The 288,358-nt window shown below is 39.2% G+C and overlaps 6 protein-coding genes and 2 long non-coding RNA genes across 23 annotated transcripts in view; 5 read left to right on the forward strand and 3 right to left on the reverse strand.

Moving 5' to 3' along the window:
- Nucleotides 1-5,138: 5,138 nt before the first annotated feature.
- Nucleotides 5,139-22,667, reverse strand: golga2 (golgin A2). 4 transcript variants are annotated; one of them, XM_031754468.2, is made up of 27 exons: nucleotides 22,580-22,667; nucleotides 21,237-21,371; nucleotides 18,183-18,338; nucleotides 17,821-17,867; nucleotides 17,633-17,696; nucleotides 17,090-17,149; nucleotides 16,440-16,520; nucleotides 15,801-15,839; nucleotides 15,608-15,670; nucleotides 15,171-15,264; nucleotides 14,916-15,022; nucleotides 14,688-14,746; nucleotides 14,383-14,524; nucleotides 14,128-14,217; nucleotides 13,846-13,953; nucleotides 13,614-13,701; nucleotides 13,128-13,270; nucleotides 12,722-12,940; nucleotides 12,315-12,428; nucleotides 11,976-12,200; nucleotides 11,302-11,401; nucleotides 10,231-10,322; nucleotides 9,833-10,061; nucleotides 9,505-9,666; nucleotides 9,312-9,418; nucleotides 8,858-9,050; nucleotides 5,139-8,533 (listed from the first exon to the last, which is right to left on the reverse strand). In XM_031754468.2, the coding sequence occupies exons 1-27, from the start codon at nucleotides 22,625-22,627 to the stop codon at nucleotides 8,271-8,273; spliced, it is 3,228 nt and encodes a 1,075-aa protein (XP_031610328.1). In that variant the 5' UTR covers nucleotides 22,628-22,667; the 3' UTR covers nucleotides 5,139-8,270. The 4 variants fall into 4 exon arrangements, with proteins under 4 accessions (XP_031610328.1, XP_039470981.1, XP_039470980.1 ...); XM_039615047.1 differs by lacking the exon at nucleotides 18,183-18,338 and adding an exon at nucleotides 19,103-19,171; XM_039615046.1 differs by lacking the exon at nucleotides 16,440-16,520.
- A 2,444-nt stretch (nucleotides 22,668-25,111) lies between these two features.
- On the forward strand, nucleotides 25,112-28,732 carry hspa5 (heat shock protein 5). The gene is made up of 9 exons (XM_039614869.1): nucleotides 25,112-25,269; nucleotides 25,766-25,914; nucleotides 26,000-26,231; nucleotides 26,334-26,471; nucleotides 26,562-26,674; nucleotides 26,775-27,165; nucleotides 27,258-27,495; nucleotides 27,585-27,752; nucleotides 27,890-28,732. Exons 2-9 carry the CDS (start codon nucleotides 25,796-25,798, stop codon nucleotides 28,450-28,452), a joined length of 1,962 nt encoding a protein of 653 aa, XP_039470803.1. The 5' UTR covers nucleotides 25,112-25,269; nucleotides 25,766-25,795; the 3' UTR covers nucleotides 28,453-28,732.
- Nucleotides 28,733-29,697: 965 nt separating this feature from the next.
- Nucleotides 29,698-31,621, reverse strand: LOC120440837. Its single transcript, XR_005613559.1, has 3 exons — nucleotides 31,531-31,621; nucleotides 31,326-31,357; nucleotides 29,698-29,739 (listed from the first exon to the last, which is right to left on the reverse strand). It is a non-coding gene; the product is annotated as an uncharacterized LOC120440837 (long non-coding RNA).
- Nucleotides 31,622-33,849: 2,228 nt separating this feature from the next.
- LOC120432773 (endoplasmic reticulum chaperone BiP-like) lies at nucleotides 33,850-36,810 on the forward strand. Its single transcript, XM_039614842.1, has 8 exons — nucleotides 33,850-33,990; nucleotides 34,086-34,317; nucleotides 34,420-34,557; nucleotides 34,648-34,760; nucleotides 34,851-35,241; nucleotides 35,331-35,568; nucleotides 35,658-35,825; nucleotides 35,963-36,810. Exons 1-8 carry the CDS (start codon nucleotides 33,872-33,874, stop codon nucleotides 36,523-36,525), a joined length of 1,962 nt encoding a protein of 653 aa, XP_039470776.1. The 5' UTR covers nucleotides 33,850-33,871; the 3' UTR covers nucleotides 36,526-36,810.
- Nucleotides 36,811-37,058: 248 nt separating this feature from the next.
- Nucleotides 37,059-46,313, reverse strand: rabepk (Rab9 effector protein with kelch motifs). 3 transcript variants are annotated; one of them, XM_039614839.1, is made up of 8 exons: nucleotides 46,236-46,313; nucleotides 45,694-45,748; nucleotides 45,444-45,598; nucleotides 45,026-45,181; nucleotides 44,660-44,824; nucleotides 37,689-37,838; nucleotides 37,432-37,581; nucleotides 37,059-37,321 (listed from the first exon to the last, which is right to left on the reverse strand). In XM_039614839.1, the coding sequence occupies exons 1-8, from the start codon at nucleotides 46,267-46,269 to the stop codon at nucleotides 37,095-37,097; spliced, it is 1,092 nt and encodes a 363-aa protein (XP_039470773.1). In that variant the 5' UTR covers nucleotides 46,270-46,313; the 3' UTR covers nucleotides 37,059-37,094. The 3 variants fall into 3 exon arrangements, with proteins under 3 accessions (XP_039470773.1, XP_039470775.1, XP_039470774.1); XM_039614841.1 differs by lacking the exon at nucleotides 46,236-46,313 and adding an exon at nucleotides 45,923-46,220; XM_039614840.1 differs by lacking the exon at nucleotides 46,236-46,313 and adding an exon at nucleotides 45,919-46,219.
- Nucleotides 46,314-46,399: 86 nt separating this feature from the next.
- On the forward strand, nucleotides 46,400-75,895 carry LOC120441102. The gene is made up of 3 exons (XR_005613769.1): nucleotides 46,400-46,526; nucleotides 74,446-74,496; nucleotides 75,687-75,895. It is a non-coding gene; the product is annotated as an uncharacterized LOC120441102 (long non-coding RNA).
- A 1,157-nt stretch (nucleotides 75,896-77,052) lies between these two features.
- On the forward strand, nucleotides 77,053-207,883 carry rgs3a (regulator of G protein signaling 3a). 6 transcript variants are annotated; one of them, XM_039614803.1, is made up of 20 exons: nucleotides 77,053-77,103; nucleotides 79,443-79,511; nucleotides 83,764-83,824; nucleotides 86,621-86,711; nucleotides 103,672-103,739; nucleotides 117,096-117,177; nucleotides 118,190-118,295; nucleotides 118,974-119,406; nucleotides 121,896-121,935; nucleotides 122,297-122,628; nucleotides 124,133-124,210; nucleotides 126,871-126,982; nucleotides 132,557-132,600; nucleotides 148,111-148,245; nucleotides 174,872-175,864; nucleotides 193,348-193,418; nucleotides 203,244-203,345; nucleotides 204,386-204,447; nucleotides 205,468-205,634; nucleotides 205,746-207,883. In XM_039614803.1, the coding sequence occupies exons 1-20, from the start codon at nucleotides 77,057-77,059 to the stop codon at nucleotides 205,944-205,946; spliced, it is 3,294 nt and encodes a 1,097-aa protein (XP_039470737.1). In that variant the 5' UTR covers nucleotides 77,053-77,056; the 3' UTR covers nucleotides 205,947-207,883. The 6 variants fall into 6 exon arrangements, with proteins under 6 accessions (XP_039470737.1, XP_039470738.1, XP_031610563.2 ...); XM_039614804.1 differs by lacking the exons at nucleotides 77,053-77,103; nucleotides 79,443-79,511; nucleotides 83,764-83,824; nucleotides 86,621-86,711; nucleotides 103,672-103,739 and adding an exon at nucleotides 112,815-113,641; XM_031754703.2 differs by lacking the exons at nucleotides 77,053-77,103; nucleotides 79,443-79,511; nucleotides 83,764-83,824; ... (5 more) ...; nucleotides 121,896-121,935; nucleotides 122,297-122,628 and adding an exon at nucleotides 123,741-123,874.
- Nucleotides 207,884-248,181: 40,298 nt separating this feature from the next.
- Nucleotides 248,182-288,358, forward strand: part of znf618 (zinc finger protein 618) — a 43,059-nt gene continuing 2,882 nt past the window's right edge. Inside the window, exons 1-16 of one of the 6 annotated variants that reach the window (XM_039614894.1) lie at nucleotides 248,182-248,424; nucleotides 248,499-248,584; nucleotides 258,245-258,563; nucleotides 260,604-260,681; nucleotides 261,595-261,639; nucleotides 273,682-273,771; nucleotides 274,896-274,976; nucleotides 275,716-275,805; nucleotides 276,155-276,244; nucleotides 276,429-276,518; nucleotides 279,629-279,706; nucleotides 281,847-281,891; nucleotides 282,387-282,464; nucleotides 284,196-284,354; nucleotides 284,880-285,979; nucleotides 286,228-288,358. The exon at nucleotides 286,228-288,358 is cut by the window's right edge and continues 2,882 nt beyond it. In XM_039614894.1, coding sequence (XP_039470828.1) covers nucleotides 258,272-258,563; nucleotides 260,604-260,681; nucleotides 261,595-261,639; nucleotides 273,682-273,771; nucleotides 274,896-274,976; nucleotides 275,716-275,805; nucleotides 276,155-276,244; nucleotides 276,429-276,518; nucleotides 279,629-279,706; nucleotides 281,847-281,891; nucleotides 282,387-282,464; nucleotides 284,196-284,354; nucleotides 284,880-285,979; nucleotides 286,228-286,773 — 2,862 coding nt within the window. In that variant the 5' untranslated portion in view covers nucleotides 248,182-248,424; nucleotides 248,499-248,584; nucleotides 258,245-258,271 and the 3' untranslated portion in view covers nucleotides 286,774-288,358. The remainder of the gene's footprint in view (nucleotides 248,425-248,498; nucleotides 248,585-258,244; nucleotides 258,564-260,603; nucleotides 260,682-261,594; nucleotides 261,640-273,681; nucleotides 273,772-274,895; nucleotides 274,977-275,715; nucleotides 275,806-276,154; nucleotides 276,245-276,428; nucleotides 276,519-279,628; nucleotides 279,707-281,846; nucleotides 281,892-282,386; nucleotides 282,465-284,195; nucleotides 284,355-284,879; nucleotides 285,980-286,227) is intronic. The other 5 variants (XM_039614898.1, XM_039614896.1, XM_039614895.1 and 2 more) reach the window with 5 other exon arrangements.

Consider the following 288,358-nt stretch of genomic DNA (forward strand, 5'->3'; position numbering starts at 1 on the left):
ATCCTTTTCAGTATTTATTTCTGCTTGGAGGGTTTCTTATAATTTAGTTATACAATTTCCCTCCCACGTGGGACATTTAGGTCTCTTTAGGATTTCTCCATCTGTTTGTGCTTATTTGTCCTGCACTGGGGGATTTCTTTTCTAACCATAGTTCATCTGCAGTCAATTCAGGCTTTGCGGGTTTATTTCCCATTTTTTGGGCTTAGAGTTATCAATAATATTTTATTGTAAATTGCTTATAATTTATTTTGATTTATTGTATTTGGAAACACCTTGTTTGCTTTTTTTATTTATTAATACTGTAACATACACTCTGTGTGACCTTCGCTGATATTAGAGTCGGGGAGGTTATTAAGGCAGCCTTCTACCCTGGTCTAGACCCAGGGCGGCCTTAATTTTATGCGTTGAAGCGCAACCTTTGACCCCTTCTCACCAGTACATCGGTCAACACAGGAAACAGTAAGAGTGGTGCAGAAACCTGTTGTTTCTATTCAAAAGGTCACTCACTCTTCAACAACACATAAACTTCACACGCGGTACTATAATCCTATTTTAATTGACACGTTCTTCATTTTCATTCACTCGTGAGAGTGAGATCCCTTTATTTTCATTCACTCGTAAGAGTGAGATCCCTTTATTTTCATTCACTCGTGAGAGTGAGATCCCTTTATTTTCATTCACTCGTGAGAGTGAGATCCCTTTATTTTCATTCACTCGTAAGAGTGAGATCCCTTTATTTTCATTCACTCGTGAGAGTGAGATCCCTTTATTTTCATTCACTCGTGAGAGTGAGATCCCTGACTTCCAACCTTTTAAACTGCGGAGTGACCCCACACAGGACCGTCAAACTCCGTCTTACAGGCGAGTCCTTTCACTCGTGAGAGTGAGATCCCTGACTTCCAACCTTTTAAACTGCGGAGTGACCCCACACAGGACCGTCAAACTCCGTCTTACAGGCGAGTCCTTTCACTCGTGAGAGTGAGATCCCTGACCTCCAGTCCTTAAAGGACGAGTCTTTTAAGAACCGTGTCAATCTAAAAACCGATTTTAGCCGCAATGTGTTCTTGAGTGTTTATATTCACCTGGTTCGGATGAAAATGCCGGTCAGAGAGAATCCTCCTCGCTCCCTGGGATCGTGGACCTCTTGCTAAAAACGCTGGCCAACGGCGAATTCACGTAGTTGGTCTTTACTGTTTCACTAGAAACAGGCTGTCATGACAGACTTTGCAGCGTGGGTTCACGAATCCAGGAAACGACGAGGTCACTCTGTTGGCTCGAAGGACCAAATAAATGTAAGGAGTAAATATTTAAACAAGACATTCTTCAGGCGAAATAAAGACACTCAAGACAGTTTAGATGGTAACAACGTGCGCACGCTGGGTGAGCGCTGCTGTCTCAGGCTCACCACCAGCGTATGTGGCAGTTCTTTATTTATAGCGTTTCAGAGTATGTGTGTGTGTGTGTGAAGTTTATGATCTCAGAGTGTGTGTGTGTGATTCTGAAGAATGGGCCCCTCTTTGTATTTGGGAGTGTATAGATAAGAACGTCCTGCTCTCCCCTTCCTGGGAGTGAAACGGCTCGTAGAGAACCAGGTGCAGAGGAAATATACTGGGTGAATCATATCTGAGAACACTATGCTTTTGTCTTTCATTTAAGCTTCACTTCAGCGAAACAGTAAAACCATAAAATACGATTAAATGGAAAGAATAAATGGGTAAACAACTATTAACACTAAAATTAAAGATAAACTTTCAATAACGTACAAATGGCAGTGGGAATAATACTTGAAACATTTGAAAATCTCTTAACAAGTTTGCATTTATTTATTTATTTTATAGAATGTGTTTATTTCAAGAAACGGTAAAATCAACTAGGATAGGATCCAGCACTGAAATAGATAAGCAGTTAAGAGAGCTGATGGATGTGTATAATGCCAGTTCACAACCACAGTTCTTATAAGATGCTTTATATAATAACCCTATGTAGTAGAGAGAATCAGAGAATCATCCCTGATGAGTGAGAACTTGTGAGGGAAGAACTCCCTTTTGACAGGAAAAAACCTCCAGCAGGGAGGGACAACCATCTGCTCTGATGGGTTCAGGAGATCAGGGGGAAAGAGAGGAGATAAAAGTGAGTGAGGGACAGATTCTTTGTAAAGCGCAGGACGAGCTTGATGATATCAGTGTGAGTTTTATGTGAAATGATATTTTAGCTGAAAAACACCAGTAAGATGTGCATCCGTTGTTGTTTATTTTGGGTAAAACCAGAACAAAATTTCATAAACAAAGTGGTTATCTACTGAATGCTCAGAAGTCAAACATCTATTTTAGTAACAGAAGCAGAGGAAGGAGACATAAGCTCAGGGGATATTCCCCATCCCGCCATGACTGCTGTTTTCAGTGCATGTTATTAATTGTATGTCCATGTGTCCAATTCAAGCACCACCACCAGGCGTCACTATAGTGCAGCCTACAGCCTCCATCCAGACACAGTCCAGTAGGAGACATGTCTGATGAGGACCTCACATAAGATCAGTTCCTTCTTCGTTTCTAAGCTTTTAGAGATCGAAAGAAGGAAAGAATCCAGATGAGAATATTTTTATGAAGTGTATAGTCATGTGTTTAGTTCCCACCCTACTGCAGCTCTGTTCATCTAAACCAGGCACGTGCAGAGGGGGGGGCGGAAGGGGCTTGAGCACCCGCCCCTTTCCTGATGGGTGCCCAAAGTGCCCTTTTGTTGAGGCAATTTTATTTTTAATTTTTAATTATTTTTTTTTAAATGTGTGTGTGCTTGTGGAGTCCTGTCTGTGCCCCTCAACAATAATATTTAACTATTAATCACATTTTTGCTAAATAAAAGGATCTGGCTTGCATCAGTCACATGATCACCATTAACCAATGATCGCCCTTGACGGCAGAACGCGCTGGTTACGAGCCGGGAACGAGCTCACAAAGTGCACGCGCATTTTTTGCGGTCCGGAGCTGTAGGAGAAACACAAATTAACTCAGAGACACAGACTGATGCGACAAAAACAGTAAGTAGGTGTACAGCGCACACTGTAGTCTAAAGCACACAGGAGTATTAGCTTATCACGTACACGTTGGTAAGCTGTCTTGTGGCAACTCACGAACTGAAACAAATGAGCGTGCTGTGTGCGCAACAGCGCGACAAACTTTACCTGTCCTTTTATTAACTTCACAAGTAGTGCTGGTCATAGCTGCTGGCTCACTGGGTAAGGCTGTCATGGGTCTGTAGCTCTGTCACCGTTTTAGGGGACATATTTAGTTTTAAAGTAAGTTACAGGGCTTTTCCTGCCTTTCTGGAGGGCTTATATTTCACTTAAAACGATCTAATATGCATGTCCACATAATTATGGATTATTATAATTATAATATTTTTAAAAAACACGCTGTATTTTAAAGAACATACATTAAGAAACAGATTATATTAGATTTATATTTTAAATAAGACAAAATGCTGATTTTACAGCAGCAAAATTATTGTATCTCTACAGTTTAAAAATGTAATAAGCTTTCTGCCTGCACAGAGTGGATAGTGAAACAAATGGAATCATCATAAATACATTATTATAAATTTGTTACTTTTTTCCCTCATTGCTTTATTATTGTAGCTCTAGTGATAAATAATAAGGGAAGGATTCTGGATCAGCACCATGATGGAAACTTGTGCCCACAGTATATACAGTATTCTGAAGAAGGTCTAAAATGTCACTGTGTGTGCATGCATGTGTGTGTTTTATGTATATGGATTTTTGAATTATTACTCATAACATTGTCCAGACATGGCTGGTAAGGACATGAGGAGGAAACAGTAGGAGCTGTGTGAGGCTACTAAAGGCAGTGGATTCCTCAGCAGCTGGATTACAAAGAGCACAGGTAACATTAACACATGTACCAGTTGTTGGAGAGGTATTCCAGTATAAAATAATAATAAGCACAACTGAAATGTTTTGCTTCTATAACATTTTTCTGTCATCATTTTATTATAGATTAAGTGTAAGAGTTGTTAAGTGTGGATAATTAAATAATAGTAACAATAATAATAATAATAATAATAATGGATTGGATTTCATATAGCGCTTTTTAAGGCACCCAAAGCGCTTTACAATGCCACTATTCATTCACTCTCACATTCACGCACTGGTGTGTATTGCAATAGTGTATTGCAATAGCAAGTTATGCCTTGTTCTCAGATGGACAGCAAGTGGAGAGTGATAGATGAAATGAGGGGATGGAAGGAGGAAGAGAGGCAAAGAGTGATTCACAGGCAGGGTCTAGTTTATTTCTCAGTTTTTTGTTGCCTTGTGGTTCCAAGTGCTGTCACCAATCTTTGCATTTTGTTATTATCTCATGACACTTGTTTAATCAGCTACCATCTCTCCTATGGACTTTTTAATGTCTACAGTCTCAGATCAACACAGCCCTGCCCTCCAGCACTATCAGCAGCAGGAGCAGCAGCAACCCCTCAATAGCAACATTGTACCCATCAGGTAAAACATAGGCTACGTTTGCTTTGCCTCACAACAGTGATATAGTATGATGCGATCCCATATTAGATTCTTGATGAATGTGTGTTGTTGTTATTCAGCCTGGTTCAATGTGCCCGTTTTTAGCTTTGAGCACCCGCCCCTATAAACGTCTCTGCACGGCCCTGATCTAAACAGCATGAGTCTGTCTTTCGGTAGAAGCTGAACCCTCCACCAGCCAGGCCCAGACATCCATTAAGACTGAGTCAGGCTGAAGACATTCAAGTATTAATCATTACTTCATCAGTAAAGCATTTATTATAGATTAGAGATATCATATATAATTCTAGATGTAGGTGTCGGCCTCAAGTACATTCAATTAACTTTGTCTGACATCGATTTTTATGCTGTCGACATTTCAAAATATGACATTTTTTTCCAGCGGCAGAAACAAACTTCCATTTAGCCAATTTAGCGGTTTCACCGATAGGGTCCTGGTATTGTGGTTGAAGGCTCAACAGAATCATAGAAGCACAGAGAAACAGTAGCTGTTATTAGTGATGATACTTATCCTATTATGATGGCAGCAGGTCGTAGTTTCTGTAAGTTGAGTTTTCTTTAAAAAAAATAAATAAATAAAATCAAGACAAACCGTTTTTCAATCAGCTTTATTCAGGAGAAGGGGAGAAATATTACTCAAGGAAAAAATAAATCAGAAGGCTTCTGTCAGAAGCAGCACTCATACAAATCAGTTCTCTCAGTGATCCTTCATTTTCATCCTACAGTCACTTCGAATTTACATTAAAACTGATTAGTTGAGATGCTAACTTATTTTTCAAATAAATAAAATATTTTCTCTTTGTCAATCTTTGTACTGAATCACAGCCAGTCAGTAACCTCCAAAACCCCAACTCTGGACTAGCACGCATACAATACAAGCTGCCAGTAAATACGGCAGAGCAGCTCCCCCCCCCATACACCAGGCATAATGAATATACAATATGTTACACAGGTACAGTATATACACCACCTCTTATACAGTAGAGACAAGAAATTCTTCCTCATTGCCATGTTTCAATCACGCATTTGAAAGGGAATTAGAAAACCTCAGAAATCCACACAGCTGTTATTATTTTACATGCCCCAGAAAATCCCAAAACACCTAATGTAGATTTATCTCTTGGTCTTACCCCTGGCTAAAAGCAAAAAGACAAAAAAAAGAAAAGAAAAAAGGGACTGATTGCTAAGAAACAGGGAAGAATGATGGAGTAATTTTACTCAAAAACACCTTTTTATGGCAAAGTGCGGAGGTTTAGGGAAGGTGCTGTTTACTTTCTCTGTAAAGAAACCAACACTGAGTACATACAACTACGACACAGTCCCATCTGACGTTGTATAATATGCCTAAAATACCAAACTGCTTTCTGCTCAATAAATTTTAGCGATAAATATCAAGTGCGCGACTAATAATTTAATGAACATGCCCTTTAAAGCACAAGAAGATCTCAAAATTCAGAGACAAACATGTATGCATACAAACTTTTGCAAAAGTAGTCTCAATGAATTCATTTTTTGGACATGACCTTGCAGTGACCCCTTATCTTGTGCATTAAAAAAAAAAAAAAAAAAAACACACACAAAAAACAGAAGTTGCCTAAATTTGGTCTAAGTGAAAGAAAGGGAAAGAAATCAGCTGTGGTAATTTGAATTATTAATTATAAATGGATGCAATTTCACAATTCAATCAATATAGTCTCCAATCTCTCTTAAAGCTAGACAGAGAAACTTGAATTTCAGCCCTGATGTTGGGAGTTTTCCCCAATGTCTTGACTTTTAATGCCCAAAGGAGATTTATTCAAGTGTTTTGTAGCCAATACAACTACCAGCTATAACAAATCAGTCCTACTTTATTCTCTTAATTTTTAAAAAGAGGAATTTCTTTTCTCAAAATCTAAATGGTCCCTTACCTACAGAAATAATTTAATATCTCATTCGTTTAATCTGGCTAGACTGTGTCTCGTCACACCTCCATCAACACTCAATTTAGCAGAATCCTCAGCATGTGGCATGAAGCTTCATAGGATCCTCTCTCGTTAGAAACACATCTGTCCGACCAGCAGCCGGAGCAGAGGTGGGATAAACGAGAAGCTATGTACAGTTTTAGTGCAATCATACTTATATAATCTGATAGAACTCTACAAAAAAAAACAAAACAAACAAAAACAAAACAACCCCCACAAAAAAAACCCCAAAACAAACAAACAAACAAACAAAAAACCAAAAAAAAGCACAACAGATGCAATTTTGGCTGAGGAGGAAAACAGTTTGGATTTCACACATACGCATACTCACACAGTCCAGTTGTTAAAGATGTGCATCAATTCATCACTGATATGTAGAACTACACGAAAACGTAACAGAGAAGATCGGGCTCATGTTTTTAGTGTCGATTTGTTTGGAAACTTAAAGACCCCGTGACAGCAAAGGCGTAGTTAGGGATAAGATGAAATGAGACATGAGTGACTGAGTCTGTGATGAGGTCAGCCAAATACCCCAGAGCACCAGATTACCTGATTTGAGGAACAAAGATGATGTTTAGCTGCAGGTATAGACATTAAACTATGAGCAACTTCCACAAAAATTGCAATAACTGCAAAGATGAAGTAAAATAACACAGAAATAATGTGAAAAGCAGTCAGCAGCAGCACAGCACCGCAACCACTAATGTTTATGTTTATATTTACTTTATCCATACGACAGTTTGGAGAAGATGACTTCAGTGCCTTTATAACTGTAACTGCTTAACTTCATGGGTCTCTAAAATCCATCTATGCCCTATAAAGGTGATGACTTTTTACTCTAACAGGACAAAACATAAGAAAAAAAAAAAAAAAAAAAAAAATCACAAATACTAACATTTTACAATGTACAAACATGACTTATTTTCAGTGTCTGGAGGAAAAAGAACAGTACCAATCAGCAACATCCACCTCCATCTTCCTGAATTATGTAACGTAGCGAGCTCTTGACTTCAAAACTGAACACCACCTACAGTTTAAAAGCTTTTATGTGCACTAAACCCCTTTCACTCACTTAACTTCACCTTATATCTCACTCCACACTCATTAGTTACCCAACCTGATATGCTCTTTCTGCATCCCCTCTCCTCACTTCACATTAAACACACATACAGGTTAATATTGAGATTATTACATTCAAATGTGATGCTCGCTCGCTCTCTTTTTTTGTTTTGTTTTTTGGCATGTGTACAGTGGATTTAAACTGACATTTGCATTTGAATAAAGTTGCACACAAACAGGCTGTTAATACTTGACAGCTCTTTCAGTACTCTATCAGCGAGGGGACAGGATATACGGCCCCAATTATTGCACAAATGTGTGAGATGGGAATTCAAAACTGAGGTGAAAAAAAATCAAATTGCATTTAGGAATACTGACCACTTCCTCGCTGGGAAAAGCATCAGGGACAACAAGAACATAAAGACAAACAGCAAATACAAAATCCTCTCAATTAAGCCTCACACACAGTAGTGCTGACACGCGGAACGAGGGCGGGTGTTTTAATGTAACTGGGTCAAAGACATTCGTGCATCTTCGACCAGTCATGTAAGATTTCCGATATTGTGAAGTGTTTGAGAAGATCATCAGTAAGCTACAAACGTGGTAAACTGTAGGGTTTAATATTTCCCACACTTCAACACTAGTCCAACATTTCTCATGTTTACACACACACACACACACACCTACTCAGTCACACCCACATCTCACACCACCAGGATCTTTACTTCGTCCTGTTCGTCAGGCCGGTAAAAGAAGGGGATGCAGGGGTTCTCTCCCAGAAAGGGGGGTGATCTTTGAGCTCCTTGAGGGTTCTGGATCTCCTGAAGCAGTTGCATGATTTGCTGGGCTGTGGCGTCCTCTTTAGGCACCAGGGGCTTGGAGTCAGTCTGGCCAGTCAACAGCATCTGGGATGAGGAAGCTTCCAGACCGGCGGCAGGTTCTGACAGAGGGATGTCCTCCATTGCTTCTGCAGCAGAGAAAACAAAAAGGTACAGAACAGTGATGTTACTGAAAATATGAATTAAAATACATTTTAAAAAAGGAGGCAGAACAGTTGAAGCGCTAAAGCACCACCCTTTCTGCCTTTCAGACTCACACATCAGTGGATAAAGTCTTCCAGGACTATGAGTTTAAAATAAGCTTCACTGTACACACAAATATCCCAACACAATAGACAGGATCAAACTCACTTACCTGTGGGGTTGTGTGGAAGTGTGGGTATGTTTATATTTGGGCTTTAAAATCCACCTGCTGTAAAACAATCATGATTAGCATAACTGGTTTTGCTTACCTGCTCCAGTGGCCGCATGAAGCTCTGTGTGCGTGTGTGCTTGGTGGTCTGGGTGAGTGTGTTCCTGTCCAACAGGAAGCAGGTCAGGGTTTACTGTGCACATGCCGGCTACAGCTCCAGTGTAGCGGCTGTACCAGTCATTCCTCTCAGCTACCAGCCTCATCACAAGATCCTGCAGCTCAGCCAGCTTTGCCTATTGGGCAGAAGGGATACAATGGTTGACAGAGAGGAGAACAATCTTGTTAAGTATGGCACACTTTTTTAGTGATGACCAGGTGAAATTTTAAGATGTGAGAGAGAAAAGTGTTCTTAGGGAGAAAGACTTTTGTCTGTGCAAACAATCTTCAAAAACTTAGGCACCTGCATATTTCGTCATGTCATGTCTTTTGTTATTATTAATATTGCATAAAAGTTAATATTGTGACACTCCTTCTGCATTAAAAGACGTCAGTACCTTCATCTCCTCCTTGTCTTGGGCCAGCATGCTGATGTATTGCTCTTTCTCTTGATGCTTCTGTTTCATAATAGCCCGCTGACTCTGGTACAGGGCGATATACTCGCCTGGAAAAATATACATAATAGAAATAAATATGAGGACCAAATGATTACATATGAAACAGGACTAAGAACAACCTATAAACACTCACCTATTGTGTCAGTCTCTCCAGACAGCTGGATGCAGCGGTGCTCCAGTTCCTCCACCCTCTCCTTCAGGTCTGCTTTCTCTTGCATGAGGGATGTGAAACGCTGCTGCAGCTTCTCCATTGCAGCTTGCAGGGCCTGATGAACTTCCACCGGCACTCCTCCTTCTGTTCAGCAATAACAGAAAGGGGGAAAAAAAGTGTTTACATGACACAAAAATAAACAAGAGTAAAAGAGTAAACTGGCACACACACTTGTTACTCTCCAGAGAATTTAAGTCTTTTATAGTTGTAGAAAGATCTGCAAGCTTGCACAAACACTAATGCTTCTGACCTGAATGCTCATGGCTGTGCTCACAGTGACTGTGTTGACCGTGACTGTGACCGTGATCGTGCTCGTGGTCATTAACAGGTGTTTGGCTGTGGCGCTGCTGCTCCAGACTGAGGGTGACGCTGGCCTGGTGCCGGGCTGCTATGTGAAGCCTGCGCTCCTCCTCCAGTTGCCTTCTAGCCTCGTCCCTCTCTGCCTCCAGCTGAGCCAGAGCTCCACGAATAAAATCCTCCTGCAAGGCAACACGAAATTAAACCATATAATTCACCATAGAATAGGACTGGACATAAAAATATGAACTTTAGACAAAGACGTAATATTAAAAAAAAAAAAAGAAGAAAAAAAAGACGGTAAACAAAAGAAAAACAGAACATTTGCATGAGCTGAAAACATCTCTTTACCATCTCTTTCTGGCTCTCAAAATCCTCTGGAATAACTATGGGGGAAGACTTTGTTGGACTTTCTTGCAGGGACTGGCTTTCCACTCCATCTCCTAAATGATATGACACATACAACTGTTTTTTCATTTATTAAAAACCTCTCGCACTAATGAAACACATTGTGCAGCAGCACTTAATGCTTTCCGTTTTTGGTGCTAGTACACAAAAAGCCTGCACTTCTTCATTTTGAACAGTTTAGCCTTAATCTGCAGTTTCTGCTGTAACAACATATTACCTGCTTCAAATCAAGAAACTGTGACACTGTTATTTAAAAAGAGACAGGATAAAGCCACTATACTATACGGAGCCCCTCTGATGACATGGTCCAAAAAAATAAATAAATTGTGGCCACAAAATACTACTTCGTGCCCTCGAAATAGTATAACGAGGGCACGAAATAGGTATAACGTGCGCACGAAATGCTAATTTGTGGGCACGAATTGGGTATAACGTGGCAACGAATTACGCATTTGTGGCAACGAAATAGATAACGTGCGCACATCATATTGATACAATTCCTGGACAGCTGTATAGAGACATAAGCATAAGAGTAGGCTAAACCTATACACCATGGACAGAGACAGTATGATTGAGTTTTATTTTAGGCTGGGAATGAGCTACAAATGCATTTTGAAAAGCCTGGCAATGCAAGGAACCATTATTACGGAGACACATTTAAACAGGATATTGAGAGCCCAGTTGCTTTACAGACCTAAGTACGACCTGGACACCGGGATAGATTTTATTGTGAACCAACTGCAAGGGCCTGGGAAGGATCACGGTTATCGGTCAAGTGTTTCGTGCCCACAAATTAGCATTTCGTGCGCACGTTATACCCATTTCATGCCCACGAAGTAGTATTTTGTGGCCACAATTTATTTATTTATTGAACCATGTCATCAGAGGGGCTCCGTAATACTATTATACCTTTAGAGATCTTTTTTTTTTTTTTTTTTTTTAAATTGCAGGAAATCTCTCACCAAAAGAAAAACAAGGCAGAGAGTGCAAACATGTCAGTAACAGAGAGCTTACCTTGGTCTCTGGGTGATGTCATAAGAGCAGAGCTGTTGAGCAGCTCTTTCACCTCAGCTTTCAGCTGCTCATTGTCTCTGACTAACTGTTCCAGATGCTCCTGCAGGAAGAAACCGTAACAGAAAACAATTAGAGTGTGTTTTTGAGGGTGTTAAGGAAAAACTATTAATATACAATAAAAACTGCAGACTGCAGTTTTCCTTAAAGATGGCCAGTATAGAATGGATCATATTAAAACAGTCATGTCAAAATTATCAATTTCTCTATCCATAAAAATGCCTTAATCTGAAATCATTTCAATACATATTTTCTGCAGTATAAAAACACCAATACCAGCTCTGCCTTTCCACTCCACTTTCTCTCTGTCATGGCATGTACAGAGGTAACAGAATTGGCCTAACTTAAGTGCTGAATCCATTAAGTTAGGAAACCCGAGAAGGAGCAACACCCTGAAGCATTAAACAGGATGGTCAAGCGAACTGCTGCAAAGCGTCCCAATCCCCCTCAGAGCTATCAGGCCTGACAGATTTACCGCAGCAGTTCAGCTGACAGGATGAATATGAACATACTTTATGTTCTATATTGTAATTTACATTGTACTGAATTCTAGAATCACAACACCATCTACACAGACTGGTCACAGATGTATATATTAAAAAGGCTTATATACATACATGGGCTTGTTTAAGCTGATTGTGACTCATCTCCAGCTGTGCACGGCCATTGCTTTCATTGTGCTGTAGTCGGTCCATTAGCTGACTCTGCTGCAGATACTGTTGGTGGAGCTGTTCCCTCTCTGAGACCAGGGCCTGGTAGCCAGCACAGTACTGCTGGAGATGTGCCGCTACCTGATCCCTCTGCTCCATCAGACCCTGAGCTTCTGTGCATTTCAGCTCAAGCTGGAGGCAAGAAAATAAAGGCGGACAAAGCATGAAGACAAACAGCAAGTGCGTGCATATTCAGCTGACTTTTCATCTGTGTTTGCTTTAGGGGAGTGCTGTGCGTGACCTCACCTGCTCCTTGACATTGTGCAACTCCTCTTGCAATTCACCCATTCTGCGTGCAAGCTCCTTTTTCACATGTTGTTCTGATTGGATGGCTGTAGTCAACTCCATGTTCTCATTCGTCTGTTGGAATGAAGGAGTAACAGGAATTTCGGTTTAAAGACATACGTGTCAAGCACCACTGAGGTCAATCAGATACTTAACAAAACAAAGCTCTGTTTCAAAAAAAACAAACCAAAAAAACCCCAAAACGGATTATGAGAGCATAAATTCAAAGAAAAAAAAAAGGAAATTATGAAATGAAAGACCAGCAGAAGGGTAGAATTCTAAGAACTGTGGTGCAAAAATAAGGCAGTTATAGTGGTAACGGAGTGTGTCATCTAAAAATAAAGAGATAGTAAGATTTTCAGCCTCACCAGTTTGACAAAACCGTTCTGTAGCTCAGCCAGCTGGTCCTTCAGTGTTCGGTTCTGGGTGAGAGCACGGCTAATAGTGGCCTTGTCTGACTGAACATCCTCTAACATGCGTCGGCGGTCCTCAGCCTCCTGGGTTTGGCTCTCCACCTGACGCTCCAGCTCCCCCAGACGCGACTCCTGCTCTGCACACATACGGCTCAGCTGCTCGTTGTCCCTCAGCTGTAGAAGTATTACAGAGGGTGATTAACACACTTCAAGTGTAAGAGGTGCAACGAAAGCACCAACTCTCTTTGAAACATCCAGAAAGGGAAAAAAATCAATATGTGCTTCTTTTAAGTGTATATGAAACTATATATGAGTCACATTAACCCATTAAAATGTTTGGAGAAAACAATGTGAAGCACACCTGTGCCTGATACTGTGACGTAATGGCATCTTTCTCTTGTTGTAGGGCATTAAGGGCCTCCTGTAAAGCCACCTCATTTTCTGATGGTCCTGAGGACTGAGGCTCTGTGCCATGCTGAGCTTCTTTCTCTTGGGATAATAATGCTAGAAGAGAAAAAACACCATTTATTAAGATTTCTCATTCTACTAAACACAAATACTGCAGCTGTGTCACATATGGCCAGTACTTTGAATGCTATATTTGATATGCTTTCAACATATATGCTAAACTAAACATTAAAATAATATTTTACAAGGTTATAAGCAGGAAGACCTGACAAACACAAAATGGGGCTAATGTTAATCCCAAAACTGCAGATCACTTAGTGCAGCCCCATCTGCTCTCCTTCTGACTTTTGTGTTTCTTGATCTTTGCCACATCAAGAAGGGAGAAAATCTAATGAGGAAAAGGAAGAGGCAGTAGATGAGGGTTGAGTGCACTACTCACCTGCAGCATTTCTTAACTCTGCAATGCTGGCCTCCAGTTCTTGCACCCGGTTGATGTTTCTATCCCTCTCTTCTGCCACCAGAGAAACCTTGACACACACAGATTGACACACAGCAATTAGGCTTTAAAAGAAAAACAAAAACACACACACACACACACACACACACACAACCATTTTCGTTCTTTATTTAAAGCTATAGTGAAACCATAACCCATGCTGATGTTACTGTACCTGTGTTAGCAGTTGTTCAGTTTTGTCCTTCCACACACGACCTTCTTCCTGGATCTGCACTGCATAACAATCCCTTTCTGTCTTCAGCTGGGTAATGGACTCCATAAGCTACATCATCACAAATGTAAATAAAAAAAATAATAATTAAGTCTTCTTCTTTTTTTACTTTTATATATTACTTAATCATTAATGGAATAGGCACAAAAGACATTTAATATTAACACAGACAGCAGCTAGCAGTCAAACACAGAAGCCAATGATAAGACAAAGGTCCATGTAAACCTGGTGATTGTGCGCCTCCAGCTGCTGCTTCTCTTCCAGCAGTAACTGAACCTGCTGGCTGGCACTGGTAGGATCTGACTGACTTGAACACTGGAAGAAATTAGTAGGAAAACTAGAATTACTGGCAGCCATCCAATATTCAAACACTGGCCTCCTAGACATTGACTCTCGAGTTGTTCCACTACTTCCAGCATGTGGTAGGAGAAAGATGAATTCATATGTGAATGAACGGTGTTTGCCTGGAATTCAACACACCTGCTGTAACATAAGGTCAGTTATCTCGAGCCTCTTGCGAAGATCTTCTACCTCCAACTTCATTGCGGCATTTTCTTGTGTACTCAGTTTTATCTGCTCTGACAGCTCCGAGCTCTGCTGCTTCGACTCCTCGCTCAAATTGCTGTGAACAAACAAATTCAGTGTTTATTTTAAACTCACCATATCCAGACAAGACTTGGGAAACCTGTTCAAGCCAACTCTTCCATTACAAAGAATCAAAGCATTCAAAATACAAAAACCATATAGAAAAATTTCCTCAGGCAAGTTAGGATAAAATGACTTACTTTAGTCTAAACACCTCCAATCTCAGATTGTCTCTTTCCTTTTCAAGCTCTTTGTTGTGCTGAGGACAAAAAAAATAAAGACTCAGCAAGACATCACAGAAACCTATTAAAAACAACAGCACAGACAATTCATGCAATCAGCTAAATTGGGTAACACTGCCTTCTTACAAGTTCAGTTATTTGCATTTGCATTACTCATATGCAAGTGATTACTGGATTGACTGTTACCTTTTCAAACTGTTTCTGCTGCGATGAGACAGAAGAGAGAGTTCTTTCAAGTTCTGACACTCTCTGCTTTGTTGATTGCAGACGGTTATTCAGTTCCTCTGCCTCAGCTTAACATGCATACACACACACACACACACACACAAGGAGAAAGAGGCACAGACACACACTGTTAACTGCTGCAGCGATAAGCCATCGCCAAGTTTATTATTTAAAAAAAAAAAAAAAAATCCCCCCCCTGCAAACACACACACACACCTGTTTTTTGCCGTGCAGCCTGTTGTGTGTATTGTAGTGCTGTTTGTAGCTCAGATTTCTCAGCTACGAGTATGCCAATGGTCTGGATATGAACCTTGGAAGAGGACATACAAACAAAGAGCACCATTCTTCATATAAGAGTAGATATTGTCAGCTGACTTCACTAACAAGGCCTGATTAATGAAACATACAGAAAATTCTAATTTCTCAGAGTAATTAAACACAGTACATCATTTACTCTTGTCAGAGTTAGTTAACAATGTAGGAAGTGTTAAAAAGGGCAGTGTATGTTGTTGGATAACATTTTATACAAGGGCAACTCCGTGCACTCTGACATTATCCACTGCTACATTACACTGCAATACAATGACACTATTAAGTGACAAATAAAGTTGCTCCATAGGACAAATTAAATTTAGGCATGTAAGTGAATGTACCTGTAATTGCTCCCGCATGGCGCCCTGCTCTTTTGAAAATCTCTGTTCAAATTCTTTTCGCTCCTGAAGAAAGAAAAAAAATAAAGTTCATGAATAACCAAGAGCAAAACATTACAATAACAAAGAAATAAAGAATTACACAGAAACAAATATAAGGTAAAAAGAGAGTGTGAAAAGGAGAGAAAAAAAATACCTTTTGTAGCTGATCTGTAAGCTCCTGAGATTGCTGTGTCTGACAGACCAACAGGATATATATTTAAGTTGGGGAAAGGTCTATTATATACACACTTATAATAATCACATCAGTGCTACTCAGTGTTAGCCTATAAAACGTAACCAAAATTCTGGCACAGACCTCATGTGCATGCCAGACAGGACAATAATAGCACCGAGCACTAAAATAGTAAACCTATTCTGTTATTAATGTTTTGTTAATCTTTCATGTTGTTTTAAAGCTTGGAGCTCTGGTTAGATTGCTAAACTCAAAATGCCGTACAATCCTGCATCTACTATCAGGTTATCACTGCTCTGGTCAAAAGGTGCACAGAAAGGATCAATCATGCTGCCGTTGTTAATTCTCTGAAGAAATTTTAGTTAAGCTAACAAAAACAAAAAAATAAATAAATAAATAAATAAATAAATACCACTGAAAGCATGCCAATCATTTTTTTTTTTTTTTTTTTTTTTTTTAAAGGTTATGGTTACTCAAGATGACATGAAGAATGCATTAAAATGCATGCACTGATAAGAGTGATTAGGGGCAGAAGGAGACGAGTGTTACTGCAATCACATAAAGATGTGCACATGATTATGCATACACACAGCTTCTTACCAGCTGGCCTAGCTTGGTAGTGAGCTGAGAGTTTGTTAGGTTGCTGGATTCCAGGGCGACTGCCAGCTCCTGGTTTCGACTCTATCACGTGCACACATGCATCCGGGTAAGGAAAGGGAAAAGAAAAAAAAAGAAAACAAAGAAAACAAAAGAGAGGAATAAAGTGCAGTGGAAAAAGTCAAACAAAGAACACATGGGGGGAGGAGGAGGAGAAAATTTAAATGTGAATTATTAACATGGAGGCAAAAATAGCACCATGACAAGTAGTGCAAAATGTTCTACTAATAATGAGAAGTGGATCAAATAATTAAATAAAACGTGATGGCTATTAAACTGATTAATGCAGCCAGTTGAGAAGGAGAGGAGCATTCATACAAACCTATTAAGGTGTCATTTGTAAGACCTGCTCCTTCATACAAAGTCTGTGCAACAATATTGTTGGATATCTGAACTTCTACTATACTCCTCACCATAAAGATGACTTACCAGTTATATAAGGGGGGGGGGGGTTATTAGAATACCTTCATTAATCTTGAAAACTCATTTGTTCCACTTACATGGCATTGGGATACTACTGTTTGAGTTAGGTGACTTGTAACTCAGGCTTGAAATGTCAAAAACTCAACAAAAATTTTTTTTCTTCTTCTTACCTCCAGTTCTCGCTCACTCAGAGAAGGTGCGCCATCTCCATTCACATATGCAGCAGATGACTAAAAGACACATGAAGGCAGACATTAATGTGCTTCCCACACAGAAAAATATCTGATGTTTTAAGGTAAATAAGCACCATCAGGGAAACTGTGGCACCATGTCTGTTGCCATTCATAGGGGAAACTTGATTTGTTATCCACGGTAGGACAGCTACTTCATCACAATGTGGGGAAACAGCGCTTTAGTAATAACATGACAAGAATTCACTAGAAACTGTCTTAGAAACCAGAGAACAAGCAACGTTTGTGGTTTGCTGCTGACCTAACAAAATTAAAATTAAAAGAAGATCTATCAAACTGTTTTAGTGCACCAGTTGATGCTGTCAGTGTGCTTCAGACCACTGGGAATGACTGGCGAAACTGAAAATGCTTCCAGTGCATTCCTACCCAGAATAGATGCAACACTCCCTGATTAAAACGGCACATCAGTGGCGGTAGTGTGTTATTGTTAAAAGCCTAACACTATGAAAGAAGTGTGTGTACCTCAGAGACCAAGCCGTTCAGTTGCTGCGAGAGCTGTCGCAGGCTCTCTGTGGAAGACAGTGGCCTGCAAGATGACATGGACACGCACATCAACAAACACTCAGTAGCTTACATGAACCATTTACATGAATCTTCTCTTTAATTACAGATACATAGCTATGTAATCACAATTCTATGACAGAACCCACCTATTTTCCTCCATTGAATTCTCATTGCCGTTGGTATCAGGGTAATCCTGCAGGGAGACAAAAATTGAAAGCAGAAAAGAGAGAGCATAAGCGACAAATATAGATAAAAAGGTAGACAGTAAGCACATTTGATAAAGAGAGGAAAAAAAATAATAAAAAAGTTACACAAATGGCCTGTGCTGAAATTGTTGTTCCTATTATAACATGTATAAATTAATAAAAATGCAGCAAATGAAAAAGGAACTGTTCACACTGATGCTTAGAATGACAATGCAGTTTTATGGCCAGTGTGGCGCAACAATGACAGGACAAAATATATTTTTCAAGACAGAGAAGGAAAGAGAAACATAGGAGAGACACACCTCAGTGTTGTGATCGACAGACTCAGAGTTAGTAGCAGTGTTAGCGCTAGCGGGGTTAGACACAGGTGAGATGTAATCAGACTCGCTGTTTGGCTCCTCCAGCAGCTGAGCTGAAGACTGAACTGAAGACCCCATGGCCTCCATGTCAGTGAAGGTCTGAGGCGACACATACACAAAAATGCACACACTGGTTTAAATGTACAGAGAAGTAGAAGTTTGAGCTGCAAAGAGACCACAACACACGCACAAAAATCAGCAGATTAGTGTTCTAACCAAATTTGTACTGTTAACTTTCATTTCTACATCTAGATGAGTACAGAACTGACAAGAGGAAATTACACTGTAAAAAATGAATAGAAACACCTTTCTAGCAGTAATTAAGGTGTTCCATTGAAAATGAAGTTCCTGTACTGGTGCCCCAGTGCCACTGATCCCACCCATGGGAGACTCTCTGAAATATCTGCACCATATCAGCTCCAAGTCTATTCTATATTAACGCTATATGCAGTTTTGGCAAAATAAAGCTTCAGTGTTCAGTGGCTTTGATCCAGTGCAAGCAATAATCTGCCGCATAAAGAGACACGACACACACACCAGCATGACACACGGATATTGACATCACAAACCTGCAACTAGCAAGAATCTGGAAACTATTTGTTCAAAGCAACTCAATATTATTTAAAGATCACCAATAATGCTGTGATAAACTGATATATATTTAAAACCAATAACAATTCTTTTTCATGCTTCCAGCTCAACATAACATAATGAAAAAGTTGCAGTAGAAGGAAGGTAAGAATAGAGAAGCAGGGTAAAATATTAAACACCGAAAAAATAACATCAACAACAGAGGGGTGCAGAGAACGATTAAAAACAGTCAGGAGGAAACAATGAAAAAAAAGCCAGGGGCAGAGGCTCACCTGACAGTTGCCATAATGAGGGAGGACTATTCCATTGCTTTGACTAAGTGCTTTTAGAAAACTGTCAAACTACAGGAAGAGGAGGAGAAAGAGATTGGAAAAGGGAGAGAAAATTTCAGAAAGTGACAGAGTGGTAAACAAACAAGCACACAGAAGCCATGTCTACAAGGAGGAGGTCTAGAAGTATGCAAGAGGGCAGTAAACGTGGACTGGACTTGTATGGACTCTTTTATTTATTTAGAAAGGCAAAAGCAAAACGCAACTTTTGTTCAACTCTCAGTTTTTTATGTGAAGTGTATGAAAGCATGCTGAAGACTGGAGTTTCTGCTAATAGCGAGAAGCAGGGTGACAGCTGTCTCACGAATGTATCCAAATGCAGGTCAAATGTCGTTGAGCAGACTCGTGTCACATGCACAACTGCTGTCTGAAAGTGCTACACGTATTCTCATGGGTACTTTTAATTTGATTAGATAGCTTTGAAAACAGGCCACAGCAGAAGATGGTGTTCCACATTAGTAATCAAAATGACATTAAATACCAAAAATGTTTTCTTAAAAATATCCAAAACTTGTTAGACTGTCAAGAGAGCTCAAAGAATGTGATTGTGTTACTTGCTCCACACAATTTGTGCCAGTACTTTTTTAAAATCACCAGAACAAATATTAAAACAATGGTCTTGTTAGCACATTTATTATGTTTTCTACTCAAACAAGTACAAATGTGGTGAAAAACAAGTGAGTAATGAAAATCAGAAACAAATCACAGAGAAATAGGAAATTTGAATACCCAGCTGCCACCTCAGCTCAACTTCGAATATACAGAAGAAATTAATGGACTGATGGATGAACATCTGACTAATGAGTCACTGCTTTGAAGATCAGGAATTAATTATTATTAATCAGCTATAAAGAGTGCTACTAAAGTGCAGGATAAACTTAAAGCAGTAGCATAGAGTAGAGAACTAGCTGATATTCACAGAGGGATTCTTGGGAGAGGAGACTTGAAAGCCTATCATTTTTTAATCAATGTAATTTTATGATTATTCCTATTAAACGTTCTATAACAAAAAGCTGATGAACCTGAGTGCTGAAACAATCAGATGACATAACGTGTTCATTATAGTGTTTCTGCGGCAGCAACTGACAGGGGTAGAGGAAAGTGAGTTTTTGATATGCACATAAGTTGCTACACCAGTGCTTTTTTGGATAAATTATTAAACATCAGCATATATATTGTGGTATTGAAGGTATTGGAAATAGTAAGTGTTTTGAGACAAATGACAGACTATATTCAGCTGTCTATCTAGTCAAACTGGCTGCGACTCCAGCAGCTTGGACTGCAGCTGGTGATAGTAGTCAGCCAGTTCATCATGCACAGACTGCTCCAGGTTCTAGTTGGAATGCTGCTCATTTGTGCAACAGAACAAGGACTGCTATATATCCACAACCTAAGACACTGCATGACATCAAGGAATCATCACAACAGTCTTAGTCAACATGGAAATATAATACAGGACGGCATTCTTTCAAAATGAAGGAGACAATGCTGACGCTGTAGTGGGCCAAGTGGACAATCCTATGTATATTCAAGTCAACCGAACTACATTATATTACTATTATAAACTCATCTGGACTGTTATTTATACCATCTCATGAAATTATATATTAGTTCTTGAAATTCTTACCTTATGCTACATATTGCAATATGTAAAAGCCACAGTTGTGGTCAGGGGCTTAAAAAACACTGTCTCATGTGCAACGCCCTTCTTAGGTAAACATGTCTGTCATCAGCACCCCAAAGAGGTGTAAATACTTCTACTCTGCTGTAGATAATAATTGGCAAAAAAAAAAAGAAAAAAAAAAGTATTATATCTATATCTATATATATATATATATATATATATATACATATATCTATATCTCTCTCTCTCTCTCTCTCTCTACACACATACACACACACACACACACACACACACACACACACACACACACATATATGTTCTTCAGCCAAACACACAAATACAACACCCTTCAACTTGAGAGAACAAATCATGAAATGACCATCTATCAAGCACAAAAAGAGGATGTCATTTGACGACAACAACAACAACAATAAGGCAAACTGTTATGCTTACATTGTCTGGAGAGTTTCTGTCTGGTGAAGGTGCATCAAGTTGGCTGGATCCCTTCACCTTTCTCTTCTTCTTGGCTGCTCCTCCTTTTTCTCCTCCTACACTAGCAGGGGAGCTCTTCTGTTGAAATTCCTTCAGCTGAGTAGGAAATGAGAGAAGAAACCCATAAACGTGTGCACATGGACAATGTCTACTAATATATATTTATTTGTCACGTCTTACACATATAGTACCAGGACTCTGCAACTGTCCCAAACTATAGATATTATTTCAAACAAATTACACTCAACATCTCGAGCGTCTTAACAAGCTGAATGAATGAGGTAATAAAATTCGAATTCAGTGCTCCAATTCCAAAACAATGCACCAGCTAGCAGAAAGATCCGGCTTCAAACGGATGAAGTTAGTAAGTTGTGCTAAACAATGATAACCTGCGTATGATATGCATATGACGGTTAAAGCATACCAGAACGCTCTAACAGCTGTCTAAGGGGAACTGCTGGGGCTTTTTTTTTTTTTTTTTTTTTTTTTAAACAGTAAAGCTAAATAGCAGCAAAATGACATGTCACCACGACCACTCAGTCGTGAAGCTTGTGGGCCAGCAAAAAATGCTGGCGAATCACTTCTTGAATCTGATAAGGCCATCTTTCTGACTAGCCGAAAAAGACACCAAGCCAAAGCACACAGCAGGACAGGGAAGAGGGGTGTCAGCTGTCAAAACACCCCCCGTCAGTCCATCCAGCTAACTGTGCTACAGGGGTAGCTTACAAGCTCAATGAGTGCTGTGTTTTAAAACTACCGTTTGTTAGACATTTGCTTATGAAATTAAATTCTGCAGATAACACAAAAAGCTGGCAGGCTGCTGTGCGACATTCCTTAGACACACACGTAGCCATATATTCATCAGCTAGTTAGCTAGCTTGCTAACGTTAACTTGCCTGGGTTAGCACGTTAGGCTTTAACTACATTTAAATGTCAGCTGGAAAGTCAAGTAAAGCGGCCAAGCAAGTGGTGCAAGTTAATCTGCGAGTACATAAACAGCGTGGGATAGTATGCGTGTCTCTACTAACTAAAAATAGTCTACATAATCTGGGAAAGTTAATGCTATCAGCAGAGGCCCCGATGAAACATCGGTCTCTCCTACGCAACAGAGCCGCGAGAGGAGCGGAGGAGGTCGGACAAGCGACAGTGCAGAACTCGGGCGACGTGTAACGACAACACCCTTGCCCCGTAAAAAATATACATAACGAAAAGACAAGAAAACAGAGTTAACACAGACTTGTGTACATAAAGTGGGAACTACACTTTTCGCGCTATGTAACTGCGTTACTTGTAAAATACTTTACCTTTTTCTTAGCTGCAGCGAGTTTTATTTGCCTACTCTGGTCGGCCATCCTGCTGCTCTGGTGGTCAACTGAGCGAACCACGTCATCAGCTTGGCGCTCATACGCGTCTAAGCCAGTAGGTGGCGCAGAGCTCAAGCTGTGCCCTCGACATAGCATAAAACATCTTTATACCGTCTATGGCCGTGAGCTTACAACCTCACATAAATTAGCCTGAACCATGTTTTCTTTCTTTTGTTATATGAAATATATAAAGTATTATTTTCGACAGAGTTTAGGAAAAAATGTATTAACACCTTTGCTATGTGGTTGTCGGCTGCTTTCATTGTCTGTAGTTGTTGCTACTTTACCTTTGTGTTTCTCTATAATTAAGATAAATATAGCCTATTATTTTGTAGGTTACATTTATTACACAGAAATGTACCGTACAGTACTGTCTTATTTTATGTTTTAAAAAATGACTTTTTTCACTTTCTTTTTGTAATATGTAAATTTACCACAGGTGTAATGAAGTGTAGTACCGTGGAAAAAATCTTGATCCTCCCTTACACAAAAGAAAATAAGGTATATAAGGGAAATTCTAACAATTCTGTACAAACAAGCTTGGAAGTCTCTTTGGAATGACCACCTTTATTCTTCCACACAGTCAGAACGCTCTGAGGCAGATTTCTTGTCATTCCTTTAAATACTCTTCAAGAATAATTCTCCAGGCTCCTTAAGGGACATTCAAACATTTTATAAACAAATATGAGAAAAAAAAAAACTCTACAAAATGTCAATCTATTAATTCATATTAATAGAAAGCACATCAGAAAGGGGTTTCCATACAACAAACACAAGGCGAAACCAATGCTAGTAGTCCTTACATTGTAATAACCTGTATGAAGGCCTATACTGATCACTTCCTCCTTGATTTAGCAACATGGCTCCTCCTAGTGTTAACTATGATATCCAACTCTTTTTACTAGATTTAAAAGTCCAAGTAAAAAGTTCAATTGTATACAAAGAAAATGACACATTAAACCCAGAATTTTCCATCAGGTTTGTTTCACTGCCCTGTGTGGTTTTAGTCTTAATGAGTCATCATTGTCTTTCAAGTTTACAGGTTAGTTTTGCTTTTGTTTGTAACACAAAGAAAGCAGATATAAATGACACAAATAGTAAACTGCCTTACAGTAACAGTAGAAGGACCTTATAAACAATATAAACGCATCTTTTAGATTTTCTTGAATAAAATATAAGGAATTCTACTAACAGGAACTGGAGGCTTCTCCGTAACAATATGCTTTTCAATTCATCAGCATTAGCTTTAAAATGAGGGTATCCTTTGAATAGAATAATAAAATTTTCTGTAGAAATCCCTGCAAAGTCTGAAAAGGGCTTCAAAATAAAATAATAATAAAATACTTTGCATTACTTTAAGACAATAAAGAAAAAGATGAAACACTGAAATCTGATGTTCACTTGTTATTCTCCCATAAAACGTAATCAGAATTGGAGGCCACTAAGTAAGAGGTTTCCAAATCTAGACATAGAAATGTTTATGGTTTTTATGGGAAACTATGTACATAAATAAATAAATAAAAGAAATAGACAAAACTTAACTGCTACACTGATATTTTATAATTTTATGACTTTTCTATATTCTTCCTGACAGTACAACCGGTTTAGTTCAGGAACCTTCTGGAAATATATCAATGTTAATAGAAGAATTCAGATAAATCACAGTAGGAGAAAGCAGATCAGTTCAATTCTATCCATGTAATGATTTTGGATTTTAGAAAATTCTTGCAATTAGTTAGTGTTTTTAAAATACCCATATCATAGCCTTGTACTTTGGCTGGTATATATTGGCACATTTGCCAAGGATCATATCTTGACAATGGCAGTCAGCTACCTTGACTTTTTAAGCAAATATTTGTCTTGTTGATTGAACTGAAACCCAACTGAATGTGCCAGTTTATGTTACCTTCTTATGTGTGCAAAAGATTTCAACCAAACTGAAATCAGTGTGATCACATGTATCTGTAGTCTTTAGCTAAGACTTGTACATTCACTGAGGAAACACCCAGACAACCCAGTTCACCTGGTACAAGATTTCCTGTCAGATTCATCACAATCACACAAAGGATTTGGATTTTCATACTCATAGCAGTTAGTCATTACTTCTCACAATTGCATCACTATCTCCTCGTAATGACACGCCTTAAAACCGCAAAATTAAGATTACAAATCAAACACTTGGTGGGCCATTGCAAAAAAAACATTATTGCAGCAAAAATTTGTAAATGTATGAAATGCGAGAAATGCATCCACCTCTCCCCCGGCATTGAGAGTGGCATGTCGCTGCACCAACTGTGTTCAGGATTGCCCTTGACAGACAGCCAATCAGCGTCGGCACAGTGGACACATACGGTGACGTCTCTTCAACCTGATGTGTGCAAATCAGCGGCGGCCAGCGTGCTGAATGAAACCAATCAGCGTGTTCCAACGAGCAACAGCTCAGCCAATCGCGAGCCTCCACGACGGGAAAGAAGTGACGGCTTATATATGGAGAGACCACATTTCGTACAGCATCATTCTACACAAGTAAGGATTTGAAAGAGACAAAAGATATACAGGTTGCTCCAAGCGTCTTTTACCGGTAGAGGAAACGCAAAGGCCGTTAATTCATTGGTTGAACTTCTGTTAAGGTATGTATAAACGTTAATATGAATATGATAATGAAGCATCGCGGTATTTTCCATTTTCTGCAAAATGTTTTATTAAGGTAAAACCGGTTAAGGTAAATATTGACCAATAAACCAGCTGAAATGTAACTACACTACTGTCGTCTGAATGAACTGTACAGACTCTGTAACCTAAATATAATAAACAGGATGTAGTTTGGAATGTTCTAGCATGGTGGTTTCCCCCTGCATGTCTGCTAGGCATGGTAGCGTAGTTAGCAAGATACCGGCGATTTGGCGGGGGGGTGGTGGTGGTCATGACGGTGATTGACTGGTGATCCAACTTATTTTATCGATAATTCATATTTTCCTGTTATATTTATTCGCCAAGACCAACTTTTAGTCTGCCATGGGTCTGCAAGCTCAGCAAGTGACATTACGCAGTACCGTTAGTTTCTGGCTAGCGGCACTTGGGAGGCTGAACCCATCTAATGTGTTACATTGTATTTCTTTTCTGCAGATCCGCTTGTAGATATAAGTACAAACAAAGATGAAGCTGTTGTGGGTTGTGATGCTGGTGGTCGGCACAGTGTTTGCCGCCGACGATGAAGACAAGAAGGACAACGTGGGGACTGTGGTTGGGATTGATCTGGGGACCACATACTCATGGTAATCACGTCAAGCTCTTATAGTGACATGATACCACTATGGAATAAAATGGCATTCAGACTAAATTCAAACTGTTTTCTTGCAGTGTTGGAGTGTTCAAGAATGGACGCGTGGAGATTATTGCCAATGATCAGGGAAACCGAATCACTCCCTCCTATGTGGCCTTCACCAGTGAAGGTGAGCGTCTGATTGGTGATGCTGCCAAGAATCAGCTGACCTCTAACCCTGAGAACACCATCTTTGATGCCAAGAGGCTCATTGGTCGCACTTGGGGTGATCCTTCTGTGCAGCAGGACATCAAGTACCTGCCCTTCAAGGTGAGCTTCTAAACTGAAAGTAAAACTTGTAGTAGTTGGTTTTTTGGGTCATGTTTGAGTGAAATTCTTGTTAAATTAATATTGATGTATATTCCTCTGAAGGTTACTGAGAAGAAGAGCAAGCCCCATATCCAGGTTGACATTGGTGGTGGCCAGATGAAGACCTTTGCTCCTGAGGAGGTCTCTGCTATGGTGCTGACCAAGATGAAGGAGACTGCTGAGGCTTACCTGGGCAAGAAGGTACAAAAAGTCAGAGATTGTAAATCAGTGAAAAAGCTAATCTTAATTAAATGGTGTATCATCAAATGTAACTTTATCCTTTTTCCTCAGGTCACACATGCTGTGGTCACTGTCCCTGCCTACTTTAACGATGCCCAGCGCCAGGCCACTAAGGATGCTGGTACCATTGCTGGTCTGAATGTTATGCGAATCATCAATGAGCCGTAAGCATCCAGTCAAAATGAATTTGATCATCTGCAATTTGAAACTGTCAAAATATCTCTGCCCTCCCTTCTAACAATAAACTCTCATTGTATTCTTTAGAACTGCTGCTGCTATTGCTTATGGCCTGGACAAGAAGGATGGAGAGAAGAACATTCTTGTGTTCGATCTGGGCGGTGGCACCTTTGATGTCTCTCTTCTGACCATTGACAACGGTGTGTTCGAAGTGGTGGCCACCAACGGTGACACTCATCTGGGAGGTGAGGACTTTGACCAGCGTGTCATGGAGCACTTCATCAAGCTGTACAAGAAGAAGACTGGCAAAGATGTGCGCAAAGACAACCGTGCTGTGCAGAAGCTGCGTCGTGAGGTCGAGAAGGCCAAGAGGGCGCTGTCTGCCCAGCACCAAGCCCGCATTGAGATCGAGTCTTTCTTTGAGGGAGAGGACTTCTCTGAGACCCTGACTCGTGCCAAGTTTGAGGAGCTGAACATGGTAAGATATTAATTTGGTTCTAAAAAGTATTAAACCCAATTGGAGAAACGGTTGACCAAGGTTTTTTAACCTGTGTGTTCTTCAAAACTCAGGACCTGTTCCGTTCCACCATGAAGCCTGTACAGAAGGTGCTGGAAGATTCTGACTTGAAGAAGTCTGACATTGATGAGATTGTCCTGGTTGGAGGCTCCACCCGTATCCCCAAAATCCAGCAGCTGGTGAAGGAGTTCTTCAATGGCAAAGAGCCATCTAGAGGCATCAACCCTGATGAGGCTGTGGCATACGGAGCTGCTGTGCAGGCTGGCGTGCTTTCTGGAGAGGAGGACACTGGTGAGTCATCACTTTTAGAAGTATTTTATGAAACAGGGTTGAGCTTTCAAATGCGATCTCGTTTACTAAACCTTTTCATTCACTTGCAGGTGATGTGGTTCTTCTGGATGTGTGCCCCCTGACCCTTGGTATTGAGACTGTTGGAGGAGTAATGACCAAGCTGATCCCCAGGAACACTGTGGTGCCCACCAAAAAAGCCCAGATCTTTTCTACAGCCTCTGATAACCAGCCTACTGTCACCATCAAAGTCTATGAAGGTAATAGTTTGGATATTAATCTTTAAAGTTGCCAAATAGTCTTTTCATACAAAGAATCCAATGACAAGAAACCAGTGACAGTGAAATGAAATGTTCCACAAGTCTAATTGTTGACTTTTTTTTGTCTCTCTTCTTAGGTGAGCGTCCTTTGACCAAAGACAACCACCTCCTGGGTACCTTTGACCTGACTGGCATCCCCCCTGCTCCTCGCGGCGTACCTCAGATTGAAGTCACCTTTGAGATTGATGTCAATGGCATTCTGCGTGTCACTGCTGAGGACAAGGGCACAGGCAACAAGAACAAGATCACAATCACAAATGACCAGAACCGGCTAACGCCCGAGGACATCGAACGCATGGTGAACGACGCCGAACGCTTTGCTGACGAAGATAAGAAGCTGAAGGAGCGAATCGACGCTCGCAATGAGCTGGAGAGCTACGCATACTCCCTGAAGAACCAGATCGGTGACAAGGAGAAGCTTGGTGGCAAGCTGTCAGATGACGATAAGGAGTCCATTGAGAAGGCAGTGGAGGAGAAGATTGAGTGGTTGGAGTCCCACCAAGATGCTGACCTGGAAGAGTTCCAGGCCAAGAAGAAGGAGCTTGAGGAGGTGGTTCAGCCCATTATCAGCAAGCTCTATGGTAGTGCAGGTGGTCCTCCACCAGAGGGCAGTGAGCAAGATGAGAAGGATGAGTTGTAGGCAGGTCTGAAGTCTTGTCGCTCCTTGGCCCTCTGGCATGTTGGTGTACATATTGGACTGATGGGACTCAAATTGTGAGAGGAGTGGTCGGGAAGGGGCTGACAATAACAAGTGACCATACTGAATTTCCTGAAAGACTTTAAAACAAGTTTCAGTGTGTGAGACGTGTTCTCTTCGCTGGAAGGCGGAGATATTTGTCAGCCTGGATATGAGGCTTGTTGCTGCTGTTCTCAGGCAGTCCTGATGGGGTTCTGGAAAGGGGAGGGATGTAAATGGGGGGTTGGGGTACACTGAAAATGGTGTCTGTGGGATGAAGGGCTCTTCATGTTCACAGGCAGTGCTAAAGTTTATTTATTGAATCTGGTTATTGTACTTCTGGAAAGACATTGAAATAAATGTTTGATACAAACTGTTTTCTGTCCTGTCTTAATTTATAGTTTCAGGGTCCACATTGGTGAAGTCAACCCTCTGAAATCTTGACCTTACAGTATATGAAATTTCAATTTTGTACCTGAATTTCAAACTTTTTTTTTTTCTTTCAGCATGTAATGGTAGAAGCTTTAAACGTAATTATAATGTAAAATATTTTATTCCTACATCTTTTTTTTTTTTTTTTTCCTTTACAAAATCCATTATATATGGTACCCAGAGTATTCATGCCTCCAAATACAAATAACAGGTTTATTGCCTCAGGGGGTGCTGGTCCATTGGCTCGCTCCTCCTCTGGATTCCCATCATCACACCCTGTCCAGGGAAATATGCACATGGAGTGGTCAAGACGTTTAGGTGGCAGAGCTACTTTGAATTTCATTAGCAGCCAGCTACATTTGTCTGCAAGCAGACAATATAAAAACAATCATACTTAGATTTTTGTAAAGAACTAAAATACTACATTTTTATAGGGTTCAAAAAATATATTTATTCATGGCTTAAAGACAGCGTACCAGTGTTAAATCTGTACATGGAGTTGCTTGCTCCATCTGCTGTCATCCCTCCAAACATGTAAATGTTCTTGCCCAGCACAACAGCTGAGTGCACAGCTACTCCTGGTGGAATATCTCCTTTGGCTTGCACTTTCTCCCACTTCATGCTCCCTTTAAAATTAATTTAACATATTTTTATATCATCCCAGTGTAATGCAGTGATACTCTAAACACTTATGCTGCATGTGTGTTGACATACAAAGTGAATGAATGTAGATCTTTGAATCCACCATTACAATGATGTGACCATGTCTGGCTGGAGGGTGTCTGCCTTGTGGTTCAGGTTCAGAATGAGAAGAAAACACTGCAACAAATTTACAAGGAAGAGATGGATGGGGAAAAAAAAATTAATTATTGTCATATAAACATACATTTTTCATATCATCTGTTCAAACTGAAACCAGAAAGGCATAATTTACAGCAGAAAAACATAATTTTAGGGACCATGCAGGGAATACATGCCCCTTGATATTTAAAATGTGTGCTTTTTGTCCCCCTTAACAAAAATATTAAAGAATCAGGTATCTTATTTTGAAAAATAAAACTTCTTGAAAGACATTTAAAGCTGTTTTTGGATGTCGGCTGCCTTTTTTTCATTCTCTGTCAAGATGATCCCACACTGCTTCAATAATGTTGAGGTCCAGGCTCTGGGGAAGCCAATCAATGGCTGGTTGTGTTCCATTGTTTGCTTGTGTGCTTTAAATCCAGTTATGCCTTTACTGCATTGGGGGTATACTGGAATCCCTGTCATGCTGAAAATGAAGCCATTGCCAATTAGATGCTTTCAACAAGGTGGATCAAAATCTGACTGTACTTTTCTGTGTTCAGAATTCCACCAGTTTTGACAAGAGCTTCAACACCACTGTCTGAAATGCTCCTCGAAAACATAACATAGTCTCCACTGTGTATTACAGATGGCTGTAGATGCTCTCTGTTGTATTTTTCTCTTGTTCTTCTCTGTATATATTGATGAGGATTTAAATCAAAGATTTAATTTTTTCATTCAGACAGTGTTGCCACTGATTTTCAGTCCAGTACTTGTGTTATTTGGCATACCTCAGCTTTTTCTCCCTGCTTCCCCTCCTTAAGAATGGCTTCTTGACAGTCACTCTTCAACTGAGACCATTTCTGATGAGGCTTCAATAAACAGCAGATGGATCAGCTGAAGGGCCAGATGCATGTCTCAGGTTCTGTTTCAGGTTTTTGCTGGATTTTTTCCTGTTTCTTAAGGAAATGACTTTTAGACAATTTTCATCTGAGGTAGATTTTTAGGCCTGACATTTTTTATTTTAGTTTGCCACTTGTTCGTTTTCCTCAGATATTTTATGAACAATCTACACACCATGCAGACATATGCCAAGTTTTCAGGTAATAGCTCTTTGGGAATCACCTTGTTGGTGCAAAAATACAGTTTTATGTCTTTCAAACACTGATATATATTTGGCATTTTTGGTAGTTGGAACTAAAAAATTGGAACAAACAATGTGTTTTTGCAAAAAAAAAAAGAAGCATAATGATAGAATTTTCTTATGGTTGTATGCCATAACAAATAGACATATATATATATATATATATGTGTGTGTGTGTGTGTGTGTGTGTCTACTTGTTGGCAGTATTTACTTCTAAGGAAATTTATAATTATTATATAGTATTATTATTTTTATTATTGTTGTTGTATTTTTGTATTGTATTTGTTCACATTTTTTAAAAAATGTTTAAATGTTTAGTGATAATTTATCAAGTGAACAAAGTTTGTTTGATTTTCTAAAAACATAATAGTTTTTGAGGAACATTGTACAAGTATTCCTGTTGCCATATATTTAAACGGTTATCATCTGTTACTGTAACATACATAACAAAGTCATAACATAATGAATCAGCTATACTCACAAAGTGTCCCATGTCAAGTTTGCAATCAAGACCTGAGTGTAAGAAACCAAATTTTAATGGATTGTTAACATGAACTCACACTACACTGCTACGAAGTTTTATCAGATTTCACTCAACACTTTTTAAGTGTCAGATTGACAAAAACATAACTTCCTTTGTGGAGGTAATTATACATGTATACATACATTGACTTATTTTTACATACTTGCACGTTACACTCAAGTTTCGGCACAAACGGTGACGTCGCCTAAACCTGATGTTTGCAAATCAGCTGCAGCCAGCGCGCTAGCTGAAACCAATTAGCGTCTTCCAACAAACAGCAGCTCAGCCAATCGCGAGGCTCAAAACCGGGAAAGTATGACGACTTGTATATGAAGGCTTCTATATATACACATGATTTCACAGATACAATAATGTGGAATCAGTGGCGGTCCTAGCCTGTTTGACGCCCCGGGCGAACACTCCCTCTGCCCCCCCCCCCACAACCACACACACACACACACAAAACATATTAAGGATTGTACATTAACATGAAACTGTTGTACACATACACACACATATGAAGAGAGAGAGAGTATGCATAGTATGCAAACGGCTACCAAACCGCCATCATAATTCGTCATACAATGAGAACAGGACAAATCAACAATTGACAATGACTAATTAATATTAAAATCTGTAACATAATGTATTGTTTGGAGTTTGGTCTGTTACTGTTACTATTTTTACCATTTCTTCTTGGAGCAACTGTAACCCACATAATTTACTTAGGGATTGATAAAGTATTCTGATTCTGATTGTTTCAGGATGACCTGCCATTATCCAGTGACACATCTGCTTACCTGTATCTTTTGCTCGTTTCTCCTCCTCACCTGATGGCTTTTAACTTTTCTTGTCCATCTTCCATTGGTTTGACTTTTGCACTCCAGTATGAACACCCATCCCTCAACCCGAGGATCACCACAACATAACCTAATAGACCTACACCTTAGTTCACAGATTCACTTTGTCTAAGGTGTATTTCTGGGATTTCGCACAACCCAGGATTCAAATCAGGAATACATAATGGGCTTGGATTTACAACATTATGAATGAAATCTGCTCTATTTGGAAGCAGCGGCCCCCCTCCTCTTTCGACGTGTTGTGTGAGACTTTAAATCATCAAACTGTAAATTTTACATTTTAAATTGTTATTGATCCCTTTACCCCGAGTCCCCGAGAATATACCCCGAGTGTGTATATTTATTTTCTTCCTCTTCTTATATATATTGTTTGTTTACTTGCACTGCTGTAACTGGAGCCTCGTCGTCTCGTCTCTCTATATACTGGACTGTATGTAGCAGAGATGACAATAAAGTTTACTTTGACTTCAGCAGTGAGCAGGCGCACCGTGGGCTCTTGCGCTCACTTTTCGCGTATAGAATTTCGAAAAAACATCGGTGCAAATTATAAGTCTGTATCATAATGTCTGGTGTTTTTTGAGTTTGTTGGTTTGTTTTTATTTTGTTTTATTTTGCGGGTTGGTTATTAGACGCTGCTCCAGCCAGCCAGAGAATCCCCCACCGCCCCGCCCTCTCCTCCCTGTGCTGCAAGCAGCAGGCGCACCTCGCAAACGGAGGGCGCCCTTACTCCCAGCAAATGGGCGATAGAAAACCGATCGGTAGCTATGCCATTCCCAATATGCACTGGCTGATGTCGGGGCAGCATGACTACGAGCATTTTTTTTATTTTTTTTTGCCGATGCCCGTGATGCCGCCCCCGACCACGATGCCGCCCCGGGCAACCGCCCGTGTCGCCCGTATCTAAAACCGCTACTGTGTGGAATAGACAAAACAGACACATTTTGCTTCACGGTATTGTAACTTTTAGAGGTTATCACTGTTTACACTATTTTATTTTGTAAAAGAGACGATTTCAAGACCACAACAAAGTCGAGCAGGTAAGACGCGAACCGGCGCCCAGCGATTTTAGATTGAGGTTTAGGGTGGTGCGTGTTAACGCAGTGAGCTAAACTGGCAACAGGCAAGAATAGCGCCACAGATTTATTTATGAATGTTGAAACGCATGATAATCGTGTACATTTTCTACAACACTTTTTATCAAGGTGTTTATGAAAAAGGAAAGAATAATATATAAAACTGTTGAGTGACTTTGAAATATTTTTTATTTATTAATTGTTTTTCAAAAGTTGAGAATAAAAATGCAAATAAAATGTTTTCTTTTTAAAGAGCTGGCCAGGAAGGTGGTAGGAATAGCAACAAATGTTATATAACAGTTTTGTCAATATTTTTAATTGCCAAAAAGAACTGGACTGTTTTTACTGTAAGTACAATAACACAGTCAAAAATATTTATAGTATATATTCTTTAAGACCAACTTCAAGACTGCTATGGTTCTGGAGCTCAGCAAATCACATCAGTACTATTGGCTGCTAGCTTCTTGAATTTGGGAGGCTTAGTCCACTTATTGATTTCAAGGCCACGTTGATTTACATTGTATGTCTTTTCTGCATTTTTCCTTGTAGATTGGAGAGCAAACAAACAAAGATGAAGCTGTTCTGGGTTGTGATGCTGGTGGTCAGCACAGTGTTTGCCGCTGACGATGAAGACAAGAAGGAGAACGTGGGGACTGTAATTGGGATTGACCTGGGGACCACATACTCATGGTAAGTCATGTCAAACTCTTTTTAATAGTGACATGATACCACTGTGGAATAAAATGTGATTCGATTCAGACTGAATTCAAACTGTTTTCTTGCAGTGTTGGAGTGTTCAAGAATGGACGCGTGGAGATTATTGCCAATGACCAGGGAAACCGAATCACTCCCTCCTATGTGGCCTTCACCAGTGAAGGTGAGCGTCTGATTGGTGATGCTGCCAAGAATCAGCTGACCTCTAACCCCGAGAACACCATCTTTGATGCCAAGAGGCTCATTGGTCGCACATGGGCTGACTCGTCTGTGCAGCAGGACATCAAGTACCTGCCCTTCAAGGTGAGCTTCTAAACTGACAGTAAAACTTGTAGTAGTTGGTTCTTTGGGTCATGTTTGAGTGAAATTCTTGTTAAATTAATATTGATGTATATTCCTCTGAAGGTTACTGAGAAGAAGAGCAAGCCCCATATCCAGGTTGACATTGGTGGTGGCCAGATGAAGACCTTTGCTCCTGAGGAGGTCTCTGCTATGGTGCTAACTAAGATGAAGGAGACTGCTGAGGCTTACCTGGGCAAGAAGGTACAAAAAGTCAGAGATTGTAAATCAGTGAAAAAGCTAATCTTAATTAAATGGTGTATCATCAAATGTAACTTTATCCTTTTTCCTCAGGTCACACATGCTGTGGTCACTGTCCCTGCCTACTTTAACGATGCCCAGCGCCAGGCCACTAAGGATGCTGGTACCATTGCTGGTCTGAATGTTATGCGAATCATCAATGAGCCGTAAGCATTGAGTCAAAATGAATTTGCAATTTGAAACTCCAAAAAATATCTCTGCCCTCCCTTTTAATAAACTCTCATTGTATTCTTTAGAACTGCTGCTGCTATTGCTTATGGCCTGGACAAGAAGGATGGAGAGAAGAACATTCTTGTGTTCGATCTGGGCGGTGGCACCTTTGATGTCTCTCTTCTGACCATTGACAACGGTGTGTTCGAAGTGGTGGCCACCAACGGTGACACTCATCTGGGAGGTGAGGACTTTGACCAGCGTGTCATGGAGCACTTCATCAAGCTGTACAAGAAGAAGACTGGCAAAGATGTGCGCAAAGACAACCGTGCTGTGCAGAAGCTGCGTCGTGAGGTCGAGAAGGCCAAGAGGGCGCTGTCTGCCCAGCACCAAGCCCGCATTGAGATCGAGTCTTTCTTTGAGGGAGAGGACTTCTCTGAGACCCTGACTCGTGCCAAGTTTGAGGAGCTGAACATGGTAAGATATTAATTTGGTTCTAAAAAGTATCAAACCCTATTGGAGAAACGGATGACCAAGCTTTTTTTAACTTTTTCTTTAAAACACAGGACCTGTTCCGTTCCACCATGAAGCCTGTACAGAAGGTGCTGGAAGATTCTGACTTGAAGAAGTCTGACGTTGATGAGATTGTCCTGGTTGGAGGCTCCACCCGTATCCCCAAAATCCAGCAGCTGGTGAAGGAGTTCTTCAATGGCAAAGAGCCATCTAGAGGCATCGACCCTGATGAGGCTGTGGCATACGGAGCTGCTGTGCAGGCTTGCGTGCTTTCTGGAGGGGAGTGCGGTGGTGAGTCATCACTTTTAGAAGTATTTTATGAAACAGGGTTGAGCTTTCAAATGTGATCCTGTTTACTAAACCTTTTCATTCACTTGCAGGTGATTTGGTTCTTCTGGATGTGTGCCCCCTGACCCTTGGTATTGAGACTGTTGGAGGAGTAATGACCAAGCTGATCCCCAGGAACACTGTGGTGCCCACCAAAAAAGCCCAGATCTTTTCTACAGCCTCTGATAACCAGCCTACTGTCACCATCAAAGTCTATGAAGGTAATAGTTTGGATATTAATCTTTAAAGTTGCCAAATAGTCTTTTCATACAAAGAATCCAATGACAAGAAACCAGTGACAGTGAAATGAAATGTTCCACAAGTCTAATTGTTGACTTTTTTTTGTCTCTCTTCTTAGGTGAGCGTCCTTTGACCAAAGACAACCACCTCCTGGGTACCTTTGACCTGACTGGCATCCCCCCTGCTCCTCGCGGCGTACCTCAGATTGAAGTCACCTTTGAGATTGATGTCAATGGCATTCTGCGTGTCACTGCTGAGGACAAGGGCACAGGCAACAAGAACAAGATCACAATCACAAATGACCAGAACCGGCTAACGCCCGAGGACATCGAACGCATGGTGAACGACGCCGAACGCTTTGCTGACGAAGATAAGAAGCTGAAGGAGCGAATCGACGCTCGCAATGAGCTGGAGAGCTACGCATACTCCCTGAAGAACCAGATCGGTGACAAGGAGAAGCTTGGTGGCAAGCTGTCAGATGACGATAAGGAGTCCATTGAGAAGGCAGTGGAGGAGAAGATTGAGTGGTTGGAGTCCCACCAAGATGCTGACCTGGATGACTTCCAGGCCAAGAAGAAGGAGCTTGAGGAGGTGGTTCAGCCCATTATCGGCAAGCTCTACGGTAGTGCAGGTGGCCCTCCACCAGAGGGCAGTGAGCAAGATGAGAAGGATGAGTTGTAGGCAGGTCTGAAGTCTTGTCGCTCCTTGGCCCTCTGGCATGTTGGTGTACATATTGGACTGATGGGACTCAAATTGTAAGAGTGGTCGGGAAGGGGCTGACAATAACAAGTGACCATACTGAATTTCCTGAAAGACTTTAAAACAAGTTTCAGTGTGTGAGACGTGTTCTCTTCGCTGGAAGGCGGAGATATTTGTCAGCCTGGATATGAGGCTTGTTGCTGCTGTTCTCAGGCAGTCCTGATGGGGTTCTGGAAAGGGGAGGGATGTAGTTGGGCGGGCGGGTGGGTTTTGTCGGTACACTGAATATAGTGTCTGTGTGAAGGGGTCTTTATGTTCACAGGCAGTGCAAAACTTGATAGTTTTCACGTATGTATATATGTGTATGTATGTATACGTACACATGCATATACACATATAATGACATATATATCTATATAGATATATATATAAAATTTTAATTTGAAACGTGTTCAGTATGTAAAAGTGCAAATTCTAAAACTAATATCATGTTGAAATATTTTATTGCAACATCATTTTTTTCCTTTCAATGTTTTTTTTTTTAGTTTTTTTTATTTGACAACAGTCACAATACAATCATTATATATGGTACCCAGAGTATTCATGCCTCCAAATACAAATAACAGGTTTATTGCCTCAGGGGGTGCTGGTCTGTTGCCTCGCTCCTCCTCTGGTTTCCCATCATCACACACCGTCCAGGGAAATATACACATGGAGTGGTCAAGGCGTTTAGGCGGCAGAGCTTCTTTGAATTTCATTAGGAGCCATCTACATTTGTCTGCAAGCAGACAATATAAAAACAATCATACTTAGATGTTTGTAAAGAACTAAAATACTACATTTATATAGGGTTAAAAAGAAATTATGGATGGCTTAAAGACAGCGTACCAGTGTTAAATCTGTACATGGAGTTGCTTGCTCCATCTGCTGTCATCCCTCCAAACACGTAAATGTTCTTGCCCAGCACAACAGCTGAGTGGGCAGCTACTCCTGGTGGAATATCTCCTTTGGCTTGCACTTTCTCCCACTTCATGCTCCCTTTAAAGATAATTTAACAGATGCGGTGACACTCTGAACACGTATGCTGCATGCGTGTTGAAATACAAAGTGCTTCCTTTGTGAATCACATATGTGGAGAGTCTCACTTGAATCAAGAGAGTACATATCATTGTGGAATTTGTCTCCAGCCATGCCCCCATGAATGTAGATCTTTGAATCCACCGCTACAATGATGTGACCATGTCTGGCTGGAGGGTGCCTGCCTTGTGTTTCAGGTTGGGACCAAGTAGAAGACACTGCAACAGATTTACACAGAAGAGATGGACGGAAAAAATATTATTTTTATATGTGCATATACACTTTTTATAGCATCTGTCAATAGTGAAACATGAAAGAAACAGGAGAATATGGATTTTCATTTTGAAATTCTCAATCACAGACAGGAAATGCCTCGAACAGTGACATATCTCCTCAGCACTTGATCTTTTTGTATCTACCAGTGAATGAATAATGAGTGCATACATTCTCTCAATTGTTTGTGGGTATCATAGATAAGTATTGTCTGTTATGTGTTTTTTTTTTCTGTTTTTATAATGAGCATTGGGAAGGTTACTTTTAAATTGTATTCCACTACAGATTACAGAATACATACCCCAAAATGTACTTTGTAACATATTCCATTACGTTACTCAATGAGAGTAACATGTTTTTGAATACTTTGGATTACTTAATATATTATCATGGTTTTTACAAATACAAGAATGTACTCTTGCTGTGTGATTTATTACTATTACTGAAGGTTAATTTGTTTTTAAAGTTGGCGTTTCGGGTAAGATAACAACTAGCCGAGAAATGTGTGTATTTCTATTAAAATCTTAATAGAAAATGAGTAACAGTAGGGTGGACATTAGGTAAGGCTGCACTTTCTGCAGCGATCTCGTATAGAAAACTATTCCGCGCGTATATAAAACAGGTCCACGGCTCCGACCCGTAGTAAAGGGCCCTCCGGCTAATACGTCGGGTTCCATGTCGGGCTCGTAGCCGAAAGCTAGCTTTACTTTGTTGTCTGGGTCAAATTTGCTAGCGAGAGACAGAGAGGCGTTGAAAGGCTGCTCAAAAGGAACTTATTGTTTTGGAGGAAAACACACAGTGTACAGTTGAGTCTTAATAGCTTACCTACAACTGGGTTCGTCAGGCAACTTTTTTTTGGCTGCAGTGGTTATCATTATTAAATTTACATGCTTCCATCTCCCGTTTCTGGTTGGTGACAACTCGTACTTTTTGACTCTCCTTTTTCTCCCTCCCTTGCGCTCACAGACACATAAGGGGGTATGGCAATCCATTCTCCCTGCAGCACGGATTTCTGCCCATGAGGCTACATTCTTTAGGGCTATGCCTGTAACACTCAGCCTATTGCCTTTATATTCGATTATTTTTTGAATAATTTTTCAAAAAAAGATGAGTAGGGGTTATATAAGCCACGAGATTGAGACACAGGCACTAGAGCCTCTTAATGCATGTTTTGTTTGGGTTTCCACTGGCGTGGAATTACCAAAAATAGAGAGGGCACAGCCTAACATATGAAACAGGAAAGGACCGCAGTGTAATCCATTTATTTCAACAAAATAACTGTATTCTGAATACCACCTTTTAAAACTGTAACTGTAACCGAATACAGTTACTCATATTTTGTATTTTAAATATATAACGCCGGTACATGTATTCAGTTACTCCCCAACACTCTTTATAATAAGCATATAGAGGTTTTGTCATGTGAGCATCTAAAACACCAAAAGTGATGAAAGCCAAAGAATTATTATTACAAATTACAAAGACATTTTTAAAACAATTCAGTACCAGGTTTTCCATAATTTTCTCACATGATTCAGTAAAAATGACATTTGACCTAAAAGCCATTCTTGGCTGTGGAATAGAAATGCTATTTGACAATATGGAGTCAAGGCTAAGTTACAGCTAATTAAAAAGGTCTACAGCCAAAATGCTCCCAAAATAAATAAAGAAACAAAATTTACTAAACTTCAATCACTGAATCTAAAAAACTGACACTTAAAATTGTTGGTTGGCGCTAGTGTTAATGAACTTATCTCTATTTGATCTCGTGACTTTTACTCTGATTTCACATTTGATCTTCCTAGAGTAGCAAATACTTTGTAATGCTGTAAATTAAACATACACATTTTTGAAGCACATGAAAAAAAAAATAAATCACACGTTATTTTTCAGTCTTTTACATTATTAATTATTTTACACATCATTTTAAACTGCTGTCAGTGAAATGAATACATACTTTGGATTTCATTTATTGGTGCTCTACACTGTTAAATAATTTAACAGGTTTGGTTGTGGAGACATCCACAGATAGATATGTAGCCCAGTGAAGTGATACGTTTCCAATATTCTCTCTTTATAGATCTTTTCCTTATTTTTAAAACATTATTATATAAAGCAACCATTGACGATTGAGAAAGCATAAGATTACTATGCTTTCTCAATCGTTAGCACTGTTGCCGCACAGCAAGAAGGTCCTGAGTTCAATTCCACCATCAGGCCAGGGTCTTTCTGTGTGGAGTTTGCATGTTCTCCCGTGTTTTTGCGTGGGTTCCTCCGGTACTCCGGCTTCCTCCCACCGTCCAAAGACATGCAGTTTGAGGGGATAGGTTAATTGGATAATCGAAATTGTCACTAGGTGTGAATGTGCGAGTGAATGTGAGTGTGAATGCTTGTCTGTCCCTGTGTGTTGGCCCTGCGACAGACTGGCGACCTGTCCAGGGTGTACCCCGCCTCTCGCCCTATGACAGCTGGGATAGACTCCAGCGCCCCCCGCAACCCTGAAAAGGATAAGCGGAAGCGAATGGATGGATGGATGGAAGATTACTATTAATGATGAAAATTCAACTCAGCAATTTACATAGATGTCCAATACAAATAGATCAATAAATATCGTAGATACAGCACCCAATCAGCTATTTCAGTTTTCACAACAAAACCCGTAGGAAATATCAAAATTTCATCTCTGAAGCAGATTTCTTCTGAAATACTGTCAGGTGATGTTATTGTAATGGACTGCGATAAGCAGCAGGTTTATTTGACACACTGGGCGATATGATGATATATATCGTGTGGACGATAGAAAAGTGTCTATCGTGCCATTTGTCTTCTATCGTTTCTAACCCTAATTTTATAAATTATTACATAAAATATATCATTAACCCTTTACAACCGGTCGGAGCAGGCACACTCCGTTTTGCCTAACTATTTTTAAATCCCTGTAGAACTGGAACCAGGTAAGGTAGTGCAATAATTCTTTTTGCATATGAAACCGTAGGAGTTGTACTGACATCTTATTCCATTAGCTTGTCCTAAGTCATGGTTTCCTTCCACATATAGCTTTGCAAAAATTGCATAAAAAGCACTTCCAGCAACAAAAACAATATTCCAGAAACACGCTTTGCCGATCCGATCAGCTATTCATAACACTTCCTACGTTGGAATATAAAGGTTCCTCCCATATATCATTGTGATCTTGTTTATTACTCTTGTCTTCTTCTGCTTGCTTTCTTTTTTTCTTTCTCAACAGGTGATCCAGGTGATTGATATTTATTTTTTTTTTTGTCTGCTTATTCTGTTGGTTTTTGTTTTTTGCCCTTTTTCCCCGTCCCTCTTCTCAGGTTTTTTTTTTCTTTCCCTCTTTCTTTCTCCCCTTTCTTTCCACCAGTCAAGTCTGTCCCGTATTCAGCAAGTGAAAATAAAATAAACAATAAAAGGTAAAAAAAAAAAAAAAAAAAAAAGCATCGCTATACTCTACAGAAGTGAACTCCAAAGTTGTTCTGTCTAAAATACCGCTGAAAGTCTATAATACCAGTGAAAGACAACCTTTATTAAATATGTCTCACATTTATGCTTTTGCATCAACAAACTTCAACAAGGCCCTCCAAACGTCCTCCGTTCAAATGCCAAACAAGGTACTGGCAGATCTTAAAAAATTCAGAGCTCAAAAAGAAAAAGAACTAAAAATTAGAGAGGAAATGAATATGTCAGACATATTAATTCAAAATCACCAGCACAACGCTACTCTTAGAACGCTTAAAACATACGAGGTTCTTCGTGAGCAAAGAGAGCAAATTAGAAGGAAAAATAACCTTAAAGAAGTTCAAAAAGAAATCGAGTTAAAGGAGCAACGGGAGGAAAAGCCGTTAGTGGAACGCCTTGAACACGAAAAAAGAGGGGAGGCTGAAAGAAAAGCCAGGTTTAAGTCACTCCACAACAGCTGGGAGGACGCAATCAGGCTAAAGGAAGAGAGAATGCAGGACAAACAAAGGGAAAGTCGGGAGTGGGGTGAGGCTGGCAGGAAGGCTGACGTGATATTATTGGCAAAGGATATGGAAGAGGCGCAAAAAAGGCGTGAAAAATACATTGAACTTTGCCAATATAATTACGAGAGAGCCAAAGAAAAACGTGCTTTGGCTGAACTTGAGAAAGAAATGGAAACACAGTATTTATCACGCTTATTACAGACATGGAAATATTAACAGCAGTAAAATATAAATAACACCCCCCAACCGGTCGCAGCAGATAGCCGCCCCTCCCTGAGCCTGGATCTGCTGGAGGTTCCTTCCTGTTCAAAGGGAGTTTTTCCTCCCCACTGTCGCCATGTGCTTGCTCATAGGAGATCATTTGATTGTTGGGGTTGTTTTTTCACAACAACAGTTGTGAAAATATTCACAACTGTTGTTGTGATTATTTTCACAACTGTTGTTGTGAAAATATAACTGTTGTTGTGAAAATATAACTGTTGTTGTGAAAATATAACTGTTGTTGTGAACATATTCACAACAACAGTTATATTGCAAAGTCTTCACCATCCATCAGCCATTACAATACAATTAATAAAAATCTGGAACTACATAAAAATGTTGATGTTTGATTTTGTTTACTTTTGTTTTGTTTACTACTACGTGTCTGACAGTGATTATCTGAGTAGATAAAACAATGGTCCTGTACCACCAACATCATTATGGAGAAGTGTGAGAATGACTGGGAGAGAGACTGGAGGACTACTGTGAAATCAGAAAAAGCAGTGTAGTTATGGGGAGGTACTTCCTGTACATTGCTTCTCCAGCTGTGTAAATTACATTTTTCTCAGCAGCAACAGTTTTGGGGTTAGGAGAATACCAGGACCAGTCAGTGCACAATTACCAATTCATCAGCTGCATAACAGCAGCTGTAGCCTCACAGCTGGAGCGCACTGTACTGAGTGAAACATTTCCACACTTCGGTGGCTCCGCTCTTTGTGTTTGTCTTTTTTGCGCTAGATTCTGAAGCTGCGGGTTTGATCTCTCTCCAAACAATATTGACTGAACCAGCAGCAAAAGAAGATCCAAACTAGCTTCACGTTTCGCTTCACAAAAACATCGTCATGAATTCCCTCTTACTTTTGCTGTTTTGCTTCCACCACAATAAAAAAAAAAATAAATAAATAAAAAAAAAAATCACACTTCATGCAGAGCTCTCCGTCTCTCTCTCTCTCAGGAATAGATTCCCATAAAAAAAAAATCTGTTTTCTGCTTTATTCGCTTGCTTATTACCCACCAGGCTACCGTTGTTTACAGCGCTGTCTGCCACTGCTTTTTATTTTTAAACTTCCAACAACAAAGCCTAATTTCTTCAGTTCAATACTGAACAAATGTATCTATTGCAGAATATTTTTAAGGTTATCTGCTATAAAATCCCAGGCCAGGAAAATCTCCTTCATGTTTTTCTGTGTTTTATCCTCAGTTACTTTGACATAAAGGCATCTGCTGTGATGCTTGCACCTTTGATCAAGTCCCACAAGTGTCAGCTTTGTTTTTATAGATATAAAAATATGGATATGTACTGATAAGTGATCAGAGTTATAATATTTCTGACTGAGCCAAAATTTCACTGATTCAAATATAATCGCCGAAATTCAATTTTCGTAAACGACGCTCAATGCCTCATCAACAATGCATTTTGTGCATTTGCACGTATCGTGTCTACCGCTCGAGTTGGAAAAATCTGAACTCCAGCTTCAAGTCGCCGTGACAACCAACCAGGAGCCTGGTGATGATGCTCTGACCTAGTTCTAAGAGGCAGGTCCAGCCAAAGCTCCTTCTCTTCCACTTTAAGCTGTGTCCTTTTTATTCGTCTCTCTGTAAATAGTTATATTTTATATATTTAAGTTGAATGTTTTTTTGTTTGAGAACCCTAATTTTATAAATTATTACATAAAATATATCATTAACCCTTTACAACCGGTCGGAGCAGGCACACTCTGTTTTGCCTAACTATTTTTAAATCCCTGTAGAACTGGAACCAGGTAAGGTAGCGCAATAATTCTTTTTGCATATGAAACCATAGGAGTTGTACTTACATCTTATTCCATTAGCTTGTCCTAAGTCACGGTTTCCTTCCACATATAGCTTTGCAAAAATTGCATAAATTTTGTGGTTGGAAACTATTTTGTGCAACTTTTTTGTATTTACAGTTTTGAGGGATAAGCCTCTTAAATTTCTCTAACTAGAAATATATGTAAAAAACAAAACAAAAACGATTTAAAATTTTTTTGTAGTTTATTGCACTTTTTTTGCAATTTATGTAGTTACTATGGACTTAATGCATACATATTATTAAAATTTGGGCTATAACGGTTGTATTGATGTATAGCAACTTGAAATGCTCCCACAAATGGCACTACAGCATGTAAAATGTAAAGATAAGCTCTCATGGACTTGGTTCTATGGTAGGTCTTAAAGGGTTAAATAGCCTGTGGCAAATATATTAGTGTTGTCTTCTCACTATACATACTTTTAACTTTATGCAAGAGAAAATAAAGTATAAAAAAATGATATTTTTCGCAAGGAAACTCCGTCTTGTGGTTTTGCGACATGGTGCTACTTTACATGCACCCGGATTTGCGACATGCTTTATGGTAACTCAAAACAAAGACTGCACCCTCTCCACTCGCTGTTTACAGACTGCATACTTTCCAGATGACCACAGGTCAGGTGGTATATCGTGATATAAAATAATTCATATCGTGATAAATATTTTTTCCATATCGCCCAGCACTACAAACCTGTATCAAAGACATGAAGTTTGGAGTCAGAGACAGGTGCAGATCCTATTTCCCCACCAGAAAACACAAAAAGCTTGTCCCCAAGGCAGGCTGAGGTGGTGTGGTATGTCCTGGGACTCGGGGGTGTCCCATTTGTTTCTACAGTATTCCAGCGAGGGTTGCTGTCTAGACACACACAGAATGGAAATGATTTGTGGGTATTCAATATATCATGTGATCTATTTATATGATCATGTGTGGTTACAGACTACAAGTTTTCAAGGTTTTCACAGCCATGGTTTCACAGGTCAACAAGAAATCTGAGTGAAACCTTTCTCATCTGTGAAAATCCATCAGATTACTAGGTTAGTTTAAAATAGGATTTACCTGCCACCTGTACATTTTGGATACAGTTGCGATTTCCAGTCTGCTGTGCACCCCCAAACACCCACAGGCTCTGGGGGCAGCTCTCTGGCACAAAGCTGCAGTGTTCATACCTTGCCTCCAAACCCTCCCACTCAACAATGTCCCATCCATGATTGTCTGGTCCATACAAAAACAAAAATACAAAGAAAGTTATACAATATCAGTCTAATGGCTGATGATAACTTTAGCTTCTTGTCATAATTAAAAAAGATGTCCCATTAAAGCCTGTAAAACATGAGCTTGAAAACTATATTTTAAAATACAGAGTTATACTGAGGTCATAATACTGTAAAAGCTGGCTCTGGATATATATATATATATATATATATGTATATATATATATATATATGTATATACACACACACATATATATTTTTACCTAGATTTATGATGTGCGAATCTGAGAAACTGCCACTGGGATTGGCTCCTCCAATAATAAGGAGTCTCCCTTTTCCTCCATCCTCAGATGGAGTGAATATGCAGGTGTGACCAACACTAACACCTGGAGCACTTCCCCTGGGTCTCAAAGAATACCTATTAGCAACAGAACAATTTTAACAAGAGGCTACATCCAGTGTTATAATCGTATTAAAATCACAAATCCACTTAAAGTACTTCAACTCACTAACCATATTCCTTCTTCGGGTTTATGTTGAGGATCAAGGACTGGTAGAAACTCCATGTCTGTCAGAGATACATCAATATAAAAGTTGTTTCCTCTTATTTTGTCTCCTCAGTGATGATGCTACACTCAAAGTTATAAGATACGAATAATACACTACGAGCTGGGATTAAAAATTAATGACTAACACTGACTGACTGTACTATGAGCGCCTCTGAAAAAGCATACATACCTACATTTTCTTACGAAATGTTGCCACAATGTAAGCGATCCAAACAGGTCCCTTTTTATTGTTCTAAACGCTTAGCAAAGGACTTCTTGTAAGCGACTGAGTTGGAAACACAATCAGCGCCCTCAGTCCGCATTTCGAGCACGAGAAGAGCTTCCTCTCCGCTAACCTTTGCTTCCGGGTGGAAAGAGGAGCCTACCGTGGCTTTTACGTGAAGTAATTTCCCCTTGGTCCCACTTTGTAGCGCACGTACGTGAATTATGTTAATAAAGTTAAATAAAAAACTCTTAATTAGTAAACGTAAATACTTAACTACTAACCAGAATGGGGCTCTACGTTGAAATCTGTACGCATTTGTTTTACGTAGGTTACGTTGTATCATGAGTTCGTTCCAAACGTGGTTGCCATGGGATTGCCGAGGCGCATGCCCAGTTTGCCAATCTCAATTAGCTACCCCAAAGTGCAGATTTTATCATACGTGAAACATTAATGTTAGTTCCTGGCATGGTTAGCGTAGAAAAAATGATTTTAAATACAAACTGCAAATTGTATATTTATTTATTTATTTATTTTAACCCAAAGAGTTCTACTCCTCACTTCAAGCAAAAAAGGTAGGCAGGCTATGGCTATGGCTAAGAGCATTTTCACACTTAAGCACAAGTGAAAGCATAACATGTTTAATGTTATATTTGACATAGTAATGTGGCTGTGCAAATATTCTCAGGATACCAATATGTCTTATCTGGCTGGAACATAAAAGGTCCATCTCACTTTCTACACAGTCTAGGCGTAGAGTTGCTAGGAGTCATAGTAGCGTTTTTTAAACCTAATTATTAAGTAATTTCTTTCTTTCTCATATAATATACCGACAGTGTTATACGTTTAGTTTTACATCAACTTCACGAACACGGAATTGCTACATCAGCAGATGTTTGCACTCTAAACTACGCAGTTTAAAGGGTCCAGTGTTGCTGAGTGTCGGATATCCAGTAAATGATTAATTACTAAGGTTAATCTTAAGTTACAAAATGAGTGCTCTGGGTTCATCTATGTGTTTGTGTGTGTGCACGCCTGACTTCACAGTGTGTCACATTTTGTCGCCATCTGGTGGGCGATTACATCTACTGCAAAGCACTTGCTCAATGTGCTGCTGAAAGACAGAATTGTGGTTCTGTTGAATGGTTCTTTAGAATAAAGTCAATAAGTCAGATATGTACAAACTGGAGCACACCCAAAACAGGAAGTCCTGAGGATGCAAAGCAGACCCTCACCCTTCCTCCGGTGAGACCAGACTGTACCACTCTAGTGCCTGTCTCCCAACCCTGTTTCCGAAAAGCTCATTGTTGTTTAGACATGAGTATGAACAAGGATCAGAAGATTAACTCTGTTTACTGGGATTAACTGACAATTCTGTCAGTCAAAGCAATAGTCGTGAAGGACAACCTCTTCCTGATGCCACTGCCTGTTTTTTCTTCATACCTGGGGGTGTTGATCTTTTTTTGTGTTTGCCGATTTTACTGTGTTTGAATCTCGAGATATGAATCTGTCTAAGAGGTTGTTGGGGAGTCAAACACAATTCTCCTGCAGTCATCTCTTCCACATGTGCAACTACCCAATTAAAGTCCATATTCAATATGGGAGATGTTCAGCAATTAGAGCCACAAGTGTACCAGGAAACAGTGAGAATTGTGTTATCTTGTGGTGTCAACTTCACTGAAGATCTCCAGTATTTAAATTGTTACTGAGGAGGTGAAGCGGTCAGAGCTGTTTGACGTTTTGCAAAGGATTTCACTGTCCTTCAAAATAAATTACTCTTTTGACAAATCATACAGGCATGTGATGGTGACTTTGGAGGCCAGTTCAAAGATGGCTTCTCAATTGTTTCAGTTCACCTGATAGGACTTAGACAGAAAAGGCAATTATGTTTTAGCAACCAGGTATTTTTAAACCTCAATAAAGAATTCTTGTTGGGATGGTACCTTAAAATTATAACTCTTTTTCTCCTGCTTGATGCTGCAGTTCACAAACCAGTCTGAAGTCTTCGCTATAATTAATTTTCTCTTAATTTTAATGAGCTGACATATGTACTTTTTTAAGAGTTTGAAAGAAAGTATCAAAAGATAAAGATGGGCGATGCTCAAGTTTGGTACGACTGTGTGCATGTGAGTGTATGTGGATGTGTGTGTGTAATAAGTCCCAGTGTTTATTTTTTACGGTTTTTACGGTTTTAACCACAATTTGAAATTTCAACAATGAATTTGATTTGACCTCTTTCACACAGTTTTAACCTAAATTTAAGCTGCAGAATGCAGGATGTTTGACCACCAATAGAAGATAAATATTACATGATCCACTGAGTCTTGATTTCTACTGTAACATTCAGATGTTAAGGTCAGAATTTGGCATAAAGAACATAAAAGCATGGATCCATCCTGCCGTATACCAACAGTTCAGGCTGCTGGTGGTGTAATTGTGTTGGGGGATATACCAAGCATTGTTTAAATACCATTGCTGTCATCCAGGTTCATCCCTTCATGACCAAAGGGTACCCATTTTCTAATGGCTGCTTCTAGGAGGTTAACATGCTGTGTCACAGAGCTTAGATCATTTCAAACTGGTTCCTTCATCATGACAATGAATTTTCTGTACTCAAATGGCCTCCACAGTTACCAGATCTCAATCCAATACAGTATCCTAGAGCATCCTTTTGGATGTGATGGAATGGTAGATTTGCATCATGGATGTGCAGCTGACAAATCTGCAGCAACTGTGTGATGCAGTTATGTCGGATTGGATCAAAATGTCTGAGGAATATTTCCACAACGTGTTGAATCTAGAAAGAGATACAGAAAATTAAGGGAGCTCTGAAGGCAAATTGGGCCCAACACTAGCAAGGTCTACCTTATGAACTGGCCAGTGAATTTATATTATATCTGGGTATAAATGGGTGTATTTTCAGCATGGTAATATTTAACTTATTCTTTTTTTCTTTTCTTGTTTTTCCATCAGTGATGTTTCTTCTAGTATGTTCATATAGAGCAAAACATCCACAGTGCATTTCACAACTTGCTCAGTAGGTTGTGCTATTGCATTTTGTTTGCTCTAATGTTGCCTGGATTCAGTGGGAACAGAATAAAAAGCAACAAAGATTCATGTTATTCCACACACATACTTTTGGACAACATTTCTAAATAGTTTGGAATAGATTAAGATAAATATAGTATTAAAAAACATTTTCATATGCCTATAATGAGGTTTCTTTCAGTTACAATGAATATGAATGAATTTTATTGTAGTTGCCCTGACTTAGTTTGTAGTGTTATGGTTACAATAAAAGCCATAATATGTCCACTGTTGATACTTTCTTATTACCTTAATAACTGAATGAATGAAAGAGCAGAAGTATGAAAGCAAGAACATACAAAAATCTAAAAGTAAAAACGCAAACACTTGAAAGCTTTGGCATCTAAAACTTCTCAAACATATGTGTGCCCTATACAAAGACACATTAGTTGAACCTTTTTGAACATTTATCCCACACTTAGAAAGGGTACAGTAGATATTGTCATTCAGCATGCCCTTTTGTTAATTCACTGAAAAAGGAAGGAATTGGGCAGGAAAATCTTTTAAAAGGACTGCTTCTTTCAAGTTTAGGGACATAATGGAAGATTGATTATATGTCCTTCTGGGTTTGTTAGTAGCCTAGAACTATTTGTACTCTTTGAAGCCCACTTTATTGGTTATTAATCATAATCTCAAAGAGCCTCTAGTTAAAAGAGTGTAGGCCATGTCTCTGATGTTGGCCTTCCCTATTAATATATATATTTTTTTAAGTAGGAAAAAAAGCTATTCAGGCACAAGGTTAGACTGCTGTGTTGTTTGTTTAATGGTAGTCCACCATACAGTTCAGTAATGTGTCTGTGACATGGACAGAGTAAAAACATGAAAAGTGATATGTAAAAAGTTAAGTGAAAATGTGCAGATTTTGACAGAACAAGGACAAGGAAATGCTAACTGCTTAACATACTACAGACATAAAAGCACCTGAAACGGAAAACAGGTTCCTAGGGTTTCTAGGAAAAACACAAGACCAGATGCAAGACAGGAACCTAGACTACAGTTAACAGAGTATAGTCTGTGTGTAGTACTGTGAGACCTATCATCCAAACACAGTTCGGATACTGCTGCTGGCTGCTGCTACTCTACAGTTTGTTTGTTTGTTCAAGCAGTCTTGATCAGTGTACCTATCCATTCATAAATAAGTGCATGAGTAAAGTAATTCCAGTTTATCATAATAATATTTAGATTATACTAAAAATGGTTTCAAACTTGATATTTGAATTTACACTGCTTAGCCTCACCCTTTGCAGTGAAATCACTGAACCGATCCTATTGAACATGTTCGTGATATTATTGCTTTTTTCTTTAATGGAGTTATGTGACGAATAATAATATGGATCGCTGTGTGGTGTAGCTTATTCAAGAGTTGAACCTGCCCTCTAGTCTTGGATTATTTTAAATGCTACTTATAGGTCCGTGGTGTGGGAGGGACTTGTGTGTGTGCATGTGTGTCTGTGTGTGTGCTCTGTCTTGGATGACACACACACACACACACACACACACACACACACACACACACACACACACACACACACACACACACACACACACACACACACACAGCGTCAGGGGCTTACAAGTCTACTCCTTGTGCCAGTCCCAAACCCAGCAAAAGTCTTAGATTGGGAAAGGATTCCGGCTTAAAATCTTTGCTAAATCCGACACATGGATCCATCCGCTGTGGTGACCCCATGGGAAATAAGGGAGCAGTTGAAAGTACCTACTTAGCTGTAATTAGCTGATGTCTGTGTCTGTGCTATGGATGCACCTTGCTAACTAACACCTTGCTAGTGTTACTTGATAACTTAGTACCCTGTTGTCCTAATATGGTCCAAGCTTCCTGCTTGGGGAAAAAATGCTCAAAATGCAAGATCAAGTCATCACTGTGAACAGATTCTGCTTTTATATACTATTTATGGCTCTAACTATTATTAGGTCCTATAAATGAAAATCTGCACTTTCCTCCAGACTGCAGTATCCACACAGCCAGAGTCCTTACACTGTGTTGTGGAGGGATGGATTGCACTCAGTTGGTCTGGGCCTTTCCATCTGACTTGTTGACTGTGTTGTATCAGAAAGCTTGTATTTGGCTGCATTGGGTGCATTTTAACATAAATTGTAAGTTTGTGTCTGTACTCTGTTTTAATGTTTCTGTAATTAAGCCTTTGTTTCGCTTCACACGATGATCTTTTGTGTCATTATTGCTTGTGTTTTTTTTGATAGGCTTAATAGACTGTTACTCAGTGAAACAAGTTAGAAGCCATGGTCTCCAGTCTGCCTCCAACAGGTGCTTAGCAGTCCCTGTGGCCGTCTGAGGATGTAGTCTTCTCCCTTTATGATTCAACAATGATAGAATTCACCTGCAGTCAAAAAACTGCACAGTCATCTCCTGTCTTCCAGGGCAAATTGAAAATTCATCTCCTCAGGGAACTTGTCCCATTCTTGCCTACTTATCACTCCCATCCTAATTAAGTCTCTCTCGCCTTTACCTTCTTCTTCCACTAGGACCTAATATTGCCTCTTCCTCACATTTCTCTGCTTTGTAGCTTTCTGTTGCACTTCCTGCACTTCCTGAGCGTCAGTCCTATGGGGACATAGGATTATTTGTTAGATCTAATCATCGGGTCACTGTGGCTTTGGCACACAACTTGTGGCATGTGATATTGGCCATCTAGGGACTAAAAACTACTGCTGTACTCAGGTCATGGTACGTTAGGACTTGCCACACAATGTTAGCTTGACAGACTGTAAAAAATATAAATTATTTCTCGGTTACTCTAGTTGAAACCCCATGGAAAGTACTAATATTTAACTTTAAAACTAGTTAAAATCCAAAAGTTCATGCAAAGCAGAAGTGTGCAAAACCCTATATAGAGTATAAAGATTATATTAGATGGAAGTGAAATCCTAAAAAAAAACAGCAGTCGGCAAGAAAAAGTAGTAAAATTATGAGACAATAAAATATGACACGTTGGTACAACTGTTCTCCAGTGTGCTATTTTGGAGCACATATTGTGGAATAAAGCAAGATATACTGGAGAGGACTTGCATAACTTGTCTGTTTTGACATAAACAGGGTAGAGTGGACTTTGGGGAGTTTGAATAGTCTATTACTTATTTCTGTTGAAAGCTGCAAACACAGTGTGTATATTTTCGGTGTGAGAGTCTGACATATGGAAGCCCACTCCCCCCACCCCTAAACAGGCCATTCCACAGCAGCATTATCTGACCATCTTCCCTTTCAGGGAAACGCAGTATGGGTTTCAGAGAACTCCTTTGTTTTCCTTTCACTGTAACTGATAAGGACCCAAAAAAGGGAAAAAGGGGGCTTTTTCTGGGTGGACAGAATAAGAGGAAAAGGGAAAATGATCGTGACTTTTTTAAGTCCCGGGGAAGGGACAAGAGTCAGGAGAAAGAGATAACTGATATCATTTTTGTCAGCCTAAATTAGCTTCTTAGTGCATGCTATCTTGGTGAGCATGCTGCGTGCACAATACTTGCTGATTTGTGCTCTAGGCGATGGGAAATCCATTAAACAGATTCCGTTTTTTCATTGCCTTTAAATAGAGCTCGATTTGGGTGCCTTCTTGGTGGGTGGTCTGCTTGGTAATCGGGATTAATTTGGAAAGTTCATCTCTCGGTTACTGGTACACTGCCACTGGGAAAAACGTCAAAACAATGTGCTGGATCTATTGCTCTTGTGTCACATTTCACCCAAAGGTGTGTTAAGTCATGCTGCAAAAGTAATCTGGATTTTTGACATGCAAAAACAACAATGGATTAGTTTTATCTGTTTGACAGTGCTCCCCTGGTGATTATTTAATCAGGGTATTAAAACATGTTTTTTGTCTTGCTGTTGTTTACTCTAGAGGTGGCTGTTGTTTCTGTTCTGTTTCCCGTTAGCTCGAATTGATCACCACATTTCTCAAAGAAACAAAAAAATCTGACATGTAGTTAATTTTAACCTTAGTGTGAAAAATATATTTAATATTTAAGAAAAGATATATGTTATGTCAAAAAATAAGTTCTGACCATTTAAGAACTATATAAGCAAAATACTTTAACCTCGGGGAATGAAGAGATCGAATCTGAGCAGTCTTTTCATATCTTAACCTTGGCTCTCACTTTTTATTAATACTCTTGTATGTCAACATTTGTCAAATCCATCTGACAGCTGTCAAGTACAGTGAATGTCACCCATATGTCTCCAAATCTGCAAATGGTGCTAAACCAACCAGCTCATACATCCAATGGATGTTTTTTCACTATCAGGCAGCAGTCTTCTAAAGTGATATTCTTTAACTTCATATGGAAAGCTGTCGCTGCTACTTGGTGGCTCATTAGCAATAGTAAGAAATAGATAAAGTACACAATCATAATATTCAGGTTAATCAGCAAAAATGTGCTATTAAAGGCATACAGTGCATAATACATTAAGGATGTAAAATGTATAATTTTGCTAGAAAAATTGGGAATAGGTGCACGGATATATTGAAATGCACGTAATTCAAGTAAATGGAAGTGCAGCAAAAAAGGCAGAAACAACTCCAATGAGCTTGAAAGTCAATATTTTATTCAATCTCTTTATTCTTCAACACAGCCTGAACTCTCTTACACAGCTTTCATTTATAGTTCTCCAGGACACCAGGGCTCTTGAAGCTCTTCTTTGGATGTTGGCTGCCTTTTCCCCCCATTTCTATCAAGATTATCCTGCACAGCTTCAACAATGTTGAGGTCCAGGTTCTGGGGAGGCCAATCCATGACTGATAGTGTTCCAGTGTAGGGTGGCTGTAGCTCAGGAATTAAGTCATTAAGCAAGTCAAGTCAATGGAGGGTTGGTTTGATTACTGACTGTGTCTGTCTGCCTGCCAGTGTATCCTTGGTCAAGATACTGAACCGCAAGTTGTTCTCTGATGTGTTCATTGGAGTCTGAATGTTGTGTATGTATGAAAGCACTAAGGTTGAAAAAGAAGAGGAAAAAAAAACCTTGGGTAAATGAGGCTTTTTACTGAGTTCCTACGTAGAATAGAAAAGTACTATATGGGAACCAGTCCATTGCGTTCTTTTCTTTCCAGGTGTCCTTTTACTACATTGGCATTGTGTTTGGGATCATGGTCATGCTGAAAAATGAAACCTATGCCAATCAGATGCTTCCCATAACATATTGAATGGTGTATGGAATATGGATAATAGTAATTTAGCACACCTCAGCCTTTTATCCGTGTTTCCCTTCCTTTAAAATGGCTTCTTGACAGCCATCCTTCCACTGACACCATTTCTGATGAGGCTTTAGTGAACAGTAGATGGATCAGCTGAAAGGCCAGATGCATCTCTCACACGCTGTCATGTCTTTGCTGGATTTTTTCAGATGCTGTTTATCTACTGTAGACAGTTTTCAGGTTTGCCACCTCATCTTTTGCCCTCAGTTTTTCCAGTTTCCTTAATTTTTTAAGGATACACTGCACAGCACGCTGATATGCCAGCTTTTCAGCTAATAGCACTTTGAGAATCACCTTGCTGGCATTTTTCACAGATTGAGCTAAAGGATTAGGAATAAATTATCTGTTTTTGTGACAGCCTGGAAAGAGCCTAAATTTAAAATTGCTTCTTTTGTTGAGTTGTTTGAGATGTTACGTGGTTTAACAAAAAAGAAAAACCTTTCTCCGTCATGCACAAGGACTGAAAATAAACGAAAAAGCAGCCAATGTCTAAAGGAAAATTATGAAAGACATTCAGAAACCGTGGAGGGCTGTTGAGCAAGTCCATTGTAAAAAGTTACAAAAATTTCCAGCTCCTTGGGAGCAAAATACATAAAAAAAGAGTCTGGGTTAGATATGTTTGTTATTCTGTCTGACTGCCTGCATGCAAACACACACACACACACACGCACTCATGAACAAACCGGGATCAGGTTTCTCTGTCTTCTTTTTAGCTACTGAAACCACCCTGTCTGCAGTAGCAGCTAGCATGCTCTCTCCAAGATGACGTGTCTCAGAGTTTACTTGCGGAAGCCCCCTGCCAATCCCTCAGAGACATCATCCTTCCTAGTCTGTACCTATGGTGAGGTAAATTTCTTTTATTTGAAAAACCATCTGAATACTGTAGGGCTAGACTGATAATGTGCTATTTTTGGTAAAATATGGTTGGCATAAACCCTACAATACCAATGACTATGAGAGTCTAGAAGAGCTAGCGATGGCACTTATCCGGATGTCTTATTTACCCGCCACATTGGCACATTGGTAAAGGATTGTGTTAATTTGATAAAAAAGTGTGTCACTGTTTCTGACACCAGAGGCATTCAATCCAGCAGTGCATCTGAGTTGACAAGCATCTTACTCCCAGCAACAAGTGGGCTCAGATGTAGCAACATGTCCTTTAGTCTGGTAATGAGGCTTCTCCTCTTTATCTGATGACACGTTGAATCATTTATGGAGGGTATTATCCAAACTGGAGGAGGTCCACCTGTACTGTTTACCGAGACGAAAGCCTCATCCATTATCCAGTATTTATCAGTCAGTATAGAGTAAATTAATATGGATAAGGTATTACAAGGGTGTGGTTAAAGTTGTGTGGGGGGGGACTTTTGTATTTTATGCCTGTGATGCATGTGTGGGTGTGCAAGCAGGAAGCCAGAGGCAAGTTCCAACTGTGGCTGACTTTAAAGACCTAAGCAGAAGATTAGCACATATCTTTGTAGTGAAACATCAAAGCATTTTATATTTTATTGTGAAATTCCCATGTAGTTACAGCACACATAAAAATTGCTTTACTGTACCAGAGAACTGCTGATATTTCAGATAAAAGGAGGAAAACAGGTTGTGCCTGTCTGTCAATTTTCTTTTTAAGAGAGAGTGCCAGGCTGACTCTGGAGAAGGGATCATTACGCAAGCCAATTATTGACTTCAGTGTTTAATGTGGACCATTAATGAATTAATTTTATCCCACAATCCCTCCAGTTTCTGCTGATAACTTTTAACTTTTATACCTATCTTTTTACAATCCTTTCAACATATCCATTCACTTTGTGGAAATTAACAACAGAGACACACTATATTGTGTCTCTGTTGGATAATATAAAGTATTAATTCATCTGTCTTCACATGCATATGAACTTGAGTAACACCCCATTCTTAATCCACGGGGTTTATATGATGTCAGCTCAGCCTTTGCAGCTATAAGAGCTTGAACTCTTCTGTGTAGGCTTTCTACAGGTTTAGGAGTGTTTATGGGAATTTTCTACCATTTTTTCCAGAAGTGCATTTGTGAGTTCACACACTGATGTTAAGCGAGAAAGCTCTCAGTCTCTGCTCTAATTCATCCCAAAGGTGTACTGCTGGGCTTAGGTCAGGACTCTGTCCAGGCCAGTCAAGTTCTTCCACACCAAACTCACTCATCCATGTCTTTATGGACCTAGCTGTGTGCACTGGTGTGCAGCCATGTTGAAACAGAAAGAGAAAGGGGTCATTCCAAAACTGTACCCACAAAGCTGGGAGCATGAAATTGTCTAAGATGTCAACCAACCACCCCCCAACCACCACCACCACCTTTACACTTGGCCGAAAAATACCGTTCTCCTGGCAACCAGGGCAAACACAGACTCGTCCATCCAATTGCCAGACAGAGAAGCGTGATTTAAGAGAGCACGTCTGCACTGCTCTAGAGTCCAGTGGCTGTGCGAAATGCACCTGACGCTTTGCATTTCGTGATGTAAGGCTTAGATGCAACTGCTCAGCCAGGGAAATCCATTCCACGAAGCTCTCTACTCACTGTTCTTGAGCTGATCTGAAGGCCACATGAGGTTTGGAGGCCTGTAGCAATTGACTCTGCAGAAAGTTGATGACCTCTGTGCAGTATGTGCCTCAACATCCACTGACCCTGCTCTTTGATTTTACACCCAGCACTTTGTGGCTGAGTTGCTATTGTTCCCAGTTAGTGGATTTCACTGAGCCCGTGAGAGCCCTTTCACAAATGTTTGTATAAGCAGCCTGCATGCCTAGATTGTTGATTTTATATATTTGTGGCCATAATTGGAACATCTGAATTCAATGATTTTGATGGATGAGTGAATACTTTTGGCAATATAGTGTATATTATATGATCCTTTCAACATGTCCATTCACTTTGTGAAAATTAATTGGTTGTACTTTGGACTTTTGATTGCAGACAGGGTATTCCTAATGAACAGGACTATGAAAGCATGAAAAAATGGACACACAGCACTGCTTTTTTTTAAAAACAAAATCCAATCAGTGACAACTGTTTTCCTGTTGATAAGAAAGAGAAAGGAAAATGCTTGTGGACAAAGAAAAAAAGACACAAGATTATACTCTTTCTGCTTTCCTCCCAATGTATTTGATGCATTTACTTGACTAAAAGAGTTCACAAATTAACTTTATTATAAGCAGTGTCTAAAACTAGACACTAAAGCTACAACTTTATCACACAAAATACTGAAAAATGCCCCAAAATACAAGTGAAAATTGTTTTATTAAAGATATAAGACAGAAAATATTAGATGCTCTCCTGCTCAGCAGTCATCCATCCACTCTGAAAGCAAACAAACAGCCTTGACCCAGAGGAACCTGACAGTCTGACAGCTCAGACAGCTCATCAATTCATATGCATTAAGTGTTCTCCAATTAAGACCGTGACAGCCACTCAAATACACCCTAGCAGGATGTGTGTGAGCCGGTAATTATGGGCCATGTTTACATGTTTGAACATGAAATTGAGTTGGATAAAAAATGTAGAGGAGGACTGGATTATCTGGATGGATGCTAATCTCACAAATTAGTGTCATTGGATGCTGTTTTATCATAAAACGATGGTTTGATCCACCCACTTATCGCCAACAGCTGATCACAGAAAGTGAGTCTCTTTATAACAAACACCCTCCCTTTAGGTGTACCACGCTGGCACAACTGCCTAACAGACACCAACAGTTTTGCCCAACTCAAGATGAAATAGCTGAAAACGTTGCAACAGTGGAACCTTAGAAGTGATTTTTATTCCCTCAAGTTTAAAAAATAGGCATTTACAGTGCTTTTTTTTGAAATTTCAGATTTATATTGCTGATGTTAGTATTAATATAAGAAGCTTTAGTTCTATTCTTAGTCAGGATGACTTTTTTAAGTAACTTTTTTCTGTTTATTAGTTTTTAAGACTTAGAAGATGCAGGTATACAAAACAAAATGAACAACAAACAAAACAGGTTTCGAATTTTCATAGTACAATACGGCATTTTTAATCCATGAGCCCAATGAAGGTTCATTAAACTATTCAATCAGACTGGTGACTATAAAGCATTTTTTTCTGAAAGCGACCTGCTTGGTTTGACTTAGTATATCTACTTTTCTGTAGGTGTAACACACTTCCTAATATCCTCAGCCACCTACTGAAGGGTGGAGGTGAACTTTGGTCAACCATGTTGTTTTGAAGTGTTTTATAAATAAAGTTGGATTGGTTTGGACTTCCAGCAGAATTTTTCTTGCTAATAGCATTGATAAGGAAATGGACTGAGCCTCATAATGATCTGCTCAAATCAACCATCGAAAAATAACACTGTGAAAGAGGGAAAAGGGAGCTCCCTATTAAAAGCAGTAGTGAAAAAGTCAAATAGGTGACCCCCAAAAGTCAGTAATCTGTTACCCTGAATAAACTGATGAGTAAGGGTTCCTTGATCTCTTGGACATATCACATATATAGGTGAAGTGCCTTTAAATAATTTATGTATTCTGGATGGAGAGAAGCATGGTCTGTATATAACTTTTAAATGTATCAGAGTGTGATGAGCATTTATAGTCATACTAGTATTTTCTAAACATTTTGCCCACATTTGTTCATAGTTGGGCTTTTGTTTGTACTTTGAGACATGTGTCCTTAAAAAATGTCTTAAGTGACTTTTTAAGAAAATGCATAAATCATCCAACCCTGTTGCACGATTTCCTAAACATTTTGGCCGTCTCGAACATATAAACCAATCAAAATTCTCCCTCCCAGGCCTGAATAAGCCATCGAATATCTTCCATTGCAGTAACATATTATAATTGTTTATGCCTTGAACTAACACTTTACATTATTTCTGTCTGTTGCTGTACAAGTTACAGTGGGATGCAAAAGTTTGGGCAACCTTGTTAATAGTCATTATTTCCCTGTATAAATCGTTGTTACAATAAAAACTGTCAGTTAAATATATCATATCGGAGACACACACAGTGATATTTGAGAAGTGAAATGAAGTTTATTGGATTTACAGAAAGTGTGCAATAATTGTTTAAACAAAATCAGGCAGGTGCATAAATTTGGGCACTGTTGTCATTTTATTGATGACATATATGATGAAATCAATATTTAGTAGATCCACCATTCCTCTTTACAAAACATCTCTAGTTCATTCAGGTTTGATGGAGTCCGAGCATGGACAGCTCTCTTTAACTCACACCACAGACTTTCAATAATATTCAGGTCTGGGGACTGAGATGGCCGTTCCAGAACGTTGTACTTGTTCCTCTGCATGAATGCCTTAGTGGATTTTGAGCAGTGTTTCGGGTCGTTGTCTTGTTGAAAGATCCAGCCCCGGCGCAGCTTCAGCTTTGTCACTGATTCCTGGACATTGGTCTCGAGAATCTGCTGATACTGAGTGGAATCCATGTGTCCCTCAACTTTGACAAGATTCCCAGTCCCTGCACTGGCCACACAGCCCCACAGCATGATGGAACCACCACCATATTTTACTGTAGGTAGCAGGTTTTTCTTGGAATGCTGTGTTCTTTTTCCTCTATGCATAACGCCTCTTGTTATGCCCAAATAACTCAATTTTAGTTTCATCAGTCCACAGCACCTTATTCCAGAATGAAGCTGGCTTGTCCAAATGTGCTTTAGCATACCTCAAGCGGCTCTGTTTGTGCTGTGGGCGGAGAAAAGGCTTCCTCTGCATCACTCTCGCATACAGCATCTCGTTGTGTAAAGTGCGCCGAATGGTTGAACGATGCACAGTGACTCCACCTGCTGCAAGATGATGTTGTAGGCCTTTGGTGCTGGTCTGTGGGTTGACTCTGACTGTTCTCACCATTCGTCGCTTCTGTCTATCTGAGATTTTTCTTGGTCTGCCACTTCGAGCCTTAACTTGAACTGCTCCTGTGGTCTTCCATTTTATCAATATGTTCCTAACTGTGGAAACAGACAGCTTAAATCTCTGAGACAGCTTTCTGTATCTTTCCCCTAAACCATGATGGTGAACAATCATTGTCTTCAGATCGTTTGAGAGTTGTTTTGAGACCCCCATGTTGCTACTCTTCAGAGAAAATTTAAAAAGGAGGGAAACCCCCTTAAATACTTTTTCTCATTATTGGATTCACCTGTGTATGTAGGTCAGGGGTCACTGAGCTTACCAAGCCAATTTGAGTTCCAATAATTAGTTCTAAAGGTTTTGGAATCAATAAAATGACAACAGTGCCCAAATTTATGCACCTGCCTGATTTTGTTTAAACAATTATTGCACACTTTCTGTAAATCCAATAAACTTCATTTCACTTCTCAAATATCACTGTGTTTGTCTCCTATATGATATATTTAACTGACATTTTTTATTGTAACAACCAACGATTTATACAGGGAAATAATGACTATTAACAAGGTTGCCCAAACTTTTGCATCCCACTGTATGTTGGATACCACCCCTCTCATATGCCTGACCTGTGTAGTCTTCAGAGGGGATATTTAGTTCTTGGAAGGATTTCAAAAAATGAACCAAATGCTTGGTGCACCCGACATCAGACACTTTAGCTAAAAAAAAATATTATTACTATGATTTTTGTGGTTTGGCGTTATGGAATGCATGATCTTTTCATGTGGGCGCTCACTGAGTTCATCCTGACAATGTGCCCTTTCAAAAGTGGGTCAAATTTGGCCACGAGCTTGAGTTCTTTCAGAAAGCTTCTATTGTTTGTTTGAGTGTGCCTGTGGACCCCTTAGAGAAAGATTTTTCGCTGCCAACCACTGAACTTCATCCGCGGACAATGTGAGGACCTAATGCTTTCTCTTCCCCTTGGGCGTTTGTTATCTGCAGTATAGTTTTCTCCTTTCCAAATTGAAGTCGATGATATCCTTCTCTGATAATGCTGGACATTTTGCAGCAACAGACTGAGGCCACTTCCACGATCCTCCTTTGCCAATTATTCTTGCCCCTTAGGGGGATTGTAAACACAAAACAAACCAGTGAAACAACTTTACAGACACAGCCTATTGCCAGCTACAATGCAAATGTTTTTTGGGGGTTTTTTTGGTGCCTAATCTGACATTTTAAAGATTTTGATGTGTAGCTGACTTGGAAAGGGAGAGAAGAGAGGAACAGCAAGCAAAACAAAGCAAAATCCAAAATGAAGTGTTTCATGTGGATTTAAGATAAGATAAGATAAGATAAGATAAGATAAGATAAGATAAGATAACCTTTATTAGTCCCACACGTGGGAAATTTGTTTTGTCACAGCAGGAAGTGGACAGTGCAAAAGTTATGAAGCAAAAATTAGAATAAAATAAAATAAGAATAAATACAGTACACAACTGTACAGAATAGAATAAAATAAAATACTATATACAGTAGAATAAAATAGAATAAAATATACAATGAGATAAAAATAGAGTACAAATGCTTTATACAATTGAGTAAAAATACAACGATGCCAGAAAAGATTATTGCACATTAGTGTTATTGCACATTTGTGGATGTGTGTGTTTGATCAGTTAAAGTCTTTATTGTGGAGTCTGACAGCAGTGGGGAGGAAAGACCTGCGAAATCTCTCCGTCCCACACCGTGGGTGCCGCAGCCACTGAAGGAGCTGCTCAGTGCTGTCACAGTCTCATGCATGGGGTGGGAGATGTTGTCCAACAGGGATGACAGCTTAGCCACCATTCTCCTGTCACTCACCACCTCCACTGGGTCCAGAGGGCATCCTAGAACAGAGCTGGCCCTGCGGATCAGCCTGTTCAGTCTCTTCCTGTCCCCGGCGGAGATGTTGCCGCCCCAGCAGACCACACCATAAAAGATGGCTGAGGCCACCACAGAGTCATAGAAGGTCTTCAGGAGTGGGCCCTCCACTCCAAACGACCTGAGTCTCCGCAGCAGGTACAGCCTGCTCTGCCCTTTCCTGTAGAGGGCGTCTGAATTATGAGTCCAGTCCAGTTTGTTGTTCAGATGAACACCAAGGTAAATAAAACTGCTTTGAAATAAATTTTATTTAAAAACCATCTCAGATTTGCAACGCCGTGTATAGGTGCTGGTCCCACAGAAAATAACAAAGGCTTCATGGCAAATCTGGTGCTTTGATAAGGTCACATGTATCAGCCCTTAAAATGTTACCTCAAAACGGTTGAGGTAACATTTTAAGGGCTGAGTTAAAGGTAGTATTTATTTGTAACACAAATTGTAGTGCTATCACTTTGAAAGCGCATTGAAGTGGATCTTAGGAGGCAGGGGGTGGTGGCAAAGGCATGAGTCACTTCTTTCTCACTAGAAACTAGAGTTTGAATCTCACACTGGACCAGCTATTTATACTTTATTTGGTCATTTTACCACTTAAGTTGCAGTTTCACTTGCTGTGAGGTCTATCAAAAGAGACCAGGAAACTTGTGTCCATGTCCATTTTCAGGCTTTGCCATGAACTTATGCGATCATGTGCAATGAACCTGCAATCTTGATGTCTTTTAAAATGCCTGCTTCAGAGACACAGACCAGGTCTTCAGCATAATCAGCATAAAGGGCTAATCTGTTCCCATCTGTTGTAAATCTGTTACTGTCTGGATACAATGGAAATTCTCATTAACTAACTATATCCAGAATCTCATAGACTTGAAACAGAAATTCAAAAATTCCCAAATAGATGCTGCAGTAACTACAAAATGACATAGTCATAGTCATGACTCAGATGGATAGCAAGGTGCTGGCAGTCTGTCTGCATTTATTATTTAGGCTCTTATTTAGGTGACATTTATTTGCAAAACTTTACCAGTATGTTTGAGTGTGATTGAGTCAGACTGTGACAGTTTGGAGACAGGTTGCCTCCCACCAAGTGATCCAGACAATCACCTTGCAATCGCTTGAGAGTTAGTCACTGCAACTACCAGTAGTGAGTTGCAATGTGAAAAATTCTCTGCAGTCACTGCGTAACCACTAATTTTTTTTCAAACTCTTTCTTAAACTTGTATCACCTACAGGTGCTTGCTAGTTGTGATTAAATGCTAACATGCTCTCTGTGGATACTCTAACTCTGATTTCCATGTTTGTGTAGGAGCTGTTATTTCTGGTAGCTGTCTATCATATCTCTACTGTTTTTAGCTAAGCAAAAAAAAGCAAGAAACTTAGAATAACGTAAGTGCAACAATCGAGGATGCACTAAGCTGAATACTTGGAAAATACTTATGTGATCATGCACTTGAACAAAGATTATTCCCTAAATTACAACAGCTTTCCATTTTGCAGCTTTCTCCCCTGCACACACGCTTTGGTGTTCCTTAATGGTCTCACCCCGTGCAGCGTTTATCTCTTGTCCCTTGCTCTGAACAGCCAGTAAATTGAAGTTTCTTTGTTATGAAGTGCACAGAGCGTCAAATATGTGACAAGATCTGTTAGAAATATGATAAGTTCTGTCTTCCAGTTACTAAATTCCTGGAGACCTGTTGACTTAGTGAAGAATGCAGTTCTGTCTTTCAGGAGATATTCACATTATACGGTGCCTCTCTCCGTAGATTCAATGGACACAATAAAATTGATCTAAAGCCCCGATTAGATAACGCAGCAGGAGCTCCATTTCAGAGGTTTTGGCAACTAACCTGGAAGAAGAGCTTCTTGGATGTTATATAACAAGCCTGTTAAAAGAAATTCAGTGAAGAAACGAGAGGACACCTTGCGTGTCTCATCAAATCTGCTCTTTGTTCCCCCCTTTGGATCAAATGGGATGATTTGGCACTCTCCCCAGATGAAAACTTTAAATCCCATACACAGCAGTTTCCAAACTTTTCAAAATGGTTCCTTTTCTCACAGAAGATGTTACCGAACAGGGATTACCTCTGTTCTGTTCTCTTGCTCCTTTATGCTGATAATGGCAGCTTTAACTGTCAGTGTCTCTTGGCATGGCTTTACCGGATGATCTTGGGGTGCAGGTTTTCATATGTAAATGTAACAAATAAGCAGCAAAGCCTATTAAGGCAACAGGAATAAGGCCGAGCTAAAAAGTAACAAGGTCCTACACATACACATACACAAACAAACACACATACACATACAAGGCATAACCTTTCCATTAGTCCGAGTATGGGCTTTTCTCTGCTCATTCCTAAATTGAGTGAGTGGAAAATGGCAAGGGCATTTTAAGAAATAATAAAAAAGAAATCTTTTTTTGTCAGTGTTGGTAGCATATTTCACATTTTTCAAATTTTGAAGTGAACTAAATTGAAATTGGACAACAAACATGCATTAAAATATGGCCTTTACCAAATATTGTTGCTTTTTATATTCATTAATTGAGAATGTAGCAGCACTTAACAGCCATGGAGTTATGTAAGCCGTGCAGGCAACTTTAAATGAGGCTAATCGATTCCTTCAAAGCAGCAGCAGTCCGTAAAAATATAAAGAACCTTGAAAAATCCCATGTCCAAAGTTTCATCAGGAAATGGCATTTAAGCGTGACTGTGGAAGTCAAGCAAAGATCTGGAGGACCAAGATAAAACTGCTTGTTTGGAGGAGAGAAAGGCAAAAAAATAAATAAATAAAAGAACAAAAAAATAAACCTCTAGTATCAGTACACAACAGCAGTATGGTCTCCCTGACACAGAAGTGGTGGTGTTGATGCACAAATACGATGCGTCGCCAGAAGGAGCCCATACATGTGACCTTATCAAAGCAGCATGCGGATAAGCCCGCTGCCCTTTTGAAAAAGATAAAGTTAAAATTCAGTTTACTGGTCACAATCACCACGAGTAAGACTAAAGGACAAAAAGAGCAGAATTTCATGAAAAGATTACCTTGCCAGCTTTTCAGCATAGTGATGGAAAACAGAAAGAAATTACTTTGAGGTTGTGCAGAAACTAAAGAGAGAGGGAGAAGAATGGATTGCACTGACTAACAGCCAATTCTTTATGCAGATGTCCCTCAAACTTATGCTGTCTCTGTCCTCTCATTTGAACATGAAGGAAGTCTTTATGGTTGGGGTCATTTGTGCAGCACATGTAAGACATCCTAAATGTACTGCAGATAGTGTAGCTTAGAAAGTCTGAGTGTTTTGGTGGATTTAAATTCAGTAGTCAATTTATAAGTAAATCTTTATTCTGACTTTGCTGTACTCATATTCTACAGCGAGCACATCAGTATAAGTTTCTCTCATCTTGTCTCATTTTTAAAAGCTGTTACTCTTTGCCTCTCTCCTTAAATGTCTTTGCTCGAATTGCATTTGTCTTGCAGTATTTTACCGCTGCTGTATGAGTTTTGCTATTCAAATGAATGACATCAGAAAACACAGACAAGCTGATTTCACTATTTTTGTAACTTGTTGTGCAACTTGAAGAAATAGATACAAAACACATTCAGGAAAATAGCTTGATGTAAATAAAACAGAACACTACTTAATATTTAATATGGAGTATTGCTATATTTTACATAACATATCTTTGCTCACTGTGTAAAACCTTAGGTAGGTTTTTAAATTGCTGTAAGTTTGCCTTTTTCTCAAAGTTGATACCAGTTTGTAAATTGATAATACACAAGTGTGTTGGTACATCTCTAGTGTAAAAAAGAAGTGGAGCAAAAGTTGAAGTTAAATAAGGATTGAAGTGAAGTTATGTGTTAATTTCCATTTAAATGAACAGTGTCTGGAAGTTGGTAATAGTTTGGATTTTTACAACACTGTGGCTGTGTCTCAAACACAACACACATACACAGATGTACACGCACACACATACGCGTGCACACACACACACGCACACGGGCACGTGTCTTCTAGTCAATTTAATAAATATTTTCAGGGTTTTGTGTTTTATTCTTTCCTGTCTAATTTCTTTTAGTGTAACCGTCTCTGCTGCTGCAACCTGCTGAATACTTTTATTGTTAAGGAGACTCATTAGTTTTTACTGTCGCTACAAAAAGCCTCATTCTAGACCTTTTATTGTGCTGTATTATTTTAATTAAAGACTTTTTTCCCTTTCTGTAAAGGTTGTCAGGTTGGCATCTCTATAACAAAGAGAGCTTGTTTTCCCCTAACCTTCACCTGAACAAGCCTGGCATTTTAAATTCCTGCTCTGAATCCTTCAATACGCAGAACAGCAGAGCATCTTTGCCACCCAAGGATACATTCATTGCATATCTAAAAAGCCAAAGCAGTGGATGAAGAAAAAGGTAGAGTGCATTTCTTCGGCTCTTTAAAGGTATCACAGCAATATATTCAATTCAAGTCCACTAAATTTACAGTGCTGAGCAAAAGTCTTGAGCAAGCGCTCATTTCAAAGGAACAAGCGGTAGGCCTAAACAACGATCTGTAGCATATGAACAGCATTTGAAAGTGTTGTCCTTAAGAAACAGAAGAGAATACAGCAAAGATCTGACACAGGACCTGGCCGTTCAGCTGATCCATGTACTGTTTGTTGAAGCCTCATCAGAAATGGTCTCAGTGCAAGGGTAGCTGTCAAGAAGGCAGTACTTAAGGAAGAGAAACAGAAAAAGCAGAGGTATGCCCAATTACACAAGAACTGGACTGGACATTCTTTGGGACATTTTTGCTTTTATTGGATTTTGTAAAGATTGATGAATTATGAACACGTAAAAGTACTGTCAGGTTTTGATCCGCCATGCAATTCTGCCTGGAAAGTGTCTGATTGGCAATGGCTTAATTTTTCAGTATGATAATGATCTCATGGCCAGTGCAATGAAAGCATAACTGTATAGAAAAGCACCAAGTAGTATGCTATCAGTCATGGATTGGCCACCTCAGAGCCTGGACCTCAACATTATTAAAGTAGAGTGGGATCATCTAAAGGCAGCTAGCATCCAAAGAAAAGCTTTGAATGTCCTTCAAGAAGCCTGGAGAACTGTTCCTGAAGACTACTTAAAGAAATTACATAAAAGTGAGAGTTCGCACTGTGTGGAAAAATAAAGGTGTTCATACTGAAGGTTGTTGACTTTCAAGTCAAGATCTCATTTTCCTTACAAAACATTAAGAAAGGATTGGCACAAAAACACAGAACTGTGTGCAGTCTGGCACACCAAATTTGGTATTTGATCCATCATTGTGCTTTGCTGAAAAATAGAAACTCTATGGTTTTCTTTTTTTTTTTTGCCTGATGAGCTTTTAATCTCCATGGGAATGTCTCTGATCATAGTAGATTGGATAGTCATGTACAATTCCGAGAAACTGATTCACAGTAGAGTGTTTCAATGTTTCTGGATTTCTGAATAAGTGTAGTTATAAGGTTAACATTTGTAGTTTTGAGTGACGGCTGAACAGCTTAAGCATGAATTATGAAATCTAGTAGAGATATTCTTGTCTCCATTATATTTATTAGAATTTATAATTTTTTGTTATTCTTTTTTATTCTATCATCAGGTCAAATATGTATAATAAAAGTACATATCCACCAGTTGTAACTGTACCCTAGAATGAGTACGTCTTACCTGTTTAACATGCTATTCATGAATTTAAGAAAAACTGTATATTGTTTCGATTTGAACTGCCAGCTTCACAGTATTGTTTGCGTGGCTCTGAGCTTGTCTTGTGTAATGATTAAGCTCAAGACTGTGATCTTTTCTTGACCGCAACCTGGATAGCCTCCAAACAGAGAACTCTTGTGCATGGAGATTATTTTTGGATGACAGGGTTAGTTTGATGGCTACAGTACATAGTAGCTCTCTGTCCATGAGGGCATTGGAGTGGAATTGCGTGCGTGCTTATGTGTCGAGTGTTTTCACTTGTGCACATACTGACTCACCGTGTGCTGTCTCATCTGCTATGCTCGATTAAGTCAGTTCTCATCTCACAGGCTGTAACCTCTGCTTCTAAAATGTCGACATCCTGCCCTGACAGTCATTGTGCTTTCTGTAAGGACAGCTCTGTTCTTCTACTTAGTGCCTCCTTTTGGTTTAGTTTTTTCTTTCTCTGTGTTAGGTGATATGGCAGTGACTGTATTTTGATAGTATTAACTATTTTCCATGGTATCACCTGCTGTGTTATGCAAATTAAAATACAGCAGAAGCGATATGTTTCTGGTGTTTATTAAGTGCAACATTTTTGTAACGCTTTAAAATAAAGCCCACGACTTGGGATGTAATTCTTATTCTTATATATATTTTATTTGAAATTACATTTAATTTTGTAATTATATTTACGTACAAATACTGTAAGGCAGCGGTCCCCAACCCCCGGGCCTCGGACCGGTACCGGTCCGTGAGTCGTTTGGTACCGGGCCGCGAGAGTTGAGGCTCAGGTGTGAAATGTATGGTTTTCAGGTTTTTTATCAGTTTTCAGCGTTATTTTGTTATCGTTTTTATCGTTAACTCGTTTTTCCTGGGTCTTTTCATGTGTGTTATGAATAAATCTTCTTTTTTTCGGTACCGATACTAGTTTTATTTTGTTGTATTTATCCGCGACACCTTAAAGGCCGGTCCGTGAAAATATTGTCGGGCATAAACCGGTCCGTGAGGCAAAAAAGGTTGGGGACCGCTGGTTTAAGGTATACACACTACAATAAGGGGGTAAGAAATCAGGTTTTCACAAGAAGCAAAAAAAAAATAAAAAAAATACTGTAAGTAATTTTAAGTACTGATAAGTAACTATCTGATCTTATAATGATGGAGCCAAGTCTAACAATTTTTTTTCTTTCACACTTACTGCTCAAACATGACTTTGAAAAGAAGTACACAGGAAAGGAGTGTCCCTTTTCCTGTGAAATAACTAAAGTTACACATTACATAAAATGACCTACTTACCCACCTACTAGACTACTTAAATTACAGTATGTCCAGTCTCTATCTAGTGTGCCTACCTTTACGTGTTTATTAGTAAAAATAATTACATTGTAATTGATTTTATTTTTAACATGTTCAAAATAAAGATTCAATTCAATTCAATTCAATTCTGAATTGGGCAGTAACGTGTAATCCGATTACTTTTTCAAGTAACGAATATAGGGATTATTATTCCCAAAAAAGTTATTAGATTACTGTTACTTTCCCGTAAGCACGCTGCATTACTGCGCTACTAAACCGTGATTTTGTTTGTGAGAGTGTCTCGTCACAGTGATGTATGTGCGTGCAACGTCCGTGGCAGCAACAGACGTGTGTAGATCAACAATAGATAATATGGAGTGTGAGAGAGAGTACGACCATACAGTGTTTAAAGCTTGGAAGTACTGACATTACTTTGAGTTTGATTAAAAAGTGACAAAACCAGCGTCCAATGTACACTCTGCGTGGGAAGAAGTCTTCAAATCTGAGCAAGCACTGAGCACGCTGCTCAGATAATCACTAATTAGTAACTAATTACTATTTTCACGTAATTTGACCAACACTGATTGTAATTTTAAATAAAATATTTTGAAATTCTATTACACAGAAATTATGCCCTTAGTCATGGGTTGTATTGTAAAGTGTTACCAAAAGCTTTTAAACTTTTTAAGCACTAGATTTGTCATACCACTACTGGACATCTTTAAATGGATTTTGTTTGGGCTCTTATAATAAACCACTTTTTCTCACCCGAATGTGTGAAAAAGCTTCATGGTAATATTACTATAACTGCTGCAGGCAGGAAATAGTTGAGTATAGAGGTGAAAAACATCATTTTAATCATCACAGCATTCACAGTTATGTTTATGTTCATACAGCCACTCCACATATGATGTTTTTGCATGTAACTACATAATAATAACAAAAGTAGAAACTTGTTATGGTGACTAGATGTAACATTATGGAGAAAGAACAAATGACATTGAACATGATGCATGCCTACTGTTAGAGTCTTTATTAATTCTATGTTAAAAGACCTGTTTTGTATCATGCTTTAAGCCCTACAGCTTTAAAGACATTAACTCAAGTCTTGCTTGTTCATCTTAATAAATTCTGTTTATTGGCACTTACTATAATCTACCAGAGGTTTTACAGTCCTTTGCTGCAGGCCGTCTCTGCTGTCATCAGCTTCCCAGAAAAGCCTTACAGTGAGGGGACAGCTTCTTTCCACTGTTTTTAGAAGGCGCTGTGGGTGAAAATGGTTTGACAATGTCATATATGTTGTGCCTCTTGTCTTAAACTGGATCCACACAAATTTTACACAGAAAGGAAGTATTAGTTACACTGTTATGACTCCTGTAGAAGCAGTACACCTGCCTTGTTGAAATCAGATTGGGTTAAGAGTTAAGATGCTCAAAGAGAAAAATGACATTCAGTTATTTCTTGATTTTTTTTTCTTTTTTTTGGGGTAGATGTTTTTGATAGATAGGGTGTGTACTTTTTTGTCTATTCTGTCCTCCTGCTTGCAATCTGGAGTCAGTTTTATTATGCAGTGTTGAAAGATGTTTCAGTTCCTTTAATTCATTTGGAAGAGACAGGAGTGAGGAGGCTTGCTGGAGAAGTAATAGAGGATGTGCAGATGTATCCTTTGCAGAAGTGTTTTTGCCTGTGATGCGTGAAAGAGGGGTGATGCACAGCTTGAATATACAATGCCAGGAGGAGGACTCTAGAAATAAAAACATCTTTGCATTTATAGGACATTTTATTATTTAAGACACTTTCTGCCCTTAACAGTTTATGTGTGTGATTAAAGAGAAGGTATATCTTGTCATATTTTGTTAAAAGTAGCCCTAAATACACTCACCAGTCACTTTATTAGGTACACCTTTCTAGTACTGGATTGGATCCCTTTTTCCTTAAGAACTTTCTAAATTCTCTGTGGCATAGATTCAACGAGTTGCTGGAAGCATTCCTCTGAGATTTTGCTCCATATCGACTTGATAGCATCACTCAGCTGCTACACATCTATCATGTGAATCTCCCATATCGGCACACCCCAAAGGTGCTCTATTGAATTCAGATCTGGTAACTGCAGAGGCCCTTTGAGCACAGTGAACTAACTGTCATGTTAAAGATACCAGTTTGAGATCATTTAAGCTTTGTGAGATAGCGTTTTATCCTCGTGGAAGCAGCCATCAGAATCAGAAGACTGGATGAACATGGTTGTTAGCAATACTCGAGTAGGTTGTGGTATTTAAATATTACTCAAGAAAATATCCCCCACGCCATTACACCCACCACCACCACCATCAACAACACCCTCAGTGTTGATTAAAAATTCTGATCCAACCATCTGAATGTGGCAGCTAAAAGCGAGACTCATTAGGTAAGCCTGTGTAAATTGCAGCCTCAGTTTCCTGATGTTAGCTGATGTTAGCTGAGCGGACTGGCACCTGATGTTCTGTTGCTGTGTTTCATCTACTTCAAGGTTCGAAAAGAGATGCTCTTTTGCATACGCTGGTTGTAAATAGTGGTTAATTGAGTTACTTTTTCCTTCCCATCAATTTGAAGCAGTCTGGTCATTCTCCTCTGACCTCTAAAATCAAAAAGATATTTTTGCACAGAGAACTGCTGCTCACTGTCTTCTCTCTTTTTTTCCTTCTCTGTAAACCTCAGAGATGGCTGTGTGGGAAAATTCCAGTCAATCAGAAGTTTCTGAAATATTCACACCAATCCATCTGGCACCAACAGCCATACTACATCAGAATCACTTAAATCCCCTTTCCTCACCATTCTGTTGTGCAGATTGAACTTCAGCATGTGGTCTTAATCATATTCACATATTGAATTGCTGCCATGTTATTGGCTGATTAGATATCTCCATTAAGAAACATTTGAACCATATGTATCTATCAAAGTGGCCATGACAGTCCATATGTTGTCATGAACACTGTTCGTGTTCAATACCATCTGATATGATAAAATACTGTAGCAGCTGGCTACAACAAAACAGAGGACAGATTGTCCTCTTGACACAATGTGACACAATGTGACACAATGTGACACAATGTGCTTGTGTCACATTTTATATTGAACTGACATCAACTTTAAATGTTAGCTCTGTTGCAAGGATGTCTCATTTTTGTTAAATGGCTGTTTCTCGACCCCTCTCTCTCCAACACAAGAGATGGAGGCAAGGATATTGAGGATGTACAAAGTGGGAAAAGAGGAGACTGAATATCCACATAAAGAAACAGGAACTTAAATTTTTGCAACCTATATTATGTTCTGTTAACATAATTGTATATACATTTGTTAGAGATGGATCTGGCTTCTGGGTTTGAAAAGCTGAAGTCTTTGGCACCCTTACCCTACAACCTCATTCACTTGTTTCAAGTCTTGGTGGATTTCCAACACAAAGTTCATTTTGCTCTCCCCATCTTCACTCACTTCAGTGATGTTTGGGCCAGCTCGTGCAGTGCTCGGTCTTGGGTCACGGTTCCTCACCGCACTTAGAGCTCAATGTTTAGTAGTGTTTCAAAATCCCTGCCAGTCAATCACTAACCCTGGCATCTTTCATTACACCCGTAGCCCTTTCAATCCCACTCCTTTCACATCTTAGTAACCTGATTATTGGGTGGGTGGTATCGTGACAAACAGGTGTCAACAATAGCTTTAAAACAACCAAATGTGAACAATGAAAACGGTCATAGGCTTCATAATGGGACCTTACCAACCAGATGGCTATTTTATATATATATAAATATATCTTTTTATACTGTGTATATTCTGTATAATATAGCATCTTTATTAAACTCATTTCATTCATTTGATCTGTGTCAAATAGGAAAAAAAATAATGGTTCAGGGACTTCTTTAGAAAAGGAAAACACTTGCATGTGTGTTTTATTTATGGGCTGTTGTTTTTTTTTTTTTACCAGAAACAACAAAGTGACATTTACCAAATGTAAAACCAATGAAACCTCACTACTCCTTAGTTATTACACTGATTACATATAATTAGATTGTTTTTTACTGAAATGTTTTCTGGAAAATGACCCATACTTTATTATATAATTCTGTGTTATTTTTCTATAACCTCTGACTCCCAGCTGTCAGTGTTCAGACTGTCTTTCTTTGGTCTTATTTTTTTTCTCGCTCATCTGGATTTTTTGCATATCTCTTTGGTTTAGCTTTTATCAACATTGCCAAATACAGCAGGCAGAGTTTGGTACTTTAGAGACTACTTCATGACCCATCCTGTTCAGACCAGGAAGATATTTCTCACAGTGTTTTCACTTTGTTCTTCCACTGCGGCCAGGAGCACAAAGCCATGCCAAGTTTAGTGTGGGAACGACAAACATCTCTTGCACCCCAGCTACAGAAGTGCCAGTGGCGTTATCACACAATGAGGCACCCTCATTTTAGCTTCAGACTGTGCTTTTATGAGGAGGATTAATTAAAAATAGCACAAAGGAGATGTTAGCAATGGCCATGTCAACATGGTTAGCAAGTCTCCTAGAGTTGTGGAAACGTACAGGAAAGAAGAGAGAGAGAAAAACCTGTAGACAGAAAGTGTGAGCAAGAAGGAGAAAAAGTGACAGGTCATAGCGGACGATGACAGCCGTACGTACACACAAAGTTTTGGCGACTTGATGCTAAAAACTGAAGTGAGAAAAAGTCACAAGTTGCAGCCAGAAATTGCACAAACACACACTCACAAATGCTATCAGACCCTAGAGGCTGTTTAATCTTTACCAGGTATTATACTTGCAAATAGGTTTAACAAACAAATAAACAAAAAAGGTCAGTGTGGTATTTCATTATGACGATTTCAACAGACTGATGAGATCCTTAAAACAAACTTTAGATGTCTGTTAAAGTTATATATCAGATGCAGAGCAGTTAAAAATATGAAAATATACTTATCAGTTTTTCTGAGCGCTAAATGAGAAAGCTGCTACTGTTCTCACATCTGTGACACATCAATCCACACCCAGGAAATTCTTAACTTACTGCCTGACGTCTTGTATTCAGTGGTAGACAATTTTTTTTTGGCCGGGCATAATAAGAGGTGTGAAGGTACAAGCATTTGCATATGCGCTGAGCATCCAATTCCTCGGATTAACATCTCATTATGGGAGCTACTGATAGACGGTGAGAACTACAGATTAAAACTAATAAAAATGAAAAATAGCTCAAAATGTTGAATAGTGAGTTTTGTAAGGCTGTATGGCAGTCAGCAGTTATGGTACAAGTCTGTTTAACAACTGCAGCAAGACTGCTGCCAAAAGTGGTCCATCATATAATGCTAAGCTGTGCTTTAAAATATAACAAGTTGCTGAACTGTTCCTTAATATAAAATATAATACCTGAGGGTGATCTGTCAGCTTTTTATAATATTCTTTCTCTTATTTTCCACAGGTCAGCTCAAGCTTTCAGTCATCCCACAGAATGAAGTGCTTGTTGTCAGTGGTGAGTCCTGTTATAGGTCGTTCATGTTCTCTTTGTTTATTTCTGTGAAAGCAGAACCTCAATGTGAAAATAAATGGAACACTTTGTCAAGAAAACAATAGCAGAATGCTCAATTAGTATGCCCTGGTTTCAACATTTCATTTTTATTGTTTTCATTTTACTATAGAGCTGTAAAACAATGCATTCCTGCTTGGGAATGGTCAAATATTGATAAAATGATATGGAAAATACTGAAAGGCAACCTTGGTCTGATAGCAAAACAATCTATTTAAATTGTTTAGCTGTTTCTTAATATAAAACATAATCGTTAAGCACGATCTGTCATGTTCTTTGTGACAGTCAACACGACTTTATAAATATTTCAACAGGCAATACCTTTTTGTGTCTTTCAGTGCCCGTTTTGTTCAAAGCAGAGAGGCGTCACTATGACAACTAAAACAGTAAACATTGAATTTTAACCCAAACTGTGAGATTTTTTTTTCTAAAACTAACCACATAGCTTTTAATGTGTAAACTTATCAAACTTATTTTAAATTGCTAATGTTAATAATAATATAATTATAAATTCTATGACATGCATGACTTGAGCTTGGGTCTCTGATGTGAGTAGCCAAATGACTCACTCCACCATTAAACCTTTGTAGCTGTCCAAATGTGTATTTTTGCACCCTTTAAAAGTGGGAAATGATAATTAGACGGACAAAAAATTGTGTTGAAGGACACCGAAATAGTATTTGTGTTAGTAGATCAGAGATAGTGGCTGTTTCAGGAATTGTGAGACTGCCTTGAATTTGCATCATATGAATGTTAAATGGGACCGTCAACCGCTCAAATTACGATAGGCGACAGTCTGTGCCTGGGTTGGTGGGTACATTAATCCACAGAAGGGAAGTTGTTTATTTTGATGTCAAACCAACTAAACCCAAGCACCCTTCCAGACATATTTTGCATCCCTGTTATTTCTCTGTGTCATCTATATTTGGTCATGCAGTATTGGATTCAGACTTGATATGATCTTTTGGTTTTGCACTGCACGAATAAAGTGTTGCTTAAGAAGAGGTAAAGGTCACCAAAAATGTTACTACATGCACCCAGATGCAGGCCACTTTAGATTTATTGGATTTATACTAAATATATTTAGTGTTTTATAGATTTGTCTTATTTTTATTATTATTATATTACTTAATCAGTTTCAGATCGGAGCGCCAGGACCTCCAGCTCTGACTGGTACCTGATCTACAGACCCCTGAACCTTAACCCACCCCATGGGCTAAGGTTCAGCCACCAGCTGTACTACCCAGCCTGACTCCAGAGTAGGATCCAATTAACCATGTCCCAGGCGTGGTACGCCAGACCTGTGATTTATTATGTTGCATAGAGGTTTCCTGAATCACTTTTTGTCTGGCCCCTCACCCAGGATCTGCATGGGTGACCCTACCAGGGGCAGATTGCTCCTGACAACTTAGCTCCCAGAATCACTGGAACGCACAAACACCTCAACCTTGATAAGGTGGCAATTGAGCTAAATTTACCGTCAGTCTACATTCCTACCCTTACCCATGGTCACAAGCTGTGGGTAGTGACTGAAAGAATAAGATTGCGGATACAAGCAGCAGAAATACGTTTCCTTTGAAGGCTTGCTGGGCTCTCCTTTAGAGATAGGGTTCCTCACTCTATCTCTAGGGTGAGGAGCTTGGTCATTCGAGAGGGACTTGGAGTAGAGCCGCTGCTCCTCAACATTAAAAGGAGCCGGTTCAGGTGTTTCGGGCATCTGACTGTGCCCCTTGGACGGCTCCCAGGTAAGATATTCTGGGCATGTCGTACCAGGAGAAAGCCCCAGGCAAACACACAAGAATGAATTCTGATTTAGTGTTGTACCACGACAATAAAATGCCTTTGCTGGAAATGGTAAGGTCTGAGAACAGTTCATTAAAGTCTGATTTACTCACAGGAATTGCAGCTGTTTCTAGAAAGCGTGCTGATTTCCTTTTTCAGTTCTCAGCCACTGGAAATACTTTATGGTTTCCTGCAAATCATTTTCACAGCTTGTTATTTCACACGTCAGACAGCCCCATATTCGTTTTTCACATGCTCCAATGAGAAGCAAAAACTTGGGGGCGAGTTAATAGGAATCCAACAAGCTAAACATGGCAGCCCTTTGTTATTTAGAAGGAATAAAAGAGCTTGCCTGGTACATATGCTTTTATATTTTCTACTCTGTGGTGCAGAAGCACACACACACATGCTAAACGTGAACAAACTTTTTTTTGTACATTTTTGGCACATGAACAGAGCATTGATGTTCTTTATTAATGTGACCAGAAAGTCATTAAAATGTATTATGTGGTATTTGTACTTACTCACAGTTTTGGAGGCGAGAGACATGCTGAATGAGAGCCAGGAGCCATGTGACTCTTATGTTAAGGTATGTGCTACAGAACAGAATGATGAAAAAAGCCATTGTGGAAACTCTAGGACAGTAGTTAGTACTGTTTTTTCCTGTTCTCCTTAGGTTGGCTTGTTTCCAGATTCTGATCCCCTAGAAAGACAGAAGACTCAGATGGTTCCCCACTGTAGGAATCCCATCTTCTTACAAACCTTTTACTTGTAAGACTTTATCCAGTTGCTCATCTTGCATCATTTGCATTATTGTGATAGGCTGCAGTCTCTGTTGATGTTGCCCTGACAGTGACTAGGGCTGTGCCATATCTTACTGTTTGTATTAATACCGTTATAAACATTCAAGCCGGTATTAAGTGTCATACTGTAATTGAAATATTTACCAAAAATGTAACATATGTTATTGTTGTTTCATGTTATTGTGCGCAAATTTACAAGTAATGCATTTTACTGAGACATATACTTCATGTCAGGAGCTGGTATTTTTTGTATTGCATATTTTGTGGTGTCACCATGGCAACAAAGACAAAAAACATTTAAAATATGTGACAGATGTTATATTTTTTGTAAAAGTTAATCAAGTAGTGTCTTGATGAGTGCTCAGTCATCCTGGTAAGGAAATCCCCAAAAGCTGATTCTCTTGTTTCCAAACGTTTCTCCCACTGAAAACATTAAATCCAGATGAACAGAATCAACTTTTTGGGATTAATCAAGTAGTGTTTAATGGATAAACTGAATTGCCTAATGACAGACAACCTATTACTTTTTAAATACCTAACCCTAACCCAGTAGCTTTTAATGCATAACCCTAATTAAACAGCATTTTTAATTACCAATGTATTTAAAATGTTGGGACTGTTGGGACTCAGACTTACGTTGCTGGTTTCAAAGTCTGCACCACCCGTCCCATTTCCAAAGGTGGACTTTCTCTTGCTTTTTATTGAGAGCACATGAGAAAAAAGGGGAAACAAAATGCTGTTTTGAAACTTGTGTTGAGCAACACGTCGAGATACATATGAGATATAATAGACTGTTGTAAGACTGAGCTGCTTTACATCTAAAATAATCAAATGAGATAAAAACATAGGACAAGATGACAGAATTTAAGAACAGAAACATAAAATAAGAAAACCTGAGAAATAAAACTAAGAACTTATTCTGATTTAAAAACCAGAGAATAAAAGTGGATTTTCACATTACAAACTGTATTAACTTATTATTGTGGAATGTAAAAATCACGGTGAGTTGCTGGTCATTAAAAAGTGTTCCGAATGTACTAATCATGACAAACTGCTCTCCCCTACATGAACTTCTATTATAGGTTGAAAGTATTGGAATCAGTGAAATCGAGCGCAATTTGCAGTATTGCGCAGCACTAATGCTTACTCTATCGGATGCACAACAGCTAGACAGCCCAAGACATGTCTGAGAGCCAAAGCAGTCAGCACCCCCATGACCACAGCTAAAAAGGGACCTGTAACAAAGCGCAGTGCTTTGCAAAATATGCAAGGAAACTGTTGCCACTAGAGGTGGAAACCACGCGAGGCAAATTCACACCATTGCGCAGTGGAGATACACAAAGAAGAAATGCTAGCAGCTGGTGATATGTGATCCAAAATTAAACAAATGACTCAGTGAAGCATCACTGGAGCGCTCGCTAGTTGCACGACATATGAAGAGCAAACGGTGGATGGAAATTACTACTCTTGTTACACTGTGGGAAAGGAGAGCATCAAGCAACTGGTTAAAAAAGTCAAACTTGGCAGGCAGAAAACATTTTTCAATTTCAGTTTTATTATATGAAAATATTGCGCAGCTCATAAGGAGTTGTAACGTGAACCTAATTTTTAGTGTTTCTTAAACAGATATTTAAGCAGTTATTTTATAATTTCACTTAAGATTTCCAGGGTAAATACAGCCTAGGCTACTTTTGTGCTTACATTTGACTTTGCTGTGTACCTACTTTTGCACTACAATGCTGAAGCTTCTGGCACCTTGTGGCAATCGATTCACATTTTGAATTAGGCAGTCTATCATCAATGGCAGAACCTCACTGGGAAAGAAGACTGAAAAATTGCCCTTTCATTTTTGTTGCACTAATAAATACTGCTGCCTGCCAGCTGCAATCGCTGGTAAAATGTACCATTTTTATCTTTATTGTCAGAAATATCACTAATGCAGAGTTTCTTGAAAATTATTGTTATATAACGTCAAGGCTATATTGCCTAACAGCAACTGTATAGACATTTTCAGAAGGCAGCTAGCAACACACACACTAATCAGGAGTGCATCTGAAGTCACAGTGGACCCCTCGATTTCTTTTTCTCAGTTCAATCCGCTCGCTCTCCTTTTCCCATTTGTCTCTTTGCTGTGTTGAAGCAAGATCAGGCCCCAGGATAAGTGGCACATTTTTGGCTCAAGTTGAAATATTTAAAAGACTGATGTGTAAATTGTGTCTCAACATTAGCTTTCCTACAGTTTGTCTGCATAAACACACTGTCTCAATTTAGAAAGTACTTGACCTAGTTTCTTTTCTTTGTTTTCAGTGTTGTCAGTGAGAGGGACCTTCATAAGAGACTTCTTTTTACAATGTGGAACTCCAACTCCAAAACAAGGTAACTGCTGGGAAAGTTAACGAAGCTGATGTTGCCGATGATAACGTGATAGTAAAGATTATAATGGTTTTATATAATAATGCGTTTTTTATTGTTTATACTTGTCTTGAAATGTGGCACATTGGTGTTTCTACATCTTTGCAAAGGCACAACACTTCATCTGAGGCAGCAAAGTATTATTTTATAATTAATGTTGCTGCCTGCAGTGTGTGTAGTGTTTTTCGTATCTGAGTCTGGCAGAGGGAATGTGTTACTCTCGCCTGCCTGCCTTAGCAGACTTAAGCTGAAACAGGGTCATTGCTGGGGATGGAGGACACATGGTTGAGTGAGTCACAAATTTTGTTGTGCAATGTTGTATTGAGAGGAAAGAAGAAAAGTGTTTCTGTTATTTTGGAAATGCTGAAGAAAACACTTCATGGCTCCTTCAAGCCTCCGCTGAAGAAAACAGTAAAAATCTTCACGCCAATCTTCACAGTATTTTCCTTAAATGTCTCCTGTTTTCTGCATTAAAATCAAAACAAAAAAACAGCCCAATATATGTTTAACAAGTATTTCAAAAGATGCAGTTGTTTTATTTGCAAGGGGCAGACTTACATTAGTGGTCAAGTTCAGATCATGGAATGATTATAAAGATAAAGACCTTTTGGGAACGGTTTCTGGGACACAGATTAAGAGCGATTTTCGCATCTTTGGTAAGCAATTAAGCCTCATTCACACCAAATGTCTATATGGTATGAGGCTGGATAAAATCTCTGCCTGATTGCTTTGGTATCTTTTTATCTTTTATTTATTTCTCGGATTCCAAGTGTAATTTTCCTCAACCGGTAGGCACTAAGCCCTCCTTCTGGCCAGGTATATCCATTAAGTTAAAGATTAGATGTTCTGATTTTCATTGTTCAGAACAGCTGAGAGCCCGGGTTATTGAAGATTTACTTGCATGTAGCAGGCTTTGTTAACACATGTAAACAGAAAGACATCTCATACACAGCTGTGGATTCTTCAGATGCTCTGTAAAGCAAGGACAGTATTACAGTCCCCTGTAATAACCCAGGGCAGCATCTGTTCAGTGAATGCAGTCTGTCACTTCAGATGAACAGCAATCATCTGACCGTCTTCTGCAGTAGTTCAAGGAGGCCGATCTGTTGAGTCCAGTCTCATGCACTCAAGGGTATTTTATGTATTTATTGCATTCAAAGTAATATTCATATTGTTGCACATTAAAAAGACTGGTTTGGATCTTGTAAGTGCATCTGCAGACATGTTTCTGGTTGTTGTTAGCAATCATATGCATGACTTCCAGGGGCGATCTTCAGCCAAAGTGCTCCCGTGCCAGATTGATTCCTATAGATGAATACAGTCATGCTAACCTGCTGGTATAAGCAGGTCTTTTTGTAAATGTTAGAGTTGTAATGAAGCCCTGTGATTGTCGGGTGACATATCCAGGTTGTACGCTGCCTCTCATGCTGTGTTCATAAACATGTCTGATACAAACATACACAAGTTCAGTATAAAACGATACAAGGCACAGACAGAAATTCAGACAAGTGCTTGAATCACTCTTGGTTTGGACTGTTTGTGCATGTATATATTATAATCCTGCTTCTTTATTTTCTCTGTTCAAATCATTCTATTGTATCTAAAAAAGGTCTACATTGTACCAAATCTGCCTCGGGTGGCCCGCTGCCAGCATAGCAGAAATGTTTATTCGCAGCTGTGGCACGCTCTAAGCTTCACAGTGTTTGATCAGCGCTTGACTGTATAATTTTGAAAACAAAACAGAAGAAAAGAGATAAAAATACTGTAACAAAGAATCCTTTGGATGTGCTATAACCATTATGCATCTTTTATTTTCTTAAGTAATTTGTTTTGCAGAGTTAGTTGTGATGAATCTACAAAGTACCAATTTCTCATCATGGCAAGTGGCTGGCAATACAATATTGTGTATATTGGGTGTTGATGTGAAAAGACCAGCAATGTATTCATCGCTCTCTCCTTTAGCACTATGTCTTTAGCGCTCATTTCAAAGGGATTTGTGACAACAATAAAAATCCACTTATATACCGTACATTTACATTATTAAATGTCCAACAAACAAAACAGCTTATTATTCTTGTTTAACATCTATCATGAGATACAGATTGGAAAACAATTTCCAGTGATGCATTTTGTGCACTAATGAATATTTAAATATGTTTATCATAATAAAGGAAGGTGCCACAACTAGAGTGGTGAAGCCATTTGATCTGTTCTATACCATTTTGCACGCACCCTAATAGACTTTAGAGGAATATCTCTTACATGGTGAAGCATGTGCTTACACTGAGTCTCTATTCAGACACTTTTAGAAGCATTGTCTCTTATCAAGGTGTCTCAAATCAAAGATCTTGATAAGTTTAATGAATTTTGTAGCATCTGATTGCTGCACTAACAGCAATCACAGTTACAACATTGAAACAACATTGAAACAATTACAACATTTTCTGATGTCACAAACTACAAAACTCTTCTATACCAAAGGCAGCCGTTTAACATACATAAAGACCTCATCTCATTTATCTGTATTTGTTTTCCTATTGTTTTCTCTTGTTCTTAACTAATTGTGAAGCACTTTGGTCAACTTTGTTGCTTTTAAATAAATGTGCTATAGAACTAAATTTGATATTGATATTGATATTGAGACCAAATAACGATACAGCTCATATAATGTGGTAAAAAATAATATGCCAGTGTTAGTTAAGTATCTTTCAGTGGCAGAAACCATGAAACCAACATTGCTCACCACGTGTCTTCCTCCAAATGGTTTAAAAGTGGTCAGTGTTTTTTTTTTCATACTCAAGATGGTAACCACTGAAGATCAGAGGTGTACGACATGTCCTGTTTGTTTTTCGACAGTATTCAGTTATGCAATACTGTGCAAAAGTCCCGAGTCACCCTTCATTTCTTTGTAGTTTGCTTGGGATATGGGAAATAGGAGCAGTGAGTTACTGACAGATATGCAAACATACATTAAGTACAGAGTTTGTACAATTCTAATGAGCTTGAAAGTCAATATTTAGTACGCCCACCTTTATTCTTCAACACAGCCTGAACTCTGCTAGGCAAGATGTCTTTTTATTTTTTTACTTTGTCTTCTGGAATTGTTCTTTAGGCTTCTTGAAAGATATTCAAATCTGTTCTTTGGATGTTTGATACCTTTTGTTCTGTTATCTTTCAAGATGATCCTACACTGCTTCAATAATGTTGAGGTTAAGGTAGTGGGGAGGCCAATCCATGACTGATAGTGTTCCAGTGTGAGTTTTGGTTCTGTGGCAGGAGTTTTAAAGGTCCTTTCAGACCTTTAGCAAACCTCTACAATTATTGTTCAAGACCACTTCAAAGATTTACAACAAAGTCTGTCTCCTTGGAAGCAAAATACATTCTCACAGTACTGCCGCTACACTATCAAGGTGCTCCTCTCAGTGTAAATGAACGTATGCGCTCAAGTGTGAATACAGGATTTAGCACAGCTCAAAGGTGTTTGGATAACAATGTATTTCTATAGCAAAGAAGATACAAGTTATTGCAACCTACTCGGTGGTTTTGGAGGTTTTGGTGGTTTTATGTTACATAACAAAATATTGAATCTGTGGTTGAAGTGACAGAGTTGTACCAGTGGGCGACTATACTGGTGAAAATGTCTCACAGAGCTGCATCTGGATTCACTGGAAATTGTGGTGGTTTTGGACACTGGCTTGTTCTACTGAGTGGAGCCAAGAATTGTTTCAGGTTTTCATTTGTGCTGACGAGCGGTTTGGCCATCCAAAATACGAGCAGCTGCATTACTGCTGTCCAGCTGTGAGGCTGTCAAGACCTATTTTTCTGCTGTATGCATAATTAAACATCCATATTTCCTTCCACCACTACCATACACACACTCCTATAACTAAATTATATACATCAAATGTCAGTTATTGTTTCGTCTGCTTCCAACGTCGCCGTTTTCTCTCAAGGCGATAACCTTTTGCCTTCTGTTTCATTATAAATGAGTGTATGTGGTACTGTGGACAGCGTTAGGCTTTACAAATTCTGATATCAAGATGGAAAAACAGTATAAAAATTTAAAGACATTGATTTCTTATGTCTCTATTATTTAATGGTTATGTAGAATAAAAAGCACATTTCAGGTGTCTGACCTGAGTTAGATGATACATGGGTTTCATTGGGGTGTAATAATTGATTTTTTTCTATTCAATCATTCTGTCTGTATCAACAGGATAAGCACGCTGCTTGGCTGCATGAGCTTCGGTGTGCGCTCACTTATGGATCCAGACAAGGTAGGCTTAAACACTAAAGTAACAGATATACACACATTCTGTAAATGGTTTCCTGTTCAACTTTCACTCTGCATCTCTGTGTGTCTGTCTATTAGACCATGAATTTAAGAGTTTAATTCAGTGTGAATGAATTCCAGTGACCTCAATAATTTAGGAGGAAACACTTTAGGGTTACCAGTGTTAAAGCACGGCAGACTTGCCCGCAGATACTCGAGTGAAACACAGTTTGAGTCCTTCTCTCTTCTGAATTTTATGGGTCATACTCAAACAAGCACACATGCACTGCTTATTTAAGTCTCATGAAAATTAATGTCTGTCATTCAGTGAATCAGAGTTTTAAAAAACCACCTGCACCTGCAAATTCCCAGAAGACATAATAGAGTATGGCCAAACAAAATTTGATGTTGCATGTTGAGATTTCTGTAATGGAACTTCTTTCTTTTTTAAAGACAGTGACCCATACGGGCAAATATAAACAAGCAGTGTGTCTTAGGTGACCTTTAGCATCACTGGCTTCAATGACAAGAAGTCTGCGACTTTTCAGCCACAAGATAAAAAGGGACAAAGTTGAATTCTCTCATCGGTTTGTGTCTGAGCTGTCAAAAACGGCACATCCTGTTCTCATCGCACATACGCTGCTCAGCTGCTGCTGCTCTGCCCTGTGTGCTGAGCTTTGCTGGTGTGAGGACTGCGCACTCTCACAGATACTAAAACATGATTAAGCGTATATTCCGGTGGTGCAGTTGTGCTGTGCTCTCTTTCTTTGCGCTTTGAGCCCAGTGCAAGCGGCATGCTAGCACGCTCAGAATGGCAAAGCTAAATTGCTGAAGTTGTGCTTTGATAATGGATTAAGTATAATAATTCTAAGGCTGCTGTGACGCCATTAGTTTGGCAAGCATTTAATCATAAGCCCAAAAATAACAGGCCTCCTAGCCCTTGAGGCAAAGTCAGGGAATCACCAACCTCAGTGCGATCTGTTTTGCTGACATACTGTTAATATCTGTACCACTATTATTCTTGGTGGGATTACGCGTTTCAGATTTCAGATGCTTACTAACTACTACTTGCCAGGTGAAAGGGAGAAAACAAATGGTCACAAATGCACAGCAGGCAAAGTATGACACTTCATCCACACACCTACATGCTAACAGAGAAAAAGCACTGGGCCCCAGTCTTTCTCCCAGAGCTGTCCCAAGTGTTAGCAGATAAATGTGAGGTCCAAAAGTTCAGTGGTGTTCTTTGGCTGAGTCGGTTTTCCTCCACCGAGCAGCACATCCCTATAACTGCTTTTCTTAGCTCTTTCCCTTCACTGTTCAATTATTCAGCCCCAATTTATCCTTCTGTCTCTCCTCTGCCTTTGTAGATGTGCCTTTATTCTCTTGAAGCAAACCACATATTTACATTAAAAGCCATGCTTTAGCGGGTAGTGCAGTAACAAACGCCTGTTATGTAATACTTCTTTACTTGTATGTTGTTACACAATTAAGCCTCCTTAATTGTGTAAGACAGATATTTATCATACATTTGCTTTAAGGTGCATATGACTGTATCGCTGGACAATAAAGAAGCAGTTCAGCACCAACTTGAGGCTAAAAATCTTCTTGTATCTTTACTTCAGACTGTTAAATTCAAACTTTTAAAAGAGGCTTGCTGAGAAATAAGATTAGGAGAACAAGCATTAGAACTCCAGCAAGTCTTTTTTGTGGTTTAAACTGACATCGGCATCACTGACGAATGCTAACAACAGAAAGAAATTGTGCTTTAGTCAAGCGAACATCTTCCTTCCTCTAACATTTATCCCAATGAATATTTAATTGGCTTAATATGCTAATGAGGGAGATTTAGCTTTGAATCATAGGGAGTTGTGTCTCTTCATCCTCCCCGCCACATCCGTTATTCTCATCAGTTGTTTTTCATTCATCCTTTCCTACAAGTCTTTCCGTTTCTCTCCTCTTGGTTTATTTCAGAAGTGTTTGGGGCCTTACGAGCATTGGCTGCTTAACTTGCCTGTCACATCTTGTCATTTGTTTGCACCCTTTTGCCACATCGTGCTTTTTTTACATCTCTTATGTTTCCTACCTTCTCTTTTCGTCTCCCTCCTGACTAACAGCTCTGTTTCTCCCACTCTTTCGCCTTTCTCACATGTACAGGGGAATATTGAACGACGGCACAAATCCCTCTCTGACTTTGAGGACATATGCCCTCCCCTCCCCCTTCTTTCATACAAGCCCCTGCCCGTCCTCCCCCTCGTCCCACAGCCTGCAGAAATCTGTCCACTCAGATAAGATGCTTTCAAAACGGAGATTATTGTCACTGTTCATTGCGTCACATTATTTTGTACAAAAGAGGAGGCTGGCAGTGTATGTGAGTGTGTGTGTTGTAATATATGTGCGACACAGTAAAATGATCACAGACTACAGTAGTGTTGCTTTGTTTCTAAGACAGCGTCCACATAATCGGGATTACAAATCAGGTTTTATTTAACATGCATGCAGCAGTAGAAAATATGCAACACATATGAGCACACACACACATGCGCACACTCACACGCCATCTGGTTCACAGGGCACCAGTGAAGACGTAGGAGCTTCAGCTGTTAGTGTAAATATTACAAGCGGTGAGTTTATGCACATTTAGTTGCTCGTAGCCCTGGAGGAACAACCAAACTGGTTTGCACTCATTTTGGTTTTTGTCTGTTTTTGAGTTTATGTATAACATGCTGATGTTGTCACATTGATGATGAGACATGCACAAACATACACACACCCAGTCAATCATTGCGTGTGTGTGCTCTAGGAAGTTCAAGGTTGGTACTACCTACTCGGAGAGGAGCAGGGGAGGAAGCAGCATCTTAAAGTACCCACACAACGCGACCACCTCAACACTGGTAAGTTGTCATTTATGAGGTTGGGATACCGATGAGTACACTGATTACTTATATGTGGGCAGTCAGCAAACCTATGTTTGTTTTAGGTTTACTTTAGTTCTTTATTTGATTATCCAGCAAACAGACCCTGTGTGCATGAAATCAAATGTTGACCTCAGTAATTTAGGCCATGCTATCGGATATAAATATACAGAAGAAGATTAAGGCCACTTAAAAGGATTTTTTCCCCCAAAATTCTGAGATTAAAATCTGAATTATGACTTTCTCTTCAAATATTTTTATTGTGAAGCACAAATAACAATTACAAATTGCCCCATAGGCTGACATTGCTTCCTTTTTACAGTTTTGTCATCAAGAAAGGGGGAAAACAAACAAGCGAACAAAACCCCCCCAAAACAAACCAGCAACAACAAAAACAAGAAAAAAACTAAACAAAACACACAACCAAGACAGTGGAAAGTACCAAAAAGGGCGGTCAAAACAACAACAACAAAACAAACAAACAAACAGAAAAACAACAACAACAACCCCCCCCCCACACACACACACACACACACACACACACACCCTTCCCCTATCCCAGAGTGCTATCAGCTTATTTTAACCAATGGTGAAGTCCACATAGTAGCTCTCATTTGTTCATAGTTTCCAAGTGCTCAATAAGTGGCCTCCAAATCTGATCGAAGTCCTCCAGTTTGTCGTTTATAATGTAGTGGATCCTTTCCAGATGAAGAGTATCTGTCAGTACTGAAATCCAGACTTTCAGGGAGGGCACTTCTTTTCGCTTCCATAGCAGGAGAATCAGTCTCTTTGCACACATTAGGCCATAGGACATGAGGGAAATCTGTGTGCTCTTAAGTTTTTTAGATTGTTCCGACAGTCCAATAAGAATCAAAATGGGGTCACAGAATTATGACTTTAATAAAAAAATTTTTTTGGGGAACAACAAACAAGTCAAACATCTGAGATTTAAAAATAGGTTTTTCGCTCAAAATTCAGAATTTTAAATCAACAGAAAAAACAAAAATATGTTTGAAATATGTTTTTTTTCAGTTTCCCCAATCCTCTCACATATAAGTATGTATTGTTTCAGTTTCTGTAAGTAACATTTTTTTTGTTAAAATGAAACCCTGACGTATTAAATGTCAAGCAGTGAAAACACCATTAAAGTTGGTAAAAGTATAGAAAATAAATGTGACATAAGAATAAAATTATTCTCATGGCCAGTGTGTGAAGGTAAAACAAGGCTCAGCCACTTATTCTTATATGTACGTGTGCGCTAGTCTCACAGCTCTGAGTCTTTATCTGTCTTCAGATTGGGAGGCTGGGGATGCGAGGGATTAAGAGAGTCAAAGAGAGGGATTGGAAGAGCGAACGAGGGAAAGACAGGGAGAGAGTGGGAAGGAGGGAGGGGTCTGGATGAAACCCTGACGCGTCACAGTTGCCAGAGTGAGAGAGAGAGAGAGGGGGAGAGAGACAAGGCGCTCCGATACCATTCGCTGCTGGAGTGGATCCCCCCCTTACACATCCAACACACACACACACACACACAGACACTCGCACACCCCGCTCACAGACACATTTGTTTGGAAATCTATTTTTTCTCTTCTCACCACCTTTGAGTGCTCCTTCTCTTCCTACTTATGTTTGCACTCACTCGTAGTTGGTGCTGCTGGTGGTGTGTGCATGTTGGAGTGATGCTTCTCTGTGCCAGCCATGAGAGCAGCCTAGAATAGGTGAGTAGTCTGTGTTGTCATACTTGACTGTACTCACTTTACATGTATTCTGAAGTTACACGTTATGTTGGAAACAGCACTGCATTTGCCGCGTGGGCCAGCGTGGCTTGTTTTGAGGATGCTGCAGAGATGTGTGCGATCTCCCCTAACTTCTTTCTCCTTCTTAAATATACTTCCCACATTTTTATACATTTTTTTCTTTTATACCTTCTTTTGTGCCCTTGTTCCTCTTCTGTGTGCTTCTTTGGTTGCTCATATTACTTTTAATCTCTCTCTGTTACTGTGCGTGTGATCATAATCTGTCAATTCTCATCTAATTTTCTCGTGCTGGGTTAAAGTGGTCGCTCCACTGGGGAACCTTTAAGGAGCTTAGTTTTCCCTTTCAGTGGATTAGTAATACTGGGATTGAGTCCCCAGTATCATTGTGACCCTATCTCTTTTGTACACACTTGCACAAACCTTTCACATCAGCACACAGAGCTACACGTACTCTTGTTCACCCCCAACAACGCTCGCCTTCTCCTCTCTCAGTGATGCTGCCAACTTTCCTTTTTCATATTCACGTTCTGGGTTATGAGAATGACGGTGATATCGTGAGACGTTAGCTAACCTATCCCAATTTATACCACTTGGCTGAACTAGGCTAATCTGCCTCATGCAACTTTAAAATTAGTTTTATGCTGCTGTAGATGGAACTGGGGCATCAGATTGGGTAATACTCAGGCATCAGGAAACCATTACCAAGCTTGCATGAGGGAATCCTGACTGGTGCTCATAGGCAAATTGTTCTTTTTGGGGTTTGTAAACTGGAAGGTTTTTTTCTTTTTTTTTTAAATTTAGCCAAACCAGAAATAGCTGTTGAGAAAGAGCTATTTAGGAAGTTTCAACATCTTTATTTCATAGCACATTACTTCAAAAACGAGAAAGGAAAAAAAAGAAAGAGAGAACGAAGTAAAAACTGCATGTTTGCATTAGTGAGTGTAGACTGTTTTCGTCTTTTCCACTGGCAATATTGCCCCGCTCCTGTCTCAACTGATCTGTGTTTGTGTGTTTGTGTGAGTGGAAGGTGCACACTCATGAATGCACTCGTGCATTGCCAGCTGGCAGAATGTAGGCCATGGAGGCACTGCCGCAGCGTGGCATTCACTAACATGGGAATGACCCGAGCCTCATTCATTACAATATCACTCAGCGTGCTTCCATCTTCTCCCTATTTCTCTCTCCCCTCTGTTCTCGGCCATTTTTATTTTGTGCCTTTCACACTGATTATTCATGTGTTTTTTGAACATCCTCGAGCCTCATTTTCTCTGTCAGTTTCATTTCACACATCTCTGTCACACTATTTTTGTACACTTGTCCCCGTGTTTTCTCTGATTCCCTGTTATGACATCTCTGCCATTTTTCTTCTGTTTTGTCTTTTACCTCATTCTGAGGCAAATCATTATAAGGCTTTTACTAAATAACTTGTCTGTATCACTGCTTTGAATTTTATACAGTGCAGCGTATCCTTAATGAAGACCCTGAAATAATAGGATTGGGGTGGGGCATACAGAGTTTGGCAGGCTCACCCTATTCTTGTAAAGCTTTGGACTCAAGGCCAATTTGTCATTTTACTGCATGTCATCATGTTTCTTTTCTAACTCTCTAACTCTCTCTGTCTGCTGGTATCTTAGAAGCCTAACAATGTAGAAACAACATCCTTCACTGTATTTGATTATTTTCCGGGAGCAGATTGTTACTGTCTGTTCGTGTTGAAAAGTTTCTTTCGTTCTCAAAGTGGAAGCTGAGTTAAAAGACAACCTTGAGGTTGACGATTGTTTTTGCATATTTATTTCAAAGTCAGAGTAATGTTTTTGTTGTAACTGGGTGCCAGCTGTAGTTGTTTGTGAGTTGTCGTTGGTTGATGAAAGTGGTCATCAGGTTATGGCCGCCTGCGTGCGCTCTTTCACCAGGCGGAACAGTGGGCGTTATACAGGGGTGAGTCAAACCGTGCAGTAACCATGCCAATCACGTAAATATTTTATTCCTACTGATACAGTATAAAAGGTAAACAAAATAGAGAGAAAATAGAAAAGATCAAATGTTTTAACTGAGAAATTGCACGACTTTTTGAAAAATATGAACTCATTTTGATTTCGATGCAGCATCACGTCTCGTTAACGTTTGAGATGGGGGGGGCAACAAAAGGCTGGAAATGTAAGTGGTACAAAAAGTGTAATGTTGTTCAATGTAAAATCATGAAGACCTTGAATATCTCATTATGTACAGTGGATAATGTCATCAACAGATTCAGAGAATCTGGAGAGAGTGAACGTTACAAGGCCAAAGAGTATTGTTGGATGTCTGTGATCTTTGGGCCCTCAGCTAGCACTTCATTAAAAACAGGCATGATGCTGTTATGGAAATCACTGCATGGGATCAGGAACACTTCCAGAAATAATCTTCTGTGAACACAGTTTACCGTGCCATCCACAAATCCAGGTTAAAGCTCCATCATGCAAAGAAGAAGCCATATGTGAACGTGATCCAGAAACACAGCACCTTCTGTTGAAAGCTCATTTAATATGGACTGAGGCAAAGTGGAAAACTGTTCTGTGAACGCTGTGTCCTCTAGAATAAAAGTGAGAGGGCACACCCGACTTGTTTGGAGTGCTGAATTAAAAAGCTGCACCTCTGAGGGTAGGAGGGTGAATTAGAGCCTATGAAATTGGCAGCTTACACATCTGGAAACCCACCAACAATGCTGAGAAGTATATAAATGCTGTAGAGCAATATATGCTCGCATCCAGATGTTGGTTTTTTCAGCGTTTATGACGTTATTTATTGTTGTATGTAAAAAAACAACAACAAAAAAAAACAAGGAAACATTTTGGTTAGACTTAAGAATTCAACTTTAGCTACAATAGAAAAGCTAATAGCACCCAAACTCTATGCTTACTTACTTTGCTGTTTCACTCTACTTAACAAAAAGTCTCTCATCTGACTTTTGTGTTGTGGAAAATGTGCTTAGTCTGACAAACTAGTTGTATATTTGCATAGTAATGCAAAATTTCCTTTTTAGGTAATTTTGTCAAAGCAGTCTAAACAGTTTAAAGACTGATCTGATCAGAAGCTGAGAACAAAAATATCTTCATACCTGCTCCTGACTTCAAAGGCAGTGCATGTTAACAGCTACGCTCCCATAACACCACAATACCAAATTCACTATGAAAGAATGTCGCAGTTTATTAGCAAACCTCTTCTGTTGAAACAAGCATTTTACTGGTCAGCAAGTTAATCCATGTTAATGTCCACAGACTCTCACCAGAGGTGCACAGTTTGGATCAGTGTGTCTGACTAATCCCTCGCTCAGAGACCTGTGCCATCGCAGAGCCTTGGCTGTGCCAGGCCAAATCCCTGGATGCAGAAATATGCTAAACTGCATTTATGAGACTGGCAGCCATGTGCACATGATGCACCATCAAGCTGACCTGATGAGGAAGAAAACTTTATGTGCTTCTTTAGAGAAATTATGACCAGAAGAACAAAAATAAAAACCAACAATGAATAAATACATTTAATGTACATTTTCAAACTCTGATATGTGATCAAAACATGATATCGGTGCTTTTAAAAACATCCATCCATTCGCTGCTTTTAAAAAAATATTTACATGAATCAAAAAGGTATTTAAAACGGCCATAGTAGAGAGACTGTTTGGAATCATAGTTTGACAATCTAAGTATCAGATTGTCCAAACTTTTGCTTCCTTTACTTTGTTGGCAGGGCCAGAATTTTCTCATGCATGCCTCCACAACAAAATCTATCCATCGCTTAGCGTTGACAGCTAATTACACTGTAGGGCTACAACAAAAAGGCTGCCATCTTAACTTTGGTTAAGATGAGTTGAGAAGCTGTTGATGAATGGCAGCTAAACAACTTTTTGTGAGATGAGGCGTAATAGCAAGGACACATTTTGTATCGCAGTTCTAGGATCCTCTTTTAAGCTCCTGTAATCTTGTATGCAGTTTCTAAAATGCTGTTCTACACTCTGCAGGATGTATTCAGAGCTTATCCTCTAAATACGTGGTTGATACATTTACGTGAGATGAAACACAAAAACACAAAATGAAGAATGTGTTACTTCGGTGCTTTAATCCATGCCGGTGCGTTTATTGATTAATATTAAGAGAGAAGCAAAAAATCTCATACCTCTGCTTTTTTTTAAGCTTGAGCGTTGTGTGTCAATAGAGACAGCTGACCCAGAGTGACATGTACGTGTGTGTGCTTTTGACCATGGGTAACGCACTTGCCTCCAACAAGCTTACGATGTGGGTCAGGTGGTCTGTATGTGCGTGAAAGCAAAAAATAGCGGAGCACCCTCTGGGTTTGTGCTTAATAAGTGTGTCATCTGCATCATATTCACATTTGTTTCACTGTTTTAGGATAGACGAACGGGGACCCAGACAAAGTGCACAAGCGTACATAAACACTGCCAAGCTTTCCCAGATGGCACGCCGCGCCTTTAGATCAGCAGATTAAAACGGACACTGTGTGATTATAAACGTATATTGGAGGGGGGTGGGCATGAGTGTGGGGGAGGGGGAAGTGTGTTTGCTGTATATTTGTTCTGGTTAACACTGGCGAGGAGTTTGCGTGTGTGTGCGATCTTTGCAAGGTTGTGTACTGAATGTCTGACGGGCATGCATCTGCCGCGCGCTCTGAAGGGTGAACCTGACCCTAGGCTTACAGCTACTTGGGCTTGAACGAAGCACTTGACCCCAAAGGCTCCAATCTGCGCTACACATTGTGCTGTGTTGACACTGTCGGCTGTTATTTAACCCACACAATAAGACAAAGGTGAAATGAAAGTCACATTTGATGGATGAAAGCTGCCATCATAAAATCACTGCTTATTTAAATCTCTGCTCAGGTTTGAACTGGATGAAGTGAGGTTACCAAACTTTTTGACCTGACTGCAAGAATGTTTCTCAGAAAACTGACTGACCTGACGTGAAAGAGCAAAGCTATCGTGAATAAAATTAATTCCATTGAGCTAATTTAGTTTTGCGGTCCTGATATCAAGACCTTTGAGCACAACAGAGGTATTGCTTATGTCACACAAGTCAATATATCCACTGAGGGAAAAGGCCTGTAATAAAAGTGTAGTCTCTCCCACCTAACTTGTCACATAATGACACTAATAAGAGGTGCAGACAGATGCATGCACAGTCTGACCGTGGGTGTGTTTGGCATTTAGTTGCATCCCAACCATGAATCTCTGCAGTCTACTAATAGCATGGAGTTCAATCTAAAGTGGGCGGACACTTCAATGTGTTGGGGTCAGAGGCAAGAAACTGAGATGGCACATGTACATGAAGTAAATCTGAATTAATTTGATAGGCAGACATGTTGAGTCTGCAGAAAGTAGGCAGAAGTAAGTGAACGAGATGGGAGGAAGCCTGCAAGCTCTGTGGATTGTTCATATCAGCATACTGACAGGTCTGACAGTGCTCAAAAAAAATGAACGCAACACTTTTTAATCAGAGTAAAGCATCAAGTCAGTTAAACTTCTGGGATATTGATCCAGCCAGTTAAGTAGCAGAGGGGGTTGTTGATCAGTATCAGCTGTGTTGGTGGTAATAAAATTAACAACAGGTGCACTAGAGGGGAGACAATTAGACAACCTCATTGACAATGAGAATGGTTTTAGAGTTGGAGGACATTTTTGACACTTTCTCTCTCCTCATTTTCACCAGTTTTGCATTAGACTCTGGTCAGTGTCACTACTGGTGGCATGAGGCGATGTGCGGAACTCCTCCAGGATGGCACATCAACACATGCCATCGCCAGAAGGTTTGCTGTGTCTCCCTGCACAGTCTCAAGAGCATGGGGGAGATTCCAGGAGACAGGCAGTTACTCTAGGAGAGCTGATGGGTACACAGATTCTGGAATGAAATAAAGAAAAAACAAAATAAGAAAGGAAATCCTTTCAAACTTGTACTCTGACAGCATACACTAAGACAAGCACATCCCCATAAAAGGAAAAGGGAGTAGTAGTGTTTTGGGGGGCACAGTGTTAAAACACAGTAGTGCTGAGAGGTAGCCAATTTTCCAGCTCTCTCACCAACTAAGAATAACGGGCGTAAAAGGAAGCTTAAGTTGGTTCTAAGCAATACTGTAATTGTCTCGTAATTCTCTTTGGGCTTCAGTAAGAATGCAGCTACATATCTGAACGTCTCTTATGGGCACACCTGACTTCTTTAAAAGATTCTGAGCCATTTATGACTCACATGTTCCATGTCACTTTATACCATGTTTCCCTCACACAAAATTGAAAAATAACCCTGGCAAAAAAGCAAAGGAAGTGCCTTCCAACAGCTTCACCCAATTATATGTAGTTTTCGGGGATTTTTTGTTCTTTTATTTTCATTCTGTTTCCATCATGTTCGGCCAAAATGCACATCACTTGTGACTTTGTTACTAACAAGTTTTCTCCACTGGCAGCAAAACACAGGATAACCTGCTCTTGACTATGATGAAAGCCTTCCCTGCTTTCTTTACGTACATTGGCTAAAAGCCAGACTTTGGAAAAGTGTATTGCAGGCTAGAGCCAATCAGAATGTGGGCCACTGTCTTAATATGTGGAACAGGGGGACAAGGAATAAAAACGATGTGCGCTCCCTCTATAAAGTGGGACACCTGGTCGCCCTGGTGTACACAGACACTGTAGTTGGTCCAGAGTTGTGAATTTGAAAAGCTCACCTGTTTTTTGTTTCATCTTAACAATAAAACTACTTTAAACACATATTATTAATTAGATTAACTAAATTCCTCTCCACCACTTCCCATTTTAGTTTATATGGAGGAAGCAGCTTGTGCACAGGAGGTGACAGGAGAAGTAGATCTGTCACAGAAAGACCGATTCACGTGTTCATTAGTACTGTTGATGATCTTGTTGGTTTAACTATTTTACTTTATAATAACCATATTGCTCATTTATAGCAGTCGTTTTTAAAAGTCACATTAAAGTGCTTGTCAAGTTAAACAAATGCAGACAGATTATCTGGTAAAACTATGTAGACGATTGCAAGGAAAGCTTTAAAAAATGCAATAATGTATTATGGCAGCAATGTGCATTAAACCAAAAAGTCAATAACAGGAATTAATAGAGCAAATGCAGTATAGAATAAACATAAAATAACTCCAAATATCATCAAAGTATCCAATGCTGTAAAAAACTATAACATTATTACTGCTGAACATCATGAAGATGCTGTTGAATTTCTTGAATTTGTAGGCACTATTCAAACTGGAGATTTCTAGGGACTTTTTAAAAATCCCAACCTCTAAACATTTCTATGTTTTTTCTCTTTAAATCCTTTTTTCCTCAAACTGAATCAGGGACAATCAGGCAACACTGAATCAACAGCCATCTGACATAATCCTTTCTGGCTGTCTTCCCTTGCTCAGGACAGAAACAGGAAATGAAATGTGTCTGTCATTACTGTCCGGCTGAGCAGAGGGCCCAGAAGTCATCATATTGTCTTATTCAATCTGGCATCGTGCAATAATCGTGAGTGGGTTGCTCAGCTGTTGCCGAGGTCAAGAAGAATTAGGTCAACACTCACCTTTTGTTTTAGAAATATGTGTTATTCTTGTGTAATTTTTAAAATGTGTTTGACTATTTCTGGTTTTTCTGGTATTTATCATTTCTGATCAAACACACAATATATTTGATGCACATCTATTTAGAAGACTAATTCTAAAAAAGTTGGGATGCTGTGTAAAATCTAAATCTCATAAACCGACATTTTATTCACAATAGAATGTGAAAATGACAAAATGTGTCATTTTAAGAAAACTATTACCGCATATTGGTTTTGATGTTGGCAACATGTCACATAAAAGCTGGGAAAGTGTTTACTACTGTGTAGTTTCCCCTCTTTTTTAAAAACTGTGCATAAACGTCTGGAAATGGAGGAGACCAGCTGCTGGACTTTTGAGAGGATGTTCTCTCTTTTCTTCATTTATTGACGCACCAGTTGGTGAAAGATCTGGACTGCCATGCCTTGTAATAGATGCAGTATGTAGTTTAACATTGTCTTGATGAAATATGCAAGGCCTTCTCTGAAAAAGACAACATCTGGATGGGATGTGCCATTCAACATTGATGTTGCCTTTCCTTAGCCATCTTCTGATGGCTGCATTGAGCATGGCAACATGCTATGTCACAAAAACTGGTTTCTTGAAAATTACAATGTATGCTATGCTCAAATGACTTCCACAGTCATCAGATCTCAGTCCAGTAGAGCGCCTGTGGTATGTGGTGTAATATTTCCAGCACCTTGTTGAATCTGTGCCACGAATAATTAAAGCACAAATAGTTAAAACAGTTCTGAAGACAAAAAGAGGTTCAACATAGTACTAGCAGTGTGTAACTAATAAAGTGTCCAGTCAGTGTATTTGCAAAAAGGAATATAGCCTTTATGTTCTTACAGATGCATTGCTGTAGCCTACCTAAGGCTTCATGTTACTTTTTAATGTAATTTTGTCATGCAATCAAACAGAATAGCTAAAGAGTCAAAACAGACGGTGATAGATCATTAACATTGCCCCCAATGCAATGGAAATGTGATTAAAACATGAATAAAAAGTTTTGTTTTCTGTTAAGCTCAATATTGTGGGCAGGACATTAGCTGAAACATTTCTTTGTTGGCCAGCCTCAGTAGAAGTGACAGCTAGGCAGCGTCTTTATATAGTAAGCAGGAGAGGGAGTGGGTGAAGAACACAAAGCAAAAGTGGATAAGACAGAAAGTCACTGTACAAGGTGTTTATAACCTCTGTCTAACAGCAAGGATGTTGTTGTTTGAATTGTATAGTATATATTTTTTCATATTAATTTGCTGACCTCTAGTTGCTTATGTGCACTTTTACCCCTTTACAAGATAATAGAGAAAGAAAAGCATCTTCAAGCACCAGTTAGTAAATGAGTACTGTGTGAAATTGTGCATTAGAATAGGTAATGATCTTCTGACTTTTGAAAGTCCTCTCATTTAGTAGTTGTAGATGCATCTCAAGGCTTGTGTCAGCTCAACAGAAACAAAGGTTTTAGGTTTGTAAACAAAACAAAAAAATAAAATAATATATGGCACATCTGTCTTATTATAATAACAAACACTATCATAAAGTTAGCCTTCGTTTTCTACAGAAAGTTTTGTCATATAGACATCTCATCCACTGTCTGTAGAGATTATTCTTAAAAAAAGACGTTATTATCTGTTGAAATCTGTGGCAGAAATGTCACTGTGCTTTCTTTCAGTGTGATGACAGGAATGACTCTGTGAATAGATAATGACCCTCAATGTCCAGTTTCTCAGGAAAAGGAAAAACTGCCATAGGGACAATTTGAAACCTTAGGTTTTGAGTTTTTGTTTTTTTGGAGCCAGAAGTGACCAAATCTGGACACACAAGTACACTAGCATCCCTTTCAACCATCATATATGAGTTACTTACTGTATATGCAGAAAACTGATATATTAGGTATTTTGTTTTGGATTGTATTGGTTTGTTAAATATCGATATATGTCAATAGCAATACTTTGTTCTTTTAAATGTTTGAAATAAACTAAGAGGGCAGAATAGCGGAGATGCAGGACAGCTACAAGTACCTGGGTATCCTACAGGCTAACGGGGACCAGGATAAAGATGCACAAAGGTCAACAGAAGCCAAATGCCTCCAGAAGATATGACAGGTGCTGAGAAACCAGTTCAGCAGGAGGAGTAAGCTCCAAGCCATCAATGCATGCACCCTATTGACCATTTGGTACCCAGCTAGAATAATAAGCTGACCATAGGAGGAAGTAGATGCCACTAATGTCAAGACCCCAAAACTCCTCACAATGCATGGAGGTCTACACCCAACATCCAGGATTCTTAGGCTCGACAAGCAATGGAAATAGGAAGAATGAGGATTAGTGAGTGCCAGAACCACAATCCAGGAATAATCTAGGAAGAAATGTGAAGCGTTCACAAATACAGGGAGAAGCCCCCCGCTGAGATGAGCTATCAAGGAAAGGCTGACATAAAGGAAAGGACAGAAGCTCTGATCATGGCAACACAAGAACAAGCCCTAAGCACCAGATCCAGAGTCGACTGGACCCAGGTTGCAGGCTGTACTCTGAGAGGCATATCCTATCTGAGATAGTGTATAGGAACATCTGTGTGCCATATGGATTAGAAGTACCCAACTCCCAATGGGAGACACCACTGAAGGTCGTTTAAAACAACAGTGCTAAGGTCCTGTGGGACTTAAAGTTCCAGACAGACCAGCAGCTGCTGGCAAACCAAACAGACATAGTGCTTGTTGACAAGGAGCAGAAGCCCGCAGTTGTAATAGATGTGGCAATCTCAGTGGACAGCAACATCAGGAGGAAGGAGCACAAAATAGAAAAGTACAAACATGGTTTAGTCCAGTTCAGTTGACCGAGCAGTACAGCTGCCTGTTTTAACACCCACCTGTCACTCAAAGTGACATGTGGTACCCTAATAATGTATAACTTTAAGCTTTAATACAATGTAAGTGAGTAAGTCATAGAAATAATTCACAGATTTTTATGGTTAACAAGTAGGAAATTAGTTACAAATACTAAACCTTGTTGTGCCAGGCTGTTTTTGTTTATTTCTGATGTAAAGTTTGGCATTTTAACAAAGTCTAATGGGACTAATTTGAATACACTTTCACATTAGCTTAATTTTTAAACCCCTGGAGCTTGCTGCTTGGATGTTACTTATGTCCTGGAAAAGGTCTGGTGGCAATTATACGTAGACCGATGAAAGGATGGATGAATGACACAGAAAGTGCTTTCAGTTAAACACCAAAGACAGGACGACAGAACAGCATGCAGTCAAGTAGTTAGACAGATATGCATCATGGATATGTTATAAATGTTTACCCAACAGAATAATTATGACAGTAACTATAATACTGTTATATATATGATATGGAAAAACTAAGCTGGATCCAACTTTTGCTGCCCTACCTCTTTGTGTCTTGTCTTTCCTTGAGGATCAATTTGTCCACTGACCAATAAAGACTCCCTTGAGCACCACACTGCATTGAGCTCTGTGGTGAGTCACACAACTATTTACCAGAACCACCCATAAACTCAGATTGAAGTGATATCCAGTTTAAACCCAAAATATCCTGTTTGTACAACAAATGCAAAATACAAAACCCAAAACTGGGTAAACTAAAGCAGTATTACTCAGACAGACATGCAAATTTCATCTAACCTACAAACAACATCTCTGCCTGAGGGATTTGTTTAGTTTATTTTTTTTCTTTACACAGACTGTGGTAGAGGTCATCTTGATGTCATCACGCTGAAGAAATGTTTGAATCTTGAATCACTGAGACTGTCATTCCCCGACAGCTGTGCAGCTTTTTGTACCAGAAGGTATCCTATCAAACATAAGTCATACTGCATTATAAAAACCTCTGGTGGTTTGTGTGTGTGTGTCTGTGGTTGTGTGTGTGTGTGTGTGTGTGTGTGCATAGTTGTTTTACTCTCCAATCTTTGTTGTGTAGATAATGACTAGCACAGAATAAGGGCTGCTTGTTCACTGATCCCAGCTTTAAACCATTCCACTCTAGTTGTTCAATAAATTGAAACCTTTGTTCAGCCATGGCAAAAGTCACTTCCTACATCAAGCAGTGTGTATACAAAAGAGGTTCTGACAACAATAAAAGTGAGAGTTGGAATACCGTCAATTCTCACATCTAAAATGATCATTTTTGTTTTAGAAGATTACAAAGTCAGTCACATTTAAATAATCCTGACTGCATTTAAACGCCTTCATTTATTTAGAATCTTTTCAAAATAAATCTGAGATTAGCCTAATCTCGACATACACAGTATTTCCTTCAAATGTATTATGACGTAAATGTCAAAATCATCTTGAAATTGATCTGTTTCTAAACTAATACAATCACAGAATATATTACACTCCCTAGATTTCTTTTTGTAAATAAGTAGAGCTTTCATTGTACTATATGTTACCTTTTAAAAAAATGGTTCTTTACTTTATTGAAATTCAAAAACTGGTTTTGTTTTTGTTTTTATTTACCAGTGATGGACTTATTTCAGCTCAAATTAACATTAAATAATTTTTTTTCAATGGTGTGCTTTTTCAAAAAATGTATTTTATGTTTTATTATGTGTTTTCAGCTATTTGATGTTGAAAGATCATTACACCCTTAAAAATATGCATTGAACATGACTGTTTTCATTTAGTCCATAAACTCACCAAATCAAATATCCCACAAAGTTATTCAGGATATCAGACTTAAACATCCTGAATAGTGAGGAAAAATCATAACCTGCTGCTCACTCCACCTTATGTGTGTTTAAATATCTTTAAAACGTACTTTTGCTACTCCTATTCTGTTGTCAGTTAGCTGTGCTAATTTATGCATTTTACACAGTGTTTGCTGCTGCTTGAGTTGATCTCAAGATACTTCCAAAGTGAAGTGGAGACATTCGCCTCTTTTCTTGGCCTTTCTGCTCTCTTCATCAAGTGTTTGTTTGTGGGTGACAGCAGGTGAATAAAAAGGGCCTGGATGTCAAGTGATTGAGTGTTGCAATGAGGGACTTAAGCAAAGTCAAAGGCTTCAGTGTTCTGGCAGATCTGACACTGGCTGACTCAACAGCGATGCACTGCCAGCACCTTTTGAATTCTCTTTTTTCTTTTTTCACTCTTGCCTTCTGTTTCTTTTTGTTTTTTCCCCCTCTTGTCATTGCCTGTCTTTCTCAAATATTCAACTTCTCCCTTCTGTTACCTTTCCCCACATTTTCTTGAATTTCTCTAGTGTGTACTTTTCCCACTGTCCACTGTTTCCATATGCCATTGTACCACTTTCTTTCCCTTCAATCATGTTGGATATTTCTCACTGCTAGCTGCCGCATGCCTCTACCCTCATATGGCCTGTGCTACTTATGTCTTACCCAGACAAAAGGCTTCTCTTCTGGGCTTAAAGCCAGCCAGGTTAGCCCCTCTTTTTTGCCAGACCCCAGGAACTTTCAGACTCACAGCTAATAGATTTACTTAAAAACTACAACAGGGTTACACAGGAAATTGTGTCCAGAATGTTGAGAAGTGCTTAATTTTTTTTCATGTATGTATAATAAAGTTCAAAAGTTACCTTTCATTAAAAAACAAACAAATAACCTCCACCCCGCAAAACAAATGAAATGAAGTCAAAAAAGAAAAATAATGTTTCACTCATATGACAGATAAATAATACAGTACCATGCAAAAATTCTTAGACACCTCTCATTACTTTATATTTTGCTTCTAAGGAGACAGATTTCCTGATCATTTTTATTGCGGTCTTAAGCTACAGTTCTCTTGGTTTTCTGAAGTTCAGTCATTTTCATTCCAGTCTTTATACCAAACCATTTTTAGCCACCTAACACTGACATATGAACCATTCAAGCATAAAAAGGAACTAAACTCAAGATTGTACTAAATTGTGTTTTTATGCACCATTTCTTTTGTTGAATCTGTGAAAAATGCCACAGATGACACAGTCTGACAGGCATAAAACTGTACTTTTGCATCAACAAGGTGATTTCCAAAGAGCAGAATTTTTAATATTTTAATATTAAAAATTACTTGGCATATCTTGGGATAATGTGCAGTGTGTCTGAAAAGAAGAAGTGGTGGGCGGGCTTAAAAAAAACCCCACTCTACAGTAGCATTTGAAATTTTTGTTTTTATAATACATCTTTATAACAGTGGAGGCTCTTTCATGGTTTGGAGGTCGATTTCAGCCAGTGGTGTTGGGCATCTCGTCAAAATGAACTGAATTATGAATACAGAAAAGTACAGTCAAATTTTGATCTGCTGTGCAGTACCATCATGTGGAAAGTCTCTGATTGGTGTCAGCATCATATAGTACGTTCATAAAAAAGTCACCACAATACATTAAAAACATACCTGGAAAGAAAAATACACAATGAAAATGTCAGTTGTGGATTGGCCTCCCCAGATCTCGGACTGCAACGTTATTTAAGTAGTGTGGGATCATCATGACAAAGAACAGAACAAAAGGCAAAACCAAAATCCAAAGAACTGCTTTGAATGTCCTTAGAGAATCCTGGAGAACTATTCCTGAAGACTGTTTAGCTTGCCTAAAGGTGTTCAGACTGTGTTGAAGAATAAAGGTGATCATACAGAGTATTAACCTTCATACTCGTCAGAATTGTACAAACATTGTTTTTGCCCTACATACTGTACTTCTATGTATGTTACATGTTTCAGCAATTTACTGCATCTATTGAGTGAAATGTGTAAGTGTGGAGAAAATGCAAATCAGTGGTTACTCAGCTATTTTCTTTGATTTACGCTGGGACTGTTTGGACTGAGCTTGCTGAAACTTTGAAATTTTCAGTCTGAGACAGGATCGCGCCTCTCCTACGGTGCGAGAGGTAGGGGTGTGACTCAAGAGTATAAAGAGAGGGATAAGGGGAGGGGGATTGACACATCAAACAAAGGGATGATGGTAGTGGTTGGAGGGTGACGAATGGGTGGCTCTGTCTGAAGTTTGGGAGGCAAAAAAAGAGACTGAGAAGGAAAGGTGTACATATTAAGCGAGAGATGTAAACAGAAGTAAAAGCACAGACAGAAAGAGAAAAAGAGAGAGAGCGTGAGGGAGATCTGCATCATGGCCTAAAGCTGAATGCTGCCTTTATGAGCTATAGTTAAAAGGACACTGAGGCGTGAGTCCCTGTAACCATAGCAACTTCCCAGGAGCCCTGTGACAGACGGATAATAGAGTGAGAGAGGAGTTCCTTTTCTCTTCTTCACCCCTCCCTCCTTTCCTCCCTCTATTCTTCCCTCCCTCTCACTTGTTCTCACTTCCATTCCTCTCTTGGGCAGTTTGTTGGATCCTCGCATCTTACGGGATTTTCCTTCTCGCGGCTGCCCTGTCTTCTTCTTCTGCTCTCTTTTTTTTTCTTTTGCCTTTTATGTGCGCTCTGAAGTTTCCCAGCCCAGCAAAGGCTGCTCCAGACAACTGTTGCCATAATTGCTTGTTATCTATGCGAGCGACTTTTATGGACTCTCAGAACTGTTTGAGGACTTTATTTTTGTACATCCAGCGGGGCATTTTGCATTGGCACAGGGAGAAATGTGCTCCAAAGGCACTGTCTCAGCCCGTGATTCCTTTGTCTACATTTCAGAGGCTGTGCTGTCAAACCATGGTGCTGCCCCTGAGACCAATCGGCCTGAGAATATGCAATGCTTAACAGTAAGTGTGATAAAAACCTTTCTTACTTTATTTGTTGTGTGTGTGTGTGTGTGTGTAACGCTTACTTGTGCTTACATTTGTTTCTGCTCTGTGTTTGGGTGTGAGTGAACTGCATCAGAAACACTCTGGAACTTTAATAGCATATGCAGTGCATACACATGTGTGTCCATATACATGTCTAATGATGCTGTTGCTGTCACTTTATGTTGGAAGTTTCTCCATACAGGTGCACAACTTTTGTGGTCCTTCATTTTCAGCAGCTGCATGTGTCCTTGTGTGCTTTTATTTACTGGCTTTCCATGTCTGTGTGCAATGACCGGATAGGCCTGTTAAATGTACACAAAGTAGTTGACCCGTGACATTATACCACATCCACTGAAGTCATCATGCATAAACATGCCTGCAGTAAGGGAAATTTACTGCATGAAATTCCACGTTGCACATTCTGAGCAACCATAGCAACTAATTGAATCATTCGCTTAAGCTTTGAGGGGTGAGTGAAGCGAGATGTCATTTCTTGAAAGACAATGTTTGTCAAAAGGCTCGCTTCCATGTGACTCACTTGTGGAGCGGTGCGATTGTTTGTCATTACAAAGGCAAAAGGAGGAATTGTGCAGTCAGATGAGAAGTCACTTTTTCTTAACTGTTCTTGGAGAGCACAAATCCTTTCTACGCTGCCTCTCTTGACCTTCACGTTGTGCACTTCCAGTTCTACGTCTTTTTTTTAATAGTTAGTATTCTCTATTTCCACATTCTTGCCATGTAGTATTAAAAATGAATGAGTTCAAGCGTCCTCAAAGTTGCTGGAGAGGGAGTGAGGATGCTTTTATCCATTTGAAGTGGCAACAAGGAAAAAGAAAAGCAACATGAAAAGAAAAACCTACACGCTAAGACCTGAGGGGTTTATTTGATTAAAGCACAGTTGGGACTCCTAAGGGACACACAAATGGCGTTTTCAATCTATTGAGTATTTCCTGTTTTTACCCTATTTGGAACGCTAACTGCTTTGTTCTTGGCCTTGTGCTCCATGAGCTGCCTCCCTGATGGTTTTGCATGTGGCATGTGGTTTTGGCAGAAGCTTCTTTGCACCGTCCAGTGGTAGCCTTCAGTAGGAAGGTATAATAATGTAAGATGTTCGCGGTCTCTTGCCAGCTCTACTGGGAACTTTTTTGAATGAATATTTTCACTGTTTGGCTGCAACCTATGCTACGTGCTCCTTGACCTGAACAAGCTAGCATAAAAGGGTTACTAACACTGTAGCTACTAGAAGGGATGCTTTTATTTAAGCTATCATTACATCTGTGTTATTAAGACATGGCATATGCATATTCATTGGCTCTAAAGCTGCTGTCAGATAATGTAACTCTCAGATGTCTGTCAAAGAAAAATATTACACCTGTCTGCACTTAACCGTATGTAGCACCCTGTGGTTAATGGACATCCTAAGCTAGCACCGATACATGGCCACGCAAAGACCTCTGCTCCTAAGAAACTGAAACCTAAGAGCTTTTTGAATATAAGTAAAGTTTCCATCCATCCATTTTCTGAAAGGCACCTTGATCAAATAATGTCTATCACAGTCCATTACAATAAGCTTTTTTTACTCTCACAATTTCAGAAAGCGATGGAATATATATTTATTATGTTGAAACTGGTTTACACTGCATCCAGTGTGTAATTTTTACATTAGCTTTTAAATTAAAATTAAGATATCCGATGAATCAATGCTGACCCCCAAAAAGTCAAATGTGCTTAATAAATGTGAAAAGTGGTTATTATGTTTAAAAATAAATATATAAATAATCTTACTTTACTGCTGCCAGTGGAAGCCCCTGGTTGGCTCTTCTTTTATTCTGTGACTCATTTGACCGTCGTGTGTCACATCAGAGATGGTGCTTGTGTTGTTTTATCCCAAATGATAGCAATTATGCAGCAAATAAATAAGACATAAAATTGCTTTGCTGCAAGCACCTTCCAGAATGCATCCTGTAATGGTAATGCAGGTGCTTGTTCTAGATAGTTACTTGTATTTTTTCAATGTATGGAGCAGATTACATGTGTAAAGGAATTTCTTTTACTTATGTACTAATCACATTATTTTATTGTATAATGCCTTGGTGCCACTGGATTTTAACATGTCTGACACCCATACTGTAAGAAGGAAGTTGGGGGAAGCAGACCACTCCACAGGAAGAGTCTTTTGTCTCTTCGAGGACTCTGGGAGGTAGCAAGGGAGTGTGAACCTTAAGGTGTGAAACAGCTGTACTGCCTTTTGTTCCTGGAGAAGGTATTTAACTGAGAGCCATGCTAGGCTCAGTGAGACTCTGCTGACCCTGCCCCGTGGTCATGCAGGCTCTCCACAAGCTTGGTTGTCTGTTCTGTGTGTTTGGATTAAAGAATGTTAGCTACTGCTCACCGCTCATCTGCAGGCTTTATTTAATTGGAAAACTTCCACAACACATGAAAATTAAAAAAAAAAAACAAGACTGAAGAATGTAAGGATATTATCAGTCTTTCAGTACAAATGTACAATACGCTGCATGTCATCAGAAAACCCCACAGTACCTGAGCCTAAGTAGTAGTGTAACAAAACATGCATACAAGGCACAGAGGCCTACTGTAAGAAAAAGTCCTTAGTTGGTCACCGACTGTTTAGCAGACAAAAACTTTGAAAAAAATAAAACAAGTAATAGTGACTATTTTGGCAGTGGAATGAATGAGAGATAGTATTAATTAATTTTATGACTCATTGATTGTGGTAAATAATTAAGTAGGCAGGCAGATTAGTTTTAGGGAAACACTGATTTGCGTTAAATAATTTTCGGTAGTTAGATGAGTTATTTTGTTCGGTTACAATAAAAAGCGCTGGTTTGTGGTTTAGGGAGGATTGTGGTCAAGATTAATAAATGTCAGTGTTAATTTGTGGTTGGACAACGTAAACAAACTGTTAAGTTGAAAGTCAATAGTTTGTTGTTTTGTTTGTCCACCTGATCTTACCTCAGATTTTTCACTTGAGTCTGCTTCTGTCTTTGGCTGCCATTGACTTACATACGATGGCTTCGACTCAAAGGCCAAGACTTCTGGTTCTGTGTATGGGTCATTTTGTGGATGCAGATAAAAAAGAAGAAAGCTAAGCTATCATTCAACCCTGGCCCAAAATACATTCCATCATTTGCTCTATAAACACACTGTTTGCCTGCATACAACCTGTAAGCCTGCTTAAATGCAATTGACCAGTTGTACTGAAAGCCCAACCAGAAACCATCTGCTGCTAACAAAAATCAGATTTTACATGTTAATATGCAGATTTTAAACCCTACACTTTGCATAAAAGAGGGATGTTTTTCCACTTTCCAGACACCCTGAATATCCTGAGTGGAAGCTCCGCCTGTGCTTGTTAAGACGGTTTCTCAAACCACAATCATTGTAACAAGCAATTTTTTTTAGACCAAATCATTTTATAAAGTTAATTTCTCTGAGATTTATTAAATTACATCAGGTAAAAGGGGACTCCTATTGGTTGATCTTGATGGTATCAACAAACTGCATGTAGTGAATCAAAAATCATCAATAACGTTGTAGTTATTTTGACAGTTTGAGGCTGTATCCAACAATTTTTTTCCCCCCACCGCACTTTGCAATGGCTGAGGGCTGCGTGTTTTACAGGATGCTAAATCCCACAGCGTCTTCTTCCAAACTGGATGCTTTTTTAGGTTGCCACAAATTAAACTTTGGGTAGAATGCTCAGTTATTATTTACTTAGCCATCAGGCCACAGTGGAGAAGGTGCTGGACTAATATCTCACTGGCTACTTGAAAACACTGGAGGACTTTTACTGGCGCCCTGTCTTTACCTGACATCCCCAAATGAACACCTTGCTCAGAGGGAAACAGTTCTTGGAGTCAAGTTTTGTTGACCCGGGATCCACGAGTTAAGCAACAGTCAGCTGGAGTCAGGTGCTTGCTTCACATTACTTTTGTGGATATTCCATTTCGTGGCAACTAAAGCGCTAAGCTGAATCCCCACCCCCACAAAAAACGCTGTCCCCCTAAAGCGCTCTCAAGCGCTCCCAGCTGGATGTTTTCAGAAGAACGTCTGGCGTTCTCACTTGGCAAAAAATGCTTTAGTGGACAAAGCCCCTCAGACCTATTCAGCAGATCAGTATGACACTTAAAACGTATCCATGTTGCTTTAGAAACACGCCGGGATGCCAGCTTTGTGAAAAGCAGTGGTCATATGGCGCTTATGTAGAGAATCAGAGTTATTGCACAGGATTAGACAGAGGAGGGAACTTTAGTTTCACCTTTCACAGGCTTTGCTTCTATCGTTTAGGTTAAAAAGTACTTCTCTATATCTTCTTGTTTTCCACATATGCAAACAAAACTTACAAATACATTACATTTCCTACACTGCTGGAAGAGTCGCTTTTAAGGTCATTGAGGGCATTGTGGCATCTGCATGTGTAAAAGGTCCTTTCCTCTTCCCTTCTCATCTCCTCCCTCCTTCATTCTTGTTTTCCCTCTTCCTCTTTATCTCCGGGTGAATCAGAGTAACATATGATTGTGCGGTTTGTGTGGGACAGTCTCAGGGGAGACTTAAGGGAGGGGGGAAAGCACATTCACAGACTAAATTAGGGGAGAATGGAAAAGCCTTTTAGAGTTTCTCCTTTTTTATTTTTTTTTGTACTCGCTTTCTGTTGCCATGTCCCTGCTCCGTTCCAGACCACCGCTAATTTCCTCCCTCACTGTGGTATCCTCCTCTGCATCCTTCTCCTCTCTTTCGCCCCTGTCCCCTACTAAACAAAGAGGTCTGTGGTATCATTAACTGCCTTCTCTTCACCAACTCAAACATTTTTCAGTGTTTGGTAATGGCCTTGCACATGAATACCTTCAGCGATTCACACAGGACTCATTAAAAGGCTTTGGAGACGTTGATAGAGATGTTGGTGAAGATAATACTTGATATACACAAAGGAATGTACCACAGCAATGAAAAAGCACATGGCTATTTAAGAGCATTTTCCATCCACTGAATACACTTTCACAACTTCTTCGCACGTATTGTGGTTCTTGTGCATTTATTTAATTAATAAATTAAGTTAGTTAACATGTTTGGAAGATAAACTGTGTTTCATAATGTGTGTTGCGGTGTGCGAGCCGAACGTCCCTGTAATGTATTCAGAAATGCTGGTGCTGCTTTTTAAGAAAGTGTTGTTGGCATTTAGGGTTAATAATCATAGGAAGGGCATGTTGTGATGACTGCAGCATTTGATTTGTGTGATATTTAGAGAAAATGTTGATGTTCTCTTAAAAACAAAATCATAAAATTCTCTTGCAACGCCTTAAATGGAAAACTAAAGCAATTTCAATGCTCTTGATCTTTTGAAATCTGACATTTTGAGTTACCAATTTTTTGTAAAGTTCGGGTGAGGGTTCTGTTTACCTGTCAGATTGTACTGAAGTAAAATTAAAGATATAAAATTGCTTGTTAGAAAGCAAGCACCGTCACCATAATAATAATGGTCACATAATAAATGTAATAATTCCTTTATAAGGTTACTTTATAAAAATGCCTTTCAAGATTTTGTGGCCACTTAATGGAAATAATGTAGAGTAAAAGCTGTTATATAAAACACAAACCAGCACATTAGAAACAAATGTGCTGGTTTGTGGAAAAAAAACCCCACAGGAAAATAATCAAGCCTAATGAGCTAGAACAAAATCCACAGAGGATGCAAGGTGGGGTTTGAGTAAAGTCTTAAACTGTCCCAGGATTTCATGTTTTGGATGTTAGTTTGCAGAGTTTTGCAATAAATTGGAGTGTGGCTACAGAAGGCTTTGTCTCTCACAGGCTTCAGCCTGGGGAGAGAAACGGGCACCTCTCCTGTGTCTGAGGAGCACAGGGTTAGGAGGCAAGAGCGATGCTGATGCACAAGACGGTGGAAGGGCTTGCAGGTGAGGTGGAGAGTCTTGTAGAGGAGTGTGATAGACATGTGCCTCTCAAGAACTCAGTAGGAAACAGGACTTTATTACAGAAGTTCAGAGGTGGAAAGAGAAATGCATGCTTGAGCGTTTTTAGCAAGAGGATTAGAAAATGAAACCCAGAGACAAGAGGTGTTGTGGAGGTGGAGGCATTTAGATTGATGTGTTGATGTGAGCAGTGGAGAACACCCTGGGACAGAGAAGCTAGGGGGGCTTACTGATAGTAATTAACTGCTTTCCTTTGGAGAGGTATGATTGGAACCAGGAGAGGGCAGTGCCACAAACATGCATTGGGTAAAGTGGGTGAGCAGAACACTGCAGCATACAATGTCAAAGGCAGTGGTTGGGTTGAAAACCCACCATCTTTTGCACTGAGGAATTTGTTAGTGATCTTGATGAGGACAATCTCAGTGCTGAGCTAAGTTGTGAAGCCTGGAGAGGGTTGTAGAGTTCATGATTGGACTTATAATGCTGGATCTGTGCAGCAGCTGCTGCAAACTCAGACTTTCTGGAGTTTTCTTTGTTTTCTCACTTTCTAAAAATGATCATCTGAAGAACAGATTTAAGACTTGACATGAGGCAGAGATGCCATGTCAGCATTTACCAGTTATGTTTACAGGTTAAAAAAAAAGGCTATCGGCTCATGGCAATGACAGTGAGCACAGTTCATGAATATTAACAATAGTTGAGCCCTCGACAACATGTCCCCTCACATCAATTTGCTTGTCAGCTACCATTAGCTTTTAAACCGTCTCTGTGCAAATGGGTCTGACACTTTTGTCTGTTGCAAAGGATGGGCAGGAAGGGTGAGGTGAGCTGAATAGATGAGAAAGAGTTTATTTTTTTCTTCTTTTGGATTGTGTCTTTGAAAAAAAAATGAAGAATGGCTGGATTCATTGCCAGGAAATATTCTTTTGTGAGTATTTTGGGACTTGGCTGCTCTTAACCTTCCTCTCTTCTCCGCAAGGTGCTGAGCGTACAAAAGCTTATCGTTGTTCTTTCCTATACTTTTCAACTTCTGTTAATCTGAAAGAAGCAACCCTGTCCTGCTATGATTCAGGGGGAAGAGCGAACTGTCCGTGTGTCATGACTCGACCCCTAAAATTGCTTCTGATGAGCAGAGCAGTCTTCCACTTCAGTTCAAGTGGAGTGACATTAAAAGTAAGAACTGTGATCACTTTGCTGATCCCCTTAGATTTCATGTAGTTCCATCACTTAAATGTGTGAGACATATATATCTGCAATCTGCCTCTCGCTCTTTAACTTTACAGTTCAAACGGATGACGTGAGTAACTGATCGATTTAAGGTGGTGCACTGCAGAGAAAAACACGTTTTTGTCAGTTTTGAGATCTGGTTTTCAGACTAGTGGAAAGAAAGGATCCATAATGCACTGCAGATTTACTGCATAAATATAGTGTATGTGCTTTATTTTAAAAATGTGTTGTCATAATGTAAATAAGCTGCTGGGGAAGTTTCATGATGGCATCTGCACTAGCTACTTGAAAGTTTTTACCTTGTTCCTGTGTAGTTTCTCCCCTAAACATACAGTAAATAAACAATTTGAAGTTCATTGGCCTGCTCCATTCAGGGTTATGCACAGTGTCACCCTCAAAATGTTGTAACTGTAGTTGCAGCTATGACTCTGCATGCCAAACTTCCACTGTTTGAATTTTAAATGCAACTCGAGCTGTGACCTTGAACTCGGTCTTAGACCCATCGTGTGTTCACTGGCTCAGAAGACGTCTCTTCCTTTGATAGCTGTTTATTCAGGTCAGAAAGAGAGAGACAGAAGGAGGGAGAGAGATCCCACACTACTAAAAAAACCAGATTGGCCTTGTCTGGCTCCGAGACAAGCTTTTCAAACTTTTCTTTCACTCCTCTCGCTAAGACTGGCTTTCTTCTCTCCTTTTCTTCTGTCCCTCTAATCCGTCCTTCTGCCTATTTAGAGGTGAACAGCGCAGCGTGAAAGAAAGAGAAAGTGTTTTTGTGTGCTTGACGGGTAACCCTCGCCCTTTTCAAAAGGCAAACAGGGAAAAGCTGCCATCACTATTGGCATGAAGGGATCTTAAAACAATGGCCTTTTCTGCCACTTTATTAACACTGTACAGACTAGTGCAGCAGCACTCCTCTTTCACCCCGCTCGTTTTCTGTCCGTGTTTCTTTCCTCGAGCCAGATATTCAGACGATTAAAAAGAAAAAGCAGCAAGCTGGGAATTAAAGGGGCTGTAAAGGGTTAGACAGCCTTTGTCCCAGTCGTGATTTAACAGGTTTTTTCCCTCCGCTGCTATTGAGGCATTTGTTGTTGTTATTTTGCAGATGACCACCTCTCTCCCAGATATACGGATATTTAAAACAAAAACAGAAGCAAAGCTCGGATAGCCGGAGCAGGAGGGGAGATTGTTCGGAATTCTCAGACCTGCGAATTTCCGTCCCGTGTGCTTGGAGCCGAGGGGGGGCGACTGAAAGGAAAAGCAGAGGAAATATGGAAGTCGAAAACATAACAAACAAGCAGAATGTCTGGACGGAGGTTGGGGAGTATGGGAAAAAAAAAGTACGGTGGAAAGAGTCCGATGAGGTGCGAAGTTTGATTGAGGTGCGAGAGTGAAGCTTGTCCCTAAACAACAGTGCTGTCATTGTGTTTTGTATGTTTTGCCGGGAAATGAGGCCATTAAAATTGGTAACACGCAAAAGTGGAGAGCAATCAGACACGTTTCCGTTTACAGTCCACATGTGGTCCGAGTTTAACTCTGCGACAACTGCAGGCTCAGGCCCGGCCTATTAAAAGTCCTGCCTTTCACGGTCTTATTCATACATGTCTCACTCACGCTGCCTGCATTAGTCACTGCAGAGTATATACAGTATTTACAAGGGACAGCTCTATAGCACCTTTCACAACCTCACAGTGTCGACTCAGGAAACAAACTGGCCTTATCGGGGGCAGACACACAAAGCTGTTCAAGCAGCAGGGTGGCGAGGTATGCATAAGTGCATGTGTGTATGTGTGCGGAGGGGGGTGGCGGTGGGAGGCACTTCCTCCTATTCTTCTGCTGTTGAAGAGTTCCCATGAGCGCCCCTGCCAGGAGCTACAGTGTGGCCTGAGCGGGCCGAGCCAGCGCCAGTCTCGCCTACATGACGCCGTCACACACTCACACAGCTGATCTCAGGCACTGCTGCAACTTCTGCTGTTCAGGCCACAGGGCGAGGAGCTGGGCCGCGTGGTGCAGGATACAACAAATGGAAGAAGAAAGAAGCGAGATGAAAAGATAAAGAGCTGAAGAAAGGAAGGTTTTGAGTGAGAAAGGGAAGTGGAACACATGAAGCTGAGGTTGGCATGAAATTGTAGGTACAAAGAGAGGCAAAAAAAGATGATTCTGCACTGATGACTGGAGTCAGAATAATAATAGATTTTGAGTGGAAAAGTGCCTTTGGAGGTCAGTGGCAGTGTTTTTGCAAAGAGGACCTGGAAACTGAGACACGTTTACGGCAAAGCTGGTGCAGCGTGAACGCCAGAAGTATCCAAGGAGCATTTCTCTTCCACAGATTCCTTTTTGTTACCCAGCAAGGTGAGGGACACTCTTGCCACCTAAAGCCACCTAAACTGGACTGTCACCTGGGCACACTTCAATACTAAATTCCCTACAGCCTCTGTCTGGGCAGCTGTCACCGCCAAGATGATCCATAACACCCTGAAGTCCACCCAGCCATCGGAGCAAAGCCCCAGGAGAACAAACTCAGCGGCACAAAGGAAGCTTTGGCGATACTCGGGCTGCAGGAGTGCCGGCCAGGTGGAGAGTCACCGTCGTAGTGTGTGTGTATTGGCTGCAGACTTGAACACAGGAGAGGGAGGAGGAAGAGGAGGTGGTGTAATACACACCATCCACGGGCTGTGTCACCTGTGCATCGGATGTAGGCTGCCTCAGGTGTGTCTGAGTTCAAGTAACAGAAGTGAGAGAAAGGGAAGGCGATGGTGGAAGAGGGAGTGGGAATGGGGAGTTCTTTAGCCGTACAGTTGCAACCCGTGTTTGCGAGTGAAACACGAGTTAACAGTTTTAATAGTTCTGATCTTGGAACAGCGCTTTCATAATTTATCTGCAACAGATGAATAAAGTTCCCAGAATTATAACACTCCAGCAGCGTAGATAGTTTTTGATCTTTCTAACACAGAAGCAGAATATAAAATATTGAAGTGGAAACATCCTTGTTTGCACGCTACTGAACCCTGATAAAAAAAGAAAATGCACTTCCAGCTACATGCCAGGAGAAGAATAACTGCCTGCGAGCAAATGCAGGCGATATGGTGGTGTGGGGGTGGGCAGGGGGGTTGTTTTTCTTGAGGTAAGAGACCCAGGAGACACATATTTAGAATGATATGAACTGAAACTTTTTTGTACACATTTAACATACAGATCAAAATTACTCAATCAGATCTGAGAATATAAGACTATAATGTTAATGACTCCAAGTAAAGATTAATCAGATTTCAACATTTAGTGTCTAACGAGACTAAAAGAATAATGACTGGAAATTCATTTTGAGTCCGAACTTACATGATGAAAATTCAGTGAGACACGTTAGTCAGATAAGGGTGTGGGTGCGTTTTGCTTTCTTTAGTCAGTGAACATACTGACCCAGATAACAGTGTCCAGCCGTATATGAATATCGTATGTGATTGGTAAGTTTGATTTACTTACCCTTTCTCCTGCACTTTTGGAAGTAAACAAGGTGTGTGTTATACAAAACTGTTTCCAACAAAATGTCAGGGCTGATAAAATAAAGGGGTTAGTAACAAAACTTTGCAAATGATTTAAATCATTCACACCTGTTTGAAAACAATAAAAAACAAGAAGTTGGGAAAAAAAGGCTTTTGAAAGGACAAAGTTCATTTTCATTAAAAATAATGACATGGGAAACAAAAGCCTACAAAAGTTATGTAGTCATCAGATGGTGATCTATATTGATGTTGATTGTGGGTCACGCAAGGACGAGTGAAAAAAAAAGAAAAGCACATGCATGAGCACTCTTCTGCTGGGTTCATTTAAGTTTGTTACAACTAACTTAAAATCCTATTTTTTATTCTAGTCCTTACTCATTATGATTGAGTTATTAATTCATCAGTAAAGCCCTGCTTATACAATTTAAATATTTAATGCATGCTGGCAGCATGTCCCATTCATTTTTCTTCATTTATCTCACTAATACGTCTTGTGATTGATGGACCGAAATATGAAAAATCATTGATGGATTATTTCCAGGCTCCTCTTTTCTAAAAATAATCCTCCTGATTTCATTTAGAAGTGAAAAAAAAGGACATCAGACTGCTTTATAAAACAGACCAGAGGTAGTCCAAGTGATTGGACTCGGCTATGCTTACAAATTTAATTAACGCTGTAAAAGCTCCGGATTCTGGATGAATCAATCCAAATTAGGCAGCTCTGAGAGCTTGCTTAAAAAGGACAAGTGCCTGAACAAGGAAGAGATAGAAACGGATAGATGAGACATAGCAGACTGGCAGTCTGTGCCGCACTTCTCTCCATTGTCAGTCGCATTCTTTGCTTTTCTCGGATTTCTGTCACGTATTCAGTTTCTGCTCTTTCAAAGTGTTTATTGGTGGTTTGTTGTTTGCCTTAAATTCCAGGGAAATGCTTTACTTCAGACCAGCTGTTCCTCTGTTTGTCGTTGTTCGGTCTCCTCCACTTTCTAAAAGTCCCTCTGCCCTCCTTTTCACTTTTCAATCAGCTTAGTTTGTGATCAGTTTTATCTCCTTTCATAGTGTTTTTGTAAAAAACAAAACAAAACAAATCCTGGTTTAGGTGAAGAGAGATGGTTTCTTTTTCAGTTTTTAACTGATTTTGATTGAATTTGATTGCTGTCTTCCTACAAAAATATAGACCTGCGCACACAAAGCACTGAATTAAATTTAGTTTAAGAACTTGTGTTAACTGTTGTCACAGTCGCCAGTGAAGATATGGAGTCATTAGTGCACCAGTTTAAACGTCACACTGTTTTTTGTAGGTTGCACTGACATATTCTCCTTGGATGGATGCTCCAAAGGCGAGTGTTTTGTATTTTTCAGTTACTGAGGAAGGACAACAACTAAAAATGCATGTTTGGCACATTAGTGAAACGTGTACAAAACTGTGTCTCAGTCACATTTGCTTTTTTTTTCTTTTTAGGGCAGCCACAAAGTATGCCGTATTTGTCTGTGGCATGAAAGTCTTTTTTGTAGCAGTGTATTTTTGGAGGTAGACAGAAAAGGAGACAGATTAAAGTGACTCAAGGTTAAAGGAATATGGTGACATGAGGCATAAAATCGGTGGACTATAAGAAACTGCAATGGTAGTCGACATTTCAGGGTCGTGCCGAGCTTCGGGCCCCTGAATAATCAGTGTATTTCTCCAAGTTGCTGCATCCCGCTCATGGGCAGACTTTGTAATTTAGCAGCAAGTACATGTTTGCTCTGCTGTAGGAATAAAAAAAAGAAAGAAAGGGCGAGCGAGCGGGGATGTCTGTGTGTTTTGGGCCCCCCGGTTTTCAGCAGATGACATGGAAAGTGAGATGTTTTGGATGGAACTTTGTTGACTTTGGCTCAGACTTTCGGGTGCAGGTATTTGAATGTTTGGCAACACAAGAGACAGACAGACAATGTGAAAGAGCCATCAGCATTTGTGTCTGTGTGCGTATGTGATACTTTTCAATGGACAAATATCAGTCCTTTCTCCTCTACTCTGCAAACCTGATTGGACAACATATTCCAGTAAAATCACTTCGTATCGATCATTCGAAACATTCATGTTTATTTATTAATGCAGAATTAAAACCCTGCAAATAGCTATAGAGCACAACTTCACAGTTCTTACCAGCACCATCAAAGTCTCAAAGGTTAAATCTTACTGAATATGAAGTAGGTTGCAGTGATTATTCATGAACTTCCTGTTGTATTGAATTTTATGGAGCTATTTTGGCAATATAAAACTAACTTTTTACATTAATGGGGGGAAATTAAAGTCTTCATCAGCTGCCTCTGTATACTGCATATATAAAATCTGGCTAAATGTTAAGTTAATTGGCAGTCTGACTGTTTTTTCCCCTTTCCCTCAGCTAATGGACAAAGAATCTTTTTATCTCAACAGTTGTTTTTCCCACTAACTCAGCTAATTGGCTTCAACGGGAATCTGCTGTCAAGACAGTTTTAGCAGGAAGTAGAAGCAGAATACAAATCATAAATCCAATTGTCCCGTAGCGAGGAAGGAAGTTGATCATTTTGCTTACGTGCTACTTTTCGTTTCTCAGGTAGCAGGGGAGAGAGTGATTTCCTATCACTGTATCACAAAATGCTCATGTCTGTGTGTGTGTGTGCGCGTGTGCTTTCTGCAGGTGACCATCCTTCGAGGAAAGGATGGATACGGATTCACCATCTGCTCGGATTCTCCTGTGAGGGTACAGGCTGTTGATCCAGGCAAGTTTTACACGCACGTTGTTAGATACACGAAACCCAACTGTTCCTCAAGGACCCATTGTTTAAACTGTGGGTCTTTAAATGCTCGGAAACATGACAAAACAGCGCTGCACTTTTCTTTGAGCCTGCCTTTTATATTTTTGATGGACGGGTTTGATTCAACATCGAAATCTGAGGTTTTTCCATGTTTTTTTCACTGACTGCCAATGACAGATTTCTGTTTTTAATAGTATTTGTATGACATGAGGATATGCCAAAATAGTGTAGTGCTAAACAACATAGTATAAATTGTATATGTCAAAACAGGGGCCTTCTTGAGTGAGAAATGGCTTGGTGTTGTCCTCTGTTCCATTTTACATTTGCTGTGTAAATACTCTGTTTGCCTTTGTGTCCCATTGATTGACCTGAGTTTGACATCTCTCTCCCTTTTCTGGCATTTTGCCTTTATTCAATAGCGCAGTGGAGAGAGAAGAGAAATGTGGGGAAAGAGGGCAGGGAAGCAAAGGTCTGGTCAGCTGATGACTCAACTGCTATTGACATTTGCTATTAGTATGCCCCCTTAAGCTATCAGATTGCCCTTTTAATTTGGTGTCTCATAATTACGTGATGCATTTGAAGTTACATCATCAGCGTGTGCAGTGGGGGGGCTCGGAAAATGACCACTATTACCAGCTCAGTCGGTAGAGTGTGGCAGTTGATAGCAAGGCTGAGTGTCAGATAGATACCTTGGAGTTAAGCCCCCACGTTGGGAAGTGTCTTCCCAGTTGTCATGTCTTTAATTAAGATGCTGTGTCCCAAGCTAATAATGTGTGAAAAGTTTTCAAAACTAGCATTTTGATGTTTGGTCATGATTTTATTGCTTATGCCCTGCAGGGATTTGCCATTATGAATCTCCAAGGCTAAAGAAACAAACTAGCACATAAAATACAAGCTACAGCTCTGGTGTGTGTTAATGGTTCTTGAGAGTGTGCAATGATGCAAACTTTTTATTTCCATCTTTTTACTTCGACAGGGGGTCCAGCAGATCAGGCTGGTCTGCAGCAGCTGGACACTCTCCTGCAGCTAAATGGTCAGCCAGTGGAACAGTGGAAGTGTGTGGACTTAGCCCATGCTATAAGGTAAAAACAACGCAAACAAAAACAGGCTTATTCGCAACTAAATGTTGCAGAATAACCTTTCATGTGTATATCCACAACTCTAGGATGAAAATTAGGAAAGTTATTAGAGAGGTTTAGAGGTTTTCAGAGATAATTGTTGCATCCAAATTGAGTTACAGATCAGTTTAAGCTGTTCTGATGTGAGCGGCCCCCTAAGCTAAGCCTGTGGTGTTTACCGAGCTTTCATTTCAGAAGCTGAGATTGTCAGAAACCAAAAGGAAATCCATTTACACTGAAGCGATGTGGGAATAGCTCTGCAATTACACGTTATGAAGTCAGTGATTTATCAGCACTCAACAGCATAATCTTAGTTAAACTTTTAAGGGTTTGATCCTCTGTTTTCTTTTCGATGAGCTGTCTCATTCATACAGTGATGCAGTTTATTTTAAAAACAGAATGAATTAAAGTAGGTTTATTTCTGTATTGGAATTTATTTTTTACAGACATGCAGTAAGTATCAAAGAGTCTCTTTTTAATGCGTATTAAATGTGTGGTTTCACGCTTGCTTTTCATCCAGATGTTCTTGTTTTTGACTTTTAATGTACAATATAGATATAATTAATTTTGCCGTGCAAATTGAGGCATGTAAATTCCACTTGTCTGGCTTTTCTTGACCATCGTTACTTTGCTTTGTTTCAGGAACAGCGCCAATGAAATCACAGTGGTAGTGTGGCGAACTGGTCCTTCAGCTAAACCTAGTTTTGAGGGCCTCATCCACCGACCCTCCTACAAACCCTCCACCTCAAACTATGACGCCCCGTCACCCCCAACCCGTAGACGTGTACCAGATGTCGGCACAAGTAAAACCCCCCCAGCTGTGCCGCCACTCCCAGCCCACCACCGTGCCACTGCCGCACGCAGGCTACTGGTGAACGGCTCTGAAGCTGGAAATAGCGGCAGTGTAGGCATGGGGACCCTGGCGTGGGGGGCCCAGGGAGGGTCGGCCGAGGAGCTGGACGGGAAGCCGCGGCACCTCCACCATCCTCACACTGCCACTCTGAAAGGAACTAGAGTGAAGGCATCCAACGGGGATAACTATATCATCCTGGCACCCATCAACCCTGGAAGCCAGGTACCGCAGAGTGGTGGTGGGCTGCATCTTCATCATCTTCTCCGTCCTCCTCATCCTCACCATGGTCATATGGTGGCTCATCCTAGATATGTCTCCTTACCTTACATCCCTGGTGCTGATAGATAGATGGACTGTATGTACAGTATGTCTGGGCCATTTGGGTTACTGCTGTCTCACTGATTCATGCTTTATAACATGTCGTGAACACTACATACTGTGCATATAGTTCACTGTCATGTAAATATGGAGCAATAGACTGAAAACCAAGAGGATAAAACAACATATAAAAATAGAGCTGGTAATCACATTATATGCCTGTATTATGGGGAAACTTTTGCTGTATTTCTTTCTTACATCGTGCCAGACATAGTTCATATTAGAGAAACTATGCATATATATGCCTCAATTAATTTATCTAGCAGATTTTCTCTAGACACAAGAATTTCAAAGCAGTTCTTTAAAAACAAATAGCGCTTGCATCTAGGAAGGAGAAAGAAAGAAGAAGGAAAAAACACATATTTCAACAATGGTTCATTGCATAATATCCAGTGTCTGTATAACATGCATGTACATGAACATTAGGACATGTATATGACATTTTATACAGCATGTACTTTATAGTGCTTAACAGATTTATTAGACCACCACCCAATAATAACACTTAAGCCACAGCTGTGCTGTGTTAACAGTATTGAAATTTACCAAAATCATTTGATTTCTGTTATGTTAATTCACCAGTATGCAGAAGCTCTTTATATCCAAATTATATTTTTAATGCTTATAATAATAATAATAATTAAATATTTATCCAATAGTTATCCATACATTTTCAAAATTAGCATTTTACAAAGAACAGAAAAATAGTAAAGCTTCTTATTATTTTTTGATTAAGATGCCAAATTATAATTATCTACTTGGATTTCTGTGCAGAAGAATTAGTTTTAGTGGTCAAAAGTTATGCTTGATTCATTTCTGACTCCCCAGAGAAGTCCACTGTGCTGGCATTTTGTTATCTGCCTACAAATAACAGTTTCAAACGAAATTTTGTTGAAAGTTTCCTTGTTTTTATGACAGGTGGTCTAATACATTTGTTAAGCATGCTTTTTTTGCATTCAGTGATCTTGTATATGAGGTAAAAGCTTTCATCATGAAAACAAAATAAAGCAAAGTCAACAAATCAAAAAGACTGATCTGAATTCCTAAGCTAACCGTACAATACTAACCCACTAACTAATGCAGAATGGGTTTGAGACTTTCTTTTCCTGATATGAATCTAAGTGTCTTAATGGTTGCTCAGCTTACACAAAACTAACTAACTGTATTCAACTGGTGCAAACACGTAGGGTCTCTGTGTGTCCTTGCTTGTAGGTCTGCCAACACAAAGCTCTGTGTGTGTGTGTGTGTGTGTGTGTGTGTGTGAGTGAGTAATCTATGTGTACCTGTGGGTGTGTCATGAGGTATGCACCTTTGTCCTTTTCAGATCTAGGTTCAGTTAATGGCAGTGGTACCAAATTACCAAATTATAAGGGAGGGAAAACATGCAAATTCAGAAAAATTATAGGCATATTGAAGGAAGAGACTTCAGCTTCAGGCAAAACAGGAACATGCCAGCACAGTGAAACTGGCCTCCCTTACAAATAGCTGCAACTTGTATCTCAAACAAAGAAGGAGGCAGAGACTGAGGGGATTCTGTTTTGGCCTTGCTAAATATACTAAAAGCCCTGTGGAAATGGGTCATGTTAGTGGCATACCACACAGATACAAAGAAGGCGCTTTGAAAACCAGCACTAAAGAAAATGAAATAGTTATCCAAATAAACAGGCAGAAAAGTGTGATAATGGCATATACATATATATGTGTATATATATAGATATATATATGAACATTTTGGGACTTTCCAAATCCCTCTCCACCTGCAGATTCCTAGCCTTACACCCTCACTAGATTGTGATATGTTATGACAAGCAGAAACCATTACTGCCTCGGTGAGTCCAGCCTAAAATTCAAATGGGCTCAAAAGTGTCCTAGAAACTAAACTGAATGCCATGCAAGAAACAAACAAACAAATGAAAATGCAGCGATGCAGAGGCTGGATAGTCAAAGAAAAACAGACAAAAACTCAAGGCACACACACACACACACACACACACACACACGAAACAGGAAAGGCAAAGAGTATCGAATAAATATGGTAAAGAACCGCATTTCATAGTGAAGTATACAGCATATTTTTTTAAAATGACAGTTGGATCTTTTTATAATTTATAAATATGTCTTGTTGCATCATCATCATCATCACCATCGTCATGAGTGTCGGGATAGAAAGTTAAGCTCAGAATTGACGTTCAATTTAGAAATGATACAACTTAATACATTAACCTTTGTCATTGCTCTTGAATGTCTAGATTAATGTTTAGATTGTTAACATTTTCATTTTTGTTTTATTTAGATTTTAATTTTATGTTAATCTCATATTATTCTGCTTTCAGATCTTGAGGCCCGTTTACCCAGACAAGCAGGGCACATTAGGTAAGTAGTGTACTGTATGTAATATTAATATCTGTTTAAATTAAATGACTGTTTTGTTAAGTGGTCTACTGTGTTTGTAGATCAGCTTCTATTGTAGAAGGCAACCTAACAGCCTCAAACTAAAGTACTAAAGGACAATTGCTCCAAAATATACTTATTTTTTAACTACATTACTTATTTCTTTGGGTTATATTCTTGTGTTTCTTGTTGGATTTTGTTTGTTTCGAACAGAACAATCTTGCTGTCTCCATTCTTGCACTCCCTTCATCATCAGTCTTCATATTGAGGATCATATTTGGAACAGTATCGATCTTAAGTACTGTTCACAATCTGTGTCTTCACTTTCTTTTTTGCTCCACAGCTGCGAGGTTAATCCCCACCCGACAGGCTCCTGTTCCTCAGCCGCAGAGCGGTGCTTTTTCTGGAGGTATGGGTGGAGTTGGTGGTGGCGGAGGCAGCGGCGGTGGTGGCGGTGTTGGTCTCTCCAGTCGTACCGGCTTCCTACGTCGATCTAACAATTCGAAGACATCAAAGGCGCCTCCTGCCTCCTCTAATGCAGCCAGCTACCAGCAGCAGAATGCCAATTTCGCCAACTACCAGAACTGTACCATTGTCCGATCACATGCTCCGCACGCAAATTATGGATATGTTAAAGTGGCGCCCAAGATCCTCATCTTCCCCATCTTTGTTCAGGTACACCATTTTTTATGTGCCTGCACGTCTTGATTTGGTAATATCGTTTGTTATTCTTTGTCTACATTTTAGTGGACACTGTAAATTGCATTGTATTATATACACTGAAGTCCTGCTCTTCTACTTCTACTTACTGCTGAGAGTGAGATTTTACTGAACCAGTCTAAAGCCATTTGAACCCAAGGCAAAAGAGTGAATAGATATAATTTTCGAATGATCTGCTGCTGTCATTGTTTCAGTAGAGAGTATAAGACCGGATATGCAGGGACTGGGAAGAGAATGATATGCAGAGGCCCCAGTCTGGACTTGAGCTGTGGATGCACCTGTTCTGTGGTATTAAATGAGACTAACAGGCCACTGAGATACTCTGAAAAACAGTTTTCACAAGCTGTCCAAATATGATGAATATGATTTTTTCCCCTTCCGCATTTGTGTCAAAAGGAAATAAGACATTTCAGGTTTGCAGTTAGGAAATATGTTGACCTTTATGTCTGAGGTTCTCGTGTTTTGCAAGTCATCCGTGAGCTTTTCACACGTAACACAGACTCGATCTACATATTTTTTTCTGCATTCTGTCTTTAGGCAACAGCACTAACAGCGGTAGTGTTACTGTATGAATGCCAGGCTGATGTTTTCTGTGCTGTTCATTTTGGATCAAAGAGTGTCAAAGTTCTATGCAACCAATTCAACACGTACTTTCAAAATTCCTCTTCTTCAGAATAAAACGGCAAATCTAACTGGGGCTACTCCAAAGAGGCAGCTTATGTCAAATGAAGCATCATCACTTAATAACTGCTTAGTTTTTCACATGTGCGTTATAGTGTGTTGACCGCAGTGCGATAACTGTTGCGCCTGCACTGACATGTCAACTGGCTTAGTTATCTTGAGCTGCGATAGACTTTCACACTCTGAAAACACACTGACCGTCCTGGTACTTTCTTCATATAGAGTCATGTATACAAATGCGCAGCCCCGACCCTGTTTCACACGGTATTCAAATGTTGCACATGTTGAATTGGGCCTCTGTCACACCCTGGACTTGAGAGGAAGTCCCCTCCTCCCACGTTGCCATTCTATTTCATTTTAAGTGTCACTGTCTTGTCGTGCTCAACCGCACATACCGCCTCTCAGTTGCAACTTGCTTTCTGTCTCGACAGAATCAGTTTCAGCGGCGTTTCCCTCCATAGAAAAGACCTGCTTTTGCTTTTAAGCAGATCGATTGGATTTGGGAGCCAAAATGGATTTGGTACTGCAGCTTTTCAGCTTACAAATGACAGATGCAATATTATATTTTTGGATTTTTTGTTGAAAAACGCTCAACATATGTTTAAGAGGTTAGGGTAATATTAAGCAGAAGGAAAATACTCTACAAGTACTATTTACCTCAATATTACAAGCATAAATGTCCTTAAAGCTGCTGGTTATGAATAACGGGATGAGAACTCGATTCGGTAATGTTGTGTCCTTATTTCTTCATGAAGCCTGTTGTTTTCTGTTGTTACAGCCTCTTGACCTCTGCAGCCGAACACTCATCATATCCGAAGAGATGATACTACACGAGAGCAAGCACCACTCTCTTAAGGTAAGGGCCATCAAAACAGAGTGTCTGTTTTTGCCTGTGCTCATATGCATGCATTTGTTAATTATTTTTCATGCATATTAAAATCTGTCTTTTTATGTCTAAAAACCTAAAAACACCAGCTTGAAGCTTTTATTTTAATTTAATCTTCTGACCAAGGACGTAGTTATTGATCAAAACATCTAAAACATTATGCAGGATTTCATTTAAGGTGTGTCTGAGATGCATAAGCCGATATTTCAAAGAGCTCTTTCGTTTCACTGATACAATAAGATCTCTCCGACCAGTGGCATGCATTCAGTTGGTTTGCTGCATCCTCCTTTGTGGTTTTTTTCATTTGGCCAAAGTGAAAGTGCCGTCTCACTGCCTTGATTCCGGATTTAAGCGAAATATATATTCGCTTAAATATATATATTATATCTATCTATCTATCTATCTATCTATCTATCTATCTATCTATCTATCTATCTATCTATCTATCTATATATATATATATATATATAGATAGATAGATATAATATATATATATATGTATATATATATCGCTGATCTGGTAACGTAATCTTATAAAAGGCTTACATTTGCATGACCCCAAATAGTGAGTAGATTCATGGAAAGAAAAGCTTTGAATGTTTCCGCAGATGAGATAATGATGACATCACTGCAGTAACTTTAAACTAGTTCACCAAAAATAGGTGGATATGCCTCAGAAATTTAAGGTGTTAGTTTCGTGTGTCAAATGTTTTGTTTGAAAGAAGCTCGTGAAACACGTCTGTGTGGGCTGGACTGTATACTGTAAAAGAAAAGCGTATATCACTGCTGAATTCAGCTTTGACCCTGTCACATAATCTCAGCTATACGCAGTAAAGCGGAGCCACTGCTGGCATCAAAGTATAATAATGGACTCTCTCTGGGGTCATGGATAAAACAAATATTTAGCAGGCAGTGTTTGTCAAGAGGGAGTTTCTCTCCACTCTGCCACTTTATACAGGCTGTTTTTTTTAATGATCTCTCTGTGTTGTTCCAGCTTTTGCTCTTTTAGTCTGGGAGGCAAACTAACATGTAGCACTTTAACATTTATAGCCAAACACAAAGACTAAGCGGACCATCATATTTAGTGCAAAGTGAAACAACAGGAAGATTTCACTGTAATCTTTTACATAAGAGATGCAAGTTGATTAAATCACCAGATTTTCAGGATGTATTGTATTATAGATAGATATTATTATCACTAAATTTAACTAATTTGATTTACAAAGCATGCTAGTTCTGTATATTCTTGAACAGAATATGGAGCATTTATGTTTTATGAGATTCTTTACTTAACTGTAAAGAGTATATTGCCAGTTATGTTGTTGTTTGAGACCCTGCGTTTCAGTATAGGTACGTTACATTTGGCTTTTCTCCACGTAATGCTTCGCTCTGCTTAACATAGAAGTGTAAAGGGTGCGCCCCGCTTCTCCTTTAGTGTGGGCTGGGATATCAATGCATAAGTGCTCAAGGATAAGAGATGAAGAAAATGGATAGAAGTCTTAATCAGACAAAATTGTTGCGTGAAATATCGAGCTTTGCATTGTTGCAAAGCTTTTTGTTGCACAAAAATACAAATACATACAAAGATTTAATGCGACAGCAAGTATGCGTGGAAAATGTAGATATTTGAAGTGTATATTTGATTTTGTGCACAAGTTTGCGCAAATGTCATACATACTAAATATGTGTGCTTCTCTGTGTGAAAACTGCTGCTTTCATGCACTTTGTCCTTTACTTTTCACTCTTACTAGTATTCTCTTCCACCCACTCAGATTTACACACAGACATCCTCAGAGAGAGACACACACACACACACACACACTAACCACATGCTGGCTACATCTGAAATACCCTCTGCTATCTTACCCCTCAGAGGAAGCCACCAAAGCAAAAGCATTGTCTTCAAATGTTGCCCATCTGCACGAATTACAGCTTATGTGTGTTACGCTGCATGTTTGCACCTGCTTACGTAAGAGGTCTTTTTACCTTAATTTAGGTGGTTTCTTTGTTTTTTTTTTAAATCTTCTACTTGTTTATCTTGATTTCTCAGTGCTCGGTTTCATTCTGGGTTCATTTGACTTTTTATACCTTAGCACTGCAGAAGCAAAAAGCCAGACATGGGCTGTAACTTACCGTCTCTTAATACAAAATAAAATAAAAGATGAAATTAAATCCCTCAGATATAAACTGTATGTGTGCTTTAAACAACTACAAAGGTGTTTATTGTTTCTTATAGTCATTGAATGCCTCATTCAGTTAATAAAAAATACATTTAGGACTACGTCAGTGTACACGCATGTTTGATATTCCGACACCAAACCACCATGTGGGAGGATGTATACACATGACCAGAGCTCTATGTGTGTGAACTGCATTTCCTGTGCTAGGACATGAGTCGGGGGAAAACTGTAGGGGGTGAAACCTGCCAAATATTCAGTGCTGTACGTGCAGTTAACTGGGTTGCAGGCTGATTTTGTAAGGTGGAAAGCCAAAGTGAGATCATCTGAGATGTAATGCGCCCCCACCCCCAATTCTCACATCCTGTTCTCCTTCACCACCTTCTGCCCTCCATCCCCTTCTTTTCAACGTCCTATTCTTCTCTTTTAATATTCACCCTCCATGTCTTTTAGGTTACTGTGTTTGTCTACAACGACCTAATGCTGGTGACGAGAGAAAGCGAGCCAGGCCGATGTAATGTACTTCAGAGTCCCCTGTACCTCCGTCAGCTGCGACTCCAGGAGGGTATGTAAGCCTAAAGACGGGAACCGTGATTTGTAGATTTCTGAGACGTTGAGGTGGTTATATAGATCAAAAAAATTCTTCTTTTGTGCACCAACAAATTTCTCAACAGTCCCATAACAGCCAAAATCTGTGTGCAATCTGTGTGTGTATGTTATAAAGCTAAACCTTTACAATTCACCACAGAGTAAGAAAGGAAGTGTAGCACACAGAGGCTGTGCAACCAGAAATAAACACGGGGAGCTATGACTGCAGTCATACTTTCAGCTGAGTTTAACCAAAGTATATTTAGGGAAAGACTGTCCAATTTCCTGTTGCTTTGTCTTTTTATTTCACCTTGGTGTAAACAATCATCTCCTCTGCCGTTATGGAGAGAATAGTTTGGCCAGCATGGCCACGCAGAGCACAGACAAATCAAATAAATAGGGCCTAGCGTAAATATCTGTGTTTAGAGCAGCGGGTGAGGATAGGGATGGGGTCAGGAGGCATTACTGGGACAGGGCCGGGTGAGAGAGGGGGGCTGCTTAGACATGTGCATGGGCAAGAAACTGTACTGACAAGCTGATTGCTCCGGAAGTGGGTTTAAACCAAAACGCAAGCTTTATGCTTTGTGATCTGTTAATGTGATAACAAAAAATAAGGGAAAGGCTGTCAGAAGGAGAGCGTGTGTCCTGTACCAGATGAGTGTGGGGGAATCACCATGTAGGTTTTAGGGCGGCCTGAGAGAACCGCAGAAGCACTGCTATGATTATGTAGAGAATGAGGATTACGAGTTCTCGCTTTCTAATGTGATTACAGTTACATTAAAAGAAAAGTAACATGAAGGCGAAAACAAGGTGCAAAAATCTTGGTTTTCACTCAGTAACTAAAGCAGGTGTGAGCCAGCATTTTACACGTATACAAAGTGCAGGAAATGTTGTCTGTTTCTTAAGTAGAATTAAATAGAATAAAGCTAAACTAATAAAAGAGTAATGAAACACATTCATTTCTGCCAGAATTTGAAGTTTGAATTCTCCCAGCACAACAAGTCCTGGAGTAAGACAAAAGAGATGTTTTCATGTTAGTAAAATATCGATTCTTAAGCACATTAAGAGTTGATTTCAATACATATCTTAAGACCTTTAGCTGAATAAACTTGAAAAGGCTACCCAGCAGATCGCCTTATTAAAAACTTTTTAAAAAAATTATTCATTTATTTATTTATTATTTTTTACAGTTTTGTTTTCTATAGAAAAATCAGAGCTCACTCTCAGTATATCCACAGTAAATGTATATTAGATCTAATCATGCTAGATTAGCTACATTGAGTCCTAACCGCTTTGTTGTTGTAGTTTTGTAGTTTTTGGTTTGGACTACTTGTACTTTTTCATTCTTAGAGTACACATATATGCTAGTTTATTCCCCTAAGACAAGAAGATAACAATAGATAATAGGAATTGGAGTAAAATCAAACCGAATATTTAAAAACTTTTTAAACTTGTTATCTAAACTATAATAGGTCTTTATCATCATTGTTCATGTAAACAATGAAAATACAAAAATATGCAATAGCGTGAACATGACAAAAGTTAAGCACAGTGAGGTAGTATATATAGAATAACAGTGTGACATGTTTTTAAAAATTGCACTTCCTGCTCTTTGGGTAAAGATTTATTACTCCACAGCTGTAGGGAGGAGAGGAGGGGCAGTGCTTTTTACTGCCAGTGAAAAAGATGTTTTTTAATCTGTTGGTTTTGGACTTGATTGATCTGACTTTCTTCCCAGAAGGTCAGGGTTAAGAATAGGTGATGTTTAGAGTGGGTGTGGTCCAATATGATACAGCTGGCTGTCTTTTGGATTTGGCCACTGAGGGAGGGTAGAGAGTCATCCCGATGACGTGCTCTGCTGCCTTCACCACCAGTTGTAGGTCCTTTCTGTTCTCTCCTGTTCAGCTGGTGAACCACACCGCACAGCACGAGGTCAGAAGGCTTTTTATTGTTGACCTGTGGAAGCTGGCCAGCAGGTGGTAAGGGGGGCGAGCATGCTTTAACTTCCTCAAGAAGTAAAGCCTCTGTTCGGCTGTCCCCACCTGATGGGAGATACATGTGGTCCAGGTGAGGTCAGCTGACATGTGAATACCAACACTCTACGTCCTCACTGTGTATGCAGAGTGCTGAGTGCTGCCTCTATCATTTCCTTGGTTTTTGTTGGCACCGTTGTTTCCTCTCAGTAGGCAGTTTCATCATTGGCTGATATCAGGCCTACTATGGAGGAGATTTTACGATGGAGTTTGTGTTAATTATTTTTCATGTTGTAATAATGGACTGAACAATGGACTTGCTCATGATTGATTTGTGGACCATAGTTTTAAAGTTTAGCGTTCATGACATTTATTTGCCAGCTTTGTTGTGTATTTTTTTCAATCAATTCGATCAGTGCGTTGTTATAAAAACATTTCAAATCTTCAGGAAAGTGCTAACTGAGGTCATAATTTAGGAGGGAAGCAGGATTGTTTTCTGTACAACCAGATCTCTTTTTGAAGCCAGAGCATTTGTGGATTTCTGACTGTTAGAACTAATATAGGTCCTTTTACAGTCCTTTATTGACAAGTTTTGGTAAAAACTTTGAATCCGTTCTTTTATTTTAACAAGCTGTTAAGTCAGAAATGTTTGTGACACATTTTTTGACTGGGATTAACTGAAATAGGACATATTAACTAGTTTTATTAATTGCTGCATTACATTGGAAATGCATTGTCACAGGATTGGACTGTATTAAGAAAAGCATTGAATAACATGCTTCTCTGTAGACACCTCTAGTGTCCTCTGGTCCAGTTCTGACCTCCATCCTGCACCCAAACAATCAGTGATCACCAGGGTGGGGATTCAATTGAGTTTGTGTGTCTGTGTGTTCTTCATGAGAGGACACACACACACACCCACACACACACACACAAATCTCCACCCTGAACCCTGTCATTGTTATTTTGCTTCAGCAGCGTCACTCAGGAAAGAGGCACCGGGGGATTGTGTTTGTTTCAGTGAGGGTGTGTTTTATGCGTTTGTGTGTGTGTGTGTGCGTGTAAGGACACAGTACATGTTCAGTAAAGGGGCTTTCCTGTGTTCCTGTCACCCCAATACTAGGCAGAGGAGCGTGGGAAACAATGAGAGAATAAAAAACACATGTAAAGCCAAAATTACACTGTTTCAATCTAAATATTGTTATTACACTAAACAAGCTAACAAGACTAACACTCACCATGATGTGAAACCTTCTGACTCTTGAACCAAAATTCCTTATCTTTTACTTTCTTGGTACCAGGTAATCTTATCTTTTTCTTCAGTCGATTAATGAAAAAACATGAGTGACTGTAAAGAAATGAAAGTGTTATACCCCAGACAGCATTGTATCATGGTTTTCTTGAAATCGACTCCCATTTCAAATGATAACTTTTCGGAAATTAAGTAAAGTTTAGTACGTTTAAAAAAAAAAATCTTTTAAGAAGTCTTTAAATTGCTACAGGATGTCTCCATCTGTAATATTCTCTAATTTTAACTTAAACCTTACTCATATTATTAGCTTTTTACAGTCCTGTGCAGTATGACAGCACTCTGCTTTTTTGACATCAGAAATATATACAACAGTGACCTCTGCTGTTGCTTCTGCACATCACATGGGCTTTGGTTATACACTGTAGTGGTTCATTATAATGTGGAGAAAAATTAGAGCCCAAAACAGAACAAAACACACACAAAAAAGCAGCAGTAAGAGTTTTGGGCCGCTGTTGTTTCTTCCTACTGTCACTATTCAGAATCTGGATTCACACATGGCCCTGTAAGTATAATAAACATGCGTCAATTTGTGCTTCAGAGAAGAGATAAAGTTTTGAATACTGTTTCTCAGTGTTGTTGGACTGAAAAATGACACTTCCTCACAGAAACTGTTGCATCACAATGACACCATAAAACACCATACAGTCTTCTCAGATTGGCTAATACTGCTTTCACACAGATGATAAGAAGTTTTTTGGCTACAGAGCATTTAGAAGGATTGTAGGTTACAGACCTGGCATTTTGTATTTCTTAGGTTACCGGACTGCACATAAACAGGGGTTTCTTCCTGTGTAAATTTGACCTTAGCTGACTCATCGTTTTTGGTTGTCATGTCTTGGTGAGATTTAGTTCAGAACTACTTGATTAGGTTTGGGGAAAGACCATGGCTTGGGGCACAACAGATGCAGAGCACATGCTAAAACCTTCTCCTGCATGTCCTTTGTTACATCTTCTGCTTGAATAGTGGTTTGCCTGAAAAAAAGCCAAAAATGACTAGAGATTTTACAGCCACAAGGGGTCGCCTAAACAGACACTGGCTGTTTGAACCTCCTCAAGCAATCGCCCTACGGTATTTTGCAGTTTTTCTGGTTAGGGTGGGCTCCATTTAAATGTATTTAAAGGTGAACTGAGCTATTAAACTCAAATGAGGGTCAAAACTGAAAAGATGATCATAAAGAGGAGGGAAATCCGCGTTTAAACAGCATTTTGATTGTAAATTCTTTCAATGGAAAGTGAAGAGAGGTTGCTACTTTGGCTCCTTGCTCACTTCTTCTCAGCTGACAGCTGTCTCGTTTGGTTTTGTTAAACAGAGTTACAGAAATCATCACACACAAACCCACATAGTCCCAAAGCCTGATTTGACCATCCAAAAAGCAATTATGATGGAAGATTCTGGCAACTCTAACACTGCGCTCCAGCCAGAGGGGATTGGCCTGCAACCAGCACATTAAACATTTCTTTCCTCTTTCTTGCGCTTGTTTGTAAGTTTATGAATAGACATGGGGAAGTATTAGATATGCTGGTTGGGTTAAACTTAAATCAGTCTTTGTGACAGTGCAGTTACAAACTGTTATGTATTAATCTTCTTTCTGTCAAAGTTAGAACATTTCCTCTGAAAGATTGGGTTCTTTTTCTTTTTTTAATCCAAGCAATTTTCCACTAATTTCCGATGGGTCATGCTCAATTAATAAAAAAAAAGTGCGCCAGTGAACATCAGAGACATTTGAATAAAAGTGTTATTTGGTCATTCTCAACGAAAATCTAATAAAAATCATATCAAATAAAATCACACACACATTCCGGTAATTTTTAATCTCTTAATAAACAAATAATATCTTTTAATAATTTGACTTTATTACCTTATTTGGCTTCATAAGACAGACAGAGATAGATCTGTGGATGTGTGTGTCTGCTTATGTGAAAGCAAACACAACATTAAACCACGATGTATAAATTCTGGGGGTCTGAGTTCAACTGCGTGCGTTCACTCGATTACAGCCATTTATCTTGACTCCAGACACACAGGCCTGTCTCACAGAGGGCTTTCTCAGTGAAATATGGGAGGATGTCACTGAAGCTGACGTACAGTAAAAGCTTTCCATCAATAAAAATTATTTTGTCAGTATCGCAATCAGAAATCAGGAATGCTGCTTTATGTACAAGAAGGAGACGAGCGAGCGAAAAAAAGGGCACCAGAGCAGAGTTGGCTTGGCAAAAAAAAGTCTTGTTAAGTCTTCTTCATCGTCTTCCTTAATTTGTCTTGCAGATTACGCTGAAGAACTGAGATTCTACCTTATTCACATGACGGAGGTAAGAGAAAGTGTGTTTATTCGTGTGTTTGAAAAAGAAAAATTAGCAAAGACACAGAGCGCCGAGGAGGGCGTAACTAGAACGGCCCATTTGGTGTGTGAGCCAGAAGGGGCAATTGGCTCCGGTGGAAATCACATTACAGGCAAGAAGGATTAGCAGATAACTTTAATGAAAGAGTCTTTTCTCCCTGTGTTTTCCTTAGTTCTGACTCCATCACAGACCTAACTCTGTCACACATGATTTTTCACATATGTTCCCTTACTGGAAACACTGAAAACACTCTTGTATACTCGTTTACTTAGATGAAAATCTGCCAAATCATATATGCGAAGCTACCCCTGTGGTGATCCCTCATGAATAAGTTAGCAGTAGAAAATAGCTTTTTATTGAGATATTAAGAATTAAACATAATCGTCATCGAACACGTTAATGCACCAAACAGGATGCATCTCTCTGTTTACATCGTGATTTGTTTTGTTGCTTCGTATGAGTGCGGTTATAAAGACAAATAATAATAACTTCTTGCATCTGCTGTGAGACCTCTCAGGCTGGCATTTTGAGATAAAAGGAAAGGTGCCATTATCATTGAAATGAAAATGGCTCTTTAAAGGCTAAATGTTTTCCAGTGTTTAAAAAACAAACAAAACATGGCCATAACAAAATCCCAGAGGTCTGAAATGAGCTCATATATATTTATAATGTAAATCACATTCATGAATACCTGCGTGAGATTTCATTCAGTGAATCACAATTCAGGTTTTTCTCTTACTGAGCTTAAAATGAGAACTTCAGCTTTTTAATCAGTGCTGCTAATTAACAGCAATAATTAGTCAAATTTTCAGTTTTATTATACATGACCTTACCATCGTCCTCATAGTAGCCAGTCATTTGCTTTCCTCTTCTTCAGCTGCCCCTCCCGCTCGCACTTCTTGCTAACTTGATTGCATTTTTTTTTAACGCTGCAAGGTGCACGGAAAGGAAATGAAAAAGCAGGTTTCATTATGCTTTTAATGTTGCCATACATTATATTTTCATCACCTTTTACAAATTGCTATCATCCGCCGTTTCACCTCCTCCCCTTCCACAACGTGCACACATCTCTTATGCTGTTGTTTGCATTCAACTGTAAGAAGCCCTTAAGCGTAATAATATGATGCAGCTCCATTACTATGCAAATGTTTCGAAGACTTATATAAAAACATGTTCAGCGTTGGAAACCTTACTGCAGATTAATCCTGATTTTTCAGCAAGTCATCTGGCAGAGCATAAAAGTATGCCTTAAAGTGCTTAAGCTATTAACATTAGCATGCTGAAGCGTTACTCATGGAGATTTATGGAGGTGTCGCTCGATAGCACAATAGCAAAGGTTAGGTCTGTGCTTTGAAACCATTTTATCATTTAAAAAAAAATGTATTTTGTTTCTCGAGCGGAAACATGCATTGCAAAGTTGAATGATTAATGTTCACAAACAACAGCCAAAAGGCGTGTCACTGTTTGCTATTTATATACAGAAGCGGTGATCAGCAGTCGTTAACATGAGCGTTCAACTTAAACATTTATTTTTTACATTGTTTAGAAATCAATAATGAGAAAAAAAGAGTGCTTTAAAAGTGCATTTCTGTTTTATTTAATAAGAAATTACTTCCAAAAGGAAACCACACCCTAGTGGAGTTGTTTGTTAGATGTCAAATGCAGGGTACTGTAAGAAATATCTCACAATTACCAGGTCAGCAGTCAGGAACACAGACATGTCTGTACACATTCCTGTATGCTGTATGGTTACTGAAGATTGAAAGAAAGCCATCATCAATAAAAAAAAGTATACTAGGGCCCACCAAGTATTTGTGGCCTGTCCTCTACTATTGTAGATAGTTTTTTTTTAAGCCTCCCGCTTCTTGTTTTGTCCAGTTTCCTCATCCTGAGTGCTTTGGGGATGTCTTTGTTAGTGTAAAATACCATTTCATACCTGTTACCTTTCAGGTGTAAAAGGAAGAGCAGATGGGATGGACACCCAACTTTGTGAATAAAACAACTTGAAAATGACGCGACGTAGGATTTTCAAAGTCATGCCATTGGTGCATCTACCAAAAAATCTCAGACCAGCTCAAATCTTGATCTCAAGATCAAGATCAAGTTTTCTGAAAATCTTGTGAACACTATAACGTGAAAGAGACGTGATCTATGATTTTGTAATTGATATCATAAATGTATCTATTAAGACTTTCAAGTTCCAGTCTCAGTGACCTCAACCTCAAGGTCAGAGGTTAAGGTTTTGGAAAATCTTGTGAATGGGATAACTCAAGACGGGAGTCACCTAGGATGTTCAAACTTATTTCATAGGGTGAACGTACTGGGAGACTGAGGTGAGCACTAGTGACTTTATGAATATATGAGATGTACAACTAGTGGCCCATAAAGATAAAACAAAGTTACTGTTACTACTTTTAGCTACTTTTAGTTAAGCAAGGAAAAACACAGAAGGTATTAGGTATTATTGTCTTTACCTTACAATATAAATCACCTTGAGGCAACTGTTGTTGTCATTTGGCATTATATAAATGAATTACACATGAGAATTTTTAAGACCCCTTTCTTACACTGCAGACTGAAGTTGTCAGAAGTGGTTTAGAATATAAACTGAAAACATGAACCAGTTTCCTTTTTCACAATCCAGTCAGACACCACGACCCGTCTGCCGTTTGTTTTAGCTTACAGTGTCTGCTCATCTGGTTAATCTTTTCACTGAGCAACAGTATTGCATAACCCCCATCTCTTCTTTTTGTGAGCTGTGCACACACACAGACACACACACCTCGTCACACTGTTTTCGCTTTGAAATGTGCTGCGTAACCTCATTAGCAGCTTATGAATCTTTTAAAGGGTCTTTTTTTTGTTTCTGACATTCCAGACATAATGAGAGGGGCCTAAAATCTGCCCCACTGGTTGGAAAAGAAAAAGGAAAAGGCTCCCATATTATTCACTCTGTCCAATTAGACAACATACATAAATAGAAACTCTTACATAAAGCAGAATGGAAGAGAAAGAGACAGAGTTTGAATAAGTTAATGACAGATATTGGTACCGTACAAAATATTAAAAAACGTGTATGAGTGATTATATATCAGCTGTAAATAACTCTTATTGTCATTTGTCAGTGTTGTGCTGCTGGTGTGATATATCTGTATATCTGCAGGGGTCTGTGTTACATATATACAGCTTGTCAGCTAAGACAGCTGCAACAATCCTCCCAAATCTAATGCAGCATATATGGCAGGTATCAAACAAGAAGCCAGTGAGTTGTTGTTTCCAGACAAGATTTTCTTGGCTTAGCTTCCTGTTTATCCGACACATCCATCACAATTCACCTTTACGTTAAAACAAACTGGCTAACACAGTGTAGGCCCTCACTGTGCTGCCAGAAAGCTGTAGCTTATACAGTCATGGACTCCATAAGATCTTTGAAGGTATTCTCTGCTATCAGGCATGAAGATGTTGGCAGAAAAGCTTAATTCCTGTAACTTGTTAGGTGGGGGTGGTTATGTGGGGAATTTGAAGCCAAGCCAACACCTTGAACTCATCATCTCTGTAAAAAAAATGAAATTTATACAGTTCCCTAAGCTTCCTGATATCACCTAAAGGGAGCATTTATCCGGGAAAATGTAACAGTCCTAGAAGAGAACCTGACTTGTTCTAGTGTCTGTAAAAGTTGTGATCAGGGATGACAAATGCAGGAGTGAGACCTTGGATGACAGTAATGGAGACAAGTCGACAGTCCGAGACTATGACAGGATCGGTGGAGACTTCAGTGCTGTTTCTGTGCAGTTCTGGCCATTAAACAAAACCCTTCCTGTAAATGTGGACGTGTTAGAAATAAATGGTGAAACCCAGGTGTTGTAGCTAATTGTATGTGGATATACAATTAAAATTTGGATACATATTAGCTGGATTAAATGCAGTAACCTACCTTGATATTAAGGACAGGTTCATTAGAAAAAAATGGAAGTGCTCATTTAAAACAGCTGTATTGTATTTAAAAAAGGGGCTTTTTATACACGATTTACTGGAAGATGTGAAATCAGAGTGAAATGAGTGGAATTCCACTGCCTTCCCAGCATTCCCAGTCAAGATGATCTTCTCTGATTCTTTGTTTCTTTATTAGAGGGCATCTGTACTGAGTGTCTTATGCAGAGAGGCCGTAGTGTTATCAACACAACAGCTGACTCGTGTGTGTATGTGGGAGTAAAGTTATCTGCCCTCCATTGTGTTAACACATGGTAGTAAACAAAGAGCAGCTGCACATTCTGCTCATTTATATTTAAGTGACGAATCTTAATCAGAGTCTTGATTAGTCTCAACTGAGTGGTTATGTTCCCTTTAATAGGGTGCATTGGTTTGTAAAGTGAAAAGTAAAAGACACAGATAAAAGCACAGATAGAGGAAAAGATATTAAAGGAGTGTGGTAATAGGGGATCGTACCTCCTGACCGCTAGAGGGCAACGATGTGTTGAGTAGCGACAGTTAGCACAATAGAGTAGTAGCAGAATGCCTAATTGAATTGCATTGACATGTTAAAGTGACCCTGTTCATTGATGTACCGACATTACCTTTGGCTTGATATACGTTGTACACAAATATTAGTAATTAAGTTATCGGACTAAAAGAAGAAAAGAAACCTGCACGTGTACGCATCCACTAAAACATGAAAAAACCTTTAGCATTCTTAACTGGCGCCCTTTTCAGGTTTAATCAACAACATTAATGTCAATGCAAATACAGATCTCATTTTATTTACCATTTTCTGACATGTCACGCTCAATTTTCATTTTTAAGTAAGGTTTCTTTTCACTATGATTCTCTTCTGGATCTCCTTAAGAGACAACAGCAGAGACTTTTGTTCTGGAGGTGTGAGAAAAGCTCCCGTTTCTCATGAAATTGTAAACAGTTATAAAATCCTCTCTCTTAATCTGTCTGCCCATGACACTGTTACAGTCCTCTTCCTTCCTTTTGTCTACTTCTGCCCTTCTCCTCCGTAGCTGGAGGTCATCCTATTTTAGCTCTTGCTCAAAACAGGACTGATCTAACCCAGATTTATACGTGAAAAAAAAGTGTGTGTGTGTGTGTGTGTGTGTGTATAGAGGGACAGGAGGGTGCAACTGGAAATTCAAGTGTGAGTGTGCGTCTGTAAGTGTGTCAGTGACGCAGGAGAGGAGAGGAAGTAAGGAAGAGTTGTGTAGGTAAAAGAAAAGAAAAAAAGACAGACAGAGAAAGGAGAGACAGTTGAATGAGATTATTTACCGGTGGGCTAAAATCGTAGACTGATCATGGGCAACCTGGCTGACCGAGTTGGGCCTAAGAAAAGGTTCGTCAGGGAGGCGAGCTCTCTTCAGCAACACCTGCTATCTGACAGTGGAGATGTAAGTGTCGAGAGCACTCTTAAAAACATTTGGAAACAGAGACTTCTGCTGCTAACTGACTTCTGTGTCAGCACAGCAAAAGCCGAAATCAAAGTGGCATTTTCTAGAGTGATAGATAACAGAGGAAAATTATTCTAACTATTAAAAAAAAAGGATTTTCCGGTTGTTTTTTCCTCACCGAAGTTAATTTATCATAACCTGAACATGAGTAAAAACATTCATTTGGAGAAAAGTTACCTGCATGTGTGTAAATTTAGAGGTTACCTGTGAATATTTAATGGAATGTAATACTCTGGTGCGTTATGGCGTACCAAAACTTCCTGTCTGAGTATAGCTCTTCTAATAGTTGCTAATGTGTGTGGGTTATTCAACAAATGAAAGCTGAGAATTCCATTAAGTGAAGTGCATGGTCTCTCATTTACCATCGTTTCCCAGAAATTGCCATTAGTGTCTGATTGCAGCGCAGTGGAGTCTTCACCAAAAAACAATAAAATCATAAATAAGCTCCATCTTCTCAAAGCCCTGGCTGAAACTAGTGCTTACCTTTAACATACAGTAGAGGAATCCTGTTTAATAAGGATCTTCCAGTTGTTGGTTTCGAAATATTTGCCTTTTGCACATCAGTGGTTATTCTGTGGCATCTCCACAGAGTAAGTAGCTCTGTGGAGATGCCACAGAATAGCAGAGAAGAGATCAGATAAGCGGAGACTCTGCCAAACTAGGTGAAATCACAGTGTGATGGCGGGCGTCGAGGCTGGAGAACAGCAAGGGAGCACTGTCGTCAGGCTAACATAGGACAGTGTTTTGAATTCAGATGAAATTTATGCAAACTGCCTGTAGAATAAATGTAAAGTGTTCTCATTTTATTACGCACAGGGCGATGTCAGTGTGGGGTTTTTTCATAGAGTAAATAAAAGTTGAAGACTCACTGTTTGAGTCCAAGATTAAGAAGATGTCTCAGAGGTGCTTCTGTTTTTTCCAAACACATCCGAATTTCCCTTTGCTTTAAGTTGCATCATCGGCTGCATGATACACTGGCTGTCACTTGCAGTCTGAAGGCAGGGCATGAGTGATACGCAACCAGGGGCTCTTGTCAGCAAAATGCCTACTTTATGATGGCTATCCATTACAGGGCAAGGTTGGGTCCAGTCTCTCAGGGGTCTAATTGAACTGAGATGTACCCTCTTCCCTCAAGCTGAGTCACAACCTAAAGTGTGCTTGGCTTTTTGTCTGATTTGATATGCCAGCGCAGATTGGCAGGGCTGTGCATACATCTAAATCTAATCACTTAAAGACCTCCATCTTAATAAAATGATTGCACTGAGATCTATGACAAAGACAAAGTACTCTCTTGAGCTGTACTAAACTGTGGTTTATCTCCCTATTTCATCAGGTGCAGAGCAAATGATCTTCAGTGTTTAAATTATTCATAAACTTTTAAGGGTGAAGAATCACGAAGTAATTTCCAAATCAATAATTTATGTTTCCCCTGTATGACATACTTAGAGTAATTAACTACAACAGGCTTTTTACAACAACTTTCAGACACTTTGCTATCGAATGGAAAAGTTTATTAAAAAAAGGATCTTTGTGTATGAACATAGGGCAATTATGCTTATGCAATAAAAGCACAGCACACAGTCATATGAAAAGAGCAAATAAGCTAAATTATCATTGAACTCCCTAACTGGGTAGTGACAGAAAGAATGCAAAACTTCTGCTAAAAAAAGGCACAAACTGAGAAAAAAAAACTTTCGAAACATACTTGACATCTGTGGGTCCTGTCATGTGCTTACCATCTTCCCTGGTGGCTTTAGGAAGGGCCTCGGGCCAAGAACTCCAATTTACATGCTCTATTCGTGGCAGCTCTGTCGATGCAACCCACAGAAGAGCCCTGAGCTCAAAAGCAGACAAACAAATGAGAAATAGATTAAAGAGTGTGGGAAAAACACGGAGTCATGAGGAAATGACATCCTGCACATTTCATGGGGAACTTGATTTGTGAATTTCTTTGTGCAATTTATTGACAGTTAATCACACCATTACCTTCTAGCCCGTGAAAGAAGGCAGTAGCCTGGAGTGTCACAGACTAGAGATGCAATGAACCTGCTTTTCAGCTTGAAAAACACACACTGGATCAATGGATTTAACTGGGAAGACTATAAATATTTTTTCAGAATAGTACCATCATGAGACAGTCATACGTGAGACCTAGACCTGACTATTTTTCCTGACCTTTTCATTGCATGAAATACTATCTGTTGCTTCATACTAAAAATAGTCCATTGCTGTAGAGAAAGAAAAAGAATGCAGGATGCTCAATGAAGAGGCAAAAATCCCCCAAAACAAACCCAAAACACTTTCTGACACCACTCAGGTCATTTTTTCTGCACCATTCTCTTGCACATTTATAATATGATAAGTGAAAACTGGTTAAATTAGTATTTTGTAGGATATTGATACTATTATAAAAATACACACACTCTATATATTGAGCAGTGTGTGATTTTTGATATAGCCTGAGTGACTCTCGCATGTATATGTGCTTTGATATAAATATGATGCTAACATGATATTAAATCCATAAGTCAGGGTGGTGCTTATAAAGAGTCACAAGATCACCGAAGTCATTTCACTCTTGGATTCATTCTCTGAGGAACCAACGTCTGTACAAAATTATGTGTCAATCAGTGCGGTAGATGTTGAGATATTTCCGCCTGGTAGCAAAATAATCAAGTTACTATCCCAAGAGCCATGCTCCTTCCACATCCAGTGACATTAGTGAGGGCATTCTGAACCAAGAGTCAGCTAGCTGCTTAAGTATCATTAGCTTGTGTTCATATGTCACCTATGCTGTATCTATAAATGCATTAAATACTAAGGTTGCAAAGCCTCAGTGGTCCACAAGTGAGATCCCTTAGCCCAGAGTAATTGAGAGTAATACCAGGGAAGACATAAAACTAGCCAGAAATGATTTAAGGACAGTGACGTAACTCACTGTAACTCACTCATTTGTGACACAGTGAGTCACATGTTCAGCACAAGTGTGTTGGACATGACTAATGCGGTATGACGCTGCTTGGTGTGATGATGTACAAAGATTTACTCTGGGGAAAAAACTGGCTGGCTGTCACACTTGATATATCCGGAACAATTTCTCTATTATGGCTGTTAGAGATGAACTGAAAATACATAACAGCATTTATGCTTTTATTATCATTATTCTGCCACAGCAAGTGCCGTTCTTGGCATTATGCGTTTATTTGCCTTGTAGAGAGCTTTGCCTTACTGAAGAAATATGTACTGATTGTAATGATTTTAATGGAGGTAAGTGCGTGGAGAATGTTATAAATCTCCATGAGCACACATCTTAAGTCATACCGTGTTTCCATATGGCCTAAATAGCCTTGGAATTTCCCATTTTTATGTCATATTTTGGGATTTAGAAAATGCTTACTTACCAGTTAATGTTAGTTGATGGATGATGATATTGCAGTCAGTGTCTATATGAGAAAGTCTGATGAGTAGACGCTCAGGCTTCAGACTACTTAGAAAGCAGTAGGTTTTAATAGGTTTCAGACTTGTTATTGTGTACTTGAGGGGATATCCTTTATACGATCAGTTCATACACGCCTCTCTGGCTCTAAACACGGCAACCCCATCCAACTGCTGTTCAGATCTTTTGTTTGGGCAGCAAATTAAACGATAGTTGGCTTACAGTTGTGGGTCTTGGGCTTTGGCATGCCAATGCGCAGACCAGCGCTGCAAACTTTTTAATCCGTCGTTAACAATAAAACAGGATCCATGTTGTTTTTTACCAGTGGTGCCCTAGATTGAGAACCACTGGGTTTAACAGAGAGAAAGAGGGCTAAAATGGTTTGTTTTAGAGCCATGTGCCGGAGCCAAGTATATGGTAAATAAGGAGTATTTATACAGTCCCAATTTAAATTAAGTTTTCACAGGACTCACAGGATTTTGGCCCACTCTTATTTACAGTGTTGCTCATTAAATGGGCATTCATTTATGCACAGCTCTCTTAAGGTCCTGCCACAGTATTTCAGTCTAGTTGAGCTGTATTGCATGTGTGCTTACAAGCTGCAGCAATATTTGACGCTCAGTGATAACAGTCCTCCGGAGAAAGTTCCCTTTCTTCTATAAGTATATTTAAATGAAAAAGGAAACTCTTTTGAGGATACTAATCTTCAGATTTTTAGATCGAGGACACAAATGGTTTGAGACAGATGGTGTAAAAGGAGGCCATCTATTTCCACTGTGAACAACTATGAGCCACCTGTAACGTCATCTTGAGATCCATTCCCAGGCATTTCAAGCCCCGCTCACACCTCTGTGTGACCTTATTAATAAATAGGTTGGCATGGCGGAGCAGTATCTTACAAAGCATTCACACCTTGGTTCACGTGACCCTTACTCAATCAAGTGGATTAAATTATCATGCACTTACCCTCTTACTTACTATGGAAGCAGTAAAGGTGTACTTAGTTTTATACAGGGTTTACAGTCCTTTGAAAACTTTATCTTTCACATGACTGTTCAGGACAATAAAGGTTCAGCTTTCATAACTCTGTGCTCAAAAGGAAGCCATGCTCTCCTTAGGTGATAAAAACGACTGGAAAGCACGAGGAAAACCTGTCCTGCTACCTTTACTGACTACTGCCTCTAGCATTTTTATTTTTCAGAATCACTATATTACTGTCGCTCGTCTCATCCAAGTTATAGAATGACAACAAAATAATATTCTTGCCAAATGTCAAACTGTGCCTTCGAGCGCTCGTATTTAGGCTGTGATCTTTACCACACGGCAGCAGAATCATCGTTAGCAGCTGGTGTGAAAAAAAGAAAGAAAGAAAAAAACCATGCACATTAGCTGTCATTGAAACCATGCTAACCTGTGCCAAAGCAGTTTAGGTGAGCTGTGTTGACAGCGGTCCAGTGCACTGAAAACTCATCTGCCAGATGGCTCAGGGGAGGGCTTCAACCAGGGAGCACTTTAATCAATCTGATTAAGGGGAAATGCTGCCTGTATTTTTAGCCACTCCATGGCAGGCCAGTGACCATTCATTGAATTTTGTTTCATTAGCTCTTATGTTTATCTCTTGGAAGGGTGGATTTATAAACAGGGCGAACTAATGTAGAGACCCAAGTAAAGGGAATTCACCTATTTCAGCTAATTTGTCTTTATAAAAATAATAATTCTATGATTATCATAAATGGTAACTCAATTAATGCTAATTATTATAATAAGGGGTTCAGTTGGCTTAGCATTGAGTGGCTTGTTCTTTCTAACATTGCAGCCTGGGCCACTGATGACTGCTGTTTAAAAAACAAAATGACCATAAAATAGCTGCTTCCATATAGTCAGCATGACTTTAAGGTCTTGAACTTGAAAACAGTCACGATTTTGAAGCTAATTTGTTCAGCTGTGCTTTAAATTAGTTCTTTGCATCCCCAAAAGACATGTAGGCCTAGTGTATGCACTGCAAAAGTGAAATGGCACTTCAGTGTGTTTTAAAGATTGCCCTGTTGAATAGATTGTGGTGGCAACAGTATAGAAAGCCCCTGCAGGCTCCTGACGATTCCCGCCCAAAACATGCAATCTGTGAACTGTCAACAGTTTACTGGCGTGACGGATCGTTTCAGCTGATGTAATGCAATGATGCACAAGTCACTGTCAGGGAAAGTAGACCCAGATAGATGTAATAATACACAGTTTAACAGTACAGCTCATATATCTGTAATAATGGCACACCAAATATAAGCAGGAAAAATGGAAATTGATTGCAGAAATTGTTAGCTGGAGACAAACAAATCATCATTAGTAGTCTCCCAACAGAGCATGGTGCATTTTTAAGATGGGAAAGGAAATGCACTTCCCTACATGCTCTATTCCTCGCATAAAGAGTGACTTCACGTTATGGCCAAAACAAAATGTGCATGGTGTCAATAAGTGGCTTGCAGTGTAATATGTACCGTGTGTCCCATATTTACACAACTAAGACTGTGTAAACATACACACTTCCTCTCTTTGACAGATTACGGATGTAAGCCTTCCTGCAGCTCTGAGACGTGTGCATCGCAATGACTCACTGTCCCAGCTGGAAGCCTTTTTGTTCTTTTTTTTTTTTGAACCATTATGTCTTCTAAATATGTCCCTACAGTAAGATTATATTTATAAAACGAGTTCAGACTGGTGCTACGTACAGAGTGTAAAGCTGTGGTTGATGTGTGTGGATGCAGTTGCATGTCTGCCTCTGGGACAGCATCTGTCGTAAATAAGCCATATCCTAAATGTTTGCTTTTCAGGAAGCAGAGAATGCAGGATTATTTCCAGCTTGAATGCCGTACATGCTTCTCTTCAGAGGTTGTTGAACAGCATTTCCTGACCTTTCCTGGCATGAGGAATATCATGCAATGCTTTGCATGAGAACTCAACCTTAGACCTTAAATAGAAATGTCATTTTTTTTTTCACTGGGAGCTGTATTGGTTTACCCAGAGGCTAGTTGTTTACATTGAACTCATTGTATGTCTGTCCCTCTGTGTGTGTGTGTGTGCTTGTGTTCCCAGCCCTGTGGTCCTTGTTGCAGCCTCATAGACTCAGATTCAGTCCAAATGATGGATATCAAAGAACATTAACATTGATTTCTGTCTGCTCTGAATAAGCCCCTCTTTCATCATGCTGTGGTGCAACTGAAAAACGTCAGGCCCAATATCATAAATTCTTTTGCTATCCCACCTACTGTTTTTTCTTATGTCATTTGATGTCTCCATTGTTGATGGAATATGTCTATTTCTTCTCTTACTGCGACTTATGTTTTTTATTTTATCTTATGTTTTTTAAATGAAAACTTAATATTAACTTACTGCTATCAGGTGCTCAGTTTCTCAAAGCTCTTCTTTAGACATTGGTTGTTTTTGCTCATGTTTTCTTTCTAGAGAACATAACTATAATGTTTAGGTCCAGGCTCTGGGGAGGCCAATCCATGACTGATAGTGTTCCACTGGGCCTGTTTTTCTGTCCACGTATGATTTTACTGCATTGGCAGTGTGTTTGGGATTTTTGTCCCAAACACACTGCCAAACCATGACAGAGCCTCCACCGTGTTTTACAAATTTCTGTAGGCACTCACTATTGTACCTGTCGCCTGACCTCCTCGATATATACTGAACATGAATTGGATCAGAAATATTCAAACTGGATTCATCACTGCTTGTAACCAGGTGCCTAAAGATACAACTTATAATTTGGTTTATGTGTGGACATAACAGTGGTTTATCCCTTGAGTTAGGCATTGTTTTCTGTGCTTAAAATATTCAGGTTGATTTTACATGGTTTAGCAAAAAAACAAGAAAGAAAGAAAATCCTGGGAAAGTGGTCAGTTAAAAGGACTGGAATGAAAATGAGTGAAAAAGCAGATAATGTCCAAAGAAAAACTTTGAAATACATTCATAGAGTCTGGAGAACCTTTTCTGAAGACCACTTTAAAAAATTGCAAGCAAAAGAAATTTACCCGACCACCCTTAAGACTGAAGGGGTTATAAGCAGGAGTATTGACTAACAGTGGCCTCCCTTTACAGCAACACCGTAAGTGCCATTTAACTGCCATCAGTAATGCAAACAATGAGAAAACTTTAACCACATCAAGCACTTTTCACCACTGGACCCTTCACCAGCACTATCCTCATCTTCAACAGGACTCTGAGTAACATTCAAACAATTCAAATGACAGAAACACAGTAGAGGATGTAAAAAAAAAAACGATGCAGCCAGTAGAGAAGCTAGCATCTTCATTCACCACTGACCAGGGCAGTGAGCATCAAGAAAAGCCCTGAGGACTTCAGTCAACCTCTGAAGACTTGTACAAAATGGAAAAAATCCTATTTATAGCCTGAGTCGTGCTCAGAAATGTCAAGACACAAATGTTTTTCCCTGACATTGCCGGAAACGGAGCAGCCGAGGTAAATGGAATTTATCAAAGAATAAAAAGGAGGAGAAATAGAAAAACAGTGTGTTTGAGAACAAAAGGTCCCTTTAATATTCGTCAGAAAAAAAAAGAATTTGACTTTGTGACTTCTCTTAAAATGTGACTCAATGATTTATCAGCAAAGGTTGAGCACATGTGCACAAACAGGGATTTGGTAGATGGTGGAAAACCAGACAATCTGTTTTTGCATAGAAAATGCATTTTAGATGATTCCAGACATCCATCCAGCTGTTCTATTAACCTTTGATCCAGTTCAGGGTCACAGTGGGGCTCGAGCCTATCCCACCCTGGACAGGTCGATCACAGGACCAACACAAAGAGAACCGTGACCATTTCAACTTGCAAATGGCCAGAATCCAGAAACCAAGTCCAAGTTCTGTTGCAACTTGCCAGAAAATTTAACAAATTTAATGTTTATTGATTCTTCTGACCACAAAAAAAGAAATATAAACTCGCATATATGAGTTTTAATTGGTATCATACTTGCTACATTTGGAATTTTGCTGTGCAATTTATTGCTCTAAAATGTTTTTATATATAATTTATAATTTATATATGTTAATGAGGTGAAAAAATTGATCAAAAAGTCACAAAAACTGTATGTATCAAATATGATACACTAGGCATTAAGGGGTTAAAAGGATACAGAGAAATCTCAATAAAATGAGGGAACTTGATCATAAAGGAATTCCTTATTTTGCTGGATACAGAAAAATAATTTAAAAACAAAAGCGTGTGTAGTGAAAGTTGGTATTTTAAGACCTCCACTTCAAACAGCACTATGTGGCAATGTAATAATTCCACAGGAGGAAAAGCAGATGCAGGAGGCATGCACAGAGGCAGGGTAAAATCCAAATCCACTCTTTAATCATAGGCAGGCAGTGAAGGCAAACAGAGGCAGGCAAAAGGACAAGGTCGAAAAATAGGCAAGACGTCCATCACAACTCAAGAACACACAAGGAATAAATAGACAGGAAAATGAAGACATACTAGGAAAACACAAGAGTATGAATTGAAAGCATAAAAGCTACTTTAAACAAAGACATTCAGACAGCTGGAGAGTGCTAAGCACAAGGTATGTAAACTGAGAAGGACGATTAGCTCACTCAAGACCGATAAAGCAGAAACAGAAGGGAAAAAAAGGCAGGAACAGAGATTTCAAAATAAAACAGGAAGTGACTAACCAGAAACAGCATTATGAAAGGCAGAAGCTGACCTCACCATAAATATTTTATCATGTAAACTCTTCTTCCTTTCCTTTATTTATTTTTGATACAGTCCATCTTTGATCAAAAATGCATTCCTTGAATCATGGCCAACAAACAAATGGGCCCATTAATCCATTGAGTGTTTAATGTGTTCATTACTGAGAATGGTCACAGGTCTTCGATTGCAGATTCTGGATGTACAAGGAGTATTTATCTCCTCTTGAGTGAAAAGTTACTGGACTGCTGTTTGCCAACTCTTAGCCAATTAAGCACTCGTCAGATTCTTTCTCATGTATTTCCCGGGGATGCATTGATTGGTACTTTTTCAAGAGCACCAGCTTGACACCGGCTACATAATCATTTTGTCAGCATATCAAATTCTGCCTAATGTGGATGTTGGCGTTTATTCAATTTCACTAAAGCAAGCATTTTGCTTCCCAGCGTGGGTGCGTGCCACCTTAAACTGTGTTCTAAAAACAAAGCTCACATAATACCTGAATGTTAAGTCAAGTTCAAATGGTATAAAGATACTATAGTCATTCATTATCTCTCTTAAAGGTCTTTGTTACACACAGAAAGACGCAGTCAAACAGGCACACGGTTAACTCTAGCATTCTAGTATTCGCTAGTCTTCTTTAAAAGGGCCAGTAAGATGGGGGAAAAAAACTTGTTTTTGCCATTTTTTTTTTCATTTTCATTATACTTTTGTGTTTTATATATTATATTATATTTATTTTCTTGTGCTGTGACAGTCTTTCACTATCCAAGCATCAGGAGACACTGCTTTTTCATTTATTTGACAGTAGATGTGTAATTGCCCGCTGTCTTTTCCTCCACCCCTTTTCCTCCTCTCTCCCCTCACTCTCTCTCTCTCTCTCTCTCTCCAGAAGTGTGACTGCCTGCTCAGCCTGGAAGCCTATTCAGCAGACCAGAAGCGCCGTGTGTGTCAGTGCCTGAAGGACAACATTGACAAGCAGCTCCAACTACACAGGAGGGAGCCTCCCGTTCCGCATTTTGAACAGGTATGACACATGGACACACATATCTAGGAGCATTTCCAATTTCATTTGAGGCCAGAGATGAATCAGTAAACACATGAACACATGGGAATGCATATATTTGTGCGAACCCCCATCACAGATGCCCCGTGAATTGCACACACTTTGTGCACAGTAACGTCACGCACGTAAAAGCCTCGTCTGTAGTTCTTATTGCCATAATTCTGATTTTCCACTCACAGAAACGCTCACATTTCTGTGGGGAAGTTCAATGCTGCCTTTGTCTGACTTAAATTTCAAAGTTTAAAAGTTCCTTGACTGTCCTCAAGGAAATTTAGGCCGCGTCCTCCTAGCAAAAGCCAATGTTTGTTCCTGTAGTTTATGTATAAACCAGTATGATTATTATAAACAGTAACCAGCAGATTTAACTGAATGCTGTTAGTGTCAGGTGCTTTTTTCATTGAGGTATAGAGTTTGAGAAGAAACTCTGTGTGATTTGAGGCTGAAATATAATCTGCTGTGCTTTGTTTTTTCACTGGCATATTTTATTCAAAATCAATGCCATGGCATAATCAAAGACAATGGCCTTGGAAATGAGATTTTTTACCTGGATAAATAAAGGACTAATAATAATAATACACTGCACAGGCTTGTGCATACATTTTTTGAGCTTTTGTTTCTACCTGCATTCACCTTTTAGATTTGTTTCAGTTTTTTCCACGGAATTCAGTAAGAAACATACTACAGAATTTCGTGGAAAAAACATACTACTTAGTTACTTTAGGCAGATAGTAAAACAGGAAACTTGTAGGCTGGAATAAAAGACGGAAAACTGTACGATGCTAAAATCCACCGAGCTGTGGCGAGCTACTGATTCTGCTTGTCAAGGCCTCTCCTTCATGTTTCAATTAACCACTTGTTATTAAAATGATCAAAAATTAATTAGAGGTGCTTGTTTGTCTTCACTGGTCTATTTCAAAAATGAATTAAATGCACCTTAGTCAAATATCTTTCTCTTAATGTAGCACAATGCATCACGCTTAAGGATGCACTGGAACTGATCTTTAAGAGCTCATGGGGCTTCTGCTGCCCTGATTAACAGGGTGGCTGCTGGGGATGCTGTGACTGAGATTATCATGGCCCAGTTTGGTCATTTCAAGCTTCTACCCAGGGAAATCTACTCAAACAGTTTTCTTAATTGCTATTTGGGATTTTCTTTTTTCTTTTTTTTCTTTTTTTGGGAAAAAAGAGGTCTAGTTTGACATAAATATGGCATCATACGAAGCACTTTTTATTATTAAGAAAGATGAATGCACATCTGTCTGTAATGTGCATTCATTTGTTTAGGTTTTATCTGACTGATTATTTGATGTACCATTTCTGTGAGCACCACTCACATTTCCTTCCTCTTTAATTTCTAACACTTTTTTTCTCCTTTTCTCCTTTCCTTTCCTCCTTCATTTTTGATAAACAAAAGAGACAGCTCATTCACTTCATCAGTTTAAAAGGAGTGCTACCCAGTTCATTTGAGTTTAGCTGAAAGGTGATTAAAAGGGATAAATAGCCTTGTGTGTGGATGGCACACCTGTTGTACATTAAGGGTTCATTTCATCAGCGCATGAAAGAGAGCAAGAAAGACTGACAAGCCGGCAGTCTTTCATCTTTCATTCTCTTCTGTCTACATGCATGTGTATTTATTGCACATGTACATATGTACATATGTACATATGTACATATGTCTTTCCCCTTTTTAAGAAGTTTCAGTCAGACTATCCTCTATTTTTTTTTTTACTGTTTTCCCATGAGCTTTATCAACTTCAGCACATATAAACACTTACAAGCTGTTTCTAACTTAAGATATCTTTCTAACAATTTTTCCACTGCTACAGTGTTTTTCTTGCAGGACAATGTTCTGATGTATTGAATCTTTCCACATCAACACTACGTGGAAAGTTGGATTCCTTGCTTGTGTCCTCCCAGGGTCAGTGCCAATTAGGCGCTCCCTGCTGAGTAAATGAACACATTTACACACACGACAGTGTTCGATGTGCTCAATAGCAAAACAACTTTGCGAGCATGCTAAGTCACGTAAGTCGATGCTGTTTATGCAAACTGTATTGACAAAACAGTGTCTTAGCACAGATGTGACCTAGAAACCTCCCAGGTTTATCACTTTTTCAATTGTGAAGTCTTTAAGTTCCCCCGTGCCTGAAAGAGGCTCAGTTGTACTCATTGTTTTCCTCAGCTTTGGCCTTTCATACAAACTAAGTCAGTACACACCTGAAACATGAGCTGCGTCAACTCATTTTCCAGGGAAGATGCATCTGAAAATGTTGCACATATTACTGAGTAAACATCTGAGAAACAAAACATGGCGTAAGGGAGCTCGGACACGGTGGCGGTGCAAGTCAAGTACAGACAGAACAACTTTTAGTGACCTCTCTATGGTCACTCATTTTAAACCTGCAGTGCAAAAACCTGCAGTGTTTTCAGACCAGGAGGCAGAGGAAGATTTCGTTGAAGATAAACGTATTTACAAAACATGCTAAAATGCTCGAGGCAGTTCTTGCCGTTTTCATACATAAACAAAGTTTTTAAAATTCATCACAAATCCTGGAAAACCCTGATGGTGCAGTCTCGTACATGCGCTGCCCAGTGCGATCACTCCTGTTATTCCTGTTCCGTGCGCACTTATTAGAACATTTTATTGTAATCCCTTATTAAATGGAAATCTGAACGCAGTCCCGAAGGCAAGGGAATACATGCTTAATCATAATATTGTACATCTAGCCAAATTAGTTCACTTTTGATTGCATTTCTCTAGAGTCCCTTAGAGGCAAATAGTTTGTATTCAGTCACCTCCAAATGTATTTAATAATATGCAAATTAGCTTTGTCAAATATGGGATATATGAGGAAAAGTAGTATCAGCAGTGTTGCATGGAAGTTTTTAAAAGATATATATCCAGGTAACATTGCTGTGTATCTTGGGAAGTTTTCTTGGGTTGTTTCACGTTACCACAAAGGAGAGGACGCGTATCAAAAGGTAGTTTCAAATGTCAATCAGACCTAACTTGTAGAAAATTAGTGAGAAAATTACACATTTCTCCGAATAAATTGAACATTTTACACACTTTCACAATCAAATCATTAGAAAATGATATTTTAGATTCAATTTCCGACACACTTGGATACCCTTTTAGTGTCATTTTGGATGTAAAGGAAACCAAAAACCTATAAAAGTACTGGTTAGAAGGGAAGTGGGGTGGTGGACAGCACAAAGATATAACCTCCAACCAGGAGAAACAAGTTCTATTCTTGTCCTCTTTTGTTTTACATTTTCATTTTACTTTTCTTTTCACAGTGTAAAAATATGCTCAAAGGAAAACTTCACACAGCTTCAACAAGCTTTCCTTGATTACCACAAGTACACACCCTCTCATGTTTCAGGACGTCGGAGTAAGAGAGCATTTCTTTTGGTGGCACTTCAATAACTTCATTTCTGCTTTATTGTTACTGTTGAATCAACACCAGAACCTATTTTCAAAAGCGAATAGACTATGTATTTGATCCGCAGTGTGTATTGCTGCCAGTGAGCAGTAAGAGCAGTAAAGGCGCTTTAGAAAATTATCCATTGATTCAACCGTTTTCTTTGTGTCAGAAAGTGTATTTCTCCTCTCATGCACAAAGCCGAGTAAATCTGCACTTAACTGAAGCATGCACCTTCCTCAAGAGTTGTGTTCAAATGTGCAGCGAGAGCAGAATCCTCTCCAGAGGGAAAACACGCGTTCTGCAGAAGCCACTATCTACTCGTGTTAGGTTTTTCATTCATGTTTAACCGTAAAATGGGATTATTTCGTCACAGTGTTGATGTCAGCAGCTGCCCTAGTTCCTTCAGTCCCTTAACACTTTTCAATGCTTCCCTTTGGAAAAATTTGGACACAAGCCTCTTTTCTATTGAGGAGTCTCTAATCTCCGAGTCCTAATGAGAGTGGGGCACGATGATGACTTTCATGTCTGTTTTGTGCAGAGCTCCATTTGCTGTCAGCATATTGAACAGACGGCTCACAGCAAACATTTATCATTAACTTGCAAATATGATGCACGCTCACTCTGTCAGCCCTCCGCTGTCGAATCTGTCGTGAAGTTGCAGATCAAGAAAATGTCAAGGAAAGTGGGCCATGAGTTAGATTGAGGTTAGAGAGGAGGTTAAAATAATCATAGAGCGGGATGACATGATATCATACAGCAGATGTTGTCAAAAGGTGGAACAACAGAGGATGATCCCAGGCAGAAACTTGCACAAAAGCTGGTGAAATTTAATAACCTGACATACCAGAATGTGCCAGTTAGAGGCCAAACATGGTCGGTTCATAATTTAAATGCTCAAAAGAGTAATCATTTTGCATTAGATTAATTTTAGGTTTTCGTTTCAGTTAATTTAAATTCTAAATTCATTCAGAAATAAGCCTTTTCTGATTCTGACAAATCAAACAAGAGCTTCTCATGACTTAAACATCAACTCTGGTCCACTTTTTATTTAAAAAGTAGTTTCAAAGAACTCCTATAAGGTATTCTTAGAGGTCTGGGCCCCTTAGATACTAATGTGTTTTGATAACCTGCTGACACACTAGAGCTTTGCTCTCCTAATTTGTTTACAGTCTGAAATCCCTTCATATCTATTCCACATTACATCATGTTACAATGTGACATCAAGTCATTTTAAGGAACTCAGTGAATGGCAAGCTCATTGTAAGCAATGCATTTTGCTTTGCTTTAGGTCTTCAAAATAAAATCATTTAAAAACACCACAGTTGCAACATAAATTGGCGAGCTTTTTACGTTTTAAATGTGCAGTCTTGAATAACTAATCTAAGTAATCATGATCCCTAAGCACCAGATAAACTAATAATTTACTGTATAGGTTAAAAAGGTAGACTTTCCTTTTTCCTCATGCACACAAAAAACATTAAACTCATCCAGAGCCATTAAAAGTGTGTTATCTCCTTCACTGGAAAGCTTCCGGTACATTCTGCATTCTTTGGGCAGCATTAGCCGCTAAGCTTCAAGAAAAAAATAAATTTGCACAGCTGCATAAACAGACACGCACATACACACACCCATGCACACACATACTTGATGGGAATTTAAATAGGGCTGCCCATTTTGAAAATGACAACCGAGCTCACACACAGTTTGCATTTGATGAGCAGTACTGGCGCTCCTTCTCTGAGTCAGAAACTATCTGCAGTAAAAGTTGCATAAATTTTCTACATCAGCACCGTGAACAGTGGAAAAAAAAGATGGTTTCTGCTAATGAACAAAGTGTGTGTGTGTTGAAGTTTGAAGGCAGCTTGTTCTGTTCTCATCCTGTCTCATTTCACATTTATGAGAATCTGTTTTAGTGCTGAAGGGGTTATAATGCAGCATTTATGTTGGGAGAAGCGGTGACGTAGGGCGACGAGGACCGGCTCTAATTCTTCCTCTGTTGCTCACTTTCTCTCAACTTGTCAGGCTGTTGGTTCATGATGAATTATAAAAATGTGGCGATCCTTTCCTGTTCATTGTTTTCCTAATCTGCCATGCCTCTCCAGCTCAGGCGCACAGTCATGCATGCTATCAAAGAAACATGAAGTTCAGGGACAGATAAGAGCTGTCAGTGAATCTGCAGCTATTAAGTAGCATATCTCACCTCTGGGGCACACTGCATTTTAAGCAGGAACACAAAGTAAAAATAGGCTGATTGCTCCAGTTTAGTTTAGGATTCAGTGGCTTAGCACAATATTTGTTTTGTTTTTAGCACTTTAGTCATTCAAGATTTCAAGATTTTCTGACACAGCACACACACTGGTAAATATCTCGTTCTATTTACTCCAACCTCACAATCCAGGATAGCAGCTGTCCACAGAAATGTTATTAAAACTGTAAAACTAGTAATCTATACTACCCTTGTTGTGTATTTGAGACTCACAAAATAAGCCATGCTCAAAGCATTGACCAGGCTTTGTCTGTGAATGTTACGCAGTGGAGTTTTTGAGTGCCTTACTGAGTAGCAAAACAAATTCTTTTTCCTTGCTTTTCTGAACAATACTATGGAATTAGGTCAACTCCAGCATGTCGTCACGCCTAGCTCCAACATCCAGATTCAGAGATAAATGGAATGCAGCATGAGTGCACTAAACGTATATTTTAGATAATTATTTATTAGTCTGATTAAGTATTAAACTATTAAACATCCAGTACATTTCTTCACAGTTAAGAGTCATGCATATGTAGCCTTTTTGGAAGGAGATCAGTAGTCCTCATCTTATTGCTCCAGTGAGCTTATAGAGCAGATTTGTCCTAGACCTGAGTGAAGTTTGTTTTTGTCGCACAACAATGGCTTATCACCGTGCACAAAACATTGTCTCAGCTGAACTCTCACAAGGAGTGAAGCTTGTCAGGGAGACAATTATGTTAGCAGACATGAGTGACACTAGTCCAAGTGGAGAAGTAGGTCTCCAAGCTGACAGAGAGTGAGTTTTAGTAGAGATAGTCATCTTCAGGAGGCCGGGAGTGACATCAGAGAGAGCGAGGAGAAAGTTAACAAGTTGCTGAAGGAGTGTGTAGTTTTTTTGACAGTTTATTTTCACTGGGTACACAATGAGGATAGGAGTGAGCTGTGAGGGGTGGCCGCGCATGTGTCATCTCAGTGAGCCATTCTAAACACTTTAAATACTAATATTTACATAACACGTCGGATAAAAGGCAGTTTTTTTTGCGGAACTTCTTCCAAGATCACTGCCGACTTTACAATTATAGAGAGGAAATTTAAAGTATCTAAACAGAAAGTGAAATATGGTAAACATCTGCACCAGCACATGTTAATATGATTGACATTTCTCCTGCTCTTATTCTCTGTCTGCAACAGATGCATACTTTCCCCCTCACTGTCTCTAATTAGACATGGATGAATTCCATTTGTCTTCTTGTGGCTGCTTGCTCTCCCTCGCACACATGCACACGCTCACTCACTCACTCACACGAGGCACATTGCATGCTATTTCTGGGATGTGGTGTCTTGACATCCAGATTTACAACTCCAAATGGTGCAGATGTGAGGAACGTCATAGTGGATCATAATTTTTAATTAGATTTCATCATCCAAAAAGATTTTTCCATAATAAATTAATGGCATTGCTGCTGCTCAGTAGTCATCTTTTAAGAGGCTTGGATGCACTATGCTTCGCTGCGCCGGCTATAAGTGGTCCACGCTATTTCCTTTAGATTTAACCACATAATTTCCTTAGGGATTAATAAAGTATTCTGATTCTGATTTGGACTAAATACTGTAAAAAAAAAATTATTTGTAGAGATTTTATTGTCTCATAATCACCAGGACGACTGTCCACTTTGTGTGCATGTGGCTGACGATGATAAAGCAATGCCGCAATCTTAAACTTTCCTTAGTTTTGCAGAGTTGTTCATCAAAGCTGGACTGTGAGAAATTGAGACATAGGTGAGATGTCAGTAATGTGGTACTGTATTCATAGTTAGGAAAATAAGAATACATTCAGTGGTTGACAAAAGTTCAACTTTAACTCAACTCTGTTTTTCAGGCTTTTGTTTTGTTGTGCGTTCCCTCTTCAAATATAATCTTCCCTCTTCTTAATGCCATTATGCACCAGGCGCATAAAATTTGTGTGAATATCTCATGCACTAAAAATATTTTTCCGGCCCAGCTATTCTTAATGTAGCCGTTTGCTTAATTTTTGGCATTTATTTTTTTTCAGATACCAATTTGCTTTTTTCCAATGTGAATAACAGTTTGGACCAATCAGACCACTGCATTTGGTAACAAGTACGATCGTAATTCAAAATGTGCGCCGATACTGAATATACAATGATATGGAAATAGTAAATGAATTGTATTTTATCTCACACTGTCTGAAATTATGCGTACACCTCTTCAGATGTGGTCCTAATTCTGCCAACAACTGATCATGATACAGCTTCGACTCCTGGATTTAGCATGAAATTCTTCCTTCTTGCGAGAATTGGATGAACTCAGACTCTCAAGTTCTTCCTTTTGTTATTTAGAAACATCAGGACCAGCTCATTGTCGTCTGATGTCTACTTTTATTAGTTTTTTACAGTGTTTACATTTTTTGAGAAAGATTTTTCACAAAAATGCAACACATTTGGCACATGTAGAAACATTACGCAACAAGTTCACATCTGAAAAATTCAGAATATCGTGTACTTTTTTCTACGATGTGTAAAGGCCTTTTCTCTGTTATCACAGGTCAATCCTGTTCACTGCACTTCCTTTCCATGTGTCACTGTGTTTGTTTCCCCTGCACTTGACCTCGCTAACTGTCTTTCTATCAGTCGCTCACACACACGCAGACACACACAAACGGCTGAGTGATGTTAATGATTGTGGTCTGTGGTGTTAGATTAATTCCCTTGGCTTTCTTTAAAAATTAATGATTTCCTTCTGATGGAGTGATGTTTGGCTTTATTTTAGCTCACCTTTAACTATTCATAACTGTGTTATGTAATGGTAATGCATCAGCACAGAAGGAAGTATAGATAAGAGCCTCGCAGACTCAGACCTAAGAAGGTAATGCAGAGCATGAAATCCATCCACTCTGGGTTTTAATTACGCACATTCTTTACTCTGAAAAATGACGTGTGCTCCACCGAGCATGTAATGGAGCTGGGATAATATTCTAATGTGCAAATTACCAAGGATGGTTTTGACACAAGGACATTTTTGATTAATATGACAATTGAGAGACTGAGAACTTTATGCATTCAGCCACAGCCTAAAAAGAGTCTTTGAAGCAGGTTTACAAAAACAAAAACAAAAACAAAAAAACAATCACTGAACTCTAATTTCCATTAAGTTTATATCCTGCTTTTTCACGTCACGTCTGGATACATTTTCTCAGGAATGATTTTGGCTAGAAACTGTGAGAGGCAGCTGTGCATCTGTGCAGTGTAATTGACAAGTGTTTAAAATAACTATTTGTGAAGCCTATTATGTATTAGCACATGATATGATTAGATAAGGCCTGATGAATAGCTTACATGCCACTCTCCAGGTCTGATGCAGATGCATGGTCATTGTAACGGACCAGGTTGGTGTGTGCGTCCTATTAGGTGTGAAAGTCATGGCCCTTAACATCCTGCTCTTTTGATAGGTTTTGATTCGGGGCTTTGATTTGCGGCAGATCAACTTCTAAAAATAGCACGTAGTGGAAAAGAGAGAGAGGGTGAGGAATGAGGGACTCTTGCTGCTTCGATCTCCAGAGTTTCGCCGCATTTGATCTTTTCCTAACCGGCGCTCCCTCCGTGATTTTTAACACATCACATTTTTACATTTCCTGCTGTCACTCTCACACCTCTGTCTCTCCCCGATTCCATCTGTCTTTCTTTTGCATCGTCCCCCTCCTTCACCGGATCCCCCCCCACCCCCCACCCCCTCTCTTGCCTCAACCCCTCCCACCCCCTCTTCCCTCTCTTCCCTGTCTTTCGCACACACGTTGGCGCGCACGTTATCACCGAGCTGGGGTAGAAGCTGGGACCGCTGCAGAAAGAGCAGAGACAAGAAACACAACTAGAAGGAGAAAAAAGGCACTATCACAATATCTGAATAACAGACAGGAAACAAAAGACATATGGTCACAGTGGATTAGCAGCCTGCATCTAGTATTTGCACTGCACATGTGCTGTGTGTATGTGTGGATGAACTGTGCTCTTCTTCGGAGTACTCTAGGACACACAACAACAATATTAACACTCATTGAAACAAGCAAGCACACTGCGTGTCCCGATGCCGGTGTCTAAGGTAATGTATGTCATGTTTATGTAATACTGCTGCAGAGGTCACACTGTTTTCTCTATATTGTGTCTGCATGCTTGTTAAATATGGTCCTAATGCCTGAGTGTGTGTGATTTGACTGCGGGAGTGTGTTTAGTTTTGTAAATACCATGTTAAGTGAAAGCAGGGACTTTGATGAACATTTTATTTAGACAGGAGTTGTTTCTCGTGAAATCCCCCTTTTGTTTTTCTTTCTCCCCCCTCTGTTTTTTTACTGTGAGAATGAAAAATGAACTTATTTGCTAAGTACCGTATTCAAATTTTGGCCTTTATAAAGTTTTTGATGCCACGTTCACAATGGAAAAGCAGAGTCCTGAGATGAGTGTGTGGGTGAAACCTGACAAATTACCTCTTTTGTTTACCGAGGGGAAAACACTTGACCTTCTTCTCACCTTCTGCACATGAAATCGATGAAATTTGCTGCGACTGGAGAAACTTTATAACTGTTTTTTATTTAATGTTATTGTGATCTGTTGGAGTTCTTTTTCTCACATTAACCACTGTTGAACTATTACCTCAGCATATGAAGCCAAGCATCTTGGACTTTTGTCGGTGATGGATAAGTATTGACTCAAGCACTTATGTGGAGAGAGACAGCAGGTGTGTCTCTTACCTTTCAATGTCAAATGTTCCTTGTCACTAAGGCGACAAAAGAAAAAAAAAAAAACAACCTTTCTCCTGGGTAGTGCTGAGAGGCTCTTGTGATAACAGTGACAGAAGAAGAGAGAAAAGAGAGAGGGAAGGAATGTGTGAACTGGTGCGAGGGGCAAAGAGAGTGTCATGTGGATCCGTTATGTCTCATTATTAAAGGTTCCTTTAACACTTCTCATATTTGCCATTCAGTTTTAAAGCTTTTATCAGAGGCACCTAGCACAGTTATCACATTGCATTATGGTGGTTGTGTTACTCATTATACAACCTCAGTATTAAAATTTGTCAAGGAGCCAAAGTTGTCTTTGAATGGTTGGTCAGATTTGTTCAGCCTGTTTTTAAAAAAAAAATTTTAATTTTTGTTTTTTTAAATGTAACATTAAGTTTAGTTTTTGAGCTTTAGCATAATTGATATAACTAGTTTGCTTTTTTATTATTAGCTAGTTAAGTCAAGCAGTGATGCTTTGGGTACTTTTGCAGATTTACCACAGTTTCATTTTATTGTCTTATTTGCAACATAAGCGTGGCTTAGGTACAAGTAGACTAACATTCTGTTTTAGCTCTCTTACAAAGCTTGTACAGTAAAATCCCTCCTAACCTCAAGCTCACTGAGGCTTTGTTTCAATAGAAAAAAAAAGTGCATTCATGTCATCAAGTCTAGGATGTTGAGGCAAGCTGTGACTCAGTGCGTTTATGGAGTGCAAACACATCTATAAATAGCCACACGACACATATCTACAGTGACCTTGACAAGAAGTGTAGAAAATGATGTCAATATAATTGCTGATTGATCAAGTCAGGTTGCACATCATCGTACATGCGAAGTACAACAGACACTGTGTTAAGTCTGTAGGTGAGGTCTTCACATGTGTATAAGGTGATCTGAGCATGTGTCAGACATGTTTGCGTCACCAAAGGTAGACGTCTCAGCGAGTGCAGGTTTATTTTTAAGTTATGTTATCTGAATTGGTGACACAAACATGAGGTCACAGAAGAGTGTGAATCATCTATGGAGTCAGATTAAGCATAAGCATTAGTATGTGTATGACCCTAATAGTATGCGAATATTATTTCCAGGGGTATGCCACAGTACGTTAGCACATGGCGCTGTACATAGCAGCTGAGAACTCCTCAATTTATCTGTTTAAATATAAGGTAGAAGTTTCTTTATTTATTGTTTCTAATAATGTATCTGTGTGTGTTTATGTGTTCTTTGCCTATATTTATAATTAGCAATATGAATCCAAACAGCAATAAATTAAATGTGCTCTTTGTTTGGCTGTCAGCAATACACCTGTGAAGTTACAAGCGAGTTGGAAGAAAGTTGACTAAAATAGGAAAAGAAAACAGTCAGCACACATAAACATACAGAAATCCCTCCATTTATTAGAGCGATATTATGTAGTACTTACAGGTCCTGCTATCCCGTGCACATGTTGTAAATATTATCTGTTTAGTGTCCAAAGAAATGCTAGATTTAGGTTTTTAAAGTCGAATTTAGCTGCTATTTCTGCTATCGTACAATGTTATAGATATTGTAGCACCATCTGTCCCTCTGAGATAGGAAGCTTTTCCAAAATGACATCTTTCCCATTTCATGTATGGTTGCTCTGTGACTTTGTGGCCGCATCGTGTGTGTAAGATAGATGGATATGTTTTCTGACTGCTTGTGTGTGTTTACAGTGGTTATGTGTCCATTGTGTCCTTTGTGCATCCTGTGGGACCTGGCTGTAATGGCTTCACCAAGAAATGGAGTTTGGGAGGGGGGGGGGGGGTGGAGCCACAAATGGACACAATATGTACACTCATGTCTGTCACACACACGTCCAATTATGGAGGACAGTACAGATGAGTTAGTGTGATTGTTGGACATACACACCACGTGTTTCTGTCTGAGCTCACACTGCTCATTTGTCTCTTCTCATTATCGCTGTCTCCTCCCTCTCCTTCATTCCCTCTCCCCCGTTTCCTTCTCACTTGTTTGTGCAGCTCGGGAGTCTACCTTCTTAGCCTCTTGGGCATTCTCTCTTTTCTCTCTCTCTCTCTTGCGCTTTCTCTCTCTCTCTCTTCTTCCGTATCTCTGCACAGTTCAGTTGGCCTAGCCCACACTGACAGCATCACACACACCAGCCCAGCTAGCCAGCCACAAACACTCACACACCAGCTTGTCAGAGGAAGTAGGCCACTTTAATGGGGATGTGTGGAGTGCCTACATCTGCCTTTAGTGGATTATAACCTGGAACTGCTTCCTCTTGCCAGGTAGGGTTTATATCTAGCACCGTTACTTTATTTTCCATATGAGGAGTACATCTTTTCTGAGTAATCAGCAGAGTGGTTTCATGCAAATGGATTTTATGGGTCTTTTCTTTTGCTCCAGAGGGACAAAAAAAGATTTGAGAGTATTCATGCAGTGTTTGAAAAGCTGAAATGTTAGCACTGCTGGGAGGCGTTTGGTCATATAAAAGGGAGGACAGAAACTAGACGAAAAGATGTGAGGAAAGATAGTAAAAGTAATAAAGGCCTATTTATCACATCGGGCATCTTTATGACAGGCACATATGAAGAGAGTTTGCCACTGCTGTGTGCTGTTTTGATTCACTTAACTTTTACCTCCACCTTTGATTTGCTGAGGTTTTCGTTTTCTTTCCCTGTTTCCTTCTTTGTTTTAATGCTCGTGCGTTATTTGTCCCAACTGTCACTGCATCCATTTATCCTCCTTTCCTTTGGCAGCTTTAATAGCTCCCTTAAATATTATTGTCTCTGGAATATCATCTCATCCTAAATAAGCAAGAGTTGTGGGCTCTGTTTTACGAGTAACACCCTGTTTACATCCCCTGTTCGGTGCTTTTATTTGAGTGATTTTGGCTTCGGTTATGTGCTAGTGACATATTTTAACCTCTCACATGGCTGGGGAGTGGAAGGGTGAGAAACAGAGGGATACAGAGAAAAGAAGGCTAGGAAGATGGCCATTAAGGAGACATACTCTAAACCATGTTAGAGCAAAGCTGAAAGTGATAGCAACAAGAGGAGAGAGAGCAAACCGAGGGACCACAGGGGAAAACAACAGGAAGCACACTGGGGAAAATTGCTTTTCTCTTTCCCTCATTAGGAGAATTGAGGGGTTATACTCTTCTTAGAGGAAAAAAAAAAGACTGAGAGAGTATTAGATGGCGGGTGTGTGGTTTTGTTGGTGCCTGTTGATAAACAGGGAGATGATTGGTTTCATTACAGTGGTGTAAAGGCTTTGAATCTAAAAGTTTTAAGCACCAGGAGAAGAAAATCTCTCCACCAGTCCTCAATTTCTCCTTTGTCTTTGATCAATAGTAGACAGTGTCAGTGGTGCATCCCTCCGCTGCGTACACATGCAGACACACACAGACACACAAACGATGAATGTGATTTATCAGCTGGTCTTACACAAATGAGATGGTTGTTATAACCTGGGAACATGCATTGCAACAATTTGTCACACAGGCGAGCAGGGAAACTGAAAGACAAACCCCAAATTTATGCACACATGCGTGTAAATCCTTCACACAACCATATACACCTATGGTCACACCCAGGGGGCAAATATAGAGTGGAACTAGGTTAAGTGAATATGAAATCTGAACAAACAATCTCGCTTGTGCTGACCTTTATTTAACTAGATTTAAGCCTGGATCCTTTGATACTGATAAAAATTGATACATAATTGTGGATGAGCTTTTCTAAAGGAATGCTAGCTCTAATTTAACTGTAACTTTCACCCAAACCAAAACCGTGCCTTTCTTCGCTCTTAGGTCTGGCCATATTTAATGATTTACTCTTTGAGCACTTGCTTTTTGTCCCCAAACGGGAGGCAGCGCCACACAATGTGACTGTTTAAACCAATTTATGTCCCTACAGCATGAGTAATTGTGCACACAAACACACACACACTCACATAAACATCTCTGGCCTTTCTTTCTGCCGAGGCCCTTTCCAGTCTTTCTCACTGGTCACATTGTCTTCAGCTGCCTGGCGTCATGGGGCAAGTTACGTCAATGGCATTTTCTCTCTGAACCCTTGGATTCTAACAATAATGTCTTTACAAAAAATAAAAAAAAAATCACATTTCTGCCCACTGGCCGGTTTGTGTGATTCTTCTAAAGGTTGTGCAGGAGCGGCTGTGTGCCGTGCTATTTTTAAATGAACTCGATTGGAGGGTAATAGGGCTGGGTTTTGTTATCCGCTTCCAAGTTGGTGAAATACTGTATTCATTCAGTTTTCACACCCAAGAATTTATCCCTCCTCAGAGGTTTTGTTCATGTTCTCTACTGACACTGTTTTGCTTTTTCTTGATATCACAGGCACTGTCACAGCAAATAAAAGGAGACTAACAATGTATAACAAACAAAGAAAAATAAAACAAACAAAACAAACGTGGAAGTCACAGAAATAATGCAAAATGTGATATTTCTAAAAGGAACAAGTTGTTTGTTTGAATATTTAAACCACACGTCAGCCACAGTGTACTGCTGATTTCATATTCCGGGACCTGTAGCATTGGACTCAAAGACTGTATATTAAAGATAGATGTAGATTCTGGATCTGACAAATCAAGGAAATGCAGTAGTGTTTTAACCATTTACAAGAAACACTTCAAAATTTCTATTTTACTTTTAGTAAGTTAGTTAAATTATTGTATAAGTTTCCATAAGATTAGGATTGGGGTTAAGGTTGGGGTTTGGTGTTACAGAGGATTTATGGTTTATCAAGAAATCTACGCTGTAGCTACGTCGTAGCTACAAAATTCCCTGAAAAGTAACCTGACATACATGTTCTGTTTATTAATGTCGATTCCTCGTGTGCATTTCTGGCTACTTTTTGATTTTCTCAGCCATTTGCTTCTTCTATTAAATCTTTGTTTTCAGAAATCATAACGACAACATACTAAAGACAAAGCTTCACAAAACAATAGATGATATTATAGTGGGTATCCATCATTTATATACAGTCTGTGATTACTCAGGTTCACCTCCAAGTAACACAGGATGCATTGTGAACATACACAAATATGCACAAATTATGAATTTGGTGAATGATGATGTAAAATCAGTAAAATCATGACAGTGTTGTTTTTCCATTAGCTCTGCAACTGCAAATAATGCATGAAAGCAGTGGCAAAATATGTGGTGAATGCCTTCAGCAGATGCTTCAGCAGAGCAGTCATTTAAAAAATAATGAGTTGCAACCTTTGCCATATGTTATTTCACTGTAACAATAAGTTCTGGTGAAGTGCTAAAATATTTAAAGCGCTTCCATCTCTACTAATGACTAAATATAATTTCTAAAACATAAACATGCCCACAACCTACATCTCCAATGTTGAACTGGCTGTCAAGTAATCCTGTGAGATCGCTTTTATTATGCCGTCCTCCTTCATGTGTTGTTAATGTGCACAATATTTCTGCAGCCTTGCAGAAATATGGAAATGAAAATTCTGAACATTTTATTGATGGTTGCAGGCAGCAGTAGCAGCACTATAGTTGTAATAGTAGGTAGCCTTGTAGCCTTGTAACACTTTAGGCACTTCCCAGTAATGTCACTTAATAAATATGTTCTACCTGGGATGTTCTACCTGCTAGCATCTCTTCCTTTATAGCCTGGTTGCACTCGATGGTGTGTTTTTGCCTCAAGTGGTGAAACACGTTTGTTGCTTCTACCTTTAGTAAGAACAGTTTTTTTGTATGTTTATTGTGTAGTAGTTGTAGTATTGTGTTTTGTTCGAGGTTGTATGGCACATCTATAGTTGTCATGGACAAATAGCGTGCTTCATATTACTGAGGGGCAGAAGCACGAGTTAAAAACCTAAATGCAAACCTACAGTGACAGAGTTAGTAGGATGCACTTTTATGTTCTCTGTGCTCTGCTCACCTCTTTGATCTACAGACACTTTTCAGTTGTTCCCTTTAAAGACCGGTCTATATATGAATCTGTTGGTATCAGCATTCATAATCGATGATAAATGAAAATTGAGAAAGCAGCGAAGAGACGGAAGAAACACTCTTCAGCTATGTTGAGAGGGTTGATGCCGCATAATTTGTCCACCACATGCCACTCTGCAGTTTTCCTGTTAGCAACAGGTGTTTGGAAAGCCACAAACAGCAACAACCGGATGACTCAAGTAGAGTCGAGCAGAGTTAATCCACAACTTGTTGTGACAATGAAATAAAATTTCATTTTTTTTTTTTAACTTTTTATAAAATGTTAGGGAAATCTGTTAGGTTTCGTGTGTCTGAAAAAAAATTGGATGTTTAATCACTGACATATTGGTACTGGTCCGAAAAAATCCTATTTTGATTGGGCTCTGGTTCTCTTGCTCCTTTGCTCCATGTTCCCTTGTCTATGTTCTCTGTTTTCTGTCTCCTTTTTGGCCTGACTACAGCAGAGGGTTCTGACAGATAAACGACTATTACTGTCTCATCTGTCTTCTCTCAGTGAAATCGAGGGCAAAAGAGGCCAGAGCATTGCGGTGCATGTAATGAGGCCATTCAGAGATTGATCATCTATATGGTTAGGTCCCCTCAGTGAGGTATTCATATTACACAATACAATACAGGCTCTTAAATCTTTCGACCGCAGCTTGTTCTGGACAATGCACGTCAAAGCTTGCTTAATATACGTTCAGTTGGGGCAGACATGGACGCTTTTCGACACAAACATCCGATCAGCAGCAAACATAAGGACTTCTCTTATATAGCTATCCAAGTGTATGTAGAGTGAGCTTCTCACACATAGAGACAGAGACATGTCTCTTGTAAGGTATGAGCTGTGATGACATACATAGAAAAGACATTGAAAAAACAGTCTTAATAGTTAATGTACATATTGTAAAAGTCTTGACTCATGCTATGATTTACTTGCGTCTTTATGTAACAACCTGTGACGTGGTTTGAGCAAATGTTTTCACTTCAGGCAAGTAAACAATTTGGGCTGTGTGTGTGTATACGACTAAATTTAGTGGAAAGTAATGTGGTTTATAAGTACGGTAGAAAAACAAGTTTGCTATCACTCTTGAGAGTGAGAGAGCAAGCTTTAATGGTGGCATCACATCCCCGAGGAGGTTTGCAATTGCCCCATATGGAAAAGAATTGGAAAAAACTACAGTAGAAGCTACAGAAAGAGGACTTAGTAGCATTCTGGAGACCAAGTAGAGGCTCACAAGCTCAGTTTTTCAGTTGTGGAATTTTATATTCAGTAAACAAAGTGTCAGTCTGTTGTCTGTTGAGACAAACAAACTAAAAAGGGAGACTAAATAGGACTGGACATATGGGACGTCTTACACAAGGAAGAGTGCTTAATGCTTGACACATAAGAAAAAGATGATCTGAGAGAGGAAGATGGTAACACACAGCTTTTAGGTGAATACAGTTAAATAAAGGTGCAGCACAAATGGGCAGGAATATAAAGATTCTCAATAAGAGGCAAGGCTGTGTTCAAAATAAAACAGGAAATACCAAAAATGCAAGTCAAACAAATGTTAATTTAAGAGCTGTGGTTGGTTCTCACACAAACACAAGTGTGTTTACAAGTGGGGAGCATTTGGTTTGTATCTCTGGACAAAGGTAAGACCTGGGGATGCCCTTTGTGTGAGGTTTAACCTTTCAGATGAACTCCTTGCTCTTGGTCAGTTTGTTAAAAGAGACCTTTACACATTTTTCATTCGTCAATACCCCGGAGCTGATTTCTCTTTAACGAGTGATGCAATGACACCACGATTATGCTTATGAATTCCTGATTGAGAAAGTAGTCATGAGTTACAAAACTGCAATTCAAAAACAAGTCATTATCGTTATCGGTGGGGACAAAGGTGGCGCTCAGTCACAAGCTTGTGCCTGAGTAGTTGTCTCAACGTGATCACCATGCAGATTTAATAAAGAGTTGGACGAGGATGATGCTTCGAGTCAGTTTGGAATAAGGTTAACTTTGTTGTTATTCTCTGTTATCACCGTGTTCATTTGATGTGTTCCCTCAGGGCTATAAACAGGATGTCTTCTCTTGACTCCTCAGACCTTACACATCCTTTGAAGAAATCAATATCAGATAAGCCAGGGAATAAAGGAGACTTTTGAATAGAGATAAATAGCATCATGCAGGCTTGTTGGGTGGGCTTGCATCACTTAGACAGCCACCCAAATTGCTGTTATAGTGATCCAGCAGTGAGTATGTGTGAATAAGTTAACGGAGATGGAGGGAGTGGCACAGAGGAAGGCAAGAGAGGAGAAGTCACGTTCTGTTATTTGATGGTACACAACATGTCCAACGGTAGTGCTAATTGAGATTAGCTGGATTTATTGAGGCTGCAGTTGGATTTGGCAAGTGTGATGTTGGACACATTAGACCATTAGCCACCAGTATCACACTAAGTGGAGTGAAGTGATGCTCTTTAATGTAATGGCTTACTTAGAAATAAACAGGACACAGGAAATTAAAGGAAAGGGGGAAAAGGAAGGAAAGCGATGAAGATGAAAGATGGCACTTTGTAATTGATAAGCGGGAGGGGTTTGGGGAAGCTTTTGGAAAATGCACAGCACAGCTGCTCCCCTGGGATAGGTCTCCTGTCGCTATGGTAACTGTAGGACAGAGGTCACATAATTGTTTGCGGGTGACCGTTCACGATTGCGTGCAGTTTTCTGTAGTATCTGTATGAGAACATAATGACCTTGAGACATGCAGACCATCAGTGCAGGAATATTTTCTCTGATCATATTTGCCATCATGGAAATGTGAATATAGAACCCCGGCGGTGTTCACTGCCCTCACCTGGTTTATACTGTCCCACCTGGTCTGCAGCGTTAGACTCGGCTGATGGTGTGGATCACAGATAGAGTTTTGTAAAGCACAACATTTAGATCATTGGACAGTTTGGTGGAACATACAATCAGTGCACTGACTGTAAGTATTTATGGCACAATATGTAAAGGTGGGAAAATTTGGCAGAACTGGTAGCTGTAGGCTTTTCCAAATTTCAGCAAAACATTAAAATTTTTATCAAAAAGTTACAAGTGTGGCAATGTTGTATGTCTGGATCAAGATGGTAAAAAAATGAATGAATGAATCTCACATCGTACCGATCCAGTAAGAGACAATAATGTAAAGGTTTCAGTTAAGCATATCTTTGGTAGCATTTCTTCATTCAGAGGGAGTTACCTTTATTTATTCAGGTAAAGTAGAGTCTCTGAAATTGTTGTGTCTTCGCTGTTGTGTAGATCAGTCCAAATACCTGTTTTTTGTTACAGTTTCCAACTGCTTGGTTTTATAGTTAAGGATAATCTAGCCTTATCCCAAATTTCTTTTAGTTTGAATTTGATGATTGATTAATATGTTTTTCGTCTCTTAATCTGAAAATTATGGGCTATTTCCCAAATCAAAATGGATTCTTAGGAAATGGGAGTATAAACCTTATAAATTATATTACATTATAAACGTCATCATCTGCTGGTCCATTCCCTCCGCTATGCTCAAAGCCCACGTAGAGTCCTTAAGCCTGTTCTTAAATTCAGTTAGCTGCTCTGGAGGCTGTAATGTTCACTCCAACTCCAGTTACTGTCCTGCAACTTTTAGATGCATCCCTACTCCAACGCAGCTGAATCAAATGGTTGAATTATGTCTTCAGCAAGTTTGGCAAAGGCCTGGTAACAAGCCATTCATTTGATTGAGGTGTATTGGAACAAGGATGCATCTAAAAGCTGCAGGACAGTAGCTCTTGAGGACTGGAGTTGGAGACCCCTGCTCTAGAGAAACCCAAACTCTGTGCTTGATTTTGATGTTTAATTCTGTAGAGGAGGTGTAAACCAATTGGAAAAATTTTATATGGTCGTGTGCATGATTGGTGGAACAAATATGTGAAAAATGAGAGATGATGATATGCTGTTTTTAATTTGCCTGGACATTTAGCCATTAGCACGGTTTTAGTCATCACGTTGAACAGTTTAAACAGCGTTTGTCTTTTCCGTCAGCGGAAAAAAGCGACGAGCAAGTACAGTTAGCTCTAATGGGAATGCCATCCATTTTGAAGTTATCTGGTCAAAGGACAAATTAGAAAATAAATAGAAATTTCATTTTAATAATAATAGAGATATAAACCTGTTGACGTCTGCTACAAAGTGTGTTCAGATCCATTCATCAGCTGTTGGCACTGTCAATTATTTATTTATTTGTTTATTTTTATGAAATGTTTACATTGTTAGTTTTAGACACACAGGAAAAAATTGTATAAAACATGTAAAATTACTTTATTCACTGATGAATGAAAACACCTGCTGGCTTTGTCTGGTTATCAAAGCATTAAATCAAATCTTTTCTAAGTTCAGATTTTTGCTGTTTACAAATTCAGATCAGTATTTTATTGCTATTGGCAACTCATTTGAATATGCCACTTCTCTTTAGAATGAATCGTGTCTTTGAAGGGCCATACACATGACACCAGTGAGATTTATGAGATCCAGTTCAATTCAATTCAGGCTTATTTATATAGAAACAAATCATAACAGTTGCCTCAAGGACCATTTTACTGTAAGGTAAAGAACCTGCAGACCCTACCTGGGACAAAACTCCAACAATCACAGCAGGAACTTTGCAGTGATGGGAAGGAAAAACCACTTCCTTTTAACATGAAGACACCACCAGCAGAACCAGGCACAGGGAGGGGCAGCCAAATGCTGCTGCTGCTGCTGCTGGGGGATGAGGGGAGTGACCGTAGGGAAACAGGACAAAACACAGACTTATGCCTGATTTAGATTCCTGTGGGGAACCTTTGTACGTAACCTACGTAAGTAGTTGATGTCATTGCCCACATTTATGCTTGTGTGTTAATTACTGTGACGTCGTGCCAGACGATTTAAAAAGAAAAAAGTGCTGGGACCTTTTTTCATCCTGGCTCCTCGCTTTTTCTTATCATCAGTTTTTTTCTGATATATGTTTGCCTCAGGTTTTTTTTTCACTACTTTGTACATTCACTCACATCCTTTTCGGGAGTTTCAGCAATTTGTGAGTCCTTATATTGACGCTGTGATTATTGGTCTTTATACTGAGGCGATGGTTGTTATCCCCTCATGGATAAATTCAGTGCTGCACAGGATGTTATAGGATGCGGTGAACAGGCCAATCACAGTAGTTGTGGGCTGATTCTGCCCAAGGTGTAGTTACATTTTTCGGGAGGTGGATGTCAGGTGACGTCATAAGATACAGCATAGATTTCCCACTGAAGCATAAATTGGGCAGAAGGGAGAGAAAAGAAACACATGGGGACTGAGAAGATGTGTGTGGAAACAAAATGCTCAGTGCATCACATGAAGTCCTGCAGCAGTCTGAGCCTCTCGCAACGTATCGAAGCGATAGTTCAGGGTCATGTGATTTAGCCTTAACTATAAGCTTCATACAAAGATAAGATATAAGATTCAGACTCCTCTCCTCTCCTCCGCCCTTTTCCACTCACTCATCTCTTTTCTGTGCTGTTGCCATTCACTGACTCCCCTCCTCCTTTCCTCCTTCTGTTTCTGTTATCCACTTTGTCTCCTCCATCTATTCACTCTCCTACCCTGCATCTCACTCTCTCTGCCTTTTAGGGCTGGTTTTGTTTCCTTCCTTAATGAGGCAATGGCGGAGATTATATTCTGTTGAATCATTGATGACTGTGAAACACATTTGGAACACGTGTACATGCGCTATATGCACACACCGCACACAGACGCAAGCATAGACACAAAGGGCTTGCACGCCGCAGATGTCTCATGGCCCATTAGCCTGCGTGTTTCATTCATCTTTTAAGGCAGATTCAGGGAACAGACAATGTTAAAAAGTGTGCAGTGAGGTCGATGTCATATTTGGAAGGTATCTCGAAATTTATTGATATGTTTGTTCTTGGTCTTCGGCTTAAGACACGAGGACATGTTGCTTAAAAGGGGTTAATGCAAAGCTCCTTGATTTTTGTGCGTGTATGTGTGTGCTCGCTGTGGAGAATGTGAGAAGGAACAAGTGTATCTGACAGGACAGGTGGCTCCATTGTGTCTCTAGCCATATCTTCAATGGCCAGGGGTTTGTGTGCACAAGACAGAGAGAGAGATGGGGTAGGCAAGGTGCAAAAATAGACGCCGTATAAATCTCAGGTCTAAATATGTGAAGAAACACAGAAGAAAAAAATTATATATATCCCCAAACATCTTAGGTTCTTTTGAAATCATCATATTTATCCTGTGACAAGCCTTGTAACGTGATTAAAAGTCATCAATTACTGTCAGTGACTCACTGCTATGACTTGCACAACATGAAGAATGAATGAACAGAGGCAAAGTAAGGAGAAGAAAGGATAAAGTGATAAGCTTTACTTCCAGTTTCCTCTATGGCTTTTATCAAAGTGCATTTCATTCTAAAAATACCTCCTATATACCCTCTACCTTACCAGAGTTTATACTGGAGGTAATGGGGCCTTGATTTTATCTCTAGGCTACAGTGGACAATTTAGAAATGGAGGGTAAAGAAGTCAAAATGTATAAAGAGTAACATTAATTGTTGCATGTTTTAAAAAAAGTACATTGTCTTTCAGTTTTAAGATTTTACATATCAGGACATAAATCATCTTTAGTAGGTCTAAATTTGGGTGTATACAACCTTCAGGGAACTACAAAACATGATTTATCACACAGTGTCATTATTTATTCAGCAGACACGAAACCAAAATGCAGAAGCCATGTGTGAGAAATTAAATAAGTCCTGTGATTCAGTATGTTTAGAATCGCCTTTAGCACCAGTAACTTGAAGTAATTGTTTTCATGTAATTTCATGATTCTTTCACATTGTTCTGAAAGGATTTTGGCCCGCCCTTCTTTACAGTGTTGCTTCAGTTCATCGAATGTTTACAGGTATTCATTTATACACAGGTCTCTTAGCTCTCTTCGGGTCCTACCACAACATTTCAATAAGGTTGAGGTCTGGATTTTGATTGGATCATTGATTCTTTTCCTTTTCATTCGTTCTTTTTCTTCTAGTGTTCTCCGGATCATTGGCCTGTTGCATGACCCAATTTTGGCCTCATTGCTTCACACACATAAAACACTTTGGTATACAGAGGAGTTTATGGTCAACTCACTGACAAGGTGCCCAGATCCTGTGGCTGCAAAACAAACCCAAGTTTCATACCTAGGTGGTATGAGGTGTTGTCATTGATATGCTGTGTTGGAGGACGCTAAACACTTACATTTTCACTTTGGTCTCATATGTGCAGAGGACATTGTTCCAGAGGTCTGGTATACGGTGGCCCTGAGAGTCCAAACGGACTGCAACATCAGAAAACAACAGCAATAAGAAAAACGCTGCAAAAGCGCACAAAACACAACAGAAATAGTAAAAACGAAAACGGAAATAGGAAAAAAGAAAACAGATATAGGAAAAAACTGATTTCCAAAAGCATAAGGGAAGTGTTTCTGGGGAGACAATAACCACACGGACTAGTTGCAGGAACCAAAATATGCTAAGAATTGCGCTGGGAGACACTTAAAAGAAGTGGAGGATCTATCGGTTTTGTGAGGAAAGAAAAAATGAGAGTGTGTTAGCCTAACTATTAGCCTAAAAATCCGTCATCAGTATTATATGAATCACAAGATTAAAACACACTTACCTAGCATGTTTTGGTTCCTACAACTGGTCCGTCGGGTTATTGTCTCCCCAGAAACACTTCCCTTGTGCTTTTGGAAATCTGTTTTTCCGTTTTCGTTTTTCCTATTTCCGTTGTGTCTTGTGTGCTTTTTCAGCGTTTTTCATATTGCTAGTGTTTTCTTAAGTTGCAGTCCGTTTGGCCTCTCAGGGCCACCATACTTGTAGCTGATTTGATGCATCTTTGTGAGCCTAAGCTGTGTCAAGACTTTCTTTTTAGAGGGAAGACGCTTTCTCTTAGCAGCCCTTCCAAACAGGCGATACTTGTTCAGTCTTTTTCTAATCATGCTGTCATGGAGTTTGACATTTACCATGCTAACTGGGGGCTGTAGAGTCTGAGATGTAGCTCCTTTTTTCTTCAATTTCTCCGAGCAGTGCGATCTGACCTTGGGGTGAATTTCCTGAGATGTCTTGGGAATAATGGCTGCTGTCTCGAATGATTTCTACTTATTATGAACATCAAATTGCTTGGAAATGATCGTATAACCCTTCCCAGATTGATCATTAGCAACAGTTCCTTCTCTATAAATCGTTGTGTTAATAAACGCCTGAATGCTTCAAACAGGCAAAGTGCCAAAACTTCAGCCTTTACTGAAGTGCTTGCACTTGCTGATGATCAATTAATCAAGTGCATTTGATTAACAGCACCTGGCTGCTAATTACCCTGTTAATTCCCAAAGAAGCAGTAAGACTCTCTTTAATTTTCAACACTGCTTCTGCATTTTCGGCTTAGTTTTTGTTTCAGATTCAGAGTATTTTCTTTATAAAATAACTGTAGAGGCGAGGCACATCATCCACTAAGAAACAAAAAGCAATTGGCTGATTTATGTACTTAGTATCCACATTCTTATCTTAACTTCTGCACAAGGGCAGCAATGGAAGGCGTTAATATTAAAACATTTTAGGATTTTGTTTATGTTTGGTGCTGAATGAAAGAGCACATTTTTCTGTAAATATGGGTCAAAAGTTTAGACAAAAATACAACCAGGCCAATCGTTTCCGCAGAAACTAATTTGAGCTGCAAAAGTACACAAATGTCTTGTGAAATATCATGAGAACTGCCTGAGAGGAGGCAATATTATCTCCAATTAGAGCACTGCATCTTGTGACTGCAGCTTATCGTCATGGTTTAACTTGGCCAGCACAATGAGGCCCTTCACAAGACTTGATCGAGACTTAAACAAGCTAAAAGTGATTCTGTTGACTTGGAGATCTGGGATTTAACAGGTAGATTTTATTTTTGGTACTTTTTTTGGACCACTGTCAGTTTCCTATGGTGAAATTCTATCTTGGGTAAAGGGCCTCTCTGTTTAAAGTCTTCTGGTTTCTGGAAGGTGTCTCCGAACCATATTTAGTGGTGGACACCTAACACATGCTAGGTGTTCCTGATAAGAAGAACAGCAAACAGAAAAAAAATGCAGCATCACAACATCCCACTAAAAAGTTCCAACTTTGTAAATGTTTCCTATACTTAGACTGATATGTTTAGCATCACCGACTACTCTGTGGGCCGACTCAAAATGTATTTGTAATAAACCATCCACTGTGGGCTGGGAGAGGTTAAAGCAGCATTTAAAACTAGCAGATTTTGGAAGGATGCTAAAAGGGATGGATTGCCAAGTGCATGGGGGGGGGGACGGGCATTGTGCTGTTACACACACATTCGCATTAGTGTGCGACAGGGTTATTGTGTTAGGCCTTGGGAAATGGGTGAGGGCAGTGGTCATGTGAGCTACAGCTATACTTTCAAATGTTTTGAAACATCGCAGAGGAGATAGATGGATGAAAAGATGTTTTTTTTTTTTTTTAATGTAGGAGTAATCTCATTAGTTTCTGCAAGAGGTTTGGTTTGTTTTCTATTCCACTGCCTCGAGGGCACAGTACCAGTTTAATTTGACTGAATCACTGCAGCAAGCTCGAGTGTAGTGCAGCAGCCAGCAGCACTGGTGAACTGAACAGTAGTATATCACAATATGAACTCACTTGCACTAATATTGCAGTATAGTGTCTGGCATTTTATCAACTGATGCGGTGTTGGGAACAAAAATTACCAGTGAAGTTGTTTGGTATGTCGCTTTTCATACCTTGGAAGCCCAAGTTGAAGATGAGTATCTGAGATTTCCTTCGCTTTATCTTGGTCCACGGTGTGCTCTCTCTCATGACATGGTTGTAAGCATTCCAGATGTGGGATGTGTTCCTCCGTCTCTTCCAGGTGGGGCAGCCAGGTCATGATAGTCTCTATGCAAGAATTTGCAGGAGCATTATTGCTTTAAATGGCACTGTGATCATCCCCAAAGACACTGTTTGTCTTGTCTCGTCCTGCCAGTATAACTCAACGTCGTTATAGGAGTATTTCAAACCAAAATTTAATGAAAGTGTTAAGTGGGTTTATCCAAACAGCCTGAGGCTGACTATTCATTCTCTGTGTCTTTCTTTTTGTCTTTTCCTCTCTTTCCAGATGTTGGAGCCTAAGGTGGATGCCCCTTCATGTGAACTGGGTGGAGTAGGAGGAGATCGAGGAGGTGTATGCCTCCATCTGCCGACACGTAGCTCAGAAGGGGAGGAAAGCAGCCTGTATCCCTCCAGTCCCTCTGAGCCCCCAACGCTGGGTAGTCCTCACCCCTCAGAGCCACTCACCCCTCTGGATGAGGTCTACATGCCCCTTGGAGGTCTGGTGGGATCTGACGAGGGACTTAAGGTACCTCCAACACCACCGCCTTCCACTGAGGGTGAGGATTCCAAGAGCATAGAGGGGCATGAGATGGAGCTCTGGAAGGACAGGAGGGATGAGGAGAACAAGCGAGAGGAAGAGGAGGATGAAGAGGAAGAGGAGGCCGGCAGAAAGAGTGTCGGGAGCGAAGGCTGCGAGAAAGAAGATGAAGGAGAGGATGAAGGAGAGAGGAACGAGGAGGAGGTGAACTTAAACCTGGTGGTGTCAAACACAGACGAGGACAATGTCTCAGAGCCGCCTGACACCAACGCTCCCCCTTCCTCCTCCTCATCTTCGTTTGTTATCCCGGAGCTCCGCCTTGACCGCTCCTTTAGCGCCGATGCCCTTTCTTCACCCAACACTGACGAAGAAGAGTACGACGAAGACGAAGACGAGGAGTCTGAAGAAGAAGATGATGACGATGACAGCGACGACGCCTACCTGCAGCGCAGTGACAGCAAGCGCCGAAGCATGGTAGAGGGTGCCACGTGTGAGAAACATGGAGGAGGGGGGCTGAGTGTGCAAAATTCCCTCCGCAGGCGCACACACAGCGAGGGCAGCCTCCTGCAGGACCCCCGCACGCCTTGCTTCACTTCTGACAACGCCATCAACTGCCTAGAAACTGGAGGGGGATCCCACAAGGGCGGCTGGACACTCCCATCACCTAAAACCTTGAAGAAAGAGCTGACCAAGAATGGAGGCTCCATGCATCAGCTGTGTATGCTATTTTCTGGGAGGAAGGTAAGCAACGTCACTGTGAAATACCAGTGAGGCACACAGAGAACAGGTCACGAAGTACAAGCAACAAGAAACCCACACAAACAAGCACTGCAATACTGACCAGTGGCGTTACAGCTATTCCTTCTGAATAGCCCAGTTACTTTCCAGTGGTTTTAGTGAAAAGGGTGACATCAAGTGGTAAAGCAGAGCAAATGCACGCTCTACCTGGCATTATAATTACATCAGCTTGTAATTAACACTTATAATTATTCACAGATTACTCACATTTACATACAAAACACTTTAATGCTGACTGTTAAACTTTCATAAATTTCAAATTACTGTCTCATTGTCTCTCTAATGTTGTTACGTAAAAATCTGTAAAAGATCCAAGAACACTGTGAAATTATAGCATTATCTATAATAGCAGTGTGTTTCCTACATCTCATACCAATCTGTGTAAGTTTTGTAATCGTAAAGGTCACAAACAAAAATAGAATAGTGCAATAATGAAATCATTTTTGGGCTCCTATTTGAGAAGGATTTCTGCAGTTTAAGATTAGGTGCTGGTAAATGTTGTTTCACTTGTCCAGCAGAGGGTAGCATGCATCATATTGTCTCGCCTTACACACAGTAACAGAAAGAGTTGTGCCTTTTCTCACTTTGCTCATGCCAGTGTTGAATAATGTTAACTGAGAAATGATTCTGTCTCATGTTCCTGTTCACTATGAAGTAATAGGTTTTTTATTTGTCCTTAGAATTATCAGACTGACGGTGCGCACGGACGATTCATCATCTGTGCCACTGTTTCTCCCAAAAGTATTTATAGTGCTGGTCTGCACACCTGCACACATGTTTCAGCAAAAATAGTTTGGAAAAAATGTGAAAGAAAGAAAAGAAGGATCAGAAAAATGTATTAAATGGAAGGAAAATAAGTCAGTGATAGCAGAACTCAATAGGCTCTACTATATATTGGTAACAGAGCTGATTAAGTGCTTGCTCTATCAAAAATACTTCTCCTCTTTATCTGCCTCTCTCTCCACAAGTCTGTCAGCACACTCGGCAGCCTTAAATGGCAAGGTGTGTACACTGCGCAGAGAAGGAATGCAGCAGACAGAGCTGCAGCCTATTGGTCTTGGCAGATTCAAGGGTAATTTTACTACCTCTTGGCGTCATGGATACAGTTCCTTTGAGGCTTTTGTTTCCATTATTTAAAATGACATGCCAAATCCACTCGTTAATAAATCATGTGACATCTTCAGGCGCAGAGTGTGTGTCTGTGTTTTAGTTAAAGCTATCTAGAGCTATTTGGTTTGCAGTGTTATACTGTTACAGTAGGATGAAATCAGAACCACTTGACCACACGGGGTGTGGACTTTAATTAATTTAGAATCATTGATTAACCTTGATGTTGTTTTTGGAGGTAAAACAAAGAAACAAACAGAAAAAACGTATACAATGTTGTCTGATCGTGCTTGTTTTAAACTTGCAGTAAAGCCTTAGCTTCACTGATCACATTGTCTTATTGCTATTTGAATAACTTATTCATGAATACTTGACGTGCCACATCAGTTATCATACACTTTAAGATACTTTTCACACAACTCAGTGCTCTGCAGGTTGGTGTATGTGAGTTAGAAAGTGTGACAGACGTGTCTGGCCTTTAACAAGCACCAGACCTCCTCCTGTCTTTCTTTCCGTTCTGCACCTTTTCTTCTCACTTGATGTTTTTAGTGGCCTATCATCAATGCAAAGAGAGCCAGGGACGGACAGAGAGCAGGTCAAGAAAAATAATGTCAGTTTGTTTGACTGTGAGATTTTTCTTGCTTGCTGCTTCAGTGAAACGGTGAGCAAGGACCGGACTGGTGAAAAATTTGAATATACTTTTGTCTGTTTCTTTTTAATCTCTCGACTTTTCAACTGTTCATGTTTTATCCATGCAGGTAAAAATGAACCTGATCTAACTCAACTGTTTATAAATGTAAAAGTTCTTTGGTGTCTTTTCAAATTCCAGCAGTTCCTGTGGTATTTTATAGTAATTAGATAAAAACTATAAGGCATTTCAATCAAAGACAACAGAAGGATTGAAGCAAAATTATAGCAATAAACTAAAGTTTAAACCAGTAATACTTAAATTTGTGTCTTAACCAAGTAGCCAGTAGTAGTGCTCTTTCAAGACATACAGTATAAAGAAAAGGAATAAAGAAAAGAATTGGTGCTTGAAATCTGATTTCAAATAATTGTTGGTCATCTATGTAAAATCATTGTAACTGGCACTGTGCAGCACCATGAACGTGGTAAACAATATATATATATTTTTTAAAGTTTAATCAAAAAAATCTAAAATTGTTCTATGTAAACAACCCAAAACAAATGGAGTCCAGAGGTGATCAAATGGTCCTTTTTTTTTTTTTTTACAGTCGTTTTTACAGAAGGAGCTAAAACCAATAAATTGTCTTTTCAGTGAGGTCATTACAGTGAGTCTCCTCTCGCTGCACAGACACCCACCCCCTCGCAGATGTTGCTGACATGTGAGGATCTAACCCAAGCAACCCAAAGAAAGAAAAAAAAAATCTGTTTACGGGGCTTAAATGTTTGTTTGGATTTTGAATAAATATCGCCTCTCTTTACAGATGTTGGGTGGGGAAACTATTTCAGTGTGTTTACTGAATGTGTGTGATGCTTACATTCTTGCGTTGACATAAGGATGGACCCAGGCAGATAGTATAAAATGAACACTGATGAAAACAAATTAGTATGTATTTAAATTTGAAAACATCGGTGTCGTTTGGCATGATGTTGCGGACTCCTCTGACAGTTGTAAAAATGGTCTCAGCGTATTTCCAGCCCAATCACTGAGGCCAACTTGCAGTTTTCTCTCATGCAAGGCTGTTTCTGTAGCTGGCCATTATTATATAACATTAACTCCCCCCTCTCTTACTTTTACATGAAATAATAAAAAACAGTTGTTTAATATTATTTAACATTATTTAAAGAGAGAAAAAAAACGTATGTTTGGCTTGAACAACGCTTAAAAATTCAATACATATGCAGATGTTTTCCAGTAATGTTTGTACACTGTGCACACAATCAGGCCGTCCAGTTCTGTCCTGTTGGCTCCTGCACAACTAATTTAATGTCATTGGGAGAATAAAGCATATAATGTATTATGTTAAACAGGTTGAACACTAGAAAAACACTCATTGAGTAGAAAAGATAGTTAGGGTTAAGCACACATTAAAGAGGTTAAAACAATAGAACACACAGCAGTGTGTTTGGAGGGACGTACCTTCAGGGAAAAGATTGGCTTCTGTTTTTCTGGCCTTTACATAATACTTTCTGTGCTGTAATAATCACGAAAAATATTTACAGGAACTTAAATATTCTATTTTAGGGTGACACAGAAAAATATGAGTGAAGCCCCAGCAATTTTCCACTAGAAAAACTATTCTATTAATCCTTGTCTCTCATTATTCCTCAGGCCCTAAGTTGCATATTTGTTAATTTTAGCTCAAAGGTTATAGCACTTGATATCAAGATTATTGTGTTTATCTCATATGGCTCAGCGCATGACCGGGCCTAAGAATAGGGTTGGTTGTTTTTTTTGTTTTTTTACTGAATGAACTAAATAAGTTGTTCATGGAAACTGTTTAAAAATACAGTGTATTGATGAGTACCAGGCACATCTCAAGTGTTTTGTTTCAGCGTAAAACAAAACAGGCGCCACAGGTAATTTGCCAGGTGCCAAGGCGTACATCACAATCAGCACGTATCGTCTGTGAGCACTACGACCCACTGAACACAGATGGCGTTGTGGACAAAAACGTGGGTTTTCCTTGATTTCGTTGTACAGTAGTTGGCCTGGATGGGACAAAAGGCCACAGTTCAAATGCACACAGGGCGCAGCCAGTCCACTGCAATGCTAAATGAGTAACATGTAAATATTTGCTGAGACTGAGCAAACTTTCAGAACAGTCAACACAGCATCCAGTCACCTCCTACTTATTGACAAAAAATGTGAATGAACTGAATGCAATGTTTTTTTAGGTTGTGCTGTGTTACTCCACAGTTTACAGCAGAATTTAATGGCGGAGAGTCCATAATGTAAATGTAATGTGAGCGTCCATGTACGTTTCCAATAAAGGGAAAAAGGAGTTATGTAAGTCTGAACAGGACTTTTTCTTTTTTTTTATTCGGGAACGATTTATTGTCTCTTGTTATGAAATCAGGGACATCTCCCTTTGTCTTTCGGTGAAGTCTTCTGTGCTGTCTGGAAGGTTCCAGACAGATTATTCTCCCCTATCCCTGTCTCTGTATGTTTGATTGTTCATTTGTTTTTTAAATTTCGACTTAAGAAGGAAGAGGAATGCACAGTTGGGGAGAAAGTAACTGCACATACCCACAAACCCGAGGTCTCACATATATACGTCTAAGTCTATATGCATATTTCTGCATCAAACAATCCCTTAGTCAATCAGTATGCAAACAAAGAGCTTTATTTCATTCATTCTTCTTCTTTTTTAATGATTCATCTTCACTCCCAGCCATATTGTAACTACATTGCAGAACAACACACAGCCAAGAGGTCCTCTTGCATTCTCCTTCAATTTTTCCACATAACAGTTTCCATTCGTTTTATTTACAACATTGGCCTGAACTGTTTTGGCATATCACGAGAAGTTATGGCACTTGTAAATCACACACACACACGCACCCACACACAGTGCCAGTGGTTTTCCTACGGCGCACTGTTTTAATGCTGTGATTTGCATGGAGTCACTTTCTCAACTGACTTTTAACATCGTATAAAGCAAGAAGCCATGCGGTAACTTAATTGCCTAATGAAGAATAAAATATTCAGGTTCAAGCTGCAGGTCCCATACAAAATGTCTCTATCCAAACCAGCAGATGAAGTGCTTTGGAGAGATGAAAATTAAGTTTATGTTGTTGTGCAGAGCCCATTAGCCCGGATAATATAATGCTACCTACTTATCCAAGTTAGCCTGCCTAAAATGACTTCGCATCTGCAAGCCACTTTGCAAACCACTTTCCCTTCAGCACTGGCTTTTCATGCTTAGTGAATGAGGCATGCAGTGTTCTGTGCTGGCATCTCAAAAGAGCAATACTGACCGATACTAATAATTGTAGATTACTGATATATGATTAAATGTTGTAATATGTAAAAATGTATCTGTCTAACATAATCCTGTCTAAAAGCACACTATAGATAAACTTATAGATTAAACTTGTGCTTTAATCGAGAGAAGGTTTTGACATGACTAGGCCAGCTTAGAGCATCCAGAACCAAATATGTATGCAGTGGATGTTTCAGTGCTGAGTAGAGGCTTTCCTGTTGCAATGTGCAGTTTAACTAAGTTAAACTAAGTTCAGTAGAAGTTCATAATATTCTTATTGGCTTTGAGAGTGATATTATTCCTTACATCCACTCCTTAAACCTTTGTTAGAAGCTGTTTCTCGTAGCTCTACAAACACCATTTTAGCATGTGGAGAAATTCCAGGCTTGTTAAGCGTACTTTAACTAATTCATACAAAAGTAAAGTAGTAGAATACAGACACATAAAAAGAACCGTAATTTACAAACAAGTTAAACCTTCTACTGTGTGTTTGGTTTAAAAATGTAATCTTTGTTAAAGATACTCCCATGCTACTACTTAACCACTCATTCATGGAGTTGTGCATTTTTACAAACCCCCCACAACAAAGGCTAGCTAATCCTGAGTAATTATGCTTGCATTCCCCTTGTTTATTTGTTATCAGTTGTTTGCCTGTTTGTGATTGTGCCTGCATTTTAATGGGCATTTTAATAGTTACTCTTCTGAACTGTGCATGAAGGAGTGCTTTACACATGTCAATACCAATGACTGTGGAGGACCCTGTCTCAGTAATTGTAACAGACTGCCTGACACCTGCTTCCAGTACTAACATTTAACAAAGTTAGTGACTTGCTACAGTATGAAAAACCAACACAGGAGACCTAACAGACCTAACAGACTGAGAGCTAGGAAATCATTGGAGAGTATTGTTTCAGTTGTCATCAGCTTGATGAGTAATACAATATCGTGTTATCACTTGCATCTTGGGAATATGCAAGTCTTTGAGCAGTATACAGGAATGACCATCAGCATTTGCTCATTGAAACTAATTACTGTGCAGAGTGTTTGATGATGCTTTTCTTTCGTCAGACGCGTTGCCCTGATGTCAGAGCACTTACTAGCAGAGCTCAGTTCAGCAGACCCACGCTGTCTGCTCACCTCAGTCTCCTATAGTGTATTCTCTTTGGTCGGTAAATGTTGGGACTTTGGATGCTATCACTGGCATTCTCCTGACATTCAGATGACTCAAGACAGACTCCAGAAGGCCTCCTGTTTCATAGTTGTGTCCTCTGTGTGTTTGAACTGGGGTGTTTGCAGCGCTCGTTGCCATAGCAGTATTTTGGCTGAGTCAGCCAAAAAATACTGCTGTGGCAAAATATTTAGATAAATAAATGTTTATAGATGGTTCCATAAGTAAGCTGTGTACAGCTGTTGATATTAATGATACCTGTAGCCTTTAAGGGAACTGTTGTTCATGTTTGTGTGCGTCACCCACCAGTTTTGCACAGTGAAGCTTTCGGGACATTGCTCTAGTTGGTACTGTTTGTCTTATAGAATAATTATGAGCTTCAGAAAAACAAGCTCCGAACTTATACATCTAATCTCAACATTTACAGTAATGTAGTGAAGTATTTTTAAATTAATCAAATTAGATTAAAAAGAGCAATTTTCTCAGTCTCCTGTTTTTGTCTCCAAACACATTTGGCTCAGTGAAACAATACAAATGGTTAAACATACCAAAACTAAATCAGATCCTTCTTCCACCTAGCAATGTTTGGCCGACTGTGTATTTAATAAAATATTTAATAAAACAAATATTCCTCTATATTTAATAGCTTGCTTTCATGTTGGCATTTTTCTACTATCCTGCAGAGCATCATCTGCAGTGCACTGCTCCTCTTTTAACCACACATTCAAATCTCTAAAGAGGCAAAGGAGGCAACTCTAACTATGTTTTATTTATTGAGATCAATAGTAGACTTTCTGAGTTTGAGAGTTAATGAATATGTGAAAATGACTTGGCTCTTTAAAGTGTTTTGCAGCATCATGGACCGGATTCAATATGCAGTAAATGACGATCAGGTTCATTATAAAGTGTATGACTGATCGTTTTGCTCTTTTGTGACTTTTCCTCTCTATTAGTGCATCACAGCAGAGGCACCATCAGTTGCAAAGGCAACAAACCCTGCGCATAATTTAATTGAAGATTCCCTTTAGAACTGCATGATGACAGCATCGCTGTTGCATAGCTGCAATGTAGTAAAAAGTGATAAGAAGCTGGATAACTTATCTTTGTAGGGAATTCTGATGTTGATGATGTCCAGGAATACTTCTAGGATTTTGGGGGGGAAATGAATTTGGTTCATTTCTCTTTTATTTGGTTAGGTTTTTACTCTAAAGCATATTTACTTAGTGGCTTAATAAGAGGTTGTAGTGAAAAGAATTAGATTATAGCCCCACTTATCAGGCAGTGTCATCTGTGTTGAAGTGCTGAAAGGAAAACTCACTTTCTTGTTGTGTTGTTGTTCCTGCTGTAAACCGTTCTAAAATGAAGCAGTAAGAATCAGAGGGGGTAGGGGTGCATTTTTATATCCCCCACTGGGGATACAAAAAAATTTAGCAGGGGGGAGATATGTAGACCAGAGAGAGGGAAATCCTCCTCTACCCTCTATCATACCCTATGTTGTAAACTGAGAGACCAGCATATATACCTTGTAACTGGGTATAAAAGCAACAAAACTGATTTTGGCCACCAATGCAGGACACGTGTAACTTCTTTCTGTCCTTTAGCTATAACTTTGGTTAACCTTTTTCTTTTAGCTAGTGCTGTGGAGTGCAAACATCAGTTATACATATTTCATTTTGCTGGATAAAAACCAACAAATCATTGGAAAATAGCAAGCTAAGTTGCCATATCAGCCTCATAAATTTGGATGAATTAGCTGATCTTATCCACTCAAGACAGTATTTTGCCTAGATAGCTTGTAGATTAGCTGGCAAGCTAGCATTAGCTAGCATTAGTCTGAAGAAAGTGTGCTCAGTGGTGATTTTCATCCTCCATCTCTCTATGAGCTCAATTGAAGTTTGGCCACAATATCAGTCACATTCACATTTTGCTGGATGATCTCCACTCAGTAAAATACTTCCAAATACTTACAAATCATTTCACAGATTGTAAATGGCAAATCATTCAGTACATGAAACTTGCTGCGTAGTGCTAACACACAGAAAATACTCTTCAAGGTCGCTATTATTGCAGTTGGTAATACAGTTAATACCAAATCTGAGCATTCATCTGCACAGTCTGTTGCCTTGGATAGACTTTGAATGAATTCTCTGTGTGTTCTGACTGAAGTAAAAGAGGGACATACATGGAGACAGACGTACATGTGCAATTTGTGCTATCAGCACATAAATCTGCCTTGATTTGCATTGTAGAAGCATGTAAATGTGTCCCAGCACGCACAGAAACAGGACGAAGTCGTACACTCTGTTGTACTCCCTGGGCAGCAGAAGTCAGGGAGAACAATGCTGGTGGGATGATAGGAACACACATGCTGTCCTCACAGGATGGGAACAGAGTCAATGGAGCAATCAGCCCTGAAGGGTAAAGACAGGAAAATCACAGTTCACTCTTTGCTTGTTCATTATGGAATAAAAGATCTAATTTAGCTAATGAATAATCTTTTTATTCCTAACCCTTTTATGTATTTTCCATGGAGTTCTTTTGCTTGCTATTTTCTGTTATGACTACAATAATCTGTTGAATGCCTCACATTTAATCATGCAGCAGTGGTACTAATTAACCTAAAGTACATTTAGTTTGCTATAGAGAGAGAACAATTATTAATTTCACAAAATGTATTAAATACACTGCTATAGCTTTTGTTTATTTTTAGTTGATAAAACTTTTTTTTTTTTTTTTTACAAAGCCAACCATTTCTTTTAGTCCAGATTGGAGAATGACATTTGTCTTTAGCACGCATTTTATAGCTTTAAAACAGCCGACTTTTTTAAAGCTGGTGACTTTCAGAACACATCAAAGAAAAAGAGTTTGGACATAGCGACTTAAAAATGACTGGGAGCAGATGCTTTAAGTTCTCAGTCACTCTACACATTGAGACCAATGGTAATGTCAGATATTCCATGACTGTTGTGTGTTGTTTACTTCCCCTGGGACGGAGGAAGCATGACATTTACACAAATGGATGTGTGACCCACATCATTCCCCTGCTTCTGTGTTTGGAATCTCATTTGCAGCATTCCTTCCTTCCCTCTTGAATGCCATACGTCTCCTCCTGACCTGCTACTTTCCTAGTAATCACTTTAGTTGTTGGCAGCCAGCCCTTCCGCTTGGCTGTGAAAAAAATACAAAATGCTAATAACAGATTCAAGGCAGCACCTGCTGCTCACAGCACTAACACACTTGCTCTATGTGTTACCACACTGAGCTCAGGACCGTAATGATCAACGGGACTGACCACCAGCCCGGTGATGCAACATAAAGCCAATAGGACAGTGTTATCTGGGTCCCTCATATAGATAAGGAAACACTATGCTGAAACTAAAGGCAAAGAATGTATTTGCTCCAAGACAGTGGTAATTATTTAGGATGTAAATGATCTTCTGTTTATCAGGGATGTAACGTTCTAGTTATAAAAAGTGCAGCTTATCTGCAAAATGCACTTTAGTGTGATCTGAACAGTCTGTATTGCTGAGGACTGTAACTGCTATATTGACCCTAGCTGTGAAGCTTTAGTAGTAGTAGTAATAAAGATGTCAGGATGTTCATCAAACAAGGAACATAAAAAAAAGTCATCAGACTGAACAAGGTCAGCATGATGACTTTTTAGTTTTCCTTACTTTGGCTATTAAAGTAATTCAAAGAGAAACTGAGATTTTATGAGACACGTTGTTCATTAGATATCCTGAAATAATATGTTGAAAAATCTAGATGGACGAATGTGGATTTTATCTGCAGCTGCACTGCTACTGAAGGCTAAAGGCTTATTATTTTACAAAATATACACTTCAAAGACACAGTTTTGTAGTTTTGCCTCTGTGTACCACCACAGTGGATTTTTAATCAAACAATCAATATGATTGAAGTGCAGACTTTCAACTTTAAGTCAATGGATTTAACAAAAAATTGCATGAAGTATTTAGGAATTACAGACCATTTTAAACATACATTCAGAGGGTCAAAGTTATTTGGACAAACTAACATAATTTAAATATAAGGATTTTTTTTAAATACTTGGATGAAAAGCCTTTGGAGTCAATGACAGCTAGGTCATTACTGCAGCCCCCTTTAGTTGCTGCTTGCTTGTAGGTCTGAATTCTGAATTCAATTTTGTTATTAATAATTGAATTGTTGACTGACTTTAGCGTTGAACAATATCCCATTACTCTGACCTGAGAAACTCTTTGGTTACTGTATATATACATATATATCTTATATACTTATTTATAATTAGCTCAGTGTGTGTTTGTTTTTTTTTGTTTTTTTTAATTATGTGAGTCTTCCTAATGTGGCTGCTTCTGATTAGGAATCAGTGACCTACTTTTTCAGTCTGTGTATAACAGCCAGATTTGGGGAGAACTATGTAGCTGCAGCCATTTAGAATTACATGCAGAAAGGTCATCTGCTGGTCAGAAAATGTCAATAAAATTTTAATGGGTAGCACCAGTCCTAGGCCTCAGTAACCTGACATCTTGTCAGAGCAGCTCAAAAGAGTGACGTTGTCCTAGCATTGTTCATTAACATACCATGACATGGGAAGTACTAATGCAGGAAGCAGCCATCTCCGGAGAGGTGCTGAATAACAGGAGGCAGGGAAGAATCAGATCAAGCATTCAATATACCCAGACATCCTCACTCACACACACAAGCACAAGCACACACTCAGACAATGCACCTATTGTAACCGCTTTCATAATGTAGTTAGAGTAGGAATGAGTCAGTATCCTGTCTGCTGGTCACTGAGTTTATTCAGAGATATTTCTGATAATTGTAGTAGTCCCATTGTACTGTATGGGTGGGTGAGTGTTAGAGTGTATGTTACCATTCAGTTACACCAACAAGTATACACATTCTGACAGATGAATGCAGATAAACATCATGCAGCCACTGGGAAGACCACAAGATTATTTCCTATCATTTATAAAGGAAGCTGGAAAAACAGTAATTGAAGCAGTTATATAATAACGCATAAAGAATGATAGAGGCATCTAAAAATATTTTCTCAGAGCTTTTAATACAAAGCCATAAAAGAACTGTGGGAAGAAAATGTCATACCAAAAGAAGCACTGAAAGCATCGTGTTTATGAATATGAATAATTGTTTACAATATTCTCTCTATCTTGTTTTTCTCTTCAGACACAGGTCACCCAATCAAACTTAACTATATAAATGGTTTAACATGCCAGAATTAAAGACTTCATCTTTTTTAGCACTATGTTGTCAGTTGTAACATTTAACTTTAGTGTTTAATCTGAAATGATCTCTAATTTCCTTATGCTCTGAATTTAGTTCATTTCTCTTTTATTTAGTTAAGGGTAGTTTTCACTCTGAAAATGCATTGGATGTTCACTTAATGGAAAGTTGACATGGAACACGATCTGAATCACCCCTCTATACAATATCATCTCTGTTGTCACTTTGAGTTCTTCCACTTAAACACTTTTCAACAATTTTTGCAGAGATAATTGTTTTGGAACATAACCAGTTGTCTTTTATTACACCTTAAGTCCAATGCAGTGTCTAATCACTGATTTCCCTTCCAGAGATAAAAAAAAAAGTCGAATAAAATTTAGCACGTACGATTACCTTATAATATCTTTTCGCCAAATAGCCTGTGTTGCACATGAAGGAATGATAAAAATAGTCTAATAGCAGTGCCAAAGCACATTCCAAATGATTATTTTAATCAAAGCGTGTTCATTATAATTTTTGACCTCTAATTATCAAGTATGATTTCTTTAATTGAATTTAGATTAGTTTTAGATTATTTGTTTTCAGTGTGTGTGTTGATATTACACTACAATTACTGAGAAAACCTAGGAGAGATAATTAAAAAAAATAATTATGATTCGGAGTGATAAAATGCGGTCGTCTGCCTCAAATTAAGCAAAGCTAATTGTCGAGTAGTACTTTCCTGCGGAGGTCCTGGAGTTAGAAAATACATCTTTACACTAAGTAGGGACCTTTATGTGAAACTATCTTCAATAGATGTTTTTTAATATACTTGCATGAATATAATTGTGCGTCACTGGTTCTATTTTGAAAAGTAATAATAGGCCATTTGCATAACGGGCTTTCATAACCCAGGCAAATCACCAGACACAGGCTGCTTGTTTGATGATTATCTTGGCCATTTTTTTTGCCCTTGAAAGTATCTGCACAGATTTATGCCAGAGACTTGGAAAAAAATAGGTGACTAGAGACAAAAAACAGCAAACTCTGCTCTCTCCAAGGACCACTGAAGGAACAATGGATTGTTTATAGCTGCCAGAAAATACAACAGTATATAAAGGAAAAAAGGCAAAAGCTCACATTTAACAAAGAAACAGGAGAACAAAAACCACAAAACCAAATGCCTAATATGCAATTTTATCCAGTTGCATAAACTGCATAAACCGTTTTTCCAGTTTTCCAGTTCCCTGAAGCAAGCGTTTTGCTTGCCACATGAGGAAGGCTAATGAATGAATGAATTTGTAATATAAAGAAGCATGCTGTAATTTTGCATTTTGCAGCTCATGCTAGTGATGCCTGGCCCTTTCCTTTTGTCTGCTTTGTGCTTTGCTATGTTATCACAGTGAAATCTAAAACAGCTCATAGAGTGATTTTAGGTGAGGATTTGAAGATAGAAATAAATTCTGAGCTGTTATGTTATATTCATTGCATGATTGCATTTTGGTGTTCAGATGACAAGTTTTGAATGCACAAGTAGGATTATACCAATAAAAGTCAACCCAGATTAAAAACTGTGCAGACTGGTCTGGAATCAGGCAGACAGTCATGTGAAAAAAGTCCTCTTTTTTCTGAATTCTGTGGCTTTCATGTGCTTAAAAATAACACTTTAATCTTCAGGGAATCTTTTTTTTTTTGTTGCTGTTATAGCCTAAAGCCTACAACACCCAGCTATCTAAACCGCTAATATTTTAGTACCGGTACAGTTGGGAAAACTGTGTTTACTTCTCAAAGCTGACTCGCATCAGAGCTTCTGGAAAACCAGGTTCAGAGCAGGGCAGTGATGCAAGGTTTTTACAGCATCATTAGATCACTGTGAATGGGGTATGCCACATAAACACTTGTGCAGCACTGCCACACAATGCCAGGAAGCTAGACTCTGACACGCAGCACCAATCTAATGCTTTACTAGTTGGAGTGGATTGTTCAGACACTGGCTTGTCAGTTTGTGGTCAAACAGACAAAGAAACAGGGGGCTGAAATGGAAGGAAGCAGTCTGAGGAGGGCTGATGAAGAAAAAGCAGCAGGGCATGAAAAGCCAAAAAGTAGTTTAAATACACAAAGACCAAGATTCATTTATTCACCTCTAGGGTTTTAGGTTGGGGGCGGATTTGGAGTCTGGGCTGAGTCTGGGTCAGGAATCCTTCTGAGCTGTGTTTATAATATTGTTCTTACAGTGTGTTTGTCGGTGGTGTGGAGCTGAAGAATGAACAGTTTATTGAACTGAAGGCAAATAGTTTTTGTCCCAGTGTGGCACACACATATTCTCCTTTGATGTTTACTGAGCAGACATGCCACGAGCATGGGTGTCTTTTTATGAACATTTGAAACCTTATTTAGAACTCTCCAGAACATGTTTGCCTATGTTATTTGTTTCACACGTGCATACATATATAAGTACACACAATGGCCTCCAAAGGCACATGTGTCACGAAGTCTGTTAAACTTTGTATCTACACAGCTGTCCTGCAATCCGTAACAGCGTGCCAACATGTGCATCCCGTGCATCAGGGGGCTATCTCGCCGTGTGGTCTTTGGCTAATTCTGTGTTTTCTTGCTGTCTTCAGTTAAGTTTGTTCTCACAGAGACTCGCCCACCAAGGCTATTTTTAGAAAAGCCTCATACTTTTGTTATGCTCCACTGACCATTGCCAGGCACACAGTTGTGTGTATATGTGTGTGTACCGTGTGCGGGTGTGAAGTTGGGCTTGGGCTATCAAAAGGAACAAAGAGGAAAAGGAGCAAAACAGAAGAAGAGTAGAAATAATAGTAAAGAATACATTTTTAATGCTTTCATATTGCATTTTTTTACTACTCAAAACTAAATTCTTTGTATTGATAGTGCTAGGCTCTTTGGGGATTACACATAAAGTCAGATGGTGCTTAGTGCTAATATTCCACAGGTTTGCAGGTAGCTTATATCAACAAACTGTAATATTTTTCACTGGATGACAGGACCATGGCCTCATAAAAAATGTTTGCATATCATTTATTTAAAACATAGGTGTCATAAACGTCCCTGTTGCTCTGACGCTTTTTCCTATGAAAGACTTATATTCATGTAGACAAGTAGTAATTTGTTGAAACCCATAATGACTTCCTCTTATGTAGAGTTTAGTCAGTGTGTTCCTGTAGATTGCACCCTCACCCTCATGAATAGAAATTAAATGGAAGGTAGAAGGGCATTTTTATCCTGTGTGAAATTATGGTGTTGCAACTGAAGACACTCCTCCCTTCTAACTAACTTTCCACTGACATCACAGAGTCATATTTCTTGATTTGCGGTGCTGCTGTTGGGTGTAGACAGGAGGTTTGGCACTCTGTATGTGTGTGTGTATGTGTGCGCGCGTGTGTGTGTAGAGGGGAGGTAAGAGGTGAAAAATACTTATCATTTTCAGGTGTCAGAATATATTTTATTTTGTGATCTATGTGTGAGCCCTGTTTGAGCTTGGATGCCATCCACATTAATGTTTTAGGCAGACTACCTCTCCAGATATGTTCAGCAGCAGGTGCTAATTAATTTAAAGGGTTGGCATGTATTTGGATGAAAAATCCAGATTGTAGCAAAAGATCACATATACACCCCTCTGCACTCATTTAGGTGAAACAGTAGTCTAGTTAAACATCACCTGGCATGAGGACAAGTTTCTTTGAAGAGGGCAAAGTCTGAGTCTTTTTCCAGCTGTGTCCTGTAATTTCAGGGGGAAGCATCATTGATGGCTCTATGGAGACTGGGGCTGCCCTGTTGTTCCGTTACTCCGAGATTAATGATTAGATTCTGGTTTCTCCCATGAACCTCAGTGACATAATCTCTTTCCAGACTAAATAAATAAATACATAATGCATGGACTATGTTTGTAGTTTGATTCTGTTGTGTAAGTTTTGCTTATCACAGAGTAAACATCACTGGTGTTTACTGGTATTAGATGTTGAATGGCATTGAACAAAATGGACATGAAGTAACAATCAAGATAGACTCTGACTAAGTGTCAGTTTAATATTTAAAAACATGTTTTTGTGATGTTGAAATCGATCAGTGCCCCAGTCTACATAACCAAATACAATGTTCTTATTTTGCCCATAAAATGAAGCCTTACGCAGACGCACATCACAATTTTGTCTTTGCTCTTGGATTGTGCTTATTTTTAGATATCTCCTACAACATATTCTCACTCACCTTTCACATTCAACTATGACTTTAATCTGAATGCTTGGAGTGCATCACTCTGCACTGCACACAGTGACAACCTTAATCTTTGTTAAAGGAAGGAGTTATTAAAAGAGTGTAGGAGACATGTTCCATCTGTAACTGAGGCTTTGAGGAGACAAATCCACTCACAGGTACTAAAGGTGATAAAAAAAAAAAAAAAGCTATGCAATCTGTAGTATCAAATCTGCTCTGAGGGAAGGAGGCACTGACACGTTGTACTCGCTCACATCAGCTTCAGCAGTTTCTGTGTTGTCCTGCTGACAGAAAGCTGAGGATGTCAGAATAAGCTACCAGCTAGAAAAATGATGTACAACAGCAGTTAAGTTAAATCGAGCGTATTTCTCCGCCTTGTTTTGGCAGTGTTTAGAGCTGTCAGTCACTTCAGTAGATCAATACATTATTCAACTTCGAGCAGAAACAATAATGCCAAAGCACGACAGGATATAGTTTGGCAGCTGGTATATGTAGGGTGGTTCAGTGTGGAAGGATGCATAAAGCAGGAAGTGTTTGCCCTTGAGACTACGCATTATTGTTAAATACAATAATAATGGTACAAGCACAATGTAGCCATTCTAGCTGTATGCACGCAACTGGACAGACAGTTTGAAACTAATCATTTAATAACACTACCACCAGTATGTTTCTGTTATACCACTGAGGAACCCAATTGGTTTATTGCATTTTTAACCTTTAAGTAACCTTGACAGAAGTGTTTAAGGATCTGGAAAGCTATTTCGTTTAAATTGTAACTTTTGATTTAGCACAGGCTTGAAGGAGACAAAAAAATGTGTAGCTTCCTCGATTGATAGGAAACAGCTGCTGTGGTGGGCTTGAGGTCTGACAGCTAATATGGGCTCGAAAGAATTCATGGTAGGCAAAAAAAAAAAATACGAATAGTATATCTTCAGTTTTGTTGCTGCATTTCTAGAAGAATTTCTTTATTTCACCAAAGTAAAAGCTTCACAGGATGTTTAAGAACTGTGGGACTGCCAAAATTTGTAAAGAAAAAACAAAGAAAAACAGAAAAAGCTCTCACTCTCAAGGTTGAAACGCAAGCTGGGGGTCCTCAAAGATAGAAAACACACGCCATCTGTTACCAGCTGGCCAGTATCTAGCTCAGATGTGTATTGCTGTAATACAATGGCTCATTATTCAGAGCCTCACTCACACATACAATGGGGGCAGTTTCAGACCATCAGATTAGTGGAGATTGACCCCTTCTCCACCCTGAAGCAACTTCCTTTTTCCCTTAACCAATCAAAATGGTGGGTTGGCAGAACGTGTAATGTGAAACCCGGAGTCTTGGCTCAACACTTCAAACCTAGGGCACAGTTGGAGGCCAACAGAAACAACAGCTGTAGTCTTTCACACTCTCCCACTCTCACAGATTTCCTTACTTTGTTATGCCCAGACAAACACCAAGTGTACCCGTGAGATACAGGCACACACCTCAAAGAGCACTGTGGGATTTACAATGTGGACTGCTGCTATGGAATAACCATTTTGGAGGCTGGCTGTATGTGTTACCTGGACTAGCCTTGCTTTTGATAAGGACACTCCACGGACTTACTTGCTTCCTAGCCAATTGGGTAGTCATAGCCAATTGGAGGTAGTCGGAGCTTGCTACAGTCTCTGCAGGAGCCTGCAGGGCCCTCTTTCTGTGTGGAGGGTGGATGATGCAGTGTGTCCTCTCCTTCCTCTCCCCTCAGTTGAGTGCCGGATCCCCCTGTAGCTGCGAGGTCGGCCCCGGAGGAACCAAGAAGAAGAAATCTAAGAACCTGTGAGTATTCAAATCATATATGAATATGTCCATAGTGTTCCATGTATGTTGTCCCGTTGTGTGTTTGCTCATTTAGAAACCTGTAAGGATTTTCTTCTCAATTACCCTGGTGCAACTTTAAGACAATAGATGAAAAACAGAGCATTGCTATTTAGATTTTAAATGCAGACTTTATTTATGTGTGAGAAGGAGAAGCGATTTGAGTGGTAATCCAATGACATGACAACACAGATCTGACAATTAAATGCAGAGTTTCCACTTGGATGTGTCAAAAGAAATGTCCAATCAATGGTAGCCCTAAAGCTTTCCCAGTACTCAAAGTTGGTACGATGCAGTGGACATTTTGGTGCATAATCAAGATTAAAGGCTTGATAGACCTTTTATTACTTTATATTTTTCTTCCAAGGAGCTAGACCTTCTTGTTATTTTCTTAAATGATCTTGAGCATTAGTTCTTCAGGCTTTCTGAAGGTCTTTTGAGGTTTTTCCTTAGATGTTGGCTGCATTTTCACTCACCTTCAGTCCAGTCCTTTCAATAACATGACATATTTTCAGAGGAATGTTTTTCTGTTTGTTAAACCACCTAATGTTGACCTATGAATTATCAGGATAAACAAGGCACCTAATTCAAGGGATAAACCAGTGTTGCGTCTACTCAGAAAAGACATCTTTAGAAAGAACCAAAGTAACCTTTTGCACAGACACTTGAATTGTTTCCAATTCTTTAGTTAAAACTATAGAAAATGCCAAAAACTGACAGGGATAAATTCATATTTTTGCAGCAACAAGGTGATTTTCATATAGCTACTAGCCAAAATCTTGGCATATCTCAGCAGGTGTAGGACAAACAAAGCAGGCCTAAAGAACAGTATCAGATGAAGAGTATCTGAAAGTCATGCTCAGCAAAGACCTGACGCAGGACCTGAGAGATGCACCTGGCCCTTCAGTTGATCCTTCTACTGTTCATTAAAGCCTCATCAGAACTCATCAGAAGTTGGCCGTCAAGAAGCCATTCTTAAGGAAGCAAAACAGGGAGAAAAGGCTGAAGTATGCCAAATTTTAAGAACTGGGCTGAAAAATCAGTGACAATAGGTTTTATGGAAAGATGAACCAACATTGATCATTTTTGATTCCAACTGTCATCATTGTATACAAAGGAGGTCAGGAGAGTAGGTGTCTAAAGCCATCTGGGAAACACGGTGGAAGCTCTGTCATGGTTTGGTTTGGGGCTGCATTTCACCCAGTGGTGCTGGAGGTCTTGTCAAAACTGATGGAATAATGAACCCACAAAAGTAAAGTCAGATTTTTATCAGCCATGCAATACCTTATGGAAAAGGTTTGGATGGCAACAGCTTAATTTTTCAGCATGGAAATCATCTCAAACGTATTGCTAATGGAGCAAAAATGTACCTGGAAAAAACAATTATCAGTCATGGGTTGGTCTCCCCAGAGCCCAGACTTCAACATTATTGAAGCAGTGTGGGATCATCTTGTGAGAGAATTGAACAAAAGGCAGCCAACATACAAAGAGCTTTGAATGTTTTTGAAGAAGCCTGGAGAACTTTTCCTAAAGACTGCTTAAAGAAATGGCAAGAAAGCTTGCAGAAGAGTTTATGCTATGTTGAAGAATAATTGATGTTCAAGCTCAGTAGAATTGTATAAACTCTGTTTTTACCTCATATATTGTACTTCCATGTATGTTTTTCTTTTCCCAAGAATTAAAAAAAATCAGCACATGGCAAAAAGTTTTCCAACTCAGCAGAAAAACAGCAAGTATGGCAACCCTCCTGTTCATTCACCAGCCTTTGAATGCTAATGTAATCAACAGAGTGTACAATTTCACACCCCTCTGTAGCATGGAATGTATTAAACAATCCATCAATCCAGTCACACCCTTTGTGTGGCTGGATTGATGGATTGACGACTGAGAGTGTTAGGACAAATACCCAGTAGATGTCGAGTGTCATTTTAAAATTTAATTTAGATGAATTAAGGCAGATAGAAAAACTGTGGATGTGCTTCTTGGGTGTAAATGTGACTAATTAATGTTGTACGCATAATATCTACATGTTCACGGACCTGCAAATACAGAAATGTGCTATAGACTTTGAAAGACAAAAGTTAAAGCTCATAGTGTAATGCTGCTCATCAACTGCTTAATGAAGCGGTAAATGAGGTGTATGGAACCATATGCGCGTCTCATATTCTCTTTGAGGTGAGAAGTAAGGTGTACATGTTGGGAATGCACATGGGCGTGAAAGATGTGTGCGCTGAAGGCTCAGCGATTCATCGGCTGGTCGTTCTCTTTGAAAAGATGAAAGCACATTTCTTACATTGGATACAATAAAACAGTAGCTGTCCTTGAGCCTGTTACGTTTTTGTAGTGTTTAGTTAAAGAGCAGATTAAGTGATTAAAATTCCTCAGCTATTTTTTTCCCAGTGGTCTGGAGTATGTTGCCTGTTTGTCAGCTGTCGCAAACCTATTCAGCTTGTCTTTAATGTTTGAATAAAACAGGCATAAAAAAAATACAATATGGAATAAAATATACTTTTAATGTGAGTATAGATCGGGTGTGCCTATTTTACAATTCAAGACCCCAAACATGGAGCAAACTCATAATACTGAGCAATGTGTGCCTAAACAGATTGGTTGGAAAAAAATGTGATAGCTTGATTGACTGCAGTAGGTAGAAAAAAACCTTTGTCATCTAATACTACACATGCTGTCTTCTGGCACAGCCAAGGCAAGTGCAAGCTTGAAGCATGGTCTACAGGCCAGTGATAAAGTACAGTAATTTTTTTAATCAATATGTAATGCAGCGCTCTTCATTTATTTGCAGTTCATATTATACTGTAGTATTGCAACGATACATAGAACTAGATCCATGCAGCATATCTCTTAAGTTTGAACTCTTCTACACTGGCCAACAATCACACTGACATATTAAAGCATCAAGGAAAGTATACAAGGAAAGTAAAAAAAAAAATGATTACAGTTAAAAAGTAATAATTCTCAAAACGCTGCGATTAATCCAAAAGATTTGTACTTGATTTTTCTCAGATGTAAGGTGGGACATTAGGGCCACATTAAGTAAACAATATTTGTCAAAATGTCAAAATGCGGAGATTCATCTTGCACCAGTCTCTGCTTTTGTCCTTGCTCTAATGTAAGGATGTTGTTCTTCTTGGGTGCCATGGCCTTCAGCTTAAGTGGGTTCATACTGTGTGTGTTAGAGGCTAAGCAAGTAGCATTGCTACTGCATGGTTCTGACACTGTTGAAGGTTGCATGAAAACAAAAGAGTTTTTTGTTCTTAAACTGTATTTCAGTCAGTCACGAAACTCTCTTCTGTCACCATCAGTCGGTAAAATAAGGATGACTCTAAATTTTCAGTGATGCGAGCCTCTTGTTGAATATACAGTTTTCACCCACTTCCAGTCGTTTACTAATATGCCACACTGCAGACCAGTAGCAGGGGAAATATCTACTCATTAATAAGAATTCACCAAAAATCTCTATGCTATAGATTAAAATATGATGCATAAGCATGCTCGAAAGAAATTAAATATCAAATTACTTGGGAGTGATGTGCAGCAAGAGGTCTAGCTTGCAGCGACTCTGCCTCGCAATTCACAGGACTTCTGCTACTAACGTCTAGGTGCTAGATACCACAGGGGACCTTTAGAGGTCTTACAGAGTCCATGCCTTGGCTGATCAGTGCTGTTTTTGCAGCAATACCAAAGCATATTAGGTAAAGGTGTTCCTAATACTTATGTCTACGTATGGCTTATGTATCTATACAGCTTTATCTTTCTTCTTTGAAAAAGCATATTAAATTAGCTTGATCATCATTTATAGTAAAAAAGACACAAATATGGTCTTTCTTCGAATAAGCATTCTTTCTAGCATCTTTATTCCACAGCCAATGGATCACTGCATGGTGACAGCACTTTCAAACCAGTAGCAATAAAATCCATAAATCTGATACATGTTGATAGATTCAGGATCAGAATACCAAATTGGTAATCCAGCTTCACTTCAAAGAGATGCTAAATGCACACACATGGAAAAGGCACAAAAATGAAGAAAGATACTCAGCAACTGTTATTAGAAAAACAATGCAAATGAGCATCTGGTCATTTCTGCCATTCTGTCTGACTTATGTATAGATTTTACACTGAATATATGCAGTGTTCTCATTAGTATTGCTGGATAGAGATTGGCCGTCACTGAAATATAATACAGATAAAGCGGTTTCCAGCAAAATGACTAGTATCCCTGTAATTGGTGCCAAGGTACAAGAACTAAGTCATTTTTTGTGGTGTGAGAATTGGCCAAGTGTCCACTGACACGCTTGCAAATTTACTGCTGAGATTAACTTCTTAAAGTTCCTATTTTTGAAGAACAGTCCAAGTTATGCAGATAATGTATTATTACACTAAACTATATATTTCCGCTTAATAAATCACATCAAAGACCACAAAAAAAGACATTTACATGTCTGGGGCTCTTTTATCGTACATTACAGTGATGAAACCTCAATTTTCCATTACCCTTGAAACTCTATTTACAGTTTAAAGGTTCCTGCAGTGATAGCTCTACTGCAGTGCTGAATACTTGTTAGTTGTACATGATACAGCCACTGGCCTGTACTCCATACAGCCTTGTGGGATTGCACACATTCTTCTTTCTTGTCCACATTTAGTCTATATTAGCCAGTACACAGGACAGCAAGTGTGCAACTGTTTTCTACTATCACGGTTTTTAGGTCCAAGTGACACAGTCTGAGAGGCCACTGTAGCTCCATGCTAAGAGAAAAGAAGTCTTTAAGCAAATTGCTCTGATGCAGCTCGTCACCTTGTACAGAAGACCCTCTTCCATTGTAGTCCAAGTCTCTCAAACCCCAATTGAGGGAATCTGCCTTTAAACAGTCCATGTGGATTGAGTGAGCCCAGGGTCCGCCTTCTCCAGACCCTTAGGGCTATATAAAGCTCCACCAGAGCCTCTCAGGGGTTAGAGGAATGTGATTGCCAAACAGAGCCCTGGACTTTTGACACACACTCACATGCAGTACATACTGCCTTCATGCTGGCACCCATGCTTCACACGATGGTTGATTTCTCAGAGAAATACCTGGAAAGGTAAGAGCAATTGTGTTGGGCGTGTGTGGATTTAACTGCGGTTTGAATGTTGTTAATGAGAATTAGAAACATCAGCAGGGAGATTGAGAAAAGTGTGAGCAGGGGCTGGTTTGAGTCCCACATGGATTATTGCTCTTAGGCTGGTAGGAAGCTATCTGACCTCTACATGGATCTCATTTGACAGTCACAATGAGGGAAAAGAATCCCCCGTGAGGCTGAAGGACTGAGACTATTTTGGAGGAAACAGCTTTTACTTCTAACTTGAGGCTGTCCCTTTTTCTTAATATACGCAGCCTGGATTTCAGGAATAGGATTGCTCATGTGGTCTTTGTGGCTAGGAAGGTGAGTTTCTCTGAAATAGAGCTCTTTTTTTAGCCTTGATTGAGGGAGATGGTGGACGTGATGGTGTTATATTTATAGACAAAATTTAGGACAATTCCCTTTTTCATTGTTCTTCTAGGAATATTTAAGGGCTACTTCCTGTTGGTTACGATTCCCATGATTATTATCTTGATGAATGTGGCTTGTGTTTCTGGACACCACTGTTTCGTGAGTGAAGAATCTACAGTGCAAGTGTTTACAATTTCCCCACATAAATCTCAGTTATTTTGACACAACCCTTGACCCATTATAGCGACACACACACAAATACACAAACAGGCACATGTGCCAGCACAGCGCTGTTTGTGTGTCATGTCCAGCATCTAGTTCACAGGCAAACGGCCTTGAGTAAACAAGCCTGCGCAAATATGGGCTTAACAAAAGTTTAAGCACAGTTATTATGATAAATGTAGTGAGCGGTATACTGCAATGAAGTGGAGGATTGGATTTGTCTTGTGCTTATATGGTACACTGTGCTCTGCAATATGTCTGTCTACAGCTGTCTCCCCATGTGCTACAAGAGCCTTTCCCAGAGAGTGCGGCCTACTTTCAAGAACACCAGGAATAGCCAGGGGGGTGCTATTAGTACGACTAATGTGAGCCAAGCAAAGAGGGAATAAAGAGCATGGAAACCTGCAGATAATTGCAGCGCAAAAGACCTCTTGTTCCTTCACTCAAGCACGTAAAAGTGTTCTCTCTCGCAGAGACGCAAGCAGGCGCATAGCGTGTGTACACATTATACCTGCGCCTCACTTTTTGCAGTGGTCACTGTGTTTAATAAAGCAAAAACAGCAGCATAGATATGGAAAAGGACTAGAGGCCGATTTAGAGCTCAAGAGAGGCAGTAAAGAGGAACTTTAAATAGAGAGGTACTCAAGGTCAGAGGCTGTGAGGACTGCGACTGTGTATGTACCATTAACACATAAAGAGCAGAGGTACAAAGAGCAGCGGATAGATAACTGTTCAGCACAGTATTATGGTTAAGTGACTTTTCTCAAGTACAAGAAGACTTTCCATCTCCAGGACTGAACAAAATGATACGTAAAATTATGTAACTGCACTTTCTTCTGCCTTTTTATGTGAGAAGCAGCAGGCTTTGTCAGTATTACAACTGCTTCATGTTTTTATGTTGCTCTTTTATTATTTTTTTCTATGTGTGATAATGGTTCAAAGGGGCTTTAACCAGGATGTTTTTCCTTTGTTTGGGTGATTATTTACGTTAATGTGACTGTGAAGAGTCATCCGCACAAATCACTTAATCTAGCTCTGTAAGATAGTGAAAAACAGGACTATGAAAGCCTTTTTGGAAGTGGTGGATGTGGTGTTTACTTCCACTGACCAAATAATCACACAGGCAATTTATTGCATGGCTGCAGCAGCAGAGTTCCTGCAATTACTGAAAGGCATGCACAGAAACGCAGTGCTAATGCACTCCAGGTTGCGTTGATTTAAATAGAGATTTGTAATATGTGTCACTTGTTCCACAGCTGGCATTATGTTTGAGTTTGTTTGTTTGTTTTTTTAAATGGATGGAAAGATCATTTAAGAAGATGATGTAAGCTGCTTGGTGTGCAGTATCCAGTGGCATCCACTTGGTGGCAGAAGAGAAACATACATTTCCTTTCGCTGTTGTGACATCATTGTCACATTATTGACACATGGGCTCAGCTTGTATAAAACCAGACAGAAATACATAAAGCAGCTTTGTGATGGGAAGAGTGAATTTTTCAGCTCTTATAAAACACTCCATTCTTTTTTCTTTTTCTTTTTTTTTTAAACTCACATGCACTTGCAAGACAGAGCTTTCCTTTATGTTAACACATGCCCAGCTTAAACGTAAATTGCCTCGGGTACAAACTAAATATAGAAACATCTAATAAACCCTGCCCTGATGTTACGAGTTTATTTAACAGCACAAGGTTTTTCTTTTTCTTTCCCAGCAGTAATATCCTTCAGACTCGAGCGGTTCACGAGGATGCCGTGTTAGAGCGCCCTGTACAGCAGTTAAACATCTGGATTTGAGTTTGTTTCATGCAGAGCGCTTGTGCTATTTCAATCATTGGATGAGTCACTTTCTCTTAAAGATATTTCCATTTCCCCGGTTACCTGGCCTGAAAAAAAAAGGCTCTCGCATGGATTTTTCTAGATCTATATCTCAGCTACAGTGCTTTTTTCATGGAACATTTGCATTTTTCACCATTTTAGCATTAAAGGAAGTATAAAGTAGCACAAGAGTGATAAACACAGGCCCTTTTAGTTCCTGTTAATTTCACTGTACCAAAGACTGGCTGCATTTCTCCATCAGGGCACTTATGATGTAGTTCATGGGAATGCAGCAAAGTAGCCAGAATTTTCATTTGCATCTGATTTTAGACAAGAAGGGCTGGTGCTTATATTTTAAAAAAATATAGGGTTGATTATCTATTCAAGCTGAAATTAATCACTACTAATGCAGTTTTTCTAACGAGGAAGTTTTTCAACAAGAAATTCTCTGCTGCTCATTTGCTTGAAATCAGAATACTGTGTGCTGTGAAGCAGCTTGTGATCTTGTGATTTATTTCCTTCTGCTTATCCAGTCCTGGCTCATGGGAGACTAGAGCCCATCCCAGCTGCAAACTAAAATAAAATTAAAAAAAAAAATCTAAAACAGGAATATTACCATCTCAAAACATCTTCCAGAAACATAATGAAAGCAAGAAAAACATAAATAAATAAAAGATGTCATCAGCACTTTCTTTTTCAGGTTACAGCTCTTTACAGTTTCATTCTTTCAGGACTATCCCACAAGCACCCCATGTGAAGCCATAAGTCTGAAGAGTGCAAATACTCCTTTTTTGTGGTCACACTCATGTTGATTTTAAAGGAGCGATTAGCATTTTGCCAACCGTTCGTGCACTCATGTGGTTACATGTGTACAGGCATGTTTCTACTTCACCTGTCCTGCAGCCTTTGGGAAAACTCAAATCAGCAGCTAACTTTGTTCTCTGTAGCCGCGGCGCTACTTTTAAGCATTGCAAAAATTCGCCCCCTCATCCCTTCATACACATATACGCAAACACACTGGTAGAGACTTTGAGTTTTCCAACACCTGTCTGGCATGAAAGCTCCAGTGAAGTGGGCAGGAGCTGGCACAGGTGCAGAGGGGTTCTTTGAAATGGTTCTGTGTCTGTTCTTTTATTACTCTCCATGAATATTCACGTGCTATATTTGTGCTAATCCGCAAGTGCCGGGCTCTTCCGTCCTCCTGTGTGTGCATGTTTGAATGATAGCTGTCTATAACTGGAAGCCCTGTTTCTTAATTTGGGGTGTGCATGCTCTCCTGGGGGGGTTGTCAGTTGGCAGGGGGACAGTTTGCAGTGATTAGAGCCAGCCCAGCGCACAACGTTGTGCTGCATTATTAGCAGGCCAGTCAAACCACAGTGGAAATCAAAAGCAGGGACTCAGGAAATGGGTGTTGAGTGAGGTCACATCCCAATGAGGCAGCACGTGCTCCAGGTCAGGAAAAGCCAGGACATGCACCATGGGATTATGGGAATACGCAGAATCCTGCTGGGGGGGCCCATGGGTACAGAGGACTGGTGTACTACCTTATCTGAGACTCGAAGTGGCGCATGCGCAGCAGGGCGTCTCTGTGTGTAAGATGGTTGGAGAAAGGTGAAACAGGTGAGGTGGGCGGTCAGGAGGGTGTTGGGTGCTGCTTCTGGATGAAAGCAGCAGAGCACTTGGGGATGTCACCGTGCGCCTTTGCCCTAGGTCAGTTTTCTCTCAGAAACCCCTCAAGGCACATGGAGAATGGCGTGATGAAACAGAGGAGTGAGGACTGAGTCTCTCTCCTCCTTCTCTGCCACATTCGTTTAGTCCCTGCCGAGGAACCTGCCAGGGACACATCTACAGGAAAGGCTGTTAGAGAAATTAGATTGACACGAGAGGCGCTGACAAGAAGCGGCGAAAAAAGGAAATTGACATCTGCTGCTGGAGAATTCTGTGCCATCACACCAACATATCCGGCTGAAGACTAGAATGTACATAATGCTTACCTCCTTGTTTTCTGGCTTTTGATTGGTTTGCTTTTGTATGGATTGGATTTACAGCACTGTGGAGCTTAATTGCTGATTCCATGCGTTGGATTGTTTCAGTTATGGATTTTGGATTTGGAAACTCAACAAACTTTCTTCCCATGTCTCCTTTTTTGTCTTCCTTCTCTATCCACTTCATTTCATTTTCTTACCCTTCCTTCCTTCCTTCCTTCCTTCCTTCCTTCACTTCACATCACTTCCTCCTCTCTTCTACCTTTCTTTAACTCAGGGCCAAAGACATGAAGAATCGGCTGGCTTTCCTGCGGAGGAGGAATGAGTCCCCAGGAAGCAACCCAGCCGGGAAGTTAGACAAATCTATGAAGTCAGTCAAGTAAGTAGCCACTTCCTGACAGCGTGTGCTTGTGGGTGTGTGTCAGACGGTTTTCTGGATCTCACCACAACTGGTGATGACCTGGCTCTTGGAAGACAGACATGTGGGCAGAGATGGGAGTGTGCTTGCAGTTTGACATCAATTAAATGAATGGGAGAGTGTGTGAGTAAGGCTGGCATGCCAGAAGGAAGGATGGCATAATGCAGCTCTTTAAATTCTCTGTGAACTATATTCATCAGTTGAGTAGATTCATATTTATTTGTGTGGATCATTTGGCGTCATTAGGCACAGAAAATATCCATCCCCAATGTCTTCAAGGTATAGCTAATATAACCATAATAATCATAGTTTTTGTGACTTGGAAAAAAAAAGTCAGATACTGACATTAAATGTGGCAGTGCATCTTATCTGGTCTGCCTGATTTAAAAAGGAAGTTAATCTGTCTTTGTGTCATTACTTAAAAGACGTAAGAACAAGAAAAAAGTGTAATATGCAACAAAGTTTGTTGGCGAGTCAGATGAGGTAATAGAATATACTATGAAACTAAAATATTGTCCCAAATAAGGCCTGACACGTGGATTGCAGTGGGCTAAGATTGGCCGTTAAAAAGGCATACTTCATTGCAGGATACAAAAAAAAAGAAGGAAAAAAAAAAGGATGAGAGGCAGCAGGGGGCAGACAGATACCGATATGAGTAGGAGGTCTTAAACCAGGCAGCGCATCCTCATTGGCTGGCTGAAGCCACTCCCCCCCCCCTCCACTGCCTTCCAAGTTGCATTGAATGCAACTATAAAAGCCTCCCCCCACCACTACAGTGGAGCAGACTCATGGCACTCGCTGTTGTGACCATTCATAAGATAGAACCGAATGTGAGAGACTAGACACAGAGTGGAAGGAAGCAGTGAGAGATAGAGAGATAGAGGAAGTGTCTGCATCTGCATTTCCTCTCACCTGCCCAGCAAAGTTCTGCGGATGGGTCACACAATGAGAAACCTGGCTGAAATGGGCTTGTTAAAGAATCGCTCTGCTTTCATCTGCAGGCCCACCCCAGAGGAAGCGCTCAAATGGGGGGACTCGCTTGATAAGCTGCTGGCTCACAAATGTAAGTGACTGGATTTTTTTCCTTTCTTCTCTCGACTTTTGTGTCATGTGTTTGACATTCTTGTGTTTTACATTGCTGTTTAGTGCAGCATGGTTTTAGACTCAGAGTGCATTCTTAAGGTGGTGAGGGAAGTAGATGAGCACTGAAACTATGCACTTACTGACATATACATTATGCACACACATACACATTGTTTATGTAAACGTGCAGCTTTCAGCAAGTTTTCCTAATCCCAAAAGACACTGTTCATAATTGAGACAGAATGACAATGTGAGACCAACACAGGCATCCCGCTCTTGTGCTGCTATTCTGAGGTTTTCCACAATTCATCACCCACAATCTGCTCCTGATTCTTTTACAAAAGCCAAAAGCTGACATGACGCCAGCGCTACATCTGCTAGTCATTCGGTTTTGCTGGCCTCTTTATTCGCTCTCTTTTAATTTCCTCTCCTCCACTTCTTACCTCATTCCTGCTTACCAGAATGAGGTAAGAGATGACTGCGTGCATTGGCTCTGCTTATCAGCGTGGGTGATTCATGGGAACGGAAAGGTGCAGACAGGAGCTGTGGGAGGACAAGGTTTCCTGCTATTCTCTCTCCTGGATGCCTTCTTCCTTAAATCATTAACAGGACCAAAACTTTAAAAAAAAGACCAAAGTGCCTCATAGTTATTTTTTTCCCCCCTTTTACACTGAAACAGTCACTTCTTTGTTCATTCGCAGCTTGTGCACAGGAACAGCATTGCCATCATGCCCCAAATATTAAGGAATTACAGAGTCACAGGGGTGATGTCACTTAAAAGGCGGTTGAACAGTTGAATGTGCGCTGCTGTATTCAGGTTCTCTTTTTTTTCACGATTCACTTTATTCCAACCACATGACTCAAAAGGCCGTCACCGAGTTATTTTTAGACACTGAAACTCTGAGGAGGGCTTCAGCTTTGAGGTTGCCATGGCACTTTAGTCAACTCTCTCCTTGTTTATTCTCCTCCTTCCCCTCCCACCCCTCTGCTTTCCCCTCAGATGGTCTGGCAGCATTCAGAGCTTTCCTGCGCACAGAGTTCAGCGAGGAGAATCTGGAATTTTGGCTAGCATGCGAGGAATACAAGAAGATCAAGTCGCAGTCCAAGATGGCCTCAAAAGCCAAGAAAATATTTGCAGAATACATCGCTATCCAGTCTTGTAAAGAGGTGAGTGAGAATGAACGCAGCCTGTGTTGATCCTGGAAAAAAGGGCTTGAAAACGGTAAAGGAGACATGCATTTATTCCTGGACTTATTCTCACTTATTTTGGCTCTGCAGGTAAATCTGGATTCATACACTAGAGATCACACTAAGGACAACCTGCAGAATGTGACACGCTCCTGCTTTGACCTAGCTCAGAGGCGGATATACGGGCTGATGGAGAAGGACTCATACCCCAGATTCCTGCGCTCTGAACTCTACTTGGACTTAATCAACCAAAAAAAGCCTAGCTCCACTTCAACTTCATCTTCGTCATAAGAGACTAGAAAAAAAAAAGAAGATGAAGAGAAGAGAAAGATGATGAGAGTAAAAAAGAGGCCAGACTTGAAAAGTTATACGTAGAGTGGGTGGGATGTGTGCTTCTTTGTCTGCCTTTATTTTTTATTTTCGTCTTTCAGTCTGTTCATTATTTGCTGTTGTGGTGTGAGAGGTCACGGCAAACTTATGGCACTGCAAAGGAATGTAGTTTACATAGTTATGGGTGGATGAGTGGATGGATGGATGCAGACGCCCATGAGCAAGGGCTGGAGCAGGAGCTGGACGCTTGTCTCATCACTGATTTTCGTTCTCCTTTTTTCATTCATATTGTCAGCAAAGAAAAAAATCCATTTGTTTGTGTTTTTGTCCAGTTGTACTGGAGTAAAGGAGGAGTTGCATCATAAAAAAGAGAAATCCCTGCGACACGAAGACAGTCCGGTACTGTTTTATCACTTTTCCACCCCCTTCCTTTATTTCCTTTGAGACTTCCCTCCTTTGCTCCATCACGTCTCTCTCTGTGAAGCAACTTCAAAGCTGTCGGTACGACGCGACGTCCTCTTCCTTCACGTTCTCTCATCAGACTCTGTGACGGAGGAGGAAAAATCAAGCTGATGTCTGAATGAAAAGCCACCGGCGTGGCTCTGGTTTCACACGCATCCGTTTAAACCCTGCTTCCGCTCGAAGCTTCTATAAATGGCTTTCACCTTAGTTTGTTCATAAGACTGTGGAAAGACGACGTGAGTGTTCAGCACAAAGACAAAGACGGGCAAAGAACACCGACACATAAGTAGTAAAAGGACTGGAGCTGTGACGAAACGCAAATATGTGTCTCTCTCACATGAAAAGACATTAAAATCTACAAACACACAAAAAAACCAAGACGACTTGCTTCCCGTCTCCATAGACTGTTTACGACAAGGAAGGAAAATCCAAGCGGAAGAAGATTAAAAACATCTCCTTTAACATTGTAGCTCATTTTGGACTAATCAAGGAACCATTCTCAGGACATTGCTATGACAGGTTACTGCTTAGTTTATGTGCTTTTCTGTTTCTGTTTTTATACACGGTTTTTTTACATGCTTTAGGGTTCCAACATGCACTCCCCCGTTCATACTGAGCAATACACGAGAGGTTGCTCGTTTCACAGAGAAAAAAAAAAGCTTCACATGTACAAAGGTTTGCTATTTATTTAGATTAACTTGCTGGATGCTTCTGCAGACTCCCTCACGTCCTCCAAAGCACTCAGCTGAAAGCTCTCACTGTTCTATTTAACCACCAAACAGGTCCAGTGCTGTCCTGAACTTTTAAGTGCAATATTTTATTGTTTCTTTTTATTTTTTATTTTATTTTAATATGATATTTGGTTTGTTTCTTTGGTCATTTTTTAAATGGGGAAGACGGAACAGCTTGAGCTCTGTATTAACTTTATTTGTTAAGAGAAAAAAAAAACTTAGAGCTATAAGGTTGACTTACAGCGTAAACTTTCAAGAAGCATAAGTAGTTTAAGCAAGTGATTCTAACTGTGTGTTAACTCTCCCCTCCCCCCCGGCAGCAGGCAGCTGGGGGAGGGGGGCAATATGGTTGTAAATATAATTCTTTAAGAAAAATATGTGATAGCACATTTAAAAAAAATGAAACAAAAAAAACAAAAAAAGCCAAACAAGTCCCTGCTGGTGATGAACGTGGGACCCGGCTGTATCTATGTAAATATGAGAGACTCAAAACTATAAGATGACATGTATTGTTTAAAAAAAATAAAAAAAATTAGGTGAGCGAGAGCACAGTCTGCTCTTTTCCCTGGTCATACACTGCTTGTAAGGAGTATCATTATCACTGTTTACAATTCAAAATGCATCTCCGATAATAGCAAGTGAAAACAGTAGAGTACATTTGGTGTCATTGCTAATGATAAATAAACCAACCAACTGATGACATAAGATGTCTCTTGTCTGTGGATTCTTTTTCTTTTTTATGTTATTTTGTTTTAATGCCTATCTGTGTTGGTCACAAACATGCTGAGATGTGATGTGATGTGCTTTCAGGTGGTCTGTGAGCTCCCGCACACACTCCTAGAGAAACAAAACACATGCATTAAGCATGAAGTTGCCCGAAGGAAGTGTTGACATTTTGGAAAGTGCATTCATTTGCCTTTTTGAAGCTAGCCTCAGCACATAATTATATTAGGTGAGCATAAAAACTGGATGACATTTAGTCTGGCTTAGTCCAAGCACACACCAGACGTCTTTTGAAAGGAAGTTGCAATTTTGGGCAGTTTTTTTTGTGTTACATTCATTTCTTTCCACACACCTATCAAGCCACAACTTCAGTTTTTGATATGTAACAAGTCTTGAGTGTTTGAACTGAAGGCTCATCCAAGAGGCGATACTACTGATGGAAGTATTTAACCCAGAGTGGGGTTGTCCACTTGGTGGTCCTGAGGGTTTTTGACCCACTATTAAAACCGTGACTGAACTGTGAAAAAAGATGTGGGTCATTACCGATGTGAACATTGAGAAGATAGTTTGAGAGAGGAGTGAAAGAGGTCATCTACGTCCATTGTGAACGACCATCGCTGAACAGAGGTGGTGGCTTTTGACACCAGCTGTCAGCCACCTACAACTCCGACTTCTCAGGCGATTCAACCCCCACTCACCCCTCGATTCATGTGACCTTAATAACTCACATGACGGCAGGGTGGGAAAGAATTCACTCCTCGGCCACTGTGGCCATAATGACCCACACCTTGTTTAACACCTTTAAAAAAAGATCCTTTTTATTAATTTTTTAGTTTTATAATGAATCTTTAAACTCCCAAATATAAAACAATTAAAATAGACAGTTGTTTTCAAACTTTGCAAACTGTCAAAAAGTGTGGCTTTAGAAAACAATTTGGGACAATGATTGTGAACATTGAGACTTGCCCTGATCCCAGCTGTCTTGTTTTCTACAAAGAGGAGGGTGTAAATGTGACACAGGGTCGAGTGCTGGCTGGGTTTTTGGGCTGGGATGAGAGAAACAGTTGGAGGTCTGTGAGAGTCGTGTGTGTGTGTGTTTGTCTGTGTTTTGGGGGGGTGGTTGATCAGTCTGAAGTGGCGTTGGAGACAGTAGTAACAGCACCTAATCTTCTTTACCAGTTGCCATCTGTTTTGACAGACACAGCTTCTTTTTTCCAAAAGTGCTTCCTCTCTGAAGTGCTTCCCCTTGGCCGTCTCTATGTATTCAGAATCTATACTTTTGTTCATTTTCTTTTTTTTTGCTCATCCTTTCTGCCAAACAAAGTTCATACTCAAGAGCTACTTTGCCAATTCTTTTTCCTTCCTTAATGTCATTTGTGTCACTGTTTTTAAATTCAGCTGTCAACTCCAAAACACATCCATCTCACATTTCCTGCCCAGATCCCTCATGTCCCGCAACCATGTCTCTCAGTCTTTCCTCCTCTGCGACAGCCTCTTATCGCACCATTCCTGTCAAATGATAACTTGCTACCAGGATATTGTATGACAGCTAGTACAGTTAGTTTCATTTTTTTATATCATTTTTTACTGAACTTTGCTTTTCAGTTTACCAGCAATCATAGGCACACATAAAAAAAAAACTAGAAAAAGAATGATATATAAAATTCCAGTTTCTGACTTTAACTTGCCCGCTTCTTGATTTCTAATTTTTTTCGCTTATATTTGTCATACTTGCATGTTTCAGATCATCAAACTAATTTTAAGAACTACAGGTCTCACTTCCCTCAGTTAAGGTCAGTGTTCATGACTCAACCTGAAGAAAGAGACTGGGCAAAAATGGCATCCGTGGGAAATTTCCCAGGAGAAAACCACTGCTGACCAAAAAGATCACGAAAGGCTCATCTCACATAAACAAAAAACATCTTAATGATCCACAAGACTTGGACTACCATGGATGCAGCCACTCCCAATCAGTTGCCTGGTGGATCCAAATCAGATGGTACTTTCCTGCCTTCATAGTTCCATCTGTTTTGGCAACATCCTAAACTATGACAGAGCCTCCACCAGTCCTTGAACCTGAAAATAGTCAGGTACAAGACCAGACTGACACTAAGTGAAAAAGCTGCCACTGTCCAAGAAAAAGTTTTGAAAGACTTTCTTTCAAAACCCTGGAGAATTATTGCTCAAGATTACTTTATGAAATTTTTAGCCTGTATTCTTGGAAGCGAAATACTAAGAAATGAGGGGTGACTCAATACTTGTTCACAGTACCGCATCACACAGTAAGTGACAAAAGACGTGAAGCACACCAGTAGGGATGGGTATCGAAAACCGGTTCTTGTTGAGAACCGATTCCCACTGTTTCAATTCCTTGGAATCGTTTGCCATTTTTGCAAACGATTCCCGTATCGATTCCAGTCGCCCCGAATGACGTCACCACGTTGCGGAGCGTCATTTACCTGGCAGGGCGCCTAGGCGGCTCAAACGCTAAAAAGTTTGGTTATACTTTACGAGAACGGATGACAACAGGGCAACTTGCAATACTTGCAAAGTAGATATTTCATTTAAAGGAGGAAACACTACGAATATGCAAAAGCATTTGCTCACAAAACACACGATAAGCTTAAATGAATGTCGTGTTTTTAATTCTGCTCCGGACTCGTGAATCTCAACCCAGCAGCAGCGGTAACGTTTGCACGTCCTCTCCCGTTAATGCGGCAGGTAAATAATCAGCTAACTATTATGTTAGCGCGATCTGCCTTATTACAAAACCTGCCATTGTGCATTTAGGTGACCATGATGAGACAGACAGTCTGGCTCAGTGTTGCCAACTTAGCGACTTTGTCGCTATATTTAGCGAGTTTTCAGACCCCCTAGCGACTTTTTTTCTTAAAAAAGTCGCTAAAAAAAGACGTGAAAGCGCGTATCGCTTTTACTCTCAACAAGCAGCGGGTGCTGTAACACAGTCAGTTCTTCTTTTACTCTTTTACTCTTATGCTGTTTTGTGGATCACAAGGTTTAAAACTACTTATAAACACACACACACAAAGTAACTCCACCAGAGTGCCTATTTCGGATCACTTTTGCCGGTCCAAGCCCGGGTAAAGGAGCAGGGTTGGAATTGTGACATTAAAAAAAACAATAATTGCTAAAAGAAATTTAATTTGTAGTTCTAAATAAACTCTAAATGCATTTAGGACGTTTTTACTCACTTTATGTCTCTTCCACGATGTTATTTCTCTCTCCAACAACATAGGTTACAATTATATTAGCATGACCAATTATGCAAATTAGGTGATGACGTCATTTAGCGACTTCTAGCGACTTTTAGGACAACCAATAGCGATTTTCCTTACTGAGTAGTTGGCAACACTGGTCTGGCTGGCAGTTCTCGCTGCAGTCTACCGGTAGCGTCTCTTTTCAGGCCAGGATAGACGAATGTCTCCGAGCAGTGACTAAGTTTGTGGTAAAAGGCTTGCACCCATTTGCCCCGATTTTCGGTAAGTGAATGCGTTTAATTGTAGGCAGGGACATTACTGGATATTCTTGTGTAATTGCCACAGAATAATTTATGTTATACTTTGTTATTGCTACAGAAGAATATTTATTTTATTATTTTACATTTACAATTTTTTTTCCTGGGGACCCTGTGACACCCCATTGAAGAGCCGTAGGCTGTGGATCTCTTAAGATCTCACTGTTGGGTTTGTAAGGCCATGTTACTCCTAAATTTCTATCTTGTTCAAAGAGAAGATATAAAACAAAGTTCTAAGCTAATCGACCTGTGTGTTCTCCTTTTTTAAAAAGAATCGATAAGAGAATCAATAAAGAATCGAATCGTTAAACAGGATCGAAAATGGAATCGGAATCGTGAAAATCTTATCAATACCCATCCCTACACACCAGACATATCCATTTATGATTTGAATACTCACAGGTTCTACTTTTGGTTTTTCTGGGGCTGACCTCGCAGCTACAGGGGGAGCTGACGTCTAACCGAGAGGAGAGCAAGAGGAGGACACTGTATAATTCACCCTCCACACAGAAAAAGACTATAGCAAGCTCTAACTACCCTGAATATGCAATGACAACCCAAATGACTTGCTAGCTATCGAGCAAGTAAATGTGTGTCGAGCTAATCTAGAGTGAGGCTAGTTCAGATAACACACACAGCTAGCTTTCTGATGCTTATTCCATAGAAGCATGACACATTCTAGCTAGTTTTGCACAGTACTGCATATTGCTGCTGTAAAAAGTTGGGAATCTCTGTTTAATTTGGTTGATTCAGCCACTCAAGGATGTTTTTGTGACTTGGTTTAAACTTGGATTGCCAATGCCGCTTCAAAAGGCTTTATACACCATTCATAACAGCATTTCCAAGAGTGTTTCCAATTCATACAATTAATGTCAGAAATATTAAAATATATGTTTAACATCATCACTGGGTGATATATATATAATATATATTGTATATTCTGCATAGTGAAGAGAAAGCATGTGAACTAAACAGAATCATGACACGCTGTCTTGCTGGATTCAGCGGCAGTTCCCTGCTTGTATCCCATGTATCTGTGCAGCAGTCACAGGGGCTTAAGCCTCGATTAATCCTTAATTCTCAGATCAGCCTATCCTTTCAGCTCTGGCACGTTTGCAAAAGAAACATCAAATCTTCCCTTCTGCCCTCGATGACTCAGCAAACCCCTCAATCCTGGATGCTGTTGAGGGACTTTAATCTGCGTTTATTTGTTCCTTACTCCAATGCGTGCATACTTCAATAAACAAGCCTGTTATGTTAACACCATTAGCCCAAGTCCCAGCAGTTATTTTAGAACGATGATGCAGATACAAAAGAGGTATTCATCCTGCTACATTCACTGCATTTCCTGACCAAATTCATCAGAGTCAACAACTCTGGAGCCCTTTTGGTAGACAGGAACTGTAAAAGCACATGTGGATGGGAGTAGAAAGAGAAGAAACTTTCTTTTTGTCTTTTATATCATTAAACTACATTAAAAGAGTGTCAGTACATTTTCCCTTGTGTCTTATTTAATTTCATCAGAAAGATATGCAATTAGCCTCTGAGGTTTTATCCTTATCGAGCTGTTTTCACATGAACCCGGTTTATTGTCCTAACAAAGCTAATGAGATGGAGAGCAGCGATGTCCACAAGTGAACCAGACAGAAACAAAGATTTAAGGTAACCCCTGGAGGTAAAGAGGAGAAAAGGCAGGTGTTCCACAACAAAACACTTTAAATGATGAATGCTGTGAGTGAAGTAACGCTAATCCTAAATACTCTTCACTAATAGGATTGTAATCAACTGAAAACCCACTGACTTCATCAGATTACAAGCCAGGAAAATCCTACAGACACAGTGTTGTTACCTGAACCTGCTTCTTGAATAGAACATAAGATGTCTACATTTAGACACATCCATAATTACGTCAGTGCCATGAAATGCCTTGTTTTGTTGGTTTTATTAATTTGCTCATCTGGGATAGGCTTCTTTTCCCCTGCTAAGTTGAACTAAGCGGAAAAACATGGATGGATTTCTGTCTCCCAAAAACTGCTTAAACCAAGAGGGAAAAAATTCCCATTCCCCCTTTTTCCTGCTCAGCATTATCATGACTAAAACATGGATGAAGTCCTTTTTTTTTTTTTTTTTTTTTTTTTTTTTTTTTAGCTTACCAGATATTGTATAAAAGGAAGGGGAAGATATTATGTTTAGAAAAATGTTTCTGGTCCCAGATTAGAATCTGCCAGCTGGTGTCTGCCTGTGTGGGTTGTTTTCAGTAAGGTGGAGCTTTAATCTTTAGAGACAACAATAATTAAAAACAAAAAAACACACAAAAAACCCAAAACAAAACACAGAAGCACCAAACAGAGAGAGTCAAATTAAAATTAATTTTAATACTACCGTTTGGCAAGAACAACGAAACACAAAGGGACCTTTACATAAACACAGATTGAGACAGAGGAAGGAAATGAATGTGGAAATTCGGAAACAAATAAACACAAATCGCAAACTCAAGTAGAAAGTGAAGCTAAATAAAGGCCAAGGAATCAAACTAAAACTAGAATAGTAAAACCATCTGAACAACCAAAACATTACAACATCTAAAACTAAGATTTCAAAGCATAAAACAAAGGACACAGAACAAAAACTCTTCACTAGAATTAGAATTAATATGAATAGAGAAATATTAATATTGAGGGAGAACACAATGCAAACTTAAAAGAAATAAAAGCCCTATAAACATTAATTTGATTTTTGAAATATATCTATCATTCTGATTCTAACAAGAACAAAATGCAAACTACTAAGAACCTAAACTAACATTGGTAAGAACCTAGCATTAATGAAACCAAATAATACAGCAAAAATACAAAACACAAAACCCTGAAGCGAAAGCCAGGGGCCATGACAGTGTGGCTTTTGGCACCACATCATATGACAGCTGGGACAGACTCCAGCCCCCCTGCAAACCTAAACTGGATAGGCAGTTAAGAAAATGGATTGACGAGAGAAGACACCATAATAGCATCTGGTTAATGTGATGCAGTGGATTATGTCATTGGCAAAAGAGCCAGCAAACTAAAGTTAGCAGAGCTCTTTCTAATGTCGATATTTGTTTGGAGGAAGCAGGATGAAAACAGTGTGGATATTTGAATCTCAGATAAGAACTATAGCAGTGGAGCTAATGTGTGCTGCTATTTAAAGTTTGTGGCTTTTACAAGCGTGCAGAGGGTTGCTACCTGCTTAGCATCACCGTAGCGATAGTGTATAGTGACATTACCTTGTATTTATGCAAATACAAATTTGCTTTGATATAAAAAAAAAATCCCCCAAAATTCTTGAACTTTTTGCAAACAGTCTGTTAATAACAAAGTTCTTGAGATACAATTTCAAACTAGTTCTTTGCTAAGTTGTTTGCCTGCTGAGCTTTGTGCCTTTTTATGCTTGAATGATTCATAGGTCGGTGTCAGGCGGCCTAACAAACAAAAATCATTTCTTTGAAAATGATCAGGTACAAGGACTGGACTGAAAATGAGTGAAAAAGCAGCCGAGGTCCAAAGAAAAACTCTGGAGAACTACTGTTCAAGACCACTTTTTAAAAAATTAAAGGAAGTCTGACTCCTTGGAAGCATAAGATAAAGAAATGAGGAGTAGCTTAGGACTTTAGCTCTGCACTGTAAGTACCGTGGATGCTTCAGTTAATGTTCACATCCAAAAATCAGAAAAAAAAGAAGCTATTACATCAACAGGCTCTTTCTCAAATTGCTGATGCATGTTTTCTTGGAATACTTTGAGCAGCATAATCACTAGCTCTGAGTCTAACCTAACACCTTTGGGTTGTGGTTGAATAGCACGAATGCGGAGCGGTCAAAGCACGGATCAGAGAGGTTTCCCCACATCTCAAACACCATGGACCTGTTGGAAGCGAAGAATCGCCTGCCTTATTTGGGCATGCTGTTCTTCATATAGGTCACAGTGAGTGTGTGGATCACGAGGAAATGCAACAACAAAAAACATCCCATGCGCAGGTCCTTCACCAACAAACATGTTGACTCATAGGAGGAAAAGTAAAGGTGTTACACTGACACGAAACATGGTTGTTATTTATATAAAACAAAAGCCAATGTAGATTTACAAGAAAAAATCTAATCTAATCACAGTTGCTTTTAAAGCATCTTCATAAGCCAACTGGTGTTGAGCAGTGTATCAGAGCTCCTCAAATTCTATTTTGTATTCTTGTATTCTCATCAAATCTGATCATTTCTTTGATTTCCCCCCCCCCATCTCTGTATATCCTACTTACCAGACTGCTGGTGGCAACCTCACCAACAGTTACACAACTTATTTCCTTCCCCTGTGCACCTTAATTCAGATTAATGAGCCTACTGTGTGGAGCTGGCGTTAGTCTGTGTGTGTCATCCAAAGTCGTTATGTGATACAGGGGAAATGCATCAAGCTTGTGAAATCACCGGGGGCGCGTCAGGCCGAACTCACTGTCCCTAAATCTAGTTTGACTCATGGGTAGATTAAAATGTTTCATCACCAATTATTGTTGGAGTAAATCTGCATGGGGGATGCATTTTTTTCCCCCCGTCGTTAGATCTTGGTTATTAGCTTTGTCACGCTGTCTTTTATGTGAGTTCTGTGGCTTCTTGGAGATCTGGAGTGTACCTGTAAAGCAATTTAGGTCAACTTCTGTGGTTTTTAAAATGTGCTGTGTAAAAGAAATTGACTCCACTTGACTACACTCTAAGAAGAAGCAGATTTCTAGAGTGAGCGAGCAACGGGTTTTTAATCACAGGTCTTCATAAAAATGGGGATTTACATAGTTGCTGTAGCTGCAAAACTTGTACTATTCATGTGACAAGAAAATACTATACATGAAAAAACAGAAAGTGGACTGAAAACTTTTGAGACAGTTTCCCTTTTAATCTAAAAAGAACGTGACACTTGAAGTTTAGCAGGCATTTAAAAAAACTGAAAAACTGACAAAAACTGAATGATGACCCATAATGGGGAAACGGTAGCATGTGATCATAAACTTTCTTTGAGCCGATCGCTATCTGTCTTCCATATTTGAGGACCTCAGCTCAGAAAATGACCGCTCTATCACTTTTTTCTCTGAAAACATGTTTCATGCATTGATGAAAAACCCATAACAACTCAGTCTTGGGCAACAATCAGAACTGTACCTCTCTTTTCACCAGACACACAATTCAATCGCTTGTCATCGCTTTTACTGTTGTACTTTTCACCCAGCTTTGTTTACCACTGTATAGTACACTCAGATCCTCCACTCCTCCTGACCCTGCCAGATAAGGTCAAACTACTCATCTGTCCGCTGCTGCCATGTGGCTTTGGATTATCTTAAGGCCACGGCTTGGAACATAAGGAGAAGCTGGGACAGAATCGAGGGAAGCTGGAAGCAAAAGGATTTGGGCAGTGGCAGTGCAGTTGCACTAATACACAGACTCAATGGATGGGCTTTCCAGTAATTTTTCTAAATGTGGAGTATATTTAACTGCTGATTTAATTTATGATCCGACAAAGGTGGAAATTGAGGACGTGGAAACTAACACTGCGCTGTTACTATGGGTAACAAAAGTCAGTTTAGAAGCCCTGTAAAATAGTTCCCCTTAAATGGAGATCAAAGTGCATTTTCAGGCATAATGTGAATTCATTTAGCCAGCTTGTATCAGCTGATCATCAGCTGACTTCTCTGAATAGACAGATTCACTTTAGAGGGGTATTTTGGAAATCCTATTATTTGATTTGTAGCTGCTATTTATAGCGAGCAGAAGGCAAACCATTTAACATTCTGCATTCACTCACATAATAAAACCCACATAATCTGATTTGATCACAAACAACATTCACAAAGTTAACTGATGAATTTCAGAATGTGTCGATTCAGACTGGTTATTAGTATTTAGCAGACTGTCTGGTAAAGCGACTGCACGCTAACTGCAACGCAGAAAAGATTAGAAAATGTTGCCAGATCTGATGAGTTTCAACTTCTGCCATGACTTGATAACAGAAATAGAGAGCAGCTGCTTTCAGTAGGTGCCATCTAGGACTACTGAGCAATGACCCAGCTTCACTAATCTCTTAACCAAATGTTGTGTTTACAGTGTAGTGAATAACAAGGAAGAAGAGCTTTTCCTAGTACCAACACTTCCACACCTAAGAAGGAAAGTGTTATAATTTGGCTATATGTAAACAAGCAGACAAGCGTTAGTCTGATACGATAGGATGGTAGAGAGAGAATTTGGTCTAAACAACTTGAAATCATGGAGCCATCCTGCCTTGCATTGACAGTTGAGGCTGCTGCTTGCGGTGTAATGCCATTGGTGATATTTCCTCGGCACACTTTAGGTCCCTTAGTACCAACTAAGAGTTGTTTAAACACCTCAGTCTACTCAAGTATTGTTGTTGTCCCTTTATGACCACAGTGCACCCATCTTCTCTTGACTGCCTCTCACAGGATAACACACTATGTCACAAAGCTGAAATCATCTCAGACTAATTTGTTGACATGACAATGATGTCAGTGTACTCAAATGGCCTCTGCAGTAACACATAGATGCCCAAGCTGGTACTGGCAAGATTGTCCTAAAACAAAGGTTTCCAGTGAGTGTATGTCTACCATACCTGCAGATTTATCACACAGGTTTAAATCCAGCTTCAAAGTTGTTATTTTTTTCAAATGTTTTATGGAACTTTGAAAAAAGTCTTAATGCAACCTAAGAAAAACAAAGAAATGAAATGAATAAAAGAAAACATATCGTTATCAATCATAGCACTTCATTTACCCTTCTTTTATTCAAATTGATTTTTTTATTCATTTTCAGTTTTCTTTTCTTGTTTGTTTCCTTGGCGATTGTGTGTGATGACACGAATTTGACCCCATACATTTCCTGCCTAACAAACCAAAACAAAAAGACACATATTAGAAACTCCTTGGCACACATACAAACCTGGACCACACGTACCAATCAATACAAAGTTTACACATGGATTAAGTGTACTGAGCTGTATCTGCAGGTGGTTGCCACAGCTGAATGATTTATCCATTTTCCACTTCTCTGTCACAGACCCTTGGTTATGCAACAATTCAACACTAACCAGACAGTCTTTCAGCTTTTCTTGCTTTCCAGTTCTTGACTTATCTTCTCTGTCCTACCTTATTTTATGTTTCCAGTTTGCTGTGTTTGTTCATACAATGCAGTAATAAGGCAAATCTCAGCTGCAGCCAAGAAGCATTTTTGCTCCTCCTAATAGAAACAACACAAATAACAGATTTCAGAAATAACAGAAAATGGCCTGGGCGGGCATGTGGGAAGCAAAACAAAATCGGCATCACTGCCTATATGGAGGATACCTGATTGCAATCAGCTATTACATACAGTAACAAGCATCCAAGATACATTTTACAAGATCGATCTCCCCTACTTATACAAAAGCCCCATTTGCAGAAATAGAAATATGTTGGCAGCACGTATGACTCTGAGCTCGGTTGTATAAAGTTTGTCCTCCATCAGCAAGAATGATGAGCTCAAGGGGGTTTACAGTAGTTTCCATCTTGGCTGTGAGTCATACATCTGCAAACTGGATCTCCTTGAGGATTTATGTCAGCCAAGTCTGTGCAAGTTAATGCAGGAAAGCCACAAAGAGAGCACAGAATGAATAAGTATAATCATAATGGCAGATGAACAGAGATATGATTGCCGGGTTTTCAGAACAAATCAGAATATTTATGATAATAAAAACATAATGAATACATGTTTACGTTGTATTTTTAAAGTTATATTAATAGAAAAGTAAGAAAGGGTATGGTGATAAGAATAAATAAGCAAACAGGCATTAAAGAGGATTAGGGATCTGAATGATGATGAACTCTTTCCCCTCTAATTAAGTTCTCTTTACAATGTTCTGTTTCTCTGCATTTCTACATCCACATATTTAACTGTTATGCATTAATGCAAATGCTTGTTTACAAATTTCATGCTGTGCTCACAGTCGAACGCACTTACATATTTCCTAGAAGGACAAAAATCTATTGAAAAGTCATTATACTGTGTGTGTGTGTGTGTGTGTGTGTGTGTGTGTATGGCTGCAGAATGGAAAACATTAACTATGAGCTTAACCACAGCTTGATTCTCTCCAAGTAATTTTATACAGATTGGATCCAAAAAACCCATCACAGTAAAAATAGTCGATCACTGTTTTAGGTTTGTGCAACCCTCAACAACAGCTTAGGTATTAGCAAGTATTTCCATCAGACGCCTACATATCATCAAGAGCCAAAAACAAGAGGGAGAGGTCAAACCTCTGAGTGATAACATCCATTTAGAGCAGCCCTGGATTTGTTGGGGCAGGTTACCGTCTGACATTAGAGTGACTTGCTTCCTCTCCTGTCTGTCAAAGTCTGATTACTTAGTGTGAAATAAAAGGGGGTGTCAGTTTTGGGGAGTGGCACTGTCACACAGGCTGACACGTCAACAGCTGTTCTCTGTTGGCTTCGGGCCGCATTCGGTGATTGTAGACCATTAATTCTTTGATGGCTGTACATTTATAGCCCCCTATAAAAGTGGATTGTAAACTTGAGGTAAAAATATAACAGAGGAGGGGCTGGAACATGAGAGGAGGGACGGTGCAAATTATGAAATAGAAAATAAGAGCCCAGGGTCGAGGGTCGGACAATAACAGTATAGCATATGTAACTGTTAAGCCTGCAAGAAAGTAACATAAACATGATATTGTATGAATGAGCTTATTCTCATGATAAGCTCTCATGTTGGACTGTATAATCTACAGTTTACCATTCTAAATGATGCGTATAGCAATAAACTGATGGTAGCAATAGTCCATTCATCACGAGTAGCAAATGGGTCACATCAAAGAGTGAAACTCAACATTTTAAATACAAAAAAATCAGAATAAAAATGAGGTGATTCGCAAGTAAAGTTGCTAGTGCAACATAATGAGCAGCATTATCTGCTGTTCTGTATTACAGAGCTTCACTGTGCCTATGGCTGCTCTGCTAAAACACTTTAAACTTGGGCCTACTGTGCTCACTGAGATGCCTGTTGCTGCTTGTATTTTGCCCTACAGTCATGTGAAAAGACTGAATAGACTCCTGTGAAAAAGCGAGCAGACCTCATGATTCAGTAGCTTGTAGATCCTTTAGCAGCAGTAACTTGATGTAATCATTTCCTGTATGACTTCATCAGCGTCTGAGACTGTTGTGGAGGAATTTTGTCCCACTTTTCTTTATAACATGATTCAGTTCATTGACGTTTGTGGATATTCATTCATGCACAGCCCTCTTAAGATCCTGTGGCAGGATTTCAATCATTTAAACACCTCGATTCTTTTCTCTTTTCTGTTGTAGATTTGCTGCTGGGCTTGGGATCTCTTAGTTTGAACCAAGTTTTAGCTGTTGGACAGATGGCGTCACATTTGACTCTAGAATATTTTGGTATACAGAGAAGTTCATGGTTGACTCGATGACTTAATGGTGCCCAAATCATCACTCCTCTACTACCGTGCTTAACAATCAGTATGAGATTTTTGTCCTGATATGCTGTGTTTGGTTTCCACCAAATGTGATACTGTGCATTAGGTCAAAACATCTCCACTTTCATCTCATCTCAAGGTTTGTTCAGCTTTGGAAACCTGAGACATGCCATGACATCGATTTAAAAAACTTTATCCTAGCAACCCTTCCAAAGCCACAGTAGTTTAGTCTTTTTATAATCTGTGTTAACTTTAACACTTAACATAATCTAACTGAGAGTATACGGGGCAGCTCTTGTTTCTTGGGATGAATTTTCTCCTCTTAAGATTGTGGCAACACACAGACCTGTAAACTGCCAAAACTGGTGCTATAGAGGTGCTCTCATTCACTGATAATCAATAATCAAGTGCATTTTATTAGCACCTGGCGCCTAATTCCTATGGAAGCTTAAAGGTGTACTCAGTACTCCATACGACCCTGTGAAAACCTTTTTCTCATGACTGTAAATGGTTGTGATGGCGCTGGACTTTATTGCCAATGAAGACAACATTACAGAAGTCAGTGAAAGATCTTAATTTTCTGCTTGTCACTAGCAAAACTCTAATAAATCAATTACTCTGCAAAGCATCTGTTCAGTGTGATCATGTGGGTGACTATCAACGCAACACTTACACAACAGCCTCATTTCCTTGTGGGAGCAGCTGGTTACAGTAGATGCCATTTAGGAGTACTGAGCAATAACCCTGCTTTGCTAATATTTTAACCAAATGTTGCGTTTACAAGGTAGAGAATAAAGAGGAGGAAGAGCTTTTCCTAGTACCAACACTTCCATGACCAACAAGAAAGAAAGTGTCACATTTTGGCTATATGTAAACAAGTAGACAAGCGTTAGCCTGTGCAGGAATATACTGAGGGTGATGGGGTTATCCCTCTTGCAGTTCCTCTTGGAAAATGCAACTCAGTAAACAAAGCACATCATCGTTACAGGAAATTAACGCAAGAATGAAGACAACTGTCAGAGGCAGTAATTTCCATGCCTTGGTTCCAAGACTACCCTCAGCACATCCAAAGGCCTGCAAGTCACCTGCATCCAATGACATTCAATTTGGTAGTCATTATCATACTCATGAGAGGATTATCTAATCTGTTATAAAGCACACCTGATACTTATTCACTTGCGCACACACAGAAAATCTCTGATTTGTTTATTTTTTCGATCCGTTTGTGTATTCTTGGTTGATTACAGCTCCTTCGGGGTGAAATCTATAATGCTGTATTTGCTGTGTTTTATATACTAGAAGCAAACACATGTGGAGGGTGAGGCTGTGCTGTGATTTTGGACGGTGGTGCAGTTTTTCTTTCCACTCTGAGGTTGTCTTGTCTTTAAAAGTAAGTCTTGTTAAAAGGACTTTAAATAGTTTATTCGGCTGGCGGTTAGACAAGGGTGGAATAACTGGATTTGGATCTGCCGTAGTAACCACAAAGGCTTAGCAACAACCTTGCTGATGACAAATTAGCTTTTTCCACTGTGTGACTGCTTTCACTTCCTTTTGGATCTATTCCTGTCTAAGACATTGTGTCCCACATATGGTGCTGGCAGGAGTATCCATGTGCTTTTGTGTGAAAAATATAATCTTAAATTTAGTTAAAATTTTAATGATGTAAACATTTCGCTGAACCATTCGTGTACATGTTTCATATGTTTAAGGACGGTTTACTTCTGTTGCAGCTGCACAGTGAAACTGTTCTGCCTTGGCTCTGCAGCTAGCACAGTACTGGCGTGTTTGCTGAAACGCCTCATTAAAAGCTGGTGTATATACAGCATACCCATAAATCAACCTGTCACAGCTCCTCCACCTTGTAGAAAGGTTTATAAATATCTTCTATCAAAACCTTTTGGCAGTTAATACATTTCATTGTTTGCTGAGTGAATCCCCTCAACAGTATTTAATCATATCATCATCTTTCGTCTTTGTCTTTTTCTGTCACTGCACAGACATGTTTTATTGATCTGCAGCACTGATATATTAGGCGCCAGCTACGCAAACTGTCATTTCACAAAAAGCAGGTCTGTAACACAATATCTCCCTCATTCTCCCGCAGTGAAAATGTTAAGGAAAGACCTCGCTCAGTGACAGTAACGCGTCCTCTTCGTGCCTTTGTTACCCAGTAACACAGTGGACAATGTCAATGTGTACCGGATGTGTTTTAAATTTGTGACCCAAACTGACCAACTCTGGAAGGAAAAAAAAGCAATAAGTAAAGGTTAATCACCACTATGAGGAAAGACAGCCCAGAGTATTGTTGCTGCCCATGTCCAAAACTGTACCCACCTTCGGATGGCTGCTTCCACACAACATGGATAACACACCATGTCACAAAGCTCAGATCATTTCAAACTGGGTGGATGAACATGACAGTGAGTTCACTGTACTCAAATGAGCTCCATAGTTACCAAATCCCAGCCCAGTGGAGCACCTTTAGCATGTGGTGGAACAGGAGATTGTGTGACTGTCATGCTGTCATGTCAACATGGACCAAAATCTCTGAGGAATGTTTCCAGCACCTTGTTGAATCTATGCCATGAAGAATTACGGCAGTTCTGAAGGCAAAAGGGAGTCCAACCCAGTCCTTGGAAGGTACCTAATTAAGTGGCTGCAGAGTGTATGTTTGAAACTATTCCACCAGTAGTAATGGTAACAAGTCAGAAAATCTTCTAAAACCAGGGGTTTCTCTGACACCTCGCTACACAGATTTCAGTATCGGTGTGTCAGCTGATGCATGTTTCTTAACCATGTTTGAACCATAAAGGGACATTTACAGTCCCCAGAGGATGAAACCTACTACAGTTAGCATGCCAACATGCGATTACTAATAAACTAAACTAAGTAAGTACTAAAACCTCATAGCGCTGCAGTATCTTTGTTTTATCTTTCTTCATGCTATTAATCTGCGGCATTGATAGATCATTAATAGCACCGGGAGGGCCAAACACTGCTAACCTGTGTATCCCACATCACATTTTTGTGCTTAGACTGAAGACATGGTGCACAGATATGGTGGGAGAACTGCGTAATGCAATTCAAAAAAGGCTCCTTAACTGGTGCTCATAGGTGGAACGCCTTGTTTCATGGTTGTCCACAAGCTGGAGCTTTTTTGAATTTTGTGGAATTTTGCTATTTTATGGCAGAATAGCGGTCGGTAAAATGTCAAATGTTACTCAACAAAAACAGACAAAATAAATGGAATAATGGAGTAATGTGTTACATCCATACACACAGAGTCACTCAGATGTTTGGATAAAATATGAGACCAAAGGAATAATGATTGCAGCTATTGTTTTTTCCACCCCAACGATCCTTTCTTCTATTTTATTCGCTCTTTCATTAACTCATACCCTCAGTTTTCCTTGGTCGGTGACTCACTCCTGCCATTCCTTAAGCCCGAGACTTTCCATTAGTCTCTTAGCAACCGGGGATTGATCCCTCAGGAAGCAGTCAGGAAATTCTTCATCTCTTTTTTTTGTCTGATGTAAAATTAGCAAACAGGAACCAGAGCCTGGAGAAAGAAAAAAAAATCCCTTATTGTTTTCCCTACTGACTCAACAGCTAGCATGTGTCAACAGATCGTAAAACTGTGCAAATAAAAGCTGCCAAATGGTAACGAATAGACAACATGGTGATGCTATTTAAAAAGAGGAAAAAAGGCGAGTTATTTAAAATGAATCTAATTCATCATTTACAGACTTAAAGGAAAAGATGTTATCATAATTGGAAGCTCAGAGACATTTCTGGAATGAGGAAATACATCCAAGGACCGAGGAATTTCAAAACCTGTGGCACAAGATTTTTAATAGAAACCACATGTTTAAGAACAGAAACATCTGCTATCCAAGATGCCTTTCAAATCAAATACCTTCTCTAATATCCTAGTTTTAAAGCAGTAAAAACACAAGCCACTGCTTGTCAGTGCCTGCACCCTAGGACGTGGGATGGATCCAATATCATCAGTTTCATTTCAGTAACATGCCACATGCTGATTTTTAACGTAACCAGTTTTCCAGTTAGAGCTATAAATTATTATTCCTCCCCTCATCATGACAACAACAATATTTTAACTGGCTTGCTTCCTTTTCCTCCTCAGGATGGGCTGGATGATAAAACACATTTTGCTGAACTTTCTGAGACCAAAAATAAACCAAACAAAATTAAAGTGGAGGTTTTTTGTTTTTTTTATCTTTCACCAGGAAGGCCATTATTTTTCGAACAAGGCTGTAATTTCTTAACACAGTACCTTTGATCCACCCAATACTCATTCATGTTTTTACTTGCAACATGCAAAATATGTATTGACTTAAAGTGCGTAATCTTCCTACAGAAACTCACCTCACAGGCAGTGTTGCAGTTTGTGCCAAGTTATCCTACTTACATCTTATACGCACACACTTTGTGTTGTTTTTTCTTTATAAACAGCACCAGACAGGGGTGCCAGGACAGAAAAACTAATGTGAAAAACTTTACATATCTGTGGAGATTTTTTTTCCCTGTGTTGCTTGTCGACTTCGAGTGTGCCACTTGAATCAACTCCCACTTACAAGCAGTTGGACGACTGGATGGGTGGTGTGGATGAGTGGATCAGCGGAGCATAAATAAACAGATAATTCGCTGGAGTATAAAATTAAGCAGAGATTCAGTCGGCATGGAAATGATGGAATCAACATAGGAAGTTAGTGTTGTTGAGTTCAGTGCTCACGTAAACAGAGGCGCCACATTTCAGTATTTATACCAAGTGAATGCCCATAACGCTGTCAACTCACTAATGACGCATGCTTTACATCACATTGTGACTAACAGGCTTAAGTGTTTGCATGAAGCTTTGGGAATTAAAAAAGATATGCTGCTGGAGGGAAGGTAAAATGTTAAACTGTTTATTGCGTCCTCTACCCCTACGGGAAATGCTTCAAGGGAGTGTAACCAAATATCAGAATGACGCTACTCTTGCTGGTCGGAAGAGAAATGAGACACAGGAGAAGAAAACGCACACACATACATATAGTTTTTGTTATGGTAGATAACTCTGCATATTCACTGGCAAGAGTACCAATTTCAACAAGCTTATTTCCCTGTAAAAAGGCTATTATGGTGCTTTTTTGCATTCTAGTGCCCTTGTAATTTTAAGTAAAATCATAATGTGCTGAATAAAAAGTGTATCCCCCAAAACAAAAACCAGTAAAACCATATAATTTTCATAGTGTAAGTTATTGAACTACTTCAGCAAAAATCTTTTATTGCTCAGGGTTTTTTAAAGACCTGAAAAATGTGGCAGCATGGTAAGATGGAATATGATGAAATATGAGGAGATTTCAGCATTCAAGGTGGCAGTTAGTGTCAAAGGGGGCCGAACGCCCTTACAGAACTGGAGTCAAGTGCAGAACCAGATGTGGAGACCGCAGAGTAAAATTCACAAACTTTATTTGATAAGGTAAACTTGGCGATGGATTCGTGGCGTGGTAACCTAACGTGGCGTGGGCTAAGAGTGGCAAGTTCAGGGCATGGCTGGTGGCTCGGTGACCGATTGAGGCACACTGAGAACAGAGCAGAAGGGAGTTAGCAAGTTCAGGAAACTTGTTCGTGGAGAAGAGACATTGTGTGGCTTACTTGGCAGGTGGAATATTTAGGCTTGGATGGGGAGGTGAAGGTCCAAGTGGCAAGTCGGGTGCAGAGATGAAGGGCTGACCTGAATTCCAGAATTCCCTGTGAACAACAATGGCAGAAGAGCAGGCAAGTGAGTGTGGTGAGGGTTTCCTTCCAGGGGATTGGAGCGTGATGTGAGTCCAGTGACAGCTTGACCAGTATCTGAAAGTCAAGTTCAGCTGTAGAGTGGAGCTGTGGCATGACGAGGCAACTGTAGCAAAAAGAGATTAAGGTAATTGCACATAAAACTTGGTCACAGAGCGAGAAGAGTGAGCCTGTTACCAACACGGGTAAGTTGACAAACTGGCGATGAAGGGACAGTGACGCTGGCCACAAATACCCTCCCGTAGATTGCCATGGATTAGTTCCAGGTGCACAGGTGAGATGGTGGCAGCTCCGCCCAGGGCACACCAGAGGAAAAGGAACTTTCATGGAAAATTCCTAAATCCTAAATCTAAGTTCAGTATGTAGTCAGCTGAATTGTATTAAATTAATTATTTTTTGGGGAGTAACTGAATATACCTCAAGTATGAACTATGAAAAATGTCCAAACTTTTTTGTCACGCCTGTTTTATTTATAGTCTGTAGCACATTTAAACAAAGAGAAGTTGTCTCGAAGTTCTTTAGAGACCGGCATGTTAACAGGTCTCCAAAAACCCAGTTTCAAAATACACGAAAAAGTTCAAATGAGTCTTTTGCTGTTCTATTAACTAATTATTATGGAAAATCACAGTGATTTAGTGGTCATTAAAATGCATCCGGAATTTGTAAATTGATTATGATTCATCTCATAAATCATGACACACTGCTCTCCCTTGCATAAGCTGCCTTTATAGGTTAAATGTACCAGTATATATATATATTGGTATAAGTGCTTTGAGTACTTCAGTAGAGTTGAAGACACTATATCAGAACCAGTCCATTTACCAAAACATTCATTGCTTGTCTCAATTACTCTGATGGCAAATCAACATTTCGGCCTCATGTTTGAGAAAGGACCAGACCAACTTTTATGTAAAAGTCATGATGCTGCTCTTGCCTAATAACAGCTAATATCATTTTCATTTCCACCACAGAACACACTGAAACTAAATGTCAACAGATTAATGTTGCAGTTGCAAAGGTTAAGCATGCTGAAAGAATGATATTCGTGTTTTACACCACTTCCTGGCGTCACTGAAATGTCTCAACTCTTATCTCATAGGAAAAAAGAAAATAACAGCCCCATACTTAAATAAACTCTGAAAGATCAAATCATTCTATTAAAAAAATAACGATTTTCCATTCACAATAAAACCAAAAGCGGGGTTGTACCATTCCCAGTAATGATCAGCCCAGTACTCCATTTCTTTATTTCAATGTTCCTTCATGCCAAGTGAAATGAAATGTGCCAAATCTTAACCTCCTGTTGTTCGGTGCCGTTACGTTCTCAGGCTTAGTTTTCAAATCGAGTACAACCGCTGAAGTGATGCAAAAATGTGTCGGTAGATTAACCGAGAGATGGAGGCAGCCCACGTCCTCGTGACAGCCGGCGTGAAATACGGCTCCAGCTGCAAGGTTTAACAATCAGTTCCGCTCCCAAAATAACCTTTTCACTTCACAACAATTTTTCTTTCCTACCCCTTTTTCTTTATTTACTTTTTCCCTTCTCATCCAACCAGATTCCATTTCTTTTTCTTTTCTTTTGAGCAAACACTGATATAAAAGCCCCCTTTGTCTAAATGATAAAAAGCTATCTCTTTGACAAATAGATGAAACCATCAGCGACTGAAGATCTGTTCTGTTGCTTTGGCTCTTTGTATCACTGCTCAAACACATCCTGAAAGTATGATAAAATTGATGCAGCATTTCTCACACTGTGTAGTTTGTTTTTCACAGCACTTGGATGACATTATTATGAAAGGGGTATTTAATATATGGCTTTTAGTGAGTATTGGCTCTTCTCTGTTTATTCGAGAACCCCTGCCTCTTCGTTACCTGTTTGATCAAGGCCTTTCCATCCTGATTACAGAGATCCAGGTAAACTGCTTGAGTTTACAAGCTTTTTTTCACTTGGTAATGATTGAAGCTCCCATGCTCTTGGGTGCTTTGAATACTCCACAGGTTCTTTTGTATCCTTCCCTAGATACGTGCTTGATACAATCTAGTCTCCAGACAATATTGATTCTTGCAGCAATGCTGAATTCAATTAGGCACTCCCAAGCATCTCAAGGATCTGTGAAGGGTGGATAGGAGGAGGGGTGCACCACATCTCGATTCTGAATGTGATAATTAATACCCCCTTAAAAGCTGTAAAAAGGGGTATTTCATTTTAACCAAACAGTGAAATACTGTGTACACCAATGTATGTAGTTAAGGAGATAAATACTTTGTTTTTGTTCGAATCATATGAATGCACTGTAAGTCACTGGCTTATGAAACAAAAGGTGGGAGCTGTCTAAAAATAGTCCTAATTGGACCTCATTCATTCATGAGCAAAGCCACAACTGGTAGGCTGAAATAAAGCATCTAGGTCATCACGGTTCCTCTCAAACCTTAAAAAAACAGAGAGATAGAAGCTGCTGGAAAGTCATCCAGATTAGAGATCACGTTTGGTTTAACACAATCCTCTACTCTGGCATCATCAGCAAGAGCTATGATAAGAGTCGATGCACAAATGAAAGCTCACATTCGCACGAGCGTGTGTACACAACTGGATTTGTACCTCTCAACGTCACATGAAGAGGATTCATCCATTAAGATTATTTGATGTCTATTTTTAGCTGCGTGCACCAAAACAAAACAAATGGGTGGATGACATCACGTTAATTCTCCCAAGTACACTGTGAAAAACATGCGGCTCATTGTTGTGATGGTTATTATTATTATAGGAAATGAAAAGTCTGTCGAGGAACTCACCTGTGTTATTAGGATGTGACATTATGAGCATCATGTGGTCTTTTAAATGTTTGATTTCAAATTTTCTGATAGCTGAAATCTGAAAAAGCAAATAAAAAGAACTAAGAAGAAATGTCTGTATTTTTGCACTGTACTCTATGTTACACCACTAGTTCTAGTAGTGAAAGTGTGAAGCTTTTAAGGACATGAAATACATGAGAGCTGTAATCTGCATGAAAACCCATCTCCTGTACAATGACAAAATGAAGGCAAAGAACAGTCTATTCCCCTGCCCTCCAAGTCGGTTATACCTGTAGGTCAGTTATGTAATTTCGCACAATTAGAACATGTGCTTGAGTGGCTCCATTTCTGAGCGATGTAAAGACAGAAAAAGGACTGATACAATCCCCAAAAGGAAGGAAGGACATTAGAAAGGGCGGTGTATGGGATAGATAATTTTCTCCACCAGGATTGCGTAACATTTGCACACCACATGTTTTTGAAATAGCTTTCAAGAGGAATAAATTTAGACAACTGCACCCACACAAACACAAAATCTCTGGCCTTGTTTGTTGCAGTCTGTAGGTGCGTTTCACATCTTGTGCTCCGTTTCATGATCACCTATAATGAAAATTAGTGCAACTGCTGAACCAAGAAATAAAACAACTCAAACTGATTTGTTAAATGTTGAATCCCAATTGTCTAAACTGCACAAAATTTATGTTTTCTTACTGAAACCTTAGCGTTGTTGCCTCATAGCAAGAGGGTCCGGGGTTCAAACCTCCTGAAGGAGTTTGCATGGGTGGAGTTTATGTGTTGCCCCTGTGCCTGCCTGGGGCTTCCTGTCACAGGTTGCCTAGTGTGGGAAACACTAACATGCATGCTAGGTTGATTGGATATTCTAAATTGGCCGTAGGCGTTAATGGACGACTATCTTTCTGTGTTAGTCCCGACAGACTGGCACTCTTCCTCCTGCTTTCTCAGAGGTGGGATAGGCTCCAGCCCCTTGCACTTGTGAATTGGATATGTAGATGTAAACATGCATGCATGTGTGAGTGTCTGTCTTTGTGTGCTTCTGTTAAGTGAATTGTTGTTGGTTGCTTAAATGCATTTTATTGAAACTCTATCACTATAAGTAAAAGTGTATTTAAATAAGGCTTTATCTGCTGTGTCTTAGAGTCAGTTCTGCCACTGCCATCTTGTGTCAGTTTTTCCTCCCTCTGCTCTGCTCTCTGCTCGTTCTTATCCACCAGATGCCAAATGTTTCTATGAGCATGCATCATTTAAAATTCCCCTTTGTGTTTATGACAAAAAGACTTCTTTTTCACAAATAGATAAAAACCATCAATGATCCTTTTCAGGGAGAATGATTTTGTTTATTTTACAAAAGGCTGCCTCGTGAATGCTCAGCCCGAGCACCTGTTCTGTTGCTTTGCCACATGCTGAAAATACAGGAACTGCAGAGTTTCCCACATTATGCAGCTTTTTTTCCGTTACAGTACTTGGATAACATGACTTTATTATGAAAGCAATATTTTATATATTAACATAGGAAGACCCTTTGTGGGACATCAACACTTTAGCTGATGCTAAGTGTGCTTTGGCAGTGTCATGACTCACTCTTGAATGACAGCACAGGCACCGGCCTGACTGTTTAGTCAGTCACACGATGCGCGTTTGCTTGTAAGAGCATTCATTATTTAGCAATAGAAGTTATATATAAACAATTAAATAAACTGGTGTAGTTAATTGTTTGGAGTAACCTGCCAAAAGCCTGCCTCTAAGAGACAAGCGAGAAGGTGAGAGGACAGAAATGTCACTACTGAGGTCCTTCATGGCTGTAATTGAGAAAAAAGGATTTCGAGACACACAGTATGCAGACAAATGTGAAGTATGCTTCAAGAGTCTCATTTTGAAGGCTGATATCAGAGAGGATAGCTCTCTGGAGCTGGCTTGATTACTCTAACCTTATGTATCATGCAGTATGTGGGCTGTAGATGGGCCAGTTACTTCGTGTCTATCTCAACAGTGGCCTACGCTTTCCAAATAAGCCACCACCACTGGGCACAATACACACCTAAAACTAGAGTTAGGTAATGGAGCACTCATAGTTTACACGCATAAATAAATTTATGACGCACAGGATAAATGTAAATGTACTCAGAGTGGAGGAGTTATCAACATCAAATCTAATTCAGGATCAAATGTACATTTATTTTATACTTTGTCCTATCTATCTATCTATCTATCTATCTATGACCAAAACTGAAGAAAAAACACATTATATGAAAGTTACAAACTAATTTGCACATCACTGAGTAAAATAAGTATTTGATCCCCCACAACCCAGCCAGAATTCTGGCTCCAGATTGGCTGTCTAAATGATTACGCAGATTACAATCAATCAATTACAGAGACTCCTGATGTCAACTGTATAAAGCACATCTGTCCACATGATCAATTTTATTCCATTCTAACCTCTCCACCACCATGACCAAGTCCAGCAAGCTGTCAAAGGATGTCAGGGACAAGACTGTAGACCTGGACAAGACTGGAATTAGCTATAAGGTCACTGGCAAGTAGATTTATCAGAAGGACACAACTGTTTTTGCGATCATTTTGAAATGATCATCGAATGCCCTCAGTCTGGAGCTCCATGCAAGACCTTACTGTTGCAGCATTCACAAGGTTCCCCTGCCCAAGAGGGCACATGTACAGGCCTGCCTTAAGTTTGCCAGTGAACCTCTAAATGATTTGGAGAAGGCCTGTGAGAAAGTGCTGTGGTCAGGTGTGGTTGATACCAAAATCAGGCTTTTTGACACATTTGCAGGAAGAGAAATGTTGAATATGGTCCAAGGAAAACCATCCACACAGTTAAGCATGGAGGTGGAGAAATTATGCTTTAGGTTGCTTTTCCACTAAGGGTATAGGACTATGTAACCGCATTAATCGGCCAATGGATGGGACTGTGTACGCTAAAATCTTGGACAAGAACCTCCTTCCCTCAGCCAGAATACGGAAAATGTTCAAGTAATTAGACACAAATTCCACTAAAGAACGGATGGCAGTTGCTGTGACAATCTTGGAAAGGAAGAAAACTAAACCAGACAGAAGATAAAGTAAAAAAGCAAAAAAAGGAAAAATAGTCCCCAGAAGACATCAGTGCAGCTCAAGGGAGTCACCCAATGGATCAGTGGTTGTATTTATTACAACAATCTCAAATGAGTTGCGTTAGAAACTCTACATTGGTAAATCATTCATTTAGAACAGTCATCGACAAACAGTTTGTGAATCAAGCCATTCTATGTAGGCAGCTACTGAAATAAGGATAAAAACAGGTCAGTGCCGTGAATGCTGCAGTGTTTTGTAACATAACTGTGTAGGCTGCTGACTCCCATTCTAAGACTCAATCTCTGTCTCTCCATTCACAAGAGAAACAGCCAGACAGACTGACAGTGGGAGGGAGATATGATTAAAGTGGAAACGAGACAAAAAAAGATCTGAGAGAGACTGAAGAGGACTGAGGACAACATAAAGGTCACCCACTCACAAAGGAGAGCAAGATGAAGAACATGCCCAGAATAGCAGCAGATAGGTCAGATGATGAGAGAATCAAATAAAGTCATTAAACAATTCTTAAACGGGAATCACACAAAAGCAACACAAATAACAACAACAAAAAAAGTCTGTTTTTCTCTTACAGGTCACAGCTACAACTAATATGGCGTCCACCTACAAATCACGAGCAACTAAGCATCTTTTTTTTAGGGCTCCCTCTGGACACATATATCTTTAGTTGTTTGTCATCTTCCATTCAAAACACAAAAGACAAAACCAAGCTGCACAAGAGGATCATGAGTGCTGGTTACACAGAGGCTGATGAATATGGAAAACGAAGCAGGCTCTTAACATAATAGTAGCGGCTTCAAAGAGCAATATACTCCTCTGAGCAGTGAATGGTCAAGCAAGCATGTTGTTATTCAATCTGTCACAATGTTAGAGGGTTACAAAAAGGGAAGGACAGATGAGGTGATGTACACAACACAGAACGAATGGTGTTAAAAAACCTGTTACACATTAAAACACTATTGGTTTAAAAAGCTGCTATTGCAACTGCAGGTTCAACTATTTCAAATTAGATTTATTTATATATACTATATATTGAATTTAAATTTTAATGTGTGTGTGTGTGTGTGTGTGAACACACACTTGGTAGCAATGAGGAGGAAAACTGCCTTTTATAACCTTAGGAAAAAAATGACTGCTAGAGTGGAAGATGATAAAGTAGCTGTACCACATGGCTTTGGGTGGTGCAGTGCTCATCACCATTGTCTCCATGTCTGCGTGTGTTCTCTCCGGGTACTACTCCTCCTTCCCACAGTCCAAAGACATGGATGGAGATGGTTAATTGATGATTCTAAAGTGACCGTAGGTTTGAATGGCAGTCTATCTCTTTCTGTTAGTCCTCTGAGAGTTTGGCAGCCTGTTCTGGGTGTGTCCCGCCTCTCGTCCTCTGACAGCTTGGAAAGGCTCCAGCGGCCTCCCAGCAATCCTGAACTGGATAAGCGAAAGACAATAGATGGATGGGCATAGTAAAGGAAAATTGCAATATGTCACCCTGGAATGTAGAGAATAGATTCCAGTGTAACTTATAACTTAGACCAAGGGTGTCCAAATCCAGGCCTCAAGGGTTTTAGATCTCACCCTGGGTCAGCACACCTGAATCAAATGATTAGTTCATTACCAGGCCTCTGGAGAACTTCAAGACATGTTGAGGAGGTAATTTATCCATTTAAATGAGCTGTATTGGATCAAGGACACATCTAAAACCTGCAGGACACCGGCCCTAGAGGCCTGGATTTGGACACCCCTGACTTAGACTCTGGAAAATAGAATAAGCTGCCAACGAATATGAATAATTAGTTCAATTAAATTCAATTTATTTATACAGCGCCAAATGACAAGAACAGTTGCCTCGTGGTACTTTGTGTTGCAAGGTGAAGCCCCTACAATAATACAGAGAAAACAGAGAAAACTCCAACAATCATATGACCCCACCTATGAGCTAGTGCAGGGGTGGGCAATCTCAGTCCACGAGGGCCGGTGTCCCTGCAGGTTTTAGATGTGTCCCCGAACCAACACAGCTGATTTAAATGGCTAAATTAGCTCCTCAACATGTCTTGAAGTTCTCCAGAGGCCTGGTAATGAACTAATCATGTGATTCAGGTGTGTTGACCCAAGGTGAGATCCAAAACCTGCAGGGACACCGGCCCTCGTGGACTGAGATTGCCCACCCCTGAGCTAGTGCTTTGATGACAGTGGGAAGGAAAAACTCCCTTTTAACAGGAAGAACACTCTGGCAGAACCAGGCTCAGAGAGCGGTGGCCATCTGCCGCTACTGGTTGGGGGTGGGTGGAGAAAGACAGGACAAAGACACGCTGTGGAAGACGGCCAGAGATTAAAAATAATGATTAAGTACAGAGTGGTGTATCAACACATAGTGAGTTAGTGAAGTGCGGTAGCTAAAATATTATGCCACACTAAAGTGTGGCACTGGAGTTTAACTGACAGCAATAATTTTCAACATTAGCTCTTAAGGATCAGTCCATCCACTGTGGTGAGTCCTTGTAAATAAGGGAGGAACCAAAAGAAGCTGTTAAGGTTGAGTAAACCCTGCGTGTCTTGCACCAGCTTATCTCTCAGAGGGTCAGGAGGGAAGAGATGACTAAGAGATGGAATTAGCCACCAGTGAAACAAGCAAGGTGATGGATGTGCAGTTCATTAGTCTGAACTCCACAAATAACAGGCTCTGATTAGATTTAAATCAGAATTATGTGATGCTTCTGTGTCCAATCTTGCAAATATAAATAGAGTGAAAGGCTATTATAGTGCTAGCTTCTGTATGTAAAGATCAAAGAGATTTATATTATTAACAAAATAGCAAATTAAAGAGTTTTATGGCATCTCTCGACTTTGTAGTCTACATGTCCTTTTATAGCACGCCTCCTGGGCTTTCTGCCTTTTGCTCTTTTATCTTCTTCCTTTCATTTTCTGGTGTTGCATCATTTCTCCCCTTCTTCTTTTTCCTTTTTCCTCATTTAATCATTTACATGCTCAAAATATAGTCTTTCTATTTTAAAAATCAGATTGCACATCAAACATTACTTGCATTGTTTTAAATACAAGGCTTTACTGAAATCTTTACAATACCGATAATGAGAAGTGGAGTCATGCTTTCAGGTTCATTTAAATCATACAGCAAACAGAACTGATTTGATTTGGTTTGAGTTAACATAATAAAAAAGTTTGGTCGACTCAAGGGCACATAAATTACTTGGCTGTCTTTTAGCTTCCCAGGATTGAATAAGATGTCTTCTGATCCCCGTTTCTCACACTGCCCACAAAAATAGCTCCTGCAGTGTTTACAATCTGTCCACTTCTTAAGCACAAAGAGTGCATTTGTCCTGCGTGGCAGGAGTCGGTTGTGTGGATCAAGCAGAAAACAAAACCAGCTTTTTTAGAATTTGTAGAAAAAAGAAAGAAAGAAAGCCTTGTTTTAGCCCATCGCCAGTGTAGCTAGTCTGTGGCAATGGTGGGAAGGGACTTTGTAATTGCTACTATATCATAATTTAAAAATTGCAAATAGCATTTAAATATATTTACACTGAAATATTGGACAAACCAGTTTTACCCACATAAGATGCAATGCATCAAAAATCATATGATGATAAAAGACTGCTTTAAAGGCAATCCATGTTCACCAAGAAGACAGACAGACAGGACGTAAGAAGTCTGACATGAACTCTGATGGCTCATAACTGTTGCATCACTATGAATTGAAACCTCGCTGGATTCTTGAGATGCTCAGTCGCTATTATAAAAGCCCACTAATGAGATTCCATTTATAGACAGTTAATTTATATGATGTCAGTGCTCAGGTCAAGCCAACACACACACACACACACACACACACACACACACACACACACACACACACACACACACACACACACACACACACACACACACACACACACACACACACACACACACACACACACACTTTTCGTATCTGGGTCTCAGAGGAACTCATCCTAATGGGTGAATGTACGAATTCCTTAAGTCCTTTTCTAATTTACAACCCACAGTCCCCAAAACATTGGTATTAAATAAAAATATAATGCAATGATCTGCAAATCCTATAATATCATGTCTTTTTCACAACAGCACAAAGAAAACATATTAAAAATTGAAGTGTTTGAAGTGTGAAAAAGTACCATTTTAACATATATTAGCTTACTTTAAATTTGATCTCAGCAATAAAAACGTTGGGACAGGACCATGTCTACAATTGAGATGATCCCCTCCCCCTATAGTGCTAACTATAGGGAACTACCAAGGAGACCACCAGTTGGATTTCTGGGAGAGGAATATTGTCCCGTTTTGTCATTTCATTAGAGAACAATCTGGACTGCAGGAAGCCCAGTTCAGCAGCTTGGCTCTTCTACTATGAAGCCATTTTACTGTAGTGGATGCAGTATGTGGTTTAGCATTGTCTTACTGAAAAAGATGTCGTTTGAACAGGAGTATATGTTGCTCTAAAATCTGCATATACCTTACCTCAGGATTGATAGTGCCTTTCCAGCTGTGCAAGCTAATCAGGCACTAATGCACTAGTCAGAGATGCAGGCTTTTGAACTGAGCACCGATAACAATCCAAATGGTCCCTTTACCTTTTTCATGCAGGGGATGCGGAGTCCATGATTTCCAATACAATTTCAAATTCAATGGATTAGGGAGTTGCGGTCACAGACCATGGTTACTAGAAGTGTTCCTGATCCCATGCAGTGATTTCCACGAATCATGCCTGCTTTTAATGCAGTGCCGCTGGAAAATCCTGAGCATTCAATGTTCATTTTACACTCAAAAATTGCTTCATATTCTGTGAATTTTTACAGTCTTTGCAAATTTATGTTCACGAACATGATTCTGAATTTTTTTTTTAACAATTTGTCGATGTACTTGTTTGCAGATTGGTGAACCTCTGCTGCTCTTTACTTCTGAAAAATTCTGGCCACGTTACTAATCGGTTGCCAGTTAACGTAATTAGTTGAAAAATGTTCCTGCAGCTGTTTCTTTTTAGAACCACTTGCTATTCCAAGCCTTGTGGTTTATGGGAGCGGTTCTTTTCAGCCCAGATGAGTACTCAGAGATTTACCTGGCTACTTTTTTAGTGTATTCAGATCTGAAAGTTTGACTTTTATTAACAACAACTGGCTGTTAAGGTTATTAAAAAAACCACCAAAACAGCAAGTTTACATGTTTCACTGTTAAACCACTAACAAATAAATCTAATAATCATTTACCTATAGTGCAGCAATTGTTTACAAACCGTTTCATAGCCCTTACAACATAGACCCAATTAAACATTTTTTCGTGACATGATAATAGTACGCTGTAATCATTAAACCAGAATAACCTTTGTAGGAGCTATAAAGAAGGTATAAATAAGCAGTATTATCTTTTATTATATTATACTAACAAATATATAATTCTACTTGCAGTAAAGCACGCACTCACACACGCGCACAAACATATTGCAACTTGAATCATCCACTGTAATGTTCACTTGTTACCACTTTAACAGAGGGTCATTCATTGTGCAGATACGTTCCACATCTTGAAAAGAAGCCATCTATGTGTTTTTTTTCTATGAAACCTTGTCACCATCTGCAATTTCTGGCAAGTATAGTACTCTCTGTGCAGATGGAAAAATGTTGTTTTTCTTCATACTTGGGGCACATTGTAATCATATGGTATTCTAACTTGGCTGTTTTCCTGGTTTTGTTCTCCCACAAGTCATGACAGATGGTGTATTTAGGTCACTGTCACTGTTTTCAATAACACTAAAGTCAACTGATCTATCAGGCTTTCATTTTATGTGGAAATTAACTATATACTCCTTTATTTAAAAAAAGACCCTCACAGACTCAACCGGTTTAATCTTTAAAAATAATAACTATTAGAGATCACATATGTTTATTTTGAAATTTTCATTTGCCCTTTTTGTCTTTCTCCCATAGGACCAAAAATGGGTCTGATTTTAAGATGACGTGCTCTTTCTGACAAAAATGTATTCCGTGATAAGGCGCTGTTAATGGTTCTAATAGGCTCACTTATCCAGTGGTAGGAAAAGTTAATTATGGCTCCAAATACCTCAAAAGTGGGAAAAAGGTCAGCTATCCTTCCAACTTTCCATAATATGCATGTCCTCGTTTAAAGTAATCTGATAAGAACACTCGCAGGTATAAGGGAACATTAAGGAAAACTATTAAATACAAAACATTAATAATTTTAGTTTCTAATAAGACTTCTCAGTAAATGAGAATGTTACACACTAGAACAGATAAAGCATCAAATATCTATGAAAATGACACATTTTATTATTATTATAAAATAATAAGTTTGATTATTTTATTATTGCTAACTTAAGGAGGCATTAAAGGTGATATTAACCTTGACTGTAGCATGAACTGCATTGTATTTTCAATTTTTGTTAAAATATACTAGTGTTGCAACACTATCATGTAATAAAAATGGATATTAAAATATACTGAAGTAGAAATAGTGTTCTAAATCATCCCAGTAATCGTAACTGGATAAAGTTTACTAACACAATAATACAAATATCCCAGAAACTCAAAACTCTGGGTCCAAAGGGACCATGACAGCTTTGTTAAGCAATGTTGAATTTATTGTGTTATACTGTAAAATAAACCCATTGTCACCCACATATGAGGACATACTTTAATAAAGAAGAAATGAAAATACTGTTCAACATTAAGTAATGAAGTAATGACTTCCTGTTCAAATGTGAAGTTTCGGCATAAGGCCCAACTAATCGTATATAAAAAGTAGAAAAACAAAAATGCAATGCAAACAAGAGCTCAGATCTCGGGAGGATAAAGAAATATCCCAAAAGCTTGAAAAGGAACACATTTTGCACAGACATTCGTTGTATAATGCTGCCTTTGATGACATTCACTGCCCTCAAGGACTCAATTACCCTAACACGAGATTCAAAGTCCGAAAAGGCAGTCTTTCTTCTGAGCAAAGACTGACTGATTACACAGCAGATTGGTCAACTCGGGCAAATAAATTCAGTAGCAGAAAGTAAAGGAAAACCAAGAATAGATACAGATTCTTGTGGAGAAGGAAAAACAAAGGGCTCTAATGCTTCACATGTGGTAAGATGATCTGGCAGCTAGAGAGGGTAGGACACAGACTAAATACACCAACAGTAAGAGGTGGGTGAGAAGTCAGACTAGTGGTCTACTAGACAAAATAAAACAGGAAGTGGAACAAAAAGACATGACCTAAGACAAAACATGACATCACAGTGGTTTGTAGCAAAAATATCTCAACCTCTTTTATATGGGTTGGGAGACATTCATGTCGCCTACAGGGTGAATTGTAACTGCTGTGGTCAAGTCTTGCAATGTTATACTGCATACTTTATTCTTTTTTAAAGATCCATTATTTCCCATCAGACTCAGCTATATTTGGTGTGTAGTGATAATTAGAAAATGTTGGCACACTGACAGACTAAATTAAGCTCCAGACATGGTAAAAGTAACCATGCAGAAACTGCAACTTTGCTATAATGCTTGCTTTCATTCACATGGTCATTTTATTTTTGAACAAGAATTTTTCAGCCAAATAGGAAGTTCATGCCAGTGATGAAGACTCAAAGAGATTAGATCTGTTCTGTTGGCAGAGTGAATCACGTTTTGTGCACTTTTCAACTTTCAGAATCAAACTTTATCGTATTACTATTTGAGTTTACTCAAATTGAAACCAGTGTTTCCAATTTAAAGCTTAAGCAGAGGGCTATTTAGTAAAAGAAGGGCTCCAGCTGGTGAATTCAAACCCAGGGCTTTCTTGCTGTGACTGCTAACCACTGCCCACTGTGCTGTCATTTTATATATATTTATTGATTATTTAGGTTTGGATGCTTGGCAAAATGTTCTTTTTGATGATATTCACTAAAGTAGAGCTATATTTTGATTTCCTAGTGATCCTGATGATTTAAAGTGGAGGCCTTTACACTGTAGTGACCAAGCATAAAAACATCATAGAAGTACATACAAGATTTACTGTGATTAGCTTTGGAAAGGGCAATAGTGTAATTAGATATACTTTAGGCCACAGAGGTTTACTGCACAATGATTCTGTGTTTTATTTTTAGTTTCTTCCTCAGCCTTTTTTTTTTGGCTTGTCCTGGATATGAACGCGTAGGCGATTTCAGTCAGTGACTACCCTGTCATAACTATAATTACAATACTTACTTCTCCTCCCTCATCAGGTGCTTACACCACAAGTGAAGAGATGCAGTTAAGGCTGTAATGGGCTTTTTTGTGTTTCTTTTGTGTTCTTTTCAGAGTTTGCAATCATGTAAAAAGCAAAACAACCAATAGCCTCTGATTACCTGCAGGCTGACGCTGAATAGAAAGTGACCAAAATGTCTTTAAAGCTGTGCTTATGCTATTTTGTAATGTTTTTGTTAGACTATAATAAGTGAAATGTTGCACCTATGCATTTGAAGCATAGCTTTTCCATCCAAAATAATGTGACTTGAGTCATGAAATCAGCGTTCTTTAGAGACATATGGCACAAAGAAATGATATAATCTGACAGTTTAAAACATCGCAATACTGTGGGTAACAACAACTGTTTCTTCACAAAAGCACCAATTCATGTTTTGCTTGGGGATCAAATACTTATTTCATTCAGTGAGATGTAATTATAACTTTTATGTATTGACTGATATTGTTTCCCTTTCCAATAAAATGAAATTAACATAAAAATGAGAGATTTTTCATTTCTTCATAAGTGAGCTTACTTACAAGTCAGCAAATATTAAGATGTCATTGTTAATAATCACATGATTCTTCTAGGCTTGCAAGGCTTAGCTTGGCAATGAAAAGAGCCTGTAGGGGCATGATGTACATTTACTTTCATGTTTTTTTTCATTCCATATTTATTTCTCTGGCTTGATTGCAGTGACATATTTACTAGATTTACTTATTTACTTGTCTCATTATCTAGAAGTACTGAAATGGCTGCAAAATTAAACTGACTGAAAAAAACTGTTGCTTGTAGACATACTGTACTTATTAGCAGCAGTATGAAACAGTAATGAAGGTGTGTGTTTTCTCTTATTTATATTATATATATTTTCTATTTTTTATAAAAGATATTATATATTTTTATATTATATATTTGTATATTTTTTGTTTAATAGCAAGCGGACTGCATAAAGTTATATAATAAATTCATTTGGATCAAATAATGCATTAATGACCAAACAACAAAAACAAAAAACAGCCGAGTGCTTCTTTAAATGTGTGAGACTAAAGCCCATACAAGCTTGTTTTTCTATCAGCCCTGAAGACAAACAAAAATATCCTATTTTTGATGATGGGCACACATTAGGCTCAACCAGACTGCATGATCATAACCAACGCTGTACACAGAGTGCCCTTGAGAAAAACCTACAATTACCTGTGGCAAGGTAAGGAACTGCAATAAGGGTTCCCACCTGCTTTTGCCTGTGGTCAACCAACAACTACTGTTTTCTTGAACCGACAATACATATTATATGAAGTATGAACTTTTACACCGTAATAAGTGTTCGCACTGAGGCATTTGATATTTTAAGTGACAATAGGGATGAGGTTACATCATTGTGTTTACTGATCATGTTGCAGCATAACAGCTGTTGTCTAAATGAATACTATTGTCATTCAGTAGTTTGCCTTAAATAAGGTCATCTCCTGTATTTGTTCATGGATGAAAATAGCTCCAAAACAGAAATGATTGTGATGTATAAATAATAGTTTCACATTGTGTACATCACTTATGCTAAGTACCACGCTTGCTCTACACTCAGGCCTTCTTTTGTGCTTTTATTTGTCTGTTTGCACAGTTTGTACTTCAGCTGTAAAAGAAACTATCCCTTCAATCTTCAAATACACAAAGGTGTAAATAATATTTAAGGAATAAAGTTATTGGTGTTTGACTACATCATTGTCATGGCCCTGGTACTGCACATGGTGCAAGCATGACACTGTTAGCGAGACTGTCAGTAATGATATTAGGACACTTGTGCTTTTCCTGATATGATGAAGTGTGTCCTGTGATGATGCTGAAACAAAAAGCGCTTTTAAAATTAGAACTGTAAAAAGCAGTGAAATGGATCAAACCAGGTTTGTTCTGACACCACACAAGTTATGGAAAATATTATATTAATTTGTTCATAAACTACATAACGATATCCTCATTAACAAATAGTTAATAGTTGTGTCCACAGGCAGCCCCTTGACACCTGTTGCTATGACCGTTCCATCCTTTTAAAATGAAACCTTTATATTAATCCCAGTTACACTTGTAAAATTTCATGTTTGTTGTCTAGCTGACAACATCTGTCCACAGACACACAAACATACTATAGAAACACCTCCTTTTAATCATCCATATAATAACAAAGGCCACCGCGATCCAATTTCACCATGATGACACAGGCACACAGGCGCTCGAGATCAAAACAGTACCCAACATGCTTTTAGCAGCTGAAAACAATGCAGGTAAGAATCCGATCACTGAATGATCAACCGCTGATGATGAGAAGATGTATTTTATCATTGTTTAAAATAATGCTTCTTTGACTTGAAAGGAATTTAAACCCTGAACTTTCACTGAAATAGGACATGAACTACAAAGGGTGACTTATTTTTGATATAAAAGTGTTACAGTTTGATCTAAATTTGCAGACTGACATAGAAAACAGGCTGGGGTTAGCTGCTCCAAAAGGCAAAGCATACGTCCAAAGGAAGAAACTACACACAGAGTCCAAAATGGAGCCGCAAACTAGAACAACCAGACCAAAGAATCACACAGAGACTCTCTGATGAAGACTAAAGGGAAGACAGCAACTATAAATAGAGAAGGTGACTGGGGCAGAGAGGAGACACCTGGGAAACATACCTGACATTAACAAAGACAATGAGACAGGGGAAGGAAAACTAAATACCAAGCGTACAAGACAAGAGAGTAACAAAATAAAACAGGAAATACCAAAAACGTGACAACACCGGACACAGAGACCGAGAATTAATCATGGTGGAAGCCCGAGAGACTAAACTGAAACTCAGGAATTGAAACTAAACTATAACTAAACTAGAAAGTAAAACCAAAAAAACCAGAGAATATAAATAAAATGGGTCTAAACTGCCAACACAGAACTTAAAGCACTATAAGGAATAAACAAACCAGTGATTAATAGGAAATAATAAATGTCAAACAGATCTCAAAGGTCAATAATTCAGAACATGAGGTTGAAAACCCCCAAAAAACCAAATGGGTAGGTGTGTTTTTCCAGTTTTTTCATCAATTTGGGCGTTTTTCAGTCCAACTTAAGGTGCTACTGACTGTTCAAGTTGGAGAAATGAATAGGAAAGTTAAATTTCTAGACAGGTATGTGTTTGTAATAGACACATGTCTAGGGTATACCCCACCTCTCACCTAGTCACAGCTGGGACAGGCTCCAGCATCTCTTTACCTCTGAATGGGGTAAGCAGTCATGAAGATATATGGATGATGCTGTTTGGGCAACTGATCTTTTACAAATTAAATGTTTGCTTCTTAGGTTTGGTATATTGTGTATGCAAATATATTCATAAGACAAAAGTGACCATTGCTGTGGTAGGGAAGCGTTAATTAAAAGGTATTTTCTTGAATTCTGTTTGTGTTCTGCACCAAAACAGCAGCAGTTTACTGAGCTTCTGCGTATCTCTCCGGTCCTTTCTGTGGCACCAAAGCACATTTTCTCTAAGTCGTTCTCCCTGTGCGTGTTATTTTTGTCAAATTTTTGTAAGACCTAGATTGTAGTATCCAGAGTTGTGGGAACTGTCTCTTAATTTATGCAAAGCTCTTGAGCATGCAGCAAAAGGTCTGGTGGCTTTCAAACCCAAGTAGGTCACTGGGAAAAAATAGCATTGTTGTTGTCGGCTCCTCTCACCTGTTGGTTCCTCTGTAACTTCAAAGAATATTTTTCCTCAAAAACTAGGTTGGGAGGAGGTCAGGCCAACCTTGAGTGCTGAAAAAATGACAGCGGGTGTTGTAATATTTGGGACACAGTGGTTGCTATAGTAGGTTTTATCCCAAATTTCTGAGCTATAATGTTTTTTCAGCAAATAGAAGAGTTTTTTCCCCCTCTCCTTCCATGAACAACTCTCTCATTCGTTTTCCATTTCTCGAAACACCACTCAGTCTTGACAGACTTGCACATTTGACCTCACCAAGTGCCCATGATGTCATCGTTGTGTTAGAAACAGAGAAACCTCTTGTGACAACATCAGGTAGCTTTTGACTCACTGTACAGTGCACAGTTGTTTTCAAAAGTAAGGCACATTGTTGTTGTGTTTTTCTTTGGTATGAGATTTTTTTCTTAAATAAACTGAAAACTCACAAAAAATGATATTTGATATATTTGATGTTTCAGCATCGTTGAGTGGAAATATCTTCAGACCAATGACAGACAAGAATTAGTGCACCAGGCACCACATTTACGGGTGGCACTGTGGTTGTTTGGTTATCGCTGTTGCCTCACAGTAACACAGTACCTAGTTCAAACCCTCTCTGAGACTGTTCTGTGGAGGCTTTGCATTGCATCTTAGAGACAAGCAGACAAGCATCTTAGTTAAAGTGGAGATTTTAAATTTGTGCTCGAAGAATAAAGCGCTGCATTTTATGTTTAAAATGTGGCTTGTAGTCTAAGAAGAAAAGCACAATATACATGGGAATGCATTACATTTGGATGAGCTTTAAATGTGACTGAAAGCCCACAAAAACATGTCCATCCTCAGAATGCTAAAGAGCAAACATCTGTCATCAGCAGATAGAGACAGTGAGCAAAAAAAGTGTGAGCAGGTACTGTGTGCACATACATGTTGTACTCACAGGGTACTGCATAGTAGCAGTGGAAGGGGCTATCGTCGGTATGCTGGTGCCCTCTGCTGGACAGAGATGATAAATGCAGTAATTGCAAGAAAGCGGGGATAGCGTTCTTGAAAGGCAAAATCCAAAGCTTTTAATGTAGATTGTAAATAATTAATAATATCACTGGTGAAAACACACACACACACACATATACCCCTCATTCCCATGTACATGCTGGAGAAAATAAGCATACAAAACACCTCGGCACATGATGAAAACAGCATCTCAATAATGACAGAAATACCAGGAAGGATTCATGAACTTACATCATGTAATTACTTTGTGAATACAAAGGGGTATTAATTTCACTGCTGAGCAATGGAAACAGAGTTTAATCTTCATGCTGAAAAAACAAATCTGATTTTAATTGATATTACATTATGCTATACACCCATGAGGACAGGAAAATGAATTGTCATATTGGACCCCGCTCACCCCACCCACTCTCACAGTTTCATGTGTTGTTTTACAGTAATAAATCATAAAATCAGTGAACATAATTAGAGTTAGGGTAATTAGGGAAAAGACTCTACAAATTGATTTAGTACAAATGTACCACAGTAACACAACACAAAGTAAGTGGTGCATAATCACTCACATACTTCAAGTCGATGCTTAGGAAAGGCGTCTCTTTTGGAGAGCGCTAACAGCCTTTGTTGTATATCTGCTTTTTACAGATATACAACAAAGGTGGTGGTGGAAGTACATCTTCCACCACCTTGCACATGGGGCATGAGCTGACATTTATTTCCCTCCATTTGTTGTTTGAATGAGGCTGTTACCATGTAGCTCCATGTTTAGGGTTGTTGGCTTCTCTCAAGTTGCAACTCTTTTGCAGACCCCAGCAACTTTTCCTGCAGGACTTTTCTGTGTTATGCTGCATTCACTTGACCCTCTGTTCTCACGATCCATCCTGCTGCAGCAGAGAAGCATCAGCATGATGCCGCTTGCATCAAGAGTCATAGGGAAACTATTTTTCTGCTGACATGCAAAATGGTTAGAATTTAACACCCCTCACAGCCCCAGCAGCCCACTTTCAATCTATCCATCATGAATCTTTTGGAACTTCTGAAGCATTCTTGCTTTCTGTTTGCCACACTGCTGTAAAAGAGAATGCCTGGGCAGGTGTTCAGACACCTGCAAACCTCCTGCAAATTTCTGCACCCCTTTTAAACAGATTTTCAGATTTTTATAACATAAATGCAGTAACTTTATACTACTGGTTGATCCCTCACTGTTGTCTGGGAGATGTTTTTCATCTCCTTCTTTGCAATTGGATTTGTAATATCAGCAGGTTTATTTTCTTTAAAAAACAAACAAACAACTTTTTTCATCATTTGTTTAATTATCTCTTTTAGAACCTGACTTTTGGGTTTACAGTTAAATAATAAGTCACCTTCTTGATCAATTATATCACTGTAGAAAACAAACACCCCCACACAGGTAGATTCATTGATAATGGATAATAATAGATAACATATTTTGTATAGTATTTATCTTCTGTCAAACTTGGCCAAAAAGAAACATTCAGTTATTCCTTAAAATGGTTTGAACGTGTTATTATTATTATTATTATTATTAGTAGTAGTAGTAGTAGTAGTAGTAGTAGTATAACACCGAGCCTAATACTGTGTATTTTGAATTCTTATCTAGTTCTAAAAACTCAACCCCACGTTTACAGCACATATCTACATGACAAATGTATTAAACTATCATGAGTTGACAGCATAGACCGGTTCTTGGCCCAAATACTTTGTTTCTAGAAACAAAACTAAACAATTTAAAAAGGAAAAAAAATAGAATAATTCTCAGAGCAAGGTTTTGAGAACAAAAAAATGTTGGCCAACCAAAAGCTTTCTCTTTACAAATACTCTTTAAACCAGGGGTGTCCAAATCCACCCCTGGTTTAAAGAGTATTTGTGTGTCCTGCAGGTTTTAGATCTCACCCTGGGTCAGCAGACCTGAATCAAATGATTAGTTCATTACCAGGCCTCTGGAGAACTTGAAGACATGTTGAGGAGGTAATTTAGCCATTTAAATCAGTTGTACTGGATCAAGGACACATCTAAAACCTGCAGGACACCGGCCCTAGAGCCCTGGATTTGGACACCCCTGCTTTAAACAAACCGTGCTGAGACACTGCAGCAAACGTGGAGGATATGGTGAAAATTACTGACCTTGCTGTCATTGTTTGTCAATACTGACTTTGATTTTTTTTAATTTTTATTTTTTTTGCTTAACTGCGTGCGTTAAACAATCAGCATCTTTATAGGTTTAGGAAAAGGGAGGGGAAAAGACGTGCAGCGAATAGCTCTAACTTTTCTATCGATTAATATTAATTCAAGCATCTGGAAATTGCATCATTTATGTGAGTTATAGTTAAGTTAAGTTAGGTTATAGACAGTGATACGCATAAATAATTGTAAGATAATTCTGCAAATAAAGCAATCATGACACCGTTCAACATCACAAGGCGTCTGCTGTTATAAAACTTCTTCTGAAATGAGAATATTTTCCTCTGCGTAATTTCCAGTCGCTTTTCCCCGTGTAACTTCACAGTCGGCCAACATTTTTTTTCTGTCTTCTTCCCAGACTTTTTTTTCTTTTTTTTTTTTTTTTCACTTTTTTTTCATGTGGGCTAATATACAGGCCGGCACTGCAATTTCGGAATCTGCCCTTGTATATGGCGGACGAAAATTTCCACAGGAGGAACCGCAACACAAACCCCCCTGTGCAAGGCAGAAACCGAGAGCTTGCACGGACCGACCAAAGCTCGGCAAATTCATGACTCATTACGCCATTACACTTTACTAAAATGTAACGCAGCGAATCGCGGAGGGGGGAGAAAAACGCGGAGGTGATTTTTTTTTTTTTTTTTTTTATCATTTTGAATTTCTCATAACTAATTCACAATTTTTTTTTGTTTTTGAGGAAGCAGTTGTGCAGTCACCTCTGGTCGGGGAGGGAAGATTTCTGGAGCGCCAGCCTGTTTCGCATGAGCTACATCGTTTTTGGAGGTATGTCAAACCGCTGTGTTCTATTTTTTTAATCCTCCGTTAATTCAGAAATCTAAATTTTTTTTTTCTTTTTTTAGAAATTTCAGTAGCGACTGTTAAGTTTCGGCTCCCTCCACATTAGCAAACGATAGCTGCCTGGCATTAAACCGGGGTGCAAGCTGTGGAGCCATCAGAAATAGACCTAATCTGTTGATGTTTTTTTTTCCTTTTTTCCCCTTTTTTGGGGGGAGGACTAAATTTTAGCAATGAAGTTTCTGTTGAACTGCTGCTTAGCCGTGTGTACACCCAGTTCGCTCGCATATATGTGTACGCCACCCATGTTTAAAACACTGTTTATTCGGGTAGAGCGAAGGGGGGGAACCGGGCGATAGTGGCAACATGAAGGACGATGAGGGGAGGAACAATCTGAAACACAAAAACCTCCTGCAGCCATGTTTTGTGAATTTTTTCCTGCAAATTTGAGCAGAGCTCCGGAGTTGCTTCCCTGGCACTCGCTTAACGCTGGCATTACTTTTGTGTCGCATTTGACGGCTCGCTGTTCGCCGTTAGATAATAAAGATAAAACGCCAAAGTGTCGTCATGTCAAAATACATTTCGACTTTTTTTTAATTCCCATTTTTTTGAAAGATAGGAGGAGGAGGGGGGTTGGAGACCGGGTGCTGTTGGCGCCACCTGTAGGCAGTCATTTTGAGAAATTAGAAATTGTAACGAGACTAGATGTGAGTGTTGTTTATTGAATTGTGTGTTAGTTTATCCAAACGGAGGCGAGCGATTACATGCTTTTGAAATCAACAGAAGGGATTAGTGTGTGATTGAGTCACATTAAGATGAAACAGGCAACGCGTTTAGTGTTTAATTTCTGCAAAATGGTCCTTTTTAAAGACTCTTTTTTTTTTTTTTCTGCTGTGCTGTCTTTTCTTGCATTCAAGTTGCCATTTAAGAAATTTTGCACTTAAGTAGCCACCAACTCTACTTCTGCTCTTTCCTTTGGTTTATTTTTATTTGTGTTTTTTAGTTCCTTGCAAGTGTGATTTAATAATGAGGTACAATTTGTACTACTATTTCTAAAGACTAGAAATGTGTGAGTGAGGGGAAAAAATAGCTATCCATAGTGAACTGAACAGCACTGGAAGAAGAAAAGAGCATGTCAGCATAATTTGAGGGCAGGAAAAACAATCACAACCAATGCCTTTGCTGTTTATATTAATCCTGCAGACGCCAAACAGTTTCCCATCCTGCGTGGCTTGCTTTTTTTCCCCTTTTATTATTTTAATGTAAGGGAAACTGCAGAGGCCATTTTGCTGTGGGTAATTTTAATGCTGACCTTCAAATCTGCATTCATTCGATTCAGCGAGCTGGCGGAAATTGTATGGGTGGTATGCAAAATCTGGGTGTAAATTCTGACCTTTTGCTGCAAAAGTCTAATCAAAATGCAGGAGTTCCAGTTAAGGCGCAGAATTGAAGGGGGGCAACCAGTGTCATGAGTTTAATAGGGTTGGATCGCTGTCTTTCTTCAGTGATGGGAATGTTTTATTTGCAGAATACCTGAAGGACCAACTAATAAGCTATAAAATACTGAAGAATAATGGTGCACTGTTGCAAAAAAAAAGAAGGGGGGGAAAAAAATGATTTGAGGATTGTATTCTAGGAGCGTTCTCATTTTAAGTGAGGTAGGAGGAATGCAGGTCTGTCAGTACTTTAGATGAACAAAAGCTTCGTTTCATTGAGGGTGAATAGTTTGGATGGAGAGGTGAAACTTGTCTCTTCAGGCTCTGATGAACACAAGATGGTGAGGGATCATATCGCAGCCTGTGGGTTACACGGTTTGAAGTATACTTGCTGCTCTGATTGTCATTAACTTGGTACAGAGGTTTCGCTATCCATTCAAAGGGCAGGCAGGGCTACTCTGAGTCTCTCTTTGATGTCCATTTCTTTCCTTGCAGATGCATTTAAAAAACCAAACAAAACCACACATCTATTTTTTAGAACACCTTATGTTCTCCTGTTTTCTTAGTGGCATGTTGAAAATGTCTGAAAATGGCTTCAGTTAAATTAGTCTCCAGGGAATGGCTTTTCAGGGGTTGGAGTGCTGCATTAAAAAAATTCTGTGCATTCTGCACATATTTTTCCTGCCTCTTCCTTTGTAAAAATGAACCTTATTGGTTTCATGAATAATGCATAGGGATGTTCAATTGCTGCAGCAATGAAAATTAGGCCTGTTTACGTGCAGTGGTTATATACACAGAAGCTCTCTCTCTCGCTCTTTTTTTTCTTCCTTCCTTGACCGTTTCTGAAGGTAGAGCAGAGCCTGAGTAGCTTTTCTCAAAATACAAATTTTCAGCACAGCAAATCTCATTTCTTTGAGTGAAAAGGGGAGGGGTGAAACTCTGGTGGGTTTAATGAATCCATAAATCACAATAGTGCCAGGTTTGCTGCGCCTGCGTCAGTGTGCAGTGTAATTTTGATTTTCATCAAAAATTTAATCTGCCAGCCTACAAGGGTTTAGCAGCAGTCCGGATGCAGCCCTGAATTTCTAATTTTAGGGGCCTGATCTTTCAGGATTTATTTTTGTATAATTCAAGTCTGCTTTTCAATATCTCATGTTATTAAATTTTAATTCGTGGCATTAACATATAGATTGAAAAGGTTTTTATGGTTTTTTTCTTTCTTTAGTGTATGCTGATGGAATTTTACTAGACGACACAGTTTCTTTTTCCAGAGCATCCTGTGTGTGTATGTGTAAGAGAGGTGGTGTTGGGGGGGGGGGTTTATCCATTTCTCTGCATTATTGCTTTTTCAAAACATTGGTCATACACCATCTTGGAAGACATTTATTACAGAGGACAGAAAACTGTGCTTTTGATTAAAGAATCGAGGGAAGCAAAGCCTTTAGTGTGAAACAGGTTTTGGTCAACCCTTGCTCTTGGTCACTGAGTCTACTCTGGATAATACAAACATGGCAGTCAAAGCAGTGATTGAAGTGACCCCCCACCCTCCCCACCCTCCATTCCCCATTTTAGCTGATTCCTATTTTTAATCCCTCCAGAGTGGAAACATTTTCATAGGCCTTACACAAATTTGTATTTTATATTTGGAATCTCTCTTCCAGTCTGCTTAACATGCAGAGCAGAATGATTTTTGCCAAAAAAAAGGCAAGGTATAATTCAAAGAAAATCTCCCTAGTTTTGAAGCACAAGATGTGTTTGCTTTAACCAAGCACAGTGATTGATTTGCTACATTGCTGTGCAGAGGCAGATACTGTACTGCCCAAATATAGGCCAATTATTTTAAGTACCTCATCTAAGTAGTGAATTCTGAACAGAGGTATGTCCTAGAGATGTTTTCCTTCTGTGCCTAACCTTGTTTTTTTTGTAGCCCTAGATGAATGTAGTATGGTGATAGAATGGTTAATCTCTATTCGTTGACATTTTAAAAACAAATCTGAGGCAAATCACAATGCTAAAGCTAGTTTAATAAATTTACATAAATCACAAAACAGGGGATCCATTTTTACTTAACCTGTCTGTTGCACCAGTGCTTTAGTTTTATTTTTTGATATCCAAATGGATTTTGATCATTTCTGCAACTGATCTATTTGCCTTTCAGTCCAGTTGGTTTAGTTGGTGCTTTGTCTGTGTGAAACATCAACGAAATGTGCATCTGGTTTAGATTTTGTCCTGCCCATGTGTCTGTAGGTTACAGTATATCAGAAGCCTCAGACGATGAAACTCAGAAACATAAGGCCAGATGGCTAATTTTGCATATTGACTTTTAATTAGAAGAAAACATGCCACAACAGACATTTTATATATTCAGGGTTTGCATTAAAAATGCTGCACAGGAAATATTACATGCATGACTGAGGGATTGATCTAATAATAGATGTGTACTTGCCATCGATTCATTTGATTGCAGATGACAAGTCGGTTACATTTAATTTCACAATCTTTATTTTAGCTGACCACATCTCAATTTCCACCACAGCAGGGTAAACCAATCTCAGTCAAGAGGCATTCAGTATTCAACTCAGTAAAGAAAAAAAAAAAGACACTTTTGTTATAAAATTAAAAATGATGTCAATCAGCAAGACTTGAATTTTTTTTTTTTTTTTTTTGTTAGCCGTTAAATTACTTTGAACAAACCGTGCCAACAGACTTCCCTTGAAAGTGTGCTTTCCACAAGTCCCTGACAATAAAGCTACAAATGCAGCCCTCTTAGCTGGTTGTAATGGCATTAGTTTTTAGATAGACTCATGTAGGTATCAAGCTTAGGGGTTATGGGGCTTCTAAAAGCCGCCTAACTCAATCTATAAAGTAATTAGTTAGGGATGTATCCAGTTAGTTTACTAGATGATAAATATGGCTCCCCTCTCTAGTAAGCAACAGAAATGGTAGCTGGTTGAACTAATAACAATTTAGATTTTATTAAATGCCAGTTAACTATTAGCTCTATGATCTTATGCAGCCACCCACTGTTAGAAAGGCCTGCAACAAACATTATACATAATCAATGTTTGGATAGTATGTGAACTTGTACATTAACTTGTGCTTAATTTTGACTGTTTTGGGAGTTGTTTTTTTTTCTTTCTCTTTGGAATTGTTGATTCGTCTATCCATTCATATAATGAATTTAGTAGTTTTCAAACCTCTTCATCTGTTGCATATTTGATTGTGTTGTAAAATTAATTTTAATAAGTTAAAATGATTTATAAAAAGAAGCTAAACTGAAATATTTCTGAGAAGAAATCATAGCATTATGTCAGTAGCCTGTTTGGCAGCATTTAGTTTTCTTCACTGCGTCTCTCCATTTTCACACAGTCGGAGGAGAGAAGTCTGTGTGAATCTGGCCTTTGAATAGGGTTACTTGAAAGAGACCTATTCTGAACTCATCCAAGATTTTGAATTTCTTTCACAACATTTATTTTTGTGCTCACCAGAATCATTTAGTTTTTAGGTTTTCTGTCCGTCTCATTCTTGTGGACACAAAATCTTGAGGGACAGTTTCTTCAAACTGGGCAGAAACAGTCACTTGAACTAAAGGATGACTTGATGAAATTTTGGTAGCCAAAGGTCAAGGTTACTTTCGTGTCACATCCATTCCATTCTCGTGAATAGACAATAGAAATAATGTCTAAAAGGAATTTCATTTCATCTGGTCCAAATGCCTACTTGGACTCAAGGAATGACTGATTTACAATTTAATGGCCAGAAAAGATCAATATCACTGATCTTAGAACAGAAGTGAAGAATTCATACATTAGTGCCGACAAAATTTCACATTAATGCCTAATGAGATAAATCTTTATATCTAAAAGGTCAGTTGTCAAGTCTGGACATGGTTGGAAAACACACTTTGTATCCCTCTGACAACAAGTCAACCACCAGGCAGTAATTGTAGCTTCCTCTCATGCTTCTTTTAAATGCCATTTGGCAAACTGGGCTGTCATAGACCATTTTATTTCTGGGTGGCTGTACCTCACCATATAGCTGTGATTGATGTGCTGCTGACATGGTTGTCCTTCCTGAAGGTTATCCCATCTCTGCAGATGACGTTTGAAGCTGTGTAAAAATGACCTTTTCCAGCTTTCACTTTGACTGGTCTTCAGCTTCAGCAGGAGTCCTTGTGATTCTCCACATCTTACATTTCAGATGCTACTGTAACTCTACTGTACTGTTTTCTGGACTTTGTGGATTTGAAGGCTTGGTTTTTGTCCTGATAGTGTAAAATGTGGGACCTTCATGTTAAAAGGGTATTTTTCCTCTCCACTGTGGCCAAGCACTTGGTGAAGGCAGTTGATGTTAAATACATATGTTGTGACTTGGAAGAATATAAACTGAACAGAAAATAAATTCTGTCATCACCATTTGTGTAGGTTTTAACTTTATCCAGCCAATGAAGTTTTTCAAAGAAAGGCTAAACATTTTTCTCTTATTACTTATAATAAGGAACTTATTTCCCTTTAAAGACAAATTCATTAAATAATAACCAGAAAATTATATTTCTTTGAAAATAGAGTGTTTGTTGAACCTTGTGGCATATATTTGTTACATTAATTAAATATTAATTTGCATATATGAGTGTCATATTTGCATTTTGTTTTTGCAATTTATTGCTTAAAGATGCGTTGTGCAATTTATTTTGATTTTTCCGGGGGAAAGACATTATTCTGATGATGTAGGAAGTCTCAAAAACTCACAAAAGCTCATGTATCAAATGTGATGCCAACAGTACAGCAGGGAAGATACAAGACAGCTAAATACCCAGTGCCCTGTCATTAGCATCCCTGCAATCTGCCCACCGACAAAACAGCATGTCAGGGAAATAAACTTATAGTTAACAAAATATAGATGTCTGTGTTATGCTTCTGTGGCTTAAGAAGCTACTATTGTGCCCTCGACGTAAGTAATTGTCCTGACTTTCCGCTGGTCCCTGACATCCACTTGCTAAAAATATTTTAGTTACTGCCCATTTCAAATTTCCATGCAATGTAAAGGGGGATTGCTTTGATTTGGTCATACCATAGCATGTCCATTTATTTTTCTTTTTTTCTTTCTGACCTCTTCCTCTGTGCTTTTCTAGTATGCTGTGGGTCATTATCCTCTTGTTAGGTTCACTTCTGTTTCATCTTTAACTCTTGCACAGATGGCCTTACTTTTCTTTTAAGGTGTAGTCCATACTTGAATTAATAACTGCATGTTGCCCTGTCCCAAAACAGGAAAGCATTTCCAAACCATAATATTTTCACTATTATGCTGTACAGTTGCTATATTGTTAGTCTCCTGAAGAACCAGCTGTTTTTTGTCTGTCCCAAAATGTTTCGTGTTACTGTAAAACTGTGTTTGATTCGTCTGTCTGTACTTCTAAACAAATCATCCTTCCTAATAATCGGTAGGTTTCCCACCAAAGCAGCTTTGATTTCGATGCATAGATTTTACCCAGCTCTCTGAAGGTGTTCTGTAGAACAGCAGATCTCTTATTTCCTCTATTTGTCAGTTGGGTTTTCCATAGATTAGCATACCTCACATTTGCTCAGTCACATTGAGATCTGGGAACTTTGGGTCAAAGTCAAAAACCACAACTCTTTGTCATCCTAGAACAGTTCCTGGACGTGTTTTGCTGTGTGAGAACGATCATAGTCATGATAAGTGAGGCCTGAACAATTAGGGTGTTCTGAATATAGATGGTATGTGTCAAAGTAACAATGACAGGACACTACCTCTCGTTTACCTTCTTCCTGTAGTTCCTCAGATTAATGTTACTCAAACACCAAAATGTCAAAATGGTGAAAATGTAACTCGCCTGATTCGGCCACCACCTTTCATTGCTCTGGGGATCAGTTCTGGGAATCACATGTCTCTTAAAGGTGCTTTTTGTGGTTCACATGATGTCTCCCAACTGCTCTTTAGCTATGCAGTCCTATATGCAACACCTTCTGAAACCTTTCAGTCAGAACAATATTTTTAGCAGCTTCTGCTGTTGTATCTCATATTTTGAATGAAACTACAGTGGTCAGCCATTTTAGAAATTCACACACAGCTTGGCTCTTCTGAATGTTCTGAGTTTCTTATGCTTGTAGAATTAATATAGACATTAATATATGTGCTGATGGACTGAATAAATTTTACTGGCCAGTCTTGGAAAAATTTGAGTTGTTTGAAGTTTCTCACAGAGGCATTAGTAAATTAAATCCAGATTTGAATGCGCCCACAAATTTGCTTTGTATAAATGCCTTAGAAAGCTCTGTAGCTCTTGACATCACACCACACGGTTCACTAACAAAGAGGACCACCAGACTCTGGAAGGTCCCATTGTGACTTCCTCTACACATTAACTTTCATGTGGCTCTTGGTTTTTGTTGTTTATTGCCACAGTCCCTTTAGCTGTTGGGAGTGTTGTCAAATAAATTCCTTTCATATAGTGTGTCCACAGCTGTTTTTTTTGAAAGCTTTAAGTTTTTGATGGCATGGCATGACACGACACACTTAAGTAGCAAAGATACCACCAGATCCCATAAGGTCAGCCCTTTGGCTTCCTATAGAGGTTCTAATAATTTGCTGAGGCACTAGCCCTAATCACCTGGCTTGTTAGATCATGTCCTAATTTTATATACAGTCTGTGTAGAGTATAGACAACAACTTGCAGAGACAGAAATTGTTCTTTTCAATGCTGCTAGTCTGTACCGATAGGCATATATCATTGTTTTTTTTAAACTCTTGCTTATTGTGAATTGATGTATTTTTGGTGTAGACTTTTGAATTTTAACATACAGAATAAATTAATGAAGTGGTAAATTAACCAGTATTTAGTCTACAAATGCTCTATATATGGCTTACACTTGGCTAATGTGCGTTTTGCTGCTGATTTTGTCCACGGCATTACATGGCTTTACTTTCTGTGTCAGTGGGTGCTCCTGTCGTTGTGGGGGCGTTCCTACTTCTGTCTATTGTAAGTAACATATTAACTGTACTGTAGATCAGAGCCTTATACAGCCCCACTTTACAAGAAACTGAACTATTCCCAACTGAGTGAAAGCAATCTTCCCAGTTTAATAGTAAGACTTGGAAAAAATTTGAAAGAAATGCGTAAAATGGGTTTACTACAATTCCTGAAAGTTGCAGAACCTCACTGCTGACAAACATGAAAACTTTAACCATAACATAATAAAATGATCTTTGTTGTTGACCTGTATTATCTGCCCCTAACAAGTATTTAAATAATTAAACCAAAAAGCTATATTTAAGTTTGTTATACAAATCCAGCTTGTTTTATATAAAGATTGTAGGATATTGACAGAACAAGTGAGCTCAAGGGTAATCTTATAGTTTGATAATGGGACTGATTATTTACTCATTTATTAATTAAATGATGGTTGATGGTTTACTATCTGAACTGCAAACCTCAAATGTTTTCTTGCCGGTTCATAGGTCTGTTTGCTGAAGCTTGTCAGTAGTGTGTCATTTCCAAAGAAAGGTGTATTTCATCTATGAAAAGGCTTGTTGTTGCTGCATCGGTGTGCTATTATTAGAAGACCAATTTTCCCTCTTTCCATAATATCACTCATCCTGGCATAACTCTGTTTTGCTTGGTTGCATTTGGAGCACATTCTCTTGACAAGGCCTTTTATGGCGATGTGCTGAAGTGGCAAGTTGTGCAATTTAGATATTTTTGAAATTAGAGCATTTCAGTGCCACAAGGCTGCAGAATTTATGCCTTCAAAGGTCACTTATGATCAGTTAAGCCACTTTGTGTTAAAATGGACTGTTTTCCATTCTTAAAATTTCACTGCCACTGAAATATTATCTGTAATGTCTCCTATACCCTTGAGTTAATGCGGCTCTTGACTGTTTTTAGAAAATGAGTGGTTTTCATAGTTTGGGTCTTCTTTTTTTTTGAGTTGTGTATTTGCCAAATGTGATTTATTTTTGGGGAGATTTTTCTTCTACGCTTAATCAAATAAAATCTGACATCCAGACAGCTTTTTTGTTTTATATTGAGTATGTTGCCATGGTTTCTTTAAAACAACACATTTAAGCTGAACCTGGCTGAGCTGGTGTCACGCTTTGATACTATATACTGGGCTTAAGGTCGTACCACAATAAGGCGTGTATATTCCTTTGGGGCAGTAAATTCTTTGTCTCTCTGTTTCTGTTCCTCATACAGAAACACAGGCTCAGAGGAGGTGGAGTCATGAGTGCACAAGAGTCACCCAATCCTGGAAAGGAGCAGGCAGAGGGTGGGAGCGCAGCCACAGATGCCCCAGCGAAGAAGACTACTAGTTCACCACCTGTCACCGTAAAGAAGGAGCCTGGGACGTCAGAGACGAGCAACGGGAAAGTCAGTGATCCCAATCCTGCTGAGATCTGTGTTGTCATTGGAGGAAATGGGGGAGCAAGTGGCGGTGGATCCCGTCGAGCTCAGTCCGAGGGTATGTTTGCCCTTGGTACTCCTCCTCCAACGAAGAGCACAGACTCATGCATAGGTGTGTGAATGTACATGTGGACATGTCTGTGCATTTGGTGACAGCAGTCTTATCTGGTGTCTCATGACCTGACGTTACTTCGTGGCTGTTGAAAACGGCAAAAAATGACATTTAAAAAAAAAAAAAAAAAAAAAAATCAACATCTGTCTCACATTTTATAAACCCTTTACTGGTTAATCAAGGTTATTCACGAATGGCCCCTAAGAAAACATTGACTGGTGTTGTAGACGTTATAAGTAAGTAATTTCTTTGACCTCCATATATTGAGGTGGTAAAGGTAGATAGTGCTCAGATAACACCACTTTACATGCATAACTATTGTACAAGGGAAGTACAATAGCTATATATGAACAAGGGAAATTCTACAAGACAACAAAAAGAGGTAGTCTTGAGTTTTGTTTAGGGTTGCCTTTCATTCTTTTGTAAACTTTTGTAAACTGGAAATAGTCACATGATGATTGTTGTGATTGTTAGTCTTACAACAACTGGCAACTTTTTGGAAGAATATTAAGGATTTCAAAATAAGACGTTAGAATTCAGTGACACAACAAACTAGAGATGTATAAATTTACTTGAGTTAAAGTTAACACCTCTTAAATCTGTCAGTTCCAGCTAGCTCACCTATATTGAAGATTTAACCTTTTTTTTTTTTTTTTTTTTTTTTTTTCTTCTTCATCCTGATGTTTTTGTGTATTCTTGCTAACAGACAAATGGCACTGAAAATAAATCTCCACCTTTAGCCGAGGGATAAGATGCATGGTTAGTTGGCATGTACAGATGTTGTGACTGTCAAACATTTAATTGAAACATAATCGCACTTTCAGGGTGTACCTGAGCATGGAGCATTTTGATGAAGCAAATAAATGGGTAGAAATTAAAGATGGCTAGTTTAAAGTGAAGGGTGCATTTAAATGCACCCTTCTTCGCTAGCCCTAATATCAGTCTTTGCTGAAATTTGTATTCATATATAGGCAGCAGGAGGTAAAAGACCACACTAAATTTGATGTATGATAAATCTAAATTCAGAGAATGTTAAAATTTGTTTGGATTTTTAGGAGAATATTCAAGAAGGAAAAAAGGAGGCAAAAGAAAATATTAGGTGGTGGAGAAGATGACCATACGTTAGGTTGGCCTGTGTGACTGAGGTCCATCAGGAACTCCCTGGCAACTTCTGGTCTCTAGAGAAAATGTATATTTGTACCTTTTGAAATGTATTTGTTACAGTTATAAGGCACAATTTGTACTTGAGAGGTGAACAGTATTTGTTTCTGGTTTTCGTCGTGCTTTTCACAGTTTCATAACAAGTCCACGAGTAGTTGGCACGTTTATGCAAGTCATTGTTTTCCATGCATAGTATGACCAACCCCAGCAATCTGTTAGCAACCAATTACGAGGTTTTAGGTGCAGCACCATGTACTGCTGTGGCCAATTTTATCTAGAGACTGCCTGCAAAACTCTAGCAACCACTTGCCAGGTGTTTTGGGACTTCCCAACCACCTACCAGACTCTAGACCTGTGTAACTACAGGCTTATGTAGTTTTCACATCAAAAGACAGCAACCACTTGCTGATTGGTCTACCAGTGGTGGGCAGAGGGGTCCCCAACTAGTCACTGTGTTTGGTTAACTACAGAGTTACGTAGAATTACACGAAAAAGTTTTCCACATTGATTACTTATAAAATTTGATCGGATCTTTATTTAAATCAGTTATCAGTTCTACTCCACTCCCTCCATTTGTAGAAAACCCAATTGTAAGTAGCTTCTACAGAGGTTATTGGTACAGGAAAGGGGGATTAATTTTGTCCTACTTGGACTGTAAGTCATTTTCAATGTGTTTTAATACAGACATGAAAACTACAATTGTTAGTGTGTTATTAGTCATTCTATAAATATTACTTGGATGAAGGCCAGACCGTATTTCAATTCAGAAATCCGGGGAAATCCCATATGGTTCTGAACTTTTTCTTACAAGCCTATATATGTGACCCTGATAGGAATCACTTTATTTTTTCTGACACTCTGTTCTGAATTTTCTTGCAGGTTCATATGTATGTGGGGTATGCGGGAAAAAGTACAAGTATTACAACTGCTTTCAGACACATGTCAGGGCGCACAGAGGTAAGAAGCTGCTATTTATTAAAAAATGTATTTGGTCCTTTATGTAAAACCAAATAACTGATTGCTGCACTTTTGCTTTTAAGAATATAGTCCAAAGAGTATTCACTTCCTCAGCAAGAGGCGCGCATGCACTGCTTTGACTGGGAATTGTTTTAGAATTGATTGTGTAAGTCAGTTATTTTTAGAGCCTGACCAGCGTATTGGCGGGGCTAATATGGTGAATATATTATATTGCCCAATAAATGAAAATGAAGTCAGTAAAGAAAAGATGGAAGAAATGTCCCTCAGCTGTGATATGACTGTTGATGTTGCCTAGTTTGTCCATGAGAAGGTACTCTTCAACTTCCTTGTTAGGAAAACGTGTTTGTTCTTGTTTCTGATGTTTCAGTCAGCTCATCTGAGCCGCGAGATATTAAAATATGATTATTTTTTCTTTAACTCTATTTTTGTCTTAGTAAGGACTCAACTAACTGTGAATAACAAATGTAGGGGTCTAAAATGTGTCTGAAAAATTCTCCAATACATTTTAAGTTTTGGGGTTTTGGTATTGGTGTTGATTTCAAAAAATTCTGTATTTTACGCTGTTGGCACACAAATCAACACAACAACCAGGCTAATCTGAGCAGAGTTGGGCAGAGGGTGTGTAAGTAATTCACAACTTGTTCTGACAATAAAACAAGATTATTTTTAAACTCTGATATATGCAGGTTTTCAATCACCAAATATTGGCGTCAGTCTTGAGATTTCCATGTCTTTGAGGCTGTAGATATATTAAATTGGAGCCCAGGTTGGAAGCACAGAGCACACATTAGCAGCATTTTTTTTTTTTTTTCCTCATGGAGCTGCAATTTTTTATTTATTTTTTATTTATTTTTATTTTTTTTTTTAAATTGATGTGTTTGTCTGTTTGTAGAATCAGAGACCATGGTTGCAGATGGTCTACCCCAAACACCCAACAGTGAGTATACTTCTGCACCACCTGCTTGTTACACTTTTTTTTTTTTTTCTCTCGATAGGGCTACCTAAGATGTTTTTGACCCTCATTTTCTGACACCACCACTTCCATTTAGCAGAGAAACATGAAAATGTAAAACTGAAGACTAGCCTGAAGGTAGTATGGTTTTACTCTTCGAGTGGCGGTATATAACAGCCACCAGGACCTGCGTTTACTAGGCGTTCCAACATCACAGAAAAGTTTGATTAGGGCTAAAAATACTCATACCTCAGAGTAATACTTGAGTTATTTATAAATCTTCCTACACACACTTGGCATTCATTACATGAACGTGCACATCACTTTAGAGGTAAGGTATAAATATGGCAGAAGGGGGGAAAAAAAGAACAGTCTTTATGCACATAGATCATAAGTTTTTTCTTTGTTTGTTGTTTTTTAAAAAAAAAAAAAAAAAGCTGTATGAAGAGTATGAACACAGTGGAACTAAGGTCTGTGACACTGTTAATAAGTAGGCCAGTGAGGCTTCTAGGCAAAGGAGTTGCTATTAGATTAAATTCTTAAGAGGATGAAACATGCTGTAAAGCATTTTGGTTGATGCCGCAGATTTAGACTTTAAACTTGATAATGACTGGCATATCAATTTAAAAGTGCATTTTTAAATATAGATTTCTTTCTATGAGCAGTGTTGGTGGCCCCAAAAGAAATTGGCAGGAGCCGATGGTAAAAATAAATGATGTTTAATGATACATACAGAGTGGTTCCCTTAGAATAGGAAAATAGATTCACATATCAGTGATTGAAAGAAGTTAGTGTTTTGACAGCACAGTGAAGGTGTGGCATTATTATGACTTAAAGTCTATTTAACAACAAATTCACAGTAGTTTGTGGAAAACAAAACCAGGCCAGCTTAGAAGTCTGGATTTCCTGTAAGTGTGCTTTGCAGAAATGCCCTGTATTGAACAAATGTTTGCACAAGAGTATTTTAATAAGCAAAAGACAACACAGGCTGTAGGACTGCGGAGGAGTTGTTGATGTTTAAGAGTATTTCAGGAAAATTGCTAGAACAAACTTTGCATAGTTCTGATTAAATGGTGTTCAGCCAAAAGCCACCCTGTGCTTAAAAAACAACATGCAGAGTTTGGTGGGGGTGTGTTGCCTCAGATACTGAAGAGACACCAGAATAACATTTACAAGGTCTAGTTTTAATAAGATGGTTTTAAATACTCTGATTCCCAAAAATGCAGACTTGTGCTATGAGTCATAACAATAAAAATAAAATCAAATTTCCAAAAATTTGTAAATAAATTTAAAAAAAAAAGTGGTTGATGATTTGGAAATAATTAAAATATTATCTTTATTTGAAAATTGGGGACAGATTAGTGATCAAATTGTTAAAAAAAAAATCATACAGACAAGAAAACAGAAATATTTTAGAAATCAGTGTAAAAATTGTGTTAAGCTAAAAATTATATTTTTATGTATTAGACAAACAATAAATTAAAACAACTAAACAGCCCCTGTTCACATAACGAAAAAAAACTTCATATTTGTTGAATACTTGTTGAATTCTTGCATTCCATTGCATCTTGGCATTGTTTTTATGTACTTATGTTCATTCTCTCTTTTTTTTTTTTAGTTGACTTCCAAATAGTTTCTAGCTTTTCCCAGATATTTGCTTTGGATGAAATGCTTGTGAGATCTATCTTCGAATTTACTAAATTCCAAGTCTGTTCTATAGATTTTAGTCTGGTCGTCGAGAACTTCAAATTCCCTTTAATTGGTCAGATAGTCTCTGCACAGTTTTGACGTATGCTGGAGGTGTTTTTTATTTTAATGAAATGAACCGATGACCAATAACTTTTAGTCCAGATGGGATTCCATGATGCATCAAGATTTTGTGTAGACCTTCTCATTCATGGCTGCTGACTTGGAGTAATTTGCCAGAAATATCCAGATGGAACCACATATTATAATGGAATCTCACTGCGGGTGCTTTGCATCTAGCATCATAAAGTTCTCAGACTCTGTGCAGACATTAACAGTCTGCAGCGAGTCAAATTTGGACTTGCCGGTCCAGAATACCTTCGGTCTTACAGTCATTTAGAGTCCGGTTTTTGTGCTCTCTGGCAGATGTTTCTGAGTGTTTGCAGATTTCACATAATGGCTTCTTAGAAGGTATTCTTCCCTTTAAGACAGGGGTGTCAAATGTACGGCCTGCGAGCCACATCCAGCCCACGATACAATTATATCTGGTCTGCAAGATCATTATATATGTCAATTAATGGCCCGTCGATATGTGCGAGCTAAGTCTTCAGCCCTGCTGAGAATCCGTGCAGGCACGGATTTATTTTAATGGGCACACCATGCGGCCAATCATGTGCAAACACAGATTGGGATCATACCATTATGTGAAAAAAGAATGAGAGGCAGATGTTCCGAAGATGGCAAGTAAACTGGTACAGGCCAGGTACACAGAGAGATGGGGGAGCTGGATTTAAATGCAAGCATGTTGGAGAAAAGGTGAAAAAATGAGGAAAAATGTAAACTGAGCACCATCTGGCCTCATTTCAGTGATACACATTGATACCTGAATGTGTGCTTGAAGCCATTTATAATCATTAACTTGTTTGATTCACTGCTTACCACAAACGAGCACAAGCATAGTTTTTGGACTTTTAACTGTATTTTCACAAGTTAAACAGCTTATTCTACTGATAAAAACCTCCCCTATGGCCATTTATACTACACAAAGTAATTAAGAAATAAACAATTAACCTGTTGAACCCCAATGCCCCTGGTACTGGAGGCAAGCGAAAACATCTGGTTTAATGGGATGTACCGTCAGATCTGTTATTTAAATATAGACCCGTGTGGTGTCCACAGAAACGTTGAAATCTCAGCTGGAAAGCCCCCAAAACCATTTCAATAATGTCCAACAGATAAAACGGTAAACGATTAAAGAGCAGGTAAACAGATTCTGCAAAAAGATGTTAACACAAAGCACGGATCCCTCTGTTCATCCGACAACACGGAGATGGCCTCTCACAGATTCCAAAACTGCAGATTTTGTCACTGTGACCAAAATTCATACTAACCACCAGCACAAAAACACATTTAGAGTTAACTTCGCTGTCTTGCTTGCATGATGAAATCGCACTTCCTGCACAGTTCTCTTGCTCTGTGTACTTGGAAACCAGTTTCCCATTAAAAAAAAAAATCAATTTTCTGCCTTATTAATTCACTTATTACATAGAAAAAACCCAGAAGTTTCTATGTTTCACTTTCTATAGATATTTCAGGTTGTTTTTTTTGTACGACTACAGTTTAAAAACTAGAAAGTCTGGACAATGCAGATAGAATAGTTGTGCTGACAGATTTCTTTCTTTGTCACAGCAGCTTTTTCTTCATTGTGTAGAAAAACGGTTAAATATCTAACTTATTTACACTTACAGAAAGTAGAGTTTCACTGGTCTGGCCCGCTTAAGATTAAAGTGGGCTGTATGTGGCCTGCAATGTAAAACAAGTTTGACGCCCCTGCTTTAAGACTTATTCGTTCAGTACTCTACCAGTGTTCATTCTTGAGACCTTCTCAGACTCTGATCTAGAAGCATTTATCTCTGCCTAAAGATCATCAGTGTCCGTCCTTCTGTCTGTAGTACTTTAAATCTAGAGAGCCCTGAGATGTGCTTCAGTCAACTTTCATTTTCTGCCTCTTCCTTGGAACATTTTGCAAGTATCGGTCTCTGTAATCAACTCCAAAGAATACTTGACTGCACTGTGAGAACACTTTGTCTCACCCCGTTTGTCTTAAAGACCATCCAGCATCACAGAGTGCTTAAATGCGGACTCTTTCCTTTTTCAGTGAGTTCTTGATGTTTGTACTATTCTGAGCAGCAGTGAGGAATTTCAAACTGAATTCGTGTTTTTACTCCCTAAATTTAAGCTGGCACACTGGACTTCTCTGAGAAGTCAGGAATTAATCAAGCATAACACTCAACCACAATTTTTTTTTTTTTTTTTTTTTTTTTTTTTCTGCTCATGAATATAAGTACATAACTATAATTTGGCATCTTAATCAAAAAATAATAATATACTCTGTTTTTTAAATGGGGTCATTTTGATTCAAGCACTATGTGGGGGGAAAAAAAATAATGATAGGGTGGCCTTTTTGCTGTTGGTGTGCATTGCCTACTTTTAAAAAAGAGAAGGCAACAGTATTTCTGGATTAACAAGATCCAGACATACTGTTGCCTTCTCTGTGGATTTGTGAATGCAAAAACCAACAGTGATTAGAGTGGTTTTGAGTAGTGCAAACCCATGAACCCATGCAGTAAGTTGCACTGCAGAATGTGTGTTTTGCTATTTTTGTGTTGGTTTTTGACCCTTTCCCTCCTTTAAAGAGGATTTTTTTTCCCCCCCAGATTCTCTAAGTATTTTGACATTATGTACCATAACTGGAAAAATTCCCAAATTATTTTCAATTTAACATACAGAGACTTTCTTAACTTGCTGGTTTGACAACACTATTTCAAAGAGTAGAAATAAGGAAAGGGAGTCTTCTGCTTATATTAAGTGGTGCTATTTCTATAACCAGTCATGTAACAAATAACAATAAATTCCTAGTAAATTCTTCGTGTTATGGTTACACAACTATCTTTTGATGCCATTGCTTGCACAACACATTGCTTGCAATAAATTTAAAGTGTGCATACTCTTGAACATAACTGAGTACTCCTTGTGCAACATGTCTTAAATTCCACATGATTCCATATCACTTTTTGATAACTGCATTACTTCTAATTTCAACAGAAATATATTTACTGTTTAAAAAAAACAGCTGGGATTTACTATATTAAAAATATGCAATCCACAGTAGCAAGCAAGATTTGCATTTGTTGTTTTCTTCCCCCCAATACTTCATACATTCTGCAGCCATTTCATTAGGTACACATTGCTTGTACAGGTTTGGACACCCTTTTACAGAAGTGCCTTAATTCTTGACACAGATTCAGCGACATTGTCATTATAGCATCACACAGTTGCTGCAGATTTCTTGGCTACAGATCCAAGATAAGAAACTAACGTTCCACCACATCACAGAGGTCGTCTATTAGATTTAGATCTGGTGACTGTGAAGGCCATTGAGTACAGTGGACTCAGGTTCAAGAAACCAGTTTGAGATATGTGAAATATGAGATGTTATTGGTAGCGTGTGTGTGTGTGTGTGTGTGTGTGTGTGTCATTCTGTCTGTAAACATGAAGTTTTGAATTGATTCTGATAAATTGTAAGAGTGTGGAGTGGGCTCATGTTAACATTAAACTTTAAAATTTGTCTTTCTTCACCCAAGTTCTTCAAGGTCAACTGATTGAAAATTGACAAAAAGCCTTATCTTAGAAACTATGATTTATACAAGTTTGGTGTGTATTGTCAACATATAGAAAATACTATATAAACATGACATTTGACCTCTAACCTCTCCCTTCATATCCACTGAGAGAACTGCTGCTTTCTGGATAGTTTCCCTTCTTTGTAAACTTTTGATGGTTGAGTGGGAAAACCCCAGCGGATCAGCAGTTTCTGAAGTGTCAAATCAGCCGTTCTCGCACCAATAACTGTACCGCATCAAAATGATTTAAATTACCTTTCTTCCCCATTTTGATGCATAGTTTGAACTTCAACAGACTATGTTTACATATCTAAATAGCTGAACAGATTTTTGTGCTAACGAGCAGTTGAAAAGGTATAGCTAATGGACTAGTGAGTGTTCATTAACCTTTAATTTTTGATGAGACTCTATCCTCTTTGGCATGAAGGATACCAGTGTTGAACAGAGTTTTCAGGAGTTTTACCACCAGAGACCTTGGATCCAGCTGCTTGAGGGTTTGTGCTGTTCTACTTTTCCCACCCCAGAAGTGTTCTGTACTGTACTCTGCTGCTGCACTGGACACTGGAATTAACCACTATTATCTACTAAGTTTGATAGTTAGGGAACCTTTCTCTTGGGGAAATGACCAGAAGTCATAAAAAGTCCTATGAGCACTCACCTCATTGAGAGGAAAACCAGTAGCATGGACTCTTTGTGCAACATGGAGCAGATGCAGCTGTGATTCTCTAATGGTTACAGATGCAATCCAACATGTTGATGGGGGATTCTGTATATTCAATGTTACGAAAAAAATAGACCAGTTCTTAACATTGCTTACTTGTTTTTATGGTGGATCCACTATCAGTGTTCTAATTTATCAAAAGGACATACAGCCATCGGATATTTTCATCTTTGTCATCATTAAAATTCAGTTCAGTTTTATTAATATAGTGCCAATTAACAAGTTTACTTTCAGTTATCCCCTATGGCTATACCTGTTGTAGCAATCCCTTGCTACAACAGGTAGCTCTGGATGTTTCCTTTAACAATTTGCACAGTATGCCTTTCCTGATGCAATCTCAAAGGAATTTGTGTCGTCTCGTGAGATCGAACCGGTGATCTTTTGCTTCTAAGGCGAATGTCACGGTCACTGATAGAAAATATTCCGCTGATGTAACCTCTGGCCAGGAGTCAGTCAGTTAGTCAGTATTTTAATGTCTATAAGCACTGATGTTGCCATTTATAAATGTCATGTGCCCAACGCCTTCACACTTCCAGCATTGTGCTTCACTGTTGAGACTTTGCATTCTCCTGTTTTCACAGCAGACGTGCTGGACCCCATCTGAGCTGAACAAATTTATCTTGGTTTCAGCTGAAAAGTATGCTCTAAATATTCTTCAGGCTTTTTTTCATGTTCTTTGTCACCAAACAGCAAGATTAATCTTTTTTTAAGTAATGACCTCAGCAGTTAACGTCTAAGAAAAAAAAGCCCTTGGTTGATTCACTAGCAATGTCCTTCTCATTTTTCATGGTCTTTAACATAGAGGAAGGCTGTTGCAGCTCTGATTATTAGTGATACTGTACTGATTCTGTACCTTTTAATGCTAAAACTATGGTTTCACAGATTTGTTTTGAGCATCAGTTGTCCTGTATCCCTTTTTTTTTTTTTTTTTTTTTTTTTTTTTTTTTGCTTTGCTTGTCTTTACTGTCTGGAACCATGGGGCAAATTTTCAGATAGACACAACCCATTAATTCTAGTAAAAAAAAAAAAAAATTTTTTTACACTCACCTTTATTTTCAAAATAGATTTTATAATCTAATATAACAATCTAATAACCAAATTTCCCCTTGTGGGACAATTAAAGGATTATTCTATTCTAATATACTGTGCAAAGTCTTGAATCACCTCTCATTTCTTTATACTTTGCTTTTAAGGAGCTATATAGGAGCAAAATCTTTTTTTAATTAATTCATTTTTTTAAAGGTGTAATATGAAGAGGGGGGTCTTAACAGCCTACTGATAATAGTGTGCATCTACCATAATAGGCAAAATCAATATTGGTTGAACACCATCTTTATCCCTTCAAGTAAACTACACTTGGTGATAATATTTAGCTGTGTTTTCAGAGATAAATTTGTCCATTTATTACCCTGGTCCATTAGGTTTTGGATCCATCTTTTATCATCCAGTCATCATTGAATTAGAATACTCAGAAACATGCTCTTCATTTTCCTTCCATTGTTTTGTAGTAAAATAAATTCCTGAATTGTGTCAAAGTGTAATAGTATCGTAAGCAGGATAATGCAAATCATCCCTTGTTCTTTGCTGGGATAAGGGTTGAAAATCTTTTTCTCCCCTGCCAGATATATTGTGATCCTAATTTGTCCCGTTTATTGAATTGCTTTTTTATTTCACTTGGTGTTTGTGATAGGAAGAATAACCTGGTCAAGATGTTCATGTTCCTGCCTCAGCTTGGGATTTAAAACTCCTATTGTCATTCACAATTGTTTTGCTCAAGAGGCTCAAAATTATGGCATACAAATTTGTTCTTTTAAAGTTGATATTAACTCTTAAATATGTCACGAGGTATGAATTTCAGTTTCTTGAGTGGACTGCAACTTGTGCTCCAGCTAGTTTTATAAGTTTTTGGAGTATTCAGCTTGTAGCCTGAGAGAGAACTACAGGTATCCAAAAACACCAAGTTTGGAGTTGACAATGAGATAAAGATGTCATCTGAAAATCAAAAAAGTTAGTGTTCTTGATTGAAATATTACTTTATTAGTCTGTTGTTAGTAATATTAGATCATGTAGTAATAATAATAATAATACTATCTTGGGTCATTCCCTGACTTAGTTTGTAAGTGGATATGTTTTTAAATTCATTTAAAGACTTGTGAATGATCCCAAAGTTGTTTCCTTAAATCTCTCCAAGTGATTTCAAAACCAATAAGGGCCTATTGCACAACTTTGTCTAGTCTCTCTGCAGGCTGAAAACTTTTATGTCTCCATTTATTTTTAATTTTGCCTTTGGACTGTTTTGCCGAGATGGATACTTTTTAGTGAAGGTATTTTTGTATTGCTTTCTATAAAAATTTCCAGTTCACTGAAATGCTCTGTCTCCTACTGCTTGCAGTTTGTTGTGCTCAGTCACATGCAGAGTATGATGGACATTATCCTGCTTCTGCCTTTGCCAGATAAAGCTGTTCTGCAAGAAACTTGTTATTTGAGGAAGGAGGTCTTTGGTTCTTTTGGCCATGATGTATGTTAAAAATCTTATAATCTTGGTTCACAACATCAAGAGGTCAGTCTTAAGGATGGGAAACAGTAAGAAAGGGGTGAAGTATGCCAAATTACACAAGAGCTGGACTGAAAATCAGTGGCAGCAGGTCTGCAGGAGTCCAGGTTTAGGTCTGGCCCATACCCTTTCCTATCATTCCCCTCACCGTCTCTCTTATCGTCCTGTCACAGTGTACTGTCCTATGGCCATTTCAGCCAGTGGTGTTGGGCTCTTGTCAATTAATGGGATTTTGTACACAGCATCAGATTTTGATCCACCATGCAATACGATCTGGAAAGCATCTGATTGGCAGTGGCTTTATTTATCACCTCACAATAATGCCAGTGCAGTAAAAGCATACCTAGATGGAAAAACGGACAGAAGAACTCTATCAGTCATAGATTGGCCTCCTCAATGCCCAGAACACAAAATTATTGAAGCAATTTGAGATCATCTTGACAGAGAATGGCTGCTTTTTGTTCCAGTGTCCAAACAAAAGCTTTCAATGTCTTTCACAAAGCCTGAAGAGATATTCTGTGAGACTACTTAAAGAAATGACAAGAAGGTTTCTCTAAGTGAAGTTCAGATTGTGTTGGGGAATAATACCATATAGTGACTTTCAAGCTTGTTTATAGAGGAAAACAGAGTACAAATTCAATTTTTGCCCTGCGGTATTTCCATGTATTTTTACATGTTTCAGTAACCTGCTACTGAGTGGTACCGCAAGACTTTTGCGCAGCAGTATGTTTGTTTTTGTAAATATTTCCAGTTAATTACCTCTAAATACCTCTAAATGTTTGCTTGTTGCATTTATTTTGTCAGTACAGTGGTTTACCAGTTTACAATTCCTTTAGGATATGGAAAAAGTTGAGCCAGATTATTATTATTATTATTATTATTATTATTATTATTATTATTATTATTATATTATTATTATTATTATTATTATTATTATTATTATTATTATTATTATTATTATTATTATTATTATTATTATTATTATTATTGTTGTTATTACCTTTTTAAAAAAAAATTTTTTATTAAGGTGTATGTGTGAAATCAAACATGAATCAGCCTGCTTTTACTTAGCTTGCTTACTGTAGCTTAAAGAAAAGTTGCACTTGCACTGCCAGCTATGTGTCTGAAATCGGAAGCAGAAGGTCCTACACAGCTCTACTGTTCTGATTTTGTACCCCACAAACACTCACTATGTGCCATAGTGCTATATTAAGAGTTGCAGACACTGGATTGCACACCTTTTCGGATATTCAACTTTGTGTTTTATGTAGTTTGTGAGACACCTGCCAGTACTGAAGCTTTATTTTTTTCCACATTTGAATGTGTTTTTTTTTTTCCCCCCTTTTTTCTTTTTACACTTGATTATATAGTGAAATTCAGAATTTATTAACAGCCCTTCTGTTTATTACATCCTTGAAGTGCCTCAGGAATGCAGCTAAGAATGCAGCTGATTGGATTAAGTTCCCCTTGAGAACGGGCTGGAGAAAATTTAGAAGTTGTCACTCTGCTGCTAAATAATAAAACATTTCACATGGGTGTGTGATGAGGGGCCGTTTGCAGGGACAACGTCAGACATGTTATTACAGAGAGACTAAACCTGAAAGAACTGGAAAATTGATTTTTGTCTTACAATTCTTTGTGCTGTGCTTTTTATGCAACAGATTGCCTTCAGACAGCAGTTGACTGCAGTGTATAGAGGCACTTCAGTTCTCACTTGTCAACAGCCACCTGGCTGAACAATGCTTTACCCTGCTTTACACTTGGAAAGAAATGTCAGTGAATCCTACATAAAGAAAGATAAAAATAACAAAGTAAGACTAAAGTAACATAGGGCTGTGCGATATGACCAAAATCTCATATCCCGATATTCAGACATCTATCGTCCGATAACGATATAAATCACAAAAATGTAACATTTTCTGTAAATTCTGTGAATGTCGGGCAGCTCGACTTGCGTGGAGTGTTTCCAGCTGGGCGTCGCGTACCTGGAGTCGAGTGTTTTAACAGATGCATGAAACGATACATTTTTAGACATAGGTTGTAACGGCCGCCGTTTTCTTTGTGAGTATTTATTACACAGCGTACCGCGGGGAAAAGCCTGTTCTAACGTTTGAGTCTAAGGTTTATTTTTTTTAGCACCTGACGGCTCTTTTTTGCTTCTCATCCGTAAATACTCTGCATCTTTCACGTGATTCAGTTTATTTTGAAAAGTCTCAACAGGATCTTGAACTTTATTGTGAAAGGTTTATGTGGAAAATAAACAAGCGGACACGAGGTGGTTTTACCGTCGCTGTTGCTAACGACAACGCATAAAAACAAGCGCTTGTCAGTCTGTAGTGTGGTTATATTAAATATAAGAGAAAGAGAGAACTTTAGGAAATTAATATAGCCACTACAGTGACCATCAAAATAATGAAAAAATATTGCCGTAAACAGTTTATTTTGCGATACCACGAAACAAACAATAGCGTAAAATGAAACGATAGACGTTTTTATATCGTCATCCGATATATATCGTTATATCAAACAGCCCTAAAGTAACATTATATTGCACATTTAAACACTTTTGAACAATACATAATAGTATGTGTATAGTCACAGACTCATACGTTTCGATTAAAAAGAGATCTTCTTTTTAAATGTGTGAACTTGCTGTTAACTAATAATATATATGTAACTTTAACTTAGATTGAAAATGCAGCTTTCTATTTTCTTTGTGGGGTTATGTTCCTTTTGTTTATTTTTAGCTTTTGATATTAATGTTGTCATAAAAATATTGAGATCATTATTAACCTCTGGTCATTCCACTTAAAGGTGAAGGTTGTGTTTTTTTTTTTTTTTGTTTTGTTTTTAAGCCTCAATGAAATGACATTTTTCTAAGGTTATCAATGACATGAACTGAGAAAACTTGTGAGTTGTTGTTGGCATGGGATGACCCCTTTTCTCAGAGCTTTTCACCTGGAATTCTTCCCTCCCTGTTTGGATGCGCTGGAGTCCTATCTTATCCTGTGTACTTTAAACATTTTTGATAATTTAACCTTGTTTGTGTTGCAAATAAACAAAAAAACAGAAAAATAGGACCCCCGACCTTCAGTTGAAAGCAACCACGCACTTTGGAATTTGATGTGTGTTAAATCGCTCTGCGGTCCATTTCAGTTGGCTAAAATGTATGCCGTGTACGTGCTTGGTCCAACGTTCAGTTTAAGCCATTCCTCTCTCTTGATCTCTGAACTTTACACAGTCCATACATGTGTTGATATCCTTTAGTTTTCCCGAGCGTGTGTGTGTTTTTTCTAGCTAGCGTTACCTGAATTTGGTAATAAATTAAACACTGTTTATAGTGTCAGTGTTATTCATTGTTGGCTTGTTCCTTTTATCTACAGGTAGCTTCCGTTACTCCTGTGACATCTGTGGAAAGAAGTATAAATACTATAGCTGCTTTCAGGAGCATCGTGACCTGCATGCAGTTGATGGTAAGTTTTTTTTTTTTATTCAAGGACTCCAAAAAACAGGAGGGATGGCCAGTGTCTAAATGTGGTCTGCAAGTCAAGGGAATTAAGGGCCATTAAACTTTTAGAAGAATGAAAGTCAGCAGAGGCATGGCAGAATACATGTGTGTGTAAATGAGAGCAAGGCAGGTGGAAATGTGAAGATACAAGGAGCAGAGGTGAAGAGGAGAGTGCAGGCTGGGTGAAATGGGTGGAAAGAGTTACGTAAGGAAGTAAAACTGTATTTGTATAGCACCTTTCAAGATAAAAATCACAGAGCTTCACAGAAGCTTAATCATAAAAACAAAAATTAACCAAAAGCAAGTTTAAAAATGACTTTTTAGTTGTTGTTTTTTAAAATGAGACCACTGAGTCCACGGATTTCGAGCTCAAAGGGAGAATTCCAGAGTCTGGGGGCCAAAGTTACAAAAGCTCTGTCACCTTTCGTTTTCAGCCTGGATGGACAACCAGCAAGCCCTGATCACATGACCTCAGGGACCTGAGTGAGAGATGAGTGTCAGTGTGTCAGATTTGTGACAGAGGGATAGCAGCAAGAGTGAAAGGAATGATTTACAAGATGGTAGTGAGACCTGTTATGATGTATGGTTTGGAAACTGTGAACCTGACAAGAAGAGAGGAGCCCAAGCTGGAGGCGGCAGAGTTTAAGAGTGATCAAGAAGAACAGTTTAGGTTGAGCAGTTTAGAAACAAAGTTAGAGAGGTGAGGCTGAGATGGTTCGACCGTGTACCGAAGAGGGATGGTGGATATACTGGGTAAAAGATGTTAGGGATGGAGCGACCATGCGGGAGGAAAAAAGGAAGACTACAATGAAGGTACATGGATATAGTCAAGGAGGAGATGCAGAGGGTTGGAGGGTGTGATTGAGGCAGCTATTCTGCTGGGCCAACACGTAAAGGGAGCAGCTGCAAGAACACTTTGTAACATTATATAAATGAATAATCTCAGGAATTAAAGGCGCATAAGAGATGCAGGCAGGAATTGAACTCATGTGATTATTGTAGTATTACATATCTGAAAGAGCTCAAGTTTTGTGACGAGTATTGGGTGCGAAGGTAATCGGCTTATTCATCTTCCTTTTCTTCTCTCAGATCCATACGAACAGGTGGTGCTACCTGTGGATGGCCTTAAAGAAGAGGAGCCAGTTGAACCCTATCAGAAAATTGGACCAAGTAAGATTGTTTGGTGTACTTTAGGTACACAGATATCAGTACACAAAATTCAGTTTGGTATGTTGATTGGTTTAGTTTGATTTTAGTTTAGCAGACAAAAAGTGCCTGATATGCAGTTATTCTTATTGTTAGAGTTGGGATAATAAAATGCTGCAGTCAGTCAAAAAAGGCTTTGAACTCCTTGTTCACAAGCATAAAGTAAATAAAAAAATATATTTTAAAATGAGTACAAAATTTCGAAAAATATTTCCTTTCTTTGTTTACTCCAACACGGAGGAATCACATTAAACCAAGGAATTTTAATACTGAGCTGAGGGTTGTGTACTGAATCATCAGGACAAATGCATCTAATAATATTGCTGCAGATGTCTGTACAGAGTGTGATTTTTGAAATCAAAATGAAGACATACCACAGCAGAATGAGATTACAAAATTCATTTTAAGGTAGCTTGGCTTTTGTGTTTCCCTGCAGAAGAAGGACGCCTGATCATGACGATGTTGTCACTATAATCTAGTATATAGAAAGATTTTCCAGAAAGTTTTAAGTTAAAATTCAGTGACTTTTTAGGGCCTTACAGTTTCAGTCTTCTGTCCAGTTAAAAGTATTGAACACAGTATATTGAAAAGGTGTTAAGTCATTGTGATACTCAGTGTTATAAAAAAAAATAACACCAAGGATATAAGTTAAGTAAAGACTGGTAAGGTTTCAAAACATAAGTCCATAAGTCCTTTTTCGCAGGGGAAAAAGCACTCACCCACCTCTACAGAGACGGCGGGTTCAGCAGACAGCAGCACGTGCCCCTTAAAACACTATTGGCAGTGTTCGCAGGTGGGAATCCTGCACTTATCACTGCATTAATTACTTTTATGGGTGATAGCGTGAACCTCCACGCACAAAAGAGGGAAACCCCTTTGTTTCTAATCACTATTAAGGTACTGCTAATTGTAAACTGTAAAAACAACATCCAGTCAGAGTCACTGCTTCTTCCTCTTTCCACTCGATATCGACTTCTTGTTTTCTGCTTCTCTGTAGTGAAGTAAGGCATGTGCAAAAACACTATTCTTCATCTTAACTGAAGACAACTAATCCAGCAGATTTAATCTTTACTCCTTCTTATTATAACCATCGTGGATACAGAAGAGGACAAAGGTTTGTTTATGTGTTTTCTTGTTTCCAGAAACTGGGAGCTATGTTTGTGAATTCTGTGGAAAGCAGTACAAGTATTTCAACCCGTACCAGGAACATGTTGCTCTTCACACACCAATGGGTGAGTTCATTTGTTTTCTGTGCTTTATTTACTATGATAATGAGTCATTTCTTCATTTTATTTTTGTACAGTACAGTATGAAATCTCATATGCAGCTCTAAACCTTTTTGTATGGACAGTGTCATGTATTTTGTTTCTAAAGTTGTACAATGAATGCAATCCAAGATGCTCCTTTTTCATGTAGGTTCATTTGATTTGAAGACATCACGGGTACAGGAATGTGGTAGCATGGATATGAGTAAATTTGGCCACAGCCAAACTGGAAAGATAAAAAGTAAGCATAAATTTTGTTTTTTGACTTTTTTCATTTATATAGGAGAAGTTGCATGCCTTATAACCCCTTGAACAATTTTTTTTTTACCTTGGACACAAACGCACACACTGAAATTTGACCATCTAATCTCTTCCTTCTGCCACTTCTGCCTTTTTTGTTCAAGTACTATTTACAGATCACATACACTAGTGGGACAAACTGTTGTAACATTTGAAGCTGATAATGTTCATAATAACTGCCATACGTTGAACATTTGTTGTGCTTAAATAATGAATTGTAGAATTAATTCTACATTTGTAAAACATGCAGAAAAACATAAATTAAAACATAATTTGAAATGGCGATTAAAATGGACTCTGCATCCTCTACTTTACCTACTTAACTTTAACTTGTGTGAATTTACAGATGTGAATTTACTATTTGAGTTCAGTTTTGGTCTTAAACTCCAGAGAATACCACCTGGCTCAACAATCTTTTTGTCTAATTATTGGCAAAAAAGTTTACAGTGGTTTTCTTCTGAGAGATGCTGCTAAGGCTGAAATTAAGCCAAAAGAAACAACAACTGAAAACAAATGTGTACATAAAAAAAAAAAAAAAAAAAAATCTCTTGATGAATGACTTAGAGGGAAGTATATGCCCAAAAGTTTACTTGCGCTGGATGTTTCCGTGGAAAATTGTTTTATCACTCATCCAAGTGACTTCTCCAGTGTAACAGATGAGTGATGAATGTGTCTCCCACTGAAAACCATTGTGTCCAGTTAAATTCAATCAATTTATTTAAGGAGAGTTGTTCGATGCTGTGCTCATGAGGACAGTCGGTTTTAACTTGCAGCACAACACAGAGCTGCCATATTTGATCAATGATCAAAATACTTAATTGAGCAGAATTAAGACCAAATGTAATATCCTCATATGATAACACATCACACATGACCCATCATTGTTCTAAGAATGCAGACTTTCTTATTAGAAGTTTCCAAAGTTGCCAGAAAGGGACCGATTTCTTGCTGATCTTAATCAGTGGTCGTTGCTCTCTCTCTCTCTGGAATGGCTGCACGGAGGAACATCTATGATAAGCGCTGAGGTTTGTGTCCTTGTCAGGATTAAGCCATCCTCAGCTTCCAGGTTAGGAAAAGTGGAACCAGAAGATATTTGAATACATCTCTCCACTGCTGCTGATGAATTCTACAAAAAACAAAGTTTGTTAAAAACACTTGCAGGTGAATCACCACAGATTTATCAGTGACATCCATTTACTCAAAAATCACTGATAAGTGAATAACTAGAATGTATAGTTTATAATTTCAACAATGTACTGCACAAAATGGAACTGGAATATGTCAGATGCTTGTGATTTTTGGGGGTTTTTTTTTTTTATTATTATTTTTTTTTTTAAACAGGAATCTACAAAACTTTGCAGTACTCATGCTAATTTAATGTGGAATTTAAAAAAAATATTTTGAAATGAGGTTTTTAAAACACATTTTGAAAAACAGGTTTTTTAATGTGGAATTCAAAAATGAATTTACAAATGCTGAATGTATTCTAGAATTCATTATTTAAGCACAGAATTCTTTATTTTGATGCGTGTGGCTCTTGTGGTCCTCCATAATTTTGATGACCCAAAGACTTGTCTAAATTGCCTCTGAAAAAATGCGTCCCATGTCAGCAGTGATGAGAACCTAGTCACTGATCACTGAGGAAGAAACCACGAAGAGGCTGTTTGGGTGCGATGCTTGGCGTCTCTGGTTTACAACTTTCAATTAAAAGACTGCTGCTGACAAATCAGTGCCAGATACCACAGGGAACCTTCAGAGCTTGAGGAGGTCATGCTTTGGGTGGTTGATGCTATGTTGACTGCACAAAAAACACAAGGAGCATATTAGGCTGGGAAGCAATAGTGTTTTTGTTCACCAGTGGACATTATTGGTCAGTGATTGTTGATCAATGGTCATGGGAATTTGCATAATTATGATTAAGGAACTGACCTCACAGCCCATTGTTCCTTGTGTACTGTTTATAAGGTTTGGGGAAACCTGCAGTCAGCTGAGACTGAAGAAGTCACTTGGATGAGTGACGAAACGTTTCTCCCACAAAACGCTACGTCCAGATGAACAGATTCAACTTTTGGAGAATTATTACACATAATTTCTAGATTTGGCAATGTAGAACCTAAATGTTTTGTGACTGGCTGATGGTGATTGACTGAGGATTAAAAAAAAAAAAAAAAAAAAAACTGCACTATTGTTGGAATTGTTAATTTCTGTTAATGTATGACAGAAATTAATGTTGATAAAGTAGGAAACCAACCCAGTGAACATTGAAAGAAACAAAACACCTACTGCCTCTACTTTGGAATAGTCTTTTGAAAATGTCAGTGTATCAACTGCCCACATGATCATTAAAGAGCAGTCAGCAGGTTTGCCATGGTACTGGCATTGCTGGACTTAAGGGCTAGAGTGGCAATATTAGTTTCACCTGACGGTGTAGTTGAAATGCATACAGATATACCTCACTGTGGCTGAAGAATTTTAGATATAGGAGAATCTCACTGGATTGTGTGTAAGGTTCTGGGTAATCCTGCTGTTGCATATGTGATATCTTTGCAGGAAATGAATCTTTGTTGAATGGTTAGGTGAACAATTTAAATGATAATAAATTTGATGTCCTTTTTTTAAAATTGCCTAAAGTACCTAAACATTAGCTGCTAAACACAAGAAATTAAACATTAATTTTTATTTTTCAGAGGGCCCCCCCATCTCCTCCCCTTACAAAAAAAAGTAATTCTGCTAAGAAGCAGTGTGCCATAAAGAACTATTTAAAGCATGGCACACACACACTCACAGCTTAAAAGTGGGTCAAAAAGATGGAATGAAGAGGAGGAATTAAACCCATATTTAAATATCATTTGAACGTTTGGATCATTTTCAAGGCTGTTAGCGTGATTGATTTGCATGCTGCAAACTAAAATCAAGTGTAAATTGCACGTCATTAACTTTGCTTCCCCCTTTAACTGTTGTGCAGATTCAGTTTAAATTAAAAATGTTATCCACAGTCGTTGGCATGACCATGTCACTCATCGTTTTTCCTATGTTTTTTTCCACATACAGACAGCCCATTCAGGCGGAAACTGGAAAGTGCAATTCAGTCCAGTCTGGTTGACACAAACAGTTCACAGAACTCGAGCGGTGAGCACAAGTCACTGTTTTTTGTGTGTGGAAATGTAGTATTTTTGTTCAAACAATAAAAACAATATTTTCAGTAATGCTACAGTTCAGGTATATGAATGAATGGAAGAACAGAAACCATGTAAGTTCTTACACTGTTTTGTTGTGCACAAAAGGAGCAATGCATGGTAATGCGAATACAAAAAGTACAAGTGGTCACATTTCTAAGACAAAATTCCATGTGATGTCATGTTATCAACACTGGGTCCTGTATTACACTTATGCTGGTGACCACATCAAGGTCCCAAAACTTGTGCAGAAAAGAAATGTACGTTTTTGTGTTACAGTGAGTTAACCTTATATTTGGTTTAGAGCCGTAACAGAAATCTTTAGTGAATGAGCCTTTATGATTCAAGCCCAAATAAGATGCATCACGTCAACTGTGCCTCCAAGAAACAGCCTGTTGTTTCCTACAGCATTCACTGAATTGTGCACTGTGAATTCATCCCCCAGGGGCAGACTGAAGGGTCCTGCCATCTCAGAGCAGCTAAGTTTTAAAACATTTTCTGCTCGACCTTCTGTTTTCCTACAAATTTTATGGTCCAAAGTTTGGAAACGCATATCTTATGTGATTGCTGTGAAAGTTTAGGTTCATATACCAAATAAGTTCCAATATTTTTTTTTTTTTTTCTTTTTGCAAAATGGTCCCTCAACATACTTTTAGTCCATTTTTTCACATGTTGAATTCTGAGGCAATGTTTGAATGTTTGAATCTCAAAAACTCTTGAAGATTAAAGGAGAAACTTTCACTGGTGCTTCTCACCAACGAAATGAATCAAGATTTATAATTTGGGACTGATTTCAGGCTTTTATCTGTAATAGTTTTTCAGGTAATCATGCACCCACACTGCCTCAGATTTCAATTTGTGAAAAAATGGCCTGAAAGTGGGTTGACAGACTTAAAAAAAAAAAAAAAGGAAAAAAAAAAGAGAGGTAGGCAGATGGATCTTGAAAAGTATTTTATACGTGAAGCTAAAATTTCACAGCAATCACTGCAAATTGGAGATGGTTGAGCAGTAGGTCCACCTTAATTTGAGATGGAATAACACTGTAAAATCTTGAGGAGTCAGAAGAAAATAAAGCAAAAATGACCCAAACCATGGCACATGTCAACATGTACCAACATGGAAATTTATTGTTCTTTACCATCGTAATTGATACCCTCCACTGATCCTGTTTCAGATTTGGGACCCTTAAACTTATTTTTCTTCTCTGAAATGAAAAGAAGGGCTGCTATTTTGATACTGTGGATGAGTTTCAGTGGTTATCACAAGTGGTGCTTGATGCTCTTAATGTCCACAGGAAAGCAGTGCTGTCTGAAAGTTCAGAGTTGCGTTTTGAGTGACAGGAAATTGAGTTGCTTACTCATGATTTGCTTAAGTTAAATTAAGCTACTTTATGCAAATACAAGGCTTCCAGTGAGAGACAGCAGCTCTGAAAACTCTTGAGAAGCATTAATGTAGCCATTGTCAATCTAAAATCAGTTTAAGCAATCAGTTTCTTTCTCACCTTACATCTTTTTCATATATGTTGGACTGTTTTCATTTATGAAGAGAACACTTCATGGCAAACAAGCTGCCATGTTAGTTTCATCCAATCAGGCGTTTGCTCAGTGTTTGCACAGCTGGACGAGGCTGGAAAAGAGGGACGGCACCTGTCAGTCTATCTATTTTGTCTCAGTCTGGTGGCTCGCAAAGCAATTCCTCACCTATGAAAACACTCAGTTGACATGTGCCATAAGTGTGGGAGGAGCATTGTGAGTGGTATATCTATAAACAAGAAGATTATGTCAAAGAACATAAGGGCTATATGTAAATCTGTTGTCTTTTAATGTTTAGGTGTGGACACGGAGCACTTTAGTTGCTTTTTAAAGAATCAATACAATATAATCTCTTTCCAAGGTTTAGTAAATTGCTTTGTTTTTCTGTTGTGTTCCATTATATTCAAAGTAAACTCAATATGAATGGAAAAAAATAAAATAAACAAATAAATGAAGTTATATTAATGCGGTGATAAAATGAGGAAGGGAAACGAGTGATGCAGATTGGTCCACTGTCTCTGTAGTTTTAAATTCCTCCCCCTCCTGTCCTCCTGTTAACAGGAACACCAAGCCCTCTGGTGGCCACCTCTTTCTCTACAGCACAGAGTAAGTCTAACCACACCTTTCTGCCTTAAACAAATATATGCATGTAAGCACGCATCTTGCTTATTTTGCCATTTTCTGTTTTCCTTGAGATTTTTTTTTTTTTTTTGTTAATCTGTTGTTATTTAGTGAAAATACTTTCTTTATGCAATTGTGGTGATATATTTTTCTTCTTTTGGCTTTACTATAACAAAGTGTCTGATCAAGATGCCCATTGTTAGTCTTTACTGACATCTGACAACTTGGCATTGCCTCCTTTGGGCAGCAACATTTTATTAGGCTCACTGTTATTGTTAAGTATTAAATATCTCTATAAAAAAATCATAGATTTCATAAATGCTTTTTCAAAAGGAGTCACTTTTACCACATACTGGCGTGCCTGAGTTTCGGAGCTGCTGTATTTTGCAGAAATCCAGTGCACATCAGGGACAGACAGTATTTTAATTTTTGCCTCTGACAAAGAGTCAACACTCTTCTGGGCCTTGTGATTTATTTTAGAACCGTACACTTGTGGTGCCTGTGGCATCCAGTTCCAGTTCTACAACAACCTGCTGGAGCACATGCAGTCCCATGCTGGTGAGTCCACGACTACAAATGCATGTAAAGCACGACAGCGGAAAAAGTACATAACGTGAACGCACTGTCAGTGGCTGCGATACATTCAAAACTGCCATTCATCACATATCACCACTGTTTAATTAGTATTCCATGTTACTGTACATAATATTTCTATATCTGCCAATAATGAGGGTTGTTGCAGATCTGGATCTGAGTTTGCTGGAAATAGTGTTGCAAAGATTTGATGCATCATTTATCACTGTGTGTGTATGTGTGTGTCTGTTCATGTGAAAAGAGTTTTCTCTAGACTCTGTGCAGTCCTGCAAAAAACACCTTTACTGCATCTACAGACCTTCCAGGGGTAAATCCCAAAAAGTTTAACCCAAAAGCTACATCTCAGACTTTAACATTTAACATGATAACTGAGACCTTTATGTAAAGTTTATGACAGTACAATTTGAAAAGGACTGAATAAGTAGGGCTTGTTTGGATGGTTTGCCACAAAAAAGCCTCTGCTCTCTAAGAAGAACATGACAGCACAGCTTAGGTTGAGAAGTTTGCATCTAAACAAGTCACAAAAACACAATGTCCTTGGGACAGTTGAGAACAAAGATGTTTGGCCATAATTCACAAATGAACCACATTTGGCAAAAAACAGACACGCCATATCTGCACAAACACCTTAATCGAATGTCAAACACTGTGGTGTATACAGGTATACCTGTATCTGTATCCACCATCATTTCGGCTTGTTTTGCAGCTACAGGACTTGAGCGTGTGCTTGTGGTGTGATAAAGTTAACCACGATCTGCAGCTAATATACTGACGGACCAATCAGAGCAGCAACAGAATGGCTGAAGAAAAGTCCAGACCTTAACCCAACTGAAATGTTGTAGGGGGACCTTAAGATAAATGCCTACAAACCTCAATGAACTAAAGCAGTGTTGCAAAGAAGAGTGGGCCAGAGGTTCTCCACAGCGATGTGAGAGACATCATGCAGAAAAGGATGACTTCAGGTCCTTTCTGCTAAAAGTGGTTCTGCAGGGTACTGAATCATGGGGTGTGCTTAGTTTCCCAGGACTGCACAGAATAGAGTTGCATTCTCTGCTTTTATTTTTTCAGTTAATCATAAAATGTCAAAGCTGATTTTTTTTTTTTTTTTTTTTTTTGTTTGTTTGTTTGTTTGTTTTTTGGTTTAGTTCTGAAGAAAATCAGTTTTTAAGCAATTAAGCCAAATATTCTGACAAAACTTGCGAACACTAAAAAAAATAAATGAAGACGCAAACCAGGAAAGCAAGAAAGTATTTATGTTTGAGTCTTTTTTTTATTTAATGATTTAAGTGTTCAATTGTACGTAGTTATCCTGTTAAGTATGAATCATGTTCCCTGTCTTCAGCTGGAATTGTGTGATTCATTTTCAGATTCAGCTGTGAAACAAATTATATATCAGTTGGATTTATGAGGTTTTTTTTTAATATTGGTGAGATTGACTTTGGCAAATTAATTACCATGGATGGAACGCTGTGTGATCTTATAATGAGAAACAACTAGGAAAATAATTCTTTAACTTGTGGTATTTATTTTTAAGGTGCAATTTGTCAACCACAGGGAGGCCAAGTTATTGGTTCTTTTAAAGACGGTTATTTTGTGTCATGGTTTTAATCTTTACATTTTCTTCCACTCAATACAATTAACTTGTGCTTTTTTCCATTAACAACTCAGCCAGATCTTCCATCTCTCTGTCAACAGCTGATAATGAGAACCACACCAAAGGGGACTCTCCCAAAACCTCTTCAGTTTCGGGTCCTCAGGAGCAGCTGTGGAGAGGCTCTCAGGCTCAGGCCCATTCCTCAGTTAAACTACAAATCCAGCCTCAAAGTATCTCCCAGAGAAACCATGCTCTCACCCGTAAGTACCGCAACTTCATTAAGCCTGGTGGTTAAGAGGCTTCCCATATGTAATATCCCACTGGGCAATTTTCTTGCATACCGTCTCTTTCACAATACATTTTCTGCCGTTATCGCTACTGAGTAAGTAAAAATAAACAGAAATAAAACATTTTGGACATTTGGATTGTTTTCTGTGTAGCACTAGAGCACTACGCCAACAGCTCTTTGAAAATACCGTAATGTTGCATTCGTGCTGTAGCTCTCATCATGTCATTGGTTTATTAAATAAGCCTTCTAGGAACATTAACACAGAAGTTATCTATGTCTCTGATTAATAAAGGCAGCAGTGGTGTCTGCTCTGTGTAGCTTTCCCCTTTGATTGCAATGACTTCGCACCATGTCATAATCCCTCTCTGATCGTTTTTATATCCTTTTTCTTATTTTAATGTTTCTGCCAGAATATCCAAAGAAACATAAACACTAATTGTCTTTCTTATCATTTGTTCTGCTTTCCTAATCATCCATCTGCTGTCTGTCCTGGCAGAGAATAATGGACTACCTGAGAAGGAGCGCCAGCAGGTGGCTGAACGCCTATTACGGGTAATGTGTTCAGATCTGAGCATGCTAAATGTGCTCAACAGCAAGGACTTCCTGAAGTTGGCACAGACCCTAGTGGATACGGGTGCTCGTCATGGTGCCTACTCAACCCGTGATGCTCTTGGCAACATGAGTGCCTTGGCACTGCGCCAGCTGCCCCGCATGTACAACCAAGTAAAAGTCAAGGTCACGTGTGCTCTAGGCTCCAATGCTTCGCTTGGCATCGCAGTCACCTGCCACTCCCAGACATCTGGCCCAGACGCCTGCTACGTTCTAACAGCCTACCAGGTGGAGGGCTCGAGACTGAAGCGTTACGTGCTTGGTGTAAGGGAGGCTGAGCTGAGGGAAGGGCCAGAACAGGTTCATCACTGGGTGCAGAACGTGCTTTCTGAGTTTGTGATGTCAGACATCCGCACTGTGTATGTCTCTGAGCCCAGAGTGTGGGCGGCAGGATTTGGAGGGTCACCACTGGGAGGCGGGGGCCGCGGGCGGATATGTTTGCGCTGCGCAGGATGCTCACTCGGTGCGGTTGTTCAGGCCGTTCTTGGGAAGCGAAGCCTCCAGGCTCGAGGGCTTCATGAGCTGGCTGAGCTTCTCTCCACATGCAGAGATATCTCCTCCTCTACCACACTCGTTCTCCGTGATGAACAGTGTACCAACACATCCACAAGCACAACTGAGGAAGGTGCACAGGGCAACCCTGCACAATGCCCCACCCCTCCTTGTTGGGATCGTATGGCCGAAGCTCTCCTGCAGGTCCACGCCCACTTTGAACAGATTTGTGAGGCTTATGGCCGCAGTAAGGCCACAGCCCCGCTCCTCCAAGGTCTCAACAAGCATCTGCTAGGCACCCTGGCTTGTCTGCTGGCACCTCTGCGCCTGGCAGCTCTGGAGCTGAGCAGCCAGAGGAGACCAACTTTACAGCAGGTGCTGCCTGTCTACCTGCGCTTGGAGAAATTCTTCACATCCAAAGCTGGAGAGGCTGGAACCGGCACAGCTAGCAAACTCTGCCACTATTTCCTAGAAGCACTCAAGGAAAACTTCAAGGTATTAACCTGGTATTGCTTACATTTAATAACTTCTGTATTACTAAATGAATGTTTCTTTCATCTTAATTTAAATAAGTTACATTAGAACTGGCTTGTTCTGTGTGGCAATTCTAGTTTTTATTTTATAGAATTCATTTCACCTGATATTTGCATCTTGACTGTACAATACAGTGTTTAACAACAACAAGATAAATAGAGTATTTTCTATAAGGAAGTACTGACCGTATCGTTTTTCCTTTTTGCCAGGTTGAACGAGCTCACCAGGTTGCTATGGTCCTGGACCCACAGCTCAAGCTGCGTTCAGTGCCAGCCTACCAGCATGAAGACATAATCTCTCGTGCTTGCGAAATGGCTGCTGAAACCAGGGATGGTGGTATCACTGGCGGTGGAGGTTCAGGTGGCGACGAGCGGGACGCCGATGGCCCCCCCACTCCTAAAATAAGCCGAGTCGAGGGAAGTGGAAACAATGGTGGCCCCTCACGCGGGTCCTCATCTTGCACCGTGTCTGGTAACGATGACAGCCAAAGCCAAGTTAGACAAGAGATTTTTCAATACCTGGCTGAGCCTCTCCTCCAAGGTGCACCCGATCTCTTCCAGTATTGGAGCTCAACAGTGGGCGAGAAGTTCCCCAGGCTCGCTCGCCTGGCACTGTGGCTACTTGCAGTGCCTGCTGTGGGCATACGCAGAGAGTGCGTGACTGTGTGTGAGCAGAGCTTGGCTATGAAGAGGAGGCAGCAGGTAACTGCTGAGGAAATGAACAAACTAATTTTCCTTCACTCTAACATGGGCTAGAAGAAAACCTAACTAACCTAATCAACCAAACCTTCACCTCCAACCAATGACTCAAGACTATTATTTATATACTTTAGGTTTAGACTAACTGTAAACATAAATGTGTATGGACATTAAATACTTCTTGAGACAAATATTTAAAGATAAAGTCACATTGTTAAGGTTGCAAACACCCATAAAACAATACGGCGTGTTACATATTTTTTATGGAGTTGTTAAGTACTGTGGCCAAAATGTAGGGGTGGAACAGTAACTCTCAAAAGATTGTCCTGTTTGGTACTCTGCCCTCGGTTTGGGATGCACACATAAACAGGATGAGTTTAGTCTTGTCACAGCCAGTGATTTGATTTACTCCAGCCTATTAACTAAACTACTACAAGGCTACAATGCTGTTATTCTCAGTGGATGACAACATTTTCAGGTAAAGCATTCATTGCTTGAAGCTCCTGTCATAGACCTCTGAAAATTGACTGTCAAAGTTGACCAGGTATTTACAGTCTCTAAAGTAATATTCATTGGTGTATGACAAAAAAAATCAAGCGGTGGATCTTCACTGCCATTGCACCTCTGACAAATAGGTGTACTAGGTTTATCATTTATTATCACAAGTCATAGAAATGTTTATTTTTCAGCACATTCAGCCACGAGCAGGTAACTGAGAGCTTAATCATTGCAGTTGACTTTGATGGTTGCATCAGTGTCCTAAAATGTAGCTGCAGATGATTCGCATGCAGTGCATGCAACTTTTTCAATCAAAAAGGTAAAAAGTAGCAGAAAAACACAGACAAAACAAGTGTGATGCTTTTCTTTTTTATGTTACCAATGGTAAAGAAAAGTGATCCGACGTTTTGTTTTCATTCTAGATACAAGTCTTATGCTGCTAGATATAAAAGTCAAACTCACTGACTTGCACAGAAGAGACGAAATGATAAACTTTATGTTTGGTGGACTTTTCTTTACAAGTGATTTTCATACATCTACAAAGAGGAAAACATCACATTAGAATCTGTTTGTGGTTCGATTTCATTCAGCTGTACCATATCCTAACAGACAGTTTAAAAAAAACGTGATTAATCCGTACATTATATCGAGCAGTGATAGCATTATGTGACCCTTTTGACTATCTCATTGTTGGTTTCCAGTACTGCTACATCACTCAGCTCTGTAGCCGATTAAAAATTGCGTAAGTTGTTCTTCCGCTGAAGACATTTTACCTTTGCATTTCCCTCAGATGAAAGGCTGTCGCTTGGAGGCAAAATGCTAATCGATACTTGCATAAATCTTTGTTTGCGCTTATAAGTCTATTTATTTTTTTTTAAAGCTCAGTCTAAAAAGACTTATCAGTAGGGACTTATGCTTTTCGCATTTATAATTTCGTATATACATGCTGTCTTCCTTTTGTGAGCTACACGTTTCCATTTTTAAGGCAATAAGCTTTATCCACAGGCCATAGTTTCTCTGACTGTTCTCATCACACTCCTACAGTTAATTATCAAGGATAAACTCTTTCAGTTATTTGTTTGTAAAATCAATGGGATTTTCTCAGGAACGACCATATCCAAGAAGGCACCGCCACTTTTCCTCA

Source organism: Oreochromis aureus, linkage group 7 (assembly GCF_013358895.1).
Source record: "Oreochromis aureus strain Israel breed Guangdong linkage group 7, ZZ_aureus, whole genome shotgun sequence".
Lineage (NCBI taxonomy): Eukaryota > Metazoa > Chordata > Actinopteri > Cichliformes > Cichlidae > Oreochromis > Oreochromis aureus.

Excerpts from the sequence above, each read along its gene's own strand:
- golga2 (XM_031754468.2), bottom strand. The coding sequence starts at position 22,627 with ATGGCCGACCAGAGTAGGCAAATAAAACTCGCTGCAGCTAAGAAAAAG. Across the intron at positions 9,419-9,504 it reads TGGAGAGACTGACACAATAG|GCGAGTATATCGCCCTGTAC; the intron begins GTGAGTGTTTAT and ends ATATTTTTCCAG. Across the intron at positions 9,051-9,311 it reads AAGACAAGGAGGAGATGAAG|GCAAAGCTGGCTGAGCTGCA; the intron begins GTACTGACGTCT and ends TCTGCCCAATAG.
- LOC120432773 (XM_039614842.1), top strand. The coding sequence starts at position 33,872 with ATGAAGCTGTTCTGGGTTGTGATGCTGGTGGTCAGCACAGTGTTTGCC. Across the intron at positions 34,558-34,647 it reads AGGCTTACCTGGGCAAGAAG|GTCACACATGCTGTGGTCAC; the intron begins GTACAAAAAGTC and ends CTTTTTCCTCAG. Across the intron at positions 35,569-35,657 it reads TTCTGGAGGGGAGTGCGGTG|GTGATTTGGTTCTTCTGGAT; the intron begins GTGAGTCATCAC and ends ATTCACTTGCAG.
- rabepk (XM_039614839.1), bottom strand. The coding sequence starts at position 46,269 with ATGCGTACAGATTTCAACGTAGAGCCCCATTCTG. Across the intron at positions 45,599-45,693 it reads AAACCCGAAGAAGGAATATG|GTATTCTTTGAGACCCAGGG; the intron begins GTTAGTGAGTTG and ends TGTTGCTAATAG. Across the intron at positions 37,322-37,431 it reads CATGTACAGATTTAACACTG|ACAAATGTAGATGGCTCCTA; the intron begins GTACGCTGTCTT and ends GTCTGCTTGCAG.
- hspa5 (XM_039614869.1), top strand. The coding sequence starts at position 25,796 with ATGAAGCTGTTGTGGGTTGTGATGCTGGTGGTCGGCACAGTGTTTGCC. Across the intron at positions 25,915-25,999 it reads CTGGGGACCACATACTCATG|TGTTGGAGTGTTCAAGAATG; the intron begins GTAATCACGTCA and ends GTTTTCTTGCAG. Across the intron at positions 27,166-27,257 it reads AGTTTGAGGAGCTGAACATG|GACCTGTTCCGTTCCACCAT; the intron begins GTAAGATATTAA and ends TTCAAAACTCAG.
- rgs3a (XM_039614803.1), top strand. The coding sequence starts at position 77,057 with ATGGTTCCCCACTGTAGGAATCCCATCTTCTTACAAACCTTTTACTT. Across the intron at positions 204,448-205,467 it reads TAAGCTGCTGGCTCACAAAT|ATGGTCTGGCAGCATTCAGA; the intron begins GTAAGTGACTGG and ends CTTTCCCCTCAG. Across the intron at positions 205,635-205,745 it reads CTATCCAGTCTTGTAAAGAG|GTAAATCTGGATTCATACAC; the intron begins GTGAGTGAGAAT and ends TTGGCTCTGCAG.